The sequence below is a fragment of the Ptychodera flava genome, chromosome 18 (genome assembly GCF_041260155.1).
Source record: "Ptychodera flava strain L36383 chromosome 18, AS_Pfla_20210202, whole genome shotgun sequence".
Classification (NCBI taxonomy): domain Eukaryota; kingdom Metazoa; phylum Hemichordata; class Enteropneusta; family Ptychoderidae; genus Ptychodera; species Ptychodera flava.
Genome location: NC_091945.1, coordinates 7610421 through 7898360, shown reverse-complemented (window position 1 = coordinate 7898360; position 287940 = coordinate 7610421). Strand labels below are relative to the sequence as shown.

At 37.0% G+C, this 287940-nt stretch overlaps 2 protein-coding genes and 1 long non-coding RNA gene across 3 annotated transcripts; all 3 read left to right on the top strand.

The window, feature by feature from the left end:
- Positions 1 to 12305: 12305 nt before the first annotated feature.
- On the top strand, positions 12306 to 36469 carry LOC139117906 (CD5 antigen-like). The gene is made up of 8 exons (XM_070681142.1): positions 12306 to 12381; positions 14460 to 14597; positions 15038 to 15283; positions 18698 to 18847; positions 28398 to 28658; positions 29405 to 29536; positions 35485 to 35670; positions 36023 to 36469. Exons 1-8 carry the CDS (start codon positions 12306 to 12308, stop codon positions 36217 to 36219), a joined length of 1386 nt encoding a protein of 461 aa, XP_070537243.1. The 3' UTR covers positions 36220 to 36469.
- An 8402-nt stretch (positions 36470 to 44871) lies between these two features.
- Positions 44872 to 186812, top strand: LOC139116757 (uncharacterized). The gene is made up of 40 exons (XM_070679401.1): positions 44872 to 45015; positions 45883 to 46017; positions 49698 to 49883; positions 50186 to 50326; positions 50904 to 51068; positions 71301 to 71435; positions 71984 to 72160; positions 72509 to 72640; positions 73624 to 73797; positions 74531 to 74662; positions 78642 to 78797; positions 86125 to 86256; positions 89450 to 89605; positions 90924 to 91067; positions 93647 to 93817; positions 97023 to 97646; positions 97912 to 98121; positions 99785 to 99985; positions 112230 to 114588; positions 115906 to 116084; positions 116970 to 117143; positions 120432 to 120718; positions 124206 to 124325; positions 130952 to 130990; positions 133042 to 133173; positions 159067 to 159166; positions 159533 to 159645; positions 163060 to 163302; positions 164163 to 164754; positions 166413 to 166531; positions 166785 to 167012; positions 169920 to 170090; positions 170447 to 170607; positions 170866 to 171592; positions 172486 to 172621; positions 172998 to 173230; positions 173727 to 173880; positions 175135 to 175806; positions 177781 to 178314; positions 186513 to 186812. Exons 3-40 carry the CDS (start codon positions 49700 to 49702, stop codon positions 186629 to 186631), a joined length of 10626 nt encoding a protein of 3541 aa, XP_070535502.1. The 5' UTR covers positions 44872 to 45015; positions 45883 to 46017; positions 49698 to 49699; the 3' UTR covers positions 186632 to 186812.
- LOC139116756 (uncharacterized) lies at positions 144492 to 155041 on the top strand. Its single transcript, XR_011548365.1, has 4 exons — positions 144492 to 144683; positions 149346 to 152224; positions 153953 to 154037; positions 154282 to 155041. It is a non-coding gene; the product is annotated as an uncharacterized lncRNA (long non-coding RNA).
- Positions 186813 to 287940: the final 101128 nt, after the last annotated feature.

Below are 287940 nucleotides of genomic sequence, written 5' to 3'. Positions count from 1 at the left end.
TAAAATTTCTAATGTTTGCGAACAGTGTAAACACTTTGAGGTCACACTCACACGAACGGATGCATGTTTCCCAGGCAGAGAAACAGTAAACACCGCCGATGACAAATAACATTCACTCGCACTTCATTTTTCATAAGTATTTCATGATTCTATTCAGATAATAAATTCATGAAATGCATTTTTTCTTTTATATGTAAATAATGAACACCCCAGGTTGCTACACATTGAGGTATTTTCTCACTTTGCCCAATATTTCATGGATCGTTCTCAAGGGAACAGATCGTCTGGTTATTGATAAAAACCAGAAGTTCGCGCGAAACGACGGCTGAGCGAGGTCGTGCAAACCTTAGTAGAAAGGAAGCAGTCGCCGCAGTGTTAATACAATAATGCCCACTGGAAGTAAATAAAGTTCAAATTGATCTTGAAACAATTCAACTTTGTCAATCTTAATATCAAGCTTGGTTCCAGCTCTTTTAGTAGTAATGGAATATTAGTGTCAACAACTTCTGCATTGATACTGCAAACTGTGTTCCCAATCTTTGCTAGTATCTTTGCATTCATGACTGACTAAACCTTTTTATCATCACCTAACTTGAAACTTCTGCTACTCTTTGTCTCAATGAATTTACTCTTGTGTCTTCCATCCAAACTTTGTATGTAATTCTCAAACCAACTTTTGCCACAAACGGTACGTATGCATGCTATATCTATTACAACACACCCATTGGCTTCTGTCATGAACACTTCACTATCTTTTTTGTTCTTTTGTTAACAATGTTATGTTACAAAATTCATCGTCTGCATGAGTGTCTTCTTTTGGCTCTTCCTCTGCCATGTTTACTTGAGCAGTTTCTTGTTTATGTTCACAATCTTTTGCCCAATTAAATGTTGATTCACAAATCGCACATTTGACCGTATACTAAATTTTTGTATTTGGTTGGTTCCCCTCTGAACGTGAGAGTAGGTTTACGAGCTCTGTGATTCTTTATTGGACGCAAAATGCTTCTTATCTCCAAACCTGAGCCTGTACATTTGTGTAATATATGCAGCCTCCTGCTTAATGGTGATGCCTGGTGTACTGCCCATTTAACCAGTATTACCACAACAAGACTCGAAATCCGCTTAAGGGATGACTTCATTGTAGTAAATTTGAGATCAGGGGATGCTGTCAGAACAATTTTTTTTCTCCCGGTCTTCAAGGTTGGCATTATCTAGCAATTTGAAAGCTAAACTGCATCCGGAAATACCATCCGATACTTCTTCACTTTTGTATACAGTCTTTCAAACTCCACGATGTATTCAGTCATTTTCATTTCATTAGATTTTCTAAATCTTTCGAATTTTGAGTATGCCTCATGTGATAGATCGATGGTATCTTTCTTGTATAATTCATCGAGAGCTTCGATCAGAATTTTCATTCTGTTCATTGTGTTCAATTTACTTTCTCAATATCTTTGACCTTTTCACGTGCTTGGCCCGTGAGTGTCAATGCAACTGCCAATGCTTGCTTCTTCTCATCCAAGTCAGTCATAAGTAGCCAGACTTCAACTTCATTTTTCCATGTCTCATAGACTTTGTCTTCCTCCAACGCTGGAGGATTTATATAACTAGGATTTTGAGCCATTTTAACCGTGCTCTGCTGCCATTTGAAAACTTTTATAGAACTTCAAAAGTGAATGGTCAACTCAGACTGCTCACGTGCAAGATGTCCTCAATGGCAGGTAATCGACAACCTAAAGCTGCGCATGCTCAGGAGTAAAGCTCCTTAGCTTGGTGAAAGTTATCAACCTGGCACAACACAAAGTTAGCCCTGCACTATAATCTGCTGCTCTGAGTCGGAAACCGTGTTCAAGGAGCTGTCTGTGTTTAGCATCATGTCCTGTTCAAGGTGGACTGTGGTCGTACTACAACATGCAGTTTACACAAACCCGAAGTCTCGAGATCTTATATCGTGGAAGACTAAAAAAACGCTGGGATGCAACTACCATTGACTCAGTAAGCACTCTTGCTGAGGAAAAAGTTTTATCTTGAAAGTACAGAACGTAAAAGCTAGCCTACGCGGCGTTTTCATGAACTTCAGCTTTGTCAGTATGTAAATTCATTGTTAGGTGTCTCAGCCCGGGCAGGAAGCTGAAAACGCGGTGACAATTGCAAAAGAAAAAGGCAGGAAAACACAATGTCACCGGACTCGGCATGCAAATCACATAATTTTTACGAGGAATATACGCAGCCAGCCGTTTCTTCGTTTGATAATCAGATTTTCATGGTACTCTACAGTGTACAGTTAATACGCTGATTTTTATTTATCAAGAACATTATCGCAGATTTAGCTCGGAATGACAGTTGTGTAAATAAAGCCTAATGCTTACGCCGCCGTTTCAGAGTTCATTTTCTTTCAATTTTCACGTCATGTATCATTTTATTCATACTACAAATTCAGACAATTTTGTAAAAAGTCCTGTATTTTCAATATGGGCTTGGAATTTCCACCGAAAATGTGAGCAAACCGGAATTTTAGCTGACTTTGTTCGACTCCAAGGGTCGCATACACATTTCAGCAATTTACTCTATTCCGTTTTTGGCAATGTATTGCAACGTCTGGAGAGTGTAACTTGGTGCCACGTTGACGGATTAGCCTTATCTATGTACAGATTGTAGTTAGTGACTGTTTCTACAAAACAGTCTCACAATTATGACAATTTTCTAAAAACCAAAGATATCGTGCAAACGTGTACTATAGCCATTAATTTATTCAGAATCCACTACTTCTAACTTTCTTGTTAGAAATAAAAGCAAACTGTGTAAACTGCATGTTGTAGTACGACCACAGTCCACCTTGAACAGGACATGATGATTGAAACAATAGATCCGATAAGTAAATGGTTCATCAATGGGCATCACACTTTCATACTTACACTTTTTTAAGTGAAAAAACTCAAAAACACACATTTTTGAGCAAAACAAACACACGCAAACACGTTTTGAAATATTCTCACGTTTTTCGTAATCTTCAATGGTCGAGTTACCCAAGGACAAATGTCGGGTAAAGTGTCATTTTAATGGTGAAAAATCAGGTTAAGATAAGTATCTGAGAAGGTGGGTCTCCCCTTAAGTCTTTTATTGTTGCTCTGACATATTTTACGTCACTGTATCGGCAATTATTAGGGAGAATATGATTTCTTAATCTTCAAATTTGTCATGTATTCGGTACCTACTTGCTGAAGTTTCAATGTTAAACATTACCTATAAAAAATTGCAGTAAAAAGCAGATGTGCTTAAATTTGCTGACAAAACCAAAATTACTTCGATATCCTATTCTCGCAAATTTGTTTTAATCGTGATAATGACAAGTGATAGCGAGTTCAAATATGCTTTTATTGTATATATGTTAAAGTAAGGTACATGTGTTATCAATTCAGGAAAACGATTCCTAAATTGCGAGTGAAAGAAACAGCAAAATAAAATAAAGGGGACATGAAACAATAGATCCGATAAGAAAACGCCTTATGGACTGTAAAGTGCTATATTTACCAGTGTTCATCATGAGATTAATTTTGCAAATATTTGTATCATTGTTTAGCCGATCAACTAGTGGCACCTAGTTCAGCAATAATAAATTTTGATTCCCACCAAACACGTAACAAAAATTGACGTGTTAGGTGCCAAAAGAAATGAATCCACCATGGATTATGCTGGATTCTGTTTTTGATTCTGCCAAATCATTTTGGAATCTTTGGGGAATCCATTACATATCCTTGTGCTTGATTCTCATGGACAATATTATGGAGGCAGAGATCACATTGCCAGATCGTAAGACTGCATAAAAACCCTATAATACTTACTGTATTAACATGGATTATTGCCTGTATTTTAGCCGAAGAGTGCATATACAGATGAATACAGTCAAGAATCCATTTTTTGTATTCAGCAAGCCTGTATTCATGTGGATTCATGTGAATTCACGTGTATTATACTATAATACAGGCAACTCATTAATGTGAATTTATCTGAATTATCGGGTTTTCATGCAGTTCGTAAGACAACATGTCGAATGCCTAAAAGAACGTGTTGAATGCCATGATCAATATATTAAGCGCCCAAGACAATATGCTAAATCCACAAGACCTGACTCAACTTTACTGCCACCTACAATGATGCAATGTTTGTTACCAATGATTTTTACAATTTCGATGCACTTCGTAGAAAAGTGTGTGGTTCTTGACACGTTCATAGAGAAGTGCATATATGATCGTGAGGCTGTAGTTCATCTCCGATGGTCGTTAACTGTTGATTGATTCCCTGTACCTTTGATTTTGTTTTCTCTATCAATACTATAATTATTAAGAAGAAAAATAATATTGCTGTAATGTTCTAAGTGATTTTCTTACTGTGAAATCAGAGATCTATGGACAGATTTAGTTCAAAATAAATTTAAATAAATAAATAAAATGATCATACTCATGAAGTGCAGATTTACATTCAGTAAAATGATAAATTCTTGAGCACCTGATGATAAATATGTTAGACATGACATTGACTGTTGACATCAGAATAAAGAAGACAATTCGCTGACATGCCAATTAATTCTCGAAAGCTGCTTGGACAGACTTGATTGCAACACGATAGAAAGTAGTTTAGGGCATTAGGATCTTATAATTGTTCCAATTTATAGTAATTGTTAGGTGCACTGAAGCTGAAAGTTGCAATATTATATATTACCAAAAAAAGAGTGAATTGCCAAAAAAGAAGTTAGAGCAGATGAGCTTAAATTTACTTAATAATTACTGCACTTTCGAATTAGTTCCAACAAGTGGAATTGTGTACCAAAAATCACTTTAATAAATTATCGCTCAATCACTTTGTGCCCTAGATGTTGAAAGTCCAAGCATCTTCTGTCCGGATAACATCATTTTGACTACAAACCCTGGCAAACCAACAGCAGTTGTGACTTGGATACAACCTAATGCCACCGACAATTCAGGAAATGTGACTGTAAACAGTTACCATCAATCAGGGTCAAGGTTCATCATCAACATGACAGCTGTCAAATACACAGCTAGAGATCCTTCTGGAAATGAGGATTCATGTTATTTCATTATAACAGTCATTGGTATGTTTTCAACTTATTTCTTGCCTTCTTTTGTAAAATGAGATTGTATCAAATTTTAATTAAAAGAAGAGAATGCTTTGTGATCGCATTTAATTGTTTTGCATTGCAATCCTGAAAATTTGAGCTTTCAATACATATTCTCATCATAGTGATGGCATATATGAATTTGTTCAAGAGACTTTATTCTACTTTAAAACTTATGCAATCAAATATACTATCAAGGGAAAGAAAAAGGTAACAAAGAAAGACTACATTAAAACGCTTTAATACTTACTTCAAGGGCACACATTATATCCCGTATTTTAGCTTAGTAATGAATATATAGATAAATTAAATCAATAATCAATTGCTTGTATTCGGCAAGCCTGTATTCATCTGGACTAATATGAATGCACGTGTTATTCTATACTATATGCAACACAGTAAGTGTGAATTTATCTGACAGTAAATCGTTACCTTTTGTTACAGTATAGAAGTATTTTTCCCCGACATAGTTGAGTTAATCTTTACGACATGCATATAATTTTCTCAATTTGTGACGTCCGGTCTCTCCCTGCCAATGTCACAATTATCAGGCCAAATACATCTGAAAAAAGTACTCTAAGTATCACATATTTTTGGTTCATAGATATTGAAAATCCAAGTATCTTCTGTCCTGATAACATCATCGTAAACACAGACCTTGGGAAACCCATAGCAATTGTGAATTGGACATTTCCTAATGCCACTGACAATTCAAAACAAGTGTTTGTAACCAGCAACCATCGACCAGGTACTGGGTTTGGCATTGGGTCTACAGTTGTAAACTATAATGTAAGGGATCCTTCCGGAAATATGGATTCTTGTCGCTTCAATGTAACAGTCGTTGGTAAGTTTCCGGTTTCTGTAATTTTCCCTGCCTAGAATATTATGAGGAATAAATATTTGAAGATTACAGGATCATGCCACTTTGTTAACTTAATGGTCCTCAGCATATAGCAGTTTCGCAGTCAAGTGAATAGTGTGCGTTTGAATTATATGATACTTTGCAAGGGAGAACTCGATGGCTCAAACTCAAAGTTTCATTTTCATCGAGAGGAATTCTTCATTAAAACAACTATTTCAACGGTATTTCTCTTACATAAAATACACTCTCAAAAGTGTTTTAGACAAATTATGGTCTTAAGAGTAAGAATATCAGAACCATGTATTTCAATCTGCTCAAGCAATACTTTTCTCTTGAAGATGGAAAGCTGAACAGTTCCAAGTCAAGAATAATGAAATCTACATATCGAATGTTACGTTTTAACTAAGACAATGTGCTAAATCCACAAGATTAAATTCTACAGAAAGGATTTGTTTAATAATGTTTATCAGACTACATTAAATAAATTTAAATTGCTTTTGACATTTCTCTTTGTAAATGGAATGTGAAATTCACGTTTAATTTCTGATAAGGTGATGTTATACAACAATATACGCACATATACTGACTTTCTACTTTGTCAAATACCGTTAGTATACACGTACGTGTATAAATAAAATGCACAAGTGCAGTGTACACTTGGTGTGGAAAGATCTGCATTACGTATACTCTTATTCTGCAAAGATATATGCTACGTACATCAACGTATTGATATGTCCCATAAACAAATATATACGTAACATATACAACTAACGTTGTGTTCCATATACCTTAATATACGTAAATAAACTGATGCATCAGGAATTTTGCCCAGTGCTAAGTGTAATTAAGGAAACCAACTTCGGCTGATCATTTCTGCAAAGGCCAATCATTTTTTCTTTATTTCTTTGTTGCATAGATGTTGAAAATCCTATGATCTTTTGTCCGTATGACATGAAACACAACACAGAGGTTGGAAAAGCCACAGCTGTTGTAAGATGGACACTTCCTAATGCTACAGACAATTCGGGATATGTGAATGTTACTGGTACCCATCAGTCAGGGACTGGGTTTTTCATCGGCTTAACAGTTGTCTGCTATAATGCTTCTGATCCATTTGGAAACATGAATTCCTGTAACTTTACTATATCAGTCATTGGTAAGTTGTTGACTCGCAGACTTTTTGATTCATGTGTTATATACCAGTCTCTCCACAGCCAATGATCTTGACCTCCTAACTGAAAAACTTATATAATATTGCGTTCTGTCCTTGGCAGAATCTCTGTCATGCTACCCACACTTGCTAGTACGTAGGGGATAAATTGAAACAGTACATAATCACTAGGTCAGAGATTCCCTTTCAATTTTTGTTATTCGACTTTCATGACTGCATGCTTGATATACCCTGCATGGACTGGAGGCATCAAATGCTCTATGTGCCTCATTGTCACATTTCTCGACACTGTAAATCTTTCTTTTAAAAATATGATTTCTTAAAGGCTACGACACTTCCCAGCTGCCACAGCCATTATATTCTGACATATACATTCGATTGGGAAACCAGGACATATACTAATACCGTTTTTTTGCAGTTCCAATTTTACAAGCATCTTAAGCTAGAGATACTGTTCCTTTGTTTTTTCTCATCTTCGAGCATTTTAGGCATCCTTGTTCGGTTTCTAAATGTGCAATTACAACAATTGCCAGTAGATCAACCTCTGGCAATCCCATCGTTCAGCAGATCAGAAATGTTTAGAGGCATCTTATTTCTATTTGCATGGTTTCAGAGATTTCCTAAAATTGGATAGATTCCTCAATACTGTCACATTATCATATCTGAAAGATATGGCCAGGCGATTTCCAGTCAGCCCAATTATTGCCGCCAACAGTAAATAGGCTCCTGAATCTTTCTTTGTCACGAAATCATACTGACGGACACAATTTTAACTGGCTTCAATGACACCAGGTGTAAGTATTCGTCAGCTCCTTCTCATTTTCAATAATTGGAAATGAGTAGGTATCTGATCATGAAAGAATAGGAATGGCTGTAAGGCACAATGGAATGGCTGTGTAGCAGAGGATGATATATAGCCCGAGTGGATGTACATTCAAACCGATCTCTGCATACTAAGGTCCATAGATTGTTTCCGTTCCACTGCCAGTCGACGGCGCTTCATGTTTTACAAGCAGTGCGCCATTTGGGAACCACACACTGGTCTATCAGAAAGCTTTTCAATAGTTATTTGTTCAGAATTCAATTATATAACATGCTACTGTAATGTTTTTGATGTGTAGATGAAGAAAAACCAAGTATCCTCTGTCCCGACAACATCAAGACAAATACAGACCCTGGAAAACCCACAGCAGTTGTGAATTGGACATTTCCTAACGTCACTGATAATTCTGGAATGGTGACAACAACGGGAAACCGTCGATCTGGAACTGAGTTCATTATAGGGCATACGACTGTACACTATAATGCCACTGACCCTTTTGGAAATATGGAAACGTGTCACTTGAATGTAACTGTATTTGGTAAGATTTCGCTTTTGTTTTGACACTTGCAAAGAAGGCAGATTTTAGGGAATATAGTAAAATTTAAATACATCGCAAATGCAAAATAATTGTACTAAAGACAAACTAGTATATGAAGATTACGATGGAGAGTAAAACTACATTTACAAGCACCTGGGGGGTTGTTGATGTATATATTATATCAACACATGCATAAGCCAAGTTTGTCATCTCTGAAAGGAAAATACAGGATATATTGACTGATACTTCTACACCAAGGAACTTGTTTGGCGTCTATCTTTGGTAACCTTTGGTGTACTCGTCAATGTAAATAAACAAAAGGCCCGTATTTCTTCCATGTTTAAAGTTCGTCTGACGTCAAAAACTTAAAAAAAGTCATAATTTTTAGAGTCTTACAAAATACATCCACTACGCAAATTTTTGGTCCCTCTGTTTTAGTTTTGCAGTCAATATGGGCATTCTTATCTGTAAAAAACCAAAAAACTTTCGACGCACATAGAGTCGCCCAATGCTGCAACACGAGGAGTCGGGTGCTCATTCAGGCCGCACAATGATCCTAAAAGAGTCGTTCAATGATGTTAATATTTCCATGGTCTACGACAATAATACTCCAAATACGAAAACATAAGAGTATATTGCTAAAGAATTTATACGTGGATAATTTTCGCAAACTAAGAACTCGAAGATGGTCGCATTACCGTGGGTTTTTCATCGCAGACAGGGTACGGTCGGTTGGTCGTTACAGTATTCACGCCAAGATTCTGCCGATTTTTCTTCTTTGTTTGAGTTAAAAATCTAGGCCTATGCTATCTTTCAAATCGTGTATAACTTCGCGGAAGGTTGTTGTTGTCTATGGTCATCAGGCATTTGCTCCGTACACGTTCACACTCAGATGTAAGCGCCGTGTTTCTCGCTCATTATTCAAGCGGCCGCTGATTAGAAATGATTATTGACAACTCGCCCACAGCGTATTACTATTATTCCAAAAGTAGTTCAGAACTCTAAAGGCAGAACTGTTGAGGAAAACTCCCTTTTTTTTACAAAAATAATGAATTCTTTGCTTGTGCATGTGATAAATGTATTATTTCCTAAATAATAGTGACGTAATAGCGCGCCGTCGGTGTCAACACTCATCTTCGAGTAGTTGTGACACGGTCATCGCGTCACTCGTATTTTCCTTCGCTCAGAGAAGAAAAGTGTCAGGGAATAATATCTAAGAACGTGAATTTAACACTGATAACAATCTCGACATATTTCCACAAAATATGCCTCCGCTCTACAAACGTTGTGGCTGAATGAGCCTTTTAGGTTTAGCAAATAACAAAACACGTGTCACATTTCATGTAGGAAAAATTATCGTTACAAAAATGAAACTAGAATCCCTTTGCCTGCTAAACAATGTACATGATAAATGCATATGCACGCCAGGTATAAATTGTGCATATACATTTATCATGTACAGTGTTTCGCAGGTAAAGGAGTGCTAGTTTCATTTTTGTAACGAACGTTTTGTTGTTACTTAATGTATGTCTTTCTTTCCGTGTCGGCATTACTTTAAAGCATGCAATATTGCTCTTGACACATCATGTAGCTGACTGGTTCACATGATCTGTGCTAGTCTTTAAGAGTATGAATAATATGCGCTTTTAATGTTTATATTGAACAATCTAACATACTTTCTGTAAATGTTATTCTTGTGTCGCTTTTGTTATTTTTTCCATCGTGATATGCAACACTTGTTTCAGTCCTAAGTCTCATGATCACATTATTTCTTAAAGCCTCTCGCATCAAGCAGTCTTTGTGAACATAGCCTGAATATTAGAGTGCATCTACTTATTATCAGTATGTTGCATCATATTTCTTTATTGTATTACTTTTTAATCTTTACGGCCCTGATACGGCTTTTGCGGCCGAGGTGGTACGGCGGAAGGGCCCGAGCGTGCGAGGGCCCGTACGCCGTACGACCAAGGGCCGCAAAAGCCGTATCAGGGCCGTAAAGGTTTTATCATATACCTTATGGAATGATAAATATGTAGTTTACATAATATTCAACATTGTTTAGGTGATAAAAAAGCGTGCGATACCAAAAAATCATCGCCATTTGTGTCAAATTTTCATAAATGCGATGGCCGCTTCCCGTCGCGGATTGACATACATAACGACGTCATTTGTTTACCTGCAGAATTCTAGAACGCGCTATGGCGCAAAGCAACATACGTGACCATCAGAGATCCAGGCTGAAATCGAGGTGAAAGAAGGACAAAAGCGTGATTTCAGTTTCTTGTAATTTATACTGAACAGGCACGCACTTAGTATACACAGGATTTCACTAGAATTTAGAAATAAAAGCCGATGTCACCTGCATGGCTCCACTGTCGCCATGCGCAGCTACGATCTGAGCGAGCAGACGTTCTCCTCATCTCGCGCTGGCTTTGTGTACGAATGGAACGTTTGCGGATAGCAACGCGCGTAGTAACCAGAATCAAGGTAGTTCAGAAATGCACGCGATTGCCCATATTTGGGCACCGGGCCGGGGCGTGATACGTAAAAAAAATGCACGGATCTGAGGGCGCTTTCTCCCATAGCTTTACACAGGCACGTGTGTACGGCGCTTATCTGACAAAACGTGCTTATCTGACAAAAATAACTAATTACTGCTTGTAGCCTTATTTGTGGAAGTAATCCTCACACAAAAGTCACAATACTTCGCCTGTTAAAACATACGAATGACATTTTAATTACAGAAGTCTAAAATCACAAACATCACAAAATAGCCATAAAATAGTTAAAAATACAGGAAATTTCATTGATTGCGTAAAATCGCCGAGCACCTCAATTAACCACTGTGTGTACATCGATCAACACATAGAGGAGAGGGCACGAGGTCACATGAGGTCGTGCGCTCTCACGCACGGTGGCGGGAGTATCAAAATCACCACATCACAATGCGGCAATGGCAAGCAGAGTACTTTTTTCTTTGTTTTTCATCACCTTCCTCGATCGCTAATTTTGCCATTTAAGTACATAAATTATATTCAATAAACATGCAAGTGGATGATAAGAAAAGCACCTACATGTTGCAATACAGAGTTATCTCCATTAGCCCTGCGTACGATGCTGTGTGTTCCGCTACAGCTAATCGCCCGGTGGCCCGGGGCCATTAGCTGTAGCGGAACACACAGCATCGTACGCAGGGCTATATCTCCATGGGCTCGTACAGTACTTTGTACAGTGAGCGAGCGCCAGCCCGGCCGATGGAAGAACAACCACAATAAAAAACTATATGTCAACAATTTGAGAGTAGTTTAAAATCCTTTGGCACACTCTGTGTACACAACATCGTACGAAGCGACGACATGTACCGCGCGCATGAAGTGCGCTGGCTAAAGTGACTCCCCAGGGTATTGCTAAAAAGAGTTTTGTCAGATAAGCACGTTTTGTCAGATAAGCGCCGTACACACGTGAATGTAGGTATATGATAATCGTTGTTTTGTTGCGTTGACTTAGATCCTTGTTGCGTTTACTTAATTCCTTTAATGTTATTGGATGGTCATTCGTCCGCAGAAAACAATTGATACGGTAAACTTGCATAGCTCTTATTGATTCGTTGTAGATGATGAACTACCGATTATCCTCTGCCCTCAAGACATCGAAACATTCACTGGCCATAGATTGCCAACATCTGTTGTAAACTGGCAATTTCCAAATGCCACTGATAATTCAGGAATTGTAGTAGTAAATAGCGGCTTCTCATCAGGTAGTCCATTTAGAGTTGGGATGACGCTGGTCACTTATAATGCAAGTGATCCTTTTGGAAATGTGAAAACGTGCGGCTTTAATATAACAGTAAGAGGTAAGTTTTATTTGGCATATTGCATTTGCCTAATTAATACCAACTTATTTGTTAATAAATTATGTTAATCTTCCCGTTGTCGTGTGACTATTAATTCCTGTCTAGGATTTAAGAATGAAGGCGTAAATTGGCACATAAGGAGACTGAAATTCTTGTGTTAGAGGACTCTGTCGTTAAAATAGATTAGATAAGACTGTCTTAATCCTACTAGTACCCTGCAATTATATATAAGATGTAACATTGATTTGCATTACGGGAAGGCTCCATTAACTTGGATGGTACCTGAAACCCGAGTTGCTGCCTGTTCAACTCGGACGACAAACAGAAGACTTTTAATCCCCAAAAGTGTTAATGTTCCATTGTTGCATTTATCTTATCCAGCCGGTGCTATGAAAGGAACGTAAGGGCTGTAACGACTCACTCAATACCACGGGCACACACATATGCTTGCACATGGAACTATGTTGACAGGAAAAAGTGAACTACCCACTTTTCAACGTCAAGTAATCTAGTTTCTTCTTTAATTTAGGCTCTAAACTAAGTTTTAGAAATATGGTGAAACAAAACATCGTTCTTCGTTCATTTTCATTCGAGTTTCCTATTTTCACTTTAGTAACGCGCATTGATCATATATGCAAATGTGATCAGAATAGCATGGAACGTTCTTTCCACGTGTACAGCTTTTCATACACATGCTAACAACGTAACGTGTCCTAGGTTTTACTCCAAGAGCTGCGCGTATCCTGTGACATCTCCGCACGAATCTAAAACCTCCGGCAACCAACAGACAAAGTCCTACTCTTGCGCAAAAAATCAAAGTTTTCAAGCATCGACTTTCTCTTCCGCTATGCACACTACCACGGCCAGCCCCTCCACAAAACGCGATGTCGATCGACTTGAATATTGAGACCATGATCGACCATGGATGGATTGACGTGGCGTTTCAAAAGTGTGAAAAATGAGACTCAGTAACTTTTGGTCGTTTTACATTTGATGAAAACCTACCAAACCCATCATACAAGGCCCTACTCTTAGCAGAAAACCAAAGCTCTCAAGCGTCGACTTTCTCTTCCGCGTTTGAGACTCTTTCTTCTCTATCGCGTTTGAGAGAAACAAGCGTCGGCTTTATTCGGAAACGGTCGACTTTTCGTGGGCGTAACGTCAGTCCAATGGTAAACTATACCCGCTGTGAACGACGTAATAATTCGGGCTATAGTCGGGAAAGCAAGGTTGACCTCGAGAGCGATTCCCAGTACAGTACAACACGTTCGCAGATCGTCGTACTACAGGCTGATACTAGATAGCAACAAGTTCACCGCGTAAATTGCTAGACTACATATAGCCACATCGGCACTTCTGAAATGTTATCTCCGGCTTGCAAGACAACAAAAATATCAAAATATTATAATCAAAACCAGAATTCCGGGGCAGGAGAGCGAAACATTGCTGAAAAGTAGCCGGCTAAAATACAGAAGTAGCCGGTCAATTAGGCCGGCATCCGGCTAAAAATGAACAAGCTGCAAAGAGAGAGGCTTGTTGCGATGGACAAGTAGCCTTTGGCTTTTTGACCAGAAAAATAAGTGAGTGTTCATTGATAATTCAAAGACTGGATCCGTTGACACCAAAGTTTGCTCGCGACTTTCATTGCATTGCATGCACCTTTCCGCAATGCCACTCATTGAGTCTGAACTGAAATTGAAAGAGTACGTTTTAGTAAAAGTCCTGTTTTGTTGTGCTGATTTTTGCTACCGTACTTTCTTTTATAGGGTTATAAACATTCATACAAAGCAAAAAATCTTCAGTTTGTCTCCCTTCGATAGTACAGAGATATTGTGTGACAGGAAAACTTTAGTTGAAAGAACAATGATCTTTGTGAACGTACGCTCAACCAGCTAAAATAGCTTTTCATATGCAAAATCAGCGTACGTTAATTAACTGCTGGTATTGTTTAAACAGCATTTTATTGAAAGGGATTCTATAGTACCATTGTTTTTGTAAACTCTTCATGCAATTTTATGAACTAAATAATGACCTCAATGTAACAGCAAGAGCAGGACGGCACTTTTAACGCCGGACAGAGCCGTCATCTAGTCAGGCGCCGACTGGCATTGGCCATGCTAAAAGTAGTTCCGGCAGTGCTAATGTTCTGTTTACACTAAAAGATAATCTGTTCGTATATGTTGACATAGAGATTAATCCTCTCATAATCAACTCGGGTGAGTCGGGTACTTCTAAGTTAATGGAGCGTTCCCGTAATGGTTTGCATTTACAGAGTATTTGACTACACTATCAAAGTCGTGGTATCTAAAATTAAGTAAAATCCTAACATTTTAATGTGACTCGAAAACAGGAAAGTAAAGGCACCTTGTTGTTATGAAGCTGAAATTTTAAAGTTAAAATGAGCTGTAGACAGAAAGTTAACAACTGTTTAGGCCCTCAGAACTTTCTTAACAAAATAATTCCAGCTTTGCGAAGGCTATTAATTTACAAAATAATTGTGAACGTCTTGATAAATTCATTACATCTTAGTTTGACATTCGTACACGTCTTTCTTCAGATTGTTGAAAGGCACAACAGAAGGTGTTTCTTATAAATTTTAATGGACGTAATGGTAACTGTGTCTTATAAAACAATTTACTTTTCCATTATAATACAGATAATGAACCTCCTGAGATTATATGTCCAAGAAACCGGACAAGCGAAGCGATCAATGTACCCTTCATCAATGTTAACTGGAGCCTTAGTGAAATCATCGTCACAGACAATGTAGACAAACATCTTGTAGCAGAAAGTCGATATAAACCAGGATCACAGTTTTTTGCAGGAGCAACTCATGTAAAGTACAGTGTAACTGATACAGCAGGAAATAATGCCTTCTGTTTTTTCACTGTGACTGTTCAAGGTGAGTAAAGCAGTCTCGAAAGATTTGCATAATGAGTCCTTACAATACTTATTTGATGATTCATTTGGGAGAGAAGCAATTAACTTTTTCACAAAACCTATTATTCTGTAAAATTGCAATCCTACACACCATTGAATGATTGCAAATAAACGAATGCTAAAATTTGCTGTATGTTGATTAAATGTCTCAAACTGTACCTTTCTCATCCCACTTGGCCAAGTGGCTTAAATCAAGTGTAGGATGCAAAGTATTGAGAATAGGTGTGTGAACAATACTGTTTACAAGTATCAATCCCACATTACTGCAGCGTGGCTACGTTTACCATAAGCATGTCTGTCTACTAACACCATTACAACTTCATTTGGCCCGACCCGCTGCAATCACATGCTTCTATGTTTGATTCAGTCTACATTGTTTTTATGACTTCATAATGTTATAATGAGAGATATTGTATTGAAACAAATGTGTCATATACACTGAGAGTGACAGTTTTCGGACGACCTCCGTTTTCGGACATTTAACGACATGCTGTTCGTTGTACTCACTTTGCTCCGTATTGATAGCGTTTGACAAGTCATGCTACCGCATATTAAGTCAGGTGACGCTGCTGTCCTGTTTTGGATAGTTTTTTTTTCGGTAGAAGCTATTTCGGGCGCTACAAACTTGGCGAAGTTAGCCACACCGTACGATTCAAGGTATCGAACGCAACACACAGAGACAGCCCGTGTCCGATATCTAAGCTCTATATACGTCGAAATATAGTTGAGTCGTCAATGGATTAAACGTAATAATTATCACGAAATATTTCCATTTAGTTTTCTAAACACATCGAAATTGAAAATCGGGATTCGAAGTTTCAAAATATCGGTATTTAGCCCCATAATCATATTCCAAATACGATGTCCCATTACTACGATAGCAGTCCGATTGCTACGCACTCAACGTGGGTAAAAAATTTGGCAATTTGGCCCCCTAAATGCCACTTCTGTCGGTGTTAACAGTTTGAGGATAAACACAATAAAGTTTCGAAAGGCATGATAATAAGATTTCGTAGTGCTCGTCATTTATGAAACGGCTTTGGGCAAAATTCACTACCCTGTCCGAAACTGTCACACTGAGTGTACTGGTAAGTAAACCATTATTGATTAGGATACATTATGTAGCTATTCTATTCTATGATTAGGCCTAAAACTCAGGTAAGCTAAACTTGTTGCAAAACATTGGTCAACTAGAATGGTATTACACTAGGTCGATATCATTGAGTTTGCGCAGCCATGTAACTTTAGGAAAGTGACAGTGCACTGTTAGGAGTCGCGCCAGCGGCTTACAGATTCATAATATACTATTCGAGTAACCGGAAGTGTACCCGACTTTCATGGGCGCCGCCGTGTTTTTTGAGTCCTCTTAAATTAGCAAATACGAATCGTGCAAAGTATTATTTTATAACAATCCAGAAATAAAATGTCTCTTTAATTAAGCAGTAAGTATTATTATCCACCTTGTCACTGATACAAAATATTGCTACTATCACGCCTAAAAATAGAAAAAGAGAGAAAAGTGTCGTGCAGACGAACGAGGGCATACGCAAAAAATGCTGGTATTGAACTTTAGAAAGCGCCCTCTGTGTCAATAACTAGATGCAAAAATTTCCAGTTTTAAGACGGAACGCTAGTTTTCAGCTTGCAAGTCGAAGATGCAGAGTAGTGCAGTTACTATTGCAACGATGATGGCACAATATATTCCTTTTTCAAACATAATAGGTAGTTATGATGTTAAAAATAGCCAATTTTTGTCTAATAGTTTTTCACATTGAACAGAAACTCTATACCTGTAGGGTCTGACATCGTGTACGTGGACTGTTTTCATCAGAGGGTAAACTGGGCATAGTTGTAGTACAAACGTATATAGCAAGTAACAATTAATTCAATTTTATCCTTTTCTATTACTAAATCCTGAATTAATACTAATAATATTTCTAATCTAAGCCCCTGGCGCGACACCAAGGGCTGAGCCCTATATAATATTAGTGGGAAACTTTAGGAGAAAGGTATTTAAAAGTGATAAAAAGTAATCATTTTGAACCATAGCTCCTACTATGTTTGGGACAGAGAGCTTCTCTTATCAGAACAACCCATTGTGGAGTAGGATTTGTGGTATATGATATCTTTTATTTCAAGAAATCCGTGACAAAGTGGTCAAATGGCTGCCTCCTTGAAGAGACCAGAAGTGCTCTCTTTTTAGGCTTGTAGGTATACTGATTGCATTCATAATTGGAATACATTGTACACGCGTTCTTCTGAATGCTCGCTTCACGATCGGCCTTAGTCCGCGCTCGCTATTTATACAAGATAAGTGACTTTTCTCGAATTTTTTATTCAGTATATTTTCTGTTAGTCTGATCACGTGAGCCTGACGAATGCTGTTGCGATACTGTAGCAGACTGTCAAGGAAATCAGAATTGGAAATAGAACACATTGTGATTATTACGATGTCACCACACTTAGATGTTTCTTTTCGACAAAATTGATAGAGCCTTACCGGGTTTTGAATACACGTATTGATTACCTTTCAATGTAAACCTTGTTGTTTCCATCCGAAAATCAAGCACATGCATGTATTAAGGTCTAAATTGGTGCTCCTTTAATCATACCACCAAGAGTACTTGAATCTTATGCCCCATCTATTATTCAAGATCTGAATACATATTCAACATCTGAGCTCCACTTAGATTTTTTGATGACGTGTTCCAAAGACAATTGCAGAGGTTTCTAGCAGTTTTACAGGCAATGAAAACAACAAACGATATTCCTTTTCGTTGTAAATTTTCCCCTGCTACTGAACCGTCTTATACTTTTAGCAATACAGTATGGTGGAACTGTCGTGTAGAAATCGTGTCTTAAATATTTTCTCTGGCCACGACTCTCATGTTATTACTGTGATAGCAGCTTACTAAAAAGAGACCATTGGGAATATGGAATTGGACTGTTGTCTTGATGTTGTCTTGATGACAAGTTCAAAACAAAACCTTTTCGAGGTTAAAATGATTGAACGTTTTGTGATTCGTCCAGTGCGAATTCACTTTAGTTCTCTTTAGATTCAGTAAGAGTAGATGACACGTCGATTTCATAAAGATTAATGATTAACACTTGATATATTAATATATTAAATAAATGTACGCAGCTGAATAGAATCAGAGTGCTAACACCCAAGATGCCCTATAATCTGTTAATTCCGGGCATTTGAATACGATGAAGGGTTTATTGCCAAAGATCACCCTCTTACACCATGCATTGTATCAACACGGGTGCCATAAACATTATACAACAGCAGTAATCTACCCTGATTAATCTTGTGTGATATATGATGAGCCTTTATAAAAAGTAACACCAAGATTTTTCTATTACGCATTGTCAGGGAACTTTAGGTTGTCTGATGGAATATTGCCAATGGGAGGACGACTCGAGAGGCTGGCGTTTGATGAACTTGGGAATTTTCTAAACGCTCAGACAGTTTGTAACATGAAATGGAATGACTTTGTTGCGGATGCAGCCTGTAGGGAGTTAGGTAAGATATAATCATGAGCCATTGTAAGTTGATATTTTATAATAACTCATGCATTTGATTTGCTATTTGAGTTCAAATGCTGATTTACACCCATAGACACAAAATAACGTGTTTCTGTTTAAACAAATCAGACCTGGATATAATGCATCGGAAAATGTGATACGTAAGGTGCCGTAAAATAAATTCTTTGTTTGCCGTCCGCGTGCGCGAAGGTTGTCGGCCGAAATCTGAAATACAAACACAGATCGTCTGCTAGAAAATAGGGCGCATTATTCCCTACCTTTGGGACATTTTCAGAATGCCATCACACAGCAGTTTACTTAAATGTCGCACAAACGCAGATGTCGTACGATGGTTTGTTTTCATGCCCGTGAATATGAATAATATCGTAAACATAGTAACTTTACGGGTAAAACGAAAATTGTGATTTGTACAAAGATCATAATCAACCACAAAATAAAATGGAGAATTTGTGGGCCAAGTTTAAACGCCGTTTTTCAAAACATCTTCGGATTTGCAAAATTTTTGCAGCTCGCGCACTACTCACTGACAGGTTTTGGGGCCCCTTAGACGTTCGCACGGGAAATTTTCGTAAATTTTGACGATTTGTCGGTGTTCGTTGATAATATAATTGAAATGACAGACTCCGCGCTTAGCATTCACGTTTATTAATGGGCGTGGACGAGAGGAAAGCCAAATTAACAGGCTGGGCAAGCCTCGCCCGTTAATATTTGGCTTTCCTCTCCCCCTTGCCCATAAATAAACGTTAATGGTCATCGCGTCGTCCGTTATTTCTATAATATTTGCCATAGCGTATATACCATATGTAATGAAAAGACCCATTTTGCTGTACAACATATACGAAAGTCTTAGTGCTCCACCACACCAATTTCTGCTGCAGGCAAATTTAAGTATTCCAACTGAGACTTCTTCCCGTCCTGGAGGGTCTATAAATAGAGATATGATGGTGGATGAATATTAAGTATCTTTGTCGTTTATTGCTTGTGTAGCATATTAAATGATCACGGAAAATAATACTCTAAATTTCATGTAATTCTACGGTTTAGTGCCAATCTTTTTAAAAGCTCTAATAAATTGGACGTATTCTATACTGTCGGCATACATTTCTACATATATTGTGATATATAGATGAAGATTACAGGGGATTATTAATCAGCAGGACATAATATTTTTATACCTGCAATATTGACGATCAAAGGCATTTACTTTTGAGGCTGAAGAAAATCCTGCACAACTGGATTGATCTAGAAATGTTCTACATATAAAAATGGATTGAATGAATGTGCACGAATACCTTAGGGACTGGTCAGTTTCTTCAGCCTGGGGGGGGGGGCGGTGGATTCATGGGGGGGGGGTCACCCTGTTTTGACTTTGGTGATAGAGGGGGTCACCATGTTTTTGAAATGCCCAATAGGGGGAAGGGTCAGTGTGTTTTTGAATTTTGACACAGGCTCATCATTGCCTAAAATGCTAGTGTCAGCCACAAAATTCATCATTCAGTTGTATTTTCGGCGCGCCCTTCGGGCGCGTAAGTTTAATAATCAGTCATATTTTTAGCACGCCCAATTTTAACATATCAAGCATACATACATCAGAGATATCTGTATGTTCAATATTTTTTCAGCGTGCTCTTCAAGCTCATTACTTTAATATATCATACATCTTTCAGCATGCCCTTCAGGTGCATGACTTTAATATACAAGGCATATATATCAGAGATATCAGGATGTTTCATATTTTTTGGCGCGCCCTTCGGGCGACATACTTTCAGAGATATCTTGATGTTTGCTAAGTGAAAGTGTACCATTATGAAATCTGCAGTTCATATGAAAATCATGACAAAGTCCTGATACTTTTCTGTTCTCTCTGTGAGAATTCTGTATGAGAAAGCAACATGCACAAATATTTCACAATATATATTTGATACAGTGACTTATTTTAGAGATAGAAAAATGACAAGATATCTTTCCTTCTCATTGATGCAATTATTTTCCTTTGTTTCACAGGTTTTCTGTAGAAAGGTGCTTTTTATGAACAAAATAACAGTTAAAAAAGGCAGTTTTTGTCATTATCAGCTGTGCTTTTATGGTTTCAATGTTACACAAGAAAAGGTCTCTCAGACACTGTACACATCAGATTTGGCTAAAAAAGCTCTCTATGGCTCCTCAGTAGATTTAATTGGATGGTTGGCAAGTCTTAACACCCATCAAAGTTTTTGATTCACTGCTTTTTCCTCTTTGATATTAATGATTGACATCCATTTCTGTACAACAGTCAGGACATCTGGTTAAGCAGAGAAAGTGTGAAATACATTCACAGCTCATCAAAATACAGCTTATTCAAAATGTACTGTATTTAAACTTTAAGATTGACACTTTGAAATTCCTATCTTACAACTGACATGTCAACAATTTCACTAAAACATAGAATGACTATTTAAAATATAAATATATGTAAAATGTAAAATATAATATATATATATATATATATATATATATATATATATATATATATATAATTTATGTCCATCTTTTGTTTTACCTTTGTCGCGCCCGGGGGGGGGGGTCACCCTGTTTTAGAAATTTGGAATAGGGGGGGTCACCCTGTTTTCACAATTTGGAATAGGGGGGGGTCAGCCACTTTTGACGTCGGCAAAAAATAATCCACCGGCCCCCCCAGGCCGAAGAAACTGACCAGTCCCTAAGTGCTGGTAGCATTACAAATTTGTAGTCACCCAACACAGAGGGCGCTATCATGTGACCTCAAGTCACATGTATTTGACAATGTGTTCTTTGCTTGGTGCGTCTCCGCGCGCCAGCAGAAGCCATGTTGGAGGGTCCGACGAAACTGGCGAACGGAAGTCATCGGTTGATGCCCTCGGTCAGCAAAATAGGCATGCACAGGGCCGCCCTCACTCACCATCTCGAACGATTACTAAGTGAAATACAGCGATCACGAGTAGAAGCTGCCCACATTGAAGGTCGGCAAATAGAAAGCGGCCGCGATCAGCCGTATCACTGTCAGACCAGTCGAACCCAGCCAGACCAGACCAACGCACGGGGCTGTGGATAATTAAAACGCGCAATGCAACTTCTGCCTTTAAACGGGGTAGGAGAGGGGGATTTGGCAGTGTTTCGATTACCGTGCGCAAAATTGCTTTACATGTTTTATATCGCAAAATCTCAGTACATGTTTTTATGTATCGCAAAATATCGCTTTATTCTTTGGGATGTAGCAGGCTAGTGTGGCACCGGCGCTTCACTAGCATTCTTTTGACATACGTAATGATCGCGTGTAAAATAACGTAACAATTATCTTTGATACATTGTTTCAATTCATTTCATTCTATTGGTTGAGTCATTGTCGAGTTTGCGCTGAACAAAGATTAATGGTAAGGTATGCCGCGGCCGGGGATGGTGGTAGCGTAAGCGTGATTGTGAAAGTGATAAATATATGAAAATATCAATTTTCCCCTTTTTATTTTCAAAATATAAGGAGAGTTATGGTTTTGTTCGTTTACATTATGTCATGTATATGTAATTCAAAACTGGTTGTGATTAGTATGAAAAACATGTATTGGCCCGTTTTTTTGCCGAAAAAAACTAGAATGGGATCCTCCATCCACGGTGAAATCCCGCCACGCACCACCATGAGATAAAGTAATGACGAAACATACACGTGTGTGAAAGTTGACCAGCCATCATGTTCGTATCAATTTCAAACTACTCTTTACGGGACGGTACAAACTAATACTGGTGAGATTTAGAAAAAATCCTTCCTGTGATTAAGAACGGTTTGTCAACGCCTATGTTGTACTGAACCAGAACGAAGGCAAGCGCAAACATGACGTGGTATAAACGCCCAAGAGAAACGGAAAGCTGAATACAAAGGTAATCCAACACCGCTAAAGAAATATTTGCTGGGTTCTGTTAACAGGAAACAGAACTTTGACGAGAAATGCAGGAAGAATACGAAATTGAGCTTTTTAGAACATGTTGACAAATCTACATAAATCAACATGTGTGGCAATCACAATGTGATTTCAAGTGAACCCACTGTCGAGTCAGGGCAAATTGACAAACTTTAAGGCAAATTGATGACGAGAGAAGAGAGTTATGAAGCAACCCAATCGCTCCCAAACATCGGGAATTTCTAAAAAAAAGAGCTACTGAACAATGTATTTGTGGCAAAAATTACGAGCTGTGTATCATTGAGTTTCTTTATTCCATCGGCATACAATTAGAAGAATTACTTACTGAAGATGTTTTGTTCGTAACATCATTTGTGTCAGTGTTACTGCAAGTTTCGAAGTCAGTCAGTATAGTCAGAAAGGCAGCCGGAGAGTAGAATGAACTCTCACAGAAACAGAAAAAGAAAAGTATCAAACCTGATACAAGTGTGCATCATGAGCCAGAAAAACGTAGCACTAGTACTAACAATGCTGATAGTTGTGTCCCAGTCATATCAGATGCGGTGCCGTGTAAGAGAGGGCCCATACGGTACCACACCATGCACACTTTCCCGCAATCATGGATGAGACAATAGACTTTCTAAGACTTCATTCATTCTCGGCTAAAGATCATCGACGAAACGGCACTGCGAAGAGTACTGGAGTGTCACTTTGTCAAGTGTCGACATTTGATAAATTTTATACCTGGCTTGAAAAAGCACGGGATTAATAGATCAACTGTGCATCGACTGATGTTGTCACCAAAAAGATATAGCGAAATCGCTCGTTGCAAAAGAAAATCTCCATTTCCACTATACATATGCACATTTGAACTATGCAATGGAATGAGAAGAAAACAATTGCACTATCATGTGACGATAAAAGTAAATCAAATGTTGGCACACTGGCTGTATCGGGATATCACCAATTTTGTTCACCCTTTTTGGTGGATGACAGTCGTAACTATCAAGATAATGACTTCCCGTATAGAGAAAGTAAGATAATTCCATCGGGATACCTTTGGTTAATTAAACCCCGTGAAGAAGAAAACCATTTGTCCAGCTGTAGGAAGTCAGTTTCCCGCTGTTTGCTAAATGCTAGATTGGCTATAGGATTTGTTAAGTGCCGAAGTCGATCCCTTAAAACTTTACGGACAATACAGGAAGGAGATGTCAACAATCACAAGTTGAAACGTGACAAATTTTTACGTTTGCATTTCGCGTATCCAAGAACTGGTGAACTGTACGTGGTGAATAGGGCCACAAACTCCGTTTGTCAAGCGCTCAGATACATGCGAATGATTTACATGATACTGTGAAGCCAATAATAGCTGATGAATAGAAATGTGTTGTTGTATCTGTCAGCGATGGTGGCAGTGATTGGTTCTTGAAATCGATTATCAACATGCTATACTTTGGGCGTGTGTGGCGAAATTTAAACCTTGATATTTTGGTGCTAACGTTTTATGCTGCAGGACATAGCGCTCTCAACATGATTGAGCATGCATGGTCGCCTCTGTAAAAACTACTAGCGGATGGAACATTATCAATCTTACTCCCGGGCGAAAATAAACCTCCGTACTTACAAACAGGTCTGAACGAGTCTCAACTAGTGAAACACGAAATTTAGCGGCGGTTAGAAGCATTACAGTCTTGGAAAGGTCGGTCAACAGCAACACTAGTGGATGCACAAATGTGGACAAATGCGTCTCAGTCGGGGTGAAATGCTAGGTGCCTCCAATTCGAGGCAGCAGGGCATTGGAACAAAAGAACATCAATGCAACATTCAAAATACTGAGAGCTCATGGATATACTGATGGGATTGAAACCCTTTGCCACAAAACTGAAAGGCAAAACGCATCAAAAGTTGTCAGACAATGTCACAGTAGCATATATTCGAATCATTTGGGTGGAAGCACACAGTTAGTCCATGAAGTATGGATGGAAGCTCACGACTCCAAAATAAAATGATCAGCAAAACAACTACCAGGCAAAACAAAATGCCAGGCAGATATGTTATCCAGGATAGTGGATCATCAGGATTGAAATTGCAAACAAAACGTTTCCTGATGTTAGACAATATGTTGGGACATCACAGTATAGACTGCTTTCCCAGTATGGGAAACACAAAGATACAAGTTTACAACAGTTTTAGGTACGACCCTTTTATCTACGGAATCGATGCTTTGTCACAACAAAATAGGAGAGACAACAACAATTATATGAATCAACCATTCCGATTACTGCCAAATGTGTTACAGGTAGTACAGAGACAACAGGCAGAAGCAACAGTGATTGCGCCGTATTGGTCGGCACAGCCGCGGTTCCAGGAACTCAAACGAATGACTGTTGCTACGCCACTTCGTCTACCAAACTCACGTCGAACATTCTGGAAAATTTGAACTAAGTCAGAGCCAAGGAAATACCAAAGGTGGAAGATATATGCTTGGAGGATATCTGGAAGAAATGATTGATATATGAATGATGTTCATCATATCGGGCAACAAAACAATACCTCCTATGTTGGGCGGACTCAACAGTTACCTTGTATAATCGTTTTATCAGACAGTTTTACATATACTTTGTGGAAAGACAGTTACATTTTCCCCATCCGATACATCTATTATTGCACAATATATGTGCAATATTGCTAACAGTTCAAATAAACCGAGATCACAATTACGATCAGTCTCCAACATGGGGAAGTCTGTACATTGCATTTAAAAACCAAATCTTATGACTTAACTAATAATAAGTAACTTTATGTCAGGTCTTGTCAATTCAGGCACAGTAGAACAATGAAAAACTCATCAGCAATGCCGGTGTCAGCCTTCCATGAGTTATTTGTGTCATGGTCAGACGATAAAAACTGAGCATCAAACAGTTTCGCCATAAAAAAGGTAACATTGGTCTTCGACCATCGGATGTTATTCCCTGAAGGCCAAAACTTTTAACCCTGATACATGTAAAAGGAGCAAATTTGTTTTGCGACCAGTTCAATGATTCAATATTGAGAAAAGTGTCAATATCGCATTTTTTGTATCGAGAATGAAACTAGTCGTATAGGTTTTGAGGTGTGTTTAACACTTTCAACTATTTAATCAGATATGAACTGAAAATTCTGACGTGTTTCATTATATTGAGGCTATGTGTAAATTTGAACCTTTGTCACATGTTTGCAAATTCATTGAAAGTGTTATGATCAACATAATGAATAATATTCAGCAAAGATTAAATCTAAATCCAAATATATATCCCCAATCAGGAAAGTTTATTAAAATATGCAAATTAGGAATTGACTAAAATGTTCTCATTAAATATGGAAATTAGGAATTGGCTGAAGTAAAGATGTTAAATGACTTTCAATAATGTCGTATCATAGTATCTTTAATGTTAAAAGCAATTCGTCAACTTTGGTCCAGTAAAGAAAGATAAATATCACTAATTAGGAAAATTCATTAAATATGCAAATTAGGAATTGGCTGAAGTAAAAAAGTTTAATGACTTTCAATAATGTTGTTTTATAGTATCTTCAATATATGTTGCAAGATTCATCAACTTCAGTCGAGTCAATTCAGATATATATCCCTAATAAGTAAAGTTCATTTAGTATGTAAATAAGGAATGGCTGAAGTGAAATTGCTTAATGATTTTCAATAATGTTATATCATAGTATCTTCAATGTACATGCAAGTTTCATCAACTTTGGTCAAGTCAATTCAGATAATCTATATCTAATTATGAAAGTTTATTAAATATGCAAATAAGTATTTGGCTGAAGTAAAAATGCTTAATGACTTATATGAGTTTATATGAGTTATATACCTAATTACAAAGTTCATTAAATATGCAAATGAACCCTTAATTAACTTCACACTACTAAATGCTTTACAACAAAGTTAGATATCTGTCGGACCAGTATATGCAACAGTTTTCAACACATTTGATGCAGTTATTTCAGAGTAATATGACTAATTATAAAACTTCATGATATATGCTAATGAGCTATTTATTAACTTGACACTGCTCAATGCTTCTCAGTACAATTCGATATTTATCAGGTCACCATCTGTAGCAAGTTTCATCAAATTTATAGCTGTAATTTTGGAGTAATATCACTTATTACAAAGTTAATTCAATATGCAAATGAAGCCTTTATTTACTCCACACAACTAAATACACAACACCAAAATTAGATATTTGTCGGATCAGTATCTGCAGCAGATTTCATCACATTTGGTGCAGTTATGTTGGAGTCATATGACTAATTACAAAACTTCATAAAATAAGCAAATGAGCTATTCGTTAACTTGACAATGCACATACTTCTCAGTACAATTCGATATATACCAGATCAATTTCTGTACCAAATTTCACTGACTTGGATGCTGTAATTTCAGAGTCATATATCTAATTAAAAAATTCATTAAATATGCAAATGAACCATTAATTAACTTCACACTTCTAAATACTTTACACCACAATTAGATATCACTTGGATTTGTATCTGCAGCAGATTTCATCACATCTGGTGCAATTATATCGGAGTTATATGACTAATTACAAAACTTCATAAAATATGCAAATGAGCTATTTATTAATTTGACACTGCCCAATGCTTCTAAGTATAATTAGATATATATCAGATCAATATTTGTTGCGAGTATCATCAAGTTTGGTGCAGGAAATTTAGAGTTATGTCACTAAAACAAAAGTTCATTAAATATGCAAATTAGCGGGTAATTGACATGACACTAACAGTATCATAATAATGTTTTGAGATTGTCATCTGTGAAAAGTTTCATTAAATTTTGTTCAGTATTTCTTGATATATGTATACACAGTCATTACTGTCTCCATAGGGAAACCATTGTACAGAAAAAAAAACGATATTGCATAAATTCATTAATATGCAATCCACACTAACCAAAATATAATCAGTTCTTGTAAACAGCATGTGGTACCTGTCTATCAAATCTAACATGAATCTGTTCAGGCGTTTCTGAGTTATCGTTTAAACAGACAGAAAGACAGACAGGCAGACAGACAGACAGACACACACACACGGACAGACAGACAGACATCGCTATGACATTAGCCTACGTGTTCACACACGTGAGCTAAAAATTGGACCCTGTTAACACTTTATTTGATCACATTCAGCATAATAGCAAACAAGAGATAATCCAGTATTTAGCAGTTTTAATGTCCCATGCAGTTGAAGCCCCTATTAACGCTCGAATTTAGATGTTTAGAAGTACAACAGAACTAGCTGGTTCAGCGGGAAGATAATATGTGAATGATTTTCGCCCCACTACAGCTACTACGTCTGCGATCACAGCTAACATTGATCCGGAGATTATCACGAAAAGTGGAAGTCGGAAAACGAGATCTTTTTTACCAAATTATTAGACCAAGCGCTAGATTCTTAATGCAGTACATTAATTAATAGAAAAGGTAACTCTCCAAGTGGGCATATTGTATTGACGTTTAATGTTAAAGTTCATTAAACTTGTTGTTTCAACTCACAGTGTTGTGCGACGTAAGTTTACAAAAACTAATAGTGATAATTTCTTTAAAGGATATCCTCTGGGATCTGCACAATGGTTTTCAACGACATTCTATGGAGAAGGAATTGGTGATGACATCTTGATGACAAATTTTACTTGTGTTGAACAAACATCATCCCTCAGTATATGCCTACATAGTCAAGGAGTCATTGACAGCAGTTTCGAATCCAACGCCAGTTGCGCTTATGAAAATTCATCACTCTCAAATTGCCATAATCTGACTATGCAACCTGTGTGTAACCACACCAATGATGTCTCGATTCTCTGTCAAAGTGAGTAGTTATCATTCGTCTTTCAATACCTGAAACGGACGAAAGGGACAACGTGAAAGCAAACATTTGTGACTGCCTTATCCTGATCGAGTTCCCCCTGGAAAAATACCAAAACGTTGTAATCATTGTCGAAATACATATACATGAATGCCTGCGCGAACTAGTTCTTCACCGAATTCATGGATGTGGACGCTTTAATCAATTTATCTTGGCAAATGAACATTTTATTGTTTTAACTACAAACCTTTAACTCTGATAAAAGATTTTCTTTCCTTTTTGTTCGTCAGGCTCAAAATTTAGTTTGTTTACTGATATCAACATGCAATGTACAAAATCTGGTAGCAAATAACTTTTTTAAGTGTATATGAGTTTTCAATTTCTATTGTACGACAGCAGAATTCAACATTTGAATGGATAGGAATAATGTCCAAAGTCGATAATAATGCATGGTGTCTGTGCTTGAAGAGTCTCCCTTCTGTATATACAATGTGTCATCCATTCGCTTACTCTCGCTTTTATGGAAAATGATAAAATGATACTCCAAGATGATCAGATGTTATTGACATAACCTCCGTTCTTACCAATGCTGCAAATAAAGCTTTGCACAATACCTGACATATTATGCATACAAATGTAATTATCGACGTTTTTCCTTTTTCACAAATATACATCGGAAAACGCTGTTTGTCACACTCTTTCGTTTATTGGGTACGCAAAAATAATTTGTTTTTATTTCTTTTCACAAGGTGGAGCGCGATTAGTTGGTGGCTCTAGACACAATGAAGGTCGTGTAGAAATTCTTTATAGTGGAACCTGGGGATCAGTCTGCGATAAAGGATGGGATATTAATGATGCTAACGTCGCATGCAGACAGTTAGGTATGCATAAATTTACAACCAGTGTTTCATCGAGAATGCAAGAGTACGAAATGAAATAGATATGCCATTCAGTGTCAATTTCAAGGGTCGGGTGCTCGAATTATAGAGAACACAATCGGAACTATTTTGTGATTATAAGATGAACAGTAAAAGTCACAGAATATGCTCTCTAAGAGAGAGTTTACTCAAGCATTTAGTAATTATCAATTTTTCTAGTGAAAATATCAAAACTGTAATTATCCAATCAAAAGTTAAAGTAGTATAAAAATTGTAATATTTAAAGCCATCTGCTTTTCACAAATTGTAAATTTATCCTTTTTGACAATTTTTAAGGATAATTCATCTCATTGATACACATTCTTGCAAATGTCAAGATTAAAGGTCAAAACTTGATAAATGCTGTAGTGTTTAGAGGACCTGGATGCATTTGAAGGTTTTGGGATCATATCTGATTGGCTCTTTACTATTTTAAAGTGCCTCTCTACGCCAGTCCTTCAAAAATTGTGTAGGGTCATATCTAAGTGGTCCCTTAAAAAGATTTAGGGACACATCAGGGTGGTCCCCGAAAGATTCAGGGACACATAAGGTTGGTTCCTGAAAGATTCAAGGACTCATCCGGGTGGTCCCTGAAATTTTCAAGGTCACATCAGAGTGGTCTCTTTAAGATCCAGGGACACATCAGGGTGGTCTCTGAATGTTTGAAGGACTCGTCTTGCAGTGACGGTCTTTGAAAGTTTCAAGGTCACATTAGGATAGTCCTTGAAAGATTCAAAGACACCTCAGGTTGGTCCATGAAAGTTTCAAGGACTCATAGTCTGAGTCATATTCATGCTACGATCACAGTTGCTGACATCATTGTCAAGATCGGGCACAGCAATGTCACTCCATAAAGGACCATGGTAACAGACATCGAATTCATCGGTGATATCCAGTATTCCGTTGCTTTCCATGTAATCCTGTCATTCAATAATTGGGGTAATGGACGTCCTACATTCAGAATCGGTAACCTTTCCTGACGAAGGACTTAGTACAGTGGACAAAATTCATTCGAACGTCGCACCGTTTACACACTCTACTTGAAACAATGCAGAGTCTCACATCAATGTGACCCGTGACCTGTACTATGTCAATTAGCAACGACCATATTAGTTGGTGTACGATTCGGTGTCTCGCTTAACGAGAAAAGTATCATTGACTACATCTCCAAATTAATCATGAAGACTGTAACATACACCCACAGTATTTTAAATGGTGGGAAAACTTTACAGCATTAAAGAGCAACATGTACCTTACCCAGGACCTTACACAAATGAGCGATGCGCCCTAGGTGTCCCTGTAGGTTAAAATAGAATATGCCATCATGAAATGATTGTTTGCGAATTGTTTACTGTTCAGACCAGCGGCGTGTCGGCTACCGACAGCATATTTCAGCGAGCGAGTACATTACCATAAATCGTCAAGACTGCTCATCTAAATCGTCTGTAGGTTCAGCCCAGTTCATCACATTTATGCCAGGGAGAATATGCCTTGTAGATCTCATTGCGTGATAAATACGCAAAGATGTGTTTCAGTGCCTCCCGACCAGTCACATATCGGAGCGATGAGGACACCGCGTTAAGCCATTACATAATCTTAACTTCGACCGTCATGAATATTGACGCTGTATGTGCAGGAAGTTTGAACAAATCTTTTCCGAGATTCCTCTGCCTGTCAGCTTTACCAAGTAATGCTTGTGAATGCACAAGCTGACGGGCGAAAGTCACATCAGGATAGTCCTTGAAAGATTCAGGGTCTCATCTGGGTGGTCCCTGAAAGTTTCAAGGTGGTTCTTAAAAGTTTCAAGGACCCATCTGGGTGGTCCCTGAAAGTTTCAAGGTCAAGTCAGTGTGGTCTCTAAAAGATTTAGGGTCTCCTCGGAGTGGTCCCTGAAAGCTGCAAAGACATCTCTGTACAGTCCCTAAAATTCCAGACAAAAACTATTTGTTCCTGCCATTAATATTTTAAGGTTTCAACAGACAGATGATATTGATTACTTTTTTACATCTACCAAAAATAATTCATTTTTAATAGAAGGGCTGAAATAGTTCAGTGATTTTTAAAAACTTCAAGCATTAATTAGCACACTCACAAGAAAAGGGTTGTTTAATCAAATTTACCAGGTCTCAATTCCTTGTATATGAAATAAATACATGTACAAGACATTTTCTTAACATCTACCAAATCGTGTGAAAGAGAGATCACCAAAAATACATACACTAGAGCAGAACTGATTTGGGTGAGGTAGAAGGCCATTTTCTAATCGAAAATTTAAAATTTTATCATGCATCGTTTTGTGAGAATAACGAATGCCTACAAATCAACCTTGGAAAAGGAATTTGTATCTTGACTTACACCTAAACAAAATTGACAAATCAGTTACATTTAATGGGTTCTCCTTTCCTATGAGTGCGAAAAGCTAGACAAAAATGTAAAATTTGTTAGAGATATATTTGATAATTGTGCAATTAGTAATAATTTATGAAATTTGCCCTCGTCTTCACACAATAACACTGTTAGATTGATGGTTTTTAAATAGATTAAATCAAAATGCTCAAGATCTTATATTCACAAAATAGTTCCAAGTGTGTTAGTGATGTGCTTTAAATGTATGTCCATGACCTGTTTGTGTTTGAAGTCGAATTGTACCGTGTAATCTGCTACTCCTCCGATGTAGCACCTATTCAGCAAATTACTTTGGATGGGTGGTATTAATAGTTGGTTTGAAGTGCTTTTGATATACTGGATAAATGTAAAGATATATACAAAATGTGCATATTTAGTCAAAAGGCCTTAAATAGCACTAATTACAGAACCACTTGGACGTTTACAGGCGCAAGCAAGTGAATTACATGGTCACAAAGAAGGACTGACATGATTGGCTACTGTCTCACACTCCGAGTTTGACAGGAAGGCCGAGTGTGCCTTTATTCACTTCGCCAAGATGAAAAACTGCACAATCATCATTAATCGCTATAAATGTATAAATATTAACTATGCAAGAAACTCTTAGCAACCACACAACATCCTGTTAATTTATACTAAACATCTGTTTGGAAGGTCAAGACAGACAGTATTTACTGAGATATTAGCATACTCAGAATACGAATCTGTCAGTATTTTGTGAACTTTGACAAGGAACACAGTATTGTGAAAAAGACCAAACTAATCCCCGTCGTAGTAATGTCAATATTACTGGTGTGAAGCTTTTTAAGACATGTACAGCCAATAACTGTTCATAGAACTAACAATGAGGAACGAAATTTAGAAACAGCACATTGCAACGATTACAGCAGCAGCAACAACAACAACAACAACAACAACAACGACAACAACAATGATTTTAATCAGCACTCGATCCCTAGCAGTTACGGGCCTGTAGCTTGTAATCTAGAGCTACTTTCATAACTAATAAATCATGAGATGATGCTGAAATGGTTATGAATGTAGCAAAATTTTCAATTGACATCATTTTGGCTTGCTTCATACATGGCAAGTTAAATGCATTAAAGAATGCTTATTTCCCAAGTTTTTATGTTTATCAAGAACAGGGTACTAGGTAACAGTATTAATCACACATTATGAATGGTTGGCCCAACAGACATTGATTGTTTTATAAGCATATTCATGCTTGATTATATCACTGCAAGTTATTGGCACAATTACTGATCGATGTCATTCTTCTAAAATGCGTTTATTATGCTTAACCACTGGCACATAATTTACACAACGTTTCCCTTGCTTGTTTTGATGTCCTCATAACCAAATGACTGAAAAAAATTGGACAGTTTTGCTAACCCTCAAAAAATAATATATATTGAGAATTTTAAATTCGGAAAGAGTAACTCATATGTTTTTTTGATGGTTTTAACTAAAAATATGAAGACAGGGAATTTGTTATATAGTACCATCTTGCACTGCTTTGCTTTAAATATGACACCAAAAGATTTGTCTTAACTTTGATACGGAAGTTTAAATATAATGTTACACTTTCAAAAAAGGTGTCGGAGACCATGATGTGAAATATAGGCCTTAATGAAAAGGGCAGGTCATGTAATTTTCAAGCAATTACTTTAGGTTTGACATTGTGACTCACCTCACAATACGAATTATTTTTTTTTTTGAAATGTAGTAAATAAAATGAACAGTGACCCAATGGGTCAATTACTTTACCAAAACTATTTATTAAGGTTCTGCATTTTTTATAATAAAACACAAAAATGCATGAATTATAAATATATTATATATTATCGTTCGCCCAGTTCAGCGATGAAATTCGTTTCTTAGCTTCGATGTAGTGTGTATGTGCGATGTATGATAGTGAGCATGCGTGCGTGAGTGCTTCACAAACTCTACAACGTGTTGAGCGGTCTCAGTCAGAAAAATGTAACAACTTAGCCGGCTATTGAACCACTCTTTTTGGGAGTGGAGATTTAGCCGACTGGTTCTGTCTCTGGCCTCTCAGCTAGGCGACTGATGCCGTATGTTGTGGGTTCGAATCCGATTGAAAACTATCCGTATTTTCTATCCTGGGTTGGTAACACTGCTGGTGGACAGACTTGTCCCCGAGGTTATCGTTCGCCCAGTTCAGCGATGAAATTCGTTTCTTCGCTTCGATGTAGTGTGTATGTGCGATGTATGATAGTGAGCATGCGTGCGTGAGTGCTTCACGAACTCTACAACGTGTTGAGCGGTCTCAGTCAGAAAAATGTAACAACTTAGCCGGCTATTGAACCACTCTTTTTTGGGAGTGGAGATTTAGCCGACTGGTTCTGTCTCTGGCCTCTCAGCTAGGCGACTGATGCCGTATGTTGTGGGTTCGAATCCGATTGAAAACTATCCGTATTTTCTATCCTGGGTTGGTAACACTGCTGGTGGACAGAATTGTCCCCGAGGTTATCGTTCGCCCAGTTCAGCGATGAAATTCGTTTCTTCGCTTCGATGTAGTGTGTATGTGCGATGTATGATAGTGAGCATGCGTGCGTGAGTGCTTCACGAACTCTACAACGTGTTGAGCGGTCTCAGTCAGAAAAATGTAACAACTTAGCCGGCTATTGAACCACTCTTTTTTGGGAGTGGAGATTTAGCCGACTGGTTCTGTCTCTGGCCTCTCAGCTAGGCGATTGATGCCGTATGTTGTGGGTTCGAATCCGATTGAAAACTATCCGTATTTTCTATCCTGGGTTGGTAACACTGCTGGTGGACAGAATTGTCCCCGAGGTTATCGTTCGCCCAGTTCAGCGATGAAATTCGTTTCTTCGCTTCGATGTAGTGTGTATGTGCGATGTATGATAGTGAGCATGCGTGCGTGAGTGCTTCACGAACTCTACAACGTGTTGAGCGGTCTCAGTCAGAAAAATGTAACAACTTAGCCGGCTATTGAACCACTCTTTTTTGGGAGTGGAGATTTAGCCGACTGGTTCTGTCTCTGGCCTCTCAGCTAGGCGACTGATGCCGTATGTTGTGGGTTCGAATCCGATTGAAAACTATCCGTATACATTGGTGCAACATTCAGTTTAGTAAACACTTAAAACGCAAAAAATGTCTGTACACTATTTGAAAGACTTAAACTTTTGCTCAAAAAAATTTAGCAAATGAAAGGATCAACCATTGTTTCATTTTAGACAAACCGAAATAAGTGAAAGATTTTCTATCCGTAAAAGCTTTAAAATGAGTCCTACAAGTGGCGGATCAGAAGAAAAACTGTAGCAATTTGAGAGTACGACTATCTGTCCCCGAGACGCGTTCTACCTTAAGTACAAGGACTTCCAAAGATGTCATAGAGATGGAAACAGAGTCACTTGATTTAGGTATTGATCTGTTTCTGTCAGACTTTGGGGTCGTAACAGTGAATTATTTATTTCACATTTAATGCACATTAAAATTTAAATGTGCTTATTTTCTACACACAGGTTATACACTTGGCGCTGTTGAAGTGATGAATAATGCATATTTTGGTAGAAATGTCGGCAGTCCAATATGGTTATCTAATTTAAATTGTCATGGAAATGAAAACAGTTTGCTGGCTTGCAATACTGGGAAGCGATATGGCATAAATAATTGTCGAATTGACAACACAGCAGGGGTCGTTTGTCAAGGTAAATCTTACAATTATTCCCAACAACTCAAAGCTACCATCCTTTGCATATGCGAAATTTTTCAGCAATGCAAGGGTTGAAAACCAATTCCAAATAGCAGTGTTTATGAAAACATCACATGTGCATGTTCTCATTCAGACATTGAGAATCAAAAAACCAACCCGAGAAAAAAACTGTAAGACTGTTATTGCTTTCAGATGATTGCAATTATTAGTTTGTATTACTGACACCCTCAAGATTAGAGAGGTATATGCCATGTGCATGTTCCTTGCATGCGCCACACAACATTGCATGATGTCCATGGCTAGATTATTGTCCTGATAAATTTCTCAATTGGTCAATTTCTCTACAGGACATGTGCGGCTCGGAGAATCCACAAGTGATGTAGAAATATTTCACAGAGGGAGATGGGGAAAAGTGTGTTATGATAGCAACTGGGATATTTCTGAAGGAAATGTTGTTTGTAGGGAACTAGGCAAGTTGGTTTTTGGTTCTGAATATATCAATCTATTCAAGGTTGTGCTTCACAGCGTATTTTCCTCAAAATAACTTTATCAGAGGTTCATTCAATTTTTATTAATTTTGTATCAAAGTTTCAATATTGAATGGTTGACATTAGGCTAAGAAAGGCGCGTAAATTTTTGCGGAGTTTCTGTCTTCTCTATTCTCCCTTTCAACATTAAAAAAAAACTTTACTCATACTGGAAATAATTGTGTGAGTTGTTCTTATTGTTATTTTTAAATACTATGTTGCAAAAGACAATTTTGTTTGGCGATAATACTCATGATTTTTAATAAGTTAGAGTGATTTCGATTTGGCTTATCTCGATTTTGTAACTAAGTCTTTCAAAGTCTTTCAAGAATAAGAATAAATACTGCAAAATAAGTTGTCGTTTTTGTACTTATCCACTTTACTATATTCTTGTTCAAATTTCGTAAAGTAATATTAACACGATTGGAACTAATTTGGGATAATTGGATCTTCATATTTTTCAAATTTCTCACAAGAGTTAGGTGCCATATAGCTGAATAATGTAATATTACAAATTACTCATAAAAACAAGTGTGTAACTAAAAAGGAAAAGCAGGCGAGTTTACATTTGCAGGTTTAAACGACCTTACTTCACCATCCAATCATCCCAAATTAGTTCCAATCGTGTTTATTGAGTTTTTGACTTGAATTATGTTTTATCGTTATATTGAAATTTGAGATATTATTCCAAAATATGTATTTCTACACCCTACAAGTAAGCTATTGCTCTAATGATATATAAATTTCCGATTTCTGCTCTTCAACAAATGTATATGCGAGGTTTTCATTTCATCTTCGATACGAAATATTTCTGCGAACAATTAGCATTGGTTACGTACGTGCAACAAAACTGAATGCACTAACATTGACTTATTGAAGAACCTTGCCTTTTCTGTTGTGCTTTGGTGGTTAAAGCAAACCTTCAGTGCCATTGCTGATACTCAATTTGAAATAAAAGGCAGAGACCTAGTGGCGAGTCATCAAGGTAATCCTCATCCATAAAATGCAAATGGTTGAATGTTGGTATTGTTACCTGTTACGATGCAACACTAGTAAAGTGTAAAATTGTTATGTCGAGAAAAGCTGTGTTGGATTGACCCTTCATGACCCTAACTAGATAATCAGAAGATTGCCCTCTATCTTTCTAAGACTCCTGACACAAAGGTCAAGAAACTTCTTTGTAAAACAATTAAAAGGTTAAAGATTAAATTACACCTACGCAGATACTTTTTCTTCCACTGTCTTAAAGCAAGTAGACATGCCACGTGGATCTGACAAACACTCCAGCCAAAAGTAGGACTGTAGGCGCAACGATGTAAGTTGGTTTTCTTTAATGACTTTCCAATTATTTAGACCATTTTGAATGCAGTTCTTAGATATTTGTAGTAGAAGTTCTTTTCTTCCGTTTAATTTCAATTTGATTTACCTCGACTCTCTGGCAGAGACAATGAATGACGTTGTATTTCAATCTTTTTATTTGCCCAGTTCTTACCACTTCTTAATTAACCTAAAGCAACTGAGGTTAGTTATTTCTTGGAGTGGTTGGCACTTAGCAGATACAAAAGTAACTGGACTCCGCCGCAGTGAAGAATCGTCGCAAGTGAAAAATCTTTGCAAGTGAAAAAATCGTTGGGAGTGAAAACCAGTGAACCATTGGACAAGACACTGACTGGATTGCACAGCTGACACTGGCATATAGGCTTTGCAAGGTAGACCAACTGTATACACATATACAGCCAACTACAACTGACTCAAAGAAACCAAAATGGATGAAAAGAAAGTCGAAGGTGCTGAACAACCAGCCCAAGCAGAATCTCAAAATGAAAACCAAGAAGATATTAATAAGGCAGAAAATACACTAGAACAAACAAAAGAAGGAGCGGTGCCCAGTGGGACGGTCACTGCTAAAGATACTGCTGCTACTGCCCGAACTGAATGGCGCCCTCTACAGGACAGTAGAAAAATAGGAAGCAGACTGCTTTATGCTACCTTGGGCACTGAAAAGTCGCTGTCAAGAATTTGGAACAAAAAAAGGGGAGTTCTCATCGACCTTAGGGGAATGCAGGACCCAACAGAAAGCAAATTTGATACAGCAGAGGCACTTTCCAAGGAATATGAACGAACATGGAACAAACTTTAGAGATTTTATCAACAAGAAAAGACCCAGAAGGCAAGGAGCAGGCAGAATTAACGGAAATAAGCTTCAACAGGAACATTGAACAAGCGAATGAATACATTAACGATGACAAGACAAGGAAAGCTGAAAATAGCGCCCTCAACCTCAAATCACTATTCGAAAGTGGATCATCATTAGCAGCTTGTGTAGTTCAAACCGAACCAGATCATCAACATCATCCAGGGTAAACGTATTGAAGACGCAAGGCAAGGCACGCTCTGCAGCAAGAAAGGCAGAGTATAAGAAGTCATTAGCTCACCATCAGGCAAAATCAAGGTTATAGAAGCTGAAATGAAAGCAGAAAACACAAGGATAGACGAAGAAACCCTCCAGAGAGTAGCCGAAGAAAGTTCCTTACCAGTACAGATACTTAATGCACAAGACCAGTCATCAAACAACCATGTATCTCGTTACATTTCAATGAAAGAAGAGATAAAGCGAGATCCATTACCATCACTAAACTTTACTGAGTTCGTACCCAAAGCACAAAACAAAGAATTAGAATCATACCCTCTACTGATACAACTAAAACAGGAAACACCAACAGAATCAGGTGAGACAGTCACACCTACTGCAAATCAACAGACACCCACTACAAGCCAGAACAACAACAACATGCAACCACTGACGGAGATAGCCCAAATGATAGCCCAACAATGTTTACCACTACAATAACCAATAACATTTGGAGGCGACCCAACCGTGTACATGTCATGGAAAAGATCATTCGAAGCCACTGCAACAACGACGTGCACACAGACATCTCAGAAACTAGATTTCCTGCATAAATACACGCAGGGAGATCCACATAAAATCTTCCAAGACCATCTACAGTGATATGTAGACGACCCAGACGAGTCATATAGAGAGGCTTGGATAGAACTAGAAGACATATTCGGCAACCCTGCAGTCGTCACCGCAGTAATCCTGGAAAGACTGAAGTTCTTCCCGAAAGTTAAACAGACGAATGCAAGAAGCTACTGGAACTATAAGACTTATGTTCTAACACAGAGGCACACATGACAAAACTTCCTGACCTCTCATCCTTCAATACACCACAGGGGCTCAAGAACGTCATGGAGAAGTTACCAAGATTCGTCCCCAACCAGTGGAGAGATAATGTGTCATCATACAAATGACGCCTCAAAACATTCCAAGAAACAACAGATCAGAGTAGTATTTGACTCCAGTGCAAAGCACAATGGAGTATCCTTGAATGCATTCCTTCAGGGACCTGACCAAATGAACAGCCTCCTAGATATCCTGCTATGATTCTGACGCGAGCAGACAGCAGTGATGGGCGACTGGAACAAATATTTCACAGCTTCCACGTCAACAAAGAACACAGAGACTATCTGCGCTTCTTTTGGTTAAAAGACAAAGACCCCGTGAAACCAGTAATTCAGTACAGAATGAACGCACACCTGTTTGGCAATGTCTCCTCTTCAGCCATTGCTACCTTTCGAACTGGGAAAGATCGCTGAAGGCGGCGTATCTTCATACGGAAAAGGCTTGAAAGAGTTCATAGACGAAAACTTTTACGTCGATGATGGACTAACCTCAGCAACAGATGCAAAGAAAGCTACCGGTCTCATCAACAGAAAAAGAGACTTACTTGCAACCAGAAACGTTAACTTCTACTAGATCGTTTCTAATGACAAAAAAGTCATGACCGCACTCCAAAACGAAGTACGAGCCAAAGATCTACAGAATTTGGATTTCAACCCAGACACCTTATTCAAACAGAGATCATTAGGGGTCAAGCGATCTCTTGATGCGTACGCATTCACATTCGAAGTAGACTTGAAGTAGAAGCCATTCTCAAGGCGGGGAGTACTTGCGATCGTCAACTCAATATACAATCTACTCGGTATACTCGCATAGGTTTCCAGAGGAGGAAAACTGATACTACGAGGTCTCCTGACAAAAACTAAAGGACGCAAATCATCAAACCTTGGATGGGAAGAACCATTACCAGAGAAATACTTGCTCAGATGGACACGCTGGTGCAACAACCTGAACTTCATTACAAGATACAGCTACAGCGATGCTACACTTCACCTACCTTAGGACCCATCAAGAAAACAGAGTGTCACATTTTCTCTGATGACAGCAATGAAGCCATAGGTGCTGTAGCGTACTTGCGGTTGACTAAACATGAAGACAACGTCAGTGTATCATTTATACTTGGCAAAGAAAAGGTAAACCCGACTCATAGAGTCTACATACCTCGCCTAGAACTGTGTGCAGCCATCCTAGTGACAGAACTTGCACAGAAGATCACATCCGAAATCGGCCTGAACATAGACAAGGTCATATATCACACGGACAACGAAATCGTCCTATATATATATGAACAACAGCTCGAAACGGAACGTTTCCAAATATACGTAGCGAACAGAGTAGAAAAGATCCACAACATCTCATCTTCACATCAGTGGCGACATGTATCTACACACGAAAATCCAGCTGACATCGCATCATGCGGTATACCAGCCCAAAAACTCAATTCAACGATCTGACTATCAGGACTAACAATCCTGTGGCAGCAAGACGAGCAAGACAACCATGAAGAAACAGAACACGAATAAGCAGTGAGCGAGACAAAACCCCTGAGGTCCGCAAACAACTTGCTGTCCTCAATACATCAATGAAGGAAGTAGAACAAGGCGACTTAGGTGCTCACCGATTTCAATGATTCTCATCATGGAGATCCTTGAAGAGAAGTATTGCCAACTTAATAGGAAAAATCAGACAAAGAAACCACCAGAAAAGACGGACAAAATGGAGAAAGAGAAGTCTTCAGAACAAGTGAAAATTGAAATGATGGCACAAGCAGAAACCATCATACTACGTCCAGTACAGAAAAAAGCTGTTCCATAAAGAATATGATATACTATCTGCAGCGAAGTCAGCAGGCTCTGACAGCAACAAACTACAGAAACGGAACCTAATCAGCCGGATGGACCCATTGATCAATGAAAAAGGAGACATCTGCATTGGAGGAAGACTTCGCCTATCTGACCTCGACCCCTGCGGCAGACACTCCGTCACCCTCCCACAGGACAAACACATTCACGACTTATTATCGATCATGTATATCGACAAGTACAATATCAAGGCCGACAACTCACCCTGTCAAACATTAGAGCTAATGGCTATTGGATCATAGGTGTACATGACATGGTAAGAAGTATACTACACAAATATGCGATATGTAGAAGACTGAGAGCAAAACCACTCACTCATCTCATGGCCGACCTACCGTCGGACAGAACAGAGAAAACCCCACCATTCACCAACGTCGGCATGGATGTATTCGGCCCCTGGGCAATAGCTTCCCGAAAAACCAGAGCCAACATGTCTGTCTCTACACAACAGCAGTACACATGAAAAGAATATCTACAAAACCGTCAGCCAAGACAGAAGTGGAATAAATCTACAATCAACATCAAAGAAGGAGACGTGGTTCTGTTGAGAGAGTAAGAATACGCAATAAACAGCTGGCCCCTTGCTCGCATAGTGATGGTCTGCCCCAGCGATGACAACAAAGTACGCAAAGTAGACATCATGATCTACAAAGATGGCGAACATCGAACCTACCTCAGACCTATTAGTGAATTAAATTTGATTTAAAGAACAAATTAAACGCTGTGATTAAATTAAATTAACACTATATACGGATTGTTAGTATGAATCCTTACGTATGACCTCTTAGCCTTTCAGAATTTACTTAGACATAACATATAAGTACTCATGTATTCTATTTGAAATTTATGATTAGTAAAAATTCAGCTTGCCGCGCATTTCTAGACGGGAAGTGTGATTGATTGACCCTTCATGACCCTAACTAGATATTAAGAGGATCGTACTCTATCTTTCTTAAGACCCTCTGACACAAAAGTCAAGAAACTTCTTTGTAAAACAATTAAAAGGTTAAAGATTAAATTACACCTACGCTTTCACTGTCTTAAAGCAAGTAGACATGCCACATGGATCTGACAAACACTCAAGCCAAAAGTAGGATTGTAGGCGCAACGATGTAAGTTGGTTTCCTTCTATGACTTTCCAATTATTTAGATGATCATTTTGAATACAGTGCTTATATATTTTTAGTAGAAGTTCTTTTCTTCTGTTTATTTTGAACTTGATTTACCTCGACTCTCCGGTGTAGATCATGAATGACCTTGTATTTCAATCTATTTTTTACCCAATTTTCACTGCTTCTTGAATAAACCTATCCTTAACAAAAGCAACTGAGTGTGGTTATTTCTTGGAATGGTTGGCACTTAGTGGATACAAAAATTACTGACTCCGCCATAAAAGCGTTACCAGTGATGATCGTTTTGATTTAAATTACCATGCACGCCAGTTTTTTGACTGAAATTTCACTTGGAAAATTCTTGATATACATTAAGAACATTAACGTCGATAAGTTGTATACATTAAGGTATAATCTTTGTACATGGAACATATCAATACGTTGATATTCTTAGAGTATATCTATACAGAGCAAGAGTATACGTAATGCAGATCTTTGCACACCAAGTGAAAACTGTACTTGCGAATTTTATTAGTATATGTACGTGTGTACTTAACGTATTTTGTAAATGTAGAGAGTCAGTATACGTGTGTATATTGTTTTATATCAAGCATTTTGCGTAGTGATTGCTTCCCTGTAACTAAATTAAATTGAAACAAATTAAGGTTGTAAACGTATTTGTCAAAACAACTAATCAATGGATTCATAAACAGGGAGGACATTAATACATCAAGACGAGATCCTGCGTTAACAGCACCATATGCAGAATATAGTAAGACTATGTGTACAACTAATTTTACTTCATTGGACCACACGGAATCTAAGAGACTCCACTGACGACTCCAGCTGGTTTCTCATCAGGATAATTATTTACAATAGAGCTAAAGTGTTGAGTGCCTCTATGGTCTAACGATTTTTTCTTGAAAAAGATTGTCCTTACAAAATGTTTCTAGACTTGTCTCTGGATACTTGGTGGCTGTTTTCATGTTTCAATGACGATTTTCAACTATTAAGTAGGTCGTTCGAGTATTTTAATTTCTATATACCAGGCATTCTTTTGCTACTTGAGGATTTTTCCTTTTGGCCTGTTTTCGAAAATAGACGAAGCAAAACTTAGGCAAAAGGGACCAAAAAACCCCCTCAAAGAGCAAGAACTACCTATTGAAGTACCTCAGCCTGTCAATGCAAGCTACAATGGAGAGCGCTCAGTATCCTCGAATTGCGTTTTACATGATATTTCCAACCTGGCATAATGTCGTTTCTCTCGTATGACTGTCCACTTTCTCAATCATAAAATATGACATTGAATTCTAGTAACTTTGTTGCCCTGCTTAATTTTAAGTGCAGGAACGATATGTCTGTATTATTGCAATTATTTGGCATAATGTCGCGTTTTTTTTATACGAATAACTTGCGTTAACATATAACCTTTGAACTTAAGGCGTGCTACACCAAACACAGCATAATTTGCTCAAAAATCACGTTTTTGCAAATATTTATTAATAATATAATAGCCCGAGATTAAAATGTTGGTGGGGTTCATCTTTTAGGGGTGGGGTTCATCTTGTTAAGCAGTCGTAAGCTTCGTGTTAGTTTATGCAAATGAATGCCAATCACCCGATTTCCTGGCTTCTTTTTCCTCCCAATTCCAAAATTCAAAAGAATACAACTCCACTGTGGCTGTGTCAAATTTTCTAAAATTTTCATATTATGTTCTTTAAATGCTCTTTGAAAAACGACTATTTTGTTTGGCAATAAAGTTCTTACATTTTAAATAAGAGGCATTTGAATTTTACTAATCATGATTTCTAACACTTTTTTGAATGTCAGATTTTTAACACTTGCCATTTTTGAATAAGGATAGATAATGCAAAATAAAATAATCTTTTTTTTTCTACATATACTCTTATTTCAAGTTAAATATTTCATTTCAGAAAATGATATTAAGTTTTTTACTTAAATTAATTTTTATATACCAAAATTGAGGTTTTTTACCCCAAATATACACCAAATTCATATTTAAAGTAAACTTTAAAGTCCCTGCTTTTTGAAAATATATAGTATGAAGGGTTTCCTATTTGATGAGAAATATTGCTTTGAAAAAAATTGTGTTGGCAACATGCAGCTCTACCTTAAGTTTATTGACACTATAGGGTAATGGCTCTTAATGATTTTTACTGGATAATATACATTAACCGACTTTTCAACACAAAATTACAGTTAATGCTTGTATTTGACCACTTCAATTTGGTTTCCTTCACTGTAGCCTGTCACTTGTCCATTTTTATCGATAATGTGTCTTCGTTAATCGACTGCAAACGATTTCAGGATAATTTCATTATCTCCTCTAGATAAAATGAACATTTTTAAATATTAGATAGACAGAGAATGTTAAAAAATATGTAAATTTATTTATTGCAGGCTTTTCTGGTGGAGCAGAAGGTATCGATGTTTCAGTCTACAACCACAAGGAGAAAAACAGTTGGCTATCAGGAGTGAAATGTTATGGAAATGAAGTAAGCTTATTTCACTGTAAATCGAAGAAACCATTGGAATATGTGTATTGCGGCCGTGTAGCAACAGTGCATTGCAAAGGTGAGAATGACAAATGTTCGTTACGTAGGTGGGACAAATGACACTGTATAAGAAATCATTTTTTACTACTGTAATTATAACACCAGGTTGGTTTATCATCTCTTTTGTGGTATGTGTGGATGCCTATACACTGTAGTTGTAAGTAATTGTAAAATCAGGCCAAGAGACATAAACTTGACTTCAAAATTCAAATGAGTGGTTGTAGATAACTGTAATTACCTATCATGTTTATTGTCTTATTCAACAAGAAGTAAATGAATGTTTATTTCATATATTTTTCTGGCCTAATGTTACATAAAATGTAATATGGTCTATATCTGAAATTCTTTATCCTCACACATGTTCACAGGTTTGAAACAAATGCCTTTTACTCCACAGTACTCGTCTAGGACAAAATTCAATGTTGGAAAGGAAGCTGTTCGAGTATGAGCACATAATCCGACGCAAGGCAATAAATATCATTTCTAAATTAAACAATTGGCATATATCATAAGCTACTACTTAAATATTATATCCTTGAGGCAAATTACGTTTGTTTGCATATTTGCATGAAAATATAAAATACTATATTTCACACAGGTGAACAAAAGACTGACATCACCTCTGGCTTTCTAACCGCCAAAGAGTATGTCATTAAATTTTGGTTTTGACTTTGTTGTCTTGTGAATTGTACTTTCTTTGATATATTGTCAAGTGTGTACTTTAAACAATGAACTTATTCAGACACTGTAGCTATATGTTAACGAATTATTCTAATATTATTAATAAACAATCCAGGATTGTAAAATTGTCGGGGTGTGTTAGATGTATGAGATGCAGCTGTCTGCACATGTTGTCATTATTCGAATTGTCTTTGACCTCTTGCAGTTCGTTCAGTCCGCTTGTCTGGTGGGAACACTCCATATGAAGGAAGACTAGACGTATTTAAGGATGGACAATGGGGAACTGTATGTGGATATGGTTTCACATCCACTGATGCTAAAGTTGTATGCAGAGAATTGGGTATTTAAATATGTTAAATACTATCGAAAAATTTACCCCTTTCCGCCACAGGACACTCGTCTGTCTATATAGCACTATCAAATCCTCCACCATGAATGCACTGTATTTATCCCTAAACAACATCAAACGAGAGTACCAGACTCAGCATTAAATAATCAGCATGAAGTGCATAAATGTAGTGTATTATTATTTTTAGCTCACGTGTGTAAACACGTGGGCTAATGTCATAGCGATGTCTGTCTGTCTGTCCGTGTGTGTGTGTGTTTTAGTGTGTGTGTGTGTGTGTGTGTCTGTCTGTCTGTTTACACGATAACTCAAAAACGCCTGAACGGATTCAAGTCAGATTTGGTACACAGGTATCATATGCTACTTGCAAGAACTAATTAGATTTTGGTTAGTGTGGCTTGCATATTAATGAAGTTATGCAATATTTTTTTTCCGTACAATGGTTTCCCTATGGAGACGGTTATGACAGTGTAGACATATATCAAGAAATACTGCACGAAATTTCATGAAACGTTTCAAAGATGACAATCTAAGAACATTATGATGATACTGTGAGTGTCATGTCAATTATCTTCTCATTTGCATATTTAATGAACTTTTGTTATTAGTGAGATAACTCTGAAATTCCTGCACCAAACTTGATGATACTTGCAACAAATATTGATCTGATATATATCTATTTATACTTAGAATCATTAGGCAGTGTCAAGTTAATAAATAGCTCATTTGCATATTTTATGAAGGTTTATTAGTGATATAACTCCGATATAAGTTCACCAAATGTGATGAAATCTGCTGCAGATACTGATCCGACTGATATCTAACTGTAGTGTAAAGCATTTAGTAGTGTGAAATTAATTAAGGGTTCATTTGCATATTCAATGAACTTTGTAATTAGGTATATAACTCTGAAATTACGGCACCCAAGTCAGTGAAATTGGATACAAATATTGTTTTGATAAATATCTAATTGAACTGAGAAGCATTAGGCAGTGTCAAGTTAACAAATAGGTCATTTGCATATTTTATGAAGTTTTGTAATTAGTGATATAACTCCAAAATAACTGCACCAAATATGATGAAATCTGCTGCAGATACCGATCCGACAGATATCTAATTTTGGTGTTGTGCATTTAGTTGTGTGAAGTTAATTAAGGGTTCATTTGCATATTTAATGAACTTTGTAATTAGTGATATTACTCCAAAATTACAGCATTAAATTTGATGAAACTTGCTACAGATGTTGATCTGATAAATATCAAATTGTACTGAGAAACATTGAGCAGTGTCAAGTTAATAATAAGCTCATTTGCATATTTCATGAAGTCTGATAATTAGTCATATAACTCCGAAATAACTGCATCAAATGTGATGAAAACTGCTGCACATACTAATACGACAGATATCTAACTGTATTGTAAAGCATTTAGTAGTGTAAAGTTAATTAAGGGTTCATTAGCGTATTAATAAACTTTGTAAATAGGTATATAACTCTGAAATTTCGGCACCAACATTTTGTGAAACGTGCTATAGAAATTGATTTGATAAATATTTAATTGTGCTATGAATCATTGAACAGTGTCAAGTTAATTTAGGGTTTATTTGCATATTTAATGAACTTTGTAATTAGTGACATAACTCTAAAATTACAGCATTACATTAAATAAAACGTGCTACAAATGTTGATTTGATGGATATCTAATTGTCCCATAAAGCATTGAGCAGTGTCAAGTTAATGAACAGCTCATTTGCATATTGAATAAAGTGTTCTAATTAGTGTTTAAACTCTGAGAGTACTGTGCGAAGTTGAAAAAACCTGCTTCATATAGTGATAACATATATCTCATTGTTCTATGAAGCGCACTACTATTAATGAACCTGTTGTAAAACACGTGAGCATATTTAGTTCATATCTGGTTTTATATTCGTTCATTAAATAATGTAAAGTTTGTCCCTAATAGGCGTTCCTACTATGAAGTAGGTTTATGGTTTTTTTTAATTAAATCCGGCTTGTAGCATTCTATGCTTCATTCTGTGCTGTTTACTTGGTAACTAAGATAGAATTTCATGTGTCTGATTAAAATCAGATATTATTATCAAAGCCACAATTCTGATTTTGTGAGGGTTACCGATGTTGATCGCCAAAGTTATCAAACACAATATGTATAGCCTCTCGCCCTGGATAAAATGAACCTCAAAAGATGCGTACTACCTAAATGCGGAAACCAATAAAGGGGAGGACATTTGGCGTTGAGGGACTTTTGGTTAATAGATAAATACAAAATTAATGATAAATATTTTGTAGAGACGCTTGTAGACTTTTCATCCGTGTTTTAGGAATGCCTCACTGTACGCTTTGCACTTTGCCATATTCACACTGTCACGTTATGTCGTGTACGCGTCTTGTCAACATCATCCCAACTTCTAAAAATCTTCGGTCTAGGGCGCTGCCATATTTGCAGCAATTCTCATCAAATTATGTTCAAAACCATGCAAATTAGCTAAAATTTCACAACACTAAATACTGGGTTGGTAACTCTGCTGGTGGACAGAATTGTCCCCGAGGTTATCGTTCGTGTGAAGCGGTCTCAGTCAGAAAACTGTAAAAACTTAGCCGGCTATTGAACCACTCTTTTATGGGAGTGGAGATTTAGCCGAGTGGTTCTCTCTGTGTCCTCTCTGCTGGCGACTGATGCCGTATGTTGTGGTTTCGAACCCGATTGAAAACTAGCCGTATTTTCTATCCTGGGTTGGTAACTCTGCTGGTGGACAGAATTGTCCCCGAGGTTATCGTTCGCCCAGTTAAAGCGATGAAATTCGTTTATTCACCTCGATTAAGTTTGTATGTGCGATGTGTGATAGTGAGCATGCGTGTGTGAGTGCTTCACGAACTCTACAACGTGTGGAGCGGTCTCAGTCAGAAAACTGTAACAACTTAGACGGCTATTGAACCACTCTTTTATAGGAGTGGAGATTTAGCCGAGCGGTTCTTTCTGTGGCCTCTCCGCTAGGCGACTGATGCCGTATGTTGTGGGTTCGAACCCGATTGAAAACTAGCCGTATTCTCAAATGTAAAATTAACTAATTCAAAACTCAATCGTCCAGTTTGACTTCACGGTAAAGAACACTACTTGAGATGTCGTTCTACAGATGAACAGACTCAGAGAAACAGACAAAGGCATAGGCATATTTCGCTAAGTTGTTACAATTTTTCTGACTCCGAACCCTCCACAGGCTGTAGGTTTCATGAAGTACCCGTACTATCATACTCACTTTACCCATCATACACAAACTTTATTAAAGCAACTGAATGAATGCATTATATAAAGCGCACTGTGCCATCTGTGCTCAAGGCATCTACTCTACATCTTCATCAATTGGCTAAGAATAGTCAAAAACAAGCAACATACCATACTTCTCTCAACATTAATAACTCATGTTGGTAATGTGGCCTTCAAGTTCTTGATTATCTTGCCACTTGATATTGTGTCACGATGCTTGTATCACAGTTGTTAGCTGTATTATGTGAGCAGTTCTTGTTTATCTAGGCTTTCGTTGAGTGTGCAAAGTCAAAATGAAACATTTTATCAAGTTGACGACTGATTAATAATTTTGAGTTCTAGCTCAATCAAAAATCGCATAATGGTTTGCACGCTCTTTTTTGCCCATTTAAGGAATGTTTGCCAATGAAGATGATTCAAAAGTAGTGCCTGTTTCCTACTTTGGGAAAGGACGTGGTCCAATTAGAATGTCAGGCGTTCATTGTAAAGGAAGTGAAACCAGTTTATTTGACTGCAGTTACAAGGCTGGTGGTGGAAAACTTTGCAATCACACAGTTGACGTTGGTGTAATCTGCCAAGGTTAGTATTCTGTTAAACAAACTGAAAATGTGATCAATAGCTCTTTTCTGCCGTCATTTAGCCAAACTGATTCATCTCTCAAAGTGAGAAGGTTTTACATACATATATGATATTCAGTTTTTACAATTGTACCATATCTAAGATGTTTTAGAACAGAGTAATATGACATCAAATTTTTGAATATAGGATTATGAGGTCGGTGGCGTTGTGTAAGTACTGTTATTTCTCAAATGTACAGACGTACCAAAAGCAAACCAAACTTTTTCCACTTCAACTTATTTTATTATCTATTGTCATGGAAGGCATGACAAGATTGCAAACAATACAGTCTACAAAGTCAAATCGGGAGGGTGTTGTTCAAGTTTATGAGGGAGGAGTGTGGAAGAATGTATCAAATACTCACTGGAGCAAGACCAGTGCTGATGTTCTCTGCAAGGAGCTCGGTAAGTTTTCCTTCTTATGCATGTTTCACTTTTATATCATTCAGTCTGTCTAAATATGATAAGTTCATGTGTAGAAAGCGACTTCAGTGATTCAATTTGACAGTTAACTATCTACAGTTTTCAAAATGTGCGTAATACACCAAGAATAGAAATACTTACATTCTATTAGTACTATAAACTGTAATGCGTTTATCTTAAAAAGTGTTCTTGAAAGCAACCTATGTAATATAAGTGAGCAATCATCAACACTCTAGCACATCAGATGAGGTTTTAAATAGATAGAGAGATTGATGGATGGTTGGATTGATGGATAGATGGATGGATGGATTGATGGATGGATGGATGGATGGATGGATGGATGGACGGATAAAGATTACTGTTTTATTGAATTTGATTTTGTTATCACATTTTCCAATTGTCTTAAATCCTTTTATTCTTCTTTCATTGAAATTAACAACTGAAAGTGTATTTAGCAAAGTATTGCAAGAGTTATAGAGACCTTTAAATAGGTGGGTTTTACCTACACGTACTAAATCAGTGACTTCATTTAATGTCCATCAACCTGTCATCATTGCAGGCTTTGCCTATGGTGCCACAATTGAAACTTGTTCTAGTTGTCAGATTCATGCCTCTCCAACCCAAGTCAGTGATCTGCAATGTACTGGTATAGAACATAGTGTCAGGGCATGTAATTTTAAGAGTGTCAAATCCGTTTCCAAGCTAGCGTATGCAGTTTGCTCAGGTAAGTGAGGTATCGTTAAAATGCTTGTATGTGTGTGGTGAGAGTGCCTCGTTGCATGCACATTTTATGATCTGACAAAATTTCTGTCATTATGACTGCTCAAATAAGCAAGGAACGTATTGTGTCAAATGTATTAAAATAACTCTTACAAAGTGGGTACCAGCAAGCTCATTTGCTACATAACGATCACTGATTTCTTAATATCATTCAAAAACATCATTCAGAGGCCGAGGAGTAAACACAAATAAATTGATTGTAGTTAGCAAAGTATCGGTTCAAGAACAGGCATAGGGGTAGCCTATGTGCTCGTCCCCAGGGGTGGTAAGTGTTTTGTTGTATTGCTAATAAAGGTTTATTATACCAAACTTTGCTGTTCTGGTCTTGCTTAAACGTATTATCAGCATGCTGCATCTATTAAATGACCAGTTTAATTGCCTAATTCGCCAAAGCAAGCGAGGTAGTAATTTAGTCTAATATTATATAGGGCTCAGCCCTTGGTGTCACGCCAGAGGTTCAGAAACATCTGAAGATGCACATTCGTCACGTACACGGTCAATAATAGTATTGATGCATTATTTAATAATATGACAGAATGAAATAGTAGGGCCACTGAGTACTCGCATTGCATAAACAAAGAATTCAAAAACTAAGTTTACTTGGTCACACTCTGATGCATAAAGTTCACTCCCGCTTTGTCAGACCCAGACAGGTACATATTTTCTGTTTAATTTGCAAAAAAGTTGGACATAGATGACAATTTTGTCGGTAACATTTTTTATTTACCATGATAAAAACCCATTGTTTAATAAGAAACGTACTGTGCAATCATTATCGTTGCCATAGCAGCAGTACTGCCTATTAACTTCCAGTTGCAAGCTCAGTGATTCACATTGTACCTTTAACACAGAGGGCGCTCTTATCAACGTAGTTATACTCCATTTGACATTCACAAGATTTTCATTGTCATATAGAGATTGTTTTCACAAATGAAAACTCCATTGAAATGAAAAATGGTCGTAAAGGCAATATTTCAGCAATAAGTCAGTTTTCCTTTGAACTAAATTGCCAACTCTATTGCCAAAGGGTTTAGAATTATTTCAGAACAACACAGATCAACAAAATCATTAATTTTATCAATGTTATTTTTATTCAATGAAACAGCAGTGGATTATCTACTCATGAGTGATGGCTGTTATACGATGAAAAAGTAATCCTTTTGCTATTCAAATAATACAGAACAAAAAAATTTGAAGTACAAGAGGCATTGTTTATTGTTAATTAAAATAGCAGGACTGACATGTCCTTATTTAATATTTAGAAGTACAGACATTTTCAAAGTCACATTTCACAATATAAGGACTTTTAAATTATATCTATAAAAATTTATTATTCAATATATTTCAGTTATGGACTTTAAAATACATTACATTTCACATTCCAGCCTTATAAATCCTTATATTTCAATTACTGCCTTGAAAATTGATATATTACGCTTACAATTCAAATACTGAATATGTTTACATTATGTAGGCAAAGGTATTCATATGATAGTGGCCTTCAAAAGCGGCCATCTTAAGATTGATGTTGAACTTATATTATCTATGAAAGTTCATATACCAGTATTAAATATGTTTTAAATTACGGACTTTAAAAGGCATACATTACATTTCAGCCTTATAAATCCTTATATTTCAATTGAAATTCACTTATACACATTGTTAAAGTTCTGTAAACAATTGCTACAAATTACTGCCCTGAAAATTGATATACTACACTTAAAATTCAAATACTGCATATCTTTACATTATGTAGGCAATGGTATTCATATGAGAGTGGCCTTCAAAAGCAGCCATCTTAAGATTGATGTTGAACGTATATTATCTGTGAAAGTTAGTATACCGGCATTAAATATGTTTAAGTTATGGACTTTAAAAGTCATACATTAAATTTCACATTCCAGCCTTATAAATCCTTATATTTCAATTGAAATTCATTTATAAACATTGTTAAAGTTCTGTAAACAATTGCTACAAATTACTGCCTTGAAAATTGATATACTACACTTAAAATTCAAATATTGCATATCTTTGTTAAGTTACAAATACCAGTGCAAACAGGATATAAATTTTTGGAGACAAGGCCAGCTGTTCATTCAGAATTTCCAGTATACTTGAACTGATTAAGTTTTTTTTTATGGTGCCACCAGGTTTTACTAGGATACAGTGTGTTCATATGAGCAAATAGTTTATGAAGTCCTTACTTTATGTTAAATGTTTTTGTTATGTTACAAATACCAGCTGCAAACGTGGCATAAAGTTTTCGGAGACAAAGCCAGCTGTACATTCAGAATTTCCACTATACTTGAACTGATTAAGGTTTTTTTATGGTGCCACCAGCTTTTACTAGGATAAAGTGTGTTCATATGAGCAAATAGTTTATGAAGTCCTTACTTTATGTTAAATGTTTTTGTTAAGTTACAAATACCAGTTGCAAACATGACATAAATGTTTGGAGATAAAGCCAGCTGTACATTCAGAATTTCCACTATACTTGAACTGATTAAGTTTTTTTTTATGGTGCCGTGCAACAAGTTTTACTAGGATACAGTATGTTCAGATGATCAAATAGTTTATGAAGTCCTTCCTTTATGTTAAATGTTTTTGTTAAGTTACAAATACCAGCTGCAAACATGACTAAATTTCTTGAGACAAAGCCAGCTGTACATTCAGAATTTCCATTATATTTGAACTGATTAAGTTTTTTTTAATGGTGCCACCAGGTTTTACTAGGATACAGTATGTTCAGATGAGCAAATAGTTTATGAAGTCCTTCCTTTATGTTAAATGTTTTTGTTATGTTACAAATACCAGCTGCAAACATGACAGAAATTTTTGGAGACAAAGCCAGCTGTACATTTAGAATTTCCACTGTACTTGAACTGATTAAGGTTTTTTATGGTGCCACCAGGTTTTATTAGAACGTGTTCAGGAATATGGGTATGAATTTCTGATGATCAATAAAAAATTAGTGTACATTGTTTAGGTTACTTCAAATTTATATGAGGAAATATAGTGATACAAATGATCCCATACTCCTTCTGTGAGTATCAGTCTAAAAGCAGTGACATACATGGATTTGGTGTTGATCAAAAGTTGTACATTTGTTCAAAACCACGCATTTCTTATATTGTACAATTAAAATTTGATTTGGATGTACCTGACTGGTTGCAGGATAGAGGTATGCAAAGAAATGCACAATATTTTAAAGATTAAACTGGTAACATCTATTAAAGTCATATCAGATACTTAAGTTAATTTCCTTGCCCTTTTGAAATCCCATGAATCAAACTCATCTGTGTCCAACTCTGAATCTGAACCACCAGGAGATTTGACACTTTGTGAATTACAATCAGAGCCAGAACATGAAAGTGAGTCCTCAACATTTTCAAGAGACCTATTCAAGTAGAGTATGGGATCATTGATATCACGTAATACTGAATTAATCATGAGTGTGAACCACTTGTTTGCTAAACTTAATTCTGGATGAACTCCATCAAATAATCTCCTGTACATGAATTTACATTGTTGACCTTTATTTTAGCATTTCGTCCCTTTTCTTGGTTACAATTTTCATTACGTCTCTATGAAGCTTAACGGTGCGAACACATGCTTTGGTATTCATTTATTCTATGTAACTATTAATGTAGGATATATCACTTTCTAATTGCTTTTGTTGATTAGCCATCACAGAAGAAAAGTCATGTTTATCAAATGCATTGCATTGGTATGAAAAGAATTTCTCTATTGATACAGGGGGAATGGTTGCAATCTTTAAAACAATATTAGGACACAGTATGTTCAGGTGATCAAATAGTTTATGTAGTTCTTCCTTTCTGTGTTCTATTGCTTCACTGTTATCATATATAATAAAGGTGCCACCCTGATGTTTAACTTTCTTTGTTAAGTTACAAATACCAGCTGCAAACATGACATAAATTTTTGGAGACAGCTGTTCATTCAGAATTTCCACTATAGTTGAACTGATTAAATTAAGAAGATTTCTTATTGTAGCAGCTGGTTTTACAAGAATGTGTACACGAATATGGGTGAATGATGTCTGGCTGATATAGTTGAGAAGACCTCTTCCACGCGAGTCTTCCTTAAAGCAATTTTCACTAATACCCTGTCTGATGATGCTATTAAGTGTGATTGCATCAGTAAACTCTTTCCAAACCAAGACAACTCTAATAGAAGCTGGTGATTTGCCTTTATTCATATATACTGGAGAATCTAAAACTGGTGGTAACTGCACATCATCCCCCAAAAATACACCCACTGGTAAACCACCCCATGACTCATCCTTATTAAAACCACAGCGACATAAGAACTCTGCCCATCCTAACGTTGTTGCACCTATTAGTGATCGTTCATCAAAGAGTAGACTTTTGACCCCAAAACAGTTTTTTTGTAAGGCCTCACCAATCACACCATCTGGTGGCTTCATATCCTTTCCTTTAAAAAAGTGGGAATTTTCAAGAAACTATGCAAAGTGACACCTGATATTATATTTGCACTGTTACCTGTTGGACAGAGAACTTGAACTGATTGTTTGATTTAAACATTAATCTTATCCCCTTTACTAAACATTTAATAAGATATGATTTCCCTGATCCAGCTGTTCCTGCAACAATTAGCCTTAATTTATGAAGTTGTTTGGTTTGTAAATGTAATCAGATAAGGTCTTTAATACTATGTTAAATACCAGTTTCTGATCATCATTCATTGTTGTTAGATCTACATCGTCATATTCTAAATTATCATCTTTCCTTAACTGACATTTATTTATATGGTCAATCCAACCTTTACCAAAGTCATCACTATAATGGTAAGATGTTTGAGTCCAATCGTATGTGTCACCACCATTATCATATTGGAAATCAGCATGTACAGGCTCAACAGCACAGTCAGGCCTGATGTTTTCCATCCACTCTGGACAATCTACTGAAATATCTGCTTCATTTTCTACTATCATGTCATCACAATCACTACTATTCACATGTGATTTTGCTCGGAGAATTTCAGCCTTCAAAAAATTGGGGCAATCATTTGATTCAAGGAAGTCACACAGTTTGTCAACCCATGAAGTTTTTTCATTTTTAATGTCAGTTATTTTATACCAATTTGGCCAGTGTAATAGTAATGCTGTTCTGGCGTATTGCTCATCAAGTGGCCATGAAGCTTGATTAAAGCCACCAGATACAACAGGAACCTTGCCACTCCTGCATGCAAAAGTATACAATGATACATTGTCATCCTTTGGACGGGATAAATATTTATCTAAACAGGTCGACCTAGTTAGACTAGTCTGAGGTTTCTTTTCTAACATTCGGGCACCAGATAAGCTGACATTTTGGAAAGAATGACTGGACCTAAAGAGAGGTAATGATGACAACTCATAACTCGCTTCTACTGATGACACATCTCTCTTTACAGTATTCATCAATAATTTAGTAACTATTGAATGACCTGAAGTAGAATCTTCTGCATAATTTATGAGATCGTTGAAAAGATCACAAACCGACCCAGCAGGCTCACAGCCTTTACATGCATAGCCTGTGATGTATTTCTCTGTAGCCATGATGTCATTCATATTGGGATTTTCTGGGTCTTCACTCTTAGACAATATGAGCGAAATGTCCCCATTCGCCCTCCAAGCTTGTGTATGGAATCCTGAATTTTGAACTAGTACTGGATGATCTCTTTCCATTTCAAAACGGGGTGAACCATTCCTATCTTTTATAATAGCGGGTTCATTTCTAAGGGCTTTACCTGGGGCCTTTTCTGAGCCAAACTCCATTCTACAAATTCTTTCATTAGTTTTTTTTCTAGATCTTGGTTGTCTTAAACAATAATCAGAGCATCTATGCAAACAAACTTGATTTGTCAACAAAAGATAGTCTTCAAGCAAATATTCCTGTGTTTGACTGACATCCATTAACAGTTTTGCTAAAGGATTAAGACTTTCTGTTGGGGGTGAAGAAGTACCCTCTGGAGGTGGCCATTTATCTTTGCAGGGATTACCATGAATTTCCAGCAGGATGAGAAGCAGTCATTTTTAATTCATCAGACGCCCATTCTGCAAGTTTCTGTGCCGTTTCATTATCTGAGAGACCCCTTTGAACTGCATCACTGAGAAGCTTTTGTGGCTGCAAATCTTTTCGCCAACACAGGCCATGCCAATGAACCATGCCACGTGACTTTGCAAATTCCTGCCTATACCAGTATGAATTAATCCCAAAGACTGGGCCCATAACCTCATGAAAGTATGATTGTGTGCGGAGATCAAAATATTTGGCAACAATATGAGTATTGGCTTGCAAACACTGGAACAACTTATTTTTATCACTTAGATCTTCTGAACAACCAGTAGTTTGTTCAAGATACATTGCAAGAAGCCTTTTCAGAGGTTTGAAGTGAAATTCTGCGCAACTTCCAGTGGCAAAATAGGCCGGTAGTCCACTACCTTGATGGAGTTTGTATTGAATAAGAGCTCGTAACTCTCTACCTCTTGCAGCCCAGTATTGAGATGTCCCTCTGAGATGGGATGAAAAAAACATTATTTTACTAAAGATAGACTCATTTCCATCCTGTAATTGTTGTCTTAAATTCTCAATTGTTAAATGGTCTTCCCCAATTTTTTGACGCACTTCAAAGTTAGAATTCTCTACAGATCTTTTACGGATAATCATATTGTGAACAATAACTTAAAATATGGATGAGAAGCAAATCGGCCATCCTGATACCACAGTAGGTGGTCTGCCCAATCTGCCATAGATGTACATGTTATGGGACGGTTATCATGATAATCACCAGAACTGTATGGAAATAAACAAGGAAATGCTAATGTAAAGAAAAATTTAGCTGTGAATTCAGACAGAGGGGCGTTACCTCTTGATGGCCAAGGAATTGTACAACTATTTGCTCTATTGATGTTAACAGTATTATCTCTTCCAGTTACGTCTTTAACTATCTCATTCACTGTTTCATGTATATGGACATTGTTATCTGCAATCAAGACACCTGTGTCAGCTTGACCATCAAAATTTGCTGGAAAAACCTGTTCAGGAGCTGGTCCTTTATCATTACTCTTAGTATATTTTTCGTTATTGCAATTTGCTAAATTAACTAGAGGAATCTCAGATAATTCTCCATCACTAGGTATAATATGTAATCTTTCCTTGCTAATGATTATGTCACTGTATGCTGCATTATTTACTTTTAACCATTGTAGCGCATTTTGAACTTCCTTTCTTCTCACCCTTAAATCTTTCATTTTGTTGTTTGATCCTTCCCTTTTAACTTTTACGATATTAATTTCACTGGGTAACCTTGGCAATATCTGAGCTGGTTCATTGACCTCCTGTGAAAATGTGACACAGTGACCCCTGGAGGAAATGCCACCATGTTTCAACATATGAATATTGATACAAGGCGAAATGCGACAAATAAGTTGTTGCTCTACCATGCTTAGCTTACTGAGCTCTGGAGGAACAATGCCTGGGTCCATGTTATTTTCTTCTGAAAACATTTTTACGAGAGATTTGTCATTGGCACAACGTTTTACAAATTTCTGCATTTTTAAAACTCTTTGCCATTGCTATTCTGCGCTCTTTACATACCTTACACAAATCAATAGAATACGACATTTGTTTTAATTCAAAAGCCCTTATTGCATCCAGAGCTTCATCATATTTTGATGAGGCTGTCTCTGGGGGAGGGTCTGGTATGTCATTAACATTTAAATTTAGTTTTTTTTCTTCAGAACTAATTTTCCTCATTAGTCTTCTAAATCTGAGTTTCTTACTTTTTTGGGACAAATCGTCACTTGGTCTCTCATATGGGATACCTAATTTTCTGCATTTGATTTTGATTTCTTCTTCTTTACTTAATAAAGTTCGGGTTAATTTTTCTGTGAGAACGACATTCTGAATAGTTTGCACAGGTAGACAAGCAATTCCTGTTTCATCAGGCAATGTAATATTATTTTCAAAAGTTCCGCTGGAATCATTCGGAAAACATGAGTTTTCCTTTTCCAAACCTGGCTTTGGAATTAAAGAAGTTGTCTTCATTGCTATGGCAACAGGAATATCTTGAGTAGAGTCCCTCCTTTTGAGCAATTTAGATTTCGTACCTTCCTGCAAAAAGGACTTACAGTATGTATGATCCCCCTCACCAACAGAGTTACAATCACTCTCTAAAGAATTCAACTTTCTTTTCTTAACGGCACTATTGCCTAACTGTGGAACATTTTGATGCTCAACCCCTTTTTTTTGAGCAGAACATAGAGCTTGATTATGAGGCAACACTTGTCGCAAGACCTGAAAATGTTGATTATGTAATAAAAGTTTGATAACTTTTTTCACACCTTTACTGTAGCCACTTTGAGGTTGAAATGTCTGTAACCAATGCTTTCCAGTCACAGAATTAACAAGGAATACATTTATTTTCAGACTGAAAATATTACAGGCCATCTGCAATTCACATGAAGTGCCCCAATCACTGCCATGTACCATTTGGGTTAAGTAGCTGTCTTTAGTAATGTACTGTGAATGACAAATTTTTATTTCTGTTTCCCAAGTGTCCCAATTTTTATGTATTGCATTACATGTTTGGTAGCGTATTTCTTTAGTTTTGGTGAAGTTCCCTCCAATCACAAGGGACATACAGTGAAAAAGGCAGTTGCCATCAGCTGGAACGTTTTCCAACTGATAGTTAAGATCATCATTTTTTATAAATGGGTATGACATCATTCGTCTCAAAAAATGAATGTTGTAAACACTTACCGATATTATTCAAATAATTCAAGATGAACCGTAAAATCTTGGAAATTAAAACTATAAATAAATCAAATAATACTAATCAGTAAATATATCAGTACCTTAGCTAGAGACAGTCTTGTCTCCTGCTAAGATAACTGTTGGCTTTATTATTTGTTTATCTGCTACATATACATCTTCACATTCAAAGTTTCCAAAAGCCTGAAAAATCAACGTGACATTGAATCGATTTAGTTAATTTATTGTATTTAATAATCATGATTACCTTCCCATGTTTGGGAAAATGCAACATTTGCTTGAACATCATTGATATGTTTTAGAATGAAGTTTTGACGTCAATGAGAAATATTACACTGTACAAGTCTTATCTGTGTACCACAGCAGGCAACTGCAATATATACTGGGTACCCCAACATCAGGGCAGCAACATTAATGACAGATTACCTCACAACATTTTGACCACATAAGAGGACCTTCAGAATGCAATTTTTGCATTGTGAAAGCTCACCACGCATTCATCGTAAGCTAACAATATATTTGGTGTTTTTGTTTTGGGCCTACTTTGCATATGAGGTTGGTGGGAGTAACCTGCCAATCACACAAGTGAAGGATGGACTAACACCACTGTTTGTCTATTTGACCAAGCATGTGTACAAATACAATCACCGTGAAGCAAACAGTCACATATTGCTCATTGATTCTGATCCCTTTTCATTTCTTATTTGATGAGTCAGCAATATATCCAAATATACTGCCATTAATTATATTTGCAGAATGAATCTTCAATAGGTCTACATATAATGATTACTAATAGGCCTACTCCAGAATAAAATGGCACACACTGACTTCTGCAGTGTTAAGGACAGTATGCGATGAAAAAGTTATGAGATAGTGGTACAAAACAAATACATGTGAGTAAGCGCACACATAGGAATATGTATATTTCTATGCATATTTGCATGTAATGTTGTTTTTTACAGAGGTGCATTCAAATTCCTGGTTTCACCTATAATTATATCAGTCTTTAAGTGTGACAGGCAAATTATGAAAATTTTGTCACTGGGCTCTCAACACCAAAACTAAATACAATGTTTTGTGAAAAGCATCTGTTTGATTGTCAAACTTTGGGGAAGTTTGCTTGATATACCGGTACTCTAGGCAATTCCCGTACGTATCCAAACAATCTCAATCTCTAAAAGCCTGTTTTTCAAGACAATGCTAACTGCTTTTGCAGAGTACACATTTCTTTACACTACAAACACAAAGCACAGTTGATTTATCATGTATCATTGTCATCTGTTGATTACACAACGCTGATCACTTGTTGTGATACTGATAAGAGTAATTATTATTTTCCAAGCTAGGGTACCAATGGCCATTTTCATCAAAGGCCCTATGAAATATGCTGCCACAGTGTCTTGACAATTATTGTCTACTTGTGGTGGCACTGACACAAAATGGGTAGAACAATTGGGGTGATCCTTGCGCAAACATAGACAAAACTCCACCAATGTGATTTTAATAACTTTTAACAATTAACTTTGAAAAATGCAACAATCACTTTTGTACTAAAATGCTAGAGTACAGACAATAACAAACTAAGCACATGCGACAAGATGAAAATATTGGGCTTTTTTACCTTAATTATGCATTCTGTACTGGCTACAAAACCATGATTTGTCACGGGGAACAGGACAAGACTTTTTCAGATCCTGTGGAAACAAATGTTTAAAAAAATCAACAATTACATGCATGTTTGTGGCAGAAAGCTGGCTATGAATTAAGAGTACAATGCTGTGAAAGTGGCATTTAAAAGACAACTTAAAGACTCGTGTCTGTGAATGAAAACAAAAACTGATTGTAATATTTTGAACATGAATCTCTGATGAGTTTTCATTTGTGAGTCCACCATTTTGCATACTGCAAAACAGGGCCGATTTCAGGGTTTTCACCAGGGTATCTGACAGCAGGTGAATTAGTAACTTGTGACTCATTAAGATTGTAAAAAAATCACTTTTATTCTATAATGCCAGAACACAAAACAATCACAACATGCATGATATGATAACAATTTGAGGTAATTACCTTAATTACGCATTCTGTAATAGCCCAATGGCCTTTTGTGACAAGGAGCTAGCCAAGGTTTGTTCAGGTCCTGGGGAAACTGTAAAAACAATAAACAATTACATGCAAGTTTGTGGCAGAAAGCTTGTGATGAATTGATAGCACTTACAATGCGGTGAAAGTGAACATCTAAATGACATCTTCAAAAATTGACATCAGTGAATGAAAACAAAATTTATCGTAATATTTTGAACATGAATCTCTGATGAGATCGATTTTGCAAGTACATTTATTTTGGGAACTTCAAAACTGGAATCAACAAAAATATCCACTATTTTAATTCTACTCAAAATCATGAAGAACATGACATAACTCTACCTCTCATTCAGTTAACTGTTTGTATGGTCACAATGTAACGCATATTTGTTGTGCACTGTTTGTCAAACACGATTTGAAATTTGAGAACTCGTGAACTCATTTTTCTGATCAAGAAACAATTTATGTCACAAAGACGCCACAAATTCATAAAAATGTATTCTGTTCAGAATATATACAATAAATATGTCAGTTGAAAATATCATGGTTGAATTGATGTTTCTGCTGGTGTGACGAATCCCTAAAACCTGCAGTGCAGCAATACAACAGAGCTGATGCATAACAAATTCGTTTCACCATTCAAATTTCGATGTAAGACCAATGGCAACTTTGAAATAATCAGACTAACGAAAGTGTCGTATAAAACGATTTTGGAAGCAATGACTGATCGACACGCTTGAATTTCGGACCCAAAACAAAGCAAACGAACAGCTAGCTGCAGTACTGCAGCTCGAGGGTTTGACTGGGTATTTGGGTTGGTCCAACCGTGGAGAAAGTGTCAGGTGCTGACATGGATTCAGTTCGGGGCGTCTAGCTAGGAACGTAATTCAGCGAATCTTGCCTCCCTTTTCTTGTCGGTTTACCTTCTAGTAGTATTTAAGCACCTGCACGCTCAAGGTTGTCTCGCTATTTATCCAAATTACCGCTTCGGTTTCGTGCAGATTGACGTACGCCATACTTTAAATACTACGTGTCAACGACCCACACTACAAACTAGCTGTGGAAAGCTGTGGTGGTTTCAAACAGGATTCCTACCTTTTATGGGCTGATTTTGACTTTAACAACACCGCAGCTATTGATCAACAGTATGTCCAAAATCTGCGTTTAGTAGTCGCGATGCATCGGTGACTCTACACGATGGTTTCCCCGTTTCTCGGTACACCAGACCGGTGGATAGAGGGACTGTGGTTCTGGAGACCGTGCTCTGAATGGCCAGAATGTATACAAAAAAGATTTTGGACGCAAATTATTAATCTGTGGCAAAGTAAAACGCCAATATGAATTTTTTAAGTAAAATTTTGGACGAAAATGGAATTTTTGCTTACCTCACGAAGTTTAGCTAAAACTTCACGTCTTGCTTCCTTGCAAACAAAACTGTCGTCTGTGCAAAAACTGTCGTCTGCGTTCGATCCACGGTGTTGGATCCCAGCATTCTTCGGGCGTGTCCTCGTTCATATGCACGACATATTTTTCTCTTTTTGTATTTTTTAGAGGTGATGGTAATAATATTTTGTATCAATGACGAGGTGTGAAGTACTATTTACTAGCTAATGGCAGTGATATATTTTATTAATGGTGAACTAGCAAAAAATACCTTGTATGATTCCTGTTTGTTTGTTTACGAGCACTCAAAAAACATGGCGGCGTGCACGAAAGAAGGGTACACTTCCGGTTACTCGCATAGTATATTATGAATAAGCGCATGCGTAGTCAGTAAGCCGCTGGCGCGACTATTATCTGATGAGTTTGCCAAAGTAAGCAAGGTAAATTACTAATCTGTGTACGCTGTCACAAGATTACCTTGGACTCAGCCGCTATGTCTTTCAATTGCACGTCAGCTTTTCCGAAAATGTGTTTTTGACAATGTATAAAAAGAACTTTACAGTGAAGGATGTAACTTTACAGTGAAGGATGTAAACCTTCGAAGTTACAAATATACTTGTGGATTTGATAAGCGAAGACACATAGATGATCAGTTATTTATTAGTTCTCAAACATGGTGAAAATCATTCAAAGAGACATCGATTATGTCTTTTGGAGAACGTCCTAAGAACCTGACTGTGACCTTGTTTGTTTTGCCTCCTGATTGTTTCTGAATAAATGAATATAAAGTGTCCACTAGTTTTACGGACCATATCTGGACATGACTTTTGAGAGTTTCTCCCCTTTCTTCAGTTATACCTTGCTGGTGCACTCGTTGTTGACTTTGTCAAAGTTAATCCGGTGATAATCTGGTGACAGCGTCCACAGAAGAGTAATTTACCCATGCTTACTTTGGCAAATTAGGCACTCAAAGTCATCAGATAATAGACTAAATTACTACCTTGCTTGCTTGGCGAATTAGGCAATCAAACTGGTTAGATAATAGATGCAGCATGCTGATAAAACGTTTACGCAAGATTGTTTAGGGCAGTGCAAGACCAAAACACCAAAGTTTGGCAGAATAAACCTTTCTGGGTAATATAACAAAACACCTACCCACCCCTTGGGACGGACACATAGGCTACCCCTATGGAACAGGTGAGAAACTTGTCGTGCTGTTTGTGGAATGCCAGATCACTCAATAACAAAATACCAGCTGTATGTTCCATTATTCATGAGAAGCTGACATATCTTTGTGGTAATGGAATCTTGGCTGAGTGACTCAAAAGGGCAAGTGACTATGAATGAACTTCGCTCGTCGTTGATTGGTTATAACATCTATAGCTGTCCTCGTGCATCCCGTAAAGGTGGTGGAGTGGCCGTAATAATGCGGAAAAATCTAACCACCAATCTTTCAACAAAGACTAGTTTCTTATCTTTTGAATCAATGGATTTATGTATTCAAGTCCAGTCTGAAATGATCCACATGATTTTTGTTTATCGTCCACCACCTTCAAGGAAAAACAGTTCAGCATCTGGAGTATTTTTCAGTGAATTCACATCGTTATTGGAATGCGGTGTCGTTTCGACTGGAAAATTGCTCATTCTTGGTGGTTTCAACTTTCATTAGTAAGATGATACTGACCGCGATGTCATCAAGTTCAAAGAACTTTTAGTATCACTCGATCTCGTCCAACATGTAAGTGGCCCGACTTATGAGAAAGGTCACACACTAGATCTCGTAATATCACAGTCATCACAAAATCTCGTCAGGGACTTTGAATCGCACTGTCTCCTGCCATCTGATCACAGTTCCATCCACTTTGTGTCTAATTTGACCAGGCCTCGCACCAGGAAGATCACAGCGGTTAGTCGGAAGATATATAGTATTGACGATCAAGTGATGTCATGTGTGGGTGACAATCCTTTCTCTTTATTGAAAGGCGCATCTGTGGATCTGCTGGTCCAAAATTACAATATTACTTTGTCCAGGGTATTTAACACTGTCACCCCAGCAACAACGAGAGTTGTCAATGACAAGCCGCGTGCACCTTGGTTTTGTGATGCAATACGTGATCATCGAAAGGAAGGCAGAAAATAAGAACGTTCCTGGAAGGCAAATCCCCTAGACATTAATAAATACGGCTAGTTTTCAATCGGATTGGAACCCACAACAAACGCCATCAGTCGCCTAGCTGAGAGGCCATAGACAGAACCGCTCGGCTAAATCTCCACTCCCTAAAAAGAGTGGTTCAATAGCCGGCTAAGTTGTTACATTTTTCTGACTGAGACCGCTCAACACGTAATAAACAAATCTTCCGCGCGAAACGCTCTGCCCACACTCGTATAGTCAACAGCGCCAGATCCGCCTACTATCGTTCAAAGATAGAAAATTCAGCTTAACGAAAGCTATTCTCTGTTATCGATGATATCATCGGTGAGAAATCATCATCTGCCCTGATTCTGCCACATCATTGTGACCCCAAGGTTCTGGCTGAAAAAATTTCGGACTTTTTCTGTGAAAAGTGATATGAAAAGTGATAAAGCTCAGAGAGCGACTGGATTCTACAACCGGGGGTACAAGTGTTTCATGACTGTGGTCCACCACTTGATAATTTCATGTGTGTTTCAGAGCAATATGTTTCTAGGTTAATCACGTCAATAAATTCAAAATCTTGCAAACTTGACCCAATCCCGACTTCCTTGCTGAAAAGTTGTCTTCCATTTGTATCAATACGTGTCACTGGCATAGTAAATGAGTCATTTAATTCAGGTGTTTTTTCATAGTGTCTTAAACATGCCATAGTTAGACCTTTGCTGAAGAAGTTTGGATTGGATCAAGATCAATTGAAAAACTATCGCCCAGTATCAAATATCAAAGTCATTGAAAAAATCATAGTAGACCAATTACACCATCACTTAGCATCGTCTCAGCTGTATTGTAAATTTCAATCTGCTTACGGCAAATTCCAAAGCACAGAAACGGCTTTGGTAAAAGTAAAAAACGACGTCATGCTTTCTATTGATAGTCATTCAGAAGTGATTCTCGTTCTTTGAGATTTGAGTGCTGCATTTGATACTATTGACCTTGACATTCTTTTAAAAAGGCTAGAGATTCGTTTTTGCATCAAGGGACAAGCACTGGATTGGTTTGCATCATACCTAAAAGGAATGACTCAGAGTTTAATGGTGAATGACATCGCTTCTTAACCACGTGAACTTTTATATGGAGTCCCACAAGGCAGTGTCTCAGGGCCATTACTATTAACACTTTATTGTGCACCCCTTGAGAACATACTGGAAAAACACTCGATAAGATTCATGCTGTATGCTGATGACACACAAGTTTATTTCACTTGTAAGCGGGCTGATCATTCAAAATTACAGATTTAAACCTGTGTGGACGAGATCCGTGAATGGATGGCCGTAATAAACTTGTTTTAAGGGGTAGACCCACCTTCCTTGAGTGATTTTGGTCTTTTTTTGTTTTATGGTAAACTTTGAATCCTTGTGATATGGCCTTTGAGTGGACGATAAGTTTGAAACAATAATATACTCGGAAATGTGTTAGATTTTAACAAAGTGAACATTATAGGCCAGTTCGCGTGCCGTCATTTTTCTTATATCTTAACGGTTTCCAGATTAGTCAAGACTATCTCAAGAGCGTAAGTGGATCACGTTAATTCCATATGGAGGAGTGCGCATGCGTCAGTTTTCTTCCTAGCTGCCAGCAGCAGGAAGGCATGGTCAACAAAAGTGAAATATCAAGCATATGGCCGGGAATGAGAGCACAGTTGAAATTGTCAGAATCACAGTCCAGCTTAAAAATCAAGTTTCCGATGTGTTGAAAAGGCGCAAACTGGAAATGGTCGCAAGCGCGCACTGTAACGCAGAACGCTATAAGCTTACTCATTCAACACTGAACTGAGCTTAGAACAATAACTGTGATACGGCGTGCGCACAACTGAGAGGCTACTCATTGTAGTTTACGTTAGTTTTACCTCGTTTTCCTATAACACGTAGTTAATATCTCTGTTCCCGTACGAAAACAAATAACGGCAGAAAATCCAAATAGTACGTCTTTGTAAGACCAAGAAGTCCGACTCGCGCACCATTTTCTGCGAATTTTCTTACACCAGGACTAAGTTGAAATATTTAGAGTCAGTTTTGGGAATTTTGAATATGTTTAGGATTGCAGATCGTGTGAAAATAGAAAGAAATTATACACTGAACTGGCAAATGCTTAGTGCCAGCAGTGGGTGGTATTTACACAACAAACACAAAGGGGTACTTAGCGATTTAATCCATTTTCGGAACGTTTAACTAGCATATTAACTGTATACTGTTGTCTCAACGGTTACAATCTGGTTACCAGAGTTCACAGTCAAGACGAAGACGTCGAAACTTGCGTAAAAAAGTCTATCCGATCGAGACTTATGTGCTGTCGTCGCGCGATCGCGTCGGGCATTCACACTCAAGTTGTCTACTTCCTGTCTCGCGATCGGCAATTTATGCAGGTTTATGCATGTTCTTTGTGAAAAGTGATTGTCAAGTTCATGTTAGCGCCGACACTGTGCGAATGGGACGTCACTTGCTAGTTTTCCTACCTCAAGATGAGACGAACACACGTAACTCTTGACAACATAAAATATCTGTCGTATTTTCTTAGCTTTTGCACCGCACTGCAAACTTGTCGCCCTTCGTTACGACGGGAGAGATTGACTCATGTTATTTTTTCAAACTTTATTTATATGTGTTCTTGTACCGATTTTATCAAACTAATAATAATCATGCCGTAGCGTAGAACAGTGCAGGCTGTCATCGACAGCGTGTTCCGAGAGACAGAGTATCGACTAGTCTACAGTGGAGTCACTCGACTTGCGCAATACCAGCGCACACATAATTATTTCGGAGATTTTTACTTTTAGTCAAACTTTCGATGACTGCCCTCATATATCAAAAATTGCTAGTTTCAGCACTTCTAGAAGTTGAGCCGGGTTTGTTTTACGTTCAGTGTTGAGGTCCAGCTAGCAGCTGTGGAGTCTGCGGGTAGTTGATAAGTTTAGACAACACGCACACAAGAATCATTTGTGAACCCTCGCAATTCACGTTTGACGTAATTTAAATTTTGGGTTATATTAAAGAAAGAAAAGGCATGAAATCAAAAAAGTATTTGCATTTCGTTTCGAAAAATTAGCAGATCGGTGAACTTGCTCTTGTGAATCTACATTATGTGTGTATGAACTCCTGCACTGGCTTGGGAAACTCCTTGACATAAATGTCGCATGATGTCGGGTACGGTGTTGTTCAAGGTTTCTCAGCAGACACGAAAAGACTGCACGATAGAAAACTCGAGTTTAAAAATATAAAAGAACACGATACTAACACCAAGCATGTACAGCAAGAGTGATAAAATTATCGCAACTAACAGAAGTTTCATCTCGCTCAGGCTAATTTTTGGACTCGGGTATGTAATCAGCATAGCCTAATATGTTCGAAAAGCAGTGTGTCAAATACTTTCATAGTTGTTGAACTGAGCACGTCTCCGTTATCGTCTGCGTCCTCGGCCAAATCTGACTCTTCACTGCATTCTTGATCGTTATTGCAGGGAGTATGAGCCAAAGTCGGACTGTTTTACATTTTAATCGACCTTTGCGCACGTTGCCGTCTTTTTCAGGTCCGCTTTTGTGGACCTCGCTTGCTTTTTCGACGGTACGGAGCGCGAGCGCCGGCTTTGGTCTGCTCGACGTGTTTGCCGTACCGATACATGCGGAGTTCAAAACGCTGGGCCTAACGTTGAAGCTAGCGCATGCGCACTACACCGCAAAGCCTATACATAATATCTGCGTGTTTATCAAAGATATCGTGGTCGGTAATCCGCGACCGTTAAGACAAAAGGGAAATAATGGCACGCGGTGTAGCTGATAGTTGTCATTTTAGTAATATTTCAGGAATTTCCCGGTACGATGTGACCCAACACCTTTCCCCAAAAGAAAGACCACGTGTCAGTGGTTCGAAATTTGAAATAAAAAAAAATTGCTAAAATTGACCTTTGAACCTGAGTCGCATCGTTAATACATTTTCATTCGCAATTCAGACCTCCTACACCTCTACCCGGACTACGTGTCGAAACGGATCTAATCACACCTTCATCCGTTGTCAGAGACCTTGGGCTTTATCTTGACACTGTTTTTTAGCTCATAATCAAGTTATGCAAGTTTGTAAGTCAGCCTCGTTTGTTTTAAATCGCATAGGTCGTATCTGTATGTCTTGTATAGCAAAACTACTGGAAGATTAATCCACGCCTTCATGACATCACGCCTAGACAACTGTAATAGCATGAAGATTCATCCACCTGAATATCTCATTAACCGGTTACTACACGTGCACATACAGAAACTCAGCTGCTCGCTTGGTTATTCGTACTAGAAAACACGAAAACATCGCACCTGTTCTTCAAGAGTTACACTGGCTTCCTGTTATCCAATGAATTGATTTCAAAGGTCTAATGCTTACATACAAATGTCTCCTTGCCAACTCAAACCTATTTGTCAGATCTTCTCATTGTTATCAAGCCTAGTAGATTAACACGTTCCGCAAATGCTACAAAACTTGTCGAACCTCGCTATAATCAGGAGCATTATGAAAAGCGCGCTTTTTCGGTAGCTGCTCCTAGGCTGTTGAATTCCCTTGATGTTTCTATTCGAAACGCACCTTCCCTGTATTCTTTTAAAACACAACTTAAAACCCATCTTTTTAGGAATATGTTTTCCAATTGTGTTTTAAAAGTTGAACCTTTTAGCGTGTACAAGTTTGATATTTTTACCAGACTGCTTAGTTTTACATTAGCACGAGTGTGTGTGTGTATGTGTGTATGTTTATGTGTGCATGTTTGTAATGCTACTTATTTTTATAACAACTTTTATGTGCTTTTTTATCTGTAAGTGTTGTAAAGCGCATTGAGATTTATTTTATTATGTAATGCGCTATAGAAGAAATAAATATTATTATAATTATTATTATTATTATTATTATTATTATTATTATTATTATTGTTTTTATTATTAAACATCATGAAGCTAGGAGACTCAAATTATTTGTAGTAGTTTGCTTTTTACAAATAGATGATTTAATGTCGCAGTGTTTTCATTTGCCTCTGCAAAGCAGTATAAATTGTTACATATATACAACAATTTACTTATTGCGATTTGAAATAAGACTTCAAAGCCAACTCTCGGGATGTGAGACGAAAACATATGTTCATAATTTCGGCCTTGAACAAATTACAAAAGTAACTTAAGCTCTCATCTCGAAATACATACCTCGTAAAGATGTCATACTTATCATATGACCCAACGGGTGAAAGCAGGGAGCCAAACCGAAAACAATTTGACCTTTAGGGTATTGAATGGAGCATTGTGCTTTGATTTGCTTGGTATTTGCTACAACATATTACAATTCAAGAAACAATGAATCCAAAAAAATCACGTGACCATTATTTTCATTTAGCTAGAAGTTACTATATACCTGATTCATTATAAAAATGCCATGAATTCTGTATCCAGAATTTCACCTACTTATAATTCACATATTTAACCATTTGAAAGTCTACGCATCGTAACCTAAAACGACATACATACATTCTTGTGACTACTGTATTTGCAGCAGTACAATTTAATGCAATTGATCCGATCACGAGCATATTTTTTGAAACACTAATTATATTCTACAATTCAGCTCTCACGAATGGCTTGTCGCCGACTAAGTGGGAGAGTATCATAAGACCTGGCTCCTCTCATGAACATTTTCTGTATATTAATGTCAAATAACATTGTAATATCATCAATGTATACTGTTTTTAAATTAAATTTTAGTGCCTGAAATGCATCTCGATTGCGGATACTTACCAAATAAGGGAGGGCTTTTGATGGCTAACGGCAAAGTCTCGGGCAGAGTGTGTGCTACACATTGGAATATTCACAATGATAATGTATCATGCAAAGAATTGGGTAAGTTACAAACTTAGTTTGTACCCTGTTGAAGCCTAAAATGCTTTGCAGTTTAACGCTTCGTTGGGAAAATAGGATATTTATACTATCAAGAACAGAGAAATGCTCGATAAATATCAATTGACAAAATACTTGTCCCCCAGCATCAACACGAGAAAGGTAAACCCTGCTTTAATAATATCTCATGCATAATTTGAAATTATGTTTGAAATTTATTCACACTCCCTGTGCTTGATTTCTGTTTACAATTGCTCCTTTGGAACTCTTCTACAAAATGTTTGATAATAATTACTGAATATATTTTGTACAAATATTTGTGTTTTATCCACAACTAAGAGTTTCCTGGCATAAAATATACCTTTCACACCCTTTTCTTTTTATCACCCTAACAAACATTAGGTGACATCAGCAGCCATCAGATTTACCACCATAATTAGAAATGTGACACAGATCTACTTCAATGACATCCAACAAAATGAGTGTTCTTAAACTAATTCAACTTGTGCAATTCTGAATTAATATATTTATATTGTATATCTTCATAATAGGGTATCCTTCAGCATCATTTATGATGCATGAAGACTTTCACAGCACTTGTGATGGTGATGTTTTCCTGGATGATATTGACTGCCTTGGACATGAAAAGAGCATTGCCTTTTGTCCTTCTCTTAATCCAATCAGTGGAAATCGTCGTGATTGTCGAAGTGCATCAGTTCACTGCAATGGTAATTATTTCAGACAACATAAGTTAAATGTTTTAGGACAGGTAGAACATGCCAGTCTTGTTTATTTTAAAATTTCATGCTTTCTCTATCAACACATTTATGTAATGTTTCTTTGATTTTTGAGAGTCAGCAAAAATAGAACGCGATTAATTTTTCAATCACTCTATCTGTTCTAGGCTTGCTTTTTCATTTTAAAACAATAGTTGTTAATTTCTATCCAACTTAAGCTTCCAAATGTTATTTTTTTTCATACCATTTCTCCAAGTAAATAAAAAATATAAGAAATTAATGATGTGGAAAAACATCATGGAAGTATGTAGTAACAATGATTTCCGTTTTCTTCAACAGCAAGATTTCGCCTGGCAGGAGGTTTCACACCAAACGAGGGCAGAGTTGAAGTGTACTTAGGATACCTATGGGGACGAGTGTTAGACAGCACTTGGAATGACAAATATTCAGAAACTGTATGTCTTGAACTTGGTAAGCTGCACAGTGTATCACGACTTGTAGTAAATGGCATGCAAATATACAATGTCGTGTATCTGATATTTTCTCTAAGAAAAAATGATAATATCTGATAATGTTGACTACAGTTATTTAATAAAGGAATTCATACTTATCAACATCGAAATAATAGGTTGCATTACAATAGAAATTTTACTCTTGAGCAGATTGTTTTTCTCATTATTGATAATTTCTGTGAATATTAGAAATGAAATTTCATTAGACATATTGTCCCTTTATCCCAGTATGAAAGTATAGTGTGATGACTCTCCTTCTTACCTTTCATTATATTGCCTGCAAATTTCAGGATAGCATTGACTTTTCTCCACCAAAACAGTAGCATTAATATTTTGAAAAGAAGACGAAGCTGTTTTATTTAGTTACCATTAAAAAATTGCTGTGCATGCCTGCCATTTAAATTTTTGGTATCACTGACTGATCGATCTATGATGAGTTAGTTTTGTGACTGACCAGAATTAGAGATAGCTGGAACTATTTGTCAAACATGGTGGAGAATTTGCAACATTGCACAATACCATTCTTCATTTGGCTTCTGTAGTCATTGAATATATATCAATGTTGGCTTGGTCAAACTTTGTAAATTCAAGAGGCTAATATAACAATCAACTGGATGATTGATAACTTTAATGATGTGCTGGCACTTTTTGACAAATGTCAGGAAAATGGCAAATTACATTGTATCACCGTGACATTAATTATGTCTGTGCTACCCAAAACTAATATAGGGGTATAAGAAAATAAAGAAGTGGACCTAGGAATATGTCAACTCCAATTTAGGCACCATACAGCTAAACGTTTTGACTGAGCACTAGTAATTCAATGCCCTCTTTTTTCTATCAACTGAACTGACTAACTAACCAACACAGACTGTAAATGTCAGTAACTTCGACTAGTTAAATGTAACATTCGTTATGTTTAAATAAATGCTCATTTTGTAGGTTTTCCTGGAATGTCGGACACAACAATCGAAGACCTCCGTCCAACATTTGTAAATATGCAAGTACATATGAATAATATCAACTGCTCTTCAAAAGTGTCCTATGAAAGTTTGCTGGAATGCCAGTATGATCAAGAATCCCAAACCGGAGAAAATGCTACAGTGAAATGTGAATGTAAGGAAATAATAATAAGTGTTATTTACTAAGTTCCATACATTTCCCGATCTTCAAACTAACTTTTCCTATGTCCAAATACAATAAACGTTAACGAAAATAATAAATAATAGTCTTCTCCTTCCAAACAAAGTCCACAACGTTTACTCGGTGTTCTGTAATATAAAAGAATGCTTCGAATTGTTCACAGTGAATTAAAGTCTCTTTACTACGAACTGTACATAGTGACATAAAGTACCGTCTAGAAATACTTTCGTCCAAACCTTGGATGTAATTGTCCAATTATTTTCCGCCATTCACAGCGAAGAAACTGCACATTACTATCCCAAATATTAAAATGTCTTTTAAAGACCAAACAATTTCTGAAAATAGCACTTAGCTGAAAATAACTCGAGAAGGTTGAGAAATTAAACAAAAGAGACTGAGTTCATGATATACTACCTTGATTGAAGGTAAATATTTGCAATATTTTGCTTCAGCTGATCAAAATGAGCCTTAAAATCATATTTCATGTTAAGAACTTCATTCTTACACGAATTGTTTACCAGATTTGCAGTTTACGAATAAAATACATTCCCAATGAATCGTTACATGACATGTACACCATATTTTATTTTGATGACAGTATTGTATATGCATATCCCAAGGAAATTATGACAGCAAAGCAAACAGAAGGGCAGTAATCAAAATACTATTTTGCAAAATCACATTAAATCTTCTATTTGCTCTGCAGCACGGTTAAAACTTACAGCTGGGTATGCCTATTATGATGGTTTTCTTGAGGTCTACTACAATAATACATGGAAAGGAATCTGCACGAGTGTTGTTGACTCTGGGATGGGTGATGCAGCTTGCAAAGAGCTGGGTATGTCATTTGAATTAATTGCTACGGCAAAAGAACTTTTGTCTTGTGCCATGGAGACAAACTACAGAATATAAAATGCAATATGAAAGAGTCTAATAGAGTTATCTGATAAATACTTCAACGCAAATGTAATCATTTTTATTTGTTAGTTCATTTAAGAAGCATAACTCGTGTACCTTTTCCTATCTTTAGACATATGTTGGTGGTATAAAATTTCTGTAAACTTCACTTTCGCTTCCATCTTATGTGATTCACCTCTAGAAAGAAAACATGTTAAGTCGACCGCCTGATACATAATTGAATTAGCTGTCAAAATCATATTTCGTTACCTAGAATTCAGCATTGGACAAGTTTTAAGAACTTGTTTGTGAATTACTAACACAATTTCAGAGAATTATTAACTGTTAGTAAGTTTGAAAAGGTATGATTTTAATGATAGCTGTATCTTCAATGTGTCTAATGAGCCATTAAGTCAATGTGGATTGGTTTAGCGCAACAAATTCAAAGAAAAGGGAGATATTGTAATCTCAAACCGGAAAACTGTAAAGGATGATACAAGTATTTTTGCATAGCATGCGCAATGTCAATCAAATTAGCATTCACTCTTTCAGATTTATGATGTGATTCTCCTAACATATCTATTACCTGAGCTCATATCACTATTGTTTCAATATAAGTAATGTTTATCTTAACTATGCCATCCTGACAACCCGAAACACAAACGTTCTTAGAAACGAACATAATCGGTCCCGTCTTGTAGAACCCCTACCAAACGGGCTTTTTTAAGGCCACTATATTCTCCTAAAATAGTATACGCAAATCAGTATCACCGACCACGGAAACAGACAATACGACAAAAAGAAGAACGAAAAAACCCCCACGGTACAAAAGGAACAACCATAAGATCTCAAACACAACTAAAAGCCGTACAGATGCCGAACAGCACACTAATAAATAACAACACGAATCTTAGATTCATCAAGAATCTATCATCACACAATGTACTTGGCAAAGGGTAGAAATTCCTTCCAATACTAAAACGTCCTCATAGAATTTCGCACGTCACTCGATTGACGCAACTACAACACCAACGAATAAAAAACAAAACAAAAAGTAATAATAAAAGAACAAAACACACTTGTGTTCACAACAAGATATGGCCACTATAGAAAGACACGCTATAAAACAAGCAATGGATGAAAACTGGGAACACATCGAAAAGGACGAAATATTTAGGAACTTATTCCCTAAACAACAGATCATCGCTTACAAAAGAAATGGAAATATCAAGTTATACACTGATAAAAGCTAAAGTCCACGGCATTAGGAACAAGTCGACGAACGAAAGAACACACTACGCACACAAGCATGAGTATTCTTGTTTCACTGCTAGAAAAACAAGAGATCGACAACATCGATATTACATTAAAAATAAGGAGGAGATATTCTTATATCTATGGGGGCGACTGAGAATGAGACCGCGCTGGTTTCGAAAAGTTTGGATCAAAGGGTCACGACGATCTCAGACACACTTGACTACGCCCACTTCTCGCCATGGCTTATTTTAAAATTAACAACCCATTTGTTAATTTGCACACTGACAGCTAAAACACAGTATAGAAACAAAACAAATTAAAGCACAAGACGAGATAGGTGATGTGTGAAGCCATTTTCCCTGTATTACAACGCACTTGTCTATTTTCTGACTTATGTCAAAATAGCAAAAAGAGGAGGAGGATACTCATATAGAAAGCATTTATTAATTGCACCCTCCTATTGTTTGGACCATTACAAAGAAAAAGCTCCATTATAAGTATTTCAAACAAAATCCACTGTGTTGTTATGACTTATTGAATGCAAATTTTAAATAGATCTGTTTAGCTCACGTGTGTAAACACGTGGGCTATTGTCATAGCGATGTCTGTCTGTCTGTCCGTGTGTGTGTGTGTGTGTGTGTTAGTGTGTGTGTGTCTGTCTGTCTGTCTGTCTGTTTACACGATAACTCAAAAACGCCTGAACGGATTCAAGTCAGATTTGGTACACAGGTACCATATGCTACTTGCAAGAACTGATTAGATTTTGGTTAGTGTGGCTTGCATATTAATGAAGTTATGCAATATCGTTTTTTTCCGTACAATGGTTTCCCTATGGAGACGGTAATGACAGTGTAGACATATATCAAGAAATACCGCACAAACTTTCATGAAACTTTTCATAGATGACAATCTCAGAACATTATGATGATACTGTGAGTGTCATGTCAATTGTCTTCTCATTTGCATATTTAATGAACTTTTGTTATTAGTGAGATAACTCTAAAATTCCTGCACCAAACTTGATGATACTTGCAACAAGTATTGATCTGATATATATCTAATTATACTTAGAAGCATTGGACAGTGTCAAGTTAATAAATAGGTCATTTGCATATTTTATGAAGTTTTGTAATTAGTCATATAACTTCGATATAACTTCACCAAATGTGATGAAATCTGCTGCAGATACTGATCCGACTGATATCTTACTGTAGTGTAAAGCATTCAGTAGTGTGAAATTAATAAAAGGTTCATTTGCATATTTAATGAACTTTGTAATTAGGTATATAACTCTGAAATTACGGCACAACAGTCTTGGAAATTGGGTACAGATATTGTTTTGATAAATATCTAATTGTAATGAGAAGCATTTGGCAGTGTCAAGTTAAAAAATAGGTCATTTGCATATTTTATGAAGTTTTGTAATTAGTGATATAACTCCAAAATAACTGCACCAAATGTTATGAAATCTGCTGCAGATACTGATCCGACAGATATCTAATTGTGGTGTAGAGCATTTACTTTTGTGAAGTTAATTACGGGTTTATTTGCATATTTAATGAACTTTGTAATTAGTGATATAACTCCAAAATTACAGTGTTAAATTTGATGAAACTTGCTACAGATGTTGATCTGATAGATATCCAATTGTACTGAGAAGCATTGAACAGTGTCAAGTTAATAATTAGCTCATTTACATATTTCATGAAGTTTTATAATTAGTCATATAACTCCGAAATAACTGCATCAAATGTGATGAAAACTGCTGCATATACTGATCTGACAGATATCTAACTGTGTTGTAAAGCATTAAGTAGTGTAAAGTTAATTAAGGGTTCATTTGCATATTTAATAAACTTTGTAATTAGGTATATAACTCTGAAATTACGGCACCAAATTTTGTGAAATGTGCTACAGATATTGATTTGATAAATATTTAATTGTGCTATGAATCATTGAAGAGTGTCAAGTTAGTATAGGGATTATGCATATTTAATGAACTTTGTAATTAGTGACATTACTCTAAAATTACTGCATTAAATTAAATTAAACGTGCTACAAATGTTAATCTGATGGATATCTAATTGTCCCATGAAGCATTGAGCAGTGTCAAGTTAATTAACAGCTCATTTACATATGAAATAAAGTTTGTAATTAGTGATTAAAATCTGAGAGTACTGTGCAATGTTGAAAAAACCTGCTTCATTTAGTGGTAACATATTGTTCTGTGAAGCGTACTACTATTAATGAACCTGTTGTAAAACACGTGAGCATATTCAGTTCATATCTGTTTTTTGCTATCTGTCTTCTTTGCCAGAGCTTTTTCCTTTTGCATAAGATTTACAATACGATATTTACATGTGATGTAGTCATTCTAATGATATAATAATCGTTCTAGTGATGTAAATGAATTAGTTAGGTGCGTGTTTTCATTTATCCAAAGATTAGCTTCATCATTTATGATAATGTGTGTTAATGGTTATATTAAAATAATCTTTACTCAATATCTGTCATTCCGTATGTGTCTTTAGTATTTTGTCCTATTTTAGATGTACCTGAAACGTAATGTGTAATTTGGCCAAGTGCTGTTAATTTGTGTTATGACAATGCAACAGGTTGGTAAAACGTTAGGACATATTTAAGAATTTGTGTTCATTTCACAGGATTTGATGGCGTGTCACAAGTTCTATCAAGGTTTGGAAACATTGCAGTGTGGATGTCACAGTACGATTGCAGCCCAACAAATTCACATAGCCTTGACTGCCCTTTTGGAAAGATGGGCTGCAATGCCCATGGACTTGTGTACCTCATATGTAAACGTAAGTTTCGTTTTAAAATGTCTTACAGTCATGCTGCATCAATAATAAATACTATCTAAGAAGTGCCTTACAACTTCATTTTGTTGCCATGTTACTTAAACTTGTAAAGTTAGGTATGTGCTTAATGCGACGTTTTACTTATATCAACATTAAACCGATTCTAATCTTTGGATGAGAAATGTTGGCCTTTGCAAACAACTCTTTCAAACTTTCTCGGTGACTGTTAAAAAGAGTGATGAGAGCTGGAAAGTGTAAAAACGGGAACCGTGTGTTTATATTCCCTAATATCGAAGCATAGATCCAGATCAAAACATTTAACGCTCGTTGGCCATTGCTACAGATTTCCAAAATTTGCTCCTGCAAACTCATCTTATGGGCGGTTACACATGGACGTCCGAATCACGAAAGATCCGTTGAAACTATACTCACTAACTTGAACTTGTCAATAACGAGCCAGCCTCAGTCACCAGTCACCATGAGGTCTGACGTGCTAGCAATTGTTCCTGCTTTCGTGGGAACATATAATCTACCTTTGCCGAAGTGGCTGTAGTAGTAGTAGTAGTAGTAGTAGTAGTAGTAGTAGTAGTAGTAGTAGTAGAGTAGTAGTAGTAGTAGTAGTAGTAGTAGTAGTAGTAGTAGTTGTAGTAGTAGTAGTAGTAGTAGTAGTAGTAGTAGTAGTAGTAGTAGTAGTAGAGTAGTAGTAGTAGTAAAATCAAATACAGCTATAGATATGTTTGAGAAACACATTTTTCGCGCCGAATACAAATTGCAGATTTCATATTAATTTGAACATATCACTTTTTAATCATCCCTAAGAATTGATACAACAAATATAAAAGCTATCAGACAAGCAGTTTGGTGACGAATATAACCAAAGAGGACAAAAATTGCCATAGAATATAAATTTGTATATTTTTGCACGATTTAAAGAGGTCTGAAATATGTTAATCTTAGAAACCTACATCCTAGACATCAAAGCCGTCGAATTTGCAGGTTTGATCGAATAAATATTAACTATTATTGCACAAAAATGACAATAATTGCCTTACATACAAATCTGTACGTTTAATCAACATTTTAACAAATCTGAATAAGGTCAGCCCTAGAGACCTATATACTAAATACCAAAGCTGTCAGATCAGCCGTTAAAGAGAAGATTTGTGTTCAAAAATAGCAAAAGCAACCACAAAAGTACAAATTTGCAGGTTTCAAAACAATTTGGACAAATCTGGTTAAGGTTATGCCCGGGGACGTGTACCTACGAGAATTTAATAAAAGGCTTTTGACCGGCTGTTTTGAAGAAGAAGGTTTGTAAGTAAAAAATTAACGAAAATCGTTCGCCAGCCGACTTGAAAAGTGACAATGCAACACATCCACATGTCACTATTAGTGAAAGTAAGAGGCAAAAATCAAAACTACACACACACTTCATCAATTGATATCAGTAATGATGCAGTTTTGTGGACTAGTCAAGGCCGAAGTGAAAGTTGCAATGACATAGAACCTCTATTGAATCACAGAGATCGGTAATGTTGTAGTATCGTTTCGATTGCTGACTCATTGCCTGTAAGAATCCTTAACACACGAGTTTCAATAGGATAGAAATATTACCAGTTGATATCATTCAATTAACTTAATTCCACAAACACATGTCAATTTTGCCATGGGCATTTTTGTTCACAATCCCAGCTCTTTCAACACTCTAAAGCATTTAACATTTTTGCGTTGAATTTTTGACGCGAAACGGCATTGCTGTTATGTTGATTACCAGACAATTCCATATCATGATCATCATCAAACTAGAACTATAATCCTTTGCATGTTAATGAAAGTATGGAATGCCATTGGGGACCCCTCGGCGAAAACTCTTTCCCCATTTAAAATGCAGGGGTAGAAAACAAAAATGTTTTCTGTCGAAATATACGAAAAGATATCACCCGGCTACAACACAACTTATAGCGGCGCCGTCAACTTCAAATGCGACAACAAAATATCAGTCCTAAATCTCTCCTGATTTCGATGACGCTCAATCATCAGACGGAGCGGAGAGAGGTTAGCTCTTGGTAAATTGGCCAGCATCATTTGTGCCTCCCCTACACATATCACTGTAAGTAAAGTCAAATTTTGTCATACGCTTTACTGGGATGGTTACAGTTGACGAATTACTACCTTTGTACCATATTTGCCAGCGTTACCTAGGTAAACAAGGTTAAATTATAGTTTTCAGAGTCAGTTTACTTGGGCGTTTATCGTGCACAAATCCCAATCATTAACCCATACAGCTTACGCTTAATTTTATAGACAAAGAACGTTTTCCTAGCAGCAGACAATGCCATGCAATCAAGATCATCATTCGACGAAGGACGAAGGACGAAGGTGAACAATGCCCACAAGCTATACCCAACACAAGCACACATAACAATGAACAACCTTGCTCATTAAGGGATTGTGACGTTCCTGTACATACAATGGCGGCTTACAATTGCGACACGCTGTCTTGCTCTCGTGTTGTTTATGCTACATATGTATATATGACGTTATTTACGTTGCTGTCTCATGTTGTTTGCATCAGTCTTCAACATGATCCTAACAATCTGCTGCAAATCAAGAAACTGTTCACAATGGTTATTTGTTCTCTCCCTTTTGGATTTTCAACAACTTGACACCAAGCTCAGAATGTCAACTTTACTAAAGCGTGTAACAAACGTCAATCCCGAAGCTAACACAAGGCAAGGGCAAGGTGGACGTGGCGGTCTGCTGGCAAAATTTCGGCACCTTGGTCATCGGCCACCCTTGCCAAGAATGCCGCTAGCGAATGTTCGCTATCTCCGAAACGAAATCGAAGAATGTTTCTGTTACCTTGTGACAAGAAGAGAATATTTGGACTTTTCTGTTATCCGCTTCACTGAAACCTGGTGGACTCCGACATTCCTGAATCCAGCATCTAACACACTGCTTTCTCACTTTAAATTTCGCTCCAATTGCTGTCCCCTGCTATCGGGCAAATGAAATGGCGGCGGTGTTTACTTCTGTGTAAACAATCGCTGCTGTACACTCAGTGTGGACAGTTTTCGGACAGGGTTGTGAATTTCGCCCAAAGTCGTTTCGTAAATGACCAGCAATACGAAATCTTATTACCATACCTTTCGAAACTTTATTGTGGTTATCCTCAAACTCAGTTGACACGACGGGAGTGGTATTTCGGGGTCAAAGTTGCCGAAGTTTTGACCCCATGTTGAGGACTTAGTAATCGGACTGCAATCCAGAAATCGGACGTCGTGTTTGGAATGTGATTAGGAGCTAAGTATTGATAATTTGAAACTTCAAACCACCGATTTTTAATTTCGATGTGTTTAGAAAACTGTATATAAGAATATTTCATGGTAACGAGTTATGTTTAATCCATGGACGACTCAACTATATTTCGACGTGTATAGCGCTTAGATATCGGACACGGGCTGTCTCTGTGTGTTGCTTTCGGCACCTTGTATCGTACGATGTGGCTAACTTCGCTAAGTTTGTTCAGTGAGTATTACTTCTAATTGTTTCCATTTCATATTTTGTTTGTATTGGAATCGCACAGGCATTATTTAATAAAAAATAGCGAGTATATTACATCGTATGGAATTATTTACGCGGTAAGTCACTTACTACGTTTACACAATTATGCTAAATATTGTCTGTCCGAAAACTTGCACACTTCTTACGTTCATTAAATGTACTTTTTTTCTCGAAAGAACTGCGCAGTTTTCTTTAAAACTACATGCAATCGTAGCGAACAATTGAAAGAATATTTTCAAAATCATTATTCTCCCCCACATTCAAAAGTCAATGCTAAATCAGGACTTTAGTCAAAAATTTCAGTTACTTTGACCTGACGGCAGTATGTTGACAGTATCACAGACGCGGGGTCAGACGACAATTTGTGACCGCCGCTCGTAGCGAACTCAATAGCTTTTACCAAAAAAACTATCGAAAACGGGACAACAGTGTCACCTGACTTAATATGAGGTCACATGACCTGTAAAACGCTATCGATACGGAGCGAAGTGAGTGTAACTAACAGCATGTCACTAAATGTCCGAAAACTGAGGTCGTCCGAAAACTGTCACACTGAGTGTACTGATGTCAACATATTTCACCAATCCTGTTTCACTGGGCTAGAAACACTGACAATGAAATGCCGACCGTTCTACCTCCGTTTTAAATTTTCCTCAGACGGTTGTTTTAATTTACTGTATATAAAAGAAGAAGATCTTACAGCAAGAAACACAAGACACATTAGGCAAGGCCTTCAAAAGAGGACACAAATTACAAGAAAGTATCAAGAACTGCAGATGCTGATAAATTCGAGTTACCTGACACACTCAATGTATTCGTCAGTCGCTTTGACAAATTAACACCAACCCTGATCCACCGGTTACCACCGGTTTGCACACTCCACCTTTTGTTATTCACGAAATTTTACGTTCAAAGTCAGTTCAATGTCAAGAAGCAACAGGCCCTGACAAAATATCACCACATCTGTTGAATAACTGTGCTCAGCAGCTGTCTGGTGTATATACAGACATCTTCAATTTATCGCTCAAACAATGCAAAGTTCCTCATTGCTTCAGAAGAACAGTCATTTGCATAGTAAGTTCCAGTTCCAGTGCCAGAATTGGAGATTAAAGAAACAACAGAAACGGCCTCTTCTGCTTCATATTTGGATATTTTCCTTGAATTTGACTCTAATGGTCACCTTTCTACAAGGCTATATGACCAAAGAGATGATTTCAACTTTAGTATAATAAATTTCCCACACCTGATCAGTAACATTCCACTCTCACCAGCTTATGGAGTATACATTTCCGAGCTTATTCGATATGCAAGAGCATACAGTTTATATGGTGATTTTGTGGAGAGACATGGCCATCTCTCTAAGAAACTGTTAAATAAAGGTTACATCAGAGATAGACTTGTCTCTACATTCAAACGTTTTTTTGGCAGGTATCGCAAGCTGGTAGATAAATACAATACCTCTTTTCGACATATGATCGCTGATGGCATCAGTGACATTGGACCTTAGTTAGTGACCACTACCTATTTGACTTACATATTGATGTATGGCGGGTGCCACATGTGGGGAAGGATGCGCTTACTATTTTCGAAACACCTGACATCACTTCATGGTCTTTTGACCAGAGGTCTATTTATCTTTCTTTCATGAATTTGCATTATTTCTCTGTTTGTGTACCGGTTATTTTACTGTCTTTTCTGTGCTGTTCTGTCCTTATGTTTACAACTATTGTATGGATAATGAATTTTGACCTAGTGTTATCGGATTACAGATTGGTATGATTGCGATTATTTTACTGCCTAAGGGAGGATATATAATAAGATCATACTCAACCGACAAATTGCAGCCAAAGCAGAGACACAGAAGCCTGCCCTGATGCCAACCGCCTCAGACAAACGACGACCTTGTACACGCTGGAGGGAGTTCGCAGGGGACACATCTGGCCATTACCATTTCGACCGAAAACACATCTGCTCCTCCTGAAAAGGCATGATGTATGGCCAACAAGTCGTATGAAAGGACGAAGATTATAACAAAAAATGAAAGGAAAAAAAAACAACAACAACGACAACAACTATAGTCACACTCCTGAAATTTGGTTTGACATAATTTTGCATATAACATTATATTATATGATTTGAACTAGATCAAACAATCGACTATGGGACATCAAATTCTTGGTATTTGTTCGTAAGATACAAAAGATATGATAATTCAGTTCTATCTTCATGCTTTCTTTTACGGAATGATTGCACGTGGTTAGCGGAGTATGTGCGAAATTTTAATAGTTTTAAAGATCAAATCTGTCTATTAGTGCAACTTTGAGCTCAACTTATTTACCTTTGACATCGATATCAGCAAAAATAGGTCGGTTATTACGAAACATCGCCTGTACGAATTCCGTATACGTAACAGCATTAGTGTTATTTGTACTGCATCATTCACGAGACTTAGTTGAGTGTTTGTCATATCATATTAAACGATTGCTGATAAGACAAGGTAATAACCGATTTATCATATACCAATGCCGAGTATGTTAGAAATAATAGGAAGAACCTCGAAATTCGAGGCTTTCCTTTTATTCCGCCTTACCAATCTCCCATGTAAATTCAAGCCATAAGAAAAATATCAAGACAAAAAATATTCGCACGGGAAAGATGTTTTATGATGCAATGTGTTTTTACAATCTATACCGATCAAAAGCTTTCCTCTGTTATATATCTCTCCCGATGAGTTCGATCACACTCAATAGTAGCACTTAGTAGAGGGACGTGGCAATTGTTTTGGAAGTCTAAAAATGCCATGTCAACAGGTGTCGCACGCGCGACATCGCTGTCACGCTACGCGCTGTTTTAACTAGACGTCTTTGCCATGCAAACTGTAGAATGTTTGTCGGAGTTTGTCCACAAAATTATAACTTCAGTAAAATAAAATAAAAATACATGGCAAAATTTAACATAAATACACACCTGCGCCTTTAATCTTTGGGGTTTCGTCGTAAAGTAAGTTTCAGTATCGGAGGACGCGGAGTCCAATAACTTTGACACGGAGTACAATAACTTTAGGTGTTATTGGCCTCATAACACCTTTACGCCAACACGGGAAAAACAAGTGAAGATTCTACATTTTTACAAAAAGTATACTTCGAAACATTCATTACATCACGCAGTGAATGATGGCCATTTCAAAACCTATGAATTGGAGTGAAATTATGCCGCTGACCTACAAATTCTACCATGTGCCGTGCGCTGCGCTGGTTAACATTTCGTTCTATGCGGACCATGTGTGCGCTAAGCGGACGCACTCAATACGTTTCCAGTCTGTTCGCGCTCGCTCAGTGCACTGCGCGACGAACAACTTAAAACGCCCTAATAATTATGACTTTGTTCTGGTAAAATAGGACCCAAAGGATGTATAATAATGTTATATTTTTACCTTATTTAGTTACCAGAAATATGCTTATTCTTCAATTTGTCATGACGACAATATTGCATCCTAGGCGAAAAGCGATGCAATGTTGTTTGTTTGATTTCTATAAATATCATATTGCACACGTGGTTTCGGAATACTCCATGACTTATGACGTTTATAGTTCATATCTCGACGTTATCCGTCAAATATTATGACTGATATTTTGCGGTAAACGTCACCACGATAGAGAAATATTGGCACTGTCATATGGTCATCTCTTAAAATCGCCATTCTTTTCGAAAAAAAACCATTATTTTAATAGTGATGCTTTGTTATGATATTTATATCCTTGTACAGCGCATATTAGAATCAACGGACAAGTTCCTTACAAAGGCTATCTGGAAGTCTACAAGAATAATGAATGGTATGCAATGCGCCCGCATTATGATGACATTGAAATGCAGGGCAACGTGGCCTGCCTAGAACTTGGTGAGTACCGTTTTGACACTAATCAAGCAAATAATATATAACATATGTGTTCTATTAGCATTTTACAAGAATTGATTCCTAGTTGCAGAAGTGAAATTGTGTCAGTTTGAAAAGATAGTATACTAAGTCTTCCAGTAACTGCTACCGCGTTTCCTGGAAATGCAAGGTTGATTCCACAAGAAATAATTTCCAGTAATTACACGTTACTTGAAAATGTCTAGAATCAGATATCAAAAAATTATAGAACCTTGTAAATGGTCAAACAGTAATCACAACACGTAGCATTTATCACAAAACGTAGCATTTAGTGTAAGCCAATTCAATTTATCATCAGAAGTTTAATTGAAACTTAATTAAAGGTGTCATTCACCACAATTTGGGCATTCTGGGACATGTGAAATCACTAAACTCTACCCGGTGGGTTCATCTAGAACGTAAAGGGAGTTTTATCCCCTTGCGACAACATAGAACGGGAGTAGTAATTTTAAATAAATTAATTATCGATCAAACAGTGTAGGAGGAAGACATTGTATACAAATCTAAATGGCTTACAACATTTCTGGCCATGCTGTGCGATTGCAATAGCCTCGGAACATTTTTCTTTACTACTGTCATTATCTGTTACGATAGACTAAACAAGGCTTATCGTCTTTTTCCAAGCACAAGTTCTCAAGATACCTTCAGTCACAGTCGCTTATGGACAGGTACACGGTGCATTGCCCTTCTGACAAAAACAAATCAAGACACACCACCATATATATTCGGCCGACATTTTGGTGATGCGTAACGTCTAGAACTGCGGTAGAAAACACTGCGTAACTAACCATAAGCAACTGTGATGCCCGTGTACGTAGTATAATATTGAGATCTTTATTTTGGAGATAAACATGTCAAGGTTGTGTGATCTATCGAAAGTTTGTTTTGGTCTCCGCTGGCATGAGTGCTAATTACATGTTTAAATTAAGATTTACGGGGTCTTTGTTTTGTGGTGGGAAGGTATTTATACCATTATTGCGACAGCAGTAAAGGTCAAAAACGCACTGCATTGTTTGCATTGTTCAATTTTTCTATGATATTGAGTTGGAAAAACAGTGGCATTGAACGCGCAAGAAATGTAGCATTTTGGTTACATTTGGTTGATATATTTTAGAGATGGTGGCTTTGCCAAAATTAAACTCGTTTACAACATTTTGATTGATATCTGTGAATGGTAAAATCAGTTGGTGAGAACTTTATTGACTTACAATGAAACAGTAGGTATTTCAATTGCTGTATGACAAATTATAAAGTGTCACCTGATGTTAGATGTCAGGTTAGAGGGTCGGTTCTGGAGTTTTAAGATGTCATAGGATAAGGTAGAATTGCAGGGATTTTGTCATTTTCTAAAAAAAGACTGTAAGCTGTTGATCTCAGCAATGCACATTTGAAAATACACATTTACAGTTGTAACTAACACCCGATCATTGAGCCCTGCCAGCCGACAATGCGATTAAGTTTTTTTTCCTGTAAACCTTTTACATATTTGGTATGTGTTACTAAACATTAGTGACCTTATAATTCCTTCTGTACTTCGATCAGTTTGTCTAGCATTTCGTTGATATGGTACTTCACGCATGGTTTATCTTAGGAGCCGCAAGTCGTGTACTTATATTATGTTTGAAAATGGCAAGATGTAGTTCGTTGGTTGTTTAGATTTCCGTGATTAAATGTCAATGTGTTATTAAGATGATTTGCTTTATCAGATTTTTGTGACTCGTCTACTGTTATGCTGTATTATCACTTAAACTTGTAAACTGCTGCAGGGGGTATTCTAAAAATTTCATTCTTACAACACCAAGTAAAGTTATATTTTCAAGGCAACCGTCCTGGAGGAATGGAATATCGCCTATTACATTCAGATTATTTGGTAAATTCAAGGGAACAGTTTTTTTTTGTAAGGATGAGGGACAAACACTGGGCCCTTCAAAAACACCGAATTGTATGTTAACAATAAGCTCATGGGCCAGATAAAGTGTATAGTTTATGAAACATGTAAATCATATAAATCTGCTCTCTGTGAATGTGGTTTGTAATGTTTGTTTGCACCGGGATCATGTGACCGTGAATTTGAATAACCTCTAACGCTTTGTTTTTTCCTGCCTGCACAAAGGTTGACAAAATAATGAAGTTGAAAAGTTTGTCTCAAATTTCTTCCATGGGACGTTACCTTCTTTTGTTTCGGACTGTTAGAAGTGTTACGACGAGGATAAACTCAAGTTAAATGCGAACATTGTCAAGGCCATGATAATAATATCGAGCCAAACAAACATATTAAAATATCACAGACATAATTTGCAAGGTTGACACATAAGCTCACCCGAACCTTGCAAATGCCGAAAACAGTAATAAATTGACATATTTAGGGACATTGTCGATAACGACTGTTTTCATAGTTTAACTTTTTGGCTTTGTCCAGAATTTTTAGAAGCCTAAGCCAGTTGCTTAGCATGGGATGGACATTTAGTAGTTGGACATTGATATTGAAGGCAATTTGGTTTTAAATGAACATCAAAGTATAGAAACAAGGGTAGAATAACTAATGTATTGGGAGTAGTACAAGACATAAATGTATCAAGTAAAATGCCATCAGATCCGAACTCACCACTACGTCATTTAGCGAAGACATAACAATCAAAACCGCTTCAATAAATTCCCTTTCCTTACAAAGAGTGGTTTAATAACCGAGCTGTTACCAAGTTGTTCCAATTTTTCTGACTGCAACCCCTCCACACGTTATAGAGTTCATAAAGCACTCGCACGTATATACTCACTACAACATATGTCAGAGAAACTTTGTCAAAGCAATGGATAGGTCGCAGGACTACGCGAAGGACACTGTTATGGTTCTGCCCAACAATAGGGATATCAACTAAGGTTAGAAAATTCAGTAAATTCTCAATTTAAGTGGACCTCACAACGTATGGTACAAAGTCACCTAATGAAGACATCACAGTCAAAACCACCCAGCTAAAACCCAACCATTTCAAAGTGTGATATGTATGTACCAGTGCAATGCCATGTACATTTTCTTTGGTTGTATTATTTTAAAAGAAGTCAGCTGAATTCATTTTATTGAAGACCAACATTTAAATATAATGAAAACAATATGAAGGAGTGAGAATTTACATACCTTGTGCTTACCACTGACTTGTAGGATATCCAGGGCTTGTGACTGCAAGTTCCGAATCTATTTTAAACCACCATCAACGGCCTAGTGTCAATTGTGCTGGAAATGAAGACAGAAGTTGCATCCAGATGAAATTTACTGCTTTAGCTACATTTCAAGGGGTTGTTCATGTAGAATGCCAAGGTTAGTAACAGCGTTTTACATGACATAGAAGACACTGCTTTGAAACAATTCATATCAGTTTAATTGTTCGGGGTGATGTGTGTTCATATGCACGTGAGATATGTTAAAGACTAATTTGCTTCAAAAGGAGATAATCGAAATGCTTCACAAGATGCTAAAGATATCCAATAGTTTCTTCTATAGCGTTATGCAGATGATATGGACAAATGCAGCTCAGAAATTCATTTGAACAGTCTAAGTTATGTAGATTCTGATATCAAAACCACTACGTGAAGGTGCAGTAAATTGGTCTCTCGTGTGATCTTTTGGGGGAAACATTGGCCATTGTTAAAGAAGCTGAGATGACAGCTTATAAATCGACTGCAAAAATCTATTTTGATCAACATTCGAATTTCTCATGTAATCACTCATTTCAACATAACCTGGGAACGATTGAATGATTGAACATATATAGTGATTTATTGCCAACGTACCTGACTGTTTACAAGAAAACCAGTACATCATGCAAGCTCTCACCAAGTGTTAATGCCCGTCAAGAATGTCAAAGGAAGTCATTAAACCAATATATAGCGATATTAGATATAGATGTGTCACAGTGATATCGAGATATTGGTTGGTATATAAAACCATACATGTAGGACCGATTTTAGGTCGCGTGTCCGAGATCAAGATGCTGTAAATATTTTGATGAATAGTGAAGTATTTCGGGAGTAAATTTCGATGACAAAACTGTAAGAGTATAGATCAAAGGTAATTATATATTGGCATTAGCTGCAATAGTTTTAGTTGCAAACATTTCTGCGAGAACCTTGCTAAACTAGCGATTGTATCAAAAACATATTGACCTCTAACCATTGCCATAATACACACAATAACATTTATTCAAGTGCAGAAAGTATTTTTGAAAGTATTTGATGACTTCAGCATATTGCTGAACATCAATTTCTGCAATGAGTTGGTTAGATTTCTCGTAAAAAAACAGCACTTGTACAATCAGTTCAGCAGCCTGTTGTGTCATCTCCTCATATCCTTTCTATCGAATACTTGAGAAACATCCATTATTTCCACTTGATCAAGAAGTTGCCGACAAGTTTTTGTGTTTTTAGGAATTGTTGTGATTACAAAATGTCATTTTCAGCACCAGACCGGCATTTTTTGACACTATTTGTAAATTGTTTCATTGAGTAAGTATTTTGCCAAAGAAAAATTGCATTGCAAATTTACATTTATACAATAGTGGACAAACATTTAGAGTAAAACCTTGAAATTGCTGAAAACACCTAAAGTGCATAGTTAAAGATTTTTCCTTCACTTTCAGTTCCATTCAGACTAAGACATACTGAAATCACAGCATCTGAAGTCAGAACAGGTTGGATTGAATATTATCAGCTTGGAAGGTGGGGTCTTGTCTGTGGTGACTATTGGCACATTCAAGATGCTATAGTGGCTTGCAAAACATTAGGTAAGAAAGTTTATAATTACTTAAAAACAACAGTTGCATTTCAAAATCATGGCCAATTCCATTCTCCCACAAAAATGTATGTGCATTGCACACCAGACTGTAATAAGATAGTGTCCTTGTACCAACTTTGAAATAAAATTGTTCATCGCTTGGCCAAAGAAGGTCACAGGTATGACATTTACCGTTTTCCTTTGCCTACATGGAAAACAACCAGGTTATGCATGTCTGAGTTAGGGGTCTTGATATGAAAAGTTTGAGCAAATGACAACTCAGAGCCCACATTTGATAATGTCATGAAAACAAATCTAGCGCATTGGTACCACATAGGGCTCTGCACTCGTATCAAATCTGAAAAAAAGCCAAAGCATATTCTAGTTGTCGATGGCATAGGATCATCTTCTTGTAATAAATGTTAAAGAAATATCAGTCCATGCTCCTCCGATTCAAGAGTGTTCTATCACATAATGACAATTAGGGAATAAAACCAACAATAAATATTCATCCATGCAAATAAAAACCTACTATTATACTACTCAAAACACTTTATGCATCAACTACCAGCTTCGGAGCTTCGGAGAGATCCCCTTCAGTCTTGCACGCACACAGAGGGTCGTTGGTTGCCAGAGTCAAGGTCATGGTACCTGGCACGTAGAGTATGGATCCCTCCTGCGAGGCCAAAAGTGGGGAAAGGATCAGAATTGCAGAGAAAATACGGATCAGGTTTGAATCCAATGCTATGTTTAAAAGAAGGAGAGGTTGCTATGCGATTCACGGTAGCTTGTGCAGAGCAAAACAAAAGAAACTAGATGAAAGAAATGTACACAACAAAGCCTGAACGAAGCTATGTGAGAGGAGGAATGGATGCCCAGGAGAAATCTTGAGTGATAATGTTTATAACTTACGATGTCTAGAGGCAGAAGAAGGGGAGCAGTTTGGCAGGCTCACGAACACATCTGGCTTTGACTCACAACAATAATTTTATAACTAGCTGAATTTCCGAACGACTACTTTTTCACTGTATCTTAATATTGACAAGTGTAGAATGATATCAGTATACGCTTAGCCATTTCGGACACCTGGTAGCACTACTTTACTAGTGAATCGACATTGCACTATTGATTTTGTCAGTGTTGTTTTAATTGGTTCTTTGACCTGGTGATTAACTTGCCTTGAATGTTAACGATTGCTTGAATTGATTTGAGGTCATATTGCTTAGGTTACTCTGTCTACAACCACAAAAGTATAAGCTCATAGTCTTGGTTCTCTGTCTGCATTTGTATGTAATTTGTTAATCATGTGTACACTATCCCCTTTCAAGATGTTCTAAGTCATGGTTAAGCGCTTGGTTTGGCTCTTGTGACACTCTCAAAAAGCAATAATACTGATAAATTCACAATAACTGTGTTGCCTGTATTATCGAATAATCACATGAATATAGGGATGCGAATAAATAGATTGATTCTTTGCTTTATCACATGAACTGGCCCGTATCACCATCTGTGTGATGTACACAGATAAGAAATCAATATTACTCCTGTTGTACGTCATCAAAAAGTGGCTTTTTTCCTGCACTAGTACCATTCATACCAGCACGTCGCAATACAGCCGGATTTGTCGTGATCGATGCCATGATTCCATGAAGGTGACCCGATAAATCAAGACAAGAAAACATAGAAGAAATGGCCAACGAAATTTTGAGTCGCTAAAGCTGTAGCTATTCCCAAGAATCGAATGAGGATACTGTCGGTCGTTTTAATGGCTAAGTAATGTCGCAGCTCTGGTCGAGTCGTAAGGCCCAATGTGGCCCAATGTCGGTACCTGGCTATCGCCAACCGCCGTCGTACCAGGCGATCCCGGTTGGCGATAAGCCCGAAAGATACACCTCAACGTAAGTTAAACTAAATAAACGAGTGCCGTTTAATCTTCGGGAAAGCAACATAGAAGGAACAAAAATAAACTAATTCGACGAAAATTCCGTTAATTCTCGATCGGAATCAAATCTGCAGCGTAGGGCTGTCGAGTGCAGCGCTGTGGAATCCGATGTCTTTCGAAAGTTGACTGGGACAATACTCACAGCGGAACAGAGTTTCCGTCAAATAACAAAAGGAGGATGTATCTACGGGCGATATATGTGTCACGGCAAACACAAAAATCCATAAGACGAAAACATTGACGACTGAGATGGGAATCGACAAGTTGACCGGTGTCGGCAGTGCTGTGCCCACCACACGCGTGTACTCTGTGTGTCATCAAACGGAATCTATCGGGCTCGCCAAGGTCGTAAACTTGTGATATTTTTAAAAGTCACGGCATCTCTAAGAATGAGAACTACTGTTTTGATCGTGTCTTTGCACTTACTTCATAAATACATATTTGTAAATATTCTAAATAACTCTGAATACTAGGGCTATCAGTCTATACCAGCCTGATTGCTAACGATCAAATTTTCATATTATATATATATATATATATATATATATATATATATATATATATATATATATATATATAATTTTCCTCGACAATTAGGTTGCATAATTTGTACTTTTGTTAAATTTCAAAATGTCCAATCCTTGCAGGTTTCAAGGGTAGTTCTGCTGCTCTTCATAGGACGCCTCATAATATTGAAGATGCAGAAGTCTGGATTACTCATATTGACTGCACTGGCAAAGAGAACTATCTGCTGGAATGTGCTCATGATTCATCAAATCAATGTGACCAAGAAGAATCAGCAGGTGTTATTTGTGAAGGTATTTCAGCAAAATTGTAATTATATTGCCAAGGGAAAAAACGCCCCATATTCAAACTCGAATTTTTACTATTGTCATTCGGTCTACCACTTGTGGGGCTCATTTTTGAGCGTGTGAGGCAAGTAAAGTTGTCATCGGTTTTTTTTTTGTGGCAATCGGGATTTTTTTTTCTTATAGAGGCAACACAGGGATGGAGACCATTTTGAATTTGAAATATCGTTAATGTTCGGTTATTCTTTTACTCCAGTACAATTATTTGCTAGCAAACCCCCGATATTCTTGATTTTGAAACAGAATTACTGAGAGTGTGTTGAAGGAAGTTTTAGCAAAAGTTTAGTTTTTCTCTCTCTATTTACAATACGTTTTTAGTCTATCACTTTTGCCCGAGTTATGGATTCACATTCAACCTAATTAAGTGACTACAAATTCACCGGCATTTTCGTGAAAATTAAAGTTTATGTGTGTATTGCAAAGAATTAACGCAGGAAAGTGTCCATTAATTGCGTAATTGTTTCTCCTGTACCGACTTTGCCCGTTAACCCCTTATCTATATTTCTGATTTTGGAAGCCAATAATTTAAATATTTGTATTTCGAGGTGTTTACTACCTTAATGTTCCCTGTAAGTTGAATGCACGGTAGTTAGAGGAAGTACAATTTATTATGTCTATTGTGAGAAGCCTATACAACCAAACATATTTTGACGATGCACCTTCTATAGCTATTGCAATTTTCAATAGTCTGATATGGTTGACGTGTCTCCCTTGTGCAATATTGGGCATAAACAAAATAAGGTATGGTTTAATGTAGACATGGTCCAAGTCTGTGGGCATATACATATCAAAACAGAATAAATTTAAGAAATGAACCTCAGCAGACTGAAAGGCTAGGTGGTAAGCTGGTGCTTAGATCGTGAGGTGAACGCCTTGCCCCACAGACTTGTGAATCTTGCAGGATTTTGGTTGCTTTAAATAATCCATAGTGAAGTCAGGTCATAAATATGCATGACGGGCAGGAAGAGTTCCCTTTCAGTTTGTGTTGGTGCCGTGTTGCAACCACAGAATTACGGGCCACAATTCTTTATTTCACTGATAACGGAAGTTTTAGTTCAAAAATGTTCCATGTAGTAACTTTTTGACTCTTGTTTTTCAAACCGTATAAATAAATTATCAACTTGACTGAGACGGACAAACAACTGTGCGTGTGCAGTACGGAACATGGAGGCCCATTTACCAGAGCACTGTGTAATAATAGTGCTCTGTTGGTGTAGAAAAGCCTTATTTCCTGGTCATTTTCTGCTCATCTCTAATCATACCACTACAAGAAAACATTTAGAATAAAATTAAGATTACTTTGGATGCTTACAGATCGTATCCGAAGTCCAAAGTCCTTATCAATCAGCTGTTTACGTAATAAGCTTATGTCAACAAACAGCCAAACCGCTTATAACACTAGAGGGCCTTTCCAAGGTACACCAGTCGGTTGGTCGGACAGTAACCGCTTTTGCGAGGCAAGCCTAGCGACCGTGGGCCAGTCTAGGTTTAATGTCATATAAACAGACTCAAAAACAAAGTAGTTGCAGAGTAACCATTTCGTTTTGTAAATGAAAGGAGATATGGCCTATATAACTAAATTTTGAAACGAATCGATCAATTTAAAGCCATATCAGACAATACTGCTTTGGGAAGCTTTAGTTGGTCTACATCATTATAATCTACTCATTCTATATCTTTTTACTGGAACATCCCGGAAAACGGAATGCAAACAGACCCCAATAAATATTAGGACAAGATTTAAGGAATATTGTTTTAATAGCATTTGTCGCTGTGATGCCATTAGAAGCATTGTAGCTTTTCTGGTTAATACACTGTAATTGCTGATACTCCTGCTTCTTTGCATTAGTAATCTTCGAAACATGTAAATGTTTAACAGTATCATAAGCATTAAAATCCAATCATAGGCAGTTTGCTGTTGTTCGTTGTTTTGAACGAGCTGCAAGTGATAACGGGAAGATATCTGTTTATCTACATAATAATTGCTGAGGAAATGTTCGCAGTATGATGGTCTTCTGATTGTTTCTCCTCTGGTTTCAATAATGACTTTCTTGAAATGTTTTATCATAATGTGAAATTATTTCCTTATTGATAGGGGGTGTACCTTGTCAGAGGTGAGAAAGATACATGCACTTTTCAAAATCTGGCATTGCTTCACGGCTGTAAGACTTATTGTACCAGGCAATATGCTTGATATACAACAATATACACACATATACTGACTCTCTACATTTGTTAAATAAGTTACGTATTCACGTATGTATTTCAATAAAATGCACACGTATAGTGTACAGTTGTTGTGCAAAGATCTGCATTACGTATACTCTTGTTCTACATATATATATGCTGCATATATCAATGTATTGATATGTTCCATATACGAAGATACTCGTGATGAATACAGCTAATTTTGTGTTCCATGTACGTCAATTTACGTAAATATACTGAACGTATATCAAGCATTTTGCCTAGTGTTGAAGGTCTATCTATCAAGTGTTCCTAGTTTTGACATTCTGTTGCAAGGATATGTACTTTTGTCTTATAAATATCATGGTATGTCTTGATATACTAACTTACATGGTATATAGTTTATAAATAACGGGTGACCCGCAGACCATTAACGTTCATTAATGGTCAAGGGCGAGAGAAAAGCCAAAATTAACGGGCGAAGCTTGCCGAGCCCGTTAATTTTGGCTTTCCTCTCGCCCGCGCCCAAAAATAAACGTTAATGGTCAGCGCGTAGTATGTTATTTCCATTATATTATCAACGAACTAAACAACCGTCAAAATTCACAGGCGAACGACAACGGGGCCACAGAACTTGTCAGTGAGTAGTGGCACACAAGTGCTCCTTTTTACCTTGTGATTGATTACGATTTTTGTACATGTCACAATTTTCGTTTCAGCTGTAAAGTTACTGTGTTTACGATATTATTCATATTCACAGGAATGTAAACAGACCATTACTGTGCACTTTTGGGCAATCATGTGGTTCAGCTCGCCCAATTAAAATGCAATGGACATGGCTTGGACATATAATGACAGATAACGCGCGTTCATTCAGATAAAATTAATAGATGTCTTAAATGAATGTTAACCTTTATTGTTTTCCAAGAAGAAGTTTAAACATCTTATTTTCAAACTGTCATTGCAGATGAGATTGGTGATGATTTTTATTGGCCCCTTGACGAAGCCGCTTCAACACCATCCAGCATCCCTATAGCAATGCAAAATACAGTCAATGGAGATGCACACTATGTAAGAGCTGATAATACTGAGTTTGTTGTCATTCGAAATGCCAATGACTCGGTTGATCTTGGTAGCTTACCCGGAAGTTGTCTTGAAGACATTAGTGGTTGCACACTCGGACTCTTTACAATGTCGTTTTGGTTTAGAACGGGTGAGCTGAACCGACCTCAAGTATTTATATCAATGGGAAACAGTCAGTCAATAGGCGGAATCACTTTTGAATATGTAGAAGATTACTTTGCTGTGACACTTCGAAAGCATGACAGATTCTGGCAAGTGTATTTGTATGGTAACTTCACAGCTTGGTCAGAGATCGCCTTACTTTGTGACAGAAACACAGGGTTGAAGGTATTTGTGGACGGTACAAAAACTGCCTCAACCTCCGTTGGAAAACCGAGGATTGCTCATCCGATGGAAGCAGCACAGATATTTCAGATTGGAAAGTCAATCAATGACAATTGGCATGAAAGAATGGCAGTATTCTTCATTGATGAGTTACATTATTCTGAACGTTTTTTGATTCCGAGTGGTAGGTATCTTTCAATATAACGAGTTCAAAGCTGCAGATACATTTTTCAAAATGTCATGTTTTAGTTCATGTTGACTACGAACAATACTTACATTAACAATTTCATGAAGGACACGTACATATGAAACATAAAATTCCTACCACCAATGACTGTGCCTTTGAGTAATGCAATTTTTATATGTTTATTCCGTACCTTTACTCCCTAGTGTCACATATTCATGCCTAATATCGATACATATTCGTCAACATAAAATGCTCTTTCCAGGCAGACCAGTTAACATTGCACTTGATAAACGAACCAGTATTGGTATAAGCAAGACTATGATTGATGGACGCTTAACGGAATCATCTGCAAATGCTGTAGATAGCATCCTTGACACATCTGTGTCTATCGGTGTTGGAATGGAAGAAAGGTTTCTTCAGATTCACTTTGGTGATCTGCGAACTGTTTCACACTTCCTTGTCTTCACCGCAGGTAAAGTTGAACTTAGATATTAAAAATGTTCAGCTTTGCACTTTTGTAGCAAAACACCAAAAACTAAAATAAAATAAATACCGTCAAGCACTCATCCATCGAAAGGTTTTACAACTAAGTATTGGGAGCCATGGAGGATACAAGCTGCCCAGGAGAATAAACTACTAATACACGAAAAAAGTCAGAGTCCATCAGGATGTGTAGAAGGTATTTCTCGATTAACAAAGATTACATTTTGACATTCACGTTGTGATTGAATTCCTTAAATATTGTGGAGAGATTCCCATCATGGATTACAAAGGATTAGCAAAAGTTTGACACAATGTGAGCAGGTACAGGAACTCAATGAAGTTGCTTAAGAAAAGTTGTAATATGATTTAGTTTTTTTAGTGACAGGTCTTACTGCTTTGTGATGGACCTTTGGTAAACAATGTAATCAAGTATTAGATAAGCCATACCATAGAGCATTGCAATAATCCAGCTTTGATGATATAGCTACGAAGACCACAGTAACAAGGGAATCTTGAGATGGTAACCTTATTTTGCAGAGAGGGCACAGCAAGTTGTACTTATATGCTATTTGAATGTATGTCTGTCATAAAAATATCACCATGTTCTGTAACTTTCAGGAAAGCAATAACCAATGGGTTGGTGATTACCACATGTCAACCATAGGAAATGGACATTCAAACTCTTTGTTCAGTGAGACTTTGCTTAGTATCCCTTTGTCTGGTACTTTAATTTGGACAAACACTGGTTTTACCACATTCAATCCATTTCTCCTTGATTGGAGAGCATATAATCAGAAATTATTATTAACCAGAGACATAGCCGAAGCTGGTCTATCATTGTAACTTGCTTAACTACTACGGTTCAGCTTTACCTAATGAATCATTGTTAGTGTAGGGCAGGGACGTAGATAAGAAATTGTTCAGTCCTACTGTACACTTATCATTACTTTGCATGTATACCCTGGTAAACATGTTAATCTCTTTCTATGACTATGCATCAACCAGCATATCTTCTGTCTCAAAGCCATGTTGCTGTCACATCAGCTCCAGATACACTGAGAATTTTACTGCAAATTATTTCGGTACTCATTTCCATGGCGATGGCAGTATTAGAAAAATAAACCTGGTATAGGGTTGCAGTCTGAATAATACAAGAAAATTTAATTCTGTTGTGAAGCAGAAAGAACCCAGCACATGATGTGCTTGAAACAGGTTAAACAATAAAGACGGTTTACACTATGGCCAAAGTTTATCACTTGAAAGCTCAAAGTTCATCGGAAATTCTATTTGGTTATCGCCATGTGTCTTGCAGGAGCATGCATGCTATCATGTAGTTTAATGTGCAGCTAGAGCTTGCAAGGGACACCCTGCCCCCTTTCAAGGCCGTTGTCTCGGGATTACAGTCATGGCAGTAGGCACCTCCCGGAGTGTAGGCTGCCCTTACTCTTGACGTCATTCAAATATGTGATTTGCTTCAGTGGAAAGGTCATTACCGTGCCTGGATACGCCCGACGCTCCGAGATTAACCCTTTCTTTGTGTTGTCTTTTGCAATAAGTTGCCGTTACTAGGCAGTCTTGTGTTAACCTTCCCTTAGAATATTCGTTGTCTAAACCTTTGTCAGACCATAGCCTTGGAATTTTTCCCTTCACAGATATACCACAATCCCTGCAGATTTACATTGGTCTGACTAACTCAAAGAAAGAAGAATGTGGAGGACCATTTGAAATGCAACAAAAGAGCATTTTCACTCAACTTTGTGCTGTTGCTATTCTTGGTACTTACGCTGCCATCTACCCAGCAAATCGTACGAAGATTAACCACTTAAGATTGGCTGAAATCCAGTTTTATTATGGTGAGCTCATATCATTAATATATTGTCTTCCGAACTTTAACTACGTGCATGATGCATCATTATGTTTTGTTAAGTCCCCGTCATAGCACGTGCTTTAACAGATGCATCTTTACTGCCTTATTATATTTTTGCCATGTGCAGCGTTTTCATGTAACCCTTGGTAATGCCATTGTTATTTTGCATTTCACGATATTTAATATTTCGAATGATTGGTAAGGATATGTTTATTCCTGAATGAAAAAAGGTTGGTTGAAATGCTTGAACTCATTGAAAATATTCAAGTAGTAATCGCATTTGCGTTTTATCGCTAGGATTAACATTGTCAAATGATGACAGTTTTTCTTAAACGCCAAAGTCCCCTACAAAAGTGGGATAATGGTAAGACAATGCAAATGTGAAAAAGCCACGCTATGGGTAAGATGCACTCGATATGCATCATTATTTCCGGAAATTCGACATGTGCAAGGCGTTAATTTCCGTTCAATCTCATACATGACACCTGTGAATGTATGGCGACTGCCTTTATGTCGAAAAAACGTTGAAAAACACTGTTATTTAATACAGAGAATGCATATTTTCACAAAGCGTTGTTCCAGAATGTCCATTTGACCTCTGTTCTAAATGTTAATATATGCTGCCAATCATGATTACTACAATTCAAATTGCGGCCTGGGCGATCTTGATCCCAGCGGAGCACAAATAACAAAGCGTATTGACATATTACTAAAATCACCTTTATGTACCTAAACATTCGTATACAAAGCCACATACAACGTACACGATAAGACACAAGTAATGAACACGCAACAAACGGCATTTTCTTTTTGGAGTGATTGGTGGTCCTGAAAAGAACAGTCTTCACACGTCATTTGGAAGGCAATCAAAATTTCATTTCTTCCTTCAGACATCGAAAATGAATATTTTCTCTCACATTCTGAGGAATTACCTGGCATTGTGACAAGTTTCGTCATTGATTTGTGGTTTATATCAGTTGATTTAATTCAATTGAGCTGAGTGGCCTTGAAATTTCAGCGTCGATCACATCGTTACCATTGTCACTGGCTACGTCAACATATTGCGTTGTTTGATCGATCATCCATACTCATCGACGACGGCCGCTACCCTGCACAGCTGTCCTGGGGACTCATCACCCTCGTTAACTTTCTTTACCAATGTATTTCAAAGTATTTGGCTGACCATTTGTATTACCCCTATTTGTAACAATCAACCCTATTTGTAACAAAATTTAATTTTCAAAAAAACTTTGCCGTATATGTTGAAATATTATTAAAATATGCATATTTGTATGTTTGAGGGCAATTTCTTTTTTTTTCCTTGTCAAAACTCATTTTTCCGAAACTGCTTTTGTTACAAATTGGGTTGATTGTTACAAATAGGGGTGACATGTGTCAACCCTATTTGTAACAATCAACCCTATTTGTAACAAAACCTAAATTTCAAAGAAACTTGGCCGTATTTGATGAAATCTTGATGAAATATACATATTAGTATGTTCGGGGGCAATTTTCTTTGTTTTCCTTGTTGAAACTCATTTTTCCGAAAATGCTCGTGAGATTAAATTTCGTTGTGCAGGTTCCTAGGGATAAGAGCCCTACTCGTAAGATATAATCAAGTCGTGCAGATACATGCCAAAGGTTTGTTTTGGGGCAATTTTCACCATTTTCGGTCAAAAATGTTAAAAATCTTGTTTTCTGACCGAAATCATACTAAACCTATATGGGGTTAACTTTTGTTACAAATTGGGTTGATTGTTACAAATAGGGTTGACGTCTCAACCCTATTTGTAACAATCAACCCTATTTGTAACAAAATTTAACCAACTTGAAACTAAACCTTATTTTCTACAAAACTTGGCCGTATTTGATGAAATCTTGATGAAATGTACATATTAGTATGTTTTGGGCAATTTTTATTTTTTCCTTGTCGAAACTCATTTTTTCCGAAAATGCTCATTAGATTAACTTTCGTTGTGCAGGTTGCCTAGTATAAGAGGCCTACTCGTAAGATATAATCGAGTTGTGCAGATAGGTTTGTTTCGGGGCAATTTTCACCAATTTCGGTCAAAAATGTTAAAAATCTTGTTTTCTGACCGAAATCATACTAAACCTATATTGGGTTAACTTTTGTTACAAATTGGGTTGATTGTTACAAATAGGGTTGACCTGTCAACCCTATTTGTAACAATCAACCCTATTTGTAACAATCAAGCCTATTTGTAACAAAATTTAACCAACTTGAAACAAAAACCTAATTTTCTACAAAACTTGGCCGTATTTGATGAAATCTTGATGAAATATACATATTAGTATGTTTTGGGGCAATTTTTATTTTCTACTTGTCGAAACTTATTTTTCCGAAAATGCTCGTTTGATTAACTTTCGTTGTGCAGGTTGTCTAGTATAAGAGGCCTACTCGTAAGATATAATCGAGTTGTACAGATACATGCCAAAGGCTTTTTCGGGGCAATTTTCACCATTTTCGGTCGAAAATGTTAAAAATCTTGTTTTCTGACCGAAATCATACTAAACCTATATGGGGTTAACTTTTGTTACAAATTGGGTTGATTGTTACAAATAGGGTTGACGTGTCAACCCTATTTGTAACAATCAACCCTATTTGTAACAAAAATTAACCAACTTGAAACAAAACCTAATTTTCAAAAAAAACTTGGCCGTATTTGATGAAATCTTGATGACATATACATATTTTTATGATTTGGGGCAATTTTTATTTTTCCTTGTCGAAACTCATTTTTCCGGAAATGCTCGTTAGATTAACTTTCGTTGTGCAGGTTGCCTAGTATAAGAGGCCTACTCGTAAGATATAATCGAGTTGTGCAGATACATGCCAAAGGTTTGTTTCGGGGCAATTTTCACCATTTTCGGTCAAAAATGTTAAAAATCTTGTTTTCTGACCGAAATCATACTAAACCTATACGGGGTTAACTTTTGTTACAAATTGGGTTGATTGTTACAAATAGGGTTGACGTGTCAACCCTATTTGTAACAATCAACCCTATTTGTAACAATCAACCCTATTTGTAACAAATTTAATAATTTTGTAAAAAAACCCAATTTTCAAAAAACTTGACCGTATTTGATGAAATCTTGAAGAAATATGCGTATTTAGGTCTATATTTTGGGGAAATATGTCGTTTTTCAAAAAAATATGTTTTCTAAAATTGCGAGGTGGTTTGTTTAAAATTTGGTATACAGGTTTCTGGAGATAATTCCTCCAAGACGTGTTGAATTGTGCTGATCTATGCACAACTCTTTTTGGCAATTTCGCCATTTTTGCTAAAAAAACAGGTCAAAAATCTTCTTCTTAGAATCTACTCGTCCTATTGCTTTGACATTTTGTATGAAGGTTCCTTGTGGTGACGTTTACCTAATTTTCAGATAATTCATCACAGATACGGCCTTGGCATTTGTTTGGATTCATTTAACCCTCAATGCCGCTGCTTTAATTTATACACTTGTTGTTTATTGTAGGCTCTTGTTGGTTGTTTCGGCAAAAGGGTTTTCATTGCTTCCCACTTATCAAGTTCTTCCAAATATTTTGACGGGCTTTCTTTTTTATCCTTTGTTTTGATATGTGTTGAGCCTAAATGTTGTTGTGAAGATCAAGTCATTTTGTGTTGTGAATGTTTGTTTGTTTGTTTTTCTATTTACGGTTTTGAGTATGGTTTCTGTTTCGTTTATGTTGCCGTGCATTCTCTGTCTATTAATTTGCTTGTGAAGAATGCTACATTTTTTCTTGAAATCGATTGGGTATTGCATATAGGCGAGTATCTAAGAATTTGCCTTTGATGGGTCCCTTAAAGGTTGGTTTTGGTTGATCCTCTGAGCAGGCATTGGAACGTTCCAGTTGGTTTTGCATTTGTTTTAATATCAAGAATGATTTCTTAGTTTTGCTTTTAGCCCTGAAATATTTCAACGTCGGAAAATGTTGTTTTTTTAGGTATTTCTCAACTGTAAATTCAAATGTTGAATGCATTTCCAGTGTCAGTAGTGTCATGAAGTCTACAACCATTTTAATATTCAAATTGAATATTCGTCAGTTTGTATAACCTGCTGAAGGGAGATTTTCACTGACAATTAACTAGGAGACAGAGACACAAGGGTAATTTCCCACTCGATGTTGCTGCCGAGCGCTGATGGATAAGTAACCCTATGACCTTTGATGAAGGGATGAGTCAAGTGCATGGCATATTTCGTATCATAAACCTCAAGAGGTAGACTATCATAAACGATGTTATTATCTGCATCGGCCGCACCACTTCTTAGATTCGGAGATTTTCATTCTGAATACTCTTCAGAATCACGTTTCATCTCTACTTTTTATGTTCATAGGGATCACGATAACATTCAATAACATTATGATTACTAAGATCGAGAAGTATCTGTCCCTCGAATTCTAAAACAATGCACTTGATTTATTTTTATGATATTCTGAACTACTCGGTTATTTGGGTGACCGATACTATAAGGTCAAATACCAGATCGAAGGTATCTGGAACATAAACGACTCCACTCTCTAACTTTGGACACCGTATGTGTAGTGTCTCACCTATCTGTGCCTGGCTTGGGTTATGAGTAACTACATGATGGGTCCTTTCTGCCTTAATTCCATATGGTTTTCGGCTGCTGAAGCTTGATAAAATTATCGATTTTACGGCATTGTCATTGCTGTACGGCATTATTAGTGGAGTAATACAGAGAAAAATACGACCGAAGGAGGAAAAAATGAGGGCGACGTTATTGAAAGTTTTAAAATTTAAAGTTTGATGATGATTTAAGTTACTATGAAGCATCCTTTACAGAGGCCGACCAAAGTCTCGGTGGCCTGCAGATGGATAGGATAGGCAAAAGAAATAAGTTGTCCTGTTCCGATAACCCGACCTACCCTATTTTTTAGACTGCGACCCTAAACTTTTTAGCAACGTAAACACGGAAGAAACAAAAAGACATAAAACCCCCGTAAAATCACGTGTTCGTCACCTGATATTTGATTTTTGCTTGGGACGTCGACGTCTTTTATGTAATTAGTCCTTTAATATGTATGATACGCTTTTTCTGGAAATGTTGTGGTAAGTGTTAGATCGCCCTGAACCCCTGAAAAGTGCATATTTAAAAAAAATATTGGGGAAAGAAAACCAGCCGACCTAACTGCCCTATTTTGAAACCATGTTGTTGGAAGAGCAAAATTTATGTTTTAAGTGTTACAAATAGCGCTAACTTACTTCTGTCAGAAAAGAAGATTTGTTTTGCATTTTAGACCAAAATTAGTGACTGATGTCCCCACCAAATTTTGGCATGTATCTGAAAAACATGATTACCTCTTAGATGGAGGCCTTTTATCCCTAGAAACCTGCACGCCGAAATTTTATCTAATGAGTAGTTTAAGAAAAAATGAGTTTCGACAAGGAAAAAACAAGGAAAATTGCCCCCGAACATACTAATATGTATATTTCATCAAGATTTCATCAAATACGGCCAAGTTTTTTTTAAAATTAGGTTTTGTTTCAAGTTGGTTAAATTTTGTTACAAATAGGGTTGATTGTTACAAATAGGGTTGATTGTTACAAATAGGGTTGACACGTCAACCCTATTTGTAACAATCAACCCAATTTGTAACAAAAGTTAACCCCATATAGGTTTAGTATGATTTCGGTCAGAAAACAAGATTATTAACATTTTCGACCGAAATTGGGGAAAATTGCCCCGAAAAAAACCTATCTGCACAACTCGATTATATCTTACGAGTAGGCCTCTTATACTAGGCAACCTGCACAACGAAAGTTAATCTAACGAGCATTTTCGGAAAAAATGAGTTTCGACAAGGAAAACATAAAAATTGCCCCAAAACATACTAATATGTATATGTCATCAAGATTTCATCAAATACGGCCAAATTTTTTTGAAAATTAGGTTTTGTTTCAAGTTGGTTAAATTTTGTTACAAATAGGGTTGATTGTTACAAATAGGGTTGACAGGTCAACCCTATTTCGTAACAATCAACCCAATTTGTAACAAAAGTTAACCCCATATAGGTTAGTATGATTTCGGTAAGAAAATAAGATTTTAACATTTTCGACCGAAATTGGGGAAAATTGCCCCGAAACAAACCTATCTGCACAACTCGATTATATCTTACGAGTAGGCCTCTTATACTAGGCAACCTGCACAACGAAAGTTAATCTAACGAGCATTTTTGGAAAAAATGAGTTTCGACAAGGAAAAAATAAAAATTGCCTCAAAACATACTAATATGTACATTTCATCAAGATTTCATCAAATACGGCCAAGTTTTGTAGAAAATTAGGTTTAGTTTCAAGTTGGTTAAATTTTGTTACAAATAGGGTTGATTGTTACAAATAGGGTTGACCCGTCAACCCTATTTGTAACAATCAACCCAATTTGTAACAAAAGTTAACCCCATATAGGTTTAGTATGATTTCGGTCAGAAAACAAGATTTTTAACATTTTTGACCGAAAATGGTGAAAATTGCCCCAAAACAAACCTTTGGCATGTATCTGCACGACTTGATTATATCTTACGAGTAGGGCTCTTATCCCTAGGAACCTGCACAACGAAATTTAATCTCACGAGCATTTTCGGAAAAATGAGTTTCAACAAGGAAAACAAAGAAAATTGCCCCCGAACATACTAATATGTATATTTCATCAAGATTTCATCAAATACGGCCAAGTTTCTTTGAAATTTAGGTTTTGTTACAAATAGGGTTGATTGTTACAAATAGGGTTGACACATGTCACCCCTATTTGTAACAATCAACCCAATTTGTAACAAAAGCAGTTTCGGAAAAATGAGTTTTGACAAGGAAAAAAAAAAAGAAAATTGCCCTCAAACATACAAATATGCATATTTTATTAATATTTCAACATATACGGCAAAGTTTTTTTGAAAATTAAATTTTGTTACAAATAGGGTTAATGTTACAAATAGGGGTAATACAACCATTTACTACAGATTACTAGTAGTTTCCCTTTGTTGAAGTTTTCTGGCATTACATATCGTGAAAAGCAGCGTATATGGTATCCAAATATACATGTTCATCTATGGAACTACGGACAACTTTTCCACTGCACGTCTCAGTCACATGTCATTTGCATATTAAGAACGGTTGGCGATGTTTTCCGAGGTCACCTGTCCGAGGTAACCGGATATGCAACCTGCGCTTACTATACTTCGGGTCACGCCATTGCATACCCAGCTCTAACTGGGAATCTTAACGTTTTAGATCAGTTTTACTTAAAATTTCTTCACCTTTTTATGTGATTTGTTTCGAAATTCCTAAACTTACACTGAAAATACGAATGGGTGAAGATTTGTTTTTCAAATTCACAAGGCTTTTTTGCATGTCTTCTTTTTATTTTTTTCTATGCGTCTTATATAGCCGGTTGCAAGCTGCGTGTGACCCGGCGTTATTTACTGGTAACCGGCTATTATCTACATCACTGCCTACAAAAAAGGCATAAAACTACAAACAGTAGAAGGTTCTAACTTACGATTGCTTACGATCACAATCTGCTGCCGTCCTCAGAGACTATAATTTATTTGCTCGACTTTTCCCTTATTGTTTATATCTAGTGTGCGCGCTTGTACTAAACTGCAGACGCTCATGGCTAGATTTGAACTCAATACAGAGCTCGAGGAAATTATCTCCTGAACTAAGTCAAGGCTTCATTTTGTATTTTTCTTCCGAAGCTCGTAATATGTCCATTTCGACGACTGACTTCTATCACAGTGCCTTCACATTCAAATCACCTGCTGCTGTTGTGAGAAAGTAGCCATTCCATGTTGAAAGCTGGGGTTGAAAACCGGGCCCCGTTGGAAATCGCAACAGAATATGCACACGTCGAGAGGCAAAAAAAGTTAGCAGAAATTCAGAGATTTATTGAAAGCCATGCATCGTTGCTGTATTATTGAGTAAATTGTATGAGGGAAATTTGTCTCTGAACTCGGCGATACGTGCGCGGCCATTCTGCTTCCCAACTTCCAGTATTTTTTTTGCATACCACAGCGGCAATCGCTGTCTATCAAACCACAAACGACTATGATTTGAATTCAGTAAATTTTCGATGGGATTTGAACTCACACAGTACAGCATCCATTCGAAGACATCACAGTAGAAGAAGGTCTGTCGTGTCTGCCAGACTACAGCCCCTCGGCCACTCCACAAACCCCAGTTATAAGCTAGGCTCGAATTGTGTGAAAGTTGCACACTTCCGTAATATTCAGGCAAAGGTGATAATCGGTAGGCCCTGGTGTAACAGATAGTTTATGTTTCTCTGATCAGCCAACGACTAAGCAAGTGTTTAACCATCCCGCCCGGTGTTTGCCAACAACCAACGTGACTGCGACGTTGCCTATTGTGCACCCACGGCACTGGACTTTGCCGTTTAATGTTTTTGGCTAGAACGTCTAGAAAAGTCGTTTGTAATCAGATGAATTTGAAACGCCATCATGCAGTATCATATAATAAAGGTTGACATGGTACTAAATTTTTAGTAGTTGATGATGCTTATATATTTTGTGGCTTGTACCATACTTTGTATCATAATGTTTCACTGATGTTGTTTCAAAACTACAAATTTCTAGAATACATGCTACTGATCCACATTGTTAAATTAATCTCTCCCTCCCAACCTAGTTTTTGTCGTCAAAGCAAATACCTTAGCGCATTGGATGAAGGGTTGTATGTACCGTTATTGATCTGATTTAAATCAGATGTTAACACCGCGATTTTTTCACCTTTGCCTGGTATTTGCTGTTTTTTTATAGTTCACTGATATTTGCCTAATTTCGCCTTTCCAACTGCTACAGAGGATCAAGATCAAGTGTCACACATAGACCAAAAAGTAATTCATTTGAAGACAGTTTGCAAGCAACATTTGGTTTCATTGCATGTCTTGCGCGGTGTGAACAGCTAAACCCATCTGGTTGCATGCCCTTTTTGACAATGGCTCTATTGCTTTCAAGTTTATTTTGTTTTATGACATTAGTGCATGTTTTCATCTATTGAACATTCCCAATGACTCGGCTATAATCTTTTTATAATGTTCTTTGCAAGCATTTCGTTTTTGCAAACCTATTTCTGAACATGCTTGGAAACTTTATACCAAGGATCATTCAATAGATTTTCATTTGTGATAAGTTATCTGAAAACTTTAGGCAATTTTGATTTTATTGACTCAGGCAGAGTTGTTTTATTTTTGCTCATGGACCTCGTCGTGCTAAACTTTCTGTTACTACCTTCATGTGATCAATATGAATCGAAGTATTCATTAACTGTCTTGATGCATCTACTACATCTTATATGGCAAGGCACCGCGTTCAATGTCAAAGCACTTAACTGTCGTGCTAATGGTTTTATTTCCAGGATCTGGTGTATACAAATATATGTGTTCACTCTTTGCTGAACTCATACCATTGTAATGTGCATGCCTGTGTAACTCTTGGCCTCTCCTCCAGGCGAGGCTGACATTCAAATTTCTTGTTAGCTCTTGCCATTATAGTCAATTAAGTGTGTTGCATGTAAGCCAAGTTCATTAATTGTAAATAGTATCGGATGTCATAAAAATGTGATAAGAATAGGGAAGACAATTACTGCAGCATGTTTCTTCATTAAGTGGACATTGTCCTGCGGCACTTGCTGACACAATGTCGACAACGAATACATAGGTTTTTCCCCGATAACACGAAGCAAATCTCAGCCAGCAGATTGTAGCTTTGTGTCATTTCAGATTATAACGGTCTGAAGTTTTGAAAATGAACACAGTAACAGTTGATGAAACATTCTGGCGTGAAAGTACGGATGTCAAACAACACCCTATAAAATTAGAACGAGACTGTAAAATGGCCCCGAGTCCCCATTGAAAAACCCATATTAATGAATCCTTACATCTCCCTGTAACGTTGGTGAGTTGAAAGAGCAACTTATCAGAGACAGGCTATTTTGCTGTATCAAAGATCCAAACCTAAGAAACAAGCTGTAGAAAGAAAGAGACCTGATGGCTTGAACTGTCAAACAATAGGGGCAACGGCTATAGTTCCAGTCTCACTGTCGGAAGATGTTGACTTTGAGACCCGGTCAGTACGTAGTACCGACTCACTGTAAGAGGATGGGGAGTTAGTGAGTCAAGCGCAGTGCTGTGTCCCTGAGCAAGACATTTTACTCCTCATTGCTCCACTGGGTCGTTGGTTATGGTAACTCATTTTGAAATTGGATGTTGGCCGTTTGATGATGAATATATATGCAAATGGACTATATATGGACTATATATGCAATCATAAATGTATGCAAGTGTTGTCCAATTAGAAGTTGAACATATTTATGATCAGACAGAGATTGAAGTACGTTCCATTTCTTGGACACCTCATAAGTCAATGAAAGTCAAAACGTAGTTCGAGGTGAATTTTCGCTAATTTTCTACGCAAGGTCCTGCCAAAGCTTAGTTAAATGTGTGTGCAACTGATAAAACTTACATTAAGTGATTGTGAGTGGTGTGAGCAGAAAGAAGTCAGGCGAATTTTAAATACATATATATATATATATATATATATATATATATATATATATATATATATATATATATATATATATATATATATATATATATATATATTATATCAGATGTATACTCCTTTTTCAAACTCAATGCTCGATGCGGAAGCAAAACATTAAAAATAATAGCACAAATAACTTCAAGTACAAAGTAAAGATATCTGTTTCTTGAGTTTCAGGCATGTTGCAATCATTGGACATTAAACTTAAGTAACAGATATAATTACTCTGAACTTGAAGCAATCCGTCATACTATCTATTATGCTCCGCTTTTAGCATAAGGGATTGCACACATACACACAAACACACATCTAAGCACCTCATAAATCAATGAAATATATATATATATATGTATATATATATATATATATATATATATATGTATATATAATCAGCAACTGCAATTATATATAAATAAATATATATACATATATCGAAGTGTTCAGATGTTCTCGTAAGAAATATATATAATATATATATATATATATATATATATATATATATATATATATATATATAAGTGTTCAGATGTTCTCGTAAGAAATTGAAGTGCTCGATGCTAAGCAGAGCGTTATAGATAATAACACAAATGATTTCAAGTACAAAGTAATGAAATCTGTTACTTGATTTTCATGCATCTTGCAATCCTCTATTGTCTAAAGATTGCATTATGCATGAAACTTAAGTAACAGATTACATTACTTTGTACTTGATATATATATATATATATATATATATATATATATATATATATATATATATATATACCTTTTGATGTGGCAGTCACCTTTTACAGGACATGTAGACTTGTCCCGGGAATTACAGACAGCCGGTCGATCTTTTGCTGCTTTCTTGTGATTAACCTCTCATTGTGCGATTTTATTATGCTGGCCATATTCTTCATGCAGCTCTGCCTCACTCTTAATTTTGTCTCTATTGAAGATCTTATAAAGTTTTGACCCTTTCGAAAATACTTTCGTATTTGTGAAAGATGCCGTTATCACTGGATTTTGTTGATATAGTTATTATTGCATAAGGTATGAGTTTAATTATAGTTGATGGGTGAGACGGCTTGTTGACGTACATTGTCTTTAACAAAGCATCGAGTTTCTCCCTTTAAGTCTTACTATAATATTTTGATGATTGAGGTTGCCTTATAAATGAAATATAAAAGACGTATATAATATCTCACTACATACAAGAGATCTCATCATAATAGGTCAAGAAATTCAGGAGATCCTGGGACATCGTTCTCATATCATAATACTAAGCATAGCCACCGAAAAAATGGAAAAGTTATTGAAATTACAAATTGAAGACATCTTGATAAAAGCGAAGTTAGCCTAGTCAGCCATCTTGGATTTCAGAGGCAGGAAACACCAAATATGAATATTAGTGCTGCATAACGACAAGAGCATAAACACATTACATAGTGCCTTAAAAGTACATCCGTATCGGCCTCAACACAGTGCCGATTTCCATGTAAGTTGGTGAGATGTAATGAGCTGACTATCAGCTAACACAAACAGCAAGGATTTTTATCATTGTGATTTTAATAGCATTGTATCAATCTTTAGTGTGTGAATGAGAATTGTTTCTTTGAATCTCATGACCTTTAATTATATTTTACAGATCCATCTTATGTTGGCTGCTTTAGTGTTCACGCAGATGGTGATGCGCCAGTTCAAAATATCACCATAGCGGAATGCCGAACAAGCTGCGCAGGGTTCTATTTCTCAGGAATAACAAACTCTGGACACTGCCTTTGTAGAAATTCTATTGATACTTCAAAACCTTCCTCAAGTTGTGATGTATTTTTCCAATACTCAGTTAATGTGTTCACAAATGTATATGTAAACAACAATAACCGGGATCATGACTACCCATCTTTTAAGTCGAGCACGTCTGTTAGCTGGTTCAAGAGTGGCAATACTCTTAAGGAGTTAAAAGTTGACGATTGTAATATCTTACTAGAATGTCGCGCCCTCACAAACCCATCAAAGATCTTCCTGCACAAGAAAATCGCGTATAATCCTACTGAAGTGATAATATGCAACTCATCTACACAACTATATGGCGATAAAGAGCTCCCTCTCCGTTTGCAAGTTAACTTCGGGGTGTCTGAACACAAACTTGAAGACCTTGTGGAAGCAAATGAAAATTTTACTCTCTTAATATCGTATGAGACACCTGGATTATACTCGGTAAACATAACAGTCAGTAACCCACTTATTACAACTTCAAAGGCAATAGCAGTTTTTGTGCTGTCAAACACATCAAGACCACTGTTGGGCCTCACAGCTCCAGAACACAACAACAGCACAAGGAAGGTAGATGATAAAATGATGAGATCATGTTCCAGTGAAGATCAGCTGGCAATTCTTGGTGACACAGTAGTCTTTTCCTTTACATACGCTTCTAATGTAACATCAACGTGTACCATCATGTTTGGTGACGGTTATAACGACTCAAAGATTTTAGCTTCCGAGCAAACGGTCATTTTTGAACATATTTATTTCGGCCAGAATGATTATACTGCTACCCTAGAATGTGAAAATATTTATGGCATCTCAAGACTGACATTTCTTCGATGTGTACGGCAAAACATATCCGAGTTCACCATTTCACCATTTAGTGTTGTTAATGGCGAAATGTCAGCTGTAAATTGGAATGTACAAGACAACGCTGAAGTCCAATTTGTAATCATGGTTAGCAGTAAACCAGAATTATCAGCGAAAAACATACTCGACAAGATGATAGCCATCAGTACTAACGACACCAAGAAACGAGAAGTGGAACTTGACTATCTTCGCGGGAAATACACGTCGGAATATAACTGCAGTGGTTTCCATTTCCTGTATCTAATACTGTTCAATTACCCACGATCTCCTGTCACCATTTCAACTCATTTCCATGTTGCAGAGAATGTCTCTGACATAGATTTACAAATTGTTCGAAACTACAATAAGACTGATTTCAGAAGTCTTTTACAAGTTGATCCTGAGAAAAACAAACACATAGAAATTGAAAAATATTCAAATATAACAATTCAAATTTTTACAATGAACAACACAGACATTTTCAGGGTATTAAATTATGAAAATGCTAGTATCACAGGTCCTGCAGATATAACGCTGTATAGCATGTCGGTAGAACAAACTCATTTTGAAGAAAAAACGTATTCATACATTAGCGAAGGGAATGCTACTTTGAGACTTATTGCCGTTAACGAGGTTGGACTCTCTTCCAAGCAGTTAAATCTTTTCATATACTCACTCTGTGAAAAACCACGTGTATGGATCAACGGATATGGAAAAGCACAAATCTTGCCTCGCAGGGAATATAGGTCAAGTGAAATAATTGTCACAGGATTGGTAGCTTTTATCTGTAAGTTTGAAGAGCTCACTCAATCTGCAGTGTTCACATGGAAGGTTGAACAAATACTACAGAATGGAAGCTCGGAGGTTATCAATGTAAATCAAACCAACAGATGGGTAATAACATTTCCCAGGAAGACATTCCCAATGGGAATAATACGCATAGATCTAGAGGTTCACGTCCCTGCTTTAAGCCATGATGGTGAAAATGAACCAGGTAGGGATAGTGTCTACATTCAAGTAGAGAGAGCACCACCGGTTGCTGTAATTGATGGAGGAACTTCAAAGATACACTCACAATTCAATGATCTTGTTCTAGATGCTTCAAAGTCTGAAGATCCTGAATATAATGCTAAAGACCTGAAAATAAAATGGGCCTGTCACCGATTGAGTGCCGCCTATGACTATGCAAAGGCTGATGTCAACCTCAGTGCTTGCGGCATCTCAACATTTGATGTTTCTCCTGAAGCCAACGTATTGACTGTTTACAACACTTCCTTGAACCTTGGTGACTACCATTTTAGAGTAACAGTGATAGCTGCAGATGGTGCCAATGCCACATATGAACAATCTGTTATAGTCGTAGCCCAGTCATCTGTTGAATTAACAATAAGGTAATTCAATTATCTAACTATCTGCTCATGTGTCTGGGACTTTTTTGGTCCATATATACCTAAAACTTTGTTTTTGCTAACTCACTGAAAGGCAAGAGCATAGCTGTTTTCTTACGATGCGGGATCCATCAATTGGTGTACGTAAATTTTGAATAAATTTTAATATTATGGTAAGAGATGCTGCATTTGATAATGAGCTGAGAGCAAAGAAGGGCTCAAACAAATGATAAGTTGTTGTCCAGTCGGCAAATATTTTGTATTTGTGGATATTTTTGTGATAGTTCAGGGAAACTCCCTTTAATCCTTCTACTTTAAATTCTGACTTGGTATCCGGAAGCATCACTACTTTATGATTTATAGTTTGTTTTAATATGTGTAGACATATAAATTAAACTTGGAATGTTACATAAACGTTATCCCTTATGAAACTGAAGATCTACATTTGAGCTATTGTAAAGAACTTTAGAGAGCATGTTGTCATTTGGATTTCGGGGCTCCTGAAAAGCCAGTCTTATAAATTGTGAAAATAAAACACATTATGTAATCAAAGCGAGTTTATCTCCCAGAACAAATGAAGACGTGCTTAGTGGTCAGCAAGTGTTGAAAAATATTTCCCTTAATAAAATAAAAAAGCGGAAACTTGGAAAGCTCGCTGTATGCAAGTACAATTCATTGATCGACACTCTTCTTTAGCGGCAGAGATTTAAGCCATCAACAAATATGAATACCCCACTATTCGCAGGTCATGGATTTTGAAAAAAAGGACGCTGCAAACTGTCGTCGACGAACAGCTTTGTTGACTAAGTCTCTTCGATTTATACAAATTAGGCGTAGTTCATAATTAATGTGGAGCACTGATGTCCCAAAAAGCTAATGTGTATTTACAGTCCCTTGCCCCGAATCTGGTTTCTTTTCAACGATACTGTTTCCTTTCCTTTAAACTGGCGCATACATGTATAATCAGCGTCCGGGTCGGAATGTTTCCGCCCTTTCTTCTAACGTGATTAGGATATCGTCTGCGGACGACTGACTGATTTAATAATCTAATGAGGCCAACTCAACTCCATAGACGATTAGGCAATGTTTTGAACTAACAGCATTGCTTTCTGAAGTGATTGTAGGTTACCAGTAGCGTGTTACTTAAAGACAAAAAAAGAAAAGAAAAATCAAACGGTGGGACTGTAATATATATGTCTTTATTGAAAATATCACAGATATCATTAATATATCATCAAAAGGATATGTGAATTTCGTATCGCTCCTGATGATTTTCATTGCGCAAGTCCATCCACATGTGTACCTTTTATATATCTGTAGTTGTGTTCTCAACTGTGGAGAGACGATAGGTGCATCACACGAAACTTCATTCAAGGCATTCAATTATGCAAATGCAGCCTATGATAGCAAAACGGACAGTTGCTTTAATTGGAGCTTGGAGGAAACCGCTGGAAATTATAGTGTGTCTGTAGCCCACTTTGATGAACTTGTTTCTATAGGTTAGTATCAATTCAGCTGTGGGTCCACAGCTGTGGTGGTTATAGACGGGATTCCTACCTTTTACAGGCTCGTTTTGACTTTTACGACTTTTATCCCCGCCACCACATGTACAGTTATGGGAACTTCCAAAGACTTACCTCCAAATACGCCCGCAAGCACCCTTTGCGCAAGTTTGTTCGCCAATATTTCAAATTGCTTACATCCAAATGACAAATTGAGGTCACCACTCATGTCACTAGTACTATAGCGGCATGCTGCACTGAGTCTCGAACAAAATGGCGGTCTCCAGGTAATCGTGTAAAGCTAGAAAAAGTGTGATATTTTGTTGACTTTTAGCAGATTTCTGGTCGTAGTGAGTCCCTAGTAACCAAGCTGTCGATGAGTGCTTGCAATTAATAATATGGATCAATACTTGTCAAAATATCGTCGAAAAAACTTGCGCAAAGGGTGCTTGCGGGCGAATTTGGACGTGGGTGGAGGGACGGTGGTCTATGGAAGTTCTTATAGCTGTACATGTGTTGGCGGGGTTGAAAGTCGTAATAGTCACAACCGGCCTGTAAACGGTAGAAATCCCAACTCTAACCACCACAGCTATGGGCCCACAACTATTACCAATTGTTATATATGTTTGATTTCATAACTTCACACCACTGTGAAAGTTCATTTGCAAATTAAAATTGCGCCTTATAATTTATATTCAGTCAGTAACACTCGACTATACTCATCTAACGTATATCCTCGTATATTTGTTGTGTCATTTACTCTGCATTGAGTTTCACAATGAAATTTTTATACTCTTATGTGGTTTGCAAAGCCGTAATTTATACTTGGATCACTTATAATGGTCATTTATAATAAGGCGTTCTTTATCTCATTATGAATAGGAAATTGCGGCTCAACATTGGTCATACCTGGAAACTTTCTCAACAAAGGCTCGAGATATCGGCTTAAAGCATTCATGCAGGGAAAAACATCGATTGAAGATGTTAATGTTACATACACATTCCAGACAGCCAAGCCTCCATATAATGGCACATGCGAAGTCATTCCTGAAACAGGTATTGTTCTAAAGCTGAAGGCCTTTTGTTCTTCGTAAAACATTTACAGCAGAACAGTGAGAAAAGTTGACAATAGCTCAGATAAAGATGTATATGGCCAAAACCTGTCGTTCACTTTCAGATATTACCCTTTACAATTCACTCAAGTGTGGGTAAGTTAGAAGCGATCAGTGAAGCTCAACACAGCAAAGAGAAGAGAAAACGCTCCTTTCAAATAATTCAAAACTCATACCGTCTACAATGAAGTAGCTGAAAACATCATAATGAGTGTTTCGTCAACACTGGCAAGTAAACTAATAATTTGCATATGTTTGCAATCATGAGGTTACTGCATAAAATTGCATATTAAATATTGTTTTAAATTGGATAAAATAATGAGGGTTATGTTATAATATATGTCAGTTGAGATTAACCAATAAGGTTGCACAATGTAACGTATTCTCAGTATTTCTTTCAGACAAATTCCTGTAACTTTACAACAATGCCTTACAAGTCAAACACTGAAGGGGCTGAGTCCGGTCACTGGAAACCGCTTTCTGACTATGGTTCCTCGCTGGTGTACAGTGACTTATTAAGTCAAACACCTACATTAAAGATATGGCAAAAATATTGACTCAGATCACCTTTGGTTTCGTCGATTTAAAAAAAAAATGATGGTCTTCAACATACCATGTCAGTCATAAAATGTACTGTGTTCGACGTCTTTCATCGCAGTAATGTGTAATTTTGTAGCGACGAAAGAAATAATTATAATTGAGGAACCTTGTCCATGTAAGACTCTTAGCACTTGCGGAATTTATACAAATAACCAAATATATAGGGAGGGTATACCCTCTAAATGTAAGAGATTTAGCATTCCCACTTGGGTCGGGCGTGTGACTTCTTGAACTACTACTTCATACCTTAATAGAATTACAATTGAACTTCGACTTAAAGGCATGGTTCAGGCGTCAAATTGTCTTGCCAGAAAATTTACTTACCAGATTACAATTTCAATGGAATACAAAAGGCTAGCACACCTTCATAATCCACTTACAGACCAGAACAAATTCGGTCCCTTGGATCGATTTCCCTACCTTTAAGATAACTTCGTTTGATTTTTCAATTCTGTATCTCGTCACTACGTTGCTCAGGTCACAAGAGAAGTTTACAGTCGCATCCATGACCCTTAATTATGGTAAACAGAAACCACAAATAGCGTAAAAAACAAACTTTGTTTCGTCAAGATCGTTCACCCAACATTTCTGCCTTTCCAAGTGAGATAAGCAGTTTTACCTCCTAAAGTTGTCAAGTATTTCGTTCCCAAGATTTGGGCGACAGATGGTCTCTTGTAAAATGTTGCAAAAGTCTGTTCACTTGCCCGACCCATTGATTCCAGGGCATTTATACTGACGGACAAAGAATCTGCTGCAGCGCTAGCACTTGCAACTCTAACGCTGTGAGCATTATATATGCGCTAGCACTTGCAACTCTAACATTGTGAGCATTATATATGCTCATATCTAGTTCCACTTCAGCTAAAACAGTTTCCGTCCACCTTGCCGCACTTGATGCATTTGCATGTTTCCCAACGTAACTTATGGACAGCTTTGTTTCATTTTTACTCATAGCTGATGTGTTAAAAATATACCCTTTCAGTACAAAAGTTAGCACTTGCAAGAATTAAAATTGGGTTGGTAAATGACATACAAAGTAAAAAAGGTAAAGGTAAACTGAGGATTGAATCGAAATCAAATGAAATTACGCCACTCCCGAAAGCTGAAACAACAGTGAGGGAAAAAGACAAAGCAAAGCTTAAGTGATTGAAAACAAACTGAAAAACAAGTTGTGATTTAAAAGCATTAAAAGGGCTATTACTAGAAAACAAAGACCAGTAAACATTTAAAACGAGAGATGCAGTTCAAGGGAAACAAAAGCAACCTGGGTGTCGGGACTGAACTATACCATCTGACGTGGGGTTCGGAATGAACAGGTTAAACGTGGCGAGACTCCATAGATAGTCAAAACTGAGGGGTACCCTAAGTAGTTGGAAAAAAGGGATGAATTGAAGTCGTGGGGAAGTGGGTTTACCCTTCTCTCCGATTATGCCCTTGGGTGTGAGTAAGTCAAATTCTACAATGCATTTTGCTTCTTATAGTCTTCCTTTGCGGGTATTCGTGGTGTGTACTTTGTGTAGACTATTGGCATTGAAATGAGATAGATTGTGGTCGAGTCGATTGAAGTGTTTTTCAAGACTGGGGGAGTTTTGAGACTGCGGAACGTTAACATGTGTTCATAACTTTTTTAAAATTCTCTTTTCGTTTCCAAAATGCATTGCCTAGTACATTTTCGGCAAGTAATTATGTAAATTAGGTTGCGGGTATTGCATGAAATTTGACCAATGACGTTAGGGTTCTTGCCTGTAATTTAGCTGGCAATTGTGTTTGTTTCTATCATGACTGTAGCAGTTGGCGCAGCGTTTAGTTTTGCCTGTCGTCGGTTAATGTGGTTGTTTTTTGACGTCTGCTAGCTCTCATGAGAAAATTTCTTATATTTGGAGGCTGTCTGAATGCCGTGATCGGTATATCTTCAGTGGCTTTGTTTATTTCTGTGTCATCGGAAATAGTACCCCTTTGTCTGCGAATAATGTAAGAAATTTTAGGAAGAGTAGGGTTGAAGGTTTTTATAAACGAGATTATCTTGCTTAGGGGTTGATCAGTGGATTTGGTGGCAAGTAGGTATTTTATTTCGGTGTTTACTTGCTTTTTCAATGTAGGTGTTGACTGTGAGTGATTCGTAGTTTCATTTTGAGAATTGATGTGCCATTTTTGGTCGCTTTGTCATAAATTGAATTGTCTGAACTGATACGTCGATAGCGGTTTTCAAGTTCAACGGCCTAGGTCCGATGTCTTCCCCTCGTCTGATATGCATTTCCGTGCGTTGTCGCCCCCGTATGTATCTGTCGCGTTTTTACCGTACATGTAGGCGTTTGTAATCTGTGTACTGTAATTCCCTGGAATGCCTTGCTTTTAGTTGTATTCTGTTGTTACCGCTATTAGCCCTCACTATAGGTACGTGCTTGCATATTAAAATCCCAAGCACTCTTTCACTCTGCACCAATCTTCGTCACAAATTCTTTCTTCTTCCGCTGCTCTGGTCTCTGGAACTTCGCCTTTGCTTGCAAATGCTTTTTAGTTTTATTCTGTTTTGGAAACATAAATACATAACATTAATTTGTAACAATTTGTATCTTTCTTTAGTCGAGGAAAAATACTGTGCGTATAACCTATCTTCTATATTACTTCACAGGATATGCCTTCCAGACAGACTTTTATGTTTTGTGTGAACATTGGGAAAATGGTGTTGAAGACAGTGGTTTCCAGGAGAATATAAACCTGCGCCAAGGAATGTTTTATAGGATTCAGCTAACAAGTGCAGGCCTTGTGCACGGAAAAGACTTCTATTTTGCACCTGACCCTCTAACACCAGCTTTGAAGTTTCCAGAAGGACCATCAGAAACAGGACACGTTTGGGAATTGCAGGTGAAAATACAGAACAAATACAATGAGTACTCTAAGAAAATGATAAATGTTACAGTAAGTATCTTTTCAGTTGCACAGTTTATTCCCAAATGACTGAGTTTACTTTGCCTTGCTTGTGATATACCAGAAAGATATTATTTTCCTTGACATGATCTGCAATTTAGTAACTGAAAAAAATCGACTTACGAGAATAAGACTGATATTAATAACAATGGAACTTTTTGATTACGGGTTCACACACGTAACCTAATGTCGCAGCGATGTTTTTGTCTGGCAGTCCGTCTGTATGTGCGCTCGATATCTCCAAAACGGCTCATAAGGTCAGAATCAAATCTGGTACTGTGACATAGTGTCATGACATTATTATTCATGAGATTTCTTTACTATTCATGAGGGCATGTATATCTGTCTTGCCCCACGTAAACTCAAGTCAGTCTCCACCTTAGCATCACTCTATGTACGTAGCTCAGTGCTTAGTGTAATAAAGTAGCATCTTAGATTTTACAAGTACTCGCTGCCTCAAGTCTTCCTTGAACTCCTTCAACATTGGAATACCAGCCTTGCGGCCCCGACACGCTACCGCGTAACCGACAGTACCATCATAACCTCGGTTATATCATAGGTACATAGATAGTTTTCAATGGCAAGAATTAGTTTTTGGTGGGTGTGGCTTGTTTACTTTGTGCTCATTTGCATTATTAATGAATTTAGAAAAACGGATGTACGTTGAGAACGACAGCACATAATTTGATGAGATTAGCTACAAATGTTGATAATAAGGGTTGACATGGAAGACAGTTGCTAATTTTTTATAGAAAATGAATTTTCCTAATTAGGGATATATATCTAAATTGACACGATCAAAATTGACGAAACTTGGTATGTATATTGAAGATACTATGATTTAACATTATTTAAAGTCATTACGCATTTGTACTTCAGCCAATTTCTAATTTGCATATTATTTAATTAACTTTCCTAGTTCTGGATATATATCTGAATTGGCTGGAACAAAGTTGATGAAACTTGCTACACATCTTGAAGATAGTATGATATAACATCTTGAAAGTCATTAAGAATTTTAACTTTAGTCAATTCCGTATTCGCATATTTAATGAACTTTACTAATTAGGGATATATACTTTGATTCACTGGATCAAAGTTGGAGAAACATGCTAAGTCCATTGATGATTATAGCAGGTTATAATAATAACAATACTGAAAGTAATTTCGCATTTTCATGTCAGCTAATTTGTAATTTGCATATCTAATGAGCTTTTACAGTTTGGCATATAAAGCTTCAATGACTTGACAAAAGGCAATTACACTTGCTATATAAAGTGGTCATACAATGACAGCAGTTAAAGAAATTAATTATTTTTTTCAGCTAATTAAATATTTTAGTACTTAATGACCTTTAGAATTAATCTGTGGTTAATATTGTCATAATCATAACACTTCCATTAAAGTAGCAAACATCTGGCAAAAGTTCAAATTTATACATAACTGCACTGTATAATAAAACAACTGCACTGTATAATAAAACACTTCAGCATTTTCAGTTTATATCAGGTTGTGTTTAATATATTGCATAATTTTAACTTCATTTCATAGGACATAGGACATATTAAAGGGAGCTTTTGATACTTTCAACAAACACACTATAAAGGCTAGGTACTGCACAGTCACCTCTTAGCTTTGTGAATTCTACCAATACGAATGCTAACCCTGTTTGGTAAATAGGTATGCGAAGTTGCAAGTGTATACCTTGCTGTCTTTCATGAGACCTTTCATACAAATGATGATTATTCAGCTTTAAAGCATCATCTTTTATCTTATCTTCAGTTTTTACCCTTTCAATCTTTATACTTTTCAAGGTTGATATATAAATCTAAACAATTATTCATCGGAAGTATTTGACGCTTTACCAGTTAATTTACACAAAACGTTTTGACGATTCGCTCACCTTGCAGCTGTATTGGTCATTTATTCGTAACGAATATCTAGGCAGCTCATCCAAATCAAACACTTTTGTAATAAATGATTATTTTTATATTTTTTTTCAAGCCCTGACCATAAGTGTTCATAAACCGTTCTGTTGTCCTTCATACTTTGTGTGCAATGTCATGGGTATAGCATGGGATGAACACTTATGATTGTATATTGTTCACCAAACTGACTTTTGTTAATTCGGACTCAACGAGTATACAGATTTACTAGGCAGCAACATCGATACTGTACTCTTGCCTGTAATATATTTCGTTACATTTCTCTGATTGCAAATACTTTCAGGTCTTTCAATCATGGTCCTAATGTTACGACAAATACATAGTTTTTTGAATAATCATGAGCTTTGTGAAAATATTTCCTTGTCACAATGGCTGCCATATGCTAAATGACATTGTCATTTGATATCACTTCTCAGTCAAAAGTTCATCAGCTCCTATTCAAATAGTATCAATATAAGATGGATGAGTCACTTCCCTTGAATTGTGAACAAAATTGCTACAGACTTACAAAGTTTCTTGTTTACACTTTCTGCAAATCATATTTGATACCTCTTGGAATCAATAAAACTATTTGCAATGAAATATCACATTTGGACAGCTACATTACTTATTTAAGAGGAAACAAGTAATTTTGTAGTTTCCGACCTTCAATTCACATATTATTATGGAAATGTGGAAAGTACTCGTTCATCAGAACATATTGCGTGAAATAATATGTATATCTTAGCCCATATTCTTGAAATGTTACCTATCTTTTTGTTATAGTCTCGTCTAGTTGGAAAATTATTTACTTGTAAAGTAACCTTCAATTGTGAGGATTTCAGTGTAACTTCTGCTTAAAATATCTTTGTATTAATTTTTGTATTACCATAGGACATTTTCATTGTATAATGACACACTTTGGTGAAACAAGCAATTGTACTAAAGGGATGCAATTGTCATTACGTATCGTATTCTGTTCCGAAAATGTTCTTTTCTTATTGCCCTTAAACTCCAATGAAAACTTTCACAGAGATGTTCTCACTGCAGTTGGTAAAAGTATGACGAAACCGATAATTCCATTATCCCTATTTTAATTATATACCTTTATTTAATGCTTGACTTATCGTAGAGCTTGAGCATCCTGTTGAAACTATCCTGAATTAAAGTAGCTACATGTAGAACATAAAATGTTCCATCATGAGCTTGTTCACAAACACCACAAAGGAGAATCTCGAGAGAGGTATTCTGCATGCTAGAAAATTTATATTCTTTAATCAAGTTGTAAAAGGGCCTTAGGTTCGAATGATTTCGTGCTTTTTAGCTTTTTTGGACACCCAGTACTACCATATGGGAAAAATATGATTCAAAATGTTCCACAAGAAAAATAGACATAGCATGAGATGTACACTTATGATTGCATATTATTCACCAAACTGACTTGTGTTAATTCTGACTCCACGAGTATACAGATTTACAAGACAGCAACATCGATACTGTACTCTTGCCTGTAATATATTTCGTTACATTTCTCTGATTGCAAATACTTTCAGGTCTTTCCATCTGGGCCTCGTTTTAAACATGCTGAGAAACTGATGAAGAGCTTTGAAGTTCTTGATAATCCGATTCAAGTAAATCAAATGGTAATGGCAATTGCAAGTGAACTGAACAAGGTATGTTTGGGAGAATACAATAGCATTTTGATGATGAGTTACTGAGACACTATATTGATTCATTTACCTCCGTTTCATAATGATGTAAAACGTGTCTACTTCCAGAATGTTTGGATACATGGGTTGAATTTCTACATGGCACAAATTTTCTAAGTACTATGTTTTTGCCATAGTAATGTATGTAAGTTCACTAAATACTAAACTACATCCTATTTGCAATCAATGACATTTATGCAAATGTCCTTGGTGTAAATTACTGGTTATAATTTGTGATGATAATCAGACATAGATTTTGGTATTCATTACAATATAATATCAGAAATATGGACATCTGTAAATATTATCACTGGGCAAAATGCTTGATATACAACAATATGTATGTGTCAAATACGTTCAGAATACATGTACGTACACTAATAAAATGCAAAAGTACAGTGTACACTTAGTGTGCAAAGACCTGCATTACGTATACTCATGATCTGTAAAGATATACGCTACGCATATCAATGTATTGGAAGGCTCCATATACAAGGATATACGCTACGCATGCAATTAGTATTGTGTTCCATATACGTAAATATACGTAAATATACTGAACGTATACCAAGAATTTTGTCCAGTGTATAATATTGTAAATATTGTAAGTACAGAAAGTCTGACCATTACAAAGTGCCGTTTTGTTGGTTATCATATACCTTCATTCACGTGCCTGTGTAAAGCTACGGGGGAAGTTCCCTCACTTCCGTGCATTTTTTTATGTATCACATCCCGACCCGGTGCCCAAATATGCGCAATAGCGTGCATTTCTGAACTACCTTGATTCTGGTAGCTATGCGCGTTGTATCCTCAAACGTTCCACACATGTTACACAAAGCCAGCGCGAGATTAGGAAAACGTCTGCTTACTCAGATAGTAGTTGCGTGTGGTGACAGTGGAGCCGCGACAGTGACATTGGCTTACATTTCTAAATTCTAGTGAAATCCTGTATATACTGAGTGCGTTCCTGTTAAGTATAAATTATAATAAATTGACATCACGCTTTTTTGTCCTTTTTACACCTCGATTTCAACCTGGATCTCTGTTGGTCACGTACTAGGCACGATGCTTTGCGAGTTTTAGAATCTGCAGGTAAACAAATGACGTCATTATATGTCAATCCTCGATGGAAGCAGCTATCGCATTTATGAAAAATTGTCTCAAATGGCGAATAATTTTTGATATCGCCTTAACAACGTTGAATACTATGTAAACTACATATTTATCATTCCATAAAGTATATGATAAAACCTTTACGGCGCCGACACGGCTTTTGCGACCGGATTTGTGTTTTACTTACGCGGATTACTTTCATATGAGTGAAGCGGCCCGTCACCCAGGAGATGCTTTCATTAGTAAATCCCATTAAGCTGAAATTTTGATACATGGAACGGTATCTCCACCAACCAGACGTACGGATTTGGTCACGTGACCACGTCAACCATTGTTTCGCTCTGTACTGATGCCGAGGCCACCGTGCTAGAGACGGATGGCCATTATATTCAGATTTATTTAGAAAATATAAAAACATTTATGAAGTAAATGCACTAACACGATCCAAACAGTAATTCTCAATTTCAGAGATGCCGTGGCTTTTGAAAATATCACACAAGTTTACGACATTGGCGAGCCCAAAAGATTCCGTTAAATGATATAAAGAGTGTACCTCATTGCATGTTTGTACCTACCGCTGCCGTCACCGGTCTCAACAGGCGTCAACTCGTCAATCTCGATATCGGTCATTGTCTTTTGCACTAAATAATGTAAGAACGCATTGAGTGCAGTCATTATTCATATTCGCACTTTCATAACTTGCTTGAGCGTTTGACACTCTGACAATGTCATTTAAAAGAGGGGAATGAAGATAGACTGATTCAAAATAAATGACGTGAAGCAAGGCCATTGTTCAAAGTACTGGCAACTTTGTCCGTCGCTGTAGGCTAGTATGATTAGCTGACCACCAGTAAAATTCACCGTCACAGATACATATTAAATTTAACCGCAGCTTTTCAGGGCTGTTTAACCTTCCGAAGTCGAGATTTTGCCACCAATAACAGATGAGTGATGAATAAGTTCGTCGTATCAAGCGATGACGTCACTGAGCAACCACGATCCCTGTCCGACTTTCCCTGACGTATGAAACGTGTCTATCCGAGCATAAATGATACCTTGTCTGTATGGGTATCTGACCATTGCCGAAGAATGCCGAGGGTTAACCGAAAGACGTTCAAAGTATGGCTAGGCTAGGTGATCACGGAAAAGGAAAGCTGATATTGAAAATGTTGTTTTCGTGCAGCGTTCTCACACAGTACCTGCCCTTGAAGAAGCAGGAAATTGCAAATCGAAAGAAACAAGCCAAAGACTACATCCCTGGAGACTGTATGGCTATGTCACTTTCGGATATAGTTGTCATCATGGCACCGACCTTGCCAAAATACCACTACATTCTATATGACTTATAAAAGACGGAAAACAAAACAGTTCCGATCGCAAATATGTTTGCATGGTCGACTCCCGATATTTTCTCTGGACAAGGTGCTAATTAAAAGATCACTCAACCTTCCGCCTATCCAGCCAATGACGCTGCATGTGTGTGGAAAACGAGCTACTTGGCCATCTTTTGTTTTACTGGACTCTTGTGTTCTTTCGTCATCAGTGTTAATAGCCATTCACATGACTGACAGCTTGTTATTTGCCTATTTGCATAAAAAACCGACCACGTCAGAGCAAATCAATTCATAAATGCATATCAAATAACCTTGTAACGTATGATTTTTCACGGGTTGAAAGCTTCTCTGGCCGGACAATTTCTGGCAGTTTTATTTGGCATGTTTTAAACTGGGCTACATGTCTGTACTGTTTATAACATGGCAAGTGTGACTCAGGCAAAAGTCCGCAGTCATTACCATGACTGAGGAGTTCGATTGCTGGCTGGTCCTATACACACAGTGAAAAATTTATGGCTAATCAACTAGGCTTTCACGACGATTTGGCATCGAAAAATCATGGGAGACGAGCAATCAGGCGATCCGGGATCGATGTATCCAGTGGTCGTCATCTGATTTATGCTTAGACTTCCCTTCATTATTACACTTTTGAGAACTTCCCTCTGAAATATCCTTTTCAATCTTATCAAGACGAGCAGAAATTTCATTCAACATTGCCTTCCATCCAGGCCCGTACCTTCACTTGATAGATTTTTATATCTTCTGACATATTTTGTCCATGACGCACGATTTTGGGATTCCTGCATTTGCAAATTCTTTTCAAACTATGCTGATTGACTCTAGACTAGCTCTTGTATGCTGTCCTACTTCAATAATTTCCCGTCTAAAATTAATATAACGGACCGCTTCAAAGAGTGTGTCTATACTGAACCTTTTCAACAAGTATCCTTGTGCAGTTAGGTACACTTTGATAATTATTTCCCCTACCCGTTGAGCAAGTTCTCAACCGCTGACATAAACTCTCAGTACCCATGGACAAAAAGTTTTAATGCCTACGTCTGTCATCAGTCCATCCGTTCAACTCTGCATAAATTTCAAAATGTTTTGGTACTCTTCAAAAGTATTTGTCCCATCAAAAATGTCTGGTTTTACAATATCCATTGAGTAGGAATGTCTTTGGGACGAGCTCCGCCTTCACGTGCTAGAATTTGGTGTAAGCCTGTCACCCTGAGGGGAGCCATCTATCAACGAGTCTTTTGAGTCACTACTTACGGGAGATCGGACAGTCGGTTTATTTCCACCACTCAAATTAACCTCAAAGACTCTGACTTTGTGAAACCTGTCCGTGAACGCCTTCTATTTTTTCGCTCACATGTTTTAAATATTCAAGCAAGTAAAATTTCCCTTTGGTGCTAAAGTCCAAATAGGAGTCACCTGATTATGATCCCTAGTTTCTATAGACATGCTACTATCTTTCTGAGGTGCCAATTTAGTTTGTTAGTCCCCACGGACACCGTCCGGGGGGACTTATAGGTTTGGTCATGTCCGTGCGTGTGTGCGTGCGTCCGTCCGTCCGTCCGTTCACGCAGATATCTCAGAGATGCCCGAAGCGATTTCATTCAAACTTGGTACAAGGATTACTTCATATGTCATACAGATGCACGTCGATTTGTTTTGTGATACGATCCAATATGGCTGCCAGGCGGCCATTTTATTACGATTTTTTCATGTACAGAGCCATAATTCAGGCATGTTTCAACTGATTTTATTCAAAGTTGGTACAAGGACATTGACCAATGTCATAGATATTCACGTCAATTCTTCTTGTGATACGATCCAATATGGCCGCCATGCGGCCATTTTGTTACGATTTTTTCATGTACAGAGCCATAACTCAGGCATATCTCAACCGATTATATTCAAACTTGGTACAAGGACATTGACCTATGTCATACATATGCACATGAATTTGTTTTGTGATACGATCCAATATGGCCGCCAGGCGGCCATTTTATTACGATTTTTTCATGTACAGAGCCATAACTAAGGCATGTTTCTACAGATTTTATTCAAAGTTGGTACAAGGACATTGACCAATGTCATAGCTATGCACATCAATTTTTTTTTTGATACGATCCAATATGGCCGCCGTGCGGCCATTTTGTTACGATTTTTTCATGTACAGAGCCATAACTCAGGCATATCTCAACCAATTTTATTCAAAGTTGGTACAAGGACATCAACCTATGTCATACACATGCACATTGACTTGTTTTGTGATACGATCCAATATGGCCGCCGTGTGGCCATTTTATTACGTTTTTTCATGTCCAGAACCATAACTCAGACATGTATCAAGCAAATTTATTCAAAGTTGGTACAAGGAGATTGACCAATGTCATACATATGCATGTTAATTTGTTTTGTGATACGATCCAATATGGCTGCTGTGCGGGCATTTTGTTATGATTTTTTCATGTACAAAGCCATAACTCAGGCATATTTCAACCAATTTTAATCAAAGTTGGTACAAGGACATTGACCTACCGTATGTCATACATATGCACATTGATTTGTTTTGTGATTCGATCCATTATGGCCACCATGTGGCCATTTTATTACGATTTTTTCATGTCCTGAACTACAACTCAGACATGTATCAAGCGAATTTATTCAAAAGTATTTTTATCACAGACCTAATGAAGAGGACTCTATCCTCTCTGAGGACCTGTAATCAAAGCACCCATTGACAAGTGGGGACTATGTCATCAACGATGACTTGTTATACAATACCGCTATCGAATTGTTTTGTGACCGTGTGTTTCAACTGCACTGTACCGCCTGGCATAGGCGATGCCATGATGACTAATGTTGTGGACAAAATTGACCATATCTTAACTTAAATGAATCGATTTCAATACTCAACCTGCTTTAACCAATACAAGATATGGCTATCTATAGAGTACCTGCCAAGGAGTGCCCTGCCAAGGGCAGTAATGGTGTACAGGAAATTTATTTCTGCTGTATACAGCTCTACCCTACCGAAAAATGGCATGCAGATACACTGACCAAATAAACTGTAGTTTCCGTTGATAACTGAAGAACCAGATTGACCAACCTGTATGCTGCCGCTGCCCATCAGTTGACATGGATTACCAAAGTAGGCCAGACCTTTGTACTTTTTGCAACGTGGCTATTATTTACCATGTCTGAGAAGTTCGATAGCTTGCCGGTTCTATGCACACAGTGAAAAAGTCAAATCAACTAAGCTTTCTCGACGACTTAGCATCAAAATATCTTGGGAGATGAGCAATGAGGTGGTCCTGGATCTATGTATCCAAGACAGTCTTAGCTCTGCGGTGAAGGGTTGGCCTTCTTTCTTCACGATGGTTCAGTGGTAAGAGAGAGTATAACGTAACGCTTTAATGCGAAGTAGAGGTGTGCTCAACACAAATGTCGGATCAACCATTATAATACAGGGGAGGTCTACGACAGTATCTTACGAGAGCTGATAACCACCTAGAAGAGGACACCTCATCCCAGTGAAGGCTCGGAAGACCCTCTTGACGTTCCTAATGGGAATTGCCATCTACATAGAATTCGAGCATCCATGCTCTGACGCGTGTGCTTTATTTGAATCATACAGTGTGGGCGCATCAATCAAAACGGCTTCGAGTTTTCTTTATGACTACGGTCCCATTCCTTAAACTATTTTATAAATTCGATTGCTGGCACTACTACTCGTCTGAAAGTTCATTTAGGAAAGCCAGGGGAAAATGCCACATGCACACAGCAGTGCGACCAACCAAGGAATATGGCGATATGTACCATGGAGCTCTAACCCCTTCCTTTTACATCAAAGATATAATGACAGTGTCATACTTTATTCATAAGCCTGGATAGTTGATGCTTATGAACACCTGTACAACACACCGATTCCTTAATTTGACCTACAGCAAGTCATTGAATTTCATTCTTTCGTTGTGACATAGTATTAGCCACGTTAACGATATAATAAGGACACTAGTCACTAAATGTACAAGCCTACCCAGGCCATGAAGACTGTTTCTTGGGTCTTATTCTTGAATGAATATTTCCATGAGTATCATTAATTTCTGTTTGTTTTGGTAAATTTATTTTCAGGATAAAGATTCTAAAGATGAACTGGTAGATATCAAAGAGGTAAAATTCAAGACTTCGTAGTCATAGTTTATGTGTCTGTTTGTTTGTGTAATACATTATTGTATTAAAAACAACTCATCACATCGAAATTTAAACACAATTGGCATGAACTTAGTTTATTATGTGCATGGTGTGCTTCACAGCAAACTTCTTTGAAGAATATCAGTGTCCGATTTAAGATGACGTTGCACTTAAGGTAATACGCACCTCGAAAGTGAAACTTTTGCTCAAACTTTCCTCAGTGAAACTTTGAACCATTCTCTTACCAAAGCAAGAATAAAAATCAGGGGTCACCGTGCAAACTTTGGAACTAGAGAAACAAATAACTTGTGATTTCTAGATATTTGAAATCCAAAATGGCCGCCATCCCTGTGTTAACTCTATGAGCAAAAATAAAATTTTCGATTTTCGAAAAACTAAGACGGTGAAAACTTTTCTTTCGCCAAGAGCTTCAAAATGAGCCCCCACAAGTGGTAGGCCAGAAGAAAATTGAAGGCCTGAATTTCTGTCCCCGAGGTGCGTTCTACCTTAATTAAAACATTTATATATTTATATATTTATTTATTCATTCAGTAAAAAAGCCTAGAGGATATTGTCCAATTTATAGGTTCCATAATTAAACTCATGACAAACCACAAAACTATAATTTCAGACACACACAGTCACATAACAAGTCAAACAGAAAAGGGGAGATATATACAAAAGAAAAACCTAAAGAAAAACACAAGAAAAAAATTTAGTGTGCAGCTACTAACATTTAATGTCTTATGTCAGTCTTAAACTAAGCATGATTACTGAAAAGATCAATATTTGGATGCGAAAGTAACAATTCGTCAAAACTACTCATTCGCCTATTGAAAGATATGTATGTAGAAATATTGATACGGCTTCCAGATGGTCTAAAGCTTGGACAGGTGCATAGGTGATTGTTCGAAACATTAAAACAAGCTTAAAAAGGACATCCGCTAAGTTATAAATACGAGTTGCACATTTATGTAAAAACATCATGTCTAGATAAAAACGCCGTTGTTTTAACGTTGAAACATTAAAAAGAGAACAAAAGGCTTCATGCTGACCTCTAAGTTGGGATCTTAAAACACAGGTATTTAACAAATTTTCTTTTGACACGTGCACTGTCTAAAGTTGACAGTATCACTGTTGCCACAGATTCTACACAACATAACAATATTCAAGACTTCTTACAATAGACAAATCTAGAGTTCTTAAGTTCGAATAGGTTAAATTTTTTTGAATTGTATTTAAAAAAACAAACATTATAAAAGCATCATTAACAATATAAGATATGTGACTAGATATGCTGAGGTTTTATTGTAAAATAACTCCCACATTTTTGACCTGGTTAGCCGTTTTAAAATAAGAAAAGATTCTGTGATACAATAATTGCAATCAATAACCGATCTCTTTTGGTAAACTAAATTGCCAACATTTTGGACATTCAAATCAAGTTTCCACACGCCACGCCGTATCAAGCCTCCAATCTGTTAATGTCGTCTTGAAGTTTTAAGCAATCTGATAAATTTTGTATGGTCCTAAAATTTAAGCATTATGTGCTCATAAAGGACATTTAGAATTGGCAAAATTGCTTGGTAAATGAATTATTTAAGTAGTAAATAAAAGAGGACAAAATAATGACCCTTGGGGTACACAAAAAGACACTGCATCCGATTCAGAAAAAGGATTGCCAACCACTACTCTCTTCTTGCGGTCAGTTCAGTAAGATTTTATCAAGTAAAGTAATGGACCTGAAAATCCCTTCTGCTAAAGTTTATATACAAGAAGTCTGTGATTGACTGAATGAATATATATTGTTGATCATAACGTGCTACAAAACGTTAGACTGATTACATTGTATTTTAAGATCAACACGGCTACATTGCCCTTTTCTGTAATAGCATAAATGCCCTGTAACCATGATTATAGTTCTGTAATAAACTCAAGCCATCAATTTTACGTGAATTTCAGAACATTCTTAGATTTCTCATTCTTTTTATAAACATTTTCTGTTCACATTTAACCCTTTCTGTTCACAGAAGCGGAGAAAGATGAGTGAGGCACTTGATTACTCAACAAAGCTTCTATCCATGCCACAGACAGTTTATCAGGCTGCCTCAGCTCTTGAATTGGCAGCAAGAGTTCCAACAGAAATTGAGGAAACTGCCCAGGTGTGTAAAAGCCTACCCTAGCTGAGGTTCTTGGCTGTGAGTGTCATTCCCGTGTCGGAATCATCGTTTGAATGACTCTGTGTGTGTGTGTGTCGGTAGTGCCTCTATATGAATGATTTCTCTTCCGAGTTTCTTTTTGATATAAGTAAAAAGTTTGAGTGCGTAAGTGCTTTATGCACTCTACAGCGTGTGGATTGGTAGTAGTCAGAAAGCCTGTAACGTTGCTAGGTAACTGTTCCACTCATTTATAAGGAGGGCGGTTCAGCGAGCGGTTTTGCCTAAACCTTTTGCAAGCTGTTGTACGTACATTGCATTATGGGTTCAAATCTGCTCGAGAGTTAAATAAATTTGACCTTGGATAGTTGTTCTATATATATAATATATATATATATATATATATATATATATATATATATATATATATATATATATTATTATTATATATATATATATATATATATATATCAGAAGTAGTAAACTTGAGTTATACAGATATCTCCCAGTGTTGTTCGTAGCGTGGTTTGGTAATAGCGGATGCTGGTATAGTAACATTATGCAAATGTATACAGTGGATCTTTTGTGTTCTCTAAAATGGTCTCAGATGAATAATGAATATATGACATCAGCAGGATTAGTTTTTAGGGGTTATTACACGAAGTTTGGGTGATACCGCGTGGTATTCGAGTGATGTGTCCGTACTTTGACGAGTTGCGAAGCAACGAGCCAAAATACGGACACATCACGACAATACGAAGCGGTATCGTCCGAATTTCGTCTAATAACCCCCTTTTTATGAATGTTTTCCTAAAGACGCTCCGGAATTAGCGACGAAATCAACTTCAAATCGACCTCGCTTCTTCCAGGCTGTACTGTTGCGCTCGTAGTTAGGGGATTTACGAGTTGAGAGGTACCAGTCTGGATCGTAATGCTTTCAGTAACTGAAGCCGACACACCAAGATGTAGATTTAACACAACCTTGTACTTTATTGCAAGATGGCGACCGTGTCGTTCACTGTCAACGGTCTGATCTCAAGTCCCTAGTCTAAGCTCTCTACAAAGTTAAATACATCTTCAAACTTACATAATTACAAAAGTTATCACGTGGTAATTTTCCCGCCAGTCTTTGATTGATTCTTAAGATTAAATAAGATCACACCATGGAATATCCCATTCTCGATTGTTCTCAATGAAATCTTAACCAATAATTAATTAAACTATCACACTATCTCTTATCTGCTTCTCGTACGATCTGAGTCAATGACCTTCACACGTCTTGGCCACGTGAGGGACGCTTCAAGATAAAATCTCTACAGGGAGGGGCGTTACACTCTCCCACCTTTTTTATAACCAGCGTCCTCGCTGGTCAAAACGAGTGACGAAGCATGGCGATAGCGGACAATTGCAATCTACTTAAAATAAAAAAATACATTAATCGTAAGGCAGTGTGGTTAAAATACGCATAAATCACATATTTTACAAGTTAGCATAAAGTCATTCCTTATTCGTGCACCAACAAAATTACAGACTAACATAAACGCATCTAAAATACTTACAGAAATACTAATAAAATCACTAAAATACATTCAACTACAAACTCAAAATTCAACTATTCTACATAAAATACAATCGACGAAAATCATAACATGTATCATTGATAATTTTCTTAAATTTGTGTGAAAGGGTGGGTTAGCTGGAAGGGGTGGACATTGAGAAGGATGACGTAATTTTGCTTGGTGTATTCTGATATCACGGTCAAAGGTTCAGGGTAACCATAGTAACGACCGTTAGGCATCACTAGACTGCAGCAAATAGCAACTCCTGTGCCAATATTCGGGGCTCTTTCTATCTCCAAAAATCTTCATAAAACATAAAACAACAAAACATCAACACAAAACCTCCTCAACAACTTCAAAAACTCCAAAAAACGCGATAAACCTCAACATCGCCTCATCTCCAAAACTCAATTCCTCAGGCCATTCGGTCAAATCTAAGGACCATTGTATCACTTACGGATCACTAGCACTGGCATTCCTAGCCAACTGAGGGGAGATACACAACAAAACATCCACAACTCCTTACACTTACTTCTTCAACAACAACATAACTTCAACTTCATCAAAACAAAACAAAACAACACTTCAAAAAGAAAGACGCCTCGTTTGCATACAAGTCCAGAGTATTATCCTAATAAAAGAGTGGTTTCCAAAATACCAGAAAATTCACCAAAATAAACAAAAAAAAATCATGCATGCTTATTTGCGTTGCTGTCGGACCTTATGAGTGGGTTTACCTATAGTGGGGACTGGATTTGACTTCAAACTTTCCAAAGCTGCGTCATTCAGATTCTCCTCCGGTTCCCATGTGTTATGTTTCGCATCGTATCCATGCATTTTATCAAATATTCGCGCTTTCCATTTCGATATCTACATTTTTAAATTTTCTCTCTACCAAAGTACTTATTCTTATTATTATCATCACACTCATCATCAGTTTGTGATACAGAAAGCTGACTTAATCGTTCTTCAGCGCGCTCACGAATTTCGCGGCGACATTGTTTGTTTCGTTGATTATTATCAGATGACTCGAGGGGCGCTTCACTGGCACTTAAGTAAATGTCGGTATCTGACTCTAAGTGGTAATACAGTTGCTGGGTGTGGCCTGTTGTGTACGTCGTCGTTTGTCTCACTATCATCAGCGCTGTACTGACTCGATTGCGAATCTAACAGTCGGCGTGGTCTCAAATGGGCGTGTTTCAATCGATTAACATTTTTGTACAGCTTTACATTTCCTATTGGTTGTAAACGGTAGTTTACTGGGGATACTTGCGCGCTGATTGTGTATGGGCCTCGATAGGGATGGGCGAACTTTGGACTTTTTCCGACTGCCACTGCTGGAGAGTGTAAATAGACTGTATCGCCTACTTTAAACTTGACAATCTTGCCCAATTTTCTGTCGTGTCTTTCCTTCATAACATTTTGCGCTCTGTGTATGTTTTCTTTGGCTAACCAAACCGCTAAGTTTCGTTTCTGCGCTATGTCTTTCAAATGGAAATCTATATTTCTTGATCTTGACTGTTGTGGCAAAATTTCTACATCCACCGGAAGTTTCGCTTCATATCCGAACATTGCCATGAAAGGACTGACACCAGTCGTCTCATGCGGACTTGATCGATACGCAAACATCACGGAAGCTAAATATTGATCCCAATCATCTTCTCTTTCAGACACATACATAGACAACATACTCAGAAGACTCTGATTCATACGTTCTGTGGCTCCATTTGAGCTCGGGTGATAAGGACTGGTAAAACGTTTTGTAATTTCAAAATAACGACAAACTTCTTTAACATTTGTGATGTAAATGCTGGTCCTTGATCTGAGATTAAAATACTGGGGAAACCGAACATACAAAGGATTTGCTCAAACATAATCTTAGCAACTGTCTCAGCCTTCATATCAGGGGTTGCAAATGCCCAACTAAATTTCGTCAAATATTCCGTAAACAACAAAACGTACTTATTGCCTTGTTTTGTTTCTTTCAAGGGACCAGAAAATCAACTCCAACTCGTTGCATAACTGAGGACACAGGGATGGGGAGCAAAGGGGCTTTACCTCGAGGACCGCGCTTGTGCAAGTGACATTTCACACATGAATTTACGTAATCAGTAACGTCCTTGATCATTGTTTTCCAGAAATAACGCAACTTATAGTCTCCAAAGTACGGCGTACGCCTTGATGACCAGCTGTAATATCATCATGCATTCTCTGAAGGATATAAAGTTGCAATGATTGGGGAACCACAACCTGTCTAACGCATTTTTCTTTATTTGCAGCCTTACCTGTCGCATTCCAGTAATGATATAACACACCGTCTATGATTGCATAGTTATCACTATCACATGTCACGTATCGCGCCAATTTATCGTCATTCGGTAATTCGCCTTTCTCGATAAAATCAAACCAATATTTTAACTGACTATCTTTTCTCTGCAAATTCTTAATCCGTGTCAACGCCTCATCTTCCTCTACTATTTGATCAGTACTACTCGAGTCACGGCGATTAATCTCTAGATTTCCATCGTCAACATCACTAGATTGTAATTCCACGCCTGCTTTAGATTCAGTCTCCGTATACAATTGTCGTACATCCGTTACAATATCATCATCGGAGGGGATACCTATTTTATTTACTGGGACCACCGATTCTCTACTTTGAATTTCCGTAGACATACCTGTATCATTACCTTCATGTGATTTTGTCGCGTCGAAATCAATATCTACTTCCGATTTCTCATCATCAATAAAATCTCTACCGCTGAAATCGGAACTATTGTCACAAACTTCCGAGTATTTCCTACGAGACAATCCGTCCGCATGCGCAATAGACTTCCCTGGTTTATGAACAATTTCAAAATCATAACCCTGCACTTTAAGTATCCAACGAGCGATTCTACCTGAAGGTTTCTTAATTCTGAACAAATACGGAAGATTTGCGTGATCTGTAATAATTTGAAATTTCGTTGAACGCAAGTAAGGGTCACATTGGGCCAAACCATGTATAATCGCGATAGCCTCTCTTTCTGTAGTTGTGTATCACTGTTGCGCTGTGCTGAGGGAACGCCCACCATAAACGATAGGTCTCTCTACTCTGTCTTGCTCTTGTGTCAATACAAAACCAACGCTATAGGTCGATGCATCAGTGTATAATTTGAAAGGTTCGCCAAAACGTGGAAAGCCTAGAACTGGGGCAGTAATAAGGGCTTGTTTAAGAGTATCAAACGCTGCCTGACACTTATCATTCCAATAAAATTTAACCTCCTTCTTCAACAATTTGTAAAGGGGGCAAGCAATCTTTGCAAAATCTTTGATAAAACGACGATAAAAGCCAACACAACCTAAAAATGCACGTAATTCGGAAACATTCCTGGGGACGGGGAAATCTCGAACAGCACTCACCTTCTTCGAATCAACAGAAATTCCATCTTTGTCGAGAATATGACCAAGAAATTTCACCTGTTTCTTACCAAAAGAACACTTCTGAGGACGAAGTTTCAATCAAGCCTCACGGAGGCGAGACAAAACCGTGTCAAGATGTTGTAAGTGTTCTTCAAACGTCCTTGAGAAGACAATCAAATCATCAATATACACCAACACATAATGCCATAACATATTCCTGAAAATAAACTGCATAGTACGTTGAAAAGAATTAGCTGAATTTCTCATACCTTGGGGAAGTCGATTAAATTCATACAAACCATCATGACAGACAAAGGCCGTTTTGTGGGTGTCTCGTTTGTCAATGGCAATTTGCCAAAAACCGGACATCATGTCTAAAGTCGAAAAGTACTGGGGATTTTGATCACCGATCATTTCAAGAGACTCTGTAAGGTTCGGGATAGGAAATACATTCGGTTTAGTAAGAGAATTTACTCGTCTATAATCTAAGCAAAAACGATACTCGTTTGATGATGATGATTTCTTCACGAGCACGACCGGGGAAGAGAACTGAGAAGTGCTTGGGGAAATTATACCTTGGGCCAGCAAATTATCAACTTCCTTCTCAATGACCTTGCGCTTTTCTGGGTCAACTCTATAGGGCGGCATTTTAACAGGTTGAGCCCCCGGGACTAATTCAATTCTATGCTTTATGACATCACAGTAACCCAACTTCTTATCATCACACAACAAATGCTTGTCGATTTTTCCATAATATTTCTTGCAAACTCTTTCTTTGTTGATCATTCAAAAATGAATCACTAAAATCAAACTGACTCAGAAATCGTTGACGGGCGGTTTCATTACTTGCTCATTCACATTCGTACCAACATCAATATCCAAATTATGAACAGTGGCACCCCCGGGAAGAAAACGGAACGCCCCCAGTTTTGTCCCCTTTCTTATGTATACATCCCTTTCAGTCGTATTAACTAATCTTACCGGAACTTCGTTCGTCTTTGTCATCGATAAAACACGTGCTGCCACGACTCCCAAATGGCTCAAAGTTTTGGTGTTTTCTGTATGTCCCAGAATTCCATCGGGCATATGACCATGAAATTTCTAATTCTGATCGAGGTGGAACAGTGAAGCCCTCGGTAGCCTTGACAACCAAAGCCGAACGAAGCTTTAATCTCTTACTAGCAATATCAATTACAGCTCTATACTTTGTAAGAAAATCAACACCAATAATTAACTTTTGTTTCAAATTTTCAACTAAATGAATCGACATCATAACTTTCTTACCAGCAATATTAACACGTGCATTTACAACTCCCTTAATTGGAATTTGACGATCATCAGCTAATTTGATTGCGTTGTAATTTGACTTGTGAATTCTTTGATTACGCAATTTAGGAATTTCAGATAACAAACTCACCGGAGCAACCGTAATGGCAGCACCTGTATCAACAATTGCTGGAACACTCTGATTCATTATACTAACATTGATAACACTAATACCTTGTACACAACTATCATCAATATTCAAATTACACACGCTCTTAACATTATCAAATATCCCCTTATCTGGCCGTTCACAGGTACCATCCCCTTGATTCTTTCTCCAAACACCTGCCGGCTTTATTCGTTTTTTCTTGGTATCCACGCCCCCCTGCCGGACAGTTACGAGCAATATGGCCAGGTTGACCGCAATTATAACAAACTTTAGCACCTTGCCCAACATTATTATTACTATAATTACCGCTCGGACATGCAGATTTAATGTGCCCAACCCCTCCGCAATTATAACAAACCACATTTTGATTGATTTGCCGGTTTTGAAAAGTCTGTTGTCTCCCATTGTTCCTGAATTGCTGACTATTGTTCCGTTGGTACGAGTAAGAGTTCTGTCTCTGGTCATAATTATCACTAAAATTAGGACGTACCGTATCTACTTGTACCGGTGCTGGTGAAATCCCGCTTGTCGCTGCAACCTGCGGTACGGCGGCCTTCTTTTCTTCTGCCAGAGTTTTATTCTGTTCGACCAGCATCATGACGACCTTCGTCAGTTCCGATGTCGAAGAACCATCGTCCTCAGGCAGATCAACCACTAACTCGCCGGTCTTCGCGGATGTGAAAGCCGCCCTGAAGTCCTCGGGGTCCCGTCCAGCGACAAACTTCTTCAGCTTTGGCCGTAGTCCCTGGAGGAAAGCGCTCAAAAGTTCGGCATCAGCTCGACCATACCGATCACACTTGTCTTTCAGGCGACCTGCATAACTCTCCACAGATTCGTTCGGCCCCTGGCGAATGCTGCGAATTTCTTCATCATTACGCCACCTCGGTGCCTGTCGGGTAAAACGCTCATAAAAAGCGTTTCTAAAGGCCTCCCAATTTCCCAAGATTTCCTCTGGCTGTGAGTTAAACCAATGCTCAGCCTCATCAGTCAGTAGCAAACCAAAGACATCACGGATATTGTTTGGCTGTAATTGTCTCAAGTGCACGTACAGTTCGAACTTCCTCATCCATTTCTGAGGGCAGTCGCTCTCTCGCCCAGTGTACCTAGGAGGCATGATATTTGCACTAATAGTCAAATTGTCAACGTGCCTACCTAGAGCATCCATTTCGGCTTGTCGGGCTTCTTGCCCTCGTCTCGTAAACCCTGCACCTGTTGAAGTATCTCTCCGATGCGCTCCTGGAGGTTGTCATATCGCTCATCCTGCTGCTGGTTCAGTGGTACAGCTACTGGTATATCTGCTTGTTCTGCCATGTTTGGTTCTTGTCGCCTGATAATTCTACCAGATCTAAGAATCATATATTCGTCCTGCTTCAGTATACTCCGGATTCTCACACCAAATTGTTGCGCTCGTAGTTAGGGGAATTACGAGTTGAGAGGTACCAGTCTGGATCGTAATGCTTTCAGTAACTGAAGCCGACACACCAAGATGTAGATTTAACACAACCTTGTACTTTATTGCAAGATGGCGACCGTGTCGTTCACTGTCAACGGTCTGATCTCAAGTCCCTAGTCTAAGCTCTCTACAAAGTTAAATACATCTTCAAACTTACATAATTACAAAAGTTATCACGTGGTAATTTTCCCGCCAGTCTTTGATTGATTCTTAAAGATTAAATAAGATCACACCATGGAATATCCCATTCTCGATTGTTCACAATGAAATCTTAACCAATAATTAATTAAACTATCACACTATCTCTTATCTGCTTCTCGTACGATCTGAGTCAATGACCTTCACACGTCTTGGCCACGTGAGGGACGCTTCAAGATAAAATCTTTACAGGGAGGGGCGTTACAGTACCTATAAAAGTTGTTTGCTAAGGAGTGATGACAACCGTATCACTTTTCGATATTATTCCGCCATTGGGCAATTCCACATTAAAGGAGGGTTCATGGAGCATTTTTAAAGCGAACAATTTAAATATTACGATGTCGATACAGGTTTTCACAATTTGAAGAAGAGTTTATTTAGTTTAAAATGACGATGGATGTAAAACATAGGCGGGAGTTTGTAAAATGGGTGTGTTTTCGTGTTGTGACACATAACCTCATCCCTGCGTGAAAGTTATGAGGCCACTAAAATCGGGTCAAAATACTCGCGCCACGCCAGCGTTCAATTTCAAACTCGATCGAGTATGAACAGAAACTGTTGAGAGCATGGAGCAAGCAGTGCGACATCAATGAATGCACAGTGGACATAATACCCGTACCAGTCAGTTTATCTCGAAGAATTATACATGTCAATAGACGTCAAATATGCCGAATTTACCATCTTAGTAAGCGGATAAGGGAAAACATGGAGTGAGTACACTGTAAGCTGTAGTGTTGTAACTCGTTCGTGATTTTGTTGCTGTACGAACAAAACATTTCAAAGGTATTTCCGTCATCTGCTAGTATATATATCGTTCCTGGCTTGCCTAAATAAACTAAACTTCCTTTAACAACCTAAGCGAAAGTTTGACACTCTCTGGATCTTACAATGTATCTGAAACCCGCACCGCACCGGTGCCCCCAGACACGACCACGACCTGTGAATCTCACTGACAAGGTACAAATCGGAAATATTATATGTTCACCTTCAACCTTGCCTGTCGCAAGTATTTTCAGTGCGGTTGGATTTTTGCGGTTCATTTATGGCTGTAAACGATGTAATTCACCGCCAAGATACTTAAGTTCATCAACAAGAAATTTGACGTAAAGTATTTCTATCATGATACACTGTCAACCGATATCTTACATGTTATCTTCAGCAGCGTAAACGACATGAAAACATTGCATCCACGGGACCGGCCGAGAACGATGACAGGTGTCGGCAAATGATACAAATTTTCAATACGTTTGTTTGTATGTTTTTGGTGTACTGTACTTGTGCCTAAGTGCAATGCCCATGAAGTGACTGCCAATAACAGAATTTTGACCATAATCATAATATCGTTTCAGATTGTCATTTGTCTTAATCGCTCAGCTGTTTTATATGTACATATACCAACGAAGGTCATGCATACCGGCGAAGGTCACGCGTACGCGTAGCTATAAGTATTTCGGTTACAGTGAAAATATAATTCGTATTTTCACTAGTTAAAATATATGTCCAATCTTTCCGAAGTAAGGCATACGCCAACAGCACAGAATTGTCAAAATATGTCTGTCACTTGAAATCTCAGGACAAACCATTTAATATATCATGGTCAATCTTATCAAAAGCAAGCAGTTACTCAAATGTATCAAAGAAATGCAACCTTTGCCTTACAGAGAAGCTATCCATAATCAATGCAGATAAATCTAGCCTTTTAAACAAGCGTTCCGAGTTGGTCTCCAAGTGCCGACACGAAAACAAATTTCAATCCAACCCACAACACCAAATGGTTTGACCCAACCTGATACTTATACACTGCAAATTCTTCTGGATTGAAATTTCAGAACACTGTTTATTATTTATGCCAATTCGGGTTGTGGGCAAACTTACGTGTCGTATACTGGTTTGTACCCTAACCAGGTAAGTTAAGGTTGTATAAGGCAGACCTACTGAGGCGGAATTAATGGTTTGTATTCCACGCCACAAGTTCACTGTGCAAAAATTGGTCATCGTTGGTTTGTTGACAAACTAAACTCATTCTATGATCTGGTGGGAATTTATTCCAATTTAAAATAGAACTTATAATCCACTGCTGCAGTTAATTTTCTTGCCGCTTTTAATGACATGCGGGATTGCCCCTTGGTTTGAATAAGATATAACAAGTAAAACTGACTTGGTCATATGCAGTGTTCGCGCCACTCACAAAATGCGAGTAAAACTCATTTGAACACTATTGAAACTAATTCGGGATAATGGGATGGTGAAGTGTTGTCGATTTATTCTGCTAATTTAACCTCATCTGCTTTCCTTTTTAAGTTACACACTCGTTTTTATGACTAATTTGTAGTATCGCAACATTCAACTATAGGGCACCTATCATTTTTGAGAAATTTGAAAAATATAAAGATCAATTGTCCCAAATGAGTTCCAATCGTGTTTTGGCGAATTTTTTTATAGTCATCAGCCACGCTTGCGAATTTTTAATATTCGCTCCGGAAAAAAACGGTTTTGACGCGATCACTCCAACTGCCGGGTCGTATATCTCCTTTGCACTCTTACTTCCGGGTTCTGGAAGCGACCCGCGCCCTGCGTACAGGTCTGTGTGTTCCCGGCGTTATACGGCCTCCATGAACACACAGACCTGTACGCAGGGCTAACTGGCTAGCAGTTTTCACTGCCAGGCAAGTAATTTTTGGTGCCTATAAGCCTGACGGGCTAGCGTAATTTAGGAGAGTAGCAAAGTCATTCGGCATCAAACGACAAGGAGTATCACTGTATCTCATGAACAGCAAAGCGAACGGAACACAGAGACGGTTTTCGAGCCTTACAAAACTTACATAAAATTCTCTAAGCGTATATAAAGGATGCAAATCTCCTCACGATAGCGCACATAGGATCCTATTTTAAGCGGTAATACTTGCCACGTTTCATGGCATTTACAAAGTTACACATAAGAGTTACACAACGTATTTAACTCTCAAGTTTCTCGACCTTGTCGAATATTGCCAAGGGACGTAAAGGTCTGAATATGTAATAAAGGTTAGAGGTCAATGTAGCACAGTTTACTTTCCACTTTTAATATGTTTGCTTATCCCTGAAATCATTATGAGGAAATGTTCATATTAACGATAATGAGTGTCTACGTTGAGGTTTGAATAGGGGTAATGATGAATTATACTTATTTTTGGTCGGCCAAGTGTGGACGACACATGACCTTTGACCCTGATTGGCTCCTAAAAGTACAAGTGTGCATTGTGCATTGAACCAGTCGGTCGCGCCTGAGACCATTTTGCCTGCGGATGCCTTACTGCTGGGACGCAGGTCATTAACTGTCTTCTTCAAAATTATCAGCCCGCCTTTTGAACCTGGTATACAGCGGAGACAATGGCGCCTAACTGTGGACCAAGGAGCTCGCCTGTCGCGAGCATATCAAGGAAAACCGTTTGCATTTCCCATGGACGTGGACGTTGAAAATTCTGGTCGGGTAAGTCGACCTCCATGACATATATATAAAGGCCTCACCGTGTCTTATCGACAGTGGTACAGACTCATGTTTCCTCAAATGTTGGGTATTTCATAATTTTATCTACTACGCATAGACAACTTGAGAAGGGACCAGTTTCATCATCAATAATATTTTAATACCACAAATCTGCTTTGTTTCTGTAATAGTATAACACATTTCATGTCACCGTTATCCGTTGACATTGTGTAGAAGGGGGCCTTGAAAAAGGTAATTCTGTGAGTGAATTCATACATCACCATCACAGTAACACAGACGGGGAGAAGAAAAGTCGTGTTTTTATGATATACTAATTCATTTTGCCAACAATTATTGTGTTGGTATGTTAATGTGAGTAGCAGGCTATCAAAAACTCAAATTAATATTTCAACGGCGGTTAAATTCAACCAGTCTAGGGATTTACCCGCCAAAATTCTTTTTCGCACCGCTTGTGGTATTAAGTTACGATTGGCTTCGCATCTTAATGGTGGGCCGTATGTTTGATTCCCAAACGTCATTGTCATACTGTTAGTATGTTTTACTTTTTTCACGGCAGGAAATTTTCTTCTAAGAAACTTATAATTCTCAGCTGGGACAGTGCTAAGAAATGTTTTGTGAGAACATATGAAACCCTCTCACCAGCTCCTTACACATATATCCCCATGTTTACACTTCATTCTAAATCAGTCCCGCAAGATTTATCTGAAACCAATTACCCTTCGTACTTTCCCCGCCAAAAGTGATTAAATTACAGTCAAAGTTGTCATAAGGTTCATTGTCTCAGACCTCATGTATTCCAACTTACTGATTGTCATGATAACGCAAACTTCAATAGTTCCCTAATTTTATTTTAGCTCCAATATGTGCATATGTATATATGCTAAAGGGAGGTATTCTTATAAGTGGCAAAATAGCCTCTGTATGTATGTATGTACCGTATTTATGTATGTATGTATGTATGTATGTATGTATGTCCGTCCACATCAAAAACTCCTAAATCGCAGCACCTACTGTCATAGTATTTGGCGTACAGGTGCACCTAGGGTGGAGATTTCAAATGAACATGTCAGTGCCAAAAAGTAAATGAAAAAAGTAATGAGGGCAGATTCCCTTAGGTATTCTAAATTATGTGTGCAGAAATTGGAATGAAATTTGCATGTTTCTATTTTTAAGGCAATTTTTTCAGATTTTAGTCAAAACATCTTTTTCTCTGAAACTGCTTGTCTGATTGCTTAAAAAGTTGGTATACATGTTCCTCAGGATGACCTCAGTCAAGTTTATACATATTTATGGTAATTTTCATATTTGTAATTTATGGAAAATTTTCCAAATTTTTGGTAAAAATTGTTTCATCCAAATACTCCTGATCTGAAAGCAAGCTTTGATATTTGGTACACAGGTTCTAACGGTTGATCAAAATCTAATCATGTGTTAAAATTCTGATGAAATCTGCAATTTTTTGTATTTTGGGGGTAATTTTTGCCTTTTTTGTCAAAAAAAAAATTCTCTTAAAACTACTGATCTGGTAGCTGTGATATGTAGTGTACAGGTTCCTAGGGTTTATGTTAATAAGATATAGTGAAATTAGGATAAAATCTGCAATTTTGTATTTTGGGGGCAATTTTTCTCATTTTTTGCTCACGTGTTCACACACGTGAGCATATGTCGCAGCGATGTCTGTCTGCCTGTGTGGTCGTGTGTCTGTCTTTCTATCTGTCTGTCTGTCTGTTGGTCTGATATCTCATAAACGGCTGATCAGATCAGAATCAAATCTGGTAAATAGATTCAGTTAACAAAAGGCAAGAACTGATTAGTTTTTGGTGGGTGTGGCTTGCATACTTTTTGCTCATTTGCATAATTAATGATTTTAGAAAAAAACAGATATACATTAAAAACGACTGCACACAATTTGACGAGATTTGCTACAAATGTTGCTCATACCAAAATATATCAGTAGTGGGAACCATTAAGGGATGACATGAAAGATAGTTGCTAGTTTGCATATTTAATGAACTTTCCTAATTAGGGATATATATCTGATTTGACTTGATCAAAATTGACCAAACTTGGTATGTATATTGAAGATACTATAATTTAACATTCTTGAAAGTCATCAAGCATTTTAACTTCACCCAATTCCTAATTTGCATATTTAATACACTTTGCTGATAAGGGATATATATTTGAATTGACTGGACTAAAGTAGATGAAACTTGCCACATGTATTGAAGCTACTATGATACAACATTCTTGAAAGTCATTAAGCATTTGTACTTCAGCCAATTCCTAATTTACATATTTATTGAACTTTGCTAATAGGGATATATATCTGAATTGACCAGACCAAAGTTGATGAACCTTGCTATATACATTAAAGATACTGTGATACAACATTATTGAAAGTCATTAAGCATTTTTCTTCAGCCAATTCCTAATTTGTATATTCAATAATCTTTTCTAATTACGGATATATACTGGGATTTACTTGATCAAAGTTGGCAAAACATGCTATGTACATTGATGATTATACCAGGTTAAAACAATATCGAAAGTCATTTCACATTTTCATGTCAGCTAATGTATAATTTGCATATCTAATGAGCTTTCACAGTTCGGCATTTATGGCTTGAAGGACTTGGCCAAGGTAATTATACTTGCTATATAAAATGGTGATACAATGACAGAAGTCAAAGAACTTTAATATTTTTATTTCAGCTAATTACATATTTGTATACTTCATGAACTTTAGAATTAATTGGCGGTGAATACTGTTCATTATCCTGATCATGTTACTTTCAATGAAGTTGCAAACATGTGGCAAAGGTTCAAATTTACATATAATGCAATATATAATGAAACGTGAGCATTTTCAGTTCACATCTGGTTGGTAAAAAATTTGTTTCTCAAAATTTACTAATCTTATTGCTTTGATATTCAGCAAACAGGTTCTTAGGGTTTATGTATATGATATATTGAAATTAGGTTGAAATCCAGAATTTTGAATTTTTGGGGCAACTTTGCAAAACTGTCATCTTTACAGGATTATCTTTCATTTTGTATTTTTTAGATTTTTTTGGTAATTTTATACCTACTGGAACTAAGAGTATATAATGTAATGATTTAGTAAGCATTTGGTATTGTAAAATGTATTTGGTGTGGAAATGCAGTAAAAAATCATTAGAAAACATAGCTGAGGTGCTTTTAGCAGGTTTGGCTTCCAACAAATATATCCAATTTTTTTTTTAATGTTTAAGAGTGAGGGATTATGAAAAATATTCCAAACAAATGTCAATAAAAAATTAGCCAGAGAAGGTTTGACAAAAAGGAACGGTGGGAGAGTGGGGAAAAAAGAATGTACAATGTATTGAATAAAAAAGATAATGTACCTCATCAATCTTCCAGACACCCCCTCCCCTTTATCAAACCCCTGAGGTATTTTTGAAGGCAATACATGTAAACCATGCAGTCAGTGTGCAAAATTAACGTTGGTCCGACGGTCTGAGACCGACAGATTTCTCGTCGGGCCGAAAGTTTTTAGCAACATGTCGGTCCATATGACCGACTGGAATTCGGAATAAATAATGAAAATTTCTCCGTCAAGATCTGTAACAGATGCAGATGATGACTGACTTTGAATCATGTAATTCAGACTTGAATGTCATGCACCTATCAATGTTTTCCACCGAGGGAGTGGAGGGCAACAGGGTTGATCGCACTTTGTGTCCTGGTAGTGGGGAATTCGATCGCTATGGCTATGCCATACGGGGGGGGGGGGGGGGGGGGGTTGACAATGTAGCAACATAGTAATTTTTTGTTTTTGCAACATTTTACATTTACTAATATTTAGTCTGATCCCTGCAATCTGTGCGCAAAGCACAGTATAAATTCAGATAAGTATAAATTACGTCCGTGCATCCAGATTCTAGCAATGGAATGGATTGATTTTGGTGCAACAATGTGATACAATATTATAAGAATACTCGTCTAGTGAGTGTAACCCTGGTAATCTTAGCATATCGGTGTTATATGACAACAACACCCAGTATCACTTCACTAGTTCCACCATAGGGTCCTCAATTTCCGATGATATTGATGATGATGATGATTAAATATTTAAAAATGGAGAAAAATAAACATATATTTGGACTCTGTAAATTTGTTGTTGTTGTGGTTGTTATTATTGTTGTTGATAGTAATTGCAGAAAAGGACAAAATATGCGCTGCAAAATTCAATACAGCCTAACTATAAAGTTAGACTGTATTGAATTTTGCAGCGCATAGTCCACGTCATAATGTAAGATTCAGTGAATGCCTGAAACATGACAAAACTATGGGATTCTGCAACCAAACACAGCACGTCCAATCAGTAGCGTGGTTTTTAATATTTGCAAAGACTTACAGAAATCCAGCTTTTATAGGGGAAGTTCCTGTTTAACTATTTTATCATTACATTCAGCTGTTATATCTTTATCAATCTCCATGGGCGAAGGCACACTTGGGGCCACTGTCATAAGTCTGTGCCAGTCTGTTTATGTCAGTCTGTCTGTATGTATGTATGTATGTTCATGTTTCATAAAATAGTTGGCTTGCTTTGATAACTATATGGGAGAGAACCGTGATATTGTCATTATTTTTCTTTTGCAGATCAAAATATTGACGGGCCTGATTTCTTTCTTTACAATGAAATGACATCAATAACCTTTATTAGGCTGAATGGCCATTTTCCAGTTCTTAGAGAAGTTAAGGTAAGGTTTAATTCCTTTCTCACCATAGCAATATATTATACTGTGTATTCTGTGAGTGTCTTCTATCAAATGAATGATCTTCTCAGAGATAATAGGCCACCCTATCTTAATCAAATATTTACAGTATATCGTCACAGTGACCATAATTGATTATGATAAATAAACCTTTTTGTGTTTAATCCAAGTGGATCACAAAATTCATCTACAAATAATCAAAATTTATATTTGAATATCAAAAACTGTATCGTACAAAGACATGTGTTTGTGATGTTCACATTTGCCTAAGTAGCTTTTCAAATAGACTAATTTTCTGTCCCATCCGTCCATCCATTGTCCTTCAACAATTTAGCTTTGATATTTGGTACATAGGTGCCTAGAGATAATCTATTTCATATTTGTTGCTGCCAGTGAAAATTGCATCCGGCAAGATTGAAACTGGAATGCACCATTTTTACATATTTGTGTAATTATTGAGTCGCTGCCAGTGAAAATTGCATCCGGCAAGATTGAAACTGGAATGCACCGTTTTTACATATTTGTGTAATTATTGAGTCGCTGCCAGTGAAAATTGCATCCGGCAAGATTGAAACTGGAATGCACCATTTTTACATATTTGTGTAATTATTGAGTCGCTGCTAGTGAAAATTGCATCCGGCAAGATTGAAACTGGAATGCACCATTTGTACATATTTGTGTAATTATTGAGTCGCTGCCAGTGAAATTGCATCCGGCAAGATTGAAAATGGAATGCACCGTTTTTAGCTAGTATAGACTATAGTCTATAGAAGCTATTGGGATGGGTATCCGTCCGGCGTCCGGCGTCAGTCTGTATGTATGTATGTATGTATGTATGTATGTATGTATGTATGTATGTATGTATGTATGTCCGTTTGTGAGGCGTCCGTCCACTCAAATATCTTGAGAACCGCAGTACTTACTGATTTGATATTTGTTGTGTAGATGAAAAATATGATTTTGAGAACTATTTTTTTTTAATTTTTTGATATTGTTGAAAATAGGCAAATTAATGCCAAAAATGGTGTTTTTGGTAAAAAATCTTCTCCTTCATAACCGCTGGTCAGACAGCTTTGTTATTTGGTATACAGGTCCCTAGGGGTAACCCAACTTAGATTTGTTCAAATTGTGATGAAATATGCAAATGTGTATTTTTAAGGAATTTTTTTGTCATTTTTGGTCAAATTTGACTTACATTGATGTAATTCTTGTACTGTATAAACCCTATCAATTCACCCAGAAAAAAATAATAAATATGATTTTAAATAATTGAATTAATTAGGAAATCATCAAAGCCAAAATAATTTTAGTGTAGAATTATCAGAAAGTTCAACTTTTTTTGACAGTTCATAGTGAAATGCTTACCATCTTGGAGGATTAAAACATGTAAAGGCAACTTTCCTGAATCCCAACTTTGACATATTCTGAACCGTCATTTATTGTGCCCTGTATGTTATCTAAAAGAAATTGCTCAAAATAGTCAACAGAGAGAGATAGAGAGTGTTCTAATTTCCATTTATGGTTGACTTGGTAAGGATAAAATAAAATTACTTTTTGAGGAAAAAAATAGAGTGGTCAATTAAAAGAGTGGTCAAAGTGATAGGGTGTTTATGGTAAAGCTGGGCTGTAAGATTCCTCATGTGCTATTTATAGCAATTATGCAATCTGTGTAAACAGTGCAATGAAAGTTACATGATTCCTTATAATGCTTTTGATGACCTTGAACTTCTTAAGTTTCAAACATTTGTCTCTTCAGTGTGCTTTCTCTGAGTATGTACAGTCTCAACTTATTCAACATAACTCACTTACAATAATCAAAGATATCCACCTTCTTCATCAATACATGTGTCACAAAAGGTTATTCTCTACATAACACAGCAGAGCTCTGTCAACTGTTGAGTTGCTTGTTCTTTCAAAACCGCTGGTTAGACAGCTTTATATTTGGTTTACAAGTCCCTAGGATGACCTAAGTGAGATAATTTCATACAGTCAGGAAATACTAAATTTTGTATCCATGTCTATAGTAGCTTCAGGGACTTTGCCCTATGTTTACATATTTGTGTAATTATTGAGTCGTTGCCAGTGAAAATTGCATCCGGCAAGATTGAAACTGGAATGCACCGTTTTTACATATTTGTGTAATTATTGAGTCGCTGCCAGTGAAAATAGCACATTCCAAGTACGCATTCTAATGAAAGAACTTTTCAACTGCTGCAACTGCCCCAAAAGTCATCATGAAAACTAGTAAATAAATATGGTGTAGCAGAAAGGGCATTCATGAAATAGGAAAAATGTCTCATCAGTGGAGGTTCTATTGATACTTCAAACTTGAGTATATACTATAAGTAATGAAAAAATATCATAGTTATCATGGAATGGACGTAAGGTGTCAGTTAAGTGGTAATGAAGTTCAGTTTATGTGTTTGGACTTATTTTAATTTTATTTAACAAGTAACAGTTGTGGTCAGTGAGTAAGATGACATTTCTTGAGAAATTAGCACCATATATGTTTAGTGCAGTCTCTCCTCATGTCTCCTCATGTCTATAATTTTAAATAACTGGAAGTAGGGAAACTGTGTGTCGTATGCATCTTGGTACTGTTCTTCTGGTTTTAATCTCTTTTCAGATGCCTGATACACCCCCCCCCCTATTTCAGATAGTATTGATCTGCTAAATCTGGACTTGTACCAAACACATCAAGGACAAGGTTACCTTAAAGGAATCTGAAAGTGATATTCCTTCTATCAAAGGGAACCAAAGAAAGTAAGGATATAATTAATTTTGCATTACCTTTTGTAATATGTTTTTCACTCACACAACGCTCTATTCCTGTACTCACTTCCCAACGGTAGCAAACCATAGAGTTTAAATTATGGCTGAACAGCCCTAAAACTTGACAAACCTTCATTTTCCCAAATCTTTTCTTTTCAAACATTGATGTCAAAGGTAAACCTGGCCTTGTTACCAGGTATTACAAGCATAAATAACACGCATAATGTGACAGACAGCAAAGCAATGAAAAGTAAATTGCTATTCTTGTACCTTGATGGAAGTTTAACATAAACGATGTACACATACTTGGACAGACAACAACCCCAAGGCCTCTGCTTTTTAGTCCCCACGGACACTGTCCGGGGGGACTTATAGGTTTGGTCATGTCCGTGCGTGCGTCCGTGCGTGCGTCCGTCCGTCCGTCCGTTCACGCAGATATCTCTGAGATGCCTGGAGCGATTTCATTCAAACTTGGTACAAGGATTACTTCATATGTCATACAGATGCACGTCAATTTGTTTTGTGATACGATCCAATATGGCCGCCAGGCGGCCATTTTATTACGATTTTTTCATGTACAGAGCCATTACTCAGGCATGTTTCGACCGATTTTATTCAGAGTTGGTACAAGGACATTGACTAATGTCATAGCTATGCACGTCAATTTGTTTTGTGATACGATCCAATATGGCCGCCAGGCGGCCATTTTGTTACGATTTTTCATGTACAGAGCCATTACTCAGGCACGTTTCGACCGATTTTATTCAAAGTTGGTACAAGCTTATTGACAAATGTCATAGCTGTGCACGGCAATTTGTTTTGTGATACGAGCCAAATGGCCGCTCTGCGGCCATTGTATTACGATTTTTTCATGTACAGAGCCATAACTCAGGCATATCTCAACCGATTTTATTCAAAGTTGGTACAAGGACATTGACCTATGTCATACATATGCACGTCAATTTGTTTTGTGATACAATCCAATATGGCCGCCAGGCGGCCATTTTATTACGATTTTTTCATGTACAGAGCCATAACTCGGGCATGTTTCAACTGATTTTATTCAAAGTTGGTACAAGGACATTGACCTATGTCATACATATGCACGTCAATCTGTTTTGTGATACGATCCAATATGGCCGCCAGGCGGCCATTTTATTACGATTTTTTCATGTACAGAGCCATTTCTCAGGCATATCCGCATGTTTCGACCAATTTTATTCAAAGTTGGTACAAGGACATCGACCAATGTCATAGCTATGCACATCAATTGGTTTTGTGATGTCCTGAACCATAACTCAGACATGTATCAAGCCAATTCATTCAAAAGTATTTTTATCACAGACCTAATGAAGAGGACTCTATCCTCTCTGAGGACCTGTAATCAAAATACCCATTAACAAGTGGGGACTGTGTCATCAACGATGACTTGTTAAAGTTGGAAAGGTTGGCATAGCAGTAAATCTATCCATGTTTGCTTTGTACATTGAGTGGGGTAGAATATTGTGTTGTAGTAAATAGTTTTAAAGTCAGTGAATCATTGAGTGTGTATTGCGTTATATTAGTTTACATTTTGAAGCAATTTTGAGTCAAATGCACCTGAAATTCAAAATGAAATGACATACAATATGCTACACTTATGTAATGAAATGGAATGAGTGTAAATAGACTTTATTATTATGATGAGGAACATAATGCATAATATTTTTTGCATTTTAGGGATCAGAATATTGGCAGCAATCAGAGTGTTGGAGATGACCTTTGCAGTTCAAATGCGCTGGGGAAGATTGTAGGCATTGTTGATGTAAGTATCATATCTCTCGGTATTCAACACAATATGATTTAATATTTGGTTTCCTTAAAGGGAATAGTATGTCATGTTCATTATGCTCTTTGTCACTTTGGAGTAGCTTCTGTCACCGCAGTAGTGGTTTAACTTCGTGTTCACATGCTGGACAAATTTAAGAACAAAGCCTTTCAGAGTTGTATAAAGAATGTTATCTTTAATTGGCTACATATTTTTTACCAGGATTATTCTTTCTCTCTAGGACGCTGGAAAACTTTCAGTGAAAGGAGAAGAAGATGGCAGACTACCTCGTTTGGGTGTTTTGGTGCATGAGGAGAAGGTTTAGCAGTTTGTTATTTTTCTTGAAGCAATAATCTTGTTCTTGCACTCCTTTTTTATATTGAGTGCATTTCCTGAGTAACTTTGACCATGCTCCAGCTGTAAAGAGTGCATGCCAATTTTTAGAATACTTTTGGCCCACATCTAAAGACAAAAATACAATCCTGGGTAGGGTCAGACAGTTAGGCCTTGTTATTACAGGAAATGTGTAATTTGGTCATAGCAAAACAATTTCCTCTGAAAATTGTGAAACATCAAAAGTAGGACTTTGTATGTATCCTATTTCCTCAATAGCGATATTAAGAAAAACTATTCATTTTTAGCTACTATAGACTATAGTCTATAGAAGCTATTGGGATGGGTATCCGTCCGGCGTCCGACATCAGTCTGTATGTATGTATGTATGTATGTATGTATGTCCGTTTGTGAGGCGTCCGTCCACTCAAATATCTTGAGAACCGCAGTACTTACTGATTTGATATTTGTTGTGTAGATGAAAAATATGATTTTGAGAAACTAATTTTTTTTAATTTTTTGATATTGTTGAAAATAGGCAAATTAATGCCAAAAAAGGTGTTTTTGGTAAAAAATCTTCTTCATAACCGCTGGTCAGACAGCTTTGTTATTTGGTATACAGGTCCCTAGGGGTAACCCAACTTAGATTTGTTCAAATTGTGATGAAATATGCAAATGTGTATTTTTAAGGAATTTTTTTGTCATTTTTGGTCAAAGTTTGACTTCACGGTACATTGTATGTAATTCTTGTACTGTGTAAACCCTATCAATTCACCCAGAAAAAAATAATATGATTTTAAATAATTGAATTAATTAGGAAATCATCAAAGCCAAAATAATTTTAGTGTAGAATTATCAGAAAGCTCAACTTTTTTTGACAGTTCATAGTGAAATGCTTACCATCTTGGAGGATTAAAACATGTAAAGGCAACTTTCCTGAATCCCAACTTTGACATATTCTGAACTGTCATTTATTGTGCCCTGTATGTTATCTAAAAGAAATTGCTCAAAATAGTCAACAGAGATAGAGATAGAGAGTGTTCTAATTTCCATTTATGGTTGACTTGGTAAGGATAAAATAAAATTACTTTTTGAGGAAAAAAATAGAGTGGTCAATTAAAAGAGTGGTCAAAGTGATAGGGTGTTTTATGGTAAAGCTGGGCTGTAAGATTCCTCATGTGCTATTTATAGCAATTATGTAATCTATGTAAACAGTGCAATGAAAGTTACATGATTCCTTATAATGCTTTTGATGACCTTGAACTTCTTAAGTTTCAAACATTTGTCTCTTCAGTGTGCTTTCTCTGAGTATGTACAGTCTCAACTTATTCAACAGAACTCACTTACAATGTTAATCAAAGATATCCACCTTCTTCATCAGTACATGTGTCACAAAAGGTTATTCTCTACATAACACAGCAGAGCTCTGTCAACTGTTGAGTTGCTTGTTCTTTCAAAACCGCTGGTCAGACAGCTTTAATATTTGGTTTACAAGTCCCTAGGATGACCTAAGTGATATAATTCATACAGTCAGGAAATACTAAATTTTGTATCCATGTCTATAGTAGCTTCAGGGACTTTGGCCCTATGTTTACCTTTTAGCTTTGCTGTCAGATATGGGAAGCTGATCATATAAGCTGACTCATTCATTTTGAATTTTGCATTTTTAGGCAATTTTTGTCATTTTTAGTCAAAAAATCTTAACAATCTTCTTCTTCAAAACTACAGGTCAGATAGCTTTGATATTTGGTACACAGATCCCTAGGGGTAATCTATTTCACATTTGTTCAAATTGTGTAGAAATATGCAAATTTGTAATTTTGAGGCTAGTTTTGCAATTTTTGGTCATGATCAAAACTTTTTCACCAAAACTGCTTTTCTCATGGCTATGATATTTTGCATACATGATTCATAGGGATGACCAAAATGTGTAGCGTATATTAATTTGTTTGATGAAATCTACAATTAGTATTGTAGGGGTTATTTTAGCCATTTTGGGTCTTTTTTTTCTAACAAGTGCTTATCTGATAGCCTTGGTATTAATTATACAGGTAACAAGGGGTTATCTTAAAGTAATGTGTATCAAAATTATGATGAAATGTGTAATTTTGTGTTTTGGGTGCAATTTTTATCAGAAAGATTGGTTTTCATAAGTTACTTGTCTGATAGCTTTGATATTTGGTGTTGCGGTTCCTAGTGCTTATCTCAATATGATATACTGAAATTATGCTGAAATCTGCAATTTTGTATTTTTAGGGTAATTTTGCCATTTTCGTTAAAAAATTTGTTTTCAAAAACTGCTTGTATTATGCCTTTCATATTAGGTAGAAATGTTCTTCTTGATGATCTCAATCAAGGTCAAGGTCGGCCAGGAAAGTTTTATCTTTCCTGCCTCTCAGCCTGAGCAGAGGTTCTTGGCTTTTTATCCTAATGTGTTTTTTCACCTTCAAACATATCAAAGGCTGTCAAAGATTTCCACATTCATCAAAACATATGTCATAAATAGTTAAGTCTCTACACAATACAGCAGAGACCTATCGGCTGCTAGGTTGCTTGTTTACAGATTTTAGTGAGATTTGCATATTTGTATTTCTTGGGCAGGTTTTATGCCTACATTCGGGATATGTTTTATGCATATATACCTGAGAGCTTATATGGTTGGCAGTGTCTGTATGTCTGTAAGTATGTGCAATATATGTCCATCCAAATCTAAAAATCCAAAATCGTGGCACCTACCAACTTAGTATTTGATGTACAGGTACACCCATAGGTGGAGATGTGAATTTGTTCAAATGAATATGTCAGTGTCAAAAATATCTAACGAGGTATAAAACGGAAAATTCAGCAAATTGGTCACAAAATCATTTTCTCTGAATTAACCATTCTGATTGCTTGTAAACTTGGCATGCATGTACCTAGAGGCAACCTTATTTGAGTGTCTTCAAATTTTGGTGAAATTTTCTTATATTTGTATTTTGGGCAATGTATTCAATTTTTGGTTAAAAAGATCATTTTCTCAGAAATTGCTTGTTCAGTTGCTTTGAAACTTTGTATGCATGATCCCAGGGGTAAACTTTAAGTATACTCACTCTGGCCTGCTACATCAAACCAAATGTGAGCCAAGTGTCATTGGAACAATTTTTCAGTTTTGAGTCAAAAAATTTATTCTTCAGAACTACTCATTTGACAGATGTATTCTAGTAACTAGGAATGACTTGATTTAGATTTTAGTGATAGTGTCATTGACACTATGATTTGGAATCAGATGTTATTTTATGGCATTCATGGAAGAGTTGGCCAGTATTTGTTTTAGTTCTTTTGTCTTTATTAATGTTTAATTCTCATTTTAGAGGCCTTTAGTCTTTTAAACATTTCCATATACAGTAAAACCTGTCTACCTCCACTTGGACTTGAAATCTTCAAAATGGTGTTTGGTATATTGGGGAATATTTGTCATTGTGTCAATAGGCAATGGTTTTAAAAACCTCTAAAGTTTGACCGTTCTATTTTAGGCAAAGTTGAGATAGTACAGGTTTTGCTGTATTTTATTTCTTACCAAGTTACACTTATTATTTGCTTATGTATATATATTCGAATCATTATTATTATCAGCATGTATGGCTTGTCAAGTGATATTTACCTGAATTGTACAACTTTGTCAAGAATTTCATTTTATCAATAATATCATAATAACACTAAAGACATTTCTTTGTGTGATCTCTTTGGCAGGTTACCACCACAGGGCTCTCCCTTTCACTGGATAAAATACCATTTAATCCGGGGTTCCTTTATTGTTTTTTTTACAGGACTATGCAGTTTGTCAGCGTATATAGTGTACCGGGTATATTCATCAAGACTAAATTATTTTAATCCCCTTTCTCCTAAGTGGTATTAATTTCCAAGCTTGGCTATGGAACCTGATAGAAAGAGGATTAAATGGACTTTAAGAGGACAACAGACAGTAAAGGCATCATCAGTGCCCAATCCCTCCATGCCAGCCCTCACATACCATATCCTACCACCCAGCCCCGCCCAGCCCCGCCCTACCTAAAACTGGATGCTCTCCTGGCCTGCTGACAGACCACAGGGTGGCTTGCAAGCAAACAACATTCATGCCAGTCTAACAAGGAAGTGCTGGCTTGCCTGTAAACCGATGTTTATTTAAATATGCTCTAAATTCAAGCTTTTTTGGACACACGTAGTGGATTGCCTGCAAACCAAGTCCTACACACAGTGTGGTATGTTAGCTTGCCAGTCTGTTCAATCAAGTGGCATGTAGGCAAACTGAAAACAAACCAAATAGCAAGCAATTTAGGGAAATGAAGCAATCCGTTCAGCGACAAATAAACCGGTGCAAATTTAGCACGAATTTAGCTTGCCAGAAAGCTAGAAGAATTTGCAGTGTAGTGTAAGCACCTGAAACAAATTTCACACAATAAATCTACCTAACTGACGATCGCGTGTAGGCGTGAAACTCGAGTAATAGGTACCAAACATACTTGATGTGTTCTCATATTTATTGTATATATATATATATATATATATATATATATATATATATATATATATATATATATATATATAAGTGCTTGCTATCCTCAAAAGTGATGTGAAAAGTGATGCCAATAGCTTTCTATTCTATATAATTTGTTCAATGTGTATCTTAACTTCGTTTAATTAATGCATTTGGTAGGAAACTATGGTAACTGTAATATCAAGAACATCTGATGCCTTGAGGACCATTGCTGAAGACAAGTTATTGCCACAGGATGAAGTCTTAAACACATCTGAAGGTATATCCACATGTTTAGTGTCGTAGTTGAATGTATAAGCCGCTAATTCATTCACGTGTATTTATCGTAATATAGATGTTGATAATGCGCATGTTGAACTAATTTAACTGTGAAAGTGAGCTCTTGTATCCGCAATTTTGATTGTTTGCACAAAACAGGACGTGACTCATAAGGTCGCACAATGCAAGAACAACTGAAGATTGCAAGCAATGGACACAAAAAGTGAGAAGTCAATTTATGATCAATATATGTCGCATTACAACAAAATGTGTTGTTGACGTTTTAAGCAAAAGTGCAGTATATGTCAGTGTTGTAGTTGACTAGCTGCATATGGTTTCCATTATTTTCCTTTTTCTTACTAAATAGATATGGTAGCATCATCATCTTATCTAATAGACGCTTTGTACCAGTCTAATCGGCACCGTTTTCAAAAAGAAAATATATCAGAAGAAGATTACTACTACACACGTCACTCAAATGTAAATATTGTTTATATAATAATTGATATACCTTTATTTGGTACTCAACCTCCAAAATATTCTTTAAAAATTATATAAATATACCAATTTCAGCCCTAATTAATGAACTGTTTTCATAAATTCGATACAGATATTTCAAGGAATTGTCACAGTTTTAGCTCTTCAAATATTTGTTAATGAGTAAAACTTTGGGTCACAATTTATCATCTTCAGTTAAAACTTAAAGATATCAACAAAGACTGATAAAATCGCTTTTAAAAATAATTCGTAGGTTTATGGGATTACATCCTTTCGATTTCATGTAGAATTATGTTGACCAATTTTCCAATTTCTGATTAAAAATCATATTGGTAAAGCTGTTCTAAAGAAGCCAACACATTGTTGTTGTTGGTCATACGCGCATCAAGTCTAATCATTTGGGAAAAACATTGTTATTGATACTGTTACACATTTTTTCTCATCGTGATATATCGAAATCATAATTGCAAGCGGCGGGGTAATGTAATCTTTCAAGGATTGAAGTTTATTTATTTTAAAGCAGCTTTACCAACGATTTCATGAAAATGTAAAACTGTAGATGACATGACGACTACGTTATCGTCCAAGCTTCTCCGTTGGTTTTCTAGTGCATTGACATCTGTCATGTGAATATAGAATAGTAATATGCAGGCCATTCAGAAACAGTTATTTTGTCTAAGATTTCAAAAATGAAAATACACTTCTTTATCGAAAACACCTTGTCTGTTGCGGGTGTAGAGGAATATATCAATCTCCCCAAATCAATCAGGGACTCTGAGTCACTGACTAGTTTTAAGAAATCTTGTAACAACTTTCTGTATTCTATTTACCTGTCTGATGCCTCTTCGTAGTTTTTGTATATTTGTACTTCTGTGTTTTTTGTGTTTTCAAGTTGGTGCTGTAATATAACTTTCTTTTGTCAATTCGACCTCCATGAAAATAGATGTTTCACCTAAGGAGTTATCGAGTTTAAATAAAGATTAATAAATAAATAAAGTATTTTTGGGATTATGGAATTGGTAGATCGAGAAGTTAATATGTCTTCGTAAGCAAGATGCAGCTTTTGTGTTTTGCTTTGATCTTTTCAGCCTGTGTTGTCGCTTTTAGCTTGGCTTCATACTGCCACATATGATAATGGGTATTGTGATGGAAACTTTCGGTTTCATCATGCTAAAATACTACTTTCATTATATTTATTATGACTTCATTCCAAGGATACGAGTTTTCGGTTGCGCCAATTGATTTTCGGCAACGCAAATGCCGTGTTATTTGAAATGGCCATTTTATTTTAGCTGCTCGAGTTTGTTTTAGTAGTTTACTGTTTCATTTAGAGTGATGCAACCCTTGGACCATATACTTCCTGTCACTTTTTGACGAATAGGAGTCCAAATTTGGTGTACAGTGACTATTTTGGGAAGTCCTAGGTTTAGTATGTGGCCTAGGGAAAATGAGAAGTTCTGTTTTCTAAAAGTCGAGATTGGACGTCTTGTCGATCTATTTTCAGCAATACAAATATTTTCCTGTGTTTTAATATCTTATTTCTACCAAAATATGGCTTGATATCCTTTAGGATTTTGCGCTAGTGAGAGAGCTCAACTTGACGTAACGTTGCCGCCGGATATGGATTAAATTTGTTTGTTGTTGAAGAAACGCATCTCCAATATTCTTTTTCGATGTATCTATTGATGGATTTAAATTTTCACACGATGTAAAGTTTCCCATTTCATTTTAGCTCTTTTACAATCTAATGAAGACTCACAAAGTATAGTGGTTGCCAGTTCTAGCCAAAGATATAGCACATGACAATATTTCCTCACACAAATTTAGACGTGGTGGGTATGGCCAATTTACCCACCATGTCTATTAAAATTCATGAGTTTACTTTTCTTGTTTACACACACGTATATCGATTTAGAATCTGCGGAATGCTACTACATCAGGTTGACATCCCCGCTTATGAATAGTGAATTAAGATTACTCTTTGTAAGATAGTTACGATTTCGAATAAGGGAAGGCAAATTTGTTGGTTTCACAAACTACATTGCAAATACAAAGCTAACGTATATAAAACAGGGAAAACTATGCAGACCAAGCAAAGCCGTTTGTAGCGACATTTGAAACACAGTGAGCATGTAATAACCAGATATTCCACAATGCTTGCCGTATAGCATGTAGGTACTAGCTGCGCTCATGGCTCCATGATCGTATCGAGCGACTAACAATAGAGGTAGAAGAGAACGTTTTACCTCCATGGACTAACGTACACGTGACACAAAACCACAGATGATTAATTTTCTGTCACAATATCATTTGATACGAAATGGTCAGCTATTAGCTCTACGGCCGGTATGAGTCCAAGAGTGCTGGCTTTGACTGTCTAAAATGTAACTTTGTTGTAGTGTAACCACTCTTTTGTAGTTTAGAACTTATTTATAGGCTACGTGACGTTTAACATTTAACACCTGACCAGTATAGAGGACCTGGGGTCATTTCAAATGGTGAAAACATACATTTTCGCCACTTACGTACGCGTGTTGTGAAAGGGGTCAAAAAGCATCGGGCTGATCTAACATTTGTAGATACACGTCGAGAAAAATAGTAACACTGTAGATGTGTTATAATCCCAACCAGGCAAGTTTCTGTGTGATAAAAGATGGGAATGAGTTATTTATCTATGAGCACCATGCTGTAAAAATAGAATACGTACCAATACTGATTATCTAAGTTAAAGTCTCATTGAACAAAATAATAACAAGGTAAACCTCAAAATGCTTATGAAAGAGAAGTCTTACTTGTTTTCAAACTGCTGGGCTTTTATATAATAAAATAAAAGATGAATTTTATCTTCCGTAACATGGCAAACATTGCTTAACTTTGAAAGGCGCAACTTCCATTTAAATAACTTTACACTTCAAGGTTTTATGCTACCAAGAAAGTTAAAACTTTGCCTCCAGGTATGGATCAAATTTGTTGGTTATCGAATAAACACAAAATCAATAATGAAACATGAAATTCTGTTTGCATATTTGCGTACGAAAACAAACCAAACTAATACAGTTTCGAATGAGTCAGAGAATGGATGCATAGATCTTGCTAGAAATTGCTTTGTTATTTTTAGGGAAACATCATAATCAAACCACGTAACAATGAGCAACAAGAGACACACCACAATGGCCATAAATGTACACGACTCTATAGCTATACCTATAACTACAATGGCTATTGAAATTTGATATACGGTATCTATATTTATGCCGAAGGCATTCACTTTCTGTTAATTTTATATGTTAATGAATATCATAAAGGCAGTAAATGGCTTGTTTGTGGGTTAATTTTTATGTGACGTTCGGTCTTTCAAAAGGCAATAATGGGGAAGTATTTTCTTTATATTCTCAGGTTTCTAATTTGACAAATACCATTGTCGATTCAATTGCTACAGTGTCAGATTCTCTGCTGCAGAGAATGTTGCCAGGGCAACCACCTCTGAATATATCACGAAATGGATTGTCTCTCCAGCTGGAAAGAACAACAGAAGACCAGTTGTCAAGTAAAACTTTAGATTCGGGTGTTGGAAGCTTTGTTCTTCCTTCTGCTCAAACGATGTTTGGCCATAAAAATCACTCATCAATTGATTTGAAAGTAAGATTTTTTACTAGTTTCTTTTTATCATTAAAACAGAGCAATCGCTGAATTCCTTTATGACAACTCTTTCGAGGGGTGACAATTATGACAAATCTTTCGAGAGGTGAAAATAAATCGTATGTTGCCTGTTCAAATTTCATAAAAAAGTAGTTTTCTTTAATCTTAAATATTATTAAAACATCATCTGATGATTCATGGCTTTCACGCTAGGGTTAAGCTGAAAAGCTTTATACCCTCTCTAAAGGGGTTCAAATTACAATAATAAGCCATAGTGTACTAATTATTATACCTGACTAACACTTTTTAATAAAGAAAGTTTTTGCAGCCTTGTCATTTCTGATAAGATCTCGTTGAATCCTAAGACTTTAGTTCATATCATCATACTAGTGTTCTCAATTGAAAGGCGCTTTTCATAGAAAACATAACCAAGACCTGTAGGCCACCTCATCATCCCCTAAAAATGATGATCCGACAACCAAATATAATTGCTATATCCCGCCCTTCCTGTTTCACACGGTCTATGTTCAAAGGGAACAGACAAACACACGCATACCCACAGACACAGAAACGCATTCACACCACATCGAAAATTACTTTCTTTATAACTTCATTCGGTCATAACCAGTCTACTTAAAATGCTGAATACCAAGTAGAATTTGATCATTCCTTCACGTTTTGCATATATATCCAAAAGGACATATTAAACACCAGGCCAATTATAATTTGAAATAACTGTTTTAAATGGGCCAAAGACCAAATTTATTTCTGAGAATGGACCAGTTGCAGGCTTGGAAATATCAATGCAAATTAATGCTGCATACATTGCAGATGCTCTATATATTTATGTGTTTTTGTAGATCATAGGATACAAAGTCAATCCATTCATATGGGATGGTTCTTCTAACATCAATAGTAGTGTCATATCAATGGAACTGTACGATGAAAATGGCACAGTCCTAGACCAGGAAAACACAACTGAGGATTTCAAGTTCTCTATGAGAGATATGAGACAGAACAACCGAAGTGGATCAGATTTGGCGATTGATATATCAAAGCTGAACAATTCCTATTTGACACCAAAGTATTATGAGTTTAAGGTACCAAATGAAGGAACCAGTGTCAAACTCTTCCTTTCCACTCTCAAAGAGTCAGATGCAACGTATGCAATTCTAATGAGGCATGCAGTGAAACCAGAAATTGACAAATTCGATATACGAATGGTGGTGCCTGCTGACTTAAAATTTGAGGACATAGAGACAACACTCGCTTCTGCCTGGAAGCCTCATAATATTCTTCCCAATCGTGCAAAACCCCATATGATTCGGAGAAATCAACAAGTATATGACACACTGGTATTAAATGCTCACACATTCGAAGTCTTCGTTCCAGCTGAATACGTCAGTAGCAGAGGAACCTACTTCATAAATGTTGCGGAGTACAAAGGCCTAAGTAAGTATTTGTATATACACGTTTGTCTTCTTTGCATCTAAAATATTACATTGAATTCCGGTATCATAATATATTAAATCATAAATTTTAAAAAACACATAAATTCCCCGTTTCGGTAAAATAAAAATGACTGTATATGTATAAACAAGAAAATATTATAACAAGCTTAGTCGTGTTTGGCACTCAACTACTTTAGTGTCCATTACCTCGAAATCAGGTGCAACAGTTAATAAACATTCTGCAGCTGAAAATCTTGCTATATGACGTGATCTTTCTTGGTTGGGTGCTTGCAAATTTCCTTACTTGAGTTTGTTTGAATGATCCCACATTTTGGAATGCTAATTGGCGGGAATAATTTATCACATCGGTCAAATATATTTTGTTAGAGTCCGTTTATATGCTAACCTTCATATTCGGCTTTTAGTGCCCAGGAATGGCTTCATCAACATTAGGTGAATTTTAATAAAATTTGCATATGTGATTATTTTTGGCCGAAACTACTTTTGTGGTCTGGGTGGTACGGTGCAATAATATTACTTGTATCTTTGGTTTAAAAGGTTTGTATACAATATTCAGATTAAACAAAACAATTTGAAGAAAGAAAATATTAACACCATCAAAAGTCAGACGTACTAATAGTACAGAAGTGTCTGTAGTTGCTATTCCAAAATCTATATAATAGTAAAAAAAAAAATTATCGAAATCGTTATGCTTCTCTAACAATAATTGTAGAGGTTTGATATGAATTCATTATCTGATCGGAAAAATAAAATTACTGTGTTTCATATTTTTTTGGGGAAATGGATGTTATCGCGAGAAATATGTTCCAGCATTGCCAAAACTTGCACAAAATGCTTATTCTTTAGCCGTAGCACATCAAACTATAAAACCCAAACGTAAACAAAATGAAAGGATTGTTGAATTTTAACAACATAGGAGGTCAAATAAAAACTTTTGCGAAACTAATGTTGTAGAAACTGCTTTGCTACCATGCAGAAGGCGTCAAGTTATTGTTAAACATGAGTGCTGACGAATAACCAGAGGATGAGTATAATATTCTTTGATTTCATACCGACGTATAAACTAAGCACGTCCAGTGAATGAGTAAATAGTTGTTGCAAATTTTCATGTGTTAGTCGGCATATGTATATGCCTAATTGATAAAAGGTCCAGTGGTCGGCAAAGTTCAGTATTGTCCAAGTTTAAGTCATAATTTCATGAAGTATAGTGATGATATAATGATGTCAAAGAATTTTTAACTGCAGCTTATTACTTATAATTTATAATCTACTTACAATGTTCATCGCATCATGATGATGAGCTCCGCTATACATGTGATGCAGCGAACACTGTAATTTACGACAAAGTGCCCTAATCTTTCGTTGCCATAAGCATATTTACAAAATTACATGGTTTATGTATTTCGCTAACTTTCGATTTTAGTTAATTTATGACTTGTTTATTACAAAAACAATAACAGGATATTCTTGGTGTTGATAGTGATTGAATAATATATGCACTCGTAAGCTATATTTCTGCTGTCAAGTGCCTTTAAAGGAAGACAAAATAAATATATCATATAGTGATGACAATACAAAATATAACAGAAGATGAAGATCAAATTACTAATACACTGTGTATTTGTTTCTATTCATAAGATGCAAGTGGACACCCTATTGTAGGACAACCTTCACAACCATATATATTCAAGATTCATACATCCACCTGTCAGCACTGGAATGTGAAGTCAGAGAAATGGATTCCAAATGGTTGCAAGGTATTTACATATTAACATAATTATGCACTACCTGAAGGCGCACGGCATACTAGATTGAAAGTTGATGGATCATTGGTTTCTAAATTTCCAAAATTGTGTCAAGGGGATAACGGAGAAATATAACAATCCTGATCAATCGAGACATATATTTCACGGTGGAATCCATTAGGCTTTCACGAATGAGTAGCTAAAAGGTGAAGGAAATCTAAAGATTCCTGATAACCTTTCAACACCATTTTTCTACATTTATTAGGTTGATCCACTATCTCTACCATGGGAAACCACGTGTCTCTGCAATCATCTTACCAACTTTGGCATTGATTCTTTCTACGTACCTGTCAACAAAATACCGTGGGAGACTTTATCATTCTCCCATCTTTACGATAATCCTCTCGTCATCTGTACAGTTTGTGCAATCTTGATTGCATACTTCATCCTTCTGGTTCCCCTGCGAAGACAGGACAAGAAAGACTTGTTAAAGGTTGTAGTGTCATTATTTACCGTAATACATATAAATACTCAATACCAGTTGGTAACCATGCATTACAAACTGGTAATGGTATGATGATTTTTGAGGTCTAATATTTCCTTTATGGCGTAACATTTTGTATCATACGAAAAGTACGGATTATTTGTGGGTGTCCACTGTCAACCGGCAGTGCTTGAAAGTGTGTATCAATGCAGTTATAGAAAAGCATAAGGCTTAATGTAAAGGGCCTAAAGTGTCTACGTTAGTGAATTCTAAAGATAAACAATTGTTTTGCATGCTATCTTCAAACCAGTTCTCTGGTGTCACTACAGGGTATTGAAAACTATGAATCTGCCAACAAGAAATGAATAAATGGATATCAAGTATTAACCATTTTATCGATCCTCACCCATGTAATTTATGCGCCTACATGTTACCGTCACTCTCTCTGTATAATTTTTCAAAACTTGTCGTACACATCTGTTAATTAACCGCCCTCACCTCTCCATATTTTTTCTATCGATCGCAAAGGTAGAAGCTTATCGCCATGGCCAGACAACTCGTTAGCAGCTATTATTTAATAAACGTTAGGAAGAAAACTCTCGGTCTGTGGCTAGAGGATTGGAATAAAGAACCTTGTCACTTAATTTACCCATCAAAAATAACGAATACCATTAGTTTTGCACGAAGGGGTAAAAGGAAAAGACGCCATGGCGCGATCTTCATAGCACTACACAGTAGAAGCAAGATGACAGCACGTACGAAGTCCATTTTGAAATTTCGTTTGAACTAAACATATTTGAGAATATATTCGAGATTGAAAGAAATATCTTGTCTTCTTATGAAGTATAAATTTTTATTGGCAAGTGAAGTACTCTCCTTCCCAATTGTGAGAGGACGTCAATTGAACATACAGCCTGCAGGTTGGTATGCTACTCCTAGACTTTCCAGGCCTACATGAGAGTTACCAACTGGCCAAGCCATCATCCTATCTAGACAGCCTGTTATAGTATATCGCTTCAATTTCCCGATAACCTCCCAGCTAACGCGACAGTCTGCTTAAGTTTATTAATTCAATCTTAATACTCTCTATTGATCTGCATGTGACACTGACTTGGGAAAGTCCAGAGGCTACTACCTTCGTGCTTTACATTCATCATTGTACCGACCAAGGACGAATCGTTTGAAGAAGGAAATGTCTCCTTAATGGCAAAACTAATTCTCTTGAAACTCAAACTTTTAGGCACTAATATGGTTTGGAAGACCTTCATTTGTTCAATATACAATTCAGCAAGTGTTATTTCCCTGGTTTTATATCGTAACATATAAGAACATTTGGACGTAAAATGTCATTCTCATTCAATGTCCAGTAACGGCTCGGTTTATCATTTTGACTTTAGAGATATCAATGGGCAAGCCCTGGTTATTTTTGAAACATTTCTAGCGTGAAAATTTAAACAAAACAGGCGGCTATTATTGATTAAGGAATCAAACAAGCATTCTCAGTAGTCTTGTAGAGAAGCTGACCGATCAACACAAAAAATTGTCAACCACATATCCTGGAAATTATCGATCATGAAAATGGACCGATCAACACAGAAAATTGTCAACCACGTATCCTGGAAATTATCGATAATGAAAATGGTTTACTAGGTTACAAATATCATGGTTAGTCTGCAGTTGACAAAACTTGCATTTTTGCTGTTTTGTACTTCGTTAGCGAATGCAATGACCATAGATTGACGCTGATAAATTTAGGATCCACAATGCACTGTGTGCAAATAAATATAAAGTGATATAACAGGAAAATGTGAAAATGAATCGTAATGAAAGCCGAAATTAACATAGCAAAACTTGCAATTCACGCAGTAGGTAGGCTTTCAAAAATGCGAAGGGAAACATAGGAAAAGATTATAATTTATAGTGTAGGAATATAGAACATGTAACGACAAAATGTTATGCATCACACCATCGGCAATGTAAAGAAGGCATGTCAAATGCGAAATCTGTAGGTCCGCGAATGGCTTTGAAATTCCCGTTTTACTGAGTGATAGTATTGGTATTATATTCCAGTTCATTTTCACGCCCGATGGCTTCCCTTCACGATCAATCTGTACAAAGTATATTACTTCAAGTAAACTCGCGCAATTTTGTCTCGGGAAATGGAATCTTAGAAAATCCAACACTATCTCTTCTACTTTGCGGAGAAGTTGGTAAAAAGATAAAAAACCTATATCATATATATGCATATCAATTCCATTTTGATACGATCCGAAATGGTCACAAAGTGGCAGCTTTTTCAATTCTTTATGCCCAAGACATGCATGGACCGATTTATGTTTACATTTGTGAAAGAACACAAGCCCACGTTTTACCTCTCCTCATTGTTGAGTTTTATGAGAAAATCCGACATAGCTGCGATATGATACAAGCGAGAGACAGTCCGACATGTTTGCAAGGCTGCCATTTTCCTGTGATTGTTTTTTCAGCACCAAGAGCTATAACAAACACACAGACATACATCAAACTGTTAAATTCCAACATGGTACAAGGACAATTCTATGACATACATGCGGATATTAATTTGTGTCATGATAAAAACGAGTGTTGATTCCAGGCGGCGACTTTTTAATATTTAACACACGTAGACGTGTTTGAACTGATTCCATGTAAACGTAGATACACTAATACTGTAATCTGGTTTTAATATACACTTCAATTTTCATCGCTTTTAAGATTACATAAAATATAAACAAGGACTATTTTATTCAAAGCAGGGATATTATCAACTCTTTAACTTCAATCCACTTTCACTACGGCATCAACATATACATAGTTTTAGCGAAATTGCAAGCACAGTATCTTCTTTTATGAAATGAATATTGTTGATGTCGTCAATGAACTTGTTTACCTTTGCAGTGGAGCGCAAGTCCTTTGATTGATAACAGACAAGGGGATGATGTCATTTATCACGTGACTGTGCATACCGGATTTACCAGGCAGAGTGGAACGAGGTCGAATATCTATTTTAAACTTGTCGGAGAAAACAGTGAAACTGGTATTAGACAACTAAAAGACAATTTCGGAAAGGTATTTATATTTTTACTATGTTCACTAATTTAGGCAGTAGATCAGATTTCATTTACACGATTCTTACAGAATTCATTCAAAATTACACGTTCATAAAAGCTGACAATTTACCTCATTATTGAAGTAGATTATTTAATTTTACAATACAACTCAGTGCTGAGTATGTGCTGCTGGTATATTCATTGGAAATATCAGCCTGAAAATTGAATTTGCATTTTGATATTATTGTCACATCCTCTTGAATGTGCATAGCAGTTGTGCGCAGTTTAACATCGAATAACAATGTTGAAAGATTAAATCATGTTAATGACAAAAATTGCTTCGAAGATTGATTTCGTCATGATTCTGTACGACAGGTTTTCTCAGGTGGCAGCGTCAATCACTTTTTGATGCATGTTCCTAAGAACCTAGGTAGACTCTTGTATATCCACATCTGGCATGACTCTTCAGGTCTTGGTGACGATGCCTCATGGTTCCTAAATCGTGTTAGCTTTGTTGATGTTCAAACCAAGAAGTGGTAAGTCTGTAACTCTGTTGATCATCATGGCACAGTCTTTGAACAACAGTTTTGTACAACCACTAGAATGTCTGATACTTTAACCACGTCTCTATTTGGACTGAATTGTACACATATATCTCCTACCCAATATTTGTGAACCTTCTTTCTTTTATCAATTATTACAGCGCCAAGGCGGCACTTCATGATAACCCCCAATATCGAGCTGATGACAAGATTTTGCCTGTTATTCCTGCAAAACATTTTTTTTTTCTACAGGTACATATTTCCGTGTAATCACTGGCTTGCTGTCGATAAAGGTGATGGAAAGATTGATCGTATTCTTACAGTTGCCGGTAATGATGAGCTACTTAATTTTAACAACAGATTTGGTTTACAACGACAAAAAAGCCTATCAGATGACTACCTTTGGTTTTCTGTTTTCCTTCGACCTACAAAAAGCACATTCACCCGTGTTCAGCGGTTATCATGTTGTCTATCACTGCTGTTTGCCTTCCTGATTTCAAATGCTATGTTCTACAAGACCAACAGTGAAGCAGAGAAGGCTGCTTACACCATGGTGCAAATTGGTCCCATCAAGTTTTCCCTTCAGCAAATCTATATCGGTACAGTTAGTGGTTTGATTGTCCTTCCCGTGAATGTTATCATCGTAAATGTATTCAGGAAGAGTCGCAGATCAACTGGTGATACAATCATTGGGAAATATTGTGGACGACTTCGTAATATTTTTAGCGGAAAGCATCAACATCGAAGAAGAATTTATAAAACGGCTGAATTGAACACACTCTTTGAACGTAAAGCTTCTTGTATGCTACCTTGGTGGTGTATCTATACTGGCTGGGCAGGAATATTTCTTGTGACTACCACATCTGCCGTTTTTGTCATCCTGTACAGTATGGCATGGGGCAAAGAAAAATCTGCAGAATGGTTAAGCTCATGTGTGACGTCGTTCGTTGAATCAGTATTTTTCATTGAACCTTTGAAGGTTAGTGAAGAGGTATAAGTCTTTCTGATGTGAACAATACCTTAAAGCAATGAAAGGAAGTGACTGACAATGTCGTATAGATATTGCATCTTCCATAGCATTAATATTTTTGCAAATTCAAAAAAAAGGTGAAAAATTTCGCAACATGACATTCTTTTAGAAGGATGTTGCTTATTTGCAAATGATGCCGCTTTGTCTTACCTGCGACAAGCGACAACGATGTTTGGCACACATCAATGCCTCTTTGCTAAAAGAGCGTGCCTGTGTTACCAGCAATCTTAGCCGACATTCAGAAGCACCAAAAATGATCTTTCCAAGCTGCATTAAGACCACTATTTTAGTCTCAATCTACCACAAAGTTCCTTTCCTTAAGCTTAAGATCTTCAAATTTTCCTCTGTGCTTTCAAACTATAAATCTTAAAGGTAACTTTAAATTATTTTGTGTAATGTTAATCTACACGGTAACATAAACCGTATAATGTCGGACTAAAACTTTTATCGCTCATTTTGGGATTGTTGTTTTGACCCTAAGTTTACATCAATTTACATCCAACTAATTAAGTTAATTTGAAATGAAATTAATAATCGACTAAAAACAAACCATGCACATGGCCTTGAATGTGATCGCGTACTACTTTATTATAGTATGGGTATTGTGGATTTCGAATTTGAAGCCATTATAATAGAATAATTAGTGGATTTTACGCAATCTGATTGTTTTTTTTTTTTTTTTTGTTCAACTAGCAAATATCATGTAATAGATACTATCATATTGTCATAGAGGAGAGGAATTTGAAATTTTTTAAAATATTTATTATGACATGCACTCTAAGATTTTACCAGTTGATTGCATTGTTTTACAAAAATTGTTCGTCGGTGTGTTTCTCTTTTAGGCAATAGTGATTGCAGCTCTACTTTCACTTCTGATACATAACCAATCTACGGCGGACAATGATGATGTTCCCATAGACCCAGGAGACAGTGAGAACGAAGGCGCAGAATCGGATAAGCAGCGAAATGTTGAATCTGGTGATGACTTTTCTTATTCATATTTATTTTTTGTGTCTATTATCATCTTAATCGAAGATGTTTTGAAGCATGTCGAGATTCGGCAGCTTTTACCAAGATATTGCTTCCGACATTTTCCTTACAGAAGCATCAATAAAGGCATTTGTAGAGAATATTTGCTGATTACAATAATCTGTTGCCCCACATATTGTCTTTAAATTGAAATTGAAATTTAAGAATGCTGTTCCTGGTGTAATATGGCAACGGTAACCAAAGTATGAATTTATTACAAAGCTGCTGGCTGTTATTTTTCTTAATATTACTACAATTTCGGCACACGTCCATAATGATATCATAGCAATGGTTGTGGTGTGCATATTGATCTTCGCTGCAACAGATCTTTACCAAGACAGTCCGTTTGGTCCATTAACTGCTGAAGAAGTGCGTAAGATAAGACTGAGGAGAACGAGAGAAAAGAAAATGATCGCAGTGCTTTATGGGATACTTGTGTACTGCGTGTTCATTGCAGTAACCATGGTACTCTGCTTTCACGTCAGAGATCCACTTGCTCACCACATGAATAGCAATCTGCAAAATACCTACGTCAATGGCAAGACAAACTTTATGAAGGTATTTACAGACCTATGATGTAATAATTAAATATTATTCCCAAATATTTTTCTCCTACCAGCGAGGGAAAGTACGAGTGACGTAATGACCGTGTTCGACTAGTGGTGACACTGTTATTACGCCACGAGTATTATCCGAGCTGAACCAAGAAAAATGTTACTAAGGGAATAATATAGTTATCACATGCAAAAGCCAATAATTCATTATTTTTTTGTAAAGTAAAAGGAGATTACCTCAACAATTCTGCGTTAAACTTATGAAGTATTTTTGGAATAATATCAATACGCCGTGGGCGAGTCGTCAATAGTTTCTAGTCGTCGGTCGCGTGAGCAGGGAAATCGGCACTTACGTCTTCGTACGGAGCAAATGCTAGATGACCCCACACAACCCCAACCTTCTGCGAATTTATACCCGATCTGAAAGATATCGTAGGGCTAGAAATTTAACTCAGATAAAGTTACTGCATGAATGATTTTTTAACCACTTCATTTTTCAGATTCGGAGAATTGAACATTTCTTTCAATGGATGGACACCACATTCATCAAGAATATTTATCAAGCCAATAAAAATCTTCAACCAAACGTAACCAACGACGGTCGCTCCTTCAGGATAGGCAGTCCCCGGATTAGACAACAACGAATTAAAAGGGGTATGAGCTAATTATCATAAGCCTTGAGATATTAATACAATTCCATAGAGCATGTTTTATCTTTCATGAAATCAATACATATTAAATTCACCCACTTGCTTAAAGGCTACTACTTCAAAATGGTGCTGTAATCGCAGTTATGAACATATTTATGTTTGTTAAATTTATTATATTTTCTTCGGTAGAGTTCGATTTTCTGTCATATTTTGTACGTATATGAACTTTTCATGCCATTGCGTTTCTTAAGTTAAAAACTATCTACTGTTGATTGACCAATCAGAGTGCTCAATTTAGGGTGTTTTATTTACTCGTAAAGCCTAGGTCACCAAATTCAAGAAACGAATGACAGCGCCGTAGTAAAATACTGTCCAATCAAAAGTGAACATGTCATATTCTGTAGAAATCTGGTACGTTTTTTCCCTAATATTCAAATTTGGTAACACAGCAGAAACCAGCTGCAACACAAAATCTGCGGTGGTACAAACATAAACTAATGTGCCCTAGGGCATTCATAGGATGTTCCATTACATTCGAAGGCTATTTCACAAATAAAAGTTTTAATTCATATCCTAAACATGTTACATTGACAAAGGGGACGGTTGATGTAAACACATGAAACGAAAATATATCAGTTAGGGGAGATAATTTTTAAGTCGGATAAAACCCTGGTACTCGAGCTCTTCCGGTATAGAAAGTCCAACCCTACGATAAGATGTCTTGGCCTGCGGCGTCGATATTTTATCGTTGGGTTGGACTTTATATACCAGAAGAGCCCTCGTACTCGGGCTTTATCCTATACTTTGTGCCTCTCTTTCATGCGCAACCCTAATTTAATGTTGGCGAATAAAAGCATTACAATTGCAGTAGTAGCAGTAGAGATGTCCACTGTAACAGGTTGTCCTCCCTTGAGGCCATTCCAATCTGCGACCGCCTTCACGGGAAAGGCCTATACGACGCCTAGATGTGCCCATGCCCTTAGATTTCGGTCAAACTGACAGATAGAAACTGCAAGAAATATGATCGGATGATATTGTGTACCAGATAAAGTACAACAGAGTATAATAGAAATGACGAGTGGAATCAGGTTTCTAGAATTAGAGTGTTGTTTTCCTAATGTGTAAACCTTTTAAAACGCTCCTATACTACCCCTGCTAATGCCAACTAATGCGTTCTGGTCGTCCATAACTCCTCCTTACGGTTTGTCTTGCTCTAATATAAGGTAGTCATCACTTGTTTTGATTTTGGTCTCTTCAGGCAATTGTGTATTCCCAATGGACAGTGAAGTTTGCAAACAGCTGGGCGAATTAGAAACAGCTGACTTCAACCCAAGATGGCAGCCATATATACCTGATCATAATAAGTCAAATGCTGGAAGTCCATGGATATTCAAGAATTCCACAACATTGTATGGTACCTATTTTGTAGGACGTCATGGAGTGTATAGCCTAAACGGTTATGTAGCGACCCTTCCGAACACTGCAGACACTGCTTTAGCATTTATCAAGTCACTGGCTAAAGACTCATGGCTCGATTTGTATACAAAGGTTGTGCTTGTGGAATTTGATCTTTATATACCTGATGGCAGACTCTTCGGAAGTATGACATATGCAGTCGAATTCCTGGAAATAGGCAGCAGTACAAGCAAAGTATCCCAACGAGTGTTTAATTCCCTGGATTTGTTCAACAGTCATGCCGTTTATGATACTTATGCTATCATCACATTCCTGTGTATGGTTTTGTATGGAATCTTTGCCATTATTCTACTGGTGTCTTTGCTGCGAAGAATCTCAACTCAGGGGAGGTTTTTTGTCAAGTTGGCCTGGAACTATTTTGATATGATGTTAATAACAAGTAATGTGTCATCATTCATATTGTTCATTATCTGTGATATCCATACAGCTGATGCACTGAAACAGACAAAACAAGGTAAGGTTTTATCGATTTTCTCACTTTACTATCTTCTATACTGATCTATTAAGGTCCACTTACAAAAACATATTTCATATCATGCAGATGACTGTTGGCTGCCATTCTCTGTCGCTTTTTATGCCGTCATAAAAGTCAAAACTGGGTTTCCATTTGTTGTTACATTTTGGTTTCCACATTTCCCACGGGCAAAGTTGTGGCTATGCTCAATTAATCGTAAAGTACATTAAACATTGTCACTTTTTGTATGGAAATTTTAAAAATTTCCATCACTATAACATTTAATTCCATTTACCATATTCTGTTTGTAGCTCATTTGTAATTGATGCGGAGCTATCACGGAGATTGATTCTCTGCAATCGTCGATCGTTAACTTTGTACTTCTTCTCTGAAACAACTGCTTGGACATATTTCATATATGATATATAAGTCACTTACAAATACCGTACTTTGATTGTCTATTTGTAGCTGATTGTCCTCCTTTTTGTGGTAAAATGTTATTTTTCATATGCTCTTTTGATGGCCTTCAGATTGGATATGCAGCTTTCTACACTAATGTTTTAAACATAAACATGGCTTTTAATATTCACGGTTTTTGCTCTATTTTCAAACATCTTCCGTCAATAGACATTAATGTTAATTTGTACATTTCCAAAGTTGGCTTTATTCACTTTAGCTTAAATAATGATGAAATTTGCATGTGTACATTTTAGGGCCCATTTCGAATTTTTGGTTGAAATATTATTTACTTTTTATTACTTGTCTTACGGCCATGAAATTCAATATACAAATTATTAGGAATCCCTGACTTAGTTATGGTTTCGTGAAATACACATTTCAAAATTTTGAGAAGTTTACTTAAAACATTTTGCTCTACTATGTCTAAAAATTTTATCTGAAATTGTCAAAAATCAAATTCAGTTCGTGTGTTAGGGATAACTTTATACTATTAACTTTAACTGATGATACAATTGTAAGTGGCTAAAAAGAGATAAGAGAAACATAAAATTTTCATTTTACTCTCAGGTTCGTTTCTTCACTTTACTTAATATCACTCTTCCCTGAAATGAAATGTCCTATCCAACCCATGAGATAACAGGGATGACCTTATTAGGATTTTCAAATAATGACAATATTTGCATATTCTTGGGGTTAGTTTTCTCATTTTTGATGAAAGCATTGTTCATGAAATTGATGTTCTTGGAACTCTAAATTTTAATATTTGGCTTCTTAGGGATAGCCTCATAAATGTTACAGTCATAATCACTTATCATTGGGTATTTGAAATCGCTACTTCATCCATATTCTGTGTGCTTAGTCCATTACGTCATAAGCGAATGCCATACTAGTAGTCTGCAGTATGCTATAAAACAGCATGCATACCTTGATATAATTCACACGTCACATCCGATGGAACGACACACCATTAAATGTGCGTAGAAGAGTGGCAACCTTCTAACAGCGGAGCTTAATTTGCCTCTAGGTTGGATTGAAATATAACATCATTTAATACGCATTCTACTCAGTTTATGTTTTGTTGTGTTTGTTTATTTTATTGCCCCCTTGTGTATTCCTATTCATGCTCATATCAATATGATAAAGCAAACTTAATTTGAGGACAATTTTCGTTACGGTTTTTATATTAATTTATCTCTTTATCTATTTTCCAACTTATTTGCAAGTTTCCCTCGGTACAATTGCATTAACCTCACAGTAAATTCATGTGCTATTTTACTTTGTGGAAAATCATTGCATTTGTTCAAACGCAGTACACAAACTAATTGTGTCAAGTTATTAACAATGCTCCAAAGATGCCAATCGTAAATAGTTCATACGGTTAGGCTCCAGTTCGTTTCAAGAGCCAGCCTCCTACATTCTTAGCAAAATACTGTGTATCTTATAGAAATCATAATTCTGTTCCATATCTGCATTCTTCACATTATACTGACAAGAGTATTTCGTGTTTGTTTTTAGGGACAGGACAGAATCTGCAAACCGTCGCTGCTCTGAATGAACTTTTGAACCATTTGTTAGCTATTGTGGCATTCTTTGCCATCATTCGATTTCTGAAGTTGTTAAGATTCAACAGAAGGATGTTGCTATTGTCGAAAACACTTATAGAAGCAAGAGAGAGCCTCATCAGTTGTATCATTGTGATGGTCATCTTTATCGGCACATTTGCTCATATGGGTTATTTGCTCTATCAATCAGCGGATGGTAATTTCAAAGGCTTTACTGACACATTACGCCTGATGTTTACAGTCACTGTCGGCAAGTTTCCTAACCGAGATATATTCGATGCCACAAATCAAAGTCTTTTGCTTTTCCTGATTGTCTTTGCTGTATTTAATATGTTAGTGCCACTGAACATCTTCATAGCTATTATCAATGATGGGTTCATGAGAGCAAAGAATGACACCATGAAGACCAAAAACTATTTTGAGATGTTGGAGTATCTGACCACTCGGCTGAAGGACAGGGCTATCAACGCTGGCTTTATAAAGGAGAGTAAGTATAAGCCTTTGTCGCCCTGCCTTTCTTTAAATGATGCTGTCAAGTCATTCTGCTTAAAATCAGTGAGGAGCTATATGCATTGTGATAACATCGAGGCATACACACAGGACTTTTGCACAGGTTTCATGCTTAACATTTAATAAATTGAGTATTACATGCGCTAGTCATGGCATATTACATGAATTGGCGAAACAGTGTCCGTTTTGGTGTCTCAACCTAAAAGGTTTATTCTAACTTCCATGGACTGCATCATCCATTGCAAATTGACGCAGTTGTAACTTTGTTATTCCTGGTTACTTTCGTTTACAAAGAAGACGATCACAATCTTCCACATACCGTTCAGTAATCGTAAGATTCCATGCTTTTATTAGCTCAAAATATGTCACGAGGGAAGCATGAGCTTGTAAGAGAGTTGGGTCTCTATGTACAAGTTGGTACCTCGCAAATTAAAAAATTCGTTGCAAACCCTTACCACAATTGGGTGCACCTGAAACACACCTCAGGGAGCGTAACCAGGTGGCATGTAGGTTCACCCTAAACAATAGTTGTAATAAAAGGCAATATCGTAAATACACAAACAAGCAACCTAACAGCCAATATAGCTCCACTGTGTTATGTAGAGAATAGCTATTTGTGACAAATGTGTTGATGAAGGTGGAAATCTTTGATACCTCATTTTGGGATGGCCTGAGAAAAAATGGCAAAAATATATAATTGAAGGTTTTTAGTATTATTTGGACTTATCACACTAAAATCAGCCCTAAGAACATGTCAACCGAAGCTATCAGACAAGTTATTTTTGAGAATATAATTTTGCTCCAAAAAATACTGAAATTGCACATTTCATCATAATTTCACTATATCATATTAAAATAAATCCTTCGAACCTGAATATCAAATTTTAGAGCTATCAGATGCGTAGTTTTGGAAATACACATTTTTTGACCAAATTGGCAAAAATTACCCCCAAAATACAAAAATTGTAGATTATATCATAATTTCTAGAAATATAATTTAGTAATCTATAGGAACCTGTATACCAAATTCCAAAGCTATCAGATGAGTAGTTTTGGAAAAACATTCTTTGACCAAAAATGGCAAAAGTTGCCCTCAAAAATAGAAATTATAGATATCATCAAAAACTCAAAATATTTTACTAAGTTCATCTGTAGAAACATGTCAAAGATATCATACCATTACTTTTTGATAAACACATTTTTTGATCAAAAATGAGATGAGTAGTTTTGGAAATACACATTTTTTCACCAAAAATGGCAAAAATTACCCCAAAAATACAAAATCATGGATTTCATCGGAAATTCAATATATTACGTAGTTCATCTTTAGAAACCTGTATACAAAATTTCAAAGCTATCATACCAGTACTTTTTGATAAACACATTCTTTTACCAAAAATGGCAAAAATTGCTAAAAAAAATACAAAATTGTAGATTTCATCATAATTTCTATAAATGTAATTCAGTTTATCTATAGGAACCTGTATACAAAATTTCAGAGCTATCAGATGAGTAGTTTTGGAAATACACATTTTTTCACCAAAAATGGCAAAAATTACCCAAAAAATACAAAATTATAGATTTCATCGTAAATTAAATATATATTACTTAGTTCATCTTTAGAAACCTGTATACCAAATTTCAGAGCTATCAGATGAGTAGTTTTGGAAAAACATTTTTTGACCAAAAATTGCAAAAATTGCCCCCCAAAATAGAAAAACAGATATCATCAAAACTAAAAAATATTTTACTAAGTTCATTTGTAGAAACCTGTATACCAAATTTCAAAGCTATCAGACCAGTACTTTTTGATAAACACATTTTTTGACCAAAAATGGCAAAAAGTTGCCCAAAAAATACAAAATGGTAGATTTCATCATAATTTCAATAAATATTATTTAGTTCATCTATAGGAACCTGTATATAAAATTTCAGAGCCATCAGTGAGTAGTTTTGGAAATACACATTTTTTCACAAAAATGGCAAAAATTACCCAAAATATACAAAATCATAGATTTCATCGGAAATTCAATATATTACTTAGTTCATCTTTAGAAACCTGTATACCAAATTTCAAAACTATCAGATGAGTAATTTTGGAAATACATATTTTTTGACCAAAATTGGCAAAAATTACCCCAAAAATGCAAAATTATAGATTTCATTGGAAATTCAATATATATTATTTAGTTCATCTTTAGAAACATGTATGCCAAATTTCAAAGCTATCAGAACAGTACTTTTTGAGAAATACATTTTAGACCAAAAATTGCAAAAATTGCCAAAAAATACAAAATTGCAGATTTCATCATAATTTCAATAAATATAATTCAGTTCATCTATAGGAACCTGCACACCAAATTTCAGAGCTATCACATGAGTAGTTTTGGAAATACACATTTTTTCACCAAAAATGGCAAAAATTACCCCAAAAAAACAAAATTATAGATTTCATGGGATATTCAATAGATATTACTTAGTTTATCTTTAGAAACCTGTATATCAAATTTCAAAGCTATCAGACTATTACGTTTTGAGAAATACATTTTTGACCAAAAATGGCAAAAATTGCCCCAAAAGTTCAAATTACAGATTTTATCATTATTTCAATACATATCATTTATTTCTTCTATAGTAACCCGTATACCGAATTTGAAAGCTATCAGACCATTCCTTTTTGAGAAAAACATTTTGTGACCAAATATGGCAAAAATTGCCTTAAAAATGCAAATTTGCATATTTCTGCACAGCTTTAACAAATCTAGAATATAACATTCGTAGGGACTTATGTACCAAATATCAAAGCTATCTGACCAGTAGTTTTGAAAGAAAAAATTTTTAAAGATTTTTTTACAAAAATGACAAAAATTGCCTTAAAAAATACAAAAATGCAAATTTCACCACGATTTGATCAAACTTAAGTGAGATAACCCCAAGTGAACTGCGTATTAAATTTCAAAGCAATAGGACAAGCGGTTTTAGAGAAGAATCTTTTTTGCCAAAAACAGCAAAAAATGACCAAAAATAGAAATATGAAAATTTCACCACGATTTAAACAAACTTAAGTGAGGTCACCCTAAGTGAACTGTATATACAATTTCAAAGCAATCAGACTTGCGGTTTCCGAAGAGAAGACAATTATTGAAGGATGACAGACTTACAGACAATGGAAAAATCAGCCTATTTGATAAGCTCCTCGTCACTGACAATGGAGCTAAAAATATCCAAATCAGTTGCAGAGATTTCATAACACAGCTGTTAAAACATGACAACAAAAAATAAATACTTTCAGTGAAAATATTCAGTGGTCATTTTACCCTTCACAGTCAATTCATGGATTTTCCTTCATATACAGTTTCAAGTTGCAAATGGTTCATTAAATAATAGTAATGGTGTATTTTTATCTAAAAATATGCAGTTTTTACATGTAACACATCTTTCAACTGAAATGGTCTAAAAGTGGATTCCAGTGTACCAATAAAATGTTACAAAATTTTGTTGCTGTTCCTATGGCAATCTATTGTTTGTAGACACTGGACTAAAAATAACTGCCTGACTTGTAACAGTTTGCATTTGAAATTCAAACTTCAGAGTGTGAGCGTCCTGGGAAGATTGTATGTGAGCATTTACTAAATTTTATGACAGAAATTGATACAAAATGACTAAAACTTTACATCTGAACGCTATTGCCTTCATTCTAGTTCATTTTACTATGTCTGTCATGGAATTTCGTGGATGAATCATGATCTTGGTGTCCGAAACATCATGTCCCCTCCGAAGAGTGGGCTGTTATCAGTGTATGATAGAAAGATCAGAATTTAACAAAGTACTATGATGGCAAGCCTTATAAATGACATTACAACGTGATACCTGTCAGGATCTAAGAACGACTAAATCATGTTTGTTCTTGTCTGAAACGTGATTTTTCCTCTCGTAAGAGCTCTTCGAAGGGAACTTATCTTGCATATTACTAATACAGTCTCAATACCATAGTTGACATTTTCTTTCTTCTGTCATTGCAAATTTAAATTGTGTGCTCATAAGGTAATAACTGACTGCTGTTATGCAAAGTAATGATATTCTAATATAAGATTACTTTATTCACAAAGAGAAACTGCAGTTTAATTTTTAAAGAATGATTTTACAAATTTTCCCCTATGTAGTACTGATTAAATACTTGTAAAAGATAAACCACTGTTTGGTTGACAGTGTGTGCACCTGCTTGTGTGCTAGGTACATTTACACTCTTCAGAGGGGAAGACTAGGAAATTCTAAGGCTCTCATATCATATTTAATATGAACATTGATGATAAGTTTTCCAAGCCAAAAAGTACTGTTCTCTTACGTGTCCTACATAAATTGTCTCCTCCGAACGAAGAGCATTTTCACCATCACAATTGCTTGGTCTGGTACAAGCCATATAAATATTTTCTTATCTTTTTTATTTATTTATTTTTTTTTGGGGGGGGGGTTAGCTTGCAACAGCCGAACACTCATGACCACGAGCAATCTAACACTTGTACAGAAATTTGCGACAAATTTGCGAGAAATGGACACTTTCTCGCTTTTTGCGAGAAGTAAGCGAGAAAACATAACTTTCTCGCAATAACTTAGCGAGAATTATATTTTCTCGTAATCAGCTGGCGAGAACTGTGTTTTCTCGCTCAGCATCTGCGAGAAACTAAATTCTCGCAATCAGTCGGCGAGAAATTTGTTTTCTCGCTGATTGATTGCGAGAATTCAATTTCTCGCAGATGCATGCGAGAAAGCACAGTTCTCGTGATTGCAAGAAAGTATGTTTTCTCGCTTACTTCTCGCATGCGCAATACAGCAAGAAAGTGTCCATTTCTCGCAAATTTCTCGCAAATTTCTGTACTTGTGTAACTCTCAAGGCTTTAGCTATAACAAAGAGTAAAATTGTTTGAAAATATCAAAGCGCATGTATATTAAATGTTTCAAGGCCTTCCTTACATGAAATGTGAAGTTCAAAAACATACCGTATCCGATGAGGACCTAGACAATTTTCCTGAAAATTAGACTGGAACATTTCAAATCTTCAATGTCTTACAGTTCCGGAATTTTCACTATATGTCCGTATACGAAACAGGCGAAAGATACTTCTTAGTTGTAATCGTCATGAAGTGGTGTCCTTCAGAGTCATCAGGTTTCATGTAAAGTTATTCCATAAGGCTTGAAAATTGTCTGAACGGTGAAATCCGGGTTGAAACCACACTGAACTCCGGACAACATCAGTGATCACTGGCCGCTGACAACAACAACTCATATTCTTTCAGGCTAGCATATTTGATTCATCTCACTCCAGCTCCATAGCGGCAAATGCAAGCGAAGTCACTCAGGTTCACTAGACGATATCACACTCCAACATCCTTTCTCAGTTCCCTTGTTCCATGAGCGAAATAATGCGCAATTTCCTCCAAAATCGATGTAAAACTGCCGTAAATTTCCTCGTCGTCCAGCAAACAGCCGGTGACTGTGCACCGTAACTTACAGGCATAGCATAATTCCATAGCGGCAAATGCATGCAAAGTCACTCAGATTCACTGGACGATCACTTTCCAACACCCTTTCTCAGTTCTTTGTTTGTTCCATGAGCGAAATAATCCGGAATTTCCTCCAAAATCAATGTAAAACTGCAGTAAATTTTCTAAGTCGTCTGAACGGCAAAGTTTCTTTGCTCAGTTCAAATACAATATGGCGTTACCAAATGAGCCAATTAAATGTGTTGCTTTTTGACATGTGACATTGTGTTGGGGTCAAAGGTCTTACTGCACTGACAATACTGACCTATGACCTTATCCAGCTGTTATTGAATTCTCTACTGCAAGATAACGGACAGGCATGCATAGTAAGGAGTTTAACTTTTTACAAATTTTAGCGTACTTCATATCAATAATTTGAAAAAGTTCAGTGTGAATGTGGGTCCACAATTTAATGAAATGACATGACCTGGAATGCTCGTGACCTTTCACTGAGATTGATTGTACATGGAGACTAGATCGTATACTATACATACTATGTGTACTCTAGCTCAGTCAGTGAAGTCAGTGAGGATATGTCATTGTTTAGCAAATTTTTAGTGAATTCAGTTGTTTATTATGCATCTGAAATAGTCGGTACAGATTTATAATTTTATAATAATTAATAATTTTGCAAGTTCACTAACAACATCGTGGAGTTTGCAACAGACAACCCCTAAATGCAATTGCCACATGAACACCATTGCACCTGGAGACTTCAAATTTGGCACATAGGTAAAACTCCGCGCAAAAAAATTTTTGATCACATGACAATAACAATAGGTCACATGACCTGGCAGCGATTTTGAATTTAAACTTTAAAATTGACCTTATTTGCTTAAAGATTAATCAATCAAAATTTTGTCCTAAATTTCATGCCATACATGCTGATTTTGAGAAGAAGATTTTTAAAGTATTAAACTTTTCATGTTTTTCACTGACCTTTGACCTCCCCTATACCTATGCAGCATATGGCAACGGCTTATTCTGGTCTATGTTAGAGTACGCGAATGCCAGTTTCTATTGGACAGTGACCAGTAGGGGACCAAATTGCACACCACAATTTGGAGATGTCACTTGACCTATGACCTTGGCATCTTCCTGCAACTCATGTATTATGCAAATATCGAATTCAGGCTTGCCAATAGAGCTGGGGGTCTAAGTTTTGGTACATAGGGAAAACTATGGGATCAAAGTTTTTTTGACAAAATGTCACGTGACCTTGGTGACCTTTGACCTGAAATATACATATTTTTCCATTACTCAGTAACCACAAGTGCTACACCCTTCATGATGGTATTATGGGACACCTTATGAAGCCAAATATTGTATCTCATTAATTATGCGCATATCTAATTTTGACCGAGCCAATATAGCTAGAGGTCTGATTTTTAGTATATAGGGATAACTTAGCAATACAATTTTTTTTTCAAAATGTCACGTGTGATATATGCATAACTCAGTAGCCACAAGTTCTATACCCTTCAATTTTGATAGGATATTAGACCTTAAGATGTCACATCTTGTACCTCATTTATTATGCGCATATGTATTTCTTGGCTGACCAATACAGCTAGAGGTCTGATCTTTTTTCCTGATTTAGAACCATAACTTAGACATGCCTCATGTGTTTCAAACAACGGGAACAACGACATAGACCTATGTGCCCATAGATCTCAACAAATACATTCCAGTGATTCTTTTTAATGACCACATTTCCCTGCCCCATAAAGACAAATACTCCTATTACAAGTGGGGACTATGTCATTGTCAATGACTTGTTGGTAAAAATTTTGTTACTCAAAAATCTCCGTCTGATAGCATTGGTATTTTTTTTTCCCAGCTCTTTTGCCATGTTTTTGTGAGGCCACTGAACACCACATCAACATGTGTCAATAATAGTTATTCTCTACAGAACACACATTAGGGCTATATATCTATATAGCTATATATATATATATATCAGCCACTATAGGTCAATTGTTGTCAGATGCAGTGAATTTGGGTGTATTAACCATTTCAGAAAATTTCAGAGTCAAAAGTAGGTGTGATAGGGGTGGGTTATCATTAAAATGAAATGGCAGTGAAAATGCAAAGTACTGTATTGGTGTGTTTTGGGTGGTTTTTTTCATGATCCTTCTTGCTGAGGTGTATTAGGGGTGGACTCAGCTACAACAAGTCTGTTTGGGGCAGGATTGTGTATACACTCCCTACTACCCACTTTCTGATATGGTGTCTTTGACGTGTGTATAAGGTGTATAAAATGCCATATGGTGTGTTTGTGGTGCCTTTGAAGTACACCCCGGGTGCACCCAAAGGCCAAATAAATTGGTAAGGGAAAGTCCTTTTTACAAATGTTCACTTGAACAGGATAGTTTACATACTGAACCAAATGTCAGAATATCAGAACATGATACTTTACGTTGCTGGAGTACTAACGAAGCAAGACAATCCATCAAATTGTCAAAATTCTTGACAAAATACTCAAAATGCATAAAATACTCAAAGATAACAGCAAATCCATCAAATCAACACGTTGTCATGAGCATAAATTAGTTGCCTTCCATTTTTCTTTCAACTATGTCTAAGAGTTGATGAAAACAATACAGAAAATTTGCATGTTTTCCTTTTGTTGCAGAAATAAATGTTGAAAAATCAGAAAATCGCTCTGAAGTCCTCCTCACAGAGATCCAGCTGCAACTGGACAAAGTGGACAAGACAGTTGAGAAATGGCTAAACAACAAATTAGCAGATTAAACTTACTGCAATGTAGACTTCTTAAATTGACCCAAATTTGCCTTTACAGTATCTGTGGATATCATGGTTATTGAGATTGCTAGACCACGGGAGTGAATTTTCAGAAATGCAAGTAGTCGAAAGTACTATTAACAGAAAAGTGTCATTTTTTATTTCAATCAGAAAAATATCATTATTATCATTCATCTTGTATGATCACAATATATCTTAGTAATATTAAGAAGAATGACCATAGTGGAGTACTTTGAGGTGGTTTTATTAGGAGTAAATTTTCCTGAAATAAGATAAGTGTAATGCTGGTAATTTTTGAATTTTATCATCAACCTAGCATATTTACTTGTTTGTACTCTTTAACATGAAATGTTACAGTTTTCCACAAAATTTTATCAAGAAAATGATGTTCACATCTTTCCGTTATAGACATGATGGAAAAGCACGTTATGTCGATGTTAGGCCATTTCAGAACAAAAAATTATGTAGAATTTTAAACTTATCCATGAACAAGTACTCGGCCGTGTGCAGGCGATCTGGGAGATCCCAAACAAAAACATGCGTCCGCCGGTGCACAAGAAACTTCCCTAATTGTCCACTGTGCTCTCCAGAATCAATCAAATAAACTTACTTTCAGATAAGCTTACATTCAGGCATGTAATTTACCCTATTCAACATACAGATACCTATCAGGTCAATTTCGGGATGAAAAGCCTCCACACCTCAATGTAAACTTTAATTCGATCAAAAATTAAGTTTGTTAGAGTCTTTTAGAAGACTCTCAGCTACGAACAAATCGGCAATCACCTCAATGTTTTACCCAAATTAATCGCGACCAAAAAAGCAAAGGATGGCATGCGTAAAACCCTTTTACTCCGGTGAACTTGTAACGTCAAAGACCATGAGTGACTCTATGCCCATCCAAAGTGAAGAAAATGTTTGTTTTGTTTTGTTCTTTGTGCACACTGCATACTGTGGGGCTTTGGTTAGAGTACCGGACTCACGTGCACTATCAGAGGATGGTGAGTTCGAGACCAAATAGATCACGAGTAACGGACAAGCAGTCAGATGGATCAGATAGTGAGTTCGAGACTCCAGCACAGTGTTGTGCCCCTGAGCAAGGCATGTTACTCCTCACTAATTTATTCTGCTGCTGATCGGCTAATCAACGACCAAAACCGAAGGTCATGAAATACGTCACTGGTACTGTGTAAATGAACCAATCAGCAGTAGAATAAATCACGTCATATGGTAGAATCGTTCTAATTGGCTAATCAACGACCAAAACCGAAGGTCATGAAATACGTCACTGGTACTGTATAATTGAACCAATCACCAGTAGACCGTGTTTCACTGCATTTGGCCTCCAAACACTGCCAATTTCTTCAAAACGATGCAAGTAACATTTTCATCGGCGTGATTTCGGAGACGATGATTCAATTCGTGACCCAACCAGGTATATGGAAGTGCAGTTTTGAATGTTTTGTGTGAGCGCACGGCCAGTTGAAACTCGGGTCGTGTGTAAATTTTTGTGATTCTGTTTCGCACCTTGGGAATATTTAGATTACAGTGGTAGACAGACCGAGCACGGGATCGATAGATTGGGCACAAAACCAATCAATCTGGCAGACAACCCAACCCACGGCCACCTGCGGTTAAAAAGAAGCATGTTTAGAGAGTAAATTATGTTTTTACATAATATTACTACATTCCCTCTTGATAGGATTGCCCAGTAAATAGCACATTACAACAACAAGAAAAGTTCCTTATATTGATGCCCCTGTACCATTATCAAACTTAAGCAAATTGTTTTGGTCCCTTTGGAACACCAGATATTTTTCTTTACCCAAAGTGTATTGCTGGAGAACAGCTACACTTTCATTAATGAAATGCTCAAATATGAACTTTAAAAAACAGATTGTTTTTATTAGACGCATTTGAAAAATCCTCAGGATTGGAATCTGGCCCTTAACATATCAACGATTACTGGAGAACCTGCTTGAAGTTCAAGACAGATCATCAGTATTTTACGGTGTGCATTTTTGCACGGTGCATCACAAAAGCACATTATTAATTTTGTAATTTAATGTCAGATATTTGCAAATGATCTTGGAAATTACCTTGGCGTGATTTTTATCAAATACTAACATATTAGATGTACAATATATTAGTAAACTAGAACAAAAACGCGCACGCATATATATATATATATATATATATTATATATATATATATATATATATATATATATATATTTTTTTTGTTCAGAAAGATTATAACAATATAGTTTCATTTGACATTTAATATGCAAAATACATGGTTCACTGTCTCATCAGAACAATACTATATTATGCACATGTTTATTGAAATTCTTGGTGTAAAGTAGTTCGGAGCTACTATATGGTTATTGTAGCATTGTAAATTATTAGAACTGTATATTTGGTACAACAAACAAATTGAATTAAGAGTCAAGTTTAAAAGAGCTTTACAACACGTTTGAATCACAAAGCATGCTTCAACCCGCTTGGAAAAGTATTGATTGTTGAGTTGTTGGATTTGTCATATTTTTTGTTCTTGTCGGATTTTTTAAGTATAGCCGAATTTATTAAATTATTGAAGTATACGAGCTGTAAAATTAAGAAAGGAATACGATAAGAAACCGGTACAAGAGGGAATTGATTTTTTCATGAATTGTAATCGGCGTACATATGTACTTTTCCGCAAATTTGTTGACGTAGAAAGCAATTGTGTCTTTTTTGTTCCTGAAAGAAGTTGAAAATGGCGTTATTAGTTTTAAAATCCAGCCAAATAATATACCTTTTCAGATTTTAAATTATTTGTCACATTTCTATAGAGAAAGTCTTAAAGTCTACTTTGGCACCAGGCCGAATGATATTCTTATAATTAAAAGACATCTTGGATTCTACTTACAATCATCTACAGAAATAAGTGATTGAAAACACTTGCTTTTGACCCTGTCAGTAACATTATAGACATTTCCTAACTTTCAACGGAATGGTTAAGATATATAAATGTGGATTAATTTTTTATGAAATCAAATGTGATTGAAACTTTGAGAAGGGACTGTTATTTCCGATTTAAGGAAAAGAAGGAACGGTTACTCACACAGTCACCTGAAAATGTTTTACAAGAAGCTATGCTTCACAATTTTCATTGAGAATTTACCAGTGCTCGTAGATTGCCAATTAGAAATTGTTTACAATTTTGACACTCAAATAAAATTTCCTCACCTTTGTTTACACGAAGGCACGTTCACTACACTAAAAATTCCAATTGTGAAAGTACATACAGCCAAAATTATATAGCGTTTCATGGATAAATTAATAAGTAACATTATGCAAATGTCAGCTGAGTTACATTGACTTTGAATACATATCATGTTGAAGACATCGGTTGTTGGTATGGGAAAGGAGTTATATCAAGCACAGACAATCTATATTTTGCTCAAAGTCATGGAAATATTTTGATCATTTGATGTAACTCTTTGATTTTGTGTACCTTCTTGAGAAAAATTAAAGTTTGTGAATTAAAAAAGTACAATAAAAATGAATTATTCATAAACACCCGGTCAAGCAAATAATCAAAATAAAAGAAACAGAATTCAAATTATGTTACCCGGTCACAAGAAAACATTAGGGGAACGCTCCATTAACTTAGAAGTACCCGACTAACCCGAGTTGGTTATCAGAGGATTAATCTCTATGTCAACATATGCGAACAGATTATCTTTTAGTGTAAACAAAACATTAGCACTGCCGGAACTACTTTTAGCATGGCCCACGCCGGTCGCACTCAGGATTTCCGACCAGCGTTAAAAGTGCCGTCCAGCACTTGCTGTTACTTTGAGGTCATCATTTAGTTCATAAAATTGCATGAAGAGTTTACAAAAACAATGGTACTATAGAATCCCTTTCAATAAAACGCTGTTTAAACAATACCAGCACGTAATTAATTACGCTGATTTTGCATACGAAAAGCTATTTAAGCTGGTTGAGGGTACGTTCACAAAGATCATTGCCCTTTGAACTAAAGTTTTCCTGTCACACAATATCTCTGTACGATCGAAAGGAGACAAACTGAAGATTTTTTGCTTTGTATGAATGTTTATAACCCTATAAAAGAAAGTGCGGTAGCGAAAATCAGCACAACAAAACAGGACTTTTACTAAAACGTACTCTTTCAATTTCAGTTTAGACTCAATGAGTGGCATTGCGGAAAGGTGCATGCAATGCAATGAAAGTCACGAGCAAACTTTGGTGTCAACGGATCCAATCTTTGAATTATCAATGAACACTCACTTATTTTTCTGGTCAAAAAGCCAAAGGCTATTTGTCCATCGCAACAAGCCTCTCTGTTTGCAGCGTGTTCATTTTTAGCCGGATGCCGGCCAAATTGACCAGCTCCTTCCGTATTTTGGCCGGCTATTTTTCACTAAAGCTCAAACTAGCAGGTAATGAACATGACGCTCACAGTATCACCGTAATGTTCTGACATTGTCTTCAGTGAAACGTTTTACGAAATTTTGGGCAGTACTCATTGATATATGTCGACGCTGTCATTATGTCTAAATATGAAACCATAATATTAAATAAATGATATTTCATGACCCAATTATTATGAAAGCCACACTCACTAAAATTAAAGGTATACAGTCACCTGCAATCTAAATATGCCCATATATGGTCATAGGGGCGTTCCTTGATATTCAAAATCCCCCTGCGGGGCGCTGTTTTTAAAAAGCGGCCACCCACTTAAAATCTGTGATTGGTTAGACTTTCACTTTCCATGGTAACTGTGGCAAAATTGGAACAGGTGACAGTTTACCTTTAAGGTAGTTAGATACCATATAGACACTTTCAGATTTGTATTTTTGTCTGAGTTATAGAAGTCCAAAACCCCAATGAAGTACATATTTTTTGAAAGCCCTGATATTGGAAAATCCGACCGTGCACAGTACATAGTCATATTTACGTAACAGTCACGTGACAAGCGTTTTGCCGAACCTTCCAAAACTCGGTTGTTTACTCCCTCTAGCAAACACGCTGCATGATTTCCGGTTGAAATTTAAGCATTGACAAGCTTTGGTAATGCTGTTCAAATCCGCGTCTGGGATTTCCTTAAAGAGGCACTCCCACTTTGAAACATTTTTAAAACAAATTATTCTAATGCCAACGGCGGATATTTGGCGTGGCGGCTGCGGATCGCGAGATATTCATAAAAACATGTCATTTCCCGAGCGTATTTTTCACATCCCGAAGTTTTACGATCGTTTCTGATTATGATCCAAAATCCCCCGAAGGTTTGTTGAAGAGTGGGAGGGCTTTGAATTAGAGAGAAATGTGGGGTTACACTATTAACTACATTTATTGATATGCAATTTGCATCGCTGAAATGATTCATCGAGCATGCTATAAGTATGAGGGCATTCATATACGAACGATTTTCGATAGTCTCTTCAATTTTTCAGCGTTGCTGAGTAGTCGGACTTCCTGGTCGAGACTTCCTGCATCAGCAAGCTGCGTCCGGTATATTGCAGACGATCGCCGACACTGGAAAATTTTTCTCTCCAGAGCAAAGTCTACCACTGCAGCAACCATGACAAGCAACGGTCCGGTATGTCGATTATTCTGCCCTAGACCAAGCTGAGTCCATTGAACAACAAAAGAAACAAAATACCGTTCGAAATGCTAACACAGCGGTAAAGCAGTTCGAGCTATGGTTGAAAGCAATGCGACCGACTAAAAACCGCCCGACTTGTGATATTCTGCCAGCCGAGCTCGATGAACACTTGGCAGCCTACTTTCTCGGAGCAAGGCAAAAAGATCAGAGAGAACATTAAGCTGCAAGCAGCGTTGGCGGGGCCCAAGCGGTTGCCATGGTTGAAAGTACTTGCACTGATGATACTATGTGCACATTTTGAGCTTCCATGTGTCTTGTGTGTAGAGAAATTTTTAGACTAGTTGTTAACACATTTGAAAATACATTTAAAAGCTGACGCATCTCAATTCTCATTTAAAATGATTTTGAAAAGTATGCTTGACAGAGAGAGGCGAACAAGCATTTTAAGTACAATTGATGTATATCATCATAGCTCATTCTGTAAATTTACCATGTGTCCTATGTGTTGATTAATCCTTAAACTAGTTGTTATACATGAAAATTTCGTGTCAAAGATCGTTTTCCCGATTTCCCATTTACATCACTTTGAAAAGTGTGTGTGTCATAGACAAACGGTAAATAGCATTACAATAAATTTCAACTGATTATGTGGTCACTTGTAAGCCATACAGACTGATGTGATGACAAGAAAAATAATTTTTTTTTCTCATCCTCGCGCGTGTCAAATCAGATCTGCTGTGTCCACCTATTTTCTGCTAATGAGGAAATAAATGAAAAAAAACTGCAAAAAATACATCACGATAGTGCATGTGTAAAACAGAACCGTAAACTAAATAATTGACTGAAAAAAAAACTGCAAAAAATACATCACGATAGTGCATGTATAAAACAGAACCATAAACTAAATAATTGACACTAACATTCCATTCAGAACTGTACACGTATTTCACTGTTATATTACTCTGTGAAAAATTTGCAAATGTTGCACTGAAAGTCAAACCGCTGAACTGTTGCTGTACAAAAATAATAAAGCAACACTGCTGTTCATTTATCTCTGCGTGCATTCATATGTTGTTGTCATTTTTTCCCGCGTTGTTGATTGAAGAATAATTTTTGAAATATGTATAGGATAATAAAGAAATGTTTTATTTTCCTTGGCATACTAGTTGTTTTGATGACCTGTATACTATGAATTTGAAAATGTTGGGTAGAACAAAAAGGTGTTCTTCAAAACCTGAAGATTCCAAATAATAAACTGCAAAAGTTACTGGCAATAACAAAGTATGGAGTTGTCACTCAGGAAATAAATGCTAAACATCGTGGTAAAAGTTGAAAATACTGTCTCTTTTATAAGATTACAATTTTTGCAATAAGAAGAGTGGGTAGCTGAACAAATCATAACAGCCTTGAGTACGAATCCTCCTTTTTAAGAGTCAAATAATACTAGTCCTGAGCACTGTTTCTGTTGAGTGAAATGCTCCCTTAGCTGTAACTTTAAAGGCTAGTTATACTTGTCAAAAGTTAGGCGTATTCGATGCAGCTATATTTAATAGTTACAAACCTGTAATCGCTATCAATGCAGTACTGTTCATATCGCGCTATAGACAACGGCACAAAACCTGCTTCAGCATACCAGTTTTCAAACGAATTAGATATCCATTTTCATAGCAGTTCAAAAGCAAAATACTCTCAGACTTGAAATGTGTGCATTTTAGACTTTCGACACATTTGCTTTACGCTTTAATTTAGCGAGCTTTGGTAGCTCGATGAATTTAGCAAGCGATGCTCGGACAGCGCACAGCGTATCGATGACACTTGGGTCAGGGGTCATCACCAAAAACGTCAGAGCGTATTCACGGCGAGCTCGAATCATGCCAGGATCGCAGAAATCATGGATCATAAATCCAAATGTTCATGTCTATTACGTAAAGAGAACCCTAAAATATAAAACATAATGATTTGATATGGAGAAAGATCTTTTTGTTTCACTGACAGTCAAGTTAAATGCTCAAATATCGCGACAAGACTTGCGCATTGGCACAATATGAATGCGTAAGTACGTCGACTGTAAGCTTACTCGGCGGACGAGCGAGCGCCTTCTCTGAAAATCTGTTTACGATATCACGTCACAATACACTGAAAATTCTTGCGAATTCATCTTTAAGGAGGCCAATTCACACAAGTTCCTAACGTCAGTAAAGATATTTTCTTGTTGGCAGCAATACACCACCAATGTTTTCACCGTTCAGGAGTGCCTTACTCGCTCTAAGTTGACAAAAAAGGCGTAAGCTTTTGACCATGCAAATTCCAGTCGACTTTCCTACTCTGATCATAATCTTTCTTTCCATTTCATAGCTCTACTTGCGCTTAGAACCTGTGTTAGGGGTGGTTTCTCCCCATATTGGTGGAGCTGCCTAAGTCAAAAACGAAAGTTTACCGTTTTTGCTTAGTTTCACCGTCACTACAATCCTTCAGTGTTGACGACGACACTGTACTGCACAGTGCACGGAGTAGGCCTAATCTGTAGGCACATTGTGCGAAGTTGTCCAACCCAAAACTTAGTAACATTTTAGTCAAATAGTCATGGTAAACATATGGGGTACTTTTGGTTTGTGAGCTATTTCGTTACAATGTTATTCATTACTGTATGTGTTACAAATACGATCTTCTGACGGGGATGAACAGAGATAAAGCATTACGTCTCAAGTTGAATGCAGGACAGCGCGTGGACAGACTAAGTGATGACATCATAGTGCAATTTTCGATTCGCAGGTTTGGCTAATTTTTGCCTAAATCTTCTCAGCAAACGCTACTTTTTTCTCGCATTTGCGATTTTGCGAGCAGGCAGCGGAAACACTGCCTGCGTCATTGCGAACAAAGGAGGGCCACAACGCACCTTATTTTCAAGCAGGCGATTTATGTTTGTTTTTCAGATTTCCTCCATTGAAAATCCTACCCGCACGCGAAAAGCAAACAAGAATTTATTGTATGGCGCCTAATGTAGAGTGTGTGGATAAAATACACAAGGGAAGTGCTAAATGAGTCATGGAGTTGATCGTTTGACAGAATCTAGTATCGCTTAGTATCGAAGTTAGAGTCAGTCCTTGGAAGTCGGATTTGTGAAAACCTGTAAGGTGGTGAAATCTACGATATATATATCGGATATTTACCAGTATACCGGATATTTACCCGCGATTTGACAGAATCTATATCGTCTAGTATCGAAACTAGAGTCAGTCCTTGTAAGTCGGGTTTGACCAAAACTGTAAGGTGGAGAAATCTCCGATATCGGATATTTACCCGCGATTTGACAGAATCTAGTTTCGTCCTGTATCGAAGTTAGAGTCAGTCCTTGGAAGTCGGGCTTGACCAGAACTGTAAGGTGGTGTAATCTCCAATATATATATCGGTTATTTACCCGCGATTTGACAGAATCTAGTATCGTCTTGTATCGATATTAGAGTTCCCAAATTGCCGATAAACATCGAGTAAATATTGGCGATTTCACAGATCTGGCGTACCGAAGCACAGGGCCGGTCATTCTACTATCGTCTAGTATCGATATTAGAGTCCCCAAATCGCTGATAAATATCAGGTAAACTTCGGCGATTTCACAGACCGGGCGTGCAATGGCACAAAACAATTACAGTGAAATACAATCAAGCTGCAGAACTTTATTAAACAAGGTGTTGTTTTAATCGATGTGTATCAGCGATTTTTACGACATTAACACACTGGGCTTGATGTGGTCTTGTTTACATCTTTAATAAGCTACATGCTCTCAGTTACGCAACACACCAGGGCCACTCCATGCATGCCTGATAGAGAAACATAAACAAATCACCACACCTTGCAATGTCATGTATCTTTCTTTTTTATTAGTTATGAACAAGTGAGCGTGCATTCAGACACCTATACATAACATTACCCGAATAGCTTCATTTATGATCCTTGACACTCACATATCAGCTGTGCGTAGACCCCAGTAATTGTGCCCTGGCGGGACCTTGTCCCGCTCTTATTCAGTCAATCACACCAGTCGGCCACCCCTTAAAGTTAGTGGCACACTGCTCTAAGTACTTCCGTGGCAGTATACTTGACAACGTCACCTGGCGTACAAAAGCTGGTTGCCAAAGTTGCCTTACACAAGGCGCCGATATTAGGGTTCGTGTAGCTAGGGTTCGTGTGACTGCTAGCTGAATTTGACAGCGGGCATTGCAGTCTGTTGTGCCGTCTTTGACTTTCCAGTGTACAATATATCATACATCACTAATCGATCTTCTGACTGACGAGGTATTAGACTGCAGCCTTATGAACATTGAGGCGACTTAACCGATCCAAATGCTGTTCGCAGACTTGAAAGTGCTCGCACTAAGAAAGATATGAGTAAAATTTCAGTTGAATCTGTGTGTTTGTTTTTGAGAAGAAGATTTTTAATGATTAAACTGCGATTTTCGCTATATCCAATACTGCGAACAAACCTACTGACTGACCCAAACGCCTTTTGGAAATTAAAAAGAACTACCACTAGGGATTATGAGTGTAAAATTTTAGTTCAATCTGTGTATTTGTTCTGGAAGAGAAGATTTTTAAAGATTAAATTGCGATTTCACAAAATCCAATATGGTGGCCAAACCACGTGACCGATCGAAATTTTTTTTGCAAACTTGAAAGAGATCACTGTAAGAATGACATGAGTAAAATTTCAGATTAATCAGTGTTTTGGTTCTGGAGAAGAAGATTTTTAAAGATTAAATTACGATTTTTCGCAAAATCCAATATGGCTGCTAAACCATGTGACCGATCCAAACGCCTTTCGCAAACTTAAAAGAGATCACACTAAAGATTATTTATATATAAATTTTAGTTCAATCGGTTGACCGGTTCAGGAGGAGAAGATTTTTAAAGATTAAATTGTGATTTCACATAATCCAATATGGCGGCCAAACCACGTGACCGATCGAAATGGTTTTTGCAAACTTAAAAGAGATGACACTAAGGATGACATGAGTAAAATTTCAGCTTAATCAGTGTTTTGGTTCTGGAGAAGAAGATTTTTAAAGATTAAATGAGTATTTTGAAAATCCAATATGGCGGCCAAGGTCACGTGACCGCACGCAATTTTATTTGCAAATTCTAAAGACCTTAGGTCAGGCTTGCTACACAAAAAATTTCAAATCGACTAGACCCCTAGGTCTTCTGGAGAAGCCGTTTTTAGGTTTTTGGAAAATCCAATATGGCCGCCAGGTCACGTGACTAATCAAAATTTCAAGGGTCAGGTGCACGAGTACTAATTGACACCTATTTGCCCTGCAAATTTGAGAAGTTTTCGTTCAGCCGTTTTAGAGATCTAGGTCGACAAAGAATCGGCAGAAGAAGAAGAAAAAAGAGGAAGAAGAGGAAGTAGTAGAACTTGAGCAATAACAATAGGGTCCCAGCCGGTCGGCTTGGGCCCCTAATGAACCCGATACCCTGACTAACAACCGGCGAGGTATCGACCGTTTCCAGCAAGACAGTGGATACGGACAATCGAAAATCCTTGATAAGGAATTTGGAAAATTGCGTAAATATCTTGCAGCCAAACGAGTGTCTTTGAAAAAGCAGGGAAAAGGAAATAAACCAAACGCTGCCAAAAGGCTGACTGATGAAGAAATAAAAATACTGATGGAGCAAGATATCATCGGAATATCAACCCCCGAATCTCTGTTCAATGCCGTGTGGACAAATAACACAAAGGTGCATGGGTTTCGTGGCAGACAAGAAAACAGACACTTGAAGTTGGGAGATATTGTGCTAAAAACAACTGCAGGAAGGCTTGAATATCTTGAGTTTAATCAAAGAATGAAAGAGACACTAGAAACCGATGGGGTCAGGCAGGTTGTCCAACAAGATCTTTCAATCCGAAGATATTTGCCCTATTGAAACGTACCGCCAGTTCGCCAGGCGCAGACCGACGAAAATGAGCCAGGGCTCGAAATTAACTTTTTTTCCCTGGCAGTCCGATTGGGCTACCATTTTCTGAAGTTGGTAGCCCAGTGACAAGATCTGGTAGCCCATGAAGAGATTTTTTGTAAAGGATGTTTTTACATCTATATATCGATGAAGTGACTTTTCTAGTCATTTGTCATCAATACCTGCAGATCATAGCCTTAGGAAAATGGTACAGCATGTGTAGTGGACAACGGTGATGCCTCAAAGTTTGACGACCTATTCACACATATGCAGAGCTTCTATGCAAATTGTGTTGTTCGCCGTGACAACTTTTCGCTCAGAACGTGTAAACATAACATGGCTTAATATAGGTTGGCGAAGGATTTCAGGATGACAACTTGGTACAGTCATGTTCCTAATACTTTCGTGGCAATTTTGGCTATACTTCTCCACCATAGAACGCTATCATGGCATGATCTTGTACACTTCGGAAAGCGAAATTTGTGGATGGCCCGACAGCTTTTTCTTCACAGTTTGAATAATTTTGTTTTTAATTGTGATCGATACATTGTGATTAAAAAACTATGAAAATGAATTTTCGTTGGCAATCATTTCTTGAGCCTATCATCTAAGTTCATCAGTTCAGATAATGATATTTTATTGAAAGTTTGTCGCAACAAATTCGACTGCACTGTCGCCTTTTAATTTGCATAGCAAAGTCATAGTCTGGCCTTTCTGTGTCCAGGGTTAACTGTATGAGCGTCGGTCATCTCAAAGTGATCAATATTATGTTGCCCACTAAGTAATTCAAGTCCCTGGCTTTGGTAGTCCGTGTGGGCTACTACTTCATGGGTTTTGGTAGCCCCAGGGAAACGTTGGTAGTCTGTGGACGCGGGACTACCGCTAATTTCGAGCCCTGTGAGCACACCAGAAAGTCCATTTTATCTCGCCATCAACTACTTCCCGAAAACGATATCTGGTACAAAGAGTTTTCGATGGGCCAGAATAGACTTGCAAGTGTTGTAAGAACAATAATAAGTAAAGCAGGCAAAAAAAACAAACCACAATATAAGGAAAACAGCCAATACTAACCTCCTTCAAGCCCGTGTTCCATCAACGCGAGTCCAGCAACTCTCCGGTCACAGCAATGTTCAGAGAGTGACACCAATTACGCCATACTATTGCTTGAAAAACAACAAGAAATGTCGAATGTGCTCTCTCAACTATCACAGCATACACCAGGTCATATTCTCACCACTCCGTCTAATGCCGCAAAAACATCGTCCGCGGAAAATACTTTCCAAACGCAGGCTGCGGCAACAGCTGGCATTTTCAGCGGCGCGGTCATCTACTGCGGCGCTCTCACTATCAACGTAACGACTGGTAAATGTCAGCCTAAATCCCCAACAAGGAAACGCCGTTGGGCAGTCATTTATGACACGTCAAGCTCGGACAGTTCCCTGAAGTAGAACTCATACACGCTTTCAAGTTGAAAGTGGGTGTTCAATGTTCAAGATTGACATTAATTTATCATTTTTGAAGGAATATGTTTCGATTTTTATGATGCTCAACTTGCCATTTGACGATCAAATCCATTCACAATAATCAAAATTTACCAATATGAAACGAAACATACAACAAGTACAAATAAATTAAACGTTCCTTTATTTAAGATCAAAAGAGAGTTACTGGACAGGTTGTTTTAGACAATATCTAAATTAAACATACCAACGAAGGTCATTCATACCAGTGAATGTCACGCGTACGCGTAGCTGTAAGTTCGGTTACAGTGAAAATAGAATTAGTATTTTAACATGTATAGCATGTATGATAGTGTGTTGTATATTGTATTCTATTGTATTCTCTTCTATTGCATTGCTATGCAAAACATCGCATTCCCACACTTGTCCAAATTTGTCCAAAGATTGCCAAAATACGGTATGTATTTCTACATACCAGAAAATATGTATGTCAAGGTCCTATTTAAATTATTATTCTTTGTTTCATCCTTCCAGGTAAAAGAAAGTAGATGGTATATTTTATTTCAGAATTGCACAAAATTGTTAATTTCGTGTTTAACGTGCATGTATATAAACAACTTCCTTTTAATTTGACAGGTAATCTACCAGACTATACTATATATTATGACGGATTATGACAAAATGCTTTGCTTCACCCTCCTCCTTTTCTAATTCCTTCCCCTCCGACCCCTACGGCATTTCATTTTAGCCGTGTCTTCGTTGCGTTTTCTTCTAATCTCCGCCATGCACTTCCAGCCGCATGCAACTATTAATAATGCCAACACTCCCACAGCAGGGACAAATATCATGTATCCAATAATTTCTGATCCTGTAAAATAGAAGCGCAGAAGTAAATCGACGTACTAGTGATTTTGACATTGTCCTCAATTCCAACTCACAGAAGGTTATGTTTACAACTTCTAGATATGTTTAAGCAATGATATACATATAATATACATAATAATTGGAGTCGTTGAAGAGTACAGGCAAGACATAATTTTGTAAGAATAATTCCTATGTAATTATTTGAATGATAATGTTAAATTTTCTATGAAGGGAGGTTTAGTTGTAAAACCTGCCTTGCTTATGCCATTTAATAGACAGAGAGATTTAATATTATGGAGTCTTGAATTTGGATCTGTAGAGTTTTATACTTTGTGTGGTGTAAACTTCAATAGAGCCATTAGCTAGAAATGTCCAGATTGTTTACCTTGATTCAAAATTTCAACTGTTTGCACTTTAAGTCTGCTTACAGCAGTTGCCGTTCGTCCGTTACTTACAACAATTGTTCTTACTGTTGTATGATTTATATATTTAGAACTCGAGCCCTTTTTCAGTGATCATGATTATCGAATGATACAACAGCTTTGGGGAAATACCATATTTCTATTAACTACCACCAGCACCGCTGAAATAAAAAATCACAAGTACCAGATTTTGATGATGCATTTGGTAGCGTCTTTCCAATATTAGCAAAGATGCGTTCCGTGTTAGCATCTATTATGCCATTGTCTGAAGACTGCAACACTTCATTGGTCATAATTTCTTTCTCGCCTGAAATGTCAAATAAATATTCAATTTCAAACCAATAGACTCATTATCACCCATGGTTGTTTGTAAAAATTGTAAGCAATCATGACAAAATGTTGATACTACGAAGAACAATTATTCAAGGACTCTAATAAAGCAGGCAGTTTCATCATAAACCAATCTTATGTGTTTTAAAAAACATGAATTTTGTGTGGACAAATTTTTGTAAGTTGCAAAATATTCACCCGATCAAAGACTTGTGGAGCTTGAATTCATTTTAAAAGTGTATGCAATCACAAACTAAATCAATATTTCAAAAAGTAACATTCAACGTAACTGACAATATGAAGTAAAACATTCTCAATTTAAACAAAATCTATTTTATCTGATCAAGGAAGAATGTGTATTCTCCTGTACTTTGAAAGGATATTGACATTTGACTTTGTTAGGAGTTCAACCATCATTTCAGGAAAGACATTGTGAAAAACAGTTCTGTGGCTCTTCCGTTAACTTCAGTAAAATACTCCTAGCACAGCTGTGTACGAGGGTTTTTCTCAGCCTCTCTACATATGCTTCTCTGTTTTGTAATTTCTTATTTATAGAACTTAATACTCTTCTTCGAGGTTCAGGATTATAACAAGTAAGTTCCAGAGAAAATAGTATCTTCCGATAAGCTACCGCCAGAATGGCTGAAATCAAAGTACAAAATACCAGATTTTGATGATGTATTTGTTGTTGTCCATCTCACATTAGCATAACTGCTTTCCATGTTACCATCTATCACGCCACGGTATGACGACTGCAACACCTTATTGGTCGTAATGATTTTCTCGTCTGAAATATAAAATAAAAAAAATATTTTCAAATAAAATTCCTCTACTCACGCCTGTGCTTTGGTTATACTTTGGGGGTACTGTTTTGGGCCTAAGTGGGTGCTCGATAGCACATTACCCGATGTACAGTTGGATCTTGTTAGGGACCCCACACCAACTTCTAGGCCCTTTTGACGCCTCGACTCCCAAGCCATGGCAGTACGTGCAACCCCTGGTAACATACTGCCCTCCCCGAGGCCATTTAAATCTGCGAGTGGCCTCAAGGGAAAGGTAGTGTCGATTCCGGGATGTGTCATCGCCCCTGGATTTCAGTTTAACCTTTGTTTCTTTGCGTCGATGGTGATTATTGATTTGCTATCACTATGGGCAAAAAGGGCCCTAAATTGTTCAGTACAGCCCCCAAGCCGGACAACGCTTGGGGCTGGATGCTAGCGAACATTGTATCAATTTCATTTCAATAAAATATCGATCGAAATCTGCTCGCCTGTCGCTCGTATTTTCAGGTTACGTCATGAATTTTTCCATGACAGCCCGTATATATTGACTTATGTACCATAAAATCAACGTATCTGTTGTTTTCTTCCACTCAAATTGAATCGAAGACAGTTTGTTTAGTATTGGTGATACTTTTATGTCTCAGCGTATTTTGGCACTCTTTGGACAAGTTTGGCGCCATGCGATCCGCGGGTATGCAACACAACATTGTATCAATTTCCAACAAAAGAATATCGATCGATAACGTTCACAACACGTTCACAGTGGAGACTCTACACCAGTTCGCCTCCGTTCCGTGTTATTTTTACCAATTTACTGCGATGTTCATGGTTCATATTCACCCAAATTTTGTATAAAAGACAACAACTTGACAGGTATTTGGTCTGTACAATTTAGGAGACACTTGCTGATTAATTTGCGTCAATATCAGACCCTTGTTCTGCACATGTAAACGCCGTCAGATCGCCATATTGTTGACGGCAACAGTATATTTCAGTGATCAGAATAAATAGAATGGCAATAAAACAAATTTTACGAAGAAATTCAAAAATCTTAAACAATACGATTTTTGCTTATAAGTCAAAGGATCACCGTGCCAATTTTCATTATCATTGGTTCAGAATTGAAAAATTTGAACCGGCGAGAAGTGTGCAATCTGTTCGGTCGATCGGACGCGCATAAACGCCATCGTTTTTCTTTAGGAATCGAGATTATTCGGCACATCGTATTTAAATGAAAAATACATCTGAAAAAACCCACCGGTTTAAATTTTTCATTTCGCTGTTATTTCTCACAATATTTGAGATTAAGCATCTCATGAAGGTTAACTAAAACTCTATGGTTTTAGTTTTTTAACTTTCCCTCTTTTGACGAGTTTACGATCGTTTGTGCTGTTGGCCGTGTTTTCGCCTATTTTTGCATGGAGTATTTTCGCTTCGGTATTTTAAGAATTCCTTCATGAAATTATTGCCGAAATATCATAATGGACAGAGGAACATATGAGGAAATGGAATCTGCATCTCTTTCCTGTATATTTAGCTGTGCGGTTAGGAAATTCGGCGAAGTTTTCAACATTACGCGGAAGCTTGATTTGGCTCTCTTTACACTCATTCAGCGTATGTGCGGCAAAAAATTGTCACATGTTGAGTGAACAAAATAGGGGCCGCATGTTGAGTGAACAAAATAGGGGCCGCTTTCCCACAGTTATAATCATAGTTAACGCGGGAAATAGGCACTGAAACCAAAGCCGCTTATGATCCGTGCACAAGGCTTCAGACATTGTTTACCTTAACACTCACTATATTTCACCTAGAAGTGACACAAAGTATGCCTGCTCCCTTTCCTCATTCATTGCCAGCTAATCTACTTGCGCCACACCCTATGAGTCATCACCCACTCGAATATTTGCAGTTCAGTGCGAATCCCCCACCATTCTAGCGTCTACCACGATCAAGTCCACATGGTAAAAAAACTTCCACCCACCTTCCACCATAAAAAGACAAAAACAAACAAATGCGACATCATTGCAGGGTAGTAGCTAACAAATAAAGAGAACTACAAGATTTTTGATATTTGAACATTAAACCTGAATAAAGTTCCATGGGGTAACAGTCGTGGGCCAAAGTGGGTACCCGGTAGCACGTTTGTTAAGACCTCAAAGTGGTTCCTGACTTCAAAGTGGTACCCATGCTAAATGGCCGGTAAGATAGAGTGTTTAACTCAAGTCTGACAACACATATAATGGATGCTTTTGTAATCACAGGGACAGTTTTGATGCAATATTAGCTGCTATTTAATACCGAAACTTGGGGAAAAAAGTTCAAAGCATGAGGACCACTTTGAAGTCAGGACACCTTTGAGGTCTCTACACATGTTGCCCGATGTGAGGTTGGACCCTGTGATGCATGGCCACGATGCATTTATCGAAGTATACGTAACTGTGGGCGCAGCTGAGTCAATTGCACAGTTGAACACTTTTCAGCCAGTAGTTTTCTCACCGGACATTCTCTGTTTTAAAATCCTTAAGAACATTTAGAAAGTTATTTTTGCGTGCAGTTTACTCTGTACTTGTGTGCCATACACGCTTAGAAACAGTGAGCGCTTGTGTGCCACAGTGATCACTGAAATTCGACAAGTTACGTTTGCTGTATTTTACTCTTAAAATTACCGTAAAAATCTTTGAACTGTTAGTTGTATCAATCATTTAGAATTCCAAGCTCAAAATAACACAATGGGAACTAAATTGGGATAATTGGATTGACACAATTTCTTAAGAAGTTTAGAAATTTGTCTAATATTCCACCATATTTGCTTACCATCTTTAAAATTTTATTCGAAATTTACAATGCTGTTGAACTGTTATGAATAAGTTTCTTAAGAAGTTTAGAAATTTGTCTAATATTCCACCATATTTGCTTACCATCTTTAAAATTTTATTCGAAATTTACAATGCTGTTGAACTGTTATGAATAAGAATCAGTGCTTCATAGTATCTAATGGAATATTGTTCAAAACATATGAACAATATTCATATTTGATTGAAAATGTGTGAACTTGTCTGTAGTTTCTTCATTACTGAAACACTAGAACTAATCTCAGTTTGTCACTTTTCCTCAACCAAAATGAAGTTTTTCGATCGATTTACAGTTACGTCAGTCAGGGTCATTTAAAATGTGCCCTGACTCAATTTAATGTTTATGAAGCCTTACATTCACGAAAAGTCAGGGGTACTTCAAAAGTGCCCTGACTCAAAAGTCTTTAATTAGAGAAATTTTAAGCATTTTGTCTCCTTTCTTTAGTACATTTACACAAAAATAAACTTTTTTCATAAAAATGAATCCGATGAAAGAGGTATGCAATAATCATTGTTTTCATTATTTTTTTCGATGAGAACAAAATTTAAAATTTTACACTATTCTATCATTTTGTAAAATTTCAGCTGTAAAAGTTTCGATTTCGTTACATTTTCCTAATAATTACTCTAATCCAATTTGCCCAAATTAGTTCCAATCGTGTTAAATGTGGAAACATTAAAAGCGTTCCATTTTTAAAGTTATCTTCGGTTGGCTATCTAAAGCTCACGTGTGAGCGATCGCAAGTACAATTCGAGGTCTCTGACCTTCCTCTGACGTCATTCTTGATAAACAAGTAAACAGTAGTTTAGCCTATCAAAATAGAGGGTGTAGCGGCGTTGACCAATGAAAAGTGAAAGCTGATTCGATGCCTCATTACAGAGATGTCGTTGTTATATAACTCCGCACGGTCGAGCTGAGGCTTTGAAAGACAAGTAGTATGCACGACTATAATCGACTATTCTCTCGATGCAAATGAAAGATATATGTAATAAACACAAGAACCCCATGGCCTGTGAGTGCAAGCGCGAAGTACTAGCGGTATTTGCACGATAACAGCGGTGTTTTCGGCTGTCCTTTTACGTCACTCGCTGTCCTTTCACTCGCTTTCACTCGCTTCGAGTGCTGCGGTGTATTCGGATGTCCTTTTCACGAGCGAAGCTAGTATGGCGCGCTTGCACTCACAGGTCATTTGATTCTGTCATAAGAGTAAATCCAAGTTTCTTTTGTACTGTAATCCTTCCTGCAACCTAAACGCAATTTTTCTGAATAATCTTACTCAGATTTTCTCAGGTGCTCTCCCTGAAACAACAATTAATTTAAAACATATTTTCAAGCTCATTAAAAAAACACTTCTTCACCGATTATGTTGTCTGTACAGTTTGAAGAAGTATAATTTGTTTTGATTATTGTTCAGTTGCTGTATTTTTCTTCGTTCTCTGTCAATAACTCGATACTCGTGTCAACAGGGCAGGGTGGTATTTTATGTTTTGTCTTTACATACCTTTCAGTCTGCATAATGTTTTAGACTTAACATAACTACAATAAAGACACTAAACCATGAAGTTACCATTCTTTTCTACACTACATCTTGGCGACTTATACAAACAAGCTGATGGCTTTGGCCACCATATATCTCATTTCCTTTAATTTCCTAAAACTTAGTACGAGGAATCACAGGAAAGGAACATTATCATGTGGAAGGATATTAAATTTTTGACACAAACGTTGGAGTAAAAGTATTATTTGAAGGTGAGATTTGTTTTGGACTTAACCAAAAAAGCAAATCATAAAAAAATCACTTAATTTCAAAAGTACAAACACCATGTGTCGTGTATTGCTTATTTGCGTCACCAAGGTGACGCTCAGTGCTCTGTTTCAGCAAGAAGATGTCCTTTTGAGTTTACATTCCAATAAAATTACCGAAGTTGTTTCAAAGCTAGACACCAGCTGATGATTTTTGACTTACTTTTCATAGTGTTTGTTTGAGCTGTTCTGAGATCTACAGTAACAGCAATTTCCGGCAAATTGTCCCGTAAAATGTAAAAGTTGTCAATAGCCAGTACGGTAAAATCGAGTAATGCATTATCAGGAAAGCTCAAGACAAAAGAATTCCAGGATTGTTCGACAGTTGAATAATGTAGTATATTGTTTCCTTGCACCGTCAGACCAAAGAAAATCTCGTTATCCCTATCCCATGCCGTTTTTAAAACTCCACCACTGTCTGGCAATTGCTCCTTCCAGCCATATTTGTCTGTTGACCATATATACACAAAGTGGTCTCTGCCAACTCCGAACAGAACGTCGTTCATATCGACTGATACACCAATCATGCAACATGAACTGTTTATTGGAGTTGACCAAGTACCATTTATCTTTAATTTTATTCTCCAGTAAGTATCCAAAGCAATGAGACTGTTATCACCGAGAATATCAATGTCCATAATTTCTTCGCTGTCTTCAAGTTGTATTTCAGTTCTTCGAGTATTGCCTTCATAAAGTTTATTGTCCCTCAAGACATATAGGAGTGGATATTCCTAAAATGTTAAGAACAAAATTATAAAAAAAGAGCTGTAACTTCTTTTACAAATTCATTTAAACGTTCAAGGGTGCAAGTTGATGTTTCTTTACCAAATGAGATGAACTATTATTATCAGAGGGAAATCTTGACATGAATCAAATGCAAATGTTGGACAATTTTCAAGCCCCCATGAATGGAAGTTAGTGTAATGTTTATGAAGGTAGCTCACATTGAAAACAACTTTTCTCTGTAATGCATCAGTAGTGATTTTATTTCTGGTTTAGACAAAAGACGAAGCATATTCTATGTTATCGTGCTACTATGAAATTATTCCTGGTAGAAAGATGACGTAATGCTAATCGCCAGTTAAACTACTGCTGATATTTTGCAGTAACGGATATTATATTGATTAGAATTATTATTGGGTCATCTTTGTCAACAGTTGTCAATCGTTCATCGTAGATTGGCTATATACAGTGTGCATTGATGATACAGTAAACCGTTCTTATTTTATTCAACAAGGAAATATGGTTGACGTGCCTCCTCTTACAAAATATAGAGTTACATAAATTACTAGCGAAAACGTTACTTTAAAGTGGCACTCCCACTTGGTAACATTTTTAAAGCTTATTTTTTTTAATGCCAACGGTCGATATTTGACTCTGCGACTGCGCGCGATAGCGAGATATCATTAAAAACAAGTCTTCAAAAAAGTAAAAGTTTGATTTCCGGTGGCCCACCTAAATTCAACTTCCGAACATCGAACGTTCGGCACTGGGCCGTTGTCAACTAAGCTATGGAGTACGAGTCTACGCTTACGCTGCCGTACGCCACAGTACCACTGGCGTCGGTGATCGGTCATGCCCCGTGGGAGAAAGCTGAGTCTTACTGACTTGGCGTAAAACGAAAAACAATTTTTGCTGATTCAACCAGAATTCGCATAGGTGACTAGCACAGTTACGTTCGGTTGATACATAGCGGCCGCCGCGTGGTATGCATAGACGCATACCACGCGCGCGGCGTACTGTGTGCAAGACGACAAAATGTAGTCATCGGAGGTGGCTAATATTTGACACGTAAAAACTGATGTTTACGTGGTATTGGTTAAAAATATAATACAACTGATTTAGAATAATGAAAACGACAAAAACTAAGGAGAAGTTTTAAAAAACGTACCTGAGGTAAAGGCATAATGCTGTAGGCCTATATAAAGTCTTTGCAGTGGGAAGTAAATTAATTGCGTCGTTCTAACTTATTTTAGATTCCCTAGAGTATCGTCAATCAGCCCTACAACAAACCTTCAGGGATTTCTGGTCAAAATCAGAAACGAGCGTAAAAGTTCGGGATGTGAGAAATACACTCGGGAATTGACATGTTTTCATCGATATCTCGCGATCCGCACACAGTCACCACGTCAAATATCGACAGTTAGCATTTAAAAAATGTGTTTTAAAAATTTTACCAAGTGGGAGTGCCTCTTTAACATCAAAAAGCGCAAAGTGAAAAAATGCTTCATAGTGTTTCATATGCCATCATTGCTGTCATTTTTGAGAGTTCACATGCTCGTTTGACGTCATTTCGCAATTGATCGACAAAACCCACCACCATAATGAGGTATGGTATTTACGGTATACTACTGCTATCATTTCAAGCAAAAAGGTAAATGGACTCAAGGGGGTATCCAAACGATAATCGTCCTTATCTAGCTGACACCTTTAGAATGTTTTAGTCGGTAATGTAATAATTATATCCCGGCAGCTTAAGCTGAAGTCAATTCTAACTTTCGTTTTCAACAGATGTCACTTTTTCAGCCTATTGACTAAACTTCTTTCAGAAATGTTCACTACTTGTTGGTTCGAACCGACACCAGCTGACGTCAATGATTGTTAACCAACGCATTAACTACCGGCAAAGAGGCAGATAAGAAAAGAGAGCCCTAAGCGTGATGGAAGCAAGCTGATCTGGTTCAACGATGGTTCAAAGTGCGCGACAGTCAAGAATGTGAAGAAGCAGAAATTAGCAAAACAAACTTAGACTTTGAACACATTTGCCGCTGCAGATAAGGAGGCAAAATTGCATAAGGTTGCTGTGCTCACTAGTCAAATGGTGGTAAACGTAATTGTATGATGATAAAGATTTTCAAATTTTTTTAAAACCTCGAGAACGACTTATCTACATTCAGATATAGACCATAAATGCCGTATCATACCTAACCATTAAACGATAGTCATAGTCATATGAGAAGAAACGGTCATATTCATGTTTGACTATAATCTGATTATTACTGTATCTACCTGGGAACTATGGTAAGTTTTATAAAGAGGCCTATATTCGAAGGAGGACATGTGACAGAACGGGCCGGTCGCCTGAATAAAACCCAATTGTTTCAATTACTGCAATGCCAATATGTAATTCTTGCACAAAGATTGACAAGCTAAATTTGGTCGGTTGTTTGGTTGGTTGGTTGGTTGGTTGGTTTTAAGTACGTAGGTAGGTAGATAGGTAGGTAGGTAGGTAGGTAGGTAGGTAGGTAGGTAGGTAGGTAGGGCAGGTAGACAGGCAGACCGGCAGGCAGGAACGCACGAACGCAAGCATGCACGCACGCATGCATGCATGCATGCAAGCATGCACGCATGCCCATAGATGCATGCATGCATGCATGCATGTATGAGTAAATGCAGGTAAGCATGCAGTTATGCATACATCTGTATCTATGTTTATATGTATCTATGTATACAGAGAGGTTCTTTGATATAAAGAGAAGAAATTTGACGAGAACCCTTCAGTCTATGTACAATACTTTGTAATTACTTACTTTTGCAGTCTCTTGATTCGCGTAGTCACTGTCACCTGGCATCACATAAAATAATAACATACATTGGTTATAAAGGTTATACTCATATTGAGGTAATACGGAGAGATTATGAGTTCTGATTTTTCTTCCTAATAGGTTATAACATTACACATTTTCTAAATTTAAAAGATGAGGTTCATGCAATAAGAGTACTCTGACATAATTGTTGTTTCCACTTTAGTTACAAATGAGAAGTAGTTTACAATTTATCGTTAAAGGGCATATTCGTCCTTAAAAGTGTTTTACAATCTTAAACATTAGCTGACAGCCTTGTTATTAAATGTTTAATGGTACCAGCCCGTATTGTCAATGTGGTTTCGTTATTGTTTGTTGCTCCTCCTTATGGAAACTCTTACTTCTGTACTAGAATTCGTTGAAGATTATATTCAAGTTACTTTTGTACTGTAATCGTGCTGGTAACCTTAGAGCAATATTTCTAAACGCTCTTACTAAAATGTTCCCAGATGCTCTCCCTAAAACAGCAATTAATTTAAAACATGTTCACCTCATTGGTAAAAGCACTGTTTCACCGATAACGCGGTCTTTACATTTCAAGGAAGTATAATTTCACATGATTATTGTTCAGTTACTGCATTTTCTTCGTTCTATATGTATAAAGCGATACATGTGCCAATCGGGCAGAGAGGTATTTAAGCAATAACCCCCCGCCGCTGGAGGTATACACGAGATTTTGGTACAATGCGCGACATATAGTAAGTCCCGTCCGATAAGTGAGTGCTATATGGAGAGAATTGTACCAAAATCGAGGGTATACCCTCCTGCGGCGGGGGTTATTGCTATTATATTATAACAACTCGTGTATGTTTGTTGTCTTGCTTGGGTATTTTCCTTACTTTAATCCCCGAATGCAGAAAACGGTCGAACGAGAGATCGAACGTCGGAAATTCAGCGCCCGAGACTGAGAATTTGTAGCTCACGTGTCTAATCTAATTGTATTAACAAGCATTTGGCAGTGTCAAGGTAACAAATAACTCATTTACATATTTCATGAAGTTTTGTAATTAGTCATATAACTCCGAAAGAACTGCACCAAATGTGATGAAATCTGCTGCAGATACTTATCCGACAGATATCTAATTTAGGTGTAAAGCATTTAGTTGTGTAGAGTTAATTAAGGGTTTATTTGCATATTTAATGAACTTTGAAATTGGTGATATTGCTCAATAATTACAGCATTACATTTGATGAAATCTGCTACAGATATTGATCTGATAAATATTTAATTGTACTGAGCATTGGGCGTGTCAAGTTAATAAATAGCTCATTTACATATTAAATACAGTTTTGTAATTAGTGATTTAACTCTGAGAGTACTGCTCGAAAGCTGATGAAACCTACTACATATAATGATATAACAGATATGTGAATGTTCTTATTACCCGCCTCACACGAATGTCGATTATATTGGTATGAATTGGGTTTATTGACAGAAATATTGAAAAACATAATACAATAAATCCTCATCAGAGATAGTTACTCTGGCAGCAGACCGTATACACGTCTACTCTTATCCGAAGTCTGTCTTCCTCTCCGCTTCGTGTGCTCAATTGAACTGCTGTCAGCATATACAGTGTCTGTCTTTGTTCTTGTCGTTTGGTTAGTGATTATCCTGAGGTCTACAAATGTTGCGAAACATCTCCTTGCTCGTTGTTTTGTCACTTTAAAATGAGACAGGTCAAAGGTACAATGTTTTAACGCAACTTCATAACCGTCAAGCAGTAATACATGTCATACTGTATTATTTCATGCGTCCAGTAGTGTCTGATAAATGTCAATACATGTCGAGTCGTCAGCAGCCAATTTGAATGCTTGATATATAAGTTTGTAATTTTATCAAACTCAAAGTCTTCCATTCAGGGGTCACATTAGCATGTCAAGTTGTTTTGTTGCGTAAATGCTAAAGTCTACTAGTCTGTTTACTGGCTGGAAAACTTTCTGTGAAGCGTGCTAATATTAATGAACCTGTTGTAAAACACGTGAGCACATTCAGTTCATATCTGGTTATAAGTTTGATTACGTTGACAACAGACACACAGTATCATACGATAACATACACATTACGTTCATCAACATTGCATTTTGTTCACATCAAAGCGAACACTAACTTGCGACCTGCTGCAGACACAGAAAATTGGTCAAGAGTTCAAATCACAAGAATAAGTAACAATTATTTCGTTAATTTACATATTTTAAGAACAATGGTATTGGATGTTTTTACATACTAAAGTAAATTTGTCTCTTTTTTGTACCGATGCGTTGACCATCGCAGCATTCAGTCTCGGTACAGTGAGCTTACAGGCGCTATTTTTGAATGATGGATAATTTTGACGTTATTGTACCGGTAAACAAGCAGTTTTGAAATAATCAAGACGTGGAATGACAGCAACTGTGATCAACAGTTTTGTAGAACGTGCTGTCCGATTCAGCGAGAGCTGGACGCTGACACTGCTTGTTTCATTTGATGTCAACTTTCGTCGCAGTCACCAGGAGTATTCCCATTGTTATTTAAAACTTCTTTGTCTACATCGTTAGAACATCCTCGTCTGGTACAGCCAAGACTTTGGCAAAGAATATCTGACATTCCGTTACCGTGAAGAAGTGTCAATTTATTTGTGTATGAACGATTACTTGCTTTATTTTAAAGAGCTGTGTGTCGCGTCTCGACTCCCGCTGAATCAAGCAAAAGTGCAAGGTGCACTAATGTAATGTTTTGTGTTTATCAAACCCAAATGTACTACTTCAGTGGTGTCTTTTACTATTTTATTTTCACCAAGAGGTGAGTTGGAGAACCATACTTTTATCTGTGTATCTAAATTCGGACTTTGGTCTTTGAAACAAAACAGACTCTTTTGGATTCAGTTTACATCCGATTCGGTACGTTTTAATGCACCAGATGGTTTAGGGGCCCGTTTTACCACTGCTAAAACAGTATTTTAGCATCGGTGGAATGAGCTCTCCTCCAGTCAGAATGGTGCATGATAGCATGATGTAATTAAGCAATAAAGCACACCCAGCGACGGTATACCACGGGATTTTGACCAGTTCACGAAATATATGCACGAGCGATAGCGATTGCATATATGAAGTGAACTGGACAAAATCGAGTGATACACCGTCGCTGGTTGTGATTTATTGCTATTATATCATAACAGTATATTGAAATTCTGGCGTGGAAGGTCAAAAACGGATTTTTGCTCAAGCTGAGAGCTCGCGCGTATGCCTGCCGTGGTATGTCGCCAATATACCACGGTTCTTTTCGCGTCTCGATCAATCAGATCGCTGTATTTGCGCCATCAATATACTGGTATGATATAATTAAACAATAAGCACATCCAGCGATGGTACACCAAGAGATTTTGATCAGTTCACGACATATATGCACGAGCGATAGCAAGTGCATATATGAAGTGAATGGTGAAAATCGAGTGGTATACTGTCGCTGGGTGTGATTTATTGCTATTATATCATAACAGTATATTAAAATTCTGGCGTTGAACGTCATAAACGGATGTTTACTCCAAAAATACCACAGTTCTCTTCGCGTCTCGACCAATCAGATCGCTGTATTTGTACCATTAATATACTGGTATGATATAATATAATTTCTGTTTTGTCTCTACTGTTCTTTCTGTATAATACTTCAGACTTTATATGACTACTAAACTCTAAAGTTAATATGGTTTATTACACTGCGTGTTGGCGACTTATACAATCATGCTGATGGCTTTCGCGACCATATGTTTCATTTGCTCAAGGTTTACCACGTCAACAAGGAATCACATTTTTAGAAATATAATTATCCTCTTGGACATAAGTATGCTAAATTTGGAAGGTAAACAATGGATTGTTTCGACGAACTATCGAAAAAAATCACTTCATTTCAAAAGTACGCACACTGCAGTGTGTGACATATTTCTTATTTGCGTCACCAAGGTTAAGCTCGGCGATCAGTTTCAGCAGGAAGTGGCCCTTTTGAGTTTGCATTCAAAAGGAAATGCCAATATCGTTTCAAATCTGGACATCAGCTAATCCATGGGGAATCTGTTATGTCTATCTTACCTTTCATAGTGTTTGTTTGATCTGTTCTGATATCTAGAGTAACAGCAATCTCTAGCGAATCGTTCCACGCAAGATAAATATCCGGATATGCTAGTACGGTAAAATCGAGTAATGCATTATCAGGTAAGTTCAAGTGAAGAGAATGCCAGGATTGTTCGACTGTTGAATATTGTAGGATATTGTTTCCTTGCACCGTCAGACCAAAGAAAATCTCGTTATCCCTATCCCATTCCGTTTTTAAAACTCCGCCACTGTCTGGCAATTGCTCCTTCCAGCCATATTTGCCAGATGACCATATATACACAAAGTGGTCTCTTCCAACTCCGAACAGAACGTCGTTCATATCGACTGACACACCAATCATGCAACATGAACTGTTTATTGGAGTTGACCAAGTACCATTTATCTTTAATTTTATTCTCCAGTAAGTATCCAAAGCAATGAGACTGTTATCACCGAGAACATCAATGTCCGTAATTTCTTCGCTGTCTTCAAGTTGTATTCCAGTTCTTCGATTATTGCCTCTATAGAGTTTATGGTCGTTCATGACAATTAGGAGTGGATATTCCTAAAATGTTAAGAGCAAAATTGTAAAAAAAAGAGAAAAGAGCTGTAACTTCTATTACAAATTCACTTACACGTAGAAAGGTTCAAGTTGGTTATAATTATTAAGGCGAAATCTTGACATGAATCAAATGCAACTATTGGACATTTTTCAAACCCTCATGAATGAAAGTTAGTGTTATGCTTGTGAAGGTAAGAACACTCAAGGCGAATTTCGCTAGGCGCTTCTTTGGCAGGTATCGCAAGCTGGTAGATAAATACCATATCTCTCTTCGACAAATGATCACTGATGGCATCGGTGACATTGGGCCTTAGTTAGTGACCACTACCTATCTGACTTATAGATTGATATATGGCGGGTGCCACATGTGGGGCAGGATGCGCTTACTATTTTAGAAACACCTGACATCACTTCTTGGTCTTCTGGCCAGAGGTCAATATATCTTTCTTTCATGAATATGACTTTGTTTGTGTACCGTCTATTTACTGTCTGTTCTGTGCTGTTTTGTGTCTATGTTTACAACTATTGTCTTGCGAATTCCGACCTACTGTCATTGGATTATGGATTGGTATGATTGCGATTATTGAAAACAACTTTTCCTGTAATGCATCAGTAGTAATTTTATTTCTGGCTATGACAAAAATCAAAGTATATTCTCTTTCACTAGATAAATGATACAAATGCTAGTACGACGGGGGGGGGGGGGGGTGCGTGACATCAAGAATGTCCCGCTTTCATACATTAATGCCAGAATGCTGATAACATTTATGGAATACCTTAGTTGTAAGTTTTCTACCTGTATTTTGGTAAGGACATAGACATAAAATGTTCGTTGAGTATAGGGACCTCGCTTATATACTCTACAGTATTTTCAATGAAGTACACACCACGCTCAACAATTCCTCCACTTGTCAATGAACGCCGTTAAAGTAACCAGATGTGAAATGAATGTGCTCACGTGTCTTACAACAGGTTTATTAATAGTAGTACACTTCACAGAATGTTTGATATCCAGTAAACAGACAAAATTTTAGAACTTACTGAACAGAACAATTTGATCTGCTAATGTGACCCCTGAATGGAAGGAATGACTTGTTATATGCAAATGACTTGTACAGATTTTGAGTTTGACAAAATTACAAACTTAGTTATAAAGTATTGAAATTGACTACTGATGATTTGACATGTGTTGACATTTATAAGACAATACTGGACGCTTGAAATAATACAGTATGACATCAATTTACTGCATACTTTTTGACTGTTGTGAAGTTGTCTAAAATAGTTGTATCTTTGACCTGTCTCATTTTAAATTGTCAAAACAACAAGCAAAGAGATGTTACGCAACATTTGCAGACCTCAGGATAACCACTAACTGAAACACAAGAACAAAGACAGACACTGTATATGCTGACAGCAGCTCAATTGAGCACACGAAGCGGAGAGGAAGACAGACTACTGATAAGACTAGACGTGTATGCGGTCTACTGCCAGTGTAACTATCTCTGACGAGGATTTATTGTATTATGTTTTTCAATATTCCGGTCAATATACCTAAATCATACCAAAATTGACACCCGTGTGAGGCGTGTAACGAGAACAACCAGATATCTGTTATATCATTATATGTAGCAGGTTTCATCAACTTTCGCACAGTACTCTCAGAGTTAAATCATTAATTACAAACCTTTATTAAATATGTAAATGAGCTAATTATCAACTTGACACGCCCAGTGCTTCTCAGTACAAATAGGTATCTATCAAATCAACATCTGTAGCACGTTTCCTCAAGTTTAATGCTGTAATTTTGGAATAATATCAGTAATTACAAAGTTCATTAAATATGCAAATGAACTCTTCATTAACTTGACACTGCCCAATGTTTCATATATAATAGCACAATAAGATATTTATCAGATCAATATCTGTAGCAGGTTTCACCAAATTTTGTTTTCAGAGTTATATAGCTAATTACGTAGTTCATTAAAAATGTAAATGAACCCTTAATAGACTTTACACAACTAAATGCTTTACATCACAGTCGGATATCTGTCGGATCAGTGTCTACAGCGGATTTTATCAAATTTGGTGCATTCATTTCGGAGTTATATGACTAATTACAAAACTTCATAAAATATGCAAATGAGCTATCTATTAAATTGACACTGCCCAATTCTCAGTATAATTAGATATTTGTCATGTCAATATTTGCAGCAGGTTTCATCGAATTGGATTCGGTAATTTCAGAGTTATATACCTAATTACAAAGATCATTAAATATGCAAATGTAACCTTAACAAACTTTACACTGCTAAATACTTCGGATCAGTATCTGCAGCAGATTTCATAAAATGTGGCGCATTTTTTTATTCTGGTGTTATATGACTAATTACAAAACTTCATAAAATATGCACATGAGCTATTTACTAACTTGAGAATGCCCAATGCTTCTAAGTACAATTAGATATATATGAGATCAATATCTGTTGCATGTATCATCAAATTTGGTGCATGAATTTCAGAGTTGTGTCACTAATTACAAAAGTTCATTAAATATGCAAATGAGCAGGTAATTGACATGACACTCACAGTATCATCATAATGTTCTTAGATTGTCATCTGTGAAAAGTTTCATGAAATTTTATGCAGTATTTCTCGATATATGTCGACACTGTCATTACTGTCTCCATAGGGAAACTATTGTAAGAAAAAAATGATATTGCATAACTTTATAAATATGCAAGCTACACTCCCCAAAATCTAATCGCTTCTTGCAATTAGTATATGGTACCTGGCTACCAAATCTGACTTGAATCCGTTCAGGCGTTTTTTGAGTTATCGTGTAAACAGACAGACAGACACACACACTCACACACACACACGGACAGGCAGACAGACATCACTATAAAATTAGCCCATGTTTGTGTACACGTGAGCTAAAAATAATAGGAATCGAAGAAATTGCATGAATGAAAATTCACCATTTACTAAAGAAAATATTCTGGCTTCTCAAAATCCCTCATTTGGTACGTTGGCTAAAACGTCGTACCCAGGTAACGGCGGCCACTTAATTAATTTAAAGTGTTTTGCAAGTGAAGTTCGATAATTCGACAAAAATCGGCGATGAATATTATGTTATCGTTCTACCTTGACATCATTCCATGGTAGAAAGATAGCATAACGCTAATCGTCAGTTATACTAAGGCTGATATTTTGCAGTAAAGGATATTATATTGATGAGAATGAAGTAATTCGGTCACAGTCGTCAATCGTTCATCCTAGATTGGCCATATACAGTGTGCAGTGATGATACCGTAAAGTGCTCTTCTTTTGTTCAACGAGGAAATATAGTTGACATGCCTCCTCTTACTAGAGTAACATATTACATTGCTATAGAACACGTTACTTTAATATATAAAAGCGCAAAGTGAACGTATTCTTAATAGTATTTCATATGCCATGCTCACATGCTCGTTTGACGTCATTTCGCAATTGACAGACAAGTCACACCACCATAAAAAAGCACAGAATTTATCATGACAGCTTTTCCCCACACGGATTTAGACTTGGTTGGTATGGAATATTTGGGGCCAATCGGCCACATCCACCACTTCTATTATAATTCATGAGTTAACTTTTCTTGTTTATGCACACACTTCTATCTTTTGGAAATCTTGGGAATGGCTATTACATTAGGTGGACAACGCCTACATGTCGACAGTGAATTAAGATTACTCTTTGTAAGACAGTTACGATTCCGAATAAAGCAAGACAAATGTGTTGCTTTCACAAATTTCCCTTCAAGTCACAACACTAATATTCATCAAACAAGGAAAACTATGCAGACCTAGCATAGCCGTTTGTAAGGACATTCGAATCACAAGGAGCATGTAATGGCTAATGCTTGCCGTATAGCATGAAGGTACTAGCTCCGCTCCTGGCTCCATGATCATAGCAAGCGACTAACCATGGAGGTAGAAGAGAACTCCATGGACTAACGTACGCGTGGTCGTAAAATAAAACGATTGTAAGCTATTAGCCCTACGACCGGTACGAGTCAAGAGTGCTCGACTATGACTACGCCGTTGCCATATTATAGCCGTACAGCACAAATTGGATAAGCGTGCATGCAGATGCCAGAGTAGCCGCCGAGGACTTTCTTTTATTGACCTATGTTTCCCTTTATTATGGGGGAGGGTAACGTAGTGAACGGAACAAGTACACAGAGGTCCACACAACATCATATCTATTGTGCATCAGCTACGTTGACAGTAGCTCATGGTTACTGGAAAAAAACGAAGGGTAGCTCAGCTTGAACATTCTTACGTAAACGTTTTTTTTTTTCTTCTAAAGTAAATCACAGCATAGGCCCTGGAACGAGAAGACTCATTTAAGAAAATAAATTCTCACTCACTCACTCACTCACTCACTCACTCACTCAATAAAAATTACTCGGGTGAGATGGTCATACCAAGATATACGGCCAAAGATATCCCATGAAATACTAAAACAAATCTTTCCGAAACAAATAATAATCGCATACAAACGAAACAAAAACATAAAAGACACATTAGTGAAGGCAAGGCTAAACACTCAAACGAACAGCAACGAGGTGGTAACAGGGTCTTCAACAAAGCTTTAACAAATCAAAACATAGATAGATAGATAGATAGATAGATAGATAGATAGATAGATAGATAGATAGATAGATAGATAGATCGATAGATAGATAGATAGGTCGATCAATGTTTGGATAGATAAATCGATCACTCAATCGATAAATTGATCGATCTATCTATCAGTGTTTGATAGATGGTCGGTCGATCGATTGATCAATTGGTCGATAGATAAATTGATGGGCAGATCGATCGATAGAATGAAGGGTCAATCAATTTGATAGAAAGATAGATCAATTAATCGATAGATTGATCGATCGATTCGATAAATTGGTCAATAGACAGACAGACAGATAGATAGATAGATAGATAGATAGATAGATAGATAGATAGATAGATAGATAGATAGATTTGTTATCACATTGTCTCACGCACTTTTCTTTTTTTCTATTTCTTTTTCCGTTTAGCATAACATGTTACAAAATTTTGCAGCAAATCAATCGTGTTTCGACTGTTTTCATGGTCGTACGAACGACTAAGCGGATCTAAATGTTGTTAAACTACTTGAGTAGGTTTGGAAGGTTGTTTCTAGTCTTGCTATAGTAGCTGTACAGTTTAGCTTTAGTTGGGTAAAATTCAAAGCGATAGTATAAGTACTGATGAAACAAAGGTAATGAGCGGCTGTTGTTACACAAAGAACCCTATCAAGAAAGAAAACTATTGCGTGTATGTATCAGCTACAATTCAGATAGAAAGTATGGTTGTAATAGCAAGATTAGAAACAACTTTCCAAACCCATTCGAGTAATGTACCAATATTTTGATTAAGTTAGTCATTTGTATTGCAGCAAAAGTTATACAGTGGAGTCGTTGAAATACTTTGCTTCGTATGTAAATGTGACTTATCACAAAACATTTTTTACCAAGTAATCGGACCAGCGACAATTACGTCTCCGATAGAAGTAACTGCGTTTTGTGTTTAATCAAAGAACATTAATGATTTATTCGTACAATTGACGATTTTTCATGTTATTGAAAATGCCCATCGGCTGTACTTGAAAAAGGTAAGCATATCAGTAATTAATATACAGGAACCTAATACAAAAGTATGAATGAACTCTGAAAAGGCGAGAAAAGTAAAAGGTTTGTTTCTCAACCTACACATATTTCAAAAACGATGCGGTGACGAGGTTTTTTTCTCATTTTTTTTAATTCTTCAACCAACAAGAACGTGCAAAAAAAATGAAAACGACAAAGGAATGCACGCAGAGATAAATTCACAGCAGTGTTGCTGTAGCATTTTTATATAGCAACACTTCAGCGGTTTGACTTCTAGTGCAGCAATGTAAATTTTTGTCAGCTTAATATAACAGTGACATAAGTGCACAGTTCTGAGTGGAATGTTAGTGTCAGTTATTTTGTTTACAGTTCAGTTTTAATCAGCACTGTGTTATCCACTATTGTCGCGTATTTTTTTTTGTTTTTTGGTGTGTTTTTTTGATTTTATTTTCCTCATGAGCAGAAAAAATGGTTGACGCGGCGGGTCTCAATTGATGCACGCGAGGATGTGAAACAAACCTTTTATTTTTCTTGGCCTAAGCGGTTTTTCTTTCTTTTATCAGCATTTTACTAAGTACGACTACTCAATAATTTTGCAATGTCTTCGTAATCCTACTTCAAATAAGATGTGACTTGACGTGAATCACGACAGAAAGGATAAAAGGAAGAAAAAGCAATGTGTTGTCTAGAAAATCTGTTGACTTGGCTTGCTTACAGGAGTAACTTGCAAAATTAATGTACTTTAATAATAAGGAATTCAATTGAGCAATCAGTCCAGATTTACCTGTAATTCAGTCCCAGAATGAGAGTTACATTGTAAAGACTTATTGTCATTTTGATATACTGACGTTGTAAGTAATGCGAAATTTTGTAATCGGTCATGTTGAAAACTTTTTTCCAAGTCCTTCCAACATAGAAATTTTGTCGATAAAGGCACTCACATGTGTGTTGTATCTTTAATTCATCCTGCAGGAAAACGTATCGATTAGTTCGCATTTCCCAAATTGATGAAATTCGATTCTGGATGTCTGAGTGATATCACGAAAACAGTATACTCCAAGTGTATGTAACTCTGAAGGTGTGACTGACTGATTTTGAATAACAAAAAAAAAAGACACAACACTCATTCATGTTCAGTTAGTTTCACTTTATTAATATTCTATCGGTCGCTGTATAATTTATTTGTTGACTTGATGCGTTATCATTTGATTGGAATCTTTACTCTTTGACTTGGCTGGTAATTGGTTTATCTGATACCTAATTGGTTGATTTAATACGTCATCGATTGATTTGATGCGTTATTGTTTACTTAGCTACATTATGGGTTGATTTGATACACTATCTCTCTATTTATCTAACCGTCGATAAATATATCTATCCATCAATATATATATATATATATATATAATATATATATATATATATATATAATATATATATATATATATATATATTATATATATATATATATATATATATATATATATATATATATATACCGTACTCTCTGTGCCCAAGTTCATAAAGCCATTAGGTGGCCATAAAGCCATTATGGTGATAACCGGGAGGGCACATTATATATATAATATATATATATATATATATATATATATATATATATATATATATATATATATATATATATATATATATATATATATATATATATATATATATATATATATATATATATATATATATACCGTACTCTCTGTGCCCAAGTTCATAAAGCCATTATGGTGGCCATAAAGCCATTATGGTGATAACCGGGAGGGCACATTGTGTGTTATATATATATATATATATATATATATATATTATATATATATATATATATATATATATATATATATATTATATATATATATATATATATATTATATATATATATATATATATATATATATATATTATATATTATATATATATATATATATATATACGTGTGTGTGTGTGTGTACGTACGCACTTATGTATGTATTTATTTACGTATGTATGTATGTATGTACGTATATATGTACGTACGTACGTATGTATGTATGTATGTATGTATGTATGTATGTATGTATGTGGATGCAACTTTCATGTGTGTAAGTGTAAAGCAAAAAAAGAGGCACACACAGACACGTACTTTGACATAGGCAGATATGCACACAAACACAAACATATACAACACAGAGGCATACACAGATAGATAGATAGTTAGATAGATAGATAGATAGATAGATAGATAGATAGATAGATAGATAGATAGATACATACATACATACATACATACATACATACATACATACATACATACATACATACATACATACATACGTTTAATGGAATGTTGGATAAACAGAAATGACAGGGGTATGTCTTATAAATTCTTACCTCAAAATTTTCTGGTGTTTCATCTCCCTGGTCACCTGCATGATATGCAAGAATTATATTAGTTACAAATCATGCTTATTTCTTTTATTTGAGGACAAGAAGACGTTCTATTTTTTACCTTGCCAGAATTACTACAATCAAAACTGTCAATACCATGCAAAATTCTTCTTGAGTAACAATACTCGAGGAGAATTGTTTAAACTATCGTATCTATATTGAAAGAAAGTTATTCAAGTTTAGAAAGATAGGCACTGCAATGGGCACAATCTAACCTAATAAGCAATTATTGCATTACCAAGGATGATGCGCTTATTTTGTTGTGTTTTGCAGCATTTTTGTTATATGATGATGTGAGAACATTTTGCATTTTAAAGAGCTGGAAATAAGATATAATTGAGCCTTTACATAAGATGTTTCATATCACAAAACATTTATGCATGATCATTGCGTACAAGTATGTTGTAACTATCAGTGTCTTCTTATTTTGATAGTACGATAGATTTATTGCTTTAATTTGAGCTTATGATTCAGCCATTGGGTATTGTCATAGGAAGGGTTTACACAAATTAACTTTTGCTTTTAATTCCCCTTTTTGCTTCGTATAAACTGTTGACCAAAAGAATGATGATAAAATGTTGAAAGTTTGACGCCCACCCCCTCCCCCACCCCCGTTTTTTGAATCTTGACTTTTTGACTTGATGTAAGCAATTTACAGATGCATATTGCCAATATTGTAGAGCTGTGACCACTGCATTTCTAAAATCGTAGGCGTTTTAATTACAACACTCCTTCCTATTTTGTGGGAAAATTGTACTTTGTAGGGTTCATTATATGTGGTTTGAATCTTTACAAAATATTAGGTTGAGTGTGCCCGAGGGTGTTAGTGGAACACTTCCAATTTAGTACAAGCATTTAAATGACTTTGTCACTTTTGATCACCGATTTCAAAGTGTTTACACTATATAACATAGACATTAATGTCAAACGCATGAGAAATTGTTTCCTGCAGCTATATGTATGTTTTGAAAGTATTCAATTTTAACAATAAACTATAATTTTTCTAGTGTTACTATAGTATTGGTTTATTGACATTCCTCAAGATGTAAGTGTTTGTTCACAACTCTACGCAAAAATAAGCGTGGCGACCATTGTGATATAAGTGATAGCAAGTAAAGTCCTTTCTGACTATATTGTGAGTACCAGTGTGATTGAGCAGAATCATGAAATACATAGTCACCTTAACATAACACAGTATGTACATATAAGCCAAACCAATTGGGTACTCAGGTAAAGCCCCAGGAATGCAAACTTTTAACCACTATTTTTCCTTTTATATTTTTGCTTGAAACGGCATCTTTAATTCAAACAAATACATGATAAATGATGCTGAATAGCACAGTATCTATATCCAACTCGACTCCGTCATAATCGTACACAATTTCTAATCAGATGTGAACTGACTGTGCTCACGTGTTTTACAACAGGTTCATTTATAGTAGTACGCTTCACGGAACAATCAGATGTCTGTTATATCATTATATGAAGCAGGTTTCATCAACTTTCGCACTGTACTCTTAGAGTAAAATCACTAATAACAACACTTAATTTCATATTCGAATGAGCTATTCATTAACTTCACACTGCTCAATGCTTAATGGATATCTATCAGATCAACGTACGTAGCACGTTTCATCAAATTTAATGCTGTAATTTTGGAGTAACATCACTAATTACAAAGTTCATTAAATTTACACATGAACCCTTAATTAACTTGACACTGTTCAATGTTTCATAGCACAATTAGATATTTATGAGATCAATATCTATAACAGGTTTCACCAAATTTGGTGCCGTAATTTTAGAGTTATATGCCTAATTACAAAGTTCATTCATTATGTAAACACACCCTTAATTACTTTCAAAAGACGTAATGCTTTACAACACAGTCAGATATCTGTCTGATCAGTATCTGAAGCAGATTTCATCAAATTTGCTGCATTCATTTCGGAGTTATATGACTAATTACAAAATTTCATGAAATTTGCTAATTAGCTATTTATTAACTAATCACTGCCAAATGCTTCTCAGTATAATTATATATTTATCAGATCAATATCAGTAGAATATTTCACCGAATTAGGTGAAGTAATTTCAGAGCTATAAACCTAATTACAAAGATCACTAAATATGCAAATGAACCCTTAATTAATTTTACACTGCTAAATACTTTACATCAGATTTAGATATCTGTCGGTTCAGTATCTGCAGCAGATTTCATCAAATTTGGTGCATTTATTTCGGAGTTATATGACTAATAAAAAAACTTCATAAATTATGCAAATGAGCTTCAGATATATATGAGATATTTGTTCCATTTATCATCAGATTTGGTGCAGGAATTTCAGACATGTCACTAATTACAAAAGTTCATTAAATATGGAAATGAGCAGATTATTGACATGACACTCACAGCATCATCATAATGTTCTGAGATTGTCATCTGTGAAAAGTTTCATGAAATTTTGTGCAGTATTTCTTGATATATGTAGACACTGTCATTACTGTCTACATAGGAAACATTATATGAAAAAAATGATAAGTCATAACTTCATTAACATGCAATCCACACTAACCAAAATCTAATCTCTTCTTGCAAGTAGCATATGGTACCTGTCTACCAAATCTGACTTGAATCTGTTCAGGCGTTTTTGAGTTATAGTGTAAACAGACACACACACACACACTCACGGACAGACTGACAGACATCGCTACGACATAAGCTCACGTGTGTGAACACGTTAGCTATGAATACTTCTTCGAACAAGAAATACAAGACAATGGCATGATTGTTATAACTGTGACTGGTGCATCAATAGCAGCCAAGAAATGACACATAAAGTACCTACTTACGCTGTTAAAACCATTTTTAATAACAAACTAATTGATGTCTCTCTCTTGTGACATCAGTTCACAAAAACGACGTGTTTTACATATACTGTCCCATTACAAAGATTCTAAATACATATATATGATAATGTTTTACAAAAATAATATGAGATGATGTAGAGAATAACATTAACAATGATATTGATACAGGCACTGATACAACATATAATTTCCAAGTAACACGATCTGGTAGCGTTCGCACCCCTTGGAGATTACGGTATCGGTATTAATCAAAGTAAGGTTCAATTGTGCGACTTCCAAAGTTTCACACCCACTGAACATCCCATGAATGAATGACTTCCTTATTAACCCGTCTCAAATCTCTATTAGCTGTGACTTTTGGCTTTATACTATTTTTGATCTGTGTATTAACTACAGTGTCTGGTTCAAATTATCAAAATATATCATTTAGCTAACAAACACACAAATTCTTATAGTGTACAGTCAGCATCGTTATTGTTGAAAATTGAATTTATGTATTTACGTATTTATGTATTTACTAAAATTCATATCATAACAATAACAATAGTCAATACACGTGTATTGGATTTTAAAACAACAGAATACTTGGCACACTAACATATTGTAGGGAGTTGAACAAAAACATCATTTGACACTCAAAATAAGAAACTAAAAGCATGATCAAAAGTTAAAGGAAATGTTTTTACTGATAATACAATTTAACGAAGTCAGCAGTCCTAGCCAAGTTATAAACATATTTCAACCTTTTGAGTCTGGAGGGGAGGTCGCATTCTAGAAAGGGGCATCAGGGGAGGGTCACATTCTACATGGTGAACCTCTATCAATTTCCTCCCGTTCACCCCTCATAATAACTGAAGACTCCCTAAAAATATGTTGTGTTGAATAGGCAACAAAGGAAATCAGTTATTACTTCTGGGGATGCACCGGCAAAATCCAGGGATCATCTTAAATTTAAAAACTGCTAACGGGGGGCATCATGTATTTTTCAAACAGCACGGGGGATCACTTAATTTTTATTAGTGCTCGTCCAGTCAGTTTCAGATTTCATGATATTATTGGAAATAAAAAAAATTCGATCCATGATTACATTCTCCGAATTAAATCCGAATAAAAGTATTATCTGTCACATGAACATCTTGTCTTGGCAACTCTGAGGCTTGTCTTTTTGTAAATCGAGCTCACTGAGGGCAATTAACAATTCCTATAACTTACATAAAAGAGATATAGCAAATTTTGTCAGGGAAAATATTTAACAGTTATTTGTAGACTCCCACGAAAATTGAAATTATACTACTTTTAGGTGAAATTCGAGTATCATAAATTCCTCAAGGTAGTGTTTGTGGATCGATTTTATTGTCACTTTATATTAACGATCTCCCCACATGGCTTCGAAGCACAATACCAATTTATGGCTTTGCTAATGACATAAACATCTTCAAAGCGTCCACAATTTCTGATATTGACATCCTTCACGATGATGTGGAACATGAAATTCACCACTTAACAACTTGGTGTCATTCCAATTCTCTCAAACCCAGCATTTGAAAATATCAAGACATGCTCTTTGGTACGAGGCAATCAACCAAAGTACTACAATCAAAGCATCTCCTTCTGCTACCCGTTTAGGTTTAAGACTTGACCAAGAACTCAGGTGGTCCAACCATGTTGCCTACCTCCGCCGAGCATGTGGCTATCGTCAAACGAAGCTGGCCCGTGTCAGACGATGTATTCAAGAAAAGGTTCGCAAGAATTTTATCTCAGCTACAGTTTTCTCCTTTTAGACAACTGTGACACTGGTTTTCCAACTGTAATATTACTCTCAAAAGCAATCAACAACGTATAATTATTTTGCGGTTCGCATTCAGTGTGGACTCAAGAAGTCTGACCATGTTACATTTTACAGAAATTCACTCAACTGGCCAGCTATCAAGGAAAGACACGACCAACACTTAAAAAATCTAGTTCACACATGTATTAACAACAAAGTTCCTGTTTACTTGTCTGACCTTTTCACAAAAATCAACAATTCACCAGTATAACACCAGAAGTAAATATCATGTTTCTAAGCCCACAGTCGCTCATTAAAATATCGTTCATCCACCATTGCCAATACTATAATTTAAACTATTTTAGTGTGCCTGTTTATTCTTTTCTGAGCCATTTCTTGACCGATCTGCATGTCAACTTCCTGCATATATTAATTGAATATTTGGTGCTCACGCAGTTTTTATGCTTATCGTTTTGATGTTTAGTTTTATAATTTTTTATCTACTGGTCTTTTATTGAGTTATTTTTTTAGTTTTATTCTGTATATTTGCATGTATTTTATTCAATATATGAAAATCCATTTATGGATGCATTGACTTCGAGTAATAAAATTACAAAAAAGTACCAAATTACATAAATTGTTGACCACATCTGAAGTTCCATCCTGTTTGAATCAAGTACATTTTTATCAATTGTTAAACACCTATAAAAGCACATTTGGTTAGTTTAGCGTTGTAAAAAAATATTAATGAACACAATTGGAACTATTTTGTGATTATAAGATGAACAGTAAAAGTCACAGAATATGCTTTTAAGAGTGGGTTCACTCAAAGCATTTAGTAATTATCAATTTTTCTATTGAAATATCAAAACTGTAATTATCAAATTGAATGTTAAAGTAGTATCAAGAAAAATGTAGTATTTAAAGCCATCTGCTTTTCAAAAATTGTAAATTTATTTTTTTTTGACAATTTATTTAGGATAATTCATCTCATTGATACACACTCTTGAAAATGTCAAGATTAAAGGTCAAAACTTGATGATTGCTGTATCGTTTAGAGGACCTGGATGCATTTGAAGGTTTCGGGATCATATCTGATTGGTTCTTTACTATTTCAAAGTGCCTCTCTAGGCCAGTCCTTAAAACAATGTTTACGGGTCATATCTAAGTTGTCCCTTAAAAAGATTAAGGGACACATCAGGGTGGTACCCGAAAGTTTAAAGGACTCATCTGGGTCGTCCCTGAAAGTTTCAAGGTCACATGAGGATAGTCCTTGAGAGATTCAGTGACACCTCAGGTTGGTCCTTTAGTGTTTCAAGGACTCATCCGGGTGGTCCCTGAAGGTTTCAAGGAGTCATCCGGGTTGCCCCTGAAAGTTTCAAGGCCACAGAGTGGTCACTAAAAGATCCAGGGACACATCAGGGTGGTCCCTTAATGTTTCAAGGACTCGTCTTGGCGGTCTTTGAAAGTTTCAAGGTCACATTAGGATAGTCCTTGAAAGATTCAAGGACACCTCAGGTTGGTCCCTGAAAGTTTTAAGGACTCACAGTCTTTATCATGTTCACGCTACAATCACAGTTGCTGACATCATTGTCGAATTGGGAACAGCACTGTCACTCCACAAAGTACCATGGTAACAGACATCAAATTCATCGGCGATATCCAATATTCCGTTGCTTTCCATGTAGTCCTGTCATTAAATAATCGGAGTAATGGACGTCCAACATTCAGAATCGGTAACCTTTCCGGACAAAGAAATTAGTGCAGTGAATAAAATTCATTCGAGCGTCGCATCGTTTACATACTCGACTTGAAACAATGCAGAGTCTGACAACAATGTAACCCGTGACCTTTACTATGTTAATTTGCAAGGACCATATTAGTTGGTGTACGATTCGGTGTCTCGCTTGACGAGAAAAATACTATTGACTACATCTCCAAATTAATCATGAGGACTGTAACATACAACCACTGTATTTTAAACGGTGGGAGAATTTTACGGCATAAAAGAGCAACATGTACCTTACCGCGACCTTACACAATCGCGCGATGAAATGATTGTTTGCGATTGTTTACTGTTAAGACCAGCGACGCGTCGGCCAGCGACAACAGTACAGGGCTACAACATAATTCAACGAGCGAGTACATTACCATTATTCGTCAAGACTGCTCGTCTAAATCGACTGAAGGTTCAGCCACTGCCAAGTTCATCACATTTATACCAGGTAGAACATGCCTTGTAGATCTCGTATTGTAATAAATACGAAAAGACGGGTTTCGGCGCCGGCCGACCAGTCACACATAGGAGTGATGAGGACGCCGGGTCAAGCCATTACACAATCTGAACCTCGGCCGTTATGAATACTTTTGAGGTGCGGAATATTGACGCTGTATGTGCAGGAAGTTGGACCAAATCTTTTCAGTGATTCCTCTGCCTGTCAGCTTTACCAAGTAATCCTTGTGAATGCATACTGTCACATCAGGATACTCCTTGAAAGATTCAGGGTCGCATCAGGGTGGTCCCTGAAAGTTTCAAGGACTCATCTGGGTGGTCCCTGAAAGTTTCAAGGTCACATCTCGGTGGTTCCTGAAAGTTTCAAGGACTCATCTCGGTGGTCCCTGAAAGTTTCAAGGACTCATCTAGGTGGTCCCTGAAAGTTTCAAGGTCAAGTCAGTGTGGTCTCTAAAAGATTTAGGGTCTCCTCAGAGTGGTCCCCGAAAGCTGCAAAGACGTCTCTGTACAGTTCCTAAAAATCCCAGACAACAACTGTTGGTTCCTGGCGTTAATATTAAGGTTTCAACAGACAGATGATATTGATTACATTTCTTTGCATCTACCAAAAATAGTAAATTTTTAATAGAAGTGCTTAAACAGTTCAGTGTTTTTTTTTACATTTTTTCAGCATTAATTAGCACACTCTCAAGAAAAGGGTAGTTTAATCAAATTTACCAGGTCTCATTTCCTTGTATATGAAATGAATAAATGTACAAGACAATTTCTTAACATCTACCAAATCAGTTGAAAGAGAGATCACCAAAAAAATACACTACAGCAGAACTGATTTGGGTTGTGGTAGAAGGCCACTTTCCAATCGAAACTTTAAAATTTTATTATGCATCGTTTGGTGAGAATAGCAAATGCCTACAAATCAACCTTTGAAAGGTAATTTGTATTTTCACTTCAACCTAAACAAAATTGACAAATCAGTTACATTTAATGGGTTCTCCTTTCCTGAGAGTGCGAAAAGCTAGACAAAAATGTAAAATTTGTTAGAGATGTATTTGCTGGTTATGCAATTATCATTAATTTATGAAATTGGCACCCGTCTTCACGCAAAAACACTGTCAGATTGATGATTTTTACATAGATTATGACAAAATGCTCAAGATCTTATAATCACAAAATAGTTCCAATTGTGTTAGTTTTGACATAGACTCCCATGTAAAGCAAATTGACATGTGGGTGAAATTACAAAATTAAATTTCTTGCTTACAAATTAACTTTTAACCAGCCTTGTATGATCAAATACTTTTAAATGAATTACCAAACGTCTATACATACACAGATTTAACTAGTTTTGTATAGGAAAAAAAATCCATAGTTTCCTCACAGACTACCAATCAACATTTCGTCGAAATTCCAAAATCAAATTTCTTGCACACACATCCACTTGCAACCACCCTAATTTAATCAAGTACATTAAAATAAATTATCAAACATCTATAAATACACAGATTTAGCTTGTTTTGTATAGGAAAAAATATTCATAGTTACCTCATAGACCACTTTGTACAGTGAATCTACATATCAGTGAAATTTCAAAATCAAATTTCTTGCACACAAATCCACTTTGAATTATCCCAATCTAACCAAGTACATGTATAACAAATATTTAACGTCCATAAATGCACAGTTATTGTTAGTTTTATATTAAAAACATCATAATTGTTTCATAGGCTACCATGTGTTGTGAATCAATATCTTCTGTGACATTCTAAAATCAAATTTATTGAACACATACTCATTTGTAACCACCCTATTCTTAGAATTACAAAAATGTCCATGATCCAACGACTCTATATGCACAAGTATAGCAAGTTTCTCATTCGAAAAAAAAAATCACAGTTTTATCATGGACTCTCGTGTATAGTGGGTGAATATTTTGGCGAAATTCAAAATCAATTTTTAACACTTAGTAGTAACCACCATTTCCAATTAAGTACATTTATGTCAATTATCAAACGTCTATAAATGCATAGATATTGTTAGTTTTGTATTGAAAAAGTATTACATAGGTTTCTCATGGTCTACCGTGTATAGTGAATCAACATCATCAATTCATTCCAGATATCAAATTTTTGAACACACACGCACTTTTTTACCTGCCTCTGCAAGCAAAGTACATTTACATGAATCATCAAACATGTAAAAATGTACAGATATAGAACTTAACGAATTGTGAGTTTGTTAGGGGACATTTGAAAAAATCTGAGAATAATTGAGAATTCTATTGCCGACCCCCCCCCCCCCTCCAGAGGTGTCTGTGTGTGCAGCTTTACTCAAGCAATTGGGCGGGGGCATGAAATTTTTGTCATCTTAAAAGGGGGGTCATTAATTTTTTGGTGCAATGCGTAGGGGTTCACTTATTTTGAATGATGCACAGGAAGAATTTGGCGGCCAATCCCCGGCCGTAATAACTGAACCCTCCCTTAGTTTTGTTCCAAAATGTTCGGCAAGATATCAGCCGTGTCCTTGTCGTTCGGCTCGGGCGTACTAGGCTTACATGGCAATGCCATAATGTCAACACGTGATGCACATCACGAAAATATCAAAATACCACAGACGGACGTTGAAAATATCGAATAACTTTGACGTTTTTGCCCTGAATGACATTACAGTGAATTTCAAAAAAGCTTAAGAATTTCGCTGTGCTTGGGTGATAAGGGAAGCGTTTCGGGCGATAAAAAACTGCCAACTGCATTCATTGCAAATTATCTCTTTTGATAAATTTTCCAACAATTTTAGTCAATGCGACGTTCAGTGTCACAGTCAACCTTGTCAGTGAAGGCGAACTGTCGCGCTCCCGCTGAAAGACTCACCCATACACCGACGTTCACAACAAAACATTACTTTTGCTTCATGTTTGAACACTGAACAGTTGGTAATAGACCAATGTTCAAACATACGCACTAGAAGATATCCGAAAGCTCTGAGTACTGAGTTAAAACTTACTAAACGCAATATAGAACGACGACTGAATCAATGTTTTAACTTTCGGGCAGCGAATGAATAAAGGAGATTTGTAAATATTTTTTACAACTAAGAATCAGTATCATTAATCTATAGTGAAAATATCGTACTAAGGATACATATCCAATCTGTGATCAACAGAAATCATAAACTCACTTAGTCTAATAGGACAAAATAAACTGCAGGCTTGACATGAGGCGTATTACACGAGCTAAGTGAACATTCATTGTCCGCATTACTCACTTTCATCAGTCGACGATACAGAGGGGCACGAGGCATTATCAGCCATAGCAAGAGTGTAAAAAATTAATACTTTTTTATTTTTAACACTGTTGATAAAAATTAATTTATTGAGACTATTCCCCTAATATTTTTCTTCGTTCAGCGAAGGAAAATACGAGTGACGTAATGACCGTGTCACCACGAGTCGAATACAAGTGGTGACACGGTCATTACGTCACGAGTATTTTCCGAGCTGAACGAAGACAAATATTAAGGAATAATATACTTATCACATGAACAAGCCAATAATTCGTTATTTTTTGCAAAGTAAAAGAAGTTTTCCGTGACGATTCCGCATTTAAACTTTTGAACTACTTTAGGAATAATACCAATACGCAGTGCGCAAGTTGTGATCATTTACAGTCGTCCGTCGCGTGAGCGAGGAACACGGGGTTCATGTTTGTTCCGTGTATGGAGTAAATGTCAGAGGAGCTCTCGGTCTACACGTACCTTCTGCAAAGTTATACACTATTTCAAAGATAGCATAGGCTGAGAAATTTGACAAACACAAGCTGCTTTTTCGGGAACAAAAATCGACTGAATCGCGACGGCGCGAACATTGTAAACGTCGCGCCTGACCCTTGTTGTAATGAATACGGAACCCACGGTAACGCGACCAGCTTCAAGTTCGTTGTTTCCGCAACTTATTCACGTAATTCCTTCGGAATATACAGGCAGTACACTCTTTTGTTTAAGTTAGCATTCGGTTTTTAACGGGGAAGGGGGGATGGGGTCGGTGGAATTGAGTGACAAATGAAATGAAAAAAGCGACCCCCACCAAATCAAATTTCTAAAATTCGACCCCCCAATTTATCAATTGTAAAATGTGACCCCCCCAAAAAAACAACAAAACAAAACAAAACAAAATCATCAGATTTGATTCATAAACCCTTCGCATCTTATGGCCCTGGGCTGCAAAAGTTAGGCTCTTCAAAAGTGTTTGCAAGAAAAAGAGTTACCCACCCCAATTTTCATGCACAAAAAAACAGTGACCTTCCCCCAGATGTCACGGTCCGTATCAATAATATCTTAATTGACTTTAAATTTTCCATTTTACGTTTGAACTTTCAAAGAATCCTTTTTGAACTTTACAAACAATCACTGGGTGAAATTCCAATATCATATTGGTTTTTCAGATCTACTCTTTCAAATATGATATTCCCGTCACGTACATTTACATCAATTGTCAAACTTTTTTAAAGCACAGATTTTAATAGCTAGTTTTGTATTGTAAAAACAATATTTAAAGTTTCCTCACATACCACAATGTACAGAGAATCAACATTTTTGGTGAAATTCCAAAATCAAATCTTTTGCACAAACGTGAACTTGTAATCGCCCTAGTCTAATCAAATACACAAATATCAATAATCAAGAGTACATAAATACACAGATTTAGCTAGTTTTGTATTGGGAAAAATATTCACAGTTTCCTCATAGCCCACAATGTATAGTGAATCAAAATTTCAGTGAAATTCCAAAATCGAATTTCTTGCTCACACATGCACCGGTAACTAGCCTAGTCTGATCGAGTAAATTAATATCAATAAACAGAGTCAGATTTAGCTAGTTTTTTATTTAAAAGAAATTATTCATAGCTTATCATAGACTTCTCGTAGATTATGCAGGGAGGACCAAGCAACATTTTTTTCCATAAATCCATAAATACCTTTATAAAATTTGATCCCCTTCCAATCATTGATTGTAAAATTTGACCTCCAAAAAGTCGGTTTTGTAAAAGTTAAACCCTCCCCCCCGATTTCCAACGACCCCCTCCCTGTAAAAAGCGAATGCTCTCTTACATTGTTAGGATTATTATTGTCGTAGTCTGTGAAAATATTGATATCATTACATGACTTTTGGAGGCCTGGACACCTCATTGACCCCATTGTTGCAGTGGAAACAGTACGTCTACCGCATGAATGATGAAAGTACAAAGTGCGTCGAAAGTTAAGGTGTTGGCAGGGTCTATATGAATACGAACCCCCATGCATATTGGCGACAAACTAAAACACGAGGAATCAAACGTTTGCCAAGTTGATGTATTTTGTCAGACTCTAGTAATCACGACTAATGTTTATGATATTTTCACGCCAGACACGTGTCGTTCGTGGGAGAAATACCGGCCGCCATGTTGTTTGTTTACATTTACGAGCACACCAAAGATTGACGCAAAAAAAGGTCCGACGCACCAAAATTGATGACATAGACGCGGGTTGTTGTGACGTAGAACAACCAGAGAATAAATCCCGTATTTTTTGTTCGGACAAGACCAACTTGGCTTGTGCATATGATAATTGTCATTATTGTATACTTACAAAAGTACCCTTCTGCACTCCAATCCTGAATGATCATCTGTTTAAATGCCAATTCGGGCATTTGCATAGACCCTCTTATAAATAAATTTATGATTATGAATATTCTTGATAAAAGATTATTATTTCTGTCATAATTGTATACTTACAAAAGTACCCTAAAGCACTCAAATCGTAAATGATGATAAGTATTTATGCCAAATTCACTTAGTTGTAGCACAGATCCTCAGATAATAGTTACAGCAGCAGCATTCCGCCGTTACTTGATGCGCAGTCTCAGTACTGCTTTGGCAGACCCTCTAAACTGTAAATAATAGGAAGGGGCCCGACTCTAACCATCCAAGCAGTGCACAGGCCTTCAAATACGTCACAGTTTCTTCCTTAAAGGTTTTTGATTTCAAAAAAGTTATACCATACTGGGGCACGTCGATAGGTCAGGCATCGATCTGGCCTGGTTTTAAACCATCTGCCGTGCTACATGTAAAGCCTGGGCCTTTGAGAAATGATGCATCATTATGAATTCAGGCCATTTTCAGAGCGTTCCCACTTTACAGGCAACGCATCTGATTTGCATAGATTTAAAATAAGCGCTTCACACTTACATGGCATTGGCAAGGGGTGGATTGATCATTAGCAATTATTAGGTACGCTGGCATTATTGACAGAACAGCCAATAACCGCGGAATCGTTTAGCTAATTCAGCAGTTATGTGCCATTTTGTCAATGATGTCATGGCAGCATCTCAACTCTCGTTTTGATTTACAGGCCTAAACGATATTTCTAAAAACACATATTAAGAAATGGATTTCTTATTGTTAAACCATCGTTTTATTGGCCCACGCCGTGGGCATAGCCCATTTAAGTGGGCCCATGTTATAGGTTGGCGTGTGTTATATCTGTATGTGTGTCTGTAATATGTCTGTGTGTGTGTGCGTGTGTGTTATGGATTTGTGTCGTAGATATCTCTGAAACTTGTTCATCAAATGTCACGTAATTGGTGCACAGAATCTTTAGGATTGAAACTAGATCTGATTAGGTTTTGGGGGATGATGGTTGCATAGTTCAGCAGAAAGTAATTTTTGAAATAATATTTTGACTTATTTTTGCTCATTTTTGCTCATTTACATAGCAAGGGATGATGCACTAAATCATTAGGAGTGGGGCACAGAGGACTAGGAAATAGTATTACCGCGACTAGGGTTTTTAGCTCGTATGTTCATTCGAATGAGCTATTGTGGTACTGATATTTTAAATTCTCTATGTATGTTTCTCTTTGTGTTTGTCTTTCTGTTTGTTTGTCTGTCTAAGAATTATGACAAAAATGACTCTGTTGGTTTGTGTATGTAACTACCTTTACTCATCACAGATATATATCTAGATTGACCTGACAAAAGTTGACGAAACTAGCTATATAAATTGAAATACTCTGATATAACATAAGTGAAAGTGGTTTAGCATTTTTGCAAAACTCATAACTAATTAACGCATTTAAGAGACTTTTCCACAAAGGAAATCTGGGGAAACACTTTTCGAGCTATTACGAGCCAATTTTTTGTCTTCAGAAACCGATTGTTTGCTCAGTTACCTTTTCTCATTTTATTGCTCATTCCGAACCTCTGTTTTATAAATTGAATATTTTAGATATCTACAAACTGAGTAAATATTGTACTTGTATGTTTTTTATGATTTGAAAAATAACGATCTTCCTCATGCATTTGAACACTTTTTTGAGATTCCAAAAGACTCGTATCCAAGACGTTTAACACAAGTTCAAAAATTTTCGTATTCCAGGCTCAAATTTGACAATTTCACAACATAACATTAGGTATGCAGCTGTGAAACACTGGAATTCCCTGCCTGACTATCTCAAACAATTGCCAAGTGGACAAGTTTTCAAGTCCGGATTGAAACATCACTTACTGAATCTACATTAAAACTGTGTTTGTTCTGTCCTCCATCACACTTAAGCTTGTATTGAATAATTATAAGTATACTCAGGGGCCATGAACTCAATTAGTCCTTTTAGACTATTTTCATTTTACAATACTGCAATGTTCTTTCTTTTCTTTGAATTTGTACAACTAAGCTTCAGTAAGACATAGTTTCTTTTCATTTTCATCATTGTACATAATGTGAAGTATCTGGTGAAATAAAATTCATTCATTCAATATATATATCAGTATAGACTTGACCAAAGTTGACAAAATGCCATCTACGTTGAATTAATACTAAGATATGACACTAATAAGTTGCCATCTAGCGGTTTTAAATCTGCATTTTGGTAGTTTGCTTATTAAATGCTCTTACTAATTAGGGACAAGAAGGAATGAAGGAAGCATACGACAAACGTTAATGAATTTTGCTACTTTGATGATATGATTACTACAGTAGTGAAATAATGTCTTCTATATGTAGTATTTTCGACAACAGCCATGAAGTTACTGATTGATCCAATAACAAAGATGCCACCTATTAAATATATTAAAACTTAGGAGAAAGTGCAAAGTCAATATAAAACATAAAACCTCTAGATAATTGATTAATTTTATCTATTAAAAGTATGTTAATTATTGTTAATCATTGTTTAGATATTTCAGTATAAATTTCAAAAACAACCATTAAAATACCATACAAGTCACATTTTGCAGGTACTACAAATGCCAGACTTTCGGGTAGCAAGTTATGACATACTGAAGGGGTCATTCTAAGTGAAAAGTAAGCATGTAAATTTCTTTTGTCTTTCTGTTCGGAAAAAAATCAATATCCTTTTGTTTCATAATATAGGTGCAACTAGTCTCACTACTTCACAGTAAGTGAGGCTACCCACAATTCTCCATGATTTGTACACACGGAGATCACTCACTAAACTGAAACAATTTTCTTCTGTACACAGAACAACTCGGGCAACATATTTCGAAACTCTGGCAACATAGTTCTGATAATCATAATTTTCTGATTTCTCACTGTGAATAATGAGAAGATCAACCCCTTTTCCGCGGAGGAGATAGCAATTTTGTAATTTTGTCGACATAGATTTTTGACAGCCATACACAATGTTTTGAAGGAAACTAAGGGAATAAGTTGCATCTGTGTTTGCAAAAGATATCGATTTTTTTTAATGATCGTAACAAAAGATATTTGCATGTCTGACAGGGGGTATGATCAGACCATCTTAGTTGCTGATAATTTTATCTTAACAAGTGTGCAGTTTTTAGCACCTCGAAACATCGACATCTCATTTAATTTACTTTGAATTTTAAACATAATCAATAATTTTGGAACATAAATTTAACCAATAATCCTGAACTTAAATTATAAGTTAAAAATTTTTAAGAAACTGATAAGATTGAAAAAGCCTTTAGAAAAAAACGTGTGAGTGTGCAAATCAAGGGAATTGTGGCTAGCCTCACTTACTGTGTACTTTCCATCACTTCATTCTGTATGGCTGAAGACACAATCAGTAAAAAAATTTACAAAAATGCTATCTTCTCTCTCAATCATGCATATTTTTCTAAATCACTTCAAATAGGAATTGAGAAGAATGGTGTCTATAAAAGTAAATTTTAGAAATTAAAAACTAGTCTGTGAATTTATGTACACATGGGAGACGCAGTAGACCACTGAGGAGTTTCCGAGTGTACCAATCATGATAAATTATGGGAAAATTCCAGTACTGTGTAACCGGCTGATGAATCTTTTTTTTTTAAAAAAAACAAACATCAAGGAAATCGGTGGCAAGGTCCTATGAAGAAGACAAAAGTTATAGAGTATAAAAACCCCATCCTTTAGTACAAAACGGTCCAGCCCTAGATCACGTGCAACATCAAGTGCGCAAGCGAATAGTCAACTTCGTCATGAAAGCAGTTGATTCAAGGCCGATATGGTTACCTGCCACAGTAACCCTGATCGGTTCGACTGTTATAGTGAGAAGTATTTAACGTAGCTTTCTTTGAGGGCCCATATAGTGATATTGTGGACATACAGCAGGTAGGTTATTTTATGGCTTTTTCAGAGTGTGAGGTGTCAAACTACTAGACATGCTAGAGGGCCTACGCGTTGCCCTTTCCGAATTGACGTTTCGCTCGAATGAAAGTGTCTCTTTACAGTAGCCCTTTCTCAGTACAGATTTAGCCTTATAGTGCTTTCTACATTGCCCGAGGCTCCAAACCTCAAAGTGAGTTTGTGATATTTCGTTTAAATGTTTACGTATCAGTGTTCAGAAAAAGTCGATTCGGTTTTTTGTCGTATCTTTGCAGAATGTAAATCAACATAAAAAGATACGGTAGAGTAGTCACCAGTTCATATCTCTCTCTCTCTCTCTCGTCCTGCATACCACTTTCAATGGTGTTATTTTCTTTTGTCGACATAAACACAGTTCCTTCACAAGAGGCTGTGACATGTACCGTTTGTGTTAACTTGCTTGCACTCGATCTACGTAATTCTTTTTTGTTATTCGCGCCACGTTTCATATCATACAACGGAACTTGAGTTGTGAATGTCTGCGGTCTATTAATGGATTGAATCGAAGGATAAACGTTAAATGGAAGCATTGATGGTGAACTGATAGTGAAATTGAATATACTTTGGCAGTCTGTCGTCTAAAGAACGTGTGATGAACGCGAAATCCACAATGGCGAACCAGCTACATCATAGCAGCAACCGCGTAAGCTAATATAAATTCCTAGTGACAAGTTTAATAGTTGTGTAGTCGAAATAAAAACGGCGACAACAGTGAAAAGATGAAAACATAGATACTGACATTTTTTGTGAAATGTAGAGGCCGAGAGGAAATCGATAACCGCTTTCGCTTTTTTCCCGATGAAACTTATAGGCAAACTAATAACCTCGTGCGTAATTTTAAACTGCAAAAGGGTCCGTGGCTAATGACGGCCAAATGAAATTCTAATATTTCCTGAAATTGGCGAATTCGATTTTAGGCATAATTTCAATTTTTATGGTTAGTTTTCATTCAGATATTGCGTTTTTGAATTTATTATTAAGAATTTAGTTTCAAATTCGGTTCTGCAGTGTCGGTCTCGAATTACAAACTTCGTTTTTGAATATTCAGAAACCAGAATCGAGAAAATAGAAACGAACAATCGTAACTTTCTTTTGGATGCTAGGGTGTCTCTCGGTAATTGGTATCTACAGTGTAGCGAAGATTAAAGCAAAACGTTACAAATGTGACATGGTCTGTCTGCCGAGTTATCATGGCAACAGTTTTCCCGACCGAACTTCTTTTGCCCTTGTGACCTTCTCTTGTAACGTTTAGAATCATAGCGAAGGAAACTTTGCAGTCGACTACATCGTTGCTGATTATGAAATTTTCTGAAGGTAGTCGACGCTACAAGGCACTTCTTCCGCCAAGATCAGCTATCTATTTGTTCCAAAATCTTGTAGATTGACTGGACTAATTGGCAGCCCGACATCCAACTAAACGGGGAATTTCAGCGATAGTGCGCTATATCCGAACTCCATTCCCTCCAGAACTTTGAAATACTGAAAAAATACCAAAAATTGAAGCAACTGTCCCTAATATTGGCGTGATTTATTTCGTATCTTCTGTATTGAAAAGTGAACAATATTGCAGACAGCTTTGGCGAGCCTCTGGTCAATTACAAAATGAATATGATGAACGTGACATGAGTAGGTTGGAGGGTTTTGATTATCCGGTATCTCTCGTTCTGTAATAGGTGAAAGGGGTACACATAGTGTGTGAGTAGGGGTGGATATGAGAGGAGGCTGTCCCGGTTGCTTCTGTCGAATTTATTTAATTGTTAGACAAAATGGTGCTTTTTGTGCATTCTAAGACGAACGCCGATACAATTTCAAGTTCCCCTTACCATCTCAGTATTTTTCGATACAGTCCCGACATAACATCAAACTTTTTTTTTTCAAATCTCCCCCGGTCAATTCTCCCGCCCTCTCGATGTGTTTGTAAAAACACTTTATTGAGCCCTAAAATGAACTATTTTTAGGCGAGAAATTTTTCATGATTGTGGGCATTGTAGAGTAGTATCGTCACTGAGTGATGGCATTACGATGAGTATTTTATTAAATCGTGTGAAATCGTACGCCAAGTGCACTACGTAAGGACTGGTAAGTTTCTTAGGTCTGGGGGGGGGGCGGTGGATCCATGGGTGTGTCACCTGTTTTTGGCTTTGGTGATGGGGGAGATCATCATATCTTTAAAATGCCCGATATGGGGGAGGGTCAGTTTTTTTTTGAATTTCGACACGGATTCATACTTACCTAAAAGGCATCGTGGCCAATCACGAATTTCATCATTCAGTTGCATTTTTCGGCGCACCCTTCGGCGCGTAACTTAGGTAATCAGACATACATTTTAGCACGCCCTTTTTGCGCGTGACTGTCTTATATCACACACACACACGCATATATATATATATATATATATATATATATATATATATATATATATATATATATATATATATATACATATATAATATAATATATCGGATTATATGTTTATCAGATAAACAGTCTTTTTACTTTTCGCTTGATGTGGATGGATCAAAATTATAGTCGAGGAATGCAGAAATATTGTCGCGATTTCGGTTTTATTTCCCGGGATTACTTTCAATTAAATGAGCAAAACGGCCCATCGCCCTGGAGATATGCAAATATTTACTCGATAGTTTCATTCGTAAATCAGATCAAGTCGAAATTTGATACACCGAATGCCATCTTAACCAACCAATCAAACATACGAATTTTGTTCCGACGCCAAAGGTAGTCTGCCGTGGGCTGGCAAAGGGGACTTCACCGCGCTAGCGCCTGGCAGCCATACTTACATAACCAGAGTTATTTAGAATAATATTTTCAAATATATTTATGAAGGGAAGGCAACAACAAGATCGAAACGGTAGTTCTTATTCTAGGAGTTAACGTGGCTCTAAAATATCACGATCTTGGCGAGCCCGAAATATTCAGTTCGATGGCATCCACTGTTTACTGTGACCCAAATCTACGTGGCCACAAAGGACCATCATCACCGGTACCGGTCTCCGCCGGTCTCAACTTGTCAGTCCCGATCCAAGTCGGCAATGTTTATGTCTTAGGGCCTGGTCAGAATTAACAGGGGGGAAGGCTGGTGCGATTGGGGGGAGGGTCACTATTTTTCATGCAGCGGTTTGGGGGAGGGCCGCTTCATTTTGCGCATGAGTCAGGGGGAGGTCACTAATTTTTGTGCAAGGAAGACACGGAAATTTTTTCATAATTTGAAATGTTACAGAGAAATCCTGAAAAGAGACACGCAACATATAGGGCACTCATGTATTGATAGCACTTGTACTACAAAATACATTACTCACAACTATAAAACATACACATGTACCAGTATGACCTGTTTAATACTGCTAAACAAAAAAAAAACCCACAATCGTAAAATAACATGCAAAAATGTAGTTTTTGTTAAACTGCAACATAAGTATACATATTTATAATAAATACTAGTATGCTGCTACTGCTACTACTGTGAGAGCAATTATAAAGGGGAAAAAACTCCACACATCAACTGTTCTAAATGTTGTGTTATTTTCTGTTATTTTTCATGTTGTGCATCTTTTGTGTTCTCTTTAGCCTTAGAGAGACATAGCCAGGTCGCTGTCTTTAACAGCGAAGACCCTCTGTCACACTGTGTTTCAAGATACATACTGATCTCATCATCAGTCACCTAAATGCGATAATTTACATAAGTACATTAGAATTGGGTAGCTATGAGTGCATATGTGCAAGAAATTCGATTTTGAAATTTCCGCGCACCGAAAATGTTCATTCACTATGCATGGTAGTCTATGGGGAAACTATGATTAATGCTTCTTTAATGTAATGATAGCCACAATTGGTTTTTTTATTAGAATAGGGTGGCTATGAGTGAATATGTGTACAAGAAATTTGATTTGGAATTTCACCTAAAATGTTCATTCACTATGCATGGTAGTCTATGGGGAAACTATGATTAATTCTTCTTTAATGTAAAACTTGCTATACTTGGGCATATATAGACATGGGTAATTAACATAATTGTACTTGATTAGAATAGGGTGGTTCCAAGTGCTTATATGTACAAGAAATTTGATTTGGAATTTCACTGAAAATGTTCATTTACTAAACATGGATTTCTATGGGAAAACTATGAATATTTTTTCCATGTAAAACTTTCTATACTTGGGCATATATGGGCATGGGATAATTAACACAATTGTACTTGATTAGAATTGGATGGCTATGAGTGAATATATGTACAAGAAATTAGATTTGGAATTTTACCGAAAATGTTCATTCACTATGCATGGTAGTCTATGGGGAAACTATGATTAATTCTTCTTTAATGTAAAACTTGCTATACATGGGCATATATAGACATGGGATAATTTACACAATTGTACTTGATTAGAATAGGGTGGCTATGAGTGCATATATGTACAAGAAATTTGATTTGGAATATTACCGAAAATGTTCATCCACTATACATGGTAGTCTATGGGGAAACTATGATTAATTCTTCTTTTATGTAAAACTTGCTATACTTGGGTATATATAGACATGGGATAATTGACATTATTGTACTTGATTAGAATAGGGCGGTTACAAGTGCATATACCCCCGGTTTGTACAAGACTGAGGACTGCAAATATTTCTCAAGGGTAGGGGAGGGTCATTTGATTTTGCGCAAGGAGGAGGGGGAGGGTCAGCATATTTTGCGCAAGAACTAGAGGGAGGGTCAGTGTTTTTCATGCATCGCGGTTTTGAATCGCTCTGTTAATTCTGACCAGGCCCTTACGAACTTCGATGTTTTAGGCTATTTGCAGTGACACATATCTCGCCCGTAGATACCCAAATTTTGTCACTTGACGGAAACTCTGTTCTATTGTCCGAGTCAACTTTCGACAATACATCTAGAGCCATGCACCGTGTGCCCTGCGGAGTTCAGGCTACAGCTATAGCTGACAGGTGATGTCACCGCTACAGCGCTACGCTGCAGGTTCGATTCAGATCGAGAATTTACGAAATTTTTATGTGATGAAAGAAATTTATTGTTTTTCGTCGAATGATTTGATGTTTTTTGCCTTCTATGTCGCTTTCCGAAGATCATCATTATGGTACTTATTTATTCAGTTGAACTTACGTTGAGGTGCAGCTTTCGGGTTTATCGCCACGCCAGGTTCAACGTGTCACGGTGACGCTGAGCCGTCCGTCCGAGTTCGAGCGCTAGTCGCGACGGCACCTCCATTCCATTCTTTAGAATAGCTACAAAAGCTATAGAGACTCGAAATTTCGTTGGACATGTCTTCCTTGTTTCCATGTCTGAAGTTATCGCTTAAGCTCACGTAGATCACGGCATCGATCGCGACAGATCGGTCTGTGTACGAAAGCGTCACGGCGAAGTGCAGGAAAACAGTTCCGGTAAGGGGTAATTCGGATTTCTTATCCGTCCTGTTCTATGTCACACAGGTGGCGATTCGGGCCAGTTCATGTGATAATGAAGATTATTGCCATTAAAACACGACAGATAGGCCTAGTATAATACAGTAATTAGGATCGCTTTCCTCTGATCTTCGCTACACTGTTGCTATCCAATGTGACAATCTGTCGCGAGACTCCCTAGCACCCTTGTAAACTTTAACGTTGTTCGTTTCTGTTTTTCCGATTTTTATTTCTGATTTAAAAAACAAATTTTAGATTCCAGATTATAACGACAAAACTAAATTCGAAAATCGTGTCGCATTCTGAATGGTGAGAAGAAAATCATGCAATATCTGAATTAGAACCCCAATATCTGAATTAGAACCCCAAAAATTGAAATTACGCCTAAAACCGAATTCGTCGATTTCAGGAAATATTAGAATTTTACTTGGCCGCTATTAGGCACGGACCCATAAGCTTACTAACCATCCAAGGAGCTGTAAGGCCAAAAAGAGAAATGTTTCTGGTCAGCGCGCGCGTCACTTGAACAACAGCGCATCACCCTTTTTTCTGTTTATGGCCGGCGGCACAGTTACAACCGATAACGTAGTAACGAACCGATAACGTAATAAATTTTCTAACCGATAACGTAGTAAAAATTTACCGATAACGTAGTAATTTTTCCCAAGCGATAACGTATCAACAAATTTACAGTTAGCGTATCAAATAAACTGATAATGTATTGGATCAAGTGATTCATGGGAATAGATTCATAGTGATAAATCTATCCTCGATCGAACGATCAGCTGCAGTCCATTGATCATTTGATAGATCAACCGATTGATCGATCGATTTACTGATCTATCAATCGATTGATATTTCTATCGATTGAATGATTGAATGAATTGATGAATTGCTCGACTAATAGAACGATTGATAAATCTATATATTTATATATATTTATATATATATATGTATATATATTCGATTGATAGATCGATCGATCGATCGATGGATAGATAAATTTAGAGATAGTGTATCAAATCAACCCATAATGTAGCTAAGTGAACAATGCCGTATCAAATCACACGATGACGTATGTTGTGATTCATGTCGAGTCACGTCTTATTACGCAGACATCGCAAAATTATTGAGTAGTCGTGCATAGTATGGTGCTGATAGAAAAAAAACGCTTACACCAAGAAAAATAAAAAGTTTGTTTCTCATCCTCGCGCGTGTCAATTGAGACCCGCTGCGTTAATCTTTTTTTCAGCTCATGAGGAAATAAAGTGCAAAAAAAACCAAAAATACACGACAGTAGTGCATAACAGAGTGCTGTGTAAAACAGAACTGTAAACAAAATAACTGACACCAACATGCATTCCGAACTGTACGCATATGTCACTGTTATATTAAGCTGACAAAACTGTGCATTGCTGCACTAAAAGTTAAACTGTAGCACTGTTACTATACAAAATACTAAGGCAACACTGCTGTGCATTTATCTCTGCATGCATTCCTATTTCGTTTCAAGTTTTTCGCGCATTCTTGTTGGTTGAAGATTAAAAAAAAACTGGAAGAAAAAAACTGCGTCACCACGTCAGTTTTGCAATATGTCTGGGATGAGAAACAAACTTATATTTGTAACAATTAACGCTAAACGGAAAAAAATAAATAGAAGAAAAGAAAATTGAGTACGAGACAATGCGATAACAAATCGATCTATAGATCTATCTATCCACCTATCTATTGACCATTTTATCGAATTGATATATCGATCTATCGATTGATTGATGTATCTTTCTATCGAATTGATAGATCTTCGTTCTATCGATCGATCGATCTATCCATCAATTTCTCTATCGATCGATTGATCGATCGACCGACCATCTTACAAACATCGATAGATAGATCGATCGATTTACTTATCTATCGATACATTGATCGCCCTATTCATCTATCTATCTATCTTTCTTTCTATCTATCTATCTATCTATCTATCTATCTATCTATCTATCTATCTATCTATCTATCTTTCTATCTATCTATCTATCAATCTATCTATCTACCTACCCATATTATATCTATCTATCTATAAATCGATCGATCTATTGCTACCCATGAATCGCTTAATCAGATATTATCAGTTAACGGATACGTTATGACTTGTTTTGATGCGGTATTGGTTGAGTTTTCTACTTGTCGGTTGATTTAATCCGTTATTTGTTCATTAACATGATTGATACGTTATCGGTAAATTTGTTGATACGTTATCAGTTAGGAAAAATTACTACGTTATTGGTACATTTTACTACGTTATCGGTTAGAAAATATTACTACGTTATCCGCTCGTTACTACGTTATCGGTTGATTTACTATGTTATCGATAAATTTTTACCAACGTTATCGGGTGTGATACGTTATCGGTTAGTTACTACGTTATCGGTTGTACAGGCCGTGGCTGACACCAAACCAAATGGCTGAAGAGAAAGAGAAAATTCTTTGGGGGCATGATCAGTGACTGCATGAACAGTTTGTATGTGACTATGTTGATAAAACTATAAAACTGACCCTCCTCCCGCCCTTGAGGGGGAAAAAAAAAGTGCGTCGCCGCACCATTTTTAGCTCACGTGTGTAAACACGTGGGCTAATGTCATAGCGATGTCTGTCTGTCTGTCCGTGTGTGTGTGTGTGTGTGTGTGTGTGTCTGTCTGTCTGTCTGTCTGTCTGTTTACACGATAACTCAAAAACGCCTGATCGGATTCAAGTCAGATTTGGTACACAGGTACCATATGCTACTTGCAAGAACTGATTAGATTTTGGTTAGTGTGGCTTGCATATTAATGAAGTTATGCAATATCGTGTTTTTTTTCCGTACAATGGTTTCCCTATGGAGACGGTAATGACAGTGTAGACATATATCAAGAAATACTGCACCGAATTTCATGAAACTTTTCACAGATGACAATCTCAGAATATTATGATGATACTGTGAGTGTCATGTCAATCATCTTCTCATTTGCATATTTAATGAACTTTTGTTATTAGTGAGATAACTCTGAAATTCCTGCACCAAACTTGATACTAGCAACAAATATTGATCTGATGTATATCTAATTATACTCAGAAGCATTAGACAGTTTCAAGTTAATAAATAGCTAATTTGCATATTTTATGAAGGTTTGTAATTAGTCATATAACTCCGATATAACTTCACTAAATGTGATGAAATCTGCTGCAGATACTGATCCGACTGATATCTAACTGTATATTTAATTAACTTTGTAATTAGGTATATAACTCTGATATTTCGGCACCAAAATTTTGTGAAACGTTCAACAGATTTTGATTTGATAAATATTTAATTGTGTTATGAATCATTGAACAGTGTCAAGTTAATTTAGGGTTTATTTTCATATTTAATGAACTTTGTAATTAGTGACATTACTCTAAAATTACAGCATTAAATTAAATAAACGTGCCACAAATGTTGCTCTGATGGATATCTAATTGTCCCAGAAAGCATTGAGCAGTGTCCAGTTAATGAACAGCTCATTTGCATATTAAATAAAGTTTTATAATTAGTGATTAAACTCTGAGAGTACTGTGCAAAGTTGAAAAGAACCTGATACATATAGTGATAACATATATCTCATTGTTCTGTGAAGCGCACTACTATTATATTCAGTTCATATCTGGTTAAAGAAAGACCTGACCAGAAACATTTTTTTTTTGCCTAATCATAAATGTATGAAAGACGTCATTTTGCAAGGGAGAAAAGGTTTAATTTGCTCCCTGACATTGAATATTTGATTTAACTTCAAATTTTCAATTCACACGGTGTCCTGATGTTTTAAACTAGAAAAGTTCATCGTCTATGTCATTTTGAAGGATTGGAATACGACCATTTCAAAGCCAAAATTTGCATCGTAACTATTGAGACTAGAGGTTTGTTTCTTAGTAAAGCAGACTGAACTCCGAGAACCCAGCCAACCTATCATCTAAAACTTCCAATCACAGGATTTGTCAGCTACGTAAACTTTGATACATTATCTGTCAATTATTACTGAATGCATTGAAACAGGAATAGCGGTCCCGGGGTCATGAACATTTACGAATGAACAACAACTCTGTAGCGGATCGATACTTTTTGACACAGTGCATGGGCCGGATGCCCAAACGGTGTCCTATATCACCCAGTATCAAGACGTATGTCATGTCGTGCAAGATTGTGATTGTCGATAGATGTTCGTATTATTTTTTTATTTGTTTCATATTTTGCGTGTAGCTTGATGTTTCAAATAGGACTCTAAAGTTGTATAAAGTTGGTTACCATGCGAACATCATCGAAAACAGAATTTGTTGTAACGCATGTTTTTTGAAGATTTTGTATAGCGAATGGGCTTCATGAATATTTGAACCAATGGTTCTGTGTTTCTCTTCCCGCTGATATGGGAAATGAAAGCGAGGCTTTACCGGGATTTGTTTTCCCCGCTACAGTACGCCCGACAAGGAAGGGGATTTGACTATGTTGCAAAATATTATTATTATTAATATCAAACATTAATTTTACGTAATACTTCCAATATTCCGTTTAGTTTCGGCAGTTTAGTTTCGGCATACATATTCTAGCATCGGAATGGATCGATTTTGCTGCAACAATGTGATAAAATATTGCAATAATACTCGTCTAGTGAGTGTTCTTCTGGTAATTTTAGCGTAACGGTGTCGGGCCAGACAATAACGACAACACGCTATGACTTCACTAGTTCTATACTTCAACCGATTCGGACTTTACGTGTACACAAACGTAAATAGTACAGGCCTTCATTCTCCGTTTTCTTGGCTTTCATTTTCATTTGTAGCGTTCAAAACACACGGTTCACGAAGAGTGAGATTCTTATTTCAAGCTCATTTACATGTTTAATTGGGCTATATATCAGTAAAGAGAATTTCAAACAGTAGAGAGAAATTCTAAAAAGTCGGGAGAATTGTCGTTTTCGCCACGGTACACATTATATTAGTAAGCAAAGCGGAAACACATACGTCCTCACAGTACTCGACCTTGGTCTGCAGGTAGCACAGACTGAAGATTTTTAAACGCATTTAAACATTTTAAATTTTGTGGCATCCACACGTATTGTACTACATAAAGACCACCCTTTTCTCTCTAAATTGACAAAATAAATTGATATCAATTCCTTTAGGTAGCGAACAAGTCTGTATTCCGGAAAAAATGTCAACAGAACCATTCGTTAAAGTACCTGCGAACACGTACTCGGAGTGGGAACAGAACAGTAAATGTTTCACACCATCCGATGTATACGCGCAATTTCTGCGGACGCAAACACAGGTCAATGTGCACCCGTTTATAGTCCGGCAGCCAAATCCACTTTTTGTCCTGAACCTTGTGTTAGGGTCTTAAGTTTTTTTTAAACCGGATTTTGCTAGTCAAGATAACCAAAGTGAAAAAAATAGTTACTGGATCTCTGTCAGTATTGAGCAATTTTAGATAATTAGCATAAACAAAATGGCCGCCAAATTATCACAAATTACCATTGGAAGCAGTAGAAGTAGGCTTTATACTGTTAAAATTTGCTAGTAAAAGCACATTTCTATTAGTGCTTCAACTAAAAAAGGTTAGTAATCATAGATGAATAAATTTAAATACTAATTTGCATAAATTAACACAAAATTATCACAAATTACTATTGGAAGCAGTAGAAGTAGGCTTTATATTGTTAAAGTCTGCTAGTTAAGCACATTTCTATTAGTGCTTCATCTAAAAAAAGGTTAGTTATCACAGATGAATAAATTTAAATACTAATTTGCATAAATTAACACATAAACCATATTTTATAGGAAAGCTTGAACTGTACCAAAGTAGATTATAAACAATGCTACAATGAATGCTAAATGACTTGGATGTGGCAAAGGGGAAGGCAGCTCCACACACCATACTATTTTTGCGGATATTCAGTGTTTTCCTATCTTACTCGTAATATGTTTAATATTTTCATCTTCTATAATTTGGACACAGTGTTGGGGCACTATAGTCTACAACGAGGTAAAAGTAGGCTCCGTGTTTCATACACCTCTCTCAACATTTACACGTGCCCGAACACAAATATAACCGGTCCAAATACTGGCAAATGAAAATACCAAAACAGTCTGGGAATACAATCTCTAACAGAAAGAGACCAATACAACAAGCAAAGAAGCTCCTCGGACGTTTCGAAGAAGAAGTCAAATAACAACTAACACATTAACTCAAATATAAGTTGTTACGTACAAAAAACTACTTCTCCAAACCAACCAAAGGGCTCTTTTTCAGGGCCACCAATTTTTCAGCCAAAGAACTACCATTGAAATACAATGGCCAGGCCATCATATTCAAAATACACACAGAGAAAATTTAACAGATTGAGGAAATCTTCTCTGATAATGGAAGCAAAAGAAAAGAATTAATTAAAGAAACAAACAAAAAATAAGACACACACAGGCGTACCAAATACAAATCCCTAAGAACTCTAAATGTATTAAAATATCTCTCGGAATATGAACAGCATGATTGGAACTAATTTGGGATAACTGGATTTTCATATTTTGCGAATTTCTGAAAAGTGTTCGGTGCCATATAGCTGAATGTTGCAGTATCACAAATTACTTATAAAACAAGTGTGTAATATTAACGAAAAGCAGATTAGATTACATTTGAAATTAAATCGACATTACGTCACCATCCAATTATCCCAAATTTCTTCCAATTGTGTTAAACTATTAACTCCTGAAATAACATTGAATAGAGACTTAAAATTTATCCCTGGAAAATTCCGAAATTCATTTCAATACAACCAAATCTACCATAACATAGGCAGAAAAAATGCCATTAAAACACTATCAAATTGAACCATGAAATTACCATAAAACCATTAGATAAAGGCAGGGGAAATGGAATAGCAATATCAAATTAAACAGATTACATTGACGAAAGTCACAGACTTTTAAGCCAAAAGAGATTACGATACAAAAGTGCATGTAAATGACAGCGACAACACAACCAGAAAACTACACGGACATGTACTAAAATAAACAAATAGACAAATGATACGTTCAAATATCATGATCCTTTGAATACATAATATTCACACCAACGCAGTATCCACTCCAAAAATTCAAAAAAGTCACCAGCATCAGCAAAATTCATTTGTCGTCAAGGTCAAAATTATTTATGGCTGCTCTAGCCCAACACACAAAATATCGGAATACATAAGATAGGCTATTTCTTAAAACTGATTATACAAAACCAGCCAATGTACATTAAAAGATACAACGGACTTTACCAACAAACTAAGCAAGATAAAAATACAACATAATGCATTACTAGTCACTCTGGATGAAATCTCGATGTACACAAATACTCCACAAACTGAAGCAAGCTGTCACAAACGCACTTGATTCAGTATCAACTATCAATTACAGCTGTAAAATATAAAGAAAAGATAGAAACGTTCCACTAAAGAATTACCAACAATAATTTTGCAACATAACACGGTTAAATTTAACAGAAACGTCTACCAGCAAATTTGTGGCTGTAGCCTGGGTTCACCAGTTTAGCCGGAAATCGCTGATACAACATTCTACAACCTTGAAACTGAGGTCATTAAACTACACAGAAGCAGACTTTCCTTTTGAAAACGATTCAGAGATGATGTTTTCATGATCTATGGGGAACAGAAACTGAGCTGAATGTGAATTTATGGCTAACATCAATAAGTTACACTGAACTTTCAAATTTACAATAGAGTATTCTCCTCAAAGTGTCATTAATGATTTACAAAGTCAACGATACAATAAAGGGAGAACTCTCGACACAAAAACTCACACCAAAATAACAGACCATTTCAATATCTAGCCAGAAACTCGTGCGACCAAAAAAGGTAATTTTACTGGTTTAATTAAGGTAAATTGCTGAGACATGCCCGTGTAACAACATATAATAATAACCAAGACTTTGACAAGAAAGTTGAATTTAGGACAAAAAACAAAAACAAAACAAAAACAAGGTTATAAGACCACAGAAATCGCACAATCAGAAAAAGGAAGTTGGGCACACAAAGTCACACAAAGTGTGAATCGTACCTCAAACTAGGGAAAATCAATAAAAACAAAACTAATATACATACGCAACCAAATACAGTCCACAAATTAGAACAAACGATATAAAAGCACTAACAATGAAATGGAAAATAATTGAAAGCGATGAACGTCTTCAGTTTTTGTTCCCTGAAAAACCAATAATAGCATAAAAGAGAAACAAAACTTAAAAGATGACTTACTTGTAGTAAGAGCCAAAATCAACGCAAAGGATCAACGAAAAGGAGAAAAACAAACAAATAAACACATTAAGTAAAGAACAAAAAGTTCAAAAGGAAAACAGGCCATACACAGACAATACAAATATACAATTCACACTGGATTGGATTCAGATCCAAATATATCAATAATAGTTTCGTTACTAAATGAACAAATGTAATTCTGGAGGTCATACACGAACAAAATAAAGATAACAATATTAAGAGACTGAAGAAGAACTCACATTCAAGAGTTTCGAAATGCATGTTGAAATGGATCACAAATGATTTTGACACTACAGACCGAACGACGAATCGTCTTAGTACATCCAAAAATAAATTAACCCCCCCCCCCCCCCAAAAAATACACATATTAAGAGTAACATACGAAAAAACTGAACATCCTCAAAAATAGTATGGTGAGTTGAGCCGCCTTCCCTTTTCACCTTTAGAGAACCCGAGTAACTTTGGAAATATCTTCTATAAGTCATTGTACTCCAAGCCCGTAGTATTTTGCTGATACACAAAGTGTGACTAATCATGGATTCAATGTGACGTCAGCAGATTCCATATCAACCTCGAAAGTAGTGTAAATCACAACGTTTTTTTTTCTTAAATGTACATAAAATGCACTGATAGTCGAGATGGGAAAGTTCCCACCTTACTTAATCATTGATTGGGGTTAGAAAATCACAACTCAGGTTGGTTTCAGCAAAGGCATAAAGATCACTAACTTACTTAGAAACATAACAGAGGCTCTTTGCAGATTGAAACACAATTACCAGAACACTGTCGGCATCAGTTTATATCTTTTTACAAGTAAACAGACAAGTACTCGAAAATGGGCGAAGGCTTAACTATTCGGCTGCTTACATGTCTGATTATGAACATTAAATTTGCAACAGAAAAAGAAGTTTATGTACGTGCAACTAGTAAAACAGCGGATGTAAAACCTACTGTGTTAAAATAACTGCACGAAGTACAGTAAATGATAATAATGTAGAGTTACGCTTAACAAAGAATTGTTTACAGCTGGCCGCCATCTTGAAATTATGCAAATTAGAATGTCATTCAAATAATATATGCCAACATTCATGTTCCAGTTTGCCGTTAGCACCTGCTTGGTGATTGAACGAGAAAAACAAAGTTACAGTATGTATAAAGCCATTTGAGTCTTCTTTCTCATACAAAGTGCAATAAGCTGGTAGCCATTTTGATTATGCTAATTTTCTCAAATTGCTCAATGCTGACAGAGGGCCAGTAGTTATACTTCTTTTTGTTGTGGTCTTGGCAAACGAAATCCACCAAGAAAAAAACTTAAGACCACAAAGCAAGGTTTACCCCACTGGCAGCTGGCTGCCGGACATGTTTACAGCTAGCCGCCATCTTGAAATTATGCAAATTAGCATTTCATTCAAATAATATATGACAATATTTATGTTCTAGTTTGCCGTCAGCAACTGCTTGGTGATTAAACGAGAAAAACAAAGTTACAGTATGTATAAAGCCATTTGAGTCTTCTTTCTCATACAAAGTGCAATAAGCTGGCGGCCATTTTGATTATGCTAATTTTCTCAAATTGCTCAATGCTGACAGAGGGCCAGTAATTATATTTCTTTTGTGGTGGTCTTGACAAACGAAATCCACCAAGAAAAACTTAAGACCACAAAGCAAGGTTTACCCCACTGGCTGCCGGACTATTTTCACCTTTAGAGAACCCGAGTAACTTTGGAAATATCTTCTATAAGTCATTGTACTCCAAGCCCGTAGTATTTTGCTGATACACAAAGTGTGACTAATCATGGATTCAATGTGACGTCAGCAGATTCCATATCAACCTCGAACGTAGTGTAAATCACAACGTTTTTTTTTCTTAAATGTACATAAATGCACTGATAGTCGAGATGGGAAAGTTCCCACCTTACTTAATCATTGATTGGGGTTAGAAAATCACAACTCAGGTTGGTTTCAGCAAAGGCATAAAGATCACTAACTTACTTAGAAACATAACAGAGGCTCTTTGCAGATTGAAACACAATTACCAGAACACTGTCGGCATCAGTTTATATCTTTTTACAAGTAAACAGACAAGTACTCGAAAATAGGCGAAGGCTTAACTATTCGGCTGCTTACATGTCTGATTATGAACATTAATTTGCAACAGAAAAAGAAGTTTATGTACGTGCAACTAGTAAAACAGCGGATGTAAAACCTACTGTGTTAAAATAACTGCACGAAGTACAGTAAATTATAATAATGTAGAGTTACGCTTAACAAAGAATTGTTTACAGCTGGCCGCCATCTGAAATTATGCAAATTAGAATGTCATTCAAATAATATATGCCAACATTTATGTTCCAGTTTGCCGTTAGCACCTGCTTGGTGATTGAACGAGAAAAACAAAGTTACAGTATGTATAAAGCCATTTGAGTCTTCTTTCTCATACAAAGTGAAATAAGCTGGTAGCCATTTTGATTATGCTAATTTTCTCAAATTGCTCAATGCTGACAGAGGGCCAGTAGTTATACTTCTTTTTGTGGTGGTCTTGGCAAACGAAATCCACCAAGAAAAAACTTAAGACCACAAAGCAAGGTTTACCCCACTGGCAGCTGGCTGCCGGACATGTTTACAGCTAGCCGCCATCTTGAAATTATGCAAATTAGCATTTCATTCAAATAATATATGACAATATTTATGTTCTAGTTTGCCGTCAGCAACTGCTTGGTGATTAAACGAGAAAAAACAAAGTTACAGTATGTATAAAGCCATTTGAGTCTTCTTTCTCATACAAAGTGCAATAAGCTGGCGGCCATTTTGATTATGCTAATTTTCTCAAATTGCTCAATGCTGACAGAGGGCCAGTAATTATATTTCTTTTTGTGGTGGTCTTGACAAACGAAATCCACCAAGAAAAAAACTTAAGACCACAAAGCAAGGTTTACCCCACTGGCTGCCGGACTAATATCTAGTTTGAGCAGCCTGAGCTCTAGACGCGCGGATTAAGCTTCCATGGATGATTTTCAGTCATCTTTGCATATGACCCAATCACAAAGCTGCAGTTAGAGAAAACAACTTGATGCAGGGAAACTGAACACAATACTCTGATGCTTTCTCTCGTGTAATAAGGGAGCGTTCAGTTTTTACGGCCTGGGGGGGCCGGCAAAATCTTGTGCGCCGGTGTTCAAAAAAATATAGACCCCCCTGCATTTTTTGTGAAAAAAGATGACCCCCCTCCCCTTTGTCAGATAAAAAAAAATGATGACCCCCCCCCTGAAAAATAACCAAAACCCATATGTCAAATTTACCCGCACGGTTTGGATTTGAACTCCGGTACGCGGAGCACTTTATTCGATGCCAGTGCACAAACTTGAAACGTCTGTTAATTAGGACGACTGTAAGGCAATTTTTAACTTCATTTCCATAGACAACTCATGTCAATGGACATTGTATAAAGTAAACTTTATTGGAGTGGTTCGTCAAGGCAGCCTCCGGTTAAGAGGGTCATGGGCCATTACGTAAAGTCAACTTTATTCTAGTGGGCCACCAAAGGTGGCACGCGGTAAAGAGGGTCGATCATGGCTATTGCATAAAGTAGACTTTACTGGACATGGCTGCTGAAGGCGTGCGGCCATTACCATTATTCAGTGCGTGATCCAGGGGTCCCTCCAAAATGTTTCTAATACAAGCCGCGGCTTCAATTGGGAATTTACGGTAAGATTGCCGTAGGGTATTACATAAAGTCAATTTATTGAAGTGGGCCGCCGCAGGCGGCCCGCCGGTAAAGAGGGTCAATCATGGCCATTGCATGAGTAAACTTAATTGGAGTGGGCCGCCAAAGGCGTCTGCCCGTTAAGAGGGTCATGGGTAATACATAATGTATATTTATTGCAGTGGGCCGCCAAAGGCGGCCCGCCGGTAGAGAGGGTCAATCATGGCCATTGCATGAAGTAACCTAATTGAAGTGGGCCGCCAAAGGCGTCTGCCATTAAGAGGGTCATGGGTAATACATAATGTATATTTATTGTAGTGGGCCGCCGAAGGTGGCCCCCGGTAAAGAGGGTCAATCATGGCCATGGCATAAAGTGAACTTTATTGTCGGTATTATGTTTTTGAAAAGTGATGACCCCCCCCCCCTTTCCTACCAGTGAAAAAGTGATGACCCCCCCTTTGCGGATTCCAAAATTATGATGAACCCCCTGGATTTTGCCGGCCCCCCCCCCGGCCGTAAAAACTGAACGGTACCTAAGTACTGATCTTGGGTCATCCTCACCGGCTTAGTGTGCAGAGCAGTGAAGTTAAACAGCAGGCATGTGGAAAAATTCAATTGGGCTCGATTTTGCTCGGTGTAGTAATTATCAGAGGTTTTTACGGCGTGAGGGCGGAAATGAGTTTGTTTTGGATTGTTAATTTAAAGAGTTCGGCTAGGCTAGGCTCTAGGCCTTGGTTTTGGAGTTTGCCAGGATATTGACTGTGTTGCTGAGGCCAAAAAAAAATAAGTTGTGCTGTTCCGATAACATGGTTTTCAAAAATAGGGTAGGTAGGTCGGCAGGATTTTTTCCAAAATATTTTATTTTAAATATGCATTTTTCAGGGGTTCAGGGCGATCTAGTCGGTTACTGTGACCAACTCTTTGGGTTGGAAACGGTGGCCGACTGGTTTTGTGTGAGGCCTAGCAGCTAGGCGATGTTGCCGTAAAGTGTGTGGGGGTTCGAATCCCGTTTGGGTTATAGTAAAAAGTTTATTTCTTTAACCTGAGTGGACAGTTTCTGCTGGTGGATATTTACTTGTCCCCGAGTCTGTCTGATAGCTCAGTAAAAGCTTCGTGCTTTTCCGATTACTATATGTGTGTGTTTGTACTGTGTCTGTGTGTCGTCTGCTCCATGCACACTGTGTTGCTCGGTCGTGCACAGGATTGTAACATCTAAGTCGGTTACCGTGACCAACTCTTTGGGTTGGAAACGGTGGCCGACTGGTTTTGTGTGAGGCCTAGCAGCTAGGCGATGTTGCCGTAAAGTGTGTGGGGGTTCGAATCCCGTTTCGGTTATAGTAAAAAATTTATTTCTTGGTCGCTGTTGATCAAGTGTGACAATATTCTGCTTTGAAAGCTGTTTCTCATAGACTCTGCTGTCTCCCCTTTCTTCACTTCTAGTTCTGTTTGTAAACATTTCAATTCACCTTAAGCTTTTTGCTTCAGCTGTGCTAGACTAGCCAGCCCCCTTTTGCTATCCACATGGAGATCAATTTCGCCACAAACTACTACAATGTCACATGGCGTTTTTTTCGGACACTTTGCCTACAGTTTCAACGTCGTGTCCTTGAAAACATCAAGAATAAACAATGTTTCCTTTGCACGGTATTTATCGCTCAGTGCTTTTACTGCTCTTGCTTTTTCTTCTACCTCGTCTTTTCCGTCGAAGGTCCAGATCGATTAGACTTTGATGCACCTTCGGACGTTTGTTTTCAGACTTACTCAGGTCACCCGTACCAGCGCTGTAAATCAGTAAGGGAGTACTGATATTTTTCCGCCTCGCCCACGTGCGCAATTTTTATTTAATTTACAATATTTCCCATTCCGATTTATTTTGTATGTTTGTGGGGTTACGTCTCATACGTGAACTAGTCTATACAATACGGATAGTTTTCAATCGGATTCGAACCCACAACATACGGCATCAGTTGCCTAGCTGAGAGGCCACAGACAGAACCGCTCGGCTAAATCTCCACTCCCAAAAAAGAGTGGTTCAATAGCCGGCTAAGTTGTTACATTTTTTCTGACTGAGACCGCTCAACACGTTGTAGAGTTCGTGAAGCACTCACGCACGCATGCTCACTATCATACATCGCACATACACACTTTATCGAAGCGAAGAAACGAATTTCATCGCTTTAACTGGGCGAAAGATAACCTCGGGGACAATTCTGTCCACCAGCAGTGTTACCAACCCAGGGTAGAAAATACGGATAGTTTTCAATCGGATTCGAACCCACAACATACGGCATCAGTCGCCTAGCTGAGAGGCCACAGACAGAACCGCTCGGCTAAATCTCCACTCCCAAAAAAGAGTGGTTCAATAGCCGGCTAAGTTGTTACATTTTTTCTGACTGAAACCGCTCAACACGTTGTAGAGTTCGTGAAGCACTCACGCACGCATGCTCACTATCATACATCGCACATACACACTTTATCGAAGCGAAGAAACGAATTTCATCGCTTTAACTGGGCGAACGATAACCTCGGGGACAATTCTGTCCACCAGCAGTGTTACCAACCCAGGGTAGAAAATACGGATAGTTTTCAATCGGATTCGAACCCACAACATACGGCATCAGTCGCCTAGCTGAGAGGCCACAGACAGAACCGCTCGGCTAAATCTCCACTCCCAAAAAAGAGTGGTTCAATAGCCGGCTAAGTTGTTACATTTTTCTGACTGAGACCGCTCAACACGTTGTAGAGTTTGTGAAGCACTCACGCACGCATGCTCACTATCATACATCGCACATACACACTTTATCGAAGCGAAGAAACGAATTTCATTGCTTTAACTGGGCGAACGATAACCTCGGGGACAATTCTGTCCACCAGCAGTGTTACCAACCCAGGGTAGAAAATACGGATAGTTTTCAATCGGATTCGAACCCACAACATACGGCATCAGTCGCCTAGCTGAGAGGCCACAGACAGAACCGCTCAGCTAAATCTCCACTCCCAAAAAAGAGTGGTTCAATAGCCAGCTAAGTTGTTACATTTTTTCTGACTGAGACCGCTCAACACGTTGTAGAGTTTGTGAAGCACTCACGCACGCATGTGATGTGTTGGCAAGTTTGTTTCATTTCAGGTTTATTAATATTGTAAAAGTATGGCGGATCACTACTCTAAGGAATATCTTAGCTTTAATTTAATCTAAAAGTACGTTAATAACTCTTGATTTGAGCTTCCATCCCTTTTTTCATAATCGTCTGTTCAAAGTAAACTCACCCGCCAAATCCCATCCCATCGACATGGAAACAATAAGAGTGAACAGTGCACACTGTAAAAATAGCGGACGCTAGAGGTGTCTTTACGCGTTCAAAATGTTGATGTCGGTGTTCAAATTTGAACGGCTAGTGTTCATATTTATAACACTAGTGTTCATATTATTAACAATGATGTTCTAAACCTGAACAAGTAGTGTTAACAACTATCTCCTCCAAGTGTTCAAAAACTCAGCATTACAGAAATTTTACAATACTGTAAAACAATTAACAATCTTTAGTGTTATTTACTTTACTATGACTAGTCATATCTACCTGTACCACACCAGAATAACCATAACCGTTGCAGCACTTAAGCCAAAGGGACTGATAGCAAAATAAAAAGCAAAACGGAAATCTCGCTTACTTGAAGTAATGCTGGCGCTTACTACGTCTCCAACTTCTTCTCCACGTACTGATATCATGGACATGCATAGCCATAGAAAAACGGTGGTGATCATTGGTGAACTGTTGCCTTGGGAAAGTTAGGATACAGAAAATGATACATTAATGTACTATTCTGATATGATGCAGTTTTTAATAAGGACAGTAACAATGAAGTGTGTCATCCTGTATCGGCACTAGCCAAATTGAAAGCTCTATCGTCGTGTCTCACTTTTATCAATTAAATTCTCGTAAAACGTTTTTTTTTTTGGTTGAATACAAGTATACAAGCGACAGTGATCTCTGACATCGCCTAATCACAAATTTCGACGCAGGAACAAAACTGTTCTAGTCTAATAATACAATGTGAATGTAGATTATGCAATGTTGCAGCTGTAAATGCATAACAGTAAGGATTGTATTTATTATTCACAGATGAGTAGAAATTTACAAAAATGTCACATACTTTACTTTTCATAACGGTATGAGAAGATATCATACTTACTTGCTAGGAATATTTTGTGCATCTTGTACAATGAATATCATCCAGTCCGTTTTGAAAGATAGATTCAAAATGTAAACATGCAGCCTGGCATCTGCTGTGATGTAGGAAGTACGTCACTTTAATCACTTAAGCAGATGGTGTTTGGAAAACTTATAGACAAAGATTGCATATTTTACCGTGCGATTCAATCGCTTCTATGGTAATTCGCCTTAGGAATACGAGAACGTATCCTGGCACATGTCTAAATTGGTGGTTTAGAGTTCTGATCGCTTCACCCTATAGGCAAAACATCTGTCACACTCATACACCCACGAGAATACGTTACCTCTTACTGCTTAGTAGTAGAAACGTTAGTTTTTTAAAAGTCCCATCTACTGGACATCAATAATTTAACCTATCATTCTAATAATACTGCAAAATTTACTGCAACATGTATTGCAAAAAGAGACTTCGGACATGTTTCAAAAACAAAATTCTGTAACATTGAGGTCGAAGACTTTAATATGATGGTCATGTGAACAAAACGGTTTGAAAATAGAGAATAAAGGAGGATTGCAAAAGAAATACTGAACAGCGACGAAAACTGTTTAAGAACTTACACAAATATGAATTATAAATGATACAGTTTCGATTCAATTCGACTAAGCTTACATATTGCAATACGGTTAAAGATGTCTTCTTTTCGAACCCGTCGAGTCCTGGTATCATGAACCTGCTTTTCATGACAAATTGAAGCAATGCCCGTCTCAGTATGGCCGGACATTTGATCGGTCCGTCAGAATGCCATGTAAGCATTAAGCAAAAACGTACTTATAATCATCATGAATGTTAATATGAAGTGATTATGAACCATTTAAAAATTACCGACTTCTTTGGTGTTTAAGAGGTAGAATTTAATAATAATTATAAAATAGGGAAAACGCCAAAGCATTTAAAAATGTTCCATGCAAAAGAAAAAGCCGGGTAATTTGATCTTCTTTTAAGCAAAAATCTTCCTGCTGCGACTTTCGACTCCAGGGAAACTATTCAGCAGTATACATACTGGACAGGAAGTAGGGTATTATTTATGACTAGAACCTAGAGGAAAACTATCAATGCAGATGCACTGAGATAATTGAAATGAAACGGTGACATAAATATTTTTCCTAATCTATCCCTGACGATGTTTAAATGAATAAATGTGTACACTGAAATCATAAATACGACCTCCTTATTGCAAATCTCACTCAAAAAGTTTTTAGGAAGATATTCCTTTCATTTAACGAAACAAATCTCCATCACGTTTACTGCAAATTGGCCCATTTTCTTTCTGCTTTTGATTTTTGCTTGAATATAAGTTAATCCTCATCCTCCGCGTAGCAATAATGAAATTTTCACAAAACATGCACAAATATCGCCCGAAAGACAACAGTAAATTTGAATTTAATTCTATTGCGTAACAAAGAAACTGACCTGTCATTACCTATGATATCCTTTAAGTCTTTAGGGACCGTTTCGTTTGAGTTGACAGGAATTCAGCTGTAAATACATTTAAACTATGACAGAATAATGTTTCCTCAAATGATGAGTGACAGCATACCAAATTTTGATTCACAAAAGTAATTTGGTGAATTCACCAAATAACAATGAATTTGTCGCTTTGGGTCAATCTTGACGGGTGCGACTAGCTGGCAGGGTACGCTTACCCATTCCGGACACCTGGTACCACCACTATTTCGTGGTTCAAGATGGCCCCATTGCCTTTAAATTTGTCATCATCTATATGTTCCTTGGACCTGGTAAATTTCATAGTTTACCTTGAATGATAACGATTATTGGACCTGATTTGATGTCTATTGAACATATTCTACAAGGAAACGTGTCCTATATTGAAGACGCATGTTTGAAGGGAACAATATTTTGGTGATACCAACAAAACAACGATCTACGTGAAGTCTTCGACGGCGTAGGTTTAGCAAATTAATTTGAAATCTACACTTGAAACGATAGTACTGCAAGGCTGCTCAGGTTTGCAATGGGTTGTGCTTCTTTTCAGTGTATCATTAATGCACCACGGCATTACATATGAACTTCTTAGCTTTAGTGTGAGTAATATATGGCCTTGCATGCAAAATTGAAATACTAAATGTTGGAAAGGAAAGTAATATTCTTTGTGTTCATGGAGTTATCCCGCCAACGCTGTAAATGCTGGACAAGGCCCCACAACACGAGTAGTGATGTTGCGCCCCGGCCAGCTACAACACCGGCGAAATTAGGAATACCAAACTCATGCCTTTGTGGGTGAAATGGGCCACCAAATTGGTGACCATTTAATGAAAATTGTAACTATAAAAACATCAAACAGGCCACTACACTGCATAAAAACGCTATAATACTTACTGTATTAGCATGAATTATTGCCTGTATTTTAGCTGAATAGTGCATATACAGGTGAATACAGTTAATAATCCATTGCTTGTATTCAGAAAGCCTGTATTCATGTGGATTCATGTGAATTCACGTGTATTATTCTATAATACAGGCAACTCATTAATGTGAATTTATCTGTATTATTGCGTTTTCATGCAGTGCTAATTGATAACAAACAAACATAGTACAAAACGTGTTACCTTACAATAACTAACCTACTGATACGTATGATAAGTTGTAAAGATGAGATACATTAACTAGGTCACAAAATTGGTGACCGATAAACTGTCACACAAACAATCTCCTTACAATGATTAACATGCTCATATCTGTGAAATACATAAATTGGACCACAAAATGGGTGACCAATTAACAGTCTAACAAAGAATTCACCTACATAGGCAACTCATTTGATCTTGCCCTAATCTTGCGAGGCCCAAACACGCCACAAGACACACCTTGCGTCAGCTTCACAAGAAGAAAGTCCACGTCACTGCAGCCCCTGCGAAGTGGCTTGTCTTGATCGCTACGTTGCCTTGTGCTGTGTTGAGAAATTGGCAAATGAACTGTGCCACATGCATGTTGCACAGATGTATGCTACATTTATACTAGCACAGTACCAGTGTCTATCTAGCAATAACTTAGCCATCCTACTTATATACTGTGCTTGGCTACACTACCACCTTCTGTTTTATTGCAGCAATAGAGGTAAAGCAGTAACAATTGTAAAGTCTGAAAACTACGTTTTGTACTATATCTACAAACGAGTCTGGTTGACCCCCTTTTCTTATTACTACCTTGCGAAACAAGGCACACACTCAAATTTCCTTCAGTGGCTAAACACAAACCAAAGAGAGACTTGCCCTTAAACCAGAGATTAAAAAACCCTTTTGAGGGAAAAATTCTCTCTGAAAAAGCATAGTCTACCAAATGCAATCACAATGCGTGGAACGCAAAGATAGCAAAAAATTGTTAGCAATGTAAAACAGAATCTACTAGTCTGGAGGAAGCACATAGTGTGACCCAAAAAACTTCCTGTACTTCATTAACATATTTGTAAACTGCGTCCTCCCAAGCCAACAAAACATTATTTTCTCCTTATACATTGTCACTTGAGGAGCATTTTTAGGGACATTAGATGCTAAGCTAAAACGGCACAATTTATTGTAGCCCCTGCGAACAGTTACTATGCTAAACTTGGCCTTAACTGATGACCTATATGTATACTTTGTCTACAACTTTACTGATCGTACCAAAAGGCCGTTAAGGCAAATAGACTTCATACATCCAAAACCTCTGGATGATTGTTGGAGAGCTTTTTTTTAAGTGGCTGTAATGCACTGGGATTGATAAAGAAAGGTACAGAGTCAAATGTTGTAAGGCAGCTTCCCCTTTTAAGGAGAGTCAATTTATCAGGATTCAGCTGTATTTTCTGGTTTCGCAGTTTGACAATCTTTTAACCATGCACGTTGCACAGTTGCTTTACTAAATCTGGGTCTTCAACTGGCAAGTAGATTTCAAACATCTGAAACCTCTGATTGGCTATTGGAAGGCCTGCCTTTGTAAATAGATATGCAAGACATAGCAGGATAGAGGAGCCATTACCAAAACTTGGAAGTCTTATGGACAAGAATACAGCTTCATATTGATCTACAGAGGACAAACACTAATATGGTCCTAAAGAATGACAGAAAACAAAAATCATATGTACACTTTATAAAGTTGATGTTGTTGATTGTTGCCTTGTAGCCCTAGTGTCTGGTGCAGCATTTGAATATGCTGAGTGTCAAGCGGCATTGAAGTAAGCTGCCTTCTTCTTTTGTACCGTTTTTCCATGAGCCATGCTTGTTAGTGGAAACAAAGGGAAAACTCGGTAGAAAAAGAATGCGACCGAGTCTCGATAAAGTCGTTGCACTATACCTATTACGTAGCTAATATGGTTGAGTGGCAGACAGAACAAACATGGGAAATTCATTACAGGACCCTGGGCAGTACAATGCTGACAAAACCTCCCACATATGAAAAGCGGATAAAATGACACTGCTGCTGACCCAGCCGACCCAACAATGTTGGGGAAAAACACACAGTTGGAAAACAAATTCTCAGTCTGACGCAACTTTGTTGCAGCAAAAGTTCAACCACAGCGATGAAATTTACAGCAAGCAAACTTTCCGAATTACAACCTTGACAAATATAAACCAGCCAACCTTGAACACATTGCTAGTATCGGTAAATAAAAAGCTCACTAGTTGTACCCCAATGTAGGGCGACACGTCTCTAGTGTACATGAAGTCCACCGCGAATGTATAGTATCGCTACCACTATTGCTTTCACAAACTTGAACTGACAGAAATTTCTTCGCGTATAATCCCTCAGACTGACAGCAAATGAATGCTCCAAAAGTAGTGCATGCGTCATTTGCCTTAACAAACTGGTTTTACCTGTGGGTGAAATCAAGTATCATATACTACTTTAACCCCATGTGTGTATAAGGTAATTATTACATACACAGAGTGACGTCGGCGTGACTCCACATCTGCCTTTTGATCAAAAGGACCGCGTTGTTGATAGTTTTCTGTAGATGTGCCTGTTTTTGATGTTGTGATGTCTCAAGTAGGCTGTTTTGACTGTGAAGAAGTAGGTTGTAGCCCTTGCCACTGTTGTAGAAGCTGATGACAATGATGCTGTTAACTGTCTGCTGCTGAAGACAACTACCATTGGCAGAACCATACCAGTCGCAAGGTACAAAGAAAGACACTTGGCAGAAATACTGCTATTGCATGTCATCAATTGACATTATTTCGAGCAACGATATACGAAGGAAACGTAACAGAAATTCACTTATTGAAAGATTCCAGATGACATAATTTAAAGCATGAAAGCTGATTAACTTGGACTGGTATGAAGTTCTTATAAGCCTGGTTTTGAGACAAACATGGTGAATGGAGAAACTGACTAAGGGCAAGATGATTAGAACCCAGACCTAACAGTCCCAATTTATTGACTTTCTGTCTGTCGTTAATGTAGCAAATACCAAAAACGTGGATAAAAACGGGAAACCATAAACACAGAAAGTGCTGACGCAGTGAACAAGTAAGGCTGTAAACGCAGCGAAATCCAACAAAATTGATAGAAGGGGCTGTAGCTGTAAAAGCGGCAAAGGTAATCAAAGTTGAAAATAAAAGCTAAAACACAGCAAATCCAACATATGGATTGTGAAGCCTGTAAGAAAATGGCTAAACTCGAAAAAGAACATCGCTTGCAAAATCACCTACGCCCAACCAAGTGCACTTTCAGAAGAGTGCAAGAGCAAATCAAACAGATTTGTTTGGTGCGCGCGTCATTTGACAAAGTCACCAAGGCCTTGCACGTTTGCCTGCCAACATCACACCGTCCACGTGATCATGCAATGAAGTCATGATCCTCACCTGCCGTGCAAATTTCAAAGCGAGTATCTGGCACAAGTTTCAGAAGAAAGATGTACTTAAAAACAAAGAAGTGATTGAATGAACGCCCAAACACAGTATGCTTACAGAAGGATGAAAGAAATAAGCAATGCATACAGAGAAAGCCAAAAACTGAACAAAATTTTGTTTGGCGCGTAAATTGACGCGCTCACGAGGCCACGCATGTTTTGAGCGAACTGCAACAGTCAACCTGGTGGTACCCCAACACAAGCGAGGAAACGTGAATGGAACGATTCTTGACAGAAAATTTGTCAAAAACTCTGGGTCAAACATGACTACTAAAGAAACACTGTCAACACTGTCAAAACGTTAATAATGGTACAGAATAACGTCCTGTTGACGTCTGACGTTCACCTACATATACTAGCATAGCAAAACATGCCTTGCTGCATATCACGCACAGTCGGCGTGGTGTTGTCCCAACACAACCGATGAAAATCGATGGAACGATTCTTGACAGAAAATTTTGTCAAAAGATTTGGTCAAACATGACTACTAAAAAACAACATCAAGACTGTCAAAACGTTAACAATCGTACAGAAAAACCTCCGGTACCGACTGACGTCCTAATAGCAAAACATGCCCTGCAAAACATGCCCTGCTGCATTACAGTCACTACAGGCACAAAAAAGGCATTCGGCGGTCCACATCTACGTAGAGGAGTTGAAAAATCTGAACGTTTCGGCACGGTATTTACCCCTGACGAAGGATGAATGAGTGCCCCCATGGCCAAACATATAAGCAATGAATAATGAACTACGATAAGTAGTAGTATAGCTAGCGTTGCGTTGTTAAGTTCAGATGAGGTCCAGCTACCGAAATAACAGTCTTGCCTGGAGGAACGTCTCAGAGCAAAAGAGGATAGGACAAGCCTACACGATGACCTCTTGACCCCCGCTAAAGGTGGCGCTGTATGAACGTTTGCAGAAGATAAAATTCCTTACATTTGTAACTTCTTATACTAGTATATATATATATATATATATATATATATATATATATATATATATATATATATATATATATATATATATATCGAAGTATACAGATGTCCTCGTGGGAATTTACACTTAGTGATAGTAAAGCAGAACGTTATAATTAATAAAACAAAATTACTTCAAGTACAAACCAGAAAATAACAAACATCTTGTACGTTACATTTAATCTGAATGACGGCAAGTTGTATCCGTACCATAAACCAAACGACCAAACAATGTATGTCCATAAACAGTCTAATCACCCGCCAAATAAAATTAAGCACATACCTGACGGAATAAGCAAACGCATCTCATCGATATCCAGTGATAAAGGTATTTTTGACAAACACAAAGGTCACTACGACGCAGCGTTAAAGTCAAGCGGGTACACAGCCAAAAAAAACAACGGGAAACGTAACGTAGTTCAACCAAGAACGTGGAAACTAATATCGACAAGAAATTCCTTCAACTTGTTGACAAACACTCCCCAAAAGGGTCTAAGCTTCATACGATCTTCAATAGAAACACAATTAAAGTGAGTTGCAGTTGTATGAAGAATGTATCTAGTATAATCAAATCACAAAATAAGAGAGTAATCACCGCGGACCAACGTCAAGATCGACCAGCTGATTGTAATTGCCGGGACAAGTCTACATGCCCCATGAAGGGCAACTGTCAAGTCGAAGGTGTGGTTTACAGGGCGAAGGTATCAACGGGGGACAACACGGAGAAGGTCTACATCGAACTCACTGATAACACCTTCAAGACGTCCTTCGCTAATCACATGCAATCTTTCCGTAACGAAAGATATCAACTCTCAACTGAGCTGTCCAAGTACATCTGGACCTTGAAACAAAGGAACCTGGTCTTTGACATTACGTGGTCAATTATTGACAAAGCATCAAGTTACTCTAACATAAGCAAGCGATGTAATCTTTGTATATTAGAAAAACTACACATTATCAGTGCTGACAAATCTACGCTGTTAAACAAACGCTCGGAGCTTGTTTCAAAATGTCGCCACCAAAACAAATATTATTTATCAAATGTGAACACCACCTACAAATAGAATGGTACGGCCCGATCATACATATATAAGACTGTTTTCTGAAAATTTTACTACTTGTGAGTGAACTCTAAGGGTGAACGTGAGGCAAGGTACAGTAGCTTTACTTGAACCCACAATAGGTTTTAGCATGTGTCATGTGAGTCATGTATACAACCTTAACAATAAAAGTACATCCGTGATATTCATGACGATTGATTACATTTGAAGAGTACAAGATACGATTTTGTCACTGAATCACGACAAGATGTACAAGAGGATATGGAAATTACGACTTGTGAAGTCAAGTTCAAACAGTGATGGACATAGAGAGATCTGTAGAGACTATTGGGCAAATAGTCAAATGCTTAAGGGAAGGTTGTATTAGAGAGACAGCTTGAGCAGTTAGTTTTAGAAGAGATGTTTTATAAAAACGCACCAATTCAGACTTAGGGGATAGAGTAAATATGCATGGTCATTGCAATTAACGCTGCGAACTAATCGCTGATAAACTCCATCCGGTGTAGCCCGTTTATTTCTCTTGTGTCGCCAACTCGCGACGGCTCTGTTGTTAACCAAAGTATCATTTCTCTCCCACCTCCGCCGCCAATACCTAACACAACGCTTTTTAAGGTAGCTTTCCATCTTTCCAGGGGTACTTAAGTTTTGGTCGAAATATTTATCTTCTTTGTGAAGAATATCTGTATTTATTTATTTATTTATTTATTTATTTAACGTTATTTACTGTCGATAACATGTTCAGCCAATAAGTCCGATCTTCCACAAGGTCCACATTAAAAATTTACAGAAGGACAAAGAAAGAAAAGAAAACAAGTACAAATACAAACAACAAACCAGTAAAAAAACAAGGTAAAAAATAACAGCAATTAAAACAATGATGCAGCTAACAATACAATAAAAACACAAAGTAGGAACATATCACACCCGATCCATGAGAAATTTATACAATTGCAATTGGGCTGTTTTTCAAAGACGAGGGGAGTTCATTCCAGAGGACAGCACCAGAATACGAAAGGCTTTTTCTCATTATTTCTGTTCTAATTTTTGGCAGGTACAGATTGTTTGTTGAGGTTGAGCGCAGAGACCTGGATGAATGAACGTTAGCAGTCTGGAAATGGTCAATCAAACAATTTGGACACAAGCCATTGACAATATGGAACATGTGGACTCCCTTTTGATAAACTAAGCGACTACCAAGTGGAAGCAGGCCCAAAGATTTAAACAAAGGACCAGTCGGTTGGTCCCATTTAGCCCAACAAACTAAACGAATAGCTTGCGTTTGCAACAGAGAACGTTTGTGAAAGTGAGACTGATCCCAATTTCCCCAAACAACCAAATAGTAGTCCAAGGTTGATTCAACATAACATGTATAAAACAATCTCCGTGCCCATAAGGATAAGGGATGACATATACGTCGTAACAAAGCTAATTGACTATATAGTTTACCACACAACGAATTTACATGAGCGCTCCATAAATGATTAATATTCAGAATTATAACCTAGGAGTATTTCGTCGCTAACATTTGACAATGGTTCATTATTTAAAGATAAATCCAGGAATGATTTTGGCAAACGCGATTGTTTCTGATGAGAAGTAATCAACATAGTTTTTGTTTTTGCTGAGTTAACTAGCATCCTGTTCGAATTACACCGAGAGGACAAATGAGCAGGGTCGGCTGTTAAAGCAGACTCAAGCTCGATGAGTGTTTCCTTTGACGTGCGCAAGGTCGAGTCATCTGCATACATGTCAATATTGTTCTGCAAATATAAAGGCAAGTCATTAACAAAAAAAGAAGGAACAAGGGCCCTAATATGGAACCCTGTGGTACCCCGCATAGAACAGACTTGGAACTGCTGGTGGTTCCACGGACATTTACGGTTTATTACGGTCTTGGAGATACGACGTCGTCATTGATGAAAGACAAGTTGTTGATAATGTGTTGTTTACTTGTAAGCAGGCAGAAGAGTTCTGCAGGTTCTTTAATTTACTGCAGCTGTGGAAAGTTGTTGCGTTGTGCAAACTTTCCGCACAGAGAATTCAGCATTAGTTTTGCCAATGCTTGTTGGCCTGGATTTCGGTGAATCTTCGTCTTGTCAAGAAGAATTCCCTCTCTGTCGTAGTACTCACAGATGTATCGATCTTGGTCATCTTCTGTCTAACACCATGAAGGCCAACCACTACTCTCTTGTTTCAACTTTAGGAAAATATTGATGTAATCAGTAAAGAGCCCACCTGAGTGCGATTCTCTGTTGTCCACTTGTCTTTCTCTGTAGTTCCATACCTCAAACACTTTGACGATCTTGTACCCCTTCTCCAGGGCTTTGGCTAACTCAGGTGGTGTCCATTTTCCCACGAAGGACCGTTGTTCGTCATTATGCTCACATGGTGATTGTTGTTTGGTGTCTGCACAACTTCTGCAAAGGGAAAAGATCAGCTTCTTTTCCACTCTAAGGGGGAGTACAGGAAAGTAGATTTTTCGAGGAGGCAGAACTAAACATTTCGTTTGACCGAAGTATAATTGAACAGGGAGTGCAATGTTCTTGGTGCGGACTTCCGGATGTTTGATAGGGTACTTTCAGTACTTGTCGATGTAGGGATAGACGCTTGTGAAATCCACGTTGTTAATTCCTTCATCATCAACACATTCATGGTATAGTCTTATAGTATGGTTCTGCCGCCAAAGAATGCATCTCATGGATGAAGGGGTTCCTGGAGATCAAGTGGATCAAGTGACTTGATGAATTCTTGCAGTTCTTGGTTTTCGTGAATTTCTTTCTTGAAGTCACATTCCCACTTTTTGATTACTCTAAAGCCATGGCAACGTAGAAATCGCATCTTATCTTGGGTACTTTGGTAAAGGTCAGCCATCGTCTTCTCTACTTTAGTGTTGACAATGTCATGGTCTTCATAGCATCGAGGACAGCCATGGTAGTAGCAACCATGCATCTCATATACTGTGTTGCTTTCTTCATCATAACCGACTACCCAATAGCGGTCATTTTTCTTGTCACCTCCATTGTGGACGTGTTGGATGTTGACATCATTCGTAAATGTGATCCTTTTTAACCTGTGCAATGAAATTACAGATTGATTTCTTCGATGGATGTAACCATGGTCTGGAATTATCCCAATGGTAATTTTCTTGTGAATTTTTTTTTACTTAAAACAATGTTGCAGGCTGATGCGATGGTCACACAATGTCTGAACGGGTCTACACCATTCTCTTGTTTGAACATGTCTTGAAATATCAGACAACTTCTCCTCAGGATGTGTACATCACTTCTGCAGTAGTCTTCGAGCTCTTGTCTCAGGTTGAAAGGGCGGTTTTTCAATCTTTCATCTTCATACCACTCTAGGAATTTCTTTCTCTCATGTTGTTTCATTCTATCAGGACTGTAGCATCTGGATCTGGGAGAGGAACGACGTAATCTTGATTCTCTGCTGTGTTGAAGAAATGGGGGAAATAGCCTTTGTGCAGTTCATCCAGCTCAAACATGTCAGGAAGTTGAGCCAAGGCCACAGGTAGGAAATTCTAAGAGTCAATGAACTTGATGTTTAAGTTTGGGCTGAAGATGCGCATGATTTAGGTTCAATTAATGATAACTTCAGGTTGAACGTTGTTTTCATTGCAGTAGTGCAGTATGAATTGTCCATCATAACCTTGCAGATTGTGAGCAATGAAAGTATTGGAAGAGTTTTCTTCCGTGAGTGACCAATCACAAAACTCTGACTTGCTTGGTGTTAGGGCCGTATAACATCTGCTCTGAACATGACTCGGACTGGACAATGCACAAGTTGGGTACATGGACGCCCCCATCTTGGGTACATTCAAAATCAAAGAAGTAGTACTTCATATCTTCTTCTCTGCCTCTTCTTCTCTTTCTTCAGATTCAAAGTCGAATAAGTCAACATCATTGTCATGAATACTATCACTGGTGGACTTCTTCTTTTTCACGTGGTTGGGCTGGATGTAGCATAAATGGTCACTGTCTTGGTACTGTTTACATACTCTGCAGTATTTTTCACCACAATGGTGGTCATTATCTTTCTTTCTCTTTTCCCAATTGATGGTTACACCATGCAACTTGCAGGGACGAATGACTTGGCATGTTGCATATTGAGCCTGAGGACCAGGTGTTTTATGGTTGTTGAAGTATTGTTGACCACGAAAGAAGCGATGACAATCTTTGTAGTAGACCTGATTATCTGTTGCTGGACATACAAATGGAACACAGCAACACTTGCAGAAAACTTCACAAATGTGATCATGCTTGTTTTGGTACCCTTTGTGACAATGGTGACAGTAATAGTTTCACAGTAGAAATGCGGGCATTGATATGATTACATCATAGCGACTGTTATATTGTTATAATGGTACAGGTAGATATTGTGTTCAGCGGTGTCCTTTCGCTGATAAGCAAGTGAACCGGACGTCTAATCCAACAATAACATGGATTCGATACGATGAAAGGATAACTTGTAATTTGTCGAGTTCTTCATGTCCACATGGCCCTGGTGAAATACCTGCTTTGGCAATGAGTTCAGATGCATGTCTTTTCTGCTCTTGTAGTCCCGTTCGCACAGAGTTCTACCTGGATCACTGTTTCGGTTGATGTGGGTTGTTGCTGTCACAATGGCTCGTGCAAAGCATAATGTATCGGTATTAGCGATGGGAATGACACTTCTCATCAGTCGGAGGTGACGGACTATGTTGACAGGTCTCCATCCCCATTTCTTTCCCGTCCTAACAGGCATGTGCACATGAATGAAGATTGAACATTCTCATCTAGGGTGAATTCTTCATAGGACTGCTGTACACGTTCAGTTTCGCCCAACACTCTGTCAACAGTCAGTTCTTGAACAGGGGAAAACGATAACCAGATTTGATAGGGGAGGGATGGAGTTTTAAGTGTAATTCTTACTCTGTCCCCGGGAGAGATGCCATGGGTGAGTCGGCTTATAATGCTCTGAAAGACATCTTGTAGTACTGCCATTACTTGCATGAAACCACGTACCGGTTGGATATCATTTATTCTTATCTCGTAGTTATTAGCTGTAGCTCTGAATTTCTTCACTTGTCCACATTATTATTTTATTAATGAAAGCTTTGCAGCATGTGTATTCCATCCTTCGTGCACAAGCAGATACGGCTTGCTTTCAATCAGGTTCGAACCCACAACATACGGCATCAGTCGCCTAGCGGAAAGGCCACAGAGAAAACCGCTCGGCTAAATCTCCACTCCCAAAAAAGAGTGGTTCAATAGCCGGCTAAGTTGTCACATTTTTCTGACGGAGGCCACTCCTCACGTTGTAGAGTTCATGAAGCACTCACGCACACATTCTCACTATCATACATCGCACATTCAAACTTTATCGAGGCGAAGAAACAAATTTCATCGCTTTAACTGGGCGAACGATAACCTCGGGGACAATTCTGTCCACCAGCAGAGTTACCAACCCAGGATAGAAAATACGGCTTGCTTTCAATCGGTTTGAACCCACAAACATACCGCATCAGTCGCCTAGCGGAGAGGCCACAGAGAGAACCACTCGGCTAAATCTCCACTCCCCAAAAAAGTGGTTCAATAGTCAGCTAAGTTGTCACATTTTTCTGACTGAGACCGCTCCACACGTTGTAGAGTTTTTGAAGCACTCACGCACGCATTCTCACTATCAATACATCGCACATTCAAACTTTATCAAGGCGAAGAAACGAATTTCATCACTTTAACTGAGCGAACGATAACCTCGGGGACAATTCTATCCACCAGCAGAGTTACCAACACAGGATAGAAACACAACATACGTAGTAATATAATAGGCGATACTTGCAGCGCACAGCAAGTAAGAAAAGAATTCGGCGTTTGCCTCGAAAAATCATAAGACCGACAAAGTAATCACTTATTGGCAATATCAAGAAACAATAACAAATACGGGTTTAAAACTTGATATGGCTATTTCACCAAATTTACTTCTCTTGCCGTCTAACATGATCATTCTTTCGGGCCAAGTGACTGCAAACCATGAGGGGGACAACAAGGATGCTGTACAGGGGCAGGATGATGAAGATGTTGCCCCACCCTCTCTCACAGATATTGACATGGCTGACCTGACTGACACTGGTAAGGACTTAAACAAAGCAGACCTGGATGATTTAGCTGCTGCAGAAGATGCTGTCGCAGAGCCCATTCATGAAAATAGCAAATTGGTTTGTCATCTTTAGCCATATTCATTGGATGTATGTACAGTGTACGGTGTTAAAATGTTATGGTCTCCTATCCAACCACATTCAACATGATTATTACTGGATCAACCAATTGTGGCAAAAATAACAGAATATGAAATAATTCTCCTCACTGGACCGTATTTATGGAAATTTCGATATGTTGTTTTCATTTGTCCAATATTCATAAACAACAACACATATAAAATAATTATATTTAAGGATCATAATGTTTTTGTGCTCCCGGTCGCCCTCAATGCTGTGATTGATACTGAGTGTACCTTATTTCAAATCCCAACGTTTGATTGACGGCAACATTTCGGTATGACTAGCACACCTTTGTCAAGCACTGATGATAATAAAAACAAAACAAAGCATCGTGTACTGCGCATGTCTGCATAGCAAATCACAAAAGTCACATGACAACGCTAATTTTGGATGCCTGTTGGCTCATAGTCATTTAGTCCGTTCGGATACATTGTCCCAGCTCTTGAGATCCAAAGACTTTCCAGGTGTTTTGTAGTTTCTGGATCATTGCCACGAACAAGGCAGAGAATTGTAGCTGAAAGAGCATTGTCTATGATGGTATGTTCTGGTATCCTAAAGTGTGGAACGACATGCGGTAATCTGTCGACTTTGTTGGTTCTGATATTTGAACGGTGACCATTAAGTCTCTTGTGAAATGGTTGAGATGTTTTCCCGATATATTGAATTTGACAAGTCCTACAGGTTAGAGCATATATAACTTCGCTTAATTTGTAGTTGACGTCATCCTTAATTTGAAATGAGGCACCTGTTGCTATAGATATGAATATTTCGGTGCTTTGATGACTGAGCAGCAAGAGCATCAAGGCGTGTGACAAGGTTTACAGCCCCAAGTTATTTGGACTGATTTTGCATATCTGAGCCGGTTTTGGTGAAGGATGTTCCCGATTGTTGCTGGTCTGCGAAATGCGATGATGGGTAATTCTGGCATTACTGTTTTCATACGGCTTGATGACTGTAAGATAATATGATTTTCTACACTGATTTGATGAAGGTTTGGTTGACGAGGATCATATGTTGACACCCGGGGTATTTTATCAGAAGGTGTTTTGGGTTTATAGTATAGTAGATCCTGGCGGGATGGTATACTGGCCTTTGTTATCTGTTGTTTGATGGTTTTTGTCCTGTAGACGCAGAGTTTATGTTAGCTGGCGAATTCCGTTAATCTCTCATCACACCATTCTGGTTTACTGTAAATGCGTCGAATTCTAAGTGAACCTGAATAGACAATTGATCTAAATATACGAGGTGGATGGCAACTATTTGGTGGTAAATAAAGATGGGAGCTGGTAGGTTTACTTTATAAGTCAGTTTACAGTCTATTGTCCATGAGGTAGAGTCTTACATCCAGGAATGGGCTAGATGTTTTATTGATCTCTGCTGTGAATTTGATTTTGTCGTGGCGAAGGTTAAGTTGATTGACAAAACAGTAAAGTTCTTTTTCCGTGGAGCTGCCAGGTCATCGATAAAAGGGTCAGTTACTTCAGGACAATTTGATGTCGTAAAATAGTACATATGCATCCACCAACTCATATAAATATTTGCGTAGGATACGGCAAACGGGGTGCCCATTGCTGTACCAGATATCTGTCTATAGTATTGCTTGTTAAAGTCGAAATACTTGTTTGAAGGACAAACATTGCCAGTTTAAGGATGTTGTCTATATTGCTTGAATTTTCATCTGATTTGGTGTATAAGGCTTCTTTCAGGGCACAAATGCCCTCATCAATGTCTATATTTTGATAAAGTGCGATGACATCTAGCGAAAATATGTGTGTACGGGAGAGGAGCGTTGGCGTTAAGTTGATTGACATGTTGAAGAAACTGATTAGTGTCTTTCACGAGTTCAGTGCAATATTTGTTACAGACTTTTGACAACTTCCAATCTATCCAGAGGGACGCTGCTCGTGTTGGAGCTCCGATTTGACTGCAGATGGGGCATCCTGGTGGTAGATCGCCCAAGGTCCCAATTTTATGGATTTTGCCCAAAATATAAAAGTATGCTCCCTTACGAATAGACCACTGCAGAATAGTTTATTTTTTCTTCTGCAGTAAGTTGAAGGATGCTACTAGATCTGTAAGTTTGTTGTGTACTTGTGTTGAATGATCTGATGATACCTCTTCATAAATTTGTTTGTCTGAACGCTTTTTCACGTCACACATATAAAGTAGCTATTATTATCAAGGAACAAAGTCTAAGAGAAGTATACTACAACCCAAGAACTAATTTTCAGGGTGCACAAAAACTGTATGAGGCAGTGTCAAACTTAGGGCTGAAAGTGAAAAACCAGAAAGAGGTATAGGACTGGTTGTAAACACAGACAACTTACACTCTACATATACCCATTCGTAAAAGTAAGCATCCATTGGTGTAATGATTCCGCTCGCAAAAGGCAACAAAAGCATTCAATATATGCTGACTGTAATCGATATATATATATATATACTCAGTACACATGCCGATAAAGTAAAAAACGACAGCTGTAACTCTAAGGGTGATAAAAGACATAATTCATAAAAAGTGGCCTCCAACTAGACACACTGCAGAGAGCTTAGGGGCTGGATTTTCTAACATAAAATGCAGGAATGGCTTGAGGAGTCAGGCATTCATTGGTTTCAAATATACAGTGACAAAAAAGCCAGTGTCGTGGAATGATTCAATTGCATTTAAAAAACCCTAACGTGGAAATACTTCACAAACAAACAGACACATCAGTGGGTAGATCCCCCGTTCTACCACAACTTCTTGAGAACAACAACAACATCTTACAAAATGAAACCCATCGATGAAACAGAGGAAAATGATTGGCAGGCATTTTATACTTTATACGCTCATTAGATGGCGGCCGCATCTGTGGAACGTTCATGTATTCAAGCCGGGAGAACAGGTCCGAATTAGCAGATACAAGGGCATTTTCGAGAAAGGATATTTACCAAACTGGACAGTGGAGAGATTTATAGTTACAAAAGCTATCTACTCAGCTGGACTTGGGCGCGGCCTGTTCATAAGATAAAAGAACTGAATTGAGAGGAAATACTCAGCACTTTCTATGCTAATGTACTGCAGAGTATTGGCAGCAGCACTGGTACCGATGGAGAGCTGTACAATTCTAAGGATGAAAAAAATAAAGGGAAAGAAATGCTTTTTAATATAATGGAAAGGCTATCCAGAAAGTTTCAATAGTTGGGAACCAGAGACATCTAATTCAAGATTCCGAGGTGCAAAGTTGTATGCAAATGAGAACAAGTGTTTCCAAGTGTAGTTAAGCTAAATTAACACTACTACTCAAGTTGACTGAATTGATATATTCATCGCTCTGATTTCGGTGTATTGTCGATCATATGTGTTGTGACAATTGTGTCAACATACGATCAAACGAGACCGTAGAACCGGCGAGGAATGAAAAAGTGTTGCACCCACAGCCAGGTTATTCACGGCATGGGTTTGCTTAGCTCTGCGTGGCAGGGCTGTGTGTTACTGGCGTTATACGACCCCCTGCGTATAACGCTGGTAATAACAGCCCTGCATCGCAGAACTAGGGTTTGCTATCCCGTTTGTCATCTGAGGTAACCTGATGATTCACCGGAACGTAGTGCTTAGTCACACACGTACATTTTTCGAGTTCTTGTCTTAGAGTTTTTTATATAAGGAACACAGGAGCCGAATTGCATTACAAACGCTTGCGATTCAAGTACTGTACAAAGATGTTTCATTAATTAAGCAATAAAGCACACCCAGAGACGGTATACCACGAGATTTTGACCAGTTCACGACATATATGCACCAGCGACAGCGAGTGTACATATGAAGTGAACTGGTCAAAATCTCGTGGTATACTGTCGTTGGGTGTGATTTATTGCTATTATATCATAACAGTATATTAAAATTTGGTGTAGAACGTAAAAAACGGATTTTTACTCAAGCTGAGAACTCTCGCGTATGCCAGCCGTGGTATATTGACAATATACCATGGTTCTTTTCGCGTCTCGCAGATCGCAGTATTTGCATGATCAATATACTGGTATGACATAATTTATGATATTGCATCAGCAGCCAGTTAGGTATCATACGGATAGAGGGTCACACTATGAGATCAAGCTTGTTCTCACGGGACGCAGCTATGCCGATCGCGTATGTTTTACGTTCGGATAGTGCATACACTGAAGAAACATTTGTAAACAGTAAAATGGTGTACATTATGTATCGATGATCATTTTTTTAACCGGTGATTATATTTTTTTTAACTGCACTTGAGTGTGTGTTTATAGTTTCCTTATTACACTCATGGAGCTAGTAGCGGTTACCGTTTTTGGGTTCATGCTAAACTGGAGTATAAAAACTCCGGTGTGTGCATAGTGAATATTTAACTTTTCAAATTATTGCATAACTTTCATAAAGTCACAAATTTGATACTCATTTTCATTTTGAAGATCTGAAACTCCACTCTACAATTACTTTTTAGAGTTCAGGGAGATCAATCGAATGGGACCCTGTAAATTTCAGGTTCAGGGAGAAGGCAGGCATGTAATGAACAGAGGTCGCTTTTATTACCCGTGTCCCGGTACAGTAGCTGATAGTTTATGAAAATTCTCTCAAAAGTAAAAAATATTATAGTAACAATGGCCCATATTCTCCTATATGTTACGCTAATGATAATGAAGGAGTAAGGGGTGGCCGATTTGATTTATGGGGGTAGCTGGAGGATTTTAAAAATAAATTGTTGTCGGCCATTGTTTAGGAAAAAAATGTCTTGCCCCTTGGCAGGGAAACAAAATTGCTTCGAGGAAGCCTGTAAAACAAGCCGTGAATAAGCTGTGTATTTCGTCAGTGGTCTTTTCAGCAGCTACCAACGGCTGTTCAAAGGGAAGTTCACTGAGAATGATTGTTACATAAGTGCAAGATTGGTTATGTAGAGGGGATATGTTCCCCTAAAAGAATGCGATGCGATTGGGATATTATGCTACGAATCATGCAATAGGATTACTCATATTGGAAATTAGGTTTTATATTTTGATACGAAACCAGTTTTGTACATCAGCATTATAACTTATGCAACCTGGAACGAAACAATAGCCCATGACAACTGTGAACTACAAATTGCAGAGGCCAAAATGTTACTAAAAGATGAAGAAGAAATTGAGTAATCAAACAGGCAAACATCAACCAAGCATCACTTTTTACGATGACCATGAATTATGTTTTCAACCGATACTGAAGATAATACAATTTTTATCCAAATACGCATAACCTGGCGCAAACGTGAAATTTGTAATTAGTGATATAACTGTAAAATTATGTCACCAAATATATACTGAGCCCTGCTACAGACATTGATCTGATAAATATCTAATTGTTGCGTGAAGCACTGAGTAGTGTCAAGTAAATTAGGGGTTAATTTGCATATTTCATGAATTACGTTATTAGTGACCTAACACTACAATTACAGCTTACATGTGATGAAACATACTACAGATGTTGATCTCATAGATATCTAACTGTCCCATGAAGCATTGAGCAATGTCAAGTTAATAAACAGCTCCTAAAATACTGTATGAAAGCTGATAAACTTGCGACCGATATTGACAGATATCTGATAGTTCGGTGAAGCAATTAGACGCGTCAAGTTCACTTATGGCTCTTTGCATATATTATAAAGTTTGTAACTGGAATAAACATATACTGAAAAATATTGACAAGAGTCCTGTCAATGAATTGCTGAACTACGGTGATTTTATTGAAAGTTGCTGAAGGTGTTTCATCTGGTTTAAACTGTACTTACTGTTTCTTTCCTACTTAAAATCCAAATAACGGCAGTCCAAGAAATTAAGCATCTTTACTTCAGCTGATTACATATTTGTATAATTTATGACCCTTTGAATTAATCTATGATCAATATTGGTTAATAATGTTAATCTCAACACTTTCATATGGCAAACATGTGGCAACAATTTAAATTTACAGACAATTGCAATATAAACTAAAACACGTTAGCATTTTCAGTTCATATCTGAATCATGTTTGTTGACGCAAACAATATACAACACAATTTACTTAAACAGGTCATAGTTTTACAGTTGGATTATTTTTGACCATCTGAGAAAAATAAATGAGTGAATCAGACCAGGGGACAATGGGCAGCAGGACAAGCATTTCAACGGCCATGGGGTGAAGAAGTCCTCTTAACTAATACCTTTACCTGAAAATGGTATTAAAATTTATTATGAAGTGTCTCTGTATATGCTGAAGACTCACGCTTTCTGTTGATTTTGCATAAAGACAGTAGCTGCTTGTTTGGAGGTTAATTTGTACCTGTTGCCAAACCCCTTCTTCTACCTAAATCGTTCAATATGGCGATAATGTGTAAATATTTCCTTTATTTTCTAAGGTTTCTAATTTGACAAATACCATTGTTGATTCAGTTGCAAGGGTTTCAGAATCTCTGCTGCAGACAATGTTGCCAGGACAACCAACTGTGAAAATGTCACGAAATGGATTGAATTTTCAGCTGGAAAGAACAACAAAGTACCGGTTGTCAAATAAATCTTTGATATACTGTCGGAATTTTTGTTCTTTCTTCTGCTTAAACGATGTTAAGCCATAGAAATCACTTATCAATTAAAATGAAAGTAGTGTTTTTTTCTTGTTTCTTTTTATCATTGAAAAAAGGGCCATCACTGATTAGTCTTGCTTGAAAATTCCTTCGAGTTGTGGAATTAGCCCTATTTTGCCTAATAAAATTTAATACAAATGTCTAAATACCTTGCATTCTCAGAGTTTGGTTCATACTACCTTAGTATTGCTATCATATAAGTTTTCCCAAAGCAAATCAAATGGTAAATGGTGTTTGATTAGGAGGCATCCCCACAGCACTGACAAGACTTTTGGATGTCAGGACAGTTCTCACCTCCCTGCCTATCTCCCGATTGGAAACTTTCGGGGATACGCTAGTGTTTTTGATGTTTTGGATTGAGGACGCTACATGTTGAGCGACCAGCAATGGCAGATCGTCTCTATACAATTTCCTTCTTTCTTTTCAGCAACTACAAGTTTCTGTGACAAGAAGTGTTCTCTGCTCTATGCTACTTTACTTTCTCCTTATCTATGGTACAACAACAAAAGACGGCGTAAACCGAAATCGATATTCCCATGAACAACTTCTGCCAGTTCGTTGGCGGGTTAGGACCCGCCACAATTGTCTCAAGGGCTGCACGATATATTACAACAAAGAAAAAGTTATAGACCACCTCCTGCACCGAACACGTCGTAGAAAGCGAGGAAGGGTGGAACTTCTTCTTCATAAACATAAACATAATTGTCTTTGTAAATGTAAAATAGTGTGAAGAAATGCATGTGCCAGAACAAATCTGAAAAAAGGGACATCGAACTATTGTATGTACTACTTTGTCAGAGAGTTTCCACAGATATTTGTGATAGTTTTATACATACCACTTTATATCGGCTGATACGTTTGAGCATCGGTCATACCGGAGGTTGTCGATCGATATAAAAACTTGCCCTCGGATTAGTCAAAGATAGTGTTAGAGGATTTTAACACGAGTTCGCTGACAATCAGCTTGTGACTTATCACCAATATGTGACCTGTGTCACTCGTATAGAAAATACACTGAATCTTTTTTAATCGAATACCACTTTACCTGTCAGGGAACAGTCACGGAGCAGTGCTGATCAAAATACAGTATATCTCATATCTACCTACAAACAAAAACTGAAACAAAATCAACCACAAACGAGACCAGTGCAAAATTGGTCAAAACATTCAATCGAGCTTATAAGAGACAGAAATAAAACCTATTACATTCTTGAACTGCTCTCGAATAAAAACCACTCAAATCATTTTTCGTGCATTTAAAAGATGTAAAGCTTTTTCAGTTTGAAGTAGTAGACAATTCGCCGAATTAAAGATATCCTTCTGCAAACTTTTGCTAATCGTAGGACCTATGTGTTAGGCAATCGGCATAAATAGATCGGCCGTCGCATCTCATTACTTTAGAAACACTCAAGACTATACTTTATAGTATATATTTACCCAGTAGTGTGGTGAACAAGGGTAGAAAAAAATTAACATCACACTAAAAGAACCGAAACAGAGCAAACTACTGTTAAAGACTTTTATTTAAATGAAACAATGTTATACCTTCGTACATGAGCAATTTTGACATGGCGTAATTTAAATCTATTATTATTATTATTATTATTATCAAGTAATAGCCACTTAGCCTTCAAGGAAACTAGTATTTGAAGAACGCACATGCCGGGAAAAATATCGAAAATGGATCAAAATTCAACAATATAAGGGTCACCCACAGTAATATCAAAACACAGTTATTTTTAAACGTCTACTAGAATAACAATAAAAGTATTAATATACACAAAACAAACACCAAATCGTGTATTGTATTGTATTGTATTGTATTGTATTGTATTGTATTGTATTGTATTGTATTGTATTGTATTGTATTGTATTGTATTGTACTGTCGTGCATTGTAGTGCATTGTATTGTATTGTATTGTAGTGCATTGTATTGTATAGTATTGTATTGTATTGTATTGTATTGTATTGTATTGTATTGTATTGTATTGTATTGTATTGTATTGTATTGTATTGTGTTGTATTGTATTGTACTGTATTGAATTGTATTGAAATTTATTTTACTGTAATGCATTGCTTTTCATTCTATTCTATCCTATTCTATTCTATTCTATTATATTCTATTCTATTCTATTCTTTTCTTTTCTCTTCTATTCTCTTCAATGTATTTTATTCTATTGCATTGCTTTGCATTGCTATGGTTTGCATCGAATTTTATCGCATCGTTGATTACACAATATGTATATAGTTGGTTCTACAGAAAATGTGTCACCATAGTCGTAAGTTTTGAATAGTTTTATTCTAAGACAAATTAGAAAGTCAATAATATACCACAAAATCGATGTACGTATAGTTAAAGCGGTGAACTCGGGGGTATAAGTATAGGTACCAGCTAACTAAGCCTTCTTTGATAATTGTATAACAGCCTAGCATAAATTCTGCTGTCTATCCATATGACAAAGGAGCAATGTGCAACCCCATATACTAGCATACGACCAGAAATACCTGAGAAAATATGCATGCCAATGTCTTATTTAGGTAACTATTCTGTGTTTCATCCTGCAAGGTCGAACAGTAGTAGCTGGTATTTGTTATGTCAGAAATGCGCTAAATTTTTGATTTTGTGTTTAAAATGCTGGTATAAACAGTATATTAAATGGTAGGTTATGAAAAAATGTATGTTGGAATAAAAAGGAAATCATTAGTTTGCTGTTTGCTACATTATCCTCTTTTACAAACTCCTTCCCCTCCGACGCTTACGGCATTTTGATTTGGCCTTGTCTCCGTTGCTTTCTCTGCTCATTTCTGCCGTACACTTCCAGCTGCATACAACTATTAATAATACCACCACTACCGCAGCCGGGACACTTATAATGTAAAACATTATTTCTGGTCCTGTAAAAAGGGAGGAGAGACATAAATTAACATACTGGTGATGTTGACATTGTCCTCAATTCTGAGTTCAGTAGAAGATTGAAGAAAAATTCTTGGTCACACAGAAGGCCATGTTTACAAGTTGTAGATATGTTTAAGCAGTGATATACATATTATACAAATAACACATGGACACGTTCAAGAACACTGGCCAGTCATGGCTTTGTTTTAACAATTAATATGTAATTATCTGAATGATTGCTTAATGTTAATTGTTTTATGAAATGGCGGTTAATTTGTAAAAACTGCCTTGTGTTTGCCATTAACTAGACTGTTGAGTCTTGAATTATGATCGGTACAGCTTTATACTTAGTGTGGTGTTAAGTTCAGTCGAGTAATTCGCCAGTGAGGGAGTGATTTGATGTCAAAATCGTTTACCTTGACCCGGAATTTTATCTCTTTTTACTTGAAGCCTGTTGATAGGAATTGATGTTCCTTGGACAATCGTTCAGCTGTGTTTTCCTTTATTAATTTAGAGCTCCGGCCCTTGTTCAGTGATCAGGATTATCATAAGCATACCATAGTTAAAGGGGAAATAGCATATTTCAATTAACTACCACCAGCAGAGCTGAAATAAAAATTCAAATATACCAGATTCTGATGACGCATGTGTTCGTGTTGTTCCAATATACGCAAAGGTGCTTTCCACGTTAGCATCTATCATGCCATGGTCTGAAGACTTTAACACCTTATCGATCGTATTTTTGTTTTCGTCTGAAATGTTAAACAAAAATTCAAATTTTAACCCAATGAACTCATTATGACATATTGTTGTTAGTAAAATTGTTAGCACTGGAACAACAATGTTATTATATTAGGTTAAATTAATTAATGACTCGAATAGTGCTAGCAGCTTTCGTGGGTAAAGTAATCTCACGTATTTTACAAAAGCTGAATTGGAGTAAGTTATAAAGGAATTAACCAGATCAATGGCTTTTTGTCGAGATTGAGTTGATTTTGAAAGTAATTACAATCACCAACTTAAGCAATATTTTCAAATGTCTTTCGTAACGAAATTACAATAATCATCGAATTTAACAATATTACGTAAAACATTTTCAATTAAAAAAAATATCCTTTTATCGGAACAAGTAATTAAGACTGAAAATTCTCCTGTAGTTTGAAGGGATATTGTCATCTGACTTATGAAGGAGTCCAACAATTGCTTCAGGAAAGCAAATTAAAATTATAGGAAGCATTGCTCAAAATTTGATAATTTATACACCTCGGGCACTATCGATAGAAATTTTGTAATTTGAAACGTTATTAATGGGTTCAGGAAGTGCACATGCTTTGTTTAGCTTAAGTGTGACAGATCAAGTAAAACAAGTGTCGAGGGTCATTGCAATCGTGTTTAGAAAAAACAACTTTTTGATAAAAACTATAGATAGTTAAGGGAAAGCAACTCCGCACATCGTTCACAATGATACTGTAGTTTGAGTTGAATAGCATCTTTCAATTAACTTCAACTTGCACAGCTGAAATAAAAATTCACATATACTAGATTTTGATGACCCCTTTGTTGGTTTCTTTCCGATATTAGCAAATGTGCTTTCCACTGAAACATCTATCATGCCATGGTCTGAAGGCTGCAACACCTCATTGGTCTGTATTTCTTTCTCGCCTGAAATGGAAATCAAAAAACAATTTTCAGTCAAATAACTCAATACTCCTATGGTTGCTTTTAACAATATTTTATTCTTTTCTATATTTCTGTATGTAACTTGTTATTGTTCACTTTATATAAGGCGCTCTGTCGTATCTGCCATTGTTGGCAGTAATGGTGCAAAGTTGATCGTAAAAGGTACAGTCATGTTATGACTCGAATAATGCTCGCAGCTTGTTGGTAAAACAGTGTAATGTCTTTCACTAAAGACAAATTTGTGTATGTTAGAAAGATTGACCTGATCTTAGACTTTCTTGAGCTTGCTTTCGTGTAGAAGGTATACACAACGACAAATAAAAGCAACTTAACTTTATCAACAGTTGTTGTTCCGAGTCAACAATGTTAGGTGAAACATTCTACAAAGAGGCAGTTATAAAACTTTAATCATTGAAACAGGGAAGACCGATAATCTAAGGGTCATTGTCACCTAATTTTTCTGCAGGAGTGCAACAATTGGTTCAGGACAGGTAGTGTGAAGAATACAATCAGAGAGAGACAGTTGAAATAAATAATCATAAAGAGAATGCTCAAAACTTGGCAAATATCCTTCATAAAGATTCACCTCTGACCCCATCAATAGGAGCTTTGTCATTGGATATATCGTTAAAAAAGTTCGGAAGATCCGATAGAACAGGTGTTGAGGAACACTGCAATCCAGTTTGGAAAAGATACAACTTTTTGATAAAAATGGGCGATTACTTGTTGCACTTCATGTCTGTCTTCATTTATTGTTGGTTACCACATCTCTTCATACCTAGTTAAGATGATTCTGAAACCAAATTTAGATGTGGACTGCTATCGGAGCACATGCATTCTGTTGGTTTGTTATGGTCCTCTCTATGTAGAATATGCTTCTCTGTTTTGAAATTTCTTACTTATTTAGAACTTAAGACGTTCTTCAGGGATCAGGATTAGAACAAGTATTCAAAAATTCGAGAGAAAATAGTATCTTCCCATTGGCTACCACCAAAATGGCTGAAATCAAGGTCACAAATACCAGATTTTGATGACGCATTTGTTGGTGTGTTTCCGATATTAGCAAAGCTGCTTTCCATGTAAGCATCTATCATGCCACTGTATGACAACTGCAACAACTCCGTGGTCGTGATTTCTTTCTTGCCTCAAATGTAAATTAAAAACTTAATTTCAAATCAAATAACTCAATATTACCATGCTTGCTTGTTAAAATGTTTTCCTTTTCTGCATTTCTATATGGAACTTGTGATTGTTCCCTTAGTAAAAGACGCTCTTTTGCATCAGTCATTGTTGGCAGTGATGTCACAAAGTTGATCGTAAAGGTACAATTATACAATG

Excerpts from the sequence above, each read along its gene's own strand:
- LOC139117906 (XM_070681142.1), top strand. The coding sequence starts at position 12,306 with ATGACGCTGGTCACTTATAATGCAAGTGATCCTTTTGGAAATGTGAAA. Across the intron at positions 12,382-14,459 it reads CTTTAATATAACAGTAAGAG|AGCCGTCATCTAGTCAGGCG; the intron begins GTAAGTTTTATT and ends AACGCCGGACAG. Across the intron at positions 29,537-35,484 it reads CGTCGCATGCAGACAGTTAG|GTTATACACTTGGCGCTGTT; the intron begins GTATGCATAAAT and ends TTCTACACACAG.
- LOC139116757 (XM_070679401.1), top strand. The coding sequence starts at position 49,700 with ATGTTTGCCAATGAAGATGATTCAAAAGTAGTGCCTGTTTCCTACTTT. Across the intron at positions 50,327-50,903 it reads TGTTCTCTGCAAGGAGCTCG|GCTTTGCCTATGGTGCCACA; the intron begins GTAAGTTTTCCT and ends TCATCATTGCAG. Across the intron at positions 51,069-71,300 it reads AGCGTATGCAGTTTGCTCAG|TGCCTGAAATGCATCTCGAT; the intron begins GTAAGTGAGGTA and ends ATTAAATTTTAG.